We start from the raw sequence: 282,594 nt of genomic DNA, 5'->3' as shown, positions 1-282,594 counted from the left end.
GATTTCCTAATATTAAGGCATCTTTGCATTCTTGGCATTAATTCAAATTAATCAGGGTGAACAACTTTTTGGATAGATGCTTCTGTTTTTTTGGCTATGAATGTTTTTAAATTTTAAAAATCAATATTCATTAGTGAATTGGTCCATGATTCTTTGTCTTTGTTTAACCTTTCTTTCTTTAGACATTAAGACTATATTTGTCTCATAAAAAGAGTTTGAATGTTTTCTTTCTAAATTTTGAGAATAACTTGTTTAACGCAGGAATTAATTGTTCCTTAAACTTCTGAAAGAAATTTGCTTTGGAAATCTATACCTGGATGGAAAGATGGAAATCATTTTCAAAGATCTTCTAAAGAGACATAGGTATGAGTGAAGATTGATTTTTGTTTTAAGTCAATTCTCAGTTATCTGAAAATGGATGGTTTGGCCATCTGACTGAGGTTGCCCACAACAGAAGTGAACCAGGAATGTTTTAAAGCTGAATCAGAGAAAAGAGTTATGTCTTGCTATATCCAAACAGGAATTATTTGGGGATTTTCGATTTGCAGCAATAATTAAGAAATAATTTGAACAAACTGAATATAAATGAGATGACTGTCCTATTCCCATCATTATCTCTCAGAGTCAGAGTCAGTCTATTTATAGGCTGAATAGGATATATAATAAGTAATAGGATATGTAATAATAATATGAGAGGTATTTACAAACTTCCTGTCTATAGCAACCTTTTCCAGTGTCCCTATCTCACTGAAATTCCCAAATCAATTACTCATTTGTGTTAAGGTATTAAAGGATTTTGTTAAAGTGAAAGTGCCATCTTGGAGAAAAGAAATACATTAAATGTGTAAAAGAAAATATAATTTGTAATAAACGGAAAAGGAATCTCTGTAGGTAAAAATGCCATGCTTGGAATACTAGAGCTGGAAGAGAGTTTAGAGATTCTAATTGCACCATATTGTATAAGTCTATGAAAAGGTGGGAGAAGCTAAATCGGCCCTAATAAGACCAGTCACTCAGTTAATTTAGGGCCATTAGCCAGTCTGGAATCCAGGTCTCCTAACATCAGTCCCTTTGTACTGCACTAATCTACAAAATTCAATAACTGAACAAGATACTGACAGTAATTTGCTTCTTGCTAGAAGTCCTGAAGTAGAAGCTAAGTGATAAGTCTGATTTCTCAACTGAAAATATTACAGAAAAGATTTCTGAGTCAACATTCATACTTTGAGATATACTTGTGAAATTGGAGGTGCAAAATTAGATCAAAATTTAAGAATCAGGGACTCTAATCTCCTAAACAGAGATTTGTTCTGATGAGGTCTTTCATCAGGGGTAAAGGTGAGATTTTTAAATAGGACAAAGAAATATTCCTAGAGCAGGAAGTTCAAGAGTTCATGGAGAAGGGAAATATACTGGCTTGGTTCTTATTAAAGGATAGAAACTCATCTAGGAGAGATAATCAGTGAATCACTAATAGTCATCACAACAAACAGCATTAAATTCACTATTCTAGTGGGAGAGCAATAGGAAATGGGTGAGTTGTTCATTAGTGCCAAGCTTCCTCAGCATTGAACCTGGCATAAATCCCAACAGCTGAGAATAGAACAAGGAGCAAGATAGAACTCCAGCCTCAGGGGGCCTTGCTTGCTGTTCTATGTTAGAGCAGAAACCCTCAAAGCACTATTTTTTGCACTATTTTTCAGTTTTAAGAAAAGAGCATTATTATAAGATGTGAGCATTAATTAGGAAAATATTGACAGCCAGAATTTTGAAAGTCAATAATTTAATAAGAATCTTGGGACTATTGAAAACCACCTGATTTAAAGTCCATGAAAAAAATGAATGTTAACCATTTAAATAAACACATAAATAATAAAGCCTAACTTGGTGGTTGAGAACCCCTCCTACACAATATCCTCCTACTTCACCTTTGCACCCTTGTTTAGCTATCTGAAAAATTATAGTATTATTATTAAAGATTTTCGGGGGTCTAAACGTGATTTCCTTGGTAGTCTGAACCCCCAGTATGTAAAGTCCCTCCATTAATGCACATGGGAAACTCCTCTGTGAATTAGTCTTAGAGAGTTGCCTGAGCATGCTGGGAGGCAGCCAGATTGCTCAGTTATGCACTACAATATGTTATAGGCAACACTTGAGCTTGGGTTAGCCTGGCTTCATAGCCAGCCCTCAATTCATGATACCATGCAGTCTCTCCTTTGAAGTAGGACAGATTTTTTAAAATACTACTTGTTCTGCTTCATCCCAGAAGGCTGAACTAGGAGCAATGGACGGAAGTGAATGGGAGGCAAATTTTGACTTATTACAGGTTAAAAAAAAAAAAAAAAGATCTTCCAAGTAATTAGAACTATCTAAAAGTGAAATGATGGCAATGAGTTCCCTCTCACTAAAGGCTCAGGGTCTGAGTAACTTACTAATCTTCCAGCTCAGGATACTGTAGAAAGAGTTTCATCTCCCCACCTTTCCACCCAAGCAATTGGGGTTGTCATTTGTCCAGGATCACATTATATCTGAGACTGGATTTGAACTCAGGTACTCCTGATCCCAGGGCTAATGCTCTACTGGGGGTAAATGGACTCCAGCAAAGTCATGTCCCTGGCAGCAACCCAGTATCTGAATGGGCCCAACTGAGGAACAGACTGATCTTGTAGAATTATCTTGTATTGACAGAATTAGCTATCCAGTACTGTACCCACAGTTACTGCATACATCTATAACTAAACATCATTTCCCAAGATTATCTGGTATAGACAGGATAACCACAGCCATCAGTTGATTTACTAATGCACACAATTAACATAGTTAGCACATCTTGCTCTGGGTCCTTTCCAATAAAAGGTCCCATCTCTCCCCTTGTAAATTGTGAGTTCTACTAGGGAACTTAGTCCCTCTTATGGTATCATAATAAAGCTTTGTCTCTTGACTTGAGGACAGTTTTGAGTCTGTGAATTTTTTCCAGATAACTCCCCATTTCATGATTTGTTGTATCACCTCATATCCATTGTGCTACTTTGCTATCTGTATAGAAAGAATTCCTGAAGCAAACTCTACTTTAACTCTATAAGCTTCCTGGCTCTAGAATCTTCACTTTTACTTTCTACTATACTTTCCATGGAAATAGAGAATTTAGATTTGGAAAATTTACTGATTATTTAGTTTATCCTCTTCCTGTGCACATGTGGGATAAAGGATCACCCAGATAATCAGTGGTGGCAGAGCTGAGACTAGTAGCCATTTTGTCTGACTCCTGCTGCATATTGTCCTCACTATATTACAGTTGCATCAGTTTCAAAGCCTACAATTCAAAAACCTTCAAAATCTGCTCTTAATATACTTCTCCTCTAAGTTCCATTTTTTCCCATATATCAACCATCTACTCCAGACAGTATGGCAGCACCCACTATCATCTCAATTCCCTAATTCAAATTTCCATCACAATATTTGCTATCATACCATCCTTTCCCTCCCTTCAATGCCCCCCCCACACACACATTGCATGGATTTTTCACCTCCCTTCTATTTTTCCAAATTCTACTCATTTTTTTTAATTTAATAGCCTTTTATTTACAGGTTATATGCATGGGTAACTTTACAACATTAACAATTGCCAAACCTCTTGTTCCTTTTCACCTCTTATCCCCCCACCCCCTCCCCTAGATGGCAGGATGACCAGTAGATGTTAAATATATTAAAATATAAATTAGATACACAATAAGTATACATGACCAAAACGTTATTTTGCTGTACAAAAAGAATCAGACTTTGAAATATTGTATAATTAGCTTGTGAAGGAAATCAAAAATGCAGGTGGGCATAAATATAGCGATTGGGAATTCAATGTAATGGTTTTTAGTCATCACCCAGAGTTCTTTCTCTGGGCTCTACTCATTTTTTAATGCCTAGCTTGAAGCTTTCCTCAACAAGTTTTTAGTCAGTTTTTTTCAGTCATGTCCAATTCTTCATACTCCATTTGGGGCTCTCTTGGCCAAAGATATCAAGTGGTTTGCATTTCCTTCTTCAACTCATTTTACAGCTGAGGAAACGAAAGCAAATAAGATTAAGTGACTTACCTAAGGTCACACAGTTAGTATCTGAGGTCGGATTTGAATCCATGAAGTTGAGTTTTCCTGACTCCACACCTGGCACTCTGTGCACTATGGAGCAACTTAAAGTCTATTGCTCAAACAGTATGCTCCTCTAAAGATCACTCATTCCTCATTTAGCATTTTCTTAGCCACCTTTTACTGGTTTGTTTTTAATCTTTGGATATGTATAGACTGTCTCCATAAAGTAGCCTATTGGCACTTTGCAGGGAGAGGCTTCATTTCCATTTCCTATCATTATAACAATTAGCACTATGCAGTGAATAATAATGAAAGCAGAGGATAAATAATACTTTGAACATTGCAAAGTGTTTTCTATCTAGTTTATTTGAGTCTCACAACTATGTCATGAATTAGGTGGACATTGCAATGTATAACAAAGAACAAGGGAGTATTGTGCATTGCATACTGTAATGTCTATTATGAGGAAAGCAAAGTTCAATGGAAAGTTTGGAGAAAGTAGAGTCTACTATATAAAGGTACATTTAAAAGATTAGGAGTTTTTAGATGGGAGGAGACAGAGAATGGGAAAGGAATAGATAAGGATTTCCTTGGGCTTCTCCCTCTTCAGTCACCTAGCTTCACTGTTGAAATCACTCAATCCCCAGTTTTGGGTTCATCTATGCTCCAGACTCAAGGGCCAAGTCTGGTCCTAGGCAAGGGAAATTTAAGGAGAAATAGGTTCAACATTAAGTAACTCTGGTTTTTAGCTTTATTTCCAGTCCTAGTTAAAGCATTCTTGTCATTTCCAATGACTAGACCCTGGCATGGTCTTCCAAATCTATTAGGTATGTCCCTATCTTACTATCGTCCTCTCTGTCAGCCCAAAGCTGAGCTTTCTCAGCATCTTTCCATCACTCTAATTCTTCTCAGAATTGACCTTCTGTCCCTTCAAGGACAGGAGCCTAGTCATTGAACACTAGTCTCTGTGACTGAGTTTCTGCCAGACTTCTCCTGTCTCAACTTGTTTCTTCATCATAAAATGGAGAGAATAATGCTCATAGTACTTAGCTCACAGGGTTATTATGAATGTTTCAAACCCAAAGTTACTAAAAAATAATATTATTTTTATTTATTATTCCTACCTGGAAACCTGCTTGTTGCCTGCTAGTAATCTCCTACTCTTCCTTGTCGAGATCCCTGCTCTGTGCTACCTGCCAAGTAAAGTTATCTACTCCTGACATCTTCTATAAATGAAGGGGTGCCTGTGAATCCGCCTATCCAAAGGTCCCCAAATGACCTTGCTTTTTCCAATGCAAGAAAGGTAAACTAAATCCTACAATCACTTGCTGCCAACATCTTTTCTATCTCTGATACCCATGGGTCTCCTAAGATCATTCCCATCACAATCATATATAACAATTTGTTCAGCTATTCCCCAACTGATGGCTATCAAAGGAGGACCGTTTGAGGGAGACACCGACAAACAAAAGGAAGTATTATTCATACAGAAGACATTTATTCAGCTAGGACGGGTCAGAAACATACATTCAAAAATTGTCTAAAGAAGTTGCCTGACAGGCCTTTTTGTAATGGCAAAAAACTGGAAACTGAGTGGCTGTCCATCAATTGGAAAATGGCTGAATAAGATATCCTATGTGAATGTTATGAAATATTATTGTTCTATAAGAAACAATCAGCAGGATGATTTCAGAAAGGCCTAGAGAGACTTACATGAACTGACACTAAGTGAAATGAGCAGAACCAGGAGATCATTGTATAGGCAACAGCAAGATTATGCAATGATCAATTCTGATGGATATGGCCCTTCTTGAAAATGAGATAATTCAGACCAGTTCCAATGACCTTGTGATGAAGAGAGTCATCTATAGCCAGAGAGAGGACTGTGTTAATTGAGTGTGGATCACAACATAGCATTCTCACTCTTTTTTGTTGTTGTTTGTTTGCATTTTATTTTCTTTCTCATTTTTTTCCTTTTTGATTTGATTTTTCTTGTATATAAATATGTATGTATATATTGGACTTAACATATTTTACCATGCTTAACATATATTGGATTACTTGCTATCCAGAGGAGAGAGTGGGGAGAAAAGGGGAAATTGAAACACAGAGTTTTGCAAGGGTCAATGTTGAAAAATTATGAAGGCATAATTTTTGAAAATTAAAAAGAAGTTGCCAGAACAAGAAAGGTTTATGTGTGGTTATGACATACCTTTATTTTAAGGCTAATATCAAAAAGGACAATGAACTGAACACGGCTCTTTTGACAGCAATTTCAAAGTTCCAAAGCTATGGGCTGGAATTAGTTTATCAGACTTGCCAATTACCTGAAGGAGTTGCAGACTGGGAATGAGATAAATTGAAGGGAGAGGTAAGAGGAGACAGGTCAGAGAATGCAACAGCCTCTCAGTCAGAGAGATCAGAGAACAGTCTCCTTGTATCACCCTCTCACACGAGGAAATCCATTCTGTAGGTCTGGGTTGGATCTCCAGCAGCCACTGTCAGGTGGATTACAACAGATCACCCCAAAGGAAGGATAAAGAGAAATAATTATGTAGTGAGGTATAGGAACAAGTAACAAATATTACCCAGGTCCAGCCTTGACCAAACCCACTCCTTTTTTTTTGTTCCTCAGACTCTTCCTTTTGGGTTTATTATAAATCACCAGAATGCTTTGTTTCTTCTCGTTATTCCAAATTTTCCTTTAGCCAGAATTCCATTGTCAGCCAACATTTTGCTTTCATTGCTATGATTCCTATCTCTAAAATCACTATTATTGCTGAAACCACAGAGCTACTTTTGCTTTAGGCATTCTCAGGGACTATGGAGAAAGCATCAATAGAAATGCCTCCTGGAGTGTGGCTGACTAGCAACAAGACCAGGAGCTCTGATTCACTCTCTGTTCTCCTGCCGACCCTCCTTGCTGGCTCATAGTTACCTCCTCTCACAATTTCCTTCTGAATTTGCCCTCAAGAGAATAGCAAATATTAATAACTTGAGGCAATCTGGAGCAGTTTTCTTTCTTCCCTATAGAATTGCTGTACTAAACTTCCTCCCAGACCCATAACCTCAGCACTGTCTTTATTTTCTCATTTTTCCTCACCTCCCACATCCCCACAATAATCAGTTGTTATATCAGACTGTTTTTGCTTCAGCAATATCTTTGGCATTCAGAGATCCTCATCACCTCTCCCCTAAATTTTTGCCTCCTAGTTGGTTTCTCTACCTCAAGACACTCTACTCAGGGTTCTGATAAATAAGATTTTTCCTTATCTTGACTGGAACCAGCCATCTTCATCACTTTATACTACCATTTGCAACTTGCCCTCCAGCCATCATCCTTAATCCCCTACAAATACTCACATATAAACACACTGATGCTCCATCAGAACCACCCTGGGCACTGATAAGTAATCTTCCTTGTCCTGACTAGAACCAGACTTTCACATCACCTACCAGCATCTTTTTTTTTAATTGACTTTGAGATCAATGATTACTAGCCCTACTTTTTTTTAATGGTCACAGCTTTCAAGCAGTCCCATTATTCTTATATTTTCTCTTCTTGATCTGTTCTCTAGATTTGTTATTTTTCTTATAAGATGTTTCACATTCTGTTCTATTTTTTTTTTATTCTTTCTATTTTATTTTATTATTTCTTGGTTCATTGGCTCTTCTTTGCCCAATTCTAAATTTCAGGGTTATTTTCTTCTTTAAGACTCTGTCTCTCCTTTTCTAGTTGGTTATTTTTACCCCATAACCTTCTTGGTTTTCTTGGTGGTGTTTTTTTTTTTTTTTTTTGATTCTTTTTAAAAAGTTTTTCCTCAATCTCATTTGATTTTTGAAGCCATTTTTGACTTCTATAAATTCTTTCTGGGCAGGTAGCCATTTGACGTTACTCTCTAGAGTAGAAAAGGTTTTTTTTTTTTTTTTTTTTTTTTACTTCAACATCCTCTTCTGAAGATGAATCCCAGTCTTCCCTGTTCCCATAAGTTTCTATGATTGAGTTAATTTTTCTTTGCCTGTCCATTTTTTTAAAATAATGAGAACTATTACTGAAAGCACCTTTAATCAGGGGGTGGAGAGATGATGCTTTTATTTTCCCTTCAGCTTTCCCCTTTGACCAGGAACCCCAAAACAAGATCTCTACCCTCTTGCAAGTGTCCACAGCCAGCAGCATCCCTGCCCCCTGACTCTGCACTCACCAGGTATGTTAGTTCTTTCTTGACCAGGACAGTGTCTCAGCAGCACAGACAGGCCTGCCATTCTTAATCAGCTGAGGTTCCCTCAGTCTTTCTGGACTCATACCCCTGAATTCCCTGACTTTCCAGGAGGTGAATGTCCCTGTGGTTGTGGCTGAGACTCCAGCCCAATTAAAGTTGGTTCCCTGCTGGTTGCTTCTGTGGAGCTAGCCTAGAACTGTTTATACTTCATATAGGTTAAACCCCAGACCTAGTATCTGGGGTCTTTCTTGGCAATCTTCTTGAGTTGTCCTAGGAGGACCCCTGTTCTGCCCCTGTCTTATCTGTTTTACATAAATCTATGTTCACACTGAGGGGAAATTTTGTTGTGTTTGTTGGGGAAATCTGGAGAATTTGGAATTTTCTAACCTACTCCGCCATATTCCCAGAATCCTTCCCCAGCCATCTTTTCTAAACCATGCAGCTTTGTAAGACTGTTTTACTTTTATTTATATCCCTAGTGCAAAGCACAGTGCCTGGCACTTAAAATGCTTTATTGATCTATGTAGCTATCCCATAGCTCCATTGAGTGTATTGTTGCCAAAGTAATTTTCCTTTAACAGAGATCTGACCATATCATTCCCCTACTCAATTAACTCCAAGATCAAATATTAACTACTCCATTTATTTTGTAAAGCCCTTCCCAACCAGGTTCTAACTTATTTTTCCAACCCTATTGAATATTAGTTATTAGATAAGAGGAAGCAGATATTTTTCATAGCCCAAAACTTTCCCAAAGAAATCAGAGAAACTTTTGTATCAAGCAACTGTGATCTAACAACTGCTTGATACAATATAAACATTTTTTTCTAATAGATCTGCTCACTAAACACATTGCCAGGTAAGTCAGAATATTTCATTGAGCTCATGGAGCTTTTTGTCTTACCTTCTTCAAATCCTAGGGATTCACAGCTATCCTGCATGGAAATAGTTAAATGACATGTAGTCTCATGATGCCATCTTCTGGTGTCATTTACCAGCTATGGAGACAGAATGCTAAGACTAGAATGCAGACTAGAGATAATTTGAGTTTTAATTTAGAGAACTCCTTCTTTTCCCCATCTCCTATTCCCAAGAGGGACAGTATCTCACAAATTGGGCAAAGATTCCTGAGGCTTATAGAGACCTGGGAAATCATCCAGGGTAGATTCATAGGCACACAATTGCAATTCTAAAGCAACCACATGGGTTTCAATATTGAATGCAAATTGCCTTATCTTGATGACAGACAATTTCCAACCTGTCATCTCTTAATGAGTCTTTCTGATCACAGAAGCAAGTTGGTATGCACTTAGGGCCTGATCGTTTTTCTTTTTAGAAACAATATAGGGTTTCCTGAAGGTCTATGTCTTTATTCTATAACAGTAGCTGTTGTATCTACTTCACAAGTCTATTGAGAGCTTCAAATAACATAAATGTATATAAAGTACAAATCTTAAGTGCTCTGTGAATGACAGTCCTTCTCGTGATCCGCTGGAAAATATGGAGTGTTGCATAGTGATCAGTTTGTCTTTGGAAAAATAGCTTTTCTGATTTTTCTTTCTCTGTTATATTGTAATGTTGAAAATGACTGGGATGCTTTCAGCACCACTCCCCACCCCAACCACATCCATTCTTTGCCTGTTTGAATCTTCACTCTTAAAGCCTAGCTCTAATGTTATTTCCACTAAGCAGCTTTCCTTAAGTATCTGTTAAGTGAAATTCCTTCTTTTTTTGTTTATAGTTCTGGAAGTCAACTAGTTCAGCCACTTCATTTTTACAGATGAGGAAAATAAACAGACTTATACGTGGTCATATCGGTAAGGTAGTAAATGGCACAGCTGAAATTTGAACCCAAGTTCACTGATTCTAAAACCAGTATTCGTTCCTATATAACCCATAGCTGAGTACCATGTACAAAGGTCATTGGTGTGTATGTCACCTCCCATCTTAGTTTATAAGCTTCTGGAAGACATCTTTTACTTATCTTTTTATCCCAAGGATCTACAGAGAGTTAAATGCTTAATAAATATTTGTTGTCACTATTGAAAAAATCTTTCATATAGAATCAAATTCATCTTTTGAAAAAAATTAAAATAGAAAAGCAAAATGTGGCATTACCAGTAATGTACCAACTATGTAAAGCTTAATATCATTTCTTTTTTTTAAAAAAAAAACTTATTTTTATTATAGCTTTTTATATACAAAATATATGCATAGGTAATTTTTCAACACTGACCCTTGCAAAAACTTCTGTTCCAACTTTTTCCCTTCTTCCCCCCATCCTCTCCTCTAGATGGCAGGTAGTCCCATACATGTTAAATAAGTTAAAATATATGTTAAATACAATATATGTATACATATTTATACAGTTATCTTGTTGCACAGGAAAGATCTGATTTAGAAAGAAGATAAAAATAACCTGAGAAGAAAAAAAACAAAAATGCAAGCAAACAGTAACAGAAAGAGTGGAAATGTTATATTGTGGTCCATACTCATTTCCCAGTGTTCTTTGGGTGTAGCTGGTTCTGTTCATTACAGATCAATTGGAACTGATTTGGATCCTCTCGTTGTTGAAGAGAGCCACATCCTTCAGAATTGATCCTCATACAGTATTGTTATTGAAGTGTATAATGATCTCCTGGTTCTGCTCATTTCACTTAGCATCAGTTCATGTAAGTCTCTCCAAGTCTCTTTGTATTCATCCTGCTGGTCATTTCTTATAGAACAATAATATTCCATAATATTCATATGCCACAATTTATTCACCCATTCTTCAATTGGTGAGCATCCATTCATTTTCCAGTTTCTGGCCACTACACAAAGGGCTGCCACAAACATTTTTGCACAAACAGCCCCTTTCCCTTCTTTAAACTCTCTTTGGGATGTAAGCCCAGTAGTAACACTGCTGGATCAAAGGGTATGTACAGTTTGATAACTTTTTGAGTGTTTGTTATCATTTCTAACCGATAAACTGATCCAAAAAATTGTGAGATTTACTATTGTAAAATAACAATGAAGTAAAATATTTTTGCAGCACCTGAGGTACAATTCTTATGCTGGGTTACTGATTCTGATAAGAATAATTGAGTTTATATGTGATTTTCCTCTTCTATATCAGTGGTTCTTAACCTTTTTTTATTGTGGATTCCTTTGGCATAGACCCCTTCTCAAAATTATGTTATTAAATAACTGAAGGAAATGCTAAATTTCAGTTAGAGTTAGTGCAAATTAAATGTAATCTCCCTAATTTGTCCACATACCCCCTGAGAATGGTTTTTAGATCCTGGTTTAAGAATTCCTGCTCTATAATTTGGAACTATGCCCAAAAGGCTATAAAACTATGCATATTCTTTGACCCAGAAGTGCCATTACTGGGTGCATATCTCAAGAAAATCATAAAGGAGGGGAAAGGATCTACATGTGCAAAAACTATTTGTAGAAGTTCTTTTTGTGGTGGCAAAGAATTGGAAAACAAGTAGATGCCCATCAATTGGGGAATGGCTGAACAAGTTGTAGTATATGAAGACAATGGAATGTTATTGTTCTATAAAAAATGATGCACAAGCTGATTTTAGAAAAGCCTGGAAAGATTTACATGAACTAATATTGAGCAAACCAGGAATATACTGTACACAGTAACAGCAAGAATGTGCAATGATCAACTATGATCCTTCTCAGAAGTTTAATGATCCAAGGCAATCCAAATAGCCTTTGGATAGAAAACATTATCTCCAACCAGAAAAAGAACTAAGGAGACTGAATGTAAATCAGCACAAACTATGTTCACTTCTTTTTTCTGTTTTTTTTTTTTTTTAATCTCTCCCATGGTTTTTCCCTTTTGCTCTGATTTTTCTCTTCCAACATCATTCATAAAGAAATGTGTATTAAAAATAAATAAATTTATTAAGAAAAGGGGGAAGCTAGGTGGTGCAGTGGATAGAGCACCAGCCCGGAAGTCAGGAGGACCTGTATTTAAATCTGGCCTCAGACACCTAACACTTCCCAGCTGTGTGATCCTGGGCAAGTCACTTAACTCCAACTGCCTCAGCAAAAAAAAAAAAAAAAAAAAAAAAAAATTACTAGGAAAAAAAAAAGAAAAATTACTTCTGTGACAAACAGGTAGTCCTAGAGATTCATATTTAGATCACAGCTATTTCATTGCTAATGAAATGTATGTGTGTGTGATGGAACTTTTTGGAGTTTTCAATAGAACATGTTTCATGTATGTTTTTCTCTCTAGTTAATAAATTCTCATTTTTCTTCCATAAAAAAAAAAATCCCTGCTTTACAATGTGGAACTATATCCAACTATGTTCAACTATGACAGTCTTGACTCTTCTCAGCAATGCAGTGATGCCAGATAATACCAATAGACTTGGAATGGAAAATGTCATTCACATACAGAGAGAAAAAACTTAGAGACTGGATAAGGATAAAAACATATTATTTGCATGTTTTGTTTTTTCTTTCTTGTGATTTTCCTTTTTGTTCTGATTTTTTTCTTTTATGAAATGACCAATATAGAATTTGATTCTATGTGAAATATTTCTTCAATAATGACAACAAATATTTATTGAGCACTTAACTCTATGTAGGCCCTCAGGCTAAAAATATATAAAGGATGCTTTCCAGAAGCTTATAAACTAATATGGAAGATGAATACACACCAATCACCTTAGTTTAAAATGATTATACACATATAACTTGCTTGCTGTCTTGGGGAAGAGGAAGGTAAGTGAAGGAGGGAGAAAAAAATTTGAAACACAAAATCTTACAAAAATGAATGCTGAATATTATCTCTCTATATAATTGGGAAAATATTATTGAATTTAAAATAATTCCTCCTCTACACCTTCTCCTTTGGCTACACTATCCATTCCCACTGTTTCCATTGTCATGAAAATAGTTACATGACCAATCCCAATATCTCTCTTGAGTTTTGGCCCCACATATCTGATTGCCTATCATACTTTCACATGTTCCACTTACAAATGTCGCTCAAACTTAATACATTCAAGGCTAAACTTAACAGATTTTGTTCAAACCTTCCAAAATCTTTGTTTTTATTAATGATATAACTATCTTCCCAGTGACCCAGGCTGGGAACCTTAAAGCCATTTTTGATTCTTCCTTCAATTAACAAGTCATGTCAATTTACTGTAGCTTTCTCCCCATTCCTTTTTTTGCTCATTGTTAACCATTCTAATTCAGGCCCTCATCCTCTCTTGCCTAATAGCTTCTTAAGTGGTTTTCCTAACTCTAGCCTCTTCTCTGACTGTGAGAGTAATTTTCCTAATGCACTGCTCTGATCATGTTGTTCCTTTGCTTCAAAATCTTCTGTAGTTCCATAGGGCATATAGCCAAAGAACAAAATACAAACTTTTAATCCTGGGATTTAAAAATCTCAACTTATCTTTCCAGCCTTATTTCATACTAGCCCAATACATTTATTTGCATTTCAGGTAAACTGAACTATAAAGTGATCCCAAATCTTGCCTTCCTTATTCTTGCCTTTAATGCTGGCTGGCATTCTTGCCTGCAGTATTCTTCCTCCTTTAATACTCATTTCATATGCCACTTCTCCAAGAAAGCTTTCTCTTATCCTCCTTCCTGAAATTGATCACTTTCTTAGGTTCCTCTAGAGCATTTTTTCCTGAAATTTTTTCTTACATCATGAATGTGTGATTTATACATTCAGCATATCTTTTATTAATAATTATAGTCAAAATTTATATAGCACCTTAAGTTGGAAAAGTATTTTAAATATATTGTCTCATTTGACCGTTAAATGTTATATTATTTAACCCTAGGACTTAGGTGCTGCTATTAACCAATTTTATAGATCAGAAAACTAAGGCAGACAGAGTTATCTTGCCCAAGGTTACACAGCTAGTAAGTGTTTGAGGTGAATTTTGAACTTAGATTGACTCTAAGCCCAGCAGTTTATCCACTGCTTTATCTAGCTGACAAAATTATAACAGTATGGCAAAGTGAGCTCCAGGGCAGGACTCTTTGTGCAAATATCATTGTTGTATTCCAGCACCAAACATGGTGCCTTGCACATAGTAGATACTTACTTAGTAACTTTAGTTGAATTGAGTAGAAGATGTTAATTTGGGCAATCTACCCCAAAATAGTTTGTTCAGAGAAACTGAAATGTTATCTTTAATTCTGCAATAAGCTGCTAGTATTCATTTATATTTTTGTGTCTCTTTTTCCAAGAGTCAATTTTGATGGGAGTAGTTGGGGAAGTGGGGAAGGCAGATCATTCAACCTTTGATATTAGAGAAAGGAAAAAATGTATAGAATGAAAGGACTATGGATACAGAAGACAAATTTTGCATATGTCACAATTCCCTAGGAATAAACTCCTTTATAGAGCTTTTTTCATTTCTCCTAGTTGGAAAAAATTTTTTTTAAAAACTCTGTCTAGCAAAAGAATAAAGTATCTGAGAGGTCACAGTTACAGATTTTGTTTCTTGATGACTGGTGGATATGTTCAGAATCTTGTTTTAAAGTCTAAAGTTTAAACTACCTCCCTTTGGGAAGGTACATCCCTGAAAGGCTCTCAGGAACCAAGCATGTGAGAAGGTCAATCTGACTTTCAATTTTGTTGAAAAGAAGGTGATCATATATATCATTCATTCTATGCTAATTGGAAATTATTGTGTACAAGTTACCATCCACAAGAAAAAAATGCCTTGGATCATAGATTTATAGCTCCTGAGACATTTTAGCCTAACCCCATACTTTACAGATGAGGAAACTGAGGCCCAACGACTTATAATGTAATCAAGGTCATATTGGGTAGAAATTAGCAGATTTGAAGCTAGGTCTTTTGACTCCAAATCTAGCACAATTTCCCCCATGACATCACCATGAAAAAGTTATTTCTGAGAATAAACAAGGTTACTGAAAATTTCTTTCCTTGGTGATTGACCTTCTGTTGACATAAAACCCAGAAATATTCACAACATTTTCCAACTAATACAATGAAATCCACAGTTCAGCTCAGTGATCAGTAATTTCTTCTCCAGCCCTTTGATGTGATTTGATTTGACGAATATCAGAGACTGGAAGATAGAAGAAGGGCAAACTTTAGGGGCAAGAGATCAAGTGCCTTCAATGTTGCTAGGCTCCAGCTTACCAAAGGCTTGCTCCAGTTTCAGGGTGTTCTTGAGAGAGTGCCAATTCAAAGAACAGCACTTTATACACAGAACTTTTCAAGGTTAGATTTTTTTTTTAACTCCATCCTTATAAATTAGAAAAGCTCTTTAGCCCTAGATGACAGAGTCCTGTTCCTGCAGTCAGTGGGCGGAGAAAGCACTTATTCAGCTAATGGTAGTGGTACAGAGTTGCCAAGACTCCCTGAGGTCTAATCCAAAGCCACCTGTCTAATGGAAATCCTGCTGGTTGAATAGACAGCCTCTCCCTGCAATCTCACAAGGACTGGGCGGAGCTGAGCAAGGGAGCTGTCCGAAGTAGAGAAGATCAGCATTCAAAAGCACTTTGCCATTACTGTAATGTATTAGAGACTGCTAGTTTGTAGTTCAGGACTTTTAGTTAGGAAGGAGGAAGCGAACACATTTCTCAATGGGGTATGGGGTAAAGAGAGGGAAAGGAGAGAGAGAATATTCATGTCTCTGGGAGAGAGAGAATCTTTTAAATAAGATAAATGAGTTAATACACCTTCAAAAACCAGTTTCTCTCTTTGCATTGTAAAGCCTGATCTAACATTAAAATTGAATAACCATAAGCAATAATATTGGCTATTAATTAACCCTGCCTTAGAACATGTATCAAAAAGTGACCAGTTCATATATATTTTCCCTCTCTTGCTCCATAGTTTGACTTGCTCCATAAGGTGCAAGTAGAATAAGAGAAAATGAAAATCACCTTCTGAATTATTCACTGTTGTGACATAAAATGCTTTTGGGGGGTACAAATAAACAACTATATTTTAGTTGGGTTTTGAAGATTGCCTATGTATGTATGTATATATAGTGCTTTACCAAACTTTAAAGCACTATAAATATTGGCATAAAGATAGCCTCTACTCCATTCTCTTTCAGTGATAGGGAAGAAAAGGAGGCCAGGTGTCAAAGGGTTCTAGTTTTGGGGGCAACAGTTTTTTAGATGTATTAGTTTAACTCATCCTTGGATATAATTGCCTATTTGTACCCCCTCCTCAAAGGAATTTTATGTCAGGACAATGAATAATTCAGAAAGTGATTTTTTTCTCTCATTACATGTACATATGTACATATTCATCTCATCTTTGCAATAACAGTATTATTATTCCTATCTTAAAGATGAGGAAACCAAGGCAGATAAACATTAAGTGATATGCCCAGGGTCACACAATTACTAAGTATCTAAGACAGAATTGAACTTAGATCTTCCTGACTCTAAGGCCAATACCCTATATACTATAACATCTATGTAGAAGCATGATTTAGTATTTTTTTAAATCTAATAAGCATCAAATGATGTAGCATTTATAAGCTGAGACCTTTTTCTGGCCAATAATTCCTTAAGGCTTTGCTTCAAAGCTTTAGTAATTACTTGAGGAATGTGACACTATGTTCAATCAATTCTTATATACAAAAACTTCAGCATCTAAAACTTTCCATTTCTGCAAATATAAAGTCTCCTTCTATTTTCAACACTAACTCAACTTAACTCGAGATGTAAAACACTAAGGTTAGTTTCAATTAATCCTCACCCCCATGAAAATCTAGTTTTCTTCCTGGCACTTGATACCACTGACAAAAAGAAAATGGATCCTTTGTTGCCAGAACCAGCTTGCAATACTGCTGTTTCACCCCTTCAGCTGTAAAGGGAGTGAAGTGGTTAGGATGGGGGGGAAGTTTACAAAGGCCAAAGAAAATACATTTTTAGGAAACTTCTCCATTTGTTAAAATCACTCTCATAGATTCTTGAAGGGAACAGTTTGTATCAGGACTGAGGTTTCCTTCTTTCTACCTAATTTTGAATTCAGGCTTGTGTTAAATGTCATATTTTCCTTTGGTTGCAGATTATTGATCTGCAATTTCCTTGAAATACTAAGGTATTTCCAGTGATGAAATTTCTTTCCCAAAGTATTTGTAGTATTTCAGAGTTCCCTGGGACCCTAAGTTCTCTAATTTTTAAAAATTAGCCACCAATAAAAATTTCTAAATAACTGCCTGTTATGTGCTATGGCCACTGTTATAAGTTTTGGGGATAAAAGAATGACATAAGATAATTTAATGGGGAAGATAACATGAAAAACAACTATGTATAAACATGATATACACAAAAATTAGGATAATTGATAGAGAAAAGGCATTAGAATTAAGGGGGAATTGGAAGGAAGTCAGGAAAGCTAGGAAGTGAATGAGGAGGGAGAGATTCTGAAGCAGAATGTCTCATGTATAGCACAGCAAAGAAGCTGGGATAATTATAACACAAAATATGTGTCAAGGAATAAGAAGACATAAATAAGAACCTGAAATGTGAGAGAGAGCAAGTTGTTTAGGGACTTTGAATGAATGAGGATTTTATATCTGATCTTGGAGATGACAGGGAGAGACTGGCATTTGTTGGATAGAAAAATAACAGTTAGACTTATACATAAGTAAAATCAGTTTGATAGCTGAGTAAGGGCAGATTCCAGTTATCTCTTCCACATCACAACTTTCCTCAACAGTTTCATTATGTCACCAGTTGATACAAAAACTTAAATGGTACTTTGGGGTGGAGCCAAGATGGAAGAGAGTAGACATAGCTTTTTGTGACTTCCTTTGATCTTCTCTCAAAACAAAAGTAGATTAAGCCTCTGAACTGGTTTTTGGAGTGACAGAACCCACAAATATTTGGAGTACAACAATTTCCAGAAGAAGATACTTTGGAAGAACTTCAGACTGTTTCAACTGGGCAGCGGACAATCTGCCAAGCCCAAATCACAACATAGGGAGCCCAGGGCAAGGAGTTGGGAGGAGGAGGAAGGAAGGTAGGGAGCCAGAGATTTCAACAAGCTCTGGGGAATCTTTTGTGAGGCTCTTAGGTTACTCTGTCCTGATTGGAAATAGATGGTTTAGCAGATTTGCTATAAAATACCCAAAAGCAAATAAAAAGGCAAAGGTTAATTGTAAGCCAGAGAGCCTTGGAAAAACTTGGGATCTAGCCACAATTACCCAGCACCAGAAGTCAATTAGAGACACTGGCTCCAGGGCAAACTAAAGTAGTTGTCACCCTTTTGCCTTAAGAGCAGACTTCAGCCCTTAAAATGACCAAAAATGTAAAAAGAACTTTAACCATAGCCAAGTTTTATGAAGAGAGAGAACAGACCTCAAATCCTGAAGTTCTTAAAGGCAAATCAACTCCAGATCAAGCCCCAAAGGGAGATATAGGCTGGTCCCTATTTCACAAAGCATTCTTGGAAAATTTCAAACAGGATCTTAAAAGACAGAAGAAAAAATGGGGAAAGGAAATGAGATCTTTGCAAGAGGATATGGAAAAGGAAAAACAAAAATTATCTGAAGAAAACTCCTTAAAAATGGATTTGATGAAATGGGGAAAGCATATAACTCCTTAAAAATAGATATGAAAAAGATACCAATTTGGTGAAAAATAAAATTTGTGAAATGGAAAAAAATGCAATAAAAAACCCCAATTCAATTGGCCAAATACAAAAGGAGCCAAAAAAGTAACTAAAGAAAATAATACACTAAAAATTAGAATTGAGCAAATGGAAGTGAATGACTCAATAAGACTTCAAGAATCAGTCAAACAAAACCAAAAAGTGAAAAAAATAGAAGAAAATATAAAATAATTCCTAAAAAAAAACTGACCTGGAAAATAGATCTAGAGAGATAATCTAAGGGTTATTTCACTTCCTGAAAGCCATGATGAAAAAAAAAGAACCTAGAAATCATTTTTCAAGAAATTATTAAGGAAAACTATTCTGATGTCCTAGAACCAGAAGGTAAAGTAGCCATTGAAAGAATTCACCAATCACCTCCTGAAAGAGACCCCAAAATAAAAACTCCAAGGAATATTGTAGCTAAATTTCAGAATTATCAGATCAAGGAAAAAATATTGAAGGCAGCCAGAAAGAAAGAATTCAAATACTGAGGAGCCACAATCAAGATTACTCAGGACCTAGCAGCTTCCACCTTAAATGATCAAAGGGCCTGGAATCTGATATTCTGAATGGCAAAGAGACTTGGATTATAGCCAAGAATAAACTACCCAGTTAAATTGAGCATAATCTTTCAGGGAAGAAGATGCACATTTAACAATAAAGGTGAATTTCATTTATTTCTGATGAAAAAACCAGAGCTGAACCAAAAAATTGATCTCCTAATACAGAACTCAAGAGAAGTATAAAAAGGTAAAAAGGAACGAACTCTTGAGAACTATATCTCTGTTATGGGTATACTTACAGAGTGTGGGTATAATTTGATTTGATTTGATTGTGACTATGAAAAGGAAACTAGAGGTAGAAAGGGGATTGTACTGGGGGGGGGAAGGAAAATGGAGGTAAAATGAAGGATATTTATTTCTTATGAATAGGCAAAGAAGATCTATTATAATTGAGGGAAAAAAGGGAGGGAGATGAACATTGTGTGAATCTTACTCTCATCAGATTTGGCTCAAAGAGGAAATATCAGACATATTTGCTTTCACAGAGAAACTTGTCTTACCTTATAGGGAAGTGAAAGGAGAAAGGGAAAAAGAAAGGGGAAGTCTGATAGAAGGGAAAACAAAAGTAGTAGGGGAAAGGTATAAGAAAGGGGGAAAGACTCTAAAAGGGGAGGCTGTTTGAGGGAGGTAGTGGTTAGAAGCAAAATGCTGGGGAGGAAGAAAGGGAGAAAGGAAAAATAAAAACATATAGCAGACTGGATTAAAAACCAGAATTGTACAAGAAACATATTTAAAGCAGAGTGATACATATAGAGAAAAGGTAAAAGGATGGAGCAGAATTTATTATGCTTCAGGTAAAGTTAAAAAAAAAAACAACAAGCAATCCTGATCTTTGATCAAGCACAAGCAAAAATAGGTCTAATTTAAAAAGATAAGGAAGGAAACTATACCTTGCTAAAGGGTACCATAGATAATAAAGCAATATCAGTACTAAACATATATGCACAAAATGATATAACATCCAAATTCCTAGAGAAGATAAAAGAAATGCAAGAAGAAATAGACAGCAAAACTATACTTGTAAAGGATCTCAACCTTGCTCTCTCAAAACTAGATAAATTGAACTACAAAATAAAGAAGAAAGAAGTTAAGGAAGTAAACAGAATTTTAGAAAAGTTAAGTATAATAGATCTTTGGAGAAACTTGAATGGAGACAGAAAGAAGTATACTTTTTTCTCAGCACTTCATGGAACCTATGCAAAAATTGATCATGTATTAGAGCATAAACCCCTCAAAACCAAATGCAGAAAGGCAGAAATAGCAAATGCATTTTTTCAGATCATGATGCACTAAAAATCACATGCAATATAAGGCCAGGAGAAAATAGACCAAAATTAATTGGAAACTAAATAACCTAATCCTAAAGAATAAATGGGTGAAACAACAAATCATAGACACAATCGATAACTTCATCCAAGAAAATGACAATAATGAGACAATATACCAAAATTTGTGGGATCTAACCAAAGGGGAAATTTTATATCTTTAGATGCTTACTTGCATAAAATAGAAAAAGAGAAGATCAATGAATTGGACTTATAACTAAAAAAGCTAGAAAAAGAACAAATTAAAAACCCTCAATTAAATACGAAATTTGAAATTCTGAAAATAAAAGGGGAGATTAATAAAATTTAAAGTAAGGAAACTATTGAATTAATAAATAAAACTGAGTTGGTTTTTATGAAAAAATCAACAAAATGAAAAAACCTTTAGTAAATTTGATTAGATAAAGGAAAGACGAAAATCAAATTGTTAGTCTCAAAAATGAAAAGGGAGAACTTTCCAACAATGAAGAGGAAATTAGAACAATATTAGGAGTTATTTTGCCCACTATATGTCAATAAATTTGATAATCTAAGTGAGATGGAAGAATATTTATAAAAATATAGATTGCCAAGGTTAATAGAAGAGGAAATAAATTGTTTAAATAGTCCCATTTTAGAAAAAAATAGAACAAGCTATTAATCAACATCCTAAAAAAAAAATCTCCAGGGCCAGATGGATTTACATGGGAATTCTACCAAACATTTAAAGAAAAATTAATTCCAATACTATATAAACTATTTGAAAAAATAGAGAAAGGAGGACTTCTACCAAATTCATTTTATGACACAGATATGGTCCTGATACTTGAACCAGCAAGGGTGAAAACAGAGAAAGAAAATTATAGACCATTTCCCTAATGAATATTGATGTAAAAATCTTAAATAAAATATTAGCAAAGAGATTACAAAAAGTTGTCCCTATGATAATACACAATCCAAGTAGGATTTATAGCAGGAATGCAAGGCTGGTTCAATATTAGGAAAACTATTAGCATAATTGACTACATCAATAGCCAAATTAACAAAAAGCTTATGATCATCTCAATAGATGCAGAAAAAGCATTTGATAAAATCCAACACCCATTCCTATTAAAATAACTAGAGAGTATAGGAATAAATTGACTTTTCCTCAAAATGATTAGTAGCCTCTATTTAAAACCATCAGCAAGCATCATATATAATAGGGACAAACTAGAACCATTCCCAGTTAGATTAGGGGTGAAAGAAGGTTGTCCACTATCACATTACTATTCAATATTGTATTAGAAGTGTTAGCTTTAACAATAAGAGAAGAAAAAGAGATTAAAGGCATCAGAGTGAGGAAACCAAATTATATCTCTTTGCAGATGATATGATGGTATACTGAAAGAACCCCAGAGAATCAACTAAAAAAGATATTAGAAATAATCCACAAATTTAGCAAAGTTGCAGGATGCAAAATAAATCCACATAAATCATCAGTATTTTTATACATCACTAACAAAATCTAACAGCTAGAGATACAAAGAGAAATTCCATTTAAAATAACTGCGGATAGTATAAAATATTTGGGAATCTATCTGCCAAGGAACGGTCAGAAATTATATGAGCAAAATTACAAAACACTTTCCACACAAATAAAATCAGATCTAACCTATCAGAAAAATATCAAGTGCTCTTGGATAGGGCAAGCAAATATAATAAAGATGACAATACTGCCTAAATCAATCTAATTATTTAGTGCCATACTAATCTAACTCCCAAGCAATTATATTACAGATTTAGAAAAAATAATAACAAAGTTTGTCTGGAAGAACAAAAGGTCAAAAATTTCAAGGGAATTAATGAAAAAAAAATCAAATGAAGGTGGCCTCGCTGTGCCAGACCTAAAACTATATTATAAAGTAGCAGTCATCAAAACCATTTGGTATTGGCTAAGAAATAGACTAGTTGATCAGTGGAATAGGTTAAGTTCACAGAACAAAATAGTCAATGACTATAGCAATCTAGTGTTTGACAAACCCAAAGACCCCAGCTTTGGGGATAAGACCTCACTGTTTGACAAAAACTGCTGGAAAAATTAGAAACTAGTATGGCAGAAACTAGGGATTTACCACACCTAACACCATATACCAAGATAAGGTCGAAATGGGTTCATGATTTAGACATAAAGAGTGATATTATAAATAAATTAGAAAAACATAGGATAGTTTACCATAGAAGGCCACAGATAGTGGGGGACTCTGGGTGAGGTATAAGATCTTTCAGCCCAGAAGGAACCTGCTGACAATGGCTGGTTCAGCTCCCCATCTCCCCTAAGGGCTCTGGGCCTTCCTGAGAAGTCAGGGGGCAGTGACAGCCTGTGTGGTGATTGAAGCAAAGTGATATCAGGTGGCAAACTACATACAATAGCAAGTTGTTTATGTGGTCCCACATGCGCAGTATATACTTAGCTCATGTGCAGTGTTGCTTTGGTTATATAAGGTATGAGGGTATATAAGGGTGAGAGAATTTGGAATAAATGGACTCCATATTTACATCATCCTCATGGGTCTCCTGCCTTCTTCACTTCTCCACTAAGGCAGTATATTTTGATATAGTTTGGCATTTCCAACTTGGGGGCTCTAGAAAGCACATTACATTTGGCACCTAAGCAGGGGGCCTAGAAACATGGGGCCTTGCAAAGCAGGACACAAAGCACCTTGACTGATGCAATCAATGAGTTCAGTGGAGGAGTCCCTGTTGTTGTAATAACCAACTGCCAGTGGCTGTTGGAGGTCTAATTCAAACCTGTAGAATGGATCTCTTCATGTGAGTGGATGATGATAATACAAGGACACTGGGAGCCAGTTGTTGTTCTCTGACCTCTCTGAGAGGCCGTTGAGTTGTCTGACCTCTCTCCTCTTCCCTCTGTCTCCAATTTATTTCATTCCCAATCTACAAGGAATCTGCAAAGGCTGCTTTGCAACTCCTTCAAGTTAATGATTCACAACTTGGAGAATTGACCTATCCCTTCACTCAGGCAAGGTCCTTAACAAGTATAGCAAGTAATCACTGATCTCAAAGTCAATCAAGATATATCTACAATATATGCCAGCTGTATTGATATTGTTTTAGATGCATGGTTACATATGTGTAAATGTATATGTATATATGTGTATGTATATATGTATGTAGGCCTATGTATATGTGTATATAGATATATGTATGTGTATGTCAATACATATATTGCTTAACAATAGCCTGCTTGGAAGAGTTCAGGGCAGGTAGGGGGGATGAAAGAGAAAAAAAAAAGAATAAAATAAAAAGTGCATAGCAGAGAATAAAAGAATAACCTACAAGGAAGAAAGATAAGATGGACAGTTATGAATATAATCTTTTCTATCATTATATATGCTTGCTTCAAGTGGCAATTTATTGTTATGTATTTTGAATCCTCCCTCATGTTCTGCTGGACACATGGCAATGTTTTGTTTTGTTTTATTTTTCTTTTCTATTTTGTCTTTTTTTCTTATTTTGTATTTAATTTAGCAGAATTTTTTTGTAAAAACCAAGTTTATAGAGCCACTAGAGTTATGAAATTGAGTATTAGATCAATTACTTTCATAAAGAATGCAGCTTAGGCTTATTATATTTCAATTGTAGTGTTAACATAGACTAATATTTTTGGTTAAACATATCACTCTCTTCCATCCAACTCTAGGATATGTGTGAAGCACAGTCATAGAACAAAAGGGAAGAGGAAAGATGTCAGTGTGACTTCTTACTTCCCTGTTTCCCTCAGTTACCTTCTCAATGGACCATTTACTTTAAGGGCTTAAAATTGTTGAGGCTTTAAAGCAGAGTTTCTCAAAGTATGGTCTAAGATCCATGGGAGTCCCTAAGACTCTTATAAGGGATCCTCAAAGTTAAAACTATATTCATAACAATATTGACATTTTAATTTCCAATATATCAAATAACAATAGCTATGACCCACATAAACAAAATCCCTTTAGGGTATACTCAAAGGAACCCTGAGATCAAAAGTTTGAGAACCATAGCTTTAATGGAAAACTATTAGTTTCCTCCCACTTTAAAAAAGCAAAATCTGAAAAAAGCCAATTGCAATGGGGACAAAATTCAGTACTAGGGGCATGGTAGAGAAAATAAAGAAAATCAGGAGTGTAGTCTGTAAAGTAATTAGGCATCTTTACTTAAATGGAAGTTCTAGGATGGAGTAGGGAGAGAGACCACAAAGATAGAAGGTATTTCCAGTGTGAATAAGTGAGGAGGAGATTGAACTTTCAGTGTGAAGAGTTTAAAGTAGCATGGCAGAGAAAATTCAGACAGTCAGGAATGAAACCTGGGGAAAATATGAAGATCAATAATCTTCAGACTTTTTGATCCCAGGATTCTGACAATCTCAGAAAATTTTGAGAATCTCAGATTGGCTAAGATGACAGGAAAAGATAATGATAAATATTAGAAGAGGTATTGTTATGGGCCAAAACTCTGAACTTGAAACAAAGGATGCTTATAAGGTACTAAGTGGAATTGAGGAAACTATGGTTAAATCTAGTTTAGCACTGATTTAATCCTACAACAATTAATGGTTTCCTAGTGATAAAATGACTGGTTTCTACTCAGTGTAGAACATATGAGCTAGAAGCCTCAGCCAGCATTCATTGGAGAAGCATTCAGAAGGCAGAGAAGACAAAGGACTGGCAGAAGGAGCTCACGCTCTAGGAACCAAGGAGAGAGATAGGCCTCTAAGAAAACTTGCTGAGCCCCAAGTGAAGGAGATAGGACTTTGAAAGAGACAATAAAGGATTTGGACTTTAACACTTGACTGTACTTGTGGTGATTACCGAACTAAAATGAAGGCTGCTCCCAGAGACCTCCAGGAAACCAAACCAAAAAGAACATTACAAGGTATGGAAAAACTGGGAATTAATACATTGTTGGCGTTGTGTGAACTGATCCGATCATTCTGTAGAGCAATTTGGAACTATGCCAAAGTGCTATCAAACTGTGCATATCCTTTGATCCAGCAGTATCTGTACTGGGTCTGTATCCCTAAGAGATCTAAAAGAGGGGAAAGGACCCACAGGTGCAAAAATCTTTGTAGCAGCTCTTTTTGTAATGGCAAGAAACTGGAAACTGAGTGTGGATGCCCATAAATTGAGGAATGATTGAATAAGTTATGGTATATGAGTATTATTGTTCTGTAAGAAACAATCATCAGGATGATTTCTGAGTAGCTTGGAGAGACTTATATGAACTGCTGCTGAATGAAGTAAGTGAAACCAAGAGAACATTGTACACAGCAACAAGAAAATTATGTGACGATCAACTGTGATGGATTTGGCTCTTCAACAATGAGGTGAATTATGCTAATTCCAATACACTTATGATAGATCCATCTGCATCCAGAGAGAGGACTATGGAGACTGAATGTGGATTATAGCATAGTATTTCCACCTCTTTAGTTGTTGTTGTTGTTTGTTTTTTTTTTCTTTTTGATCTGAATTTTTTTTTGAACAGCATGATAAATGTGGAAATGTTAATAAGAATTATACTTGTTTAACCTATATTGGATTACTTGCTTTCTAGGGGAGGAGAGAGGAGGGAAAAGAGGGAGGAAAAGTTTGGAACACAAGATTTTGCAAGGAAAAATGTTGAAACCTATCTTTGCATGTATTTTGAAAAAAAAAAACTATTGATGAGCCACCAGCTGCCTCTAAAAAATTATTGTTGTTGTAGTATTGTTTTAGTCATGTTCAATTCTTTATGACTATATTTGGAGCTTCCTTGGCAAAGATGTGGGAGAGGTTTGCAATTTCCTTGTCCAGTTTATTTTATAGATGAGGTAAACAGAGTTAAGTGACTTGTTCAGGATCACCCAGCAAGAAAATGTCTGAGGCCAGATTTGAACTCAGGAAGAGTAGTCTTCCTAACTCCAGGTCCAGTAATCTATCCACTGCATAACCTGGCTACCCATTTTGGTACTTAAGAAATGTTTATTGATTAATTGATTGAATTGACTGGGGGACTTTGAGGAACTAAATTATCTGCCCCAGATAACACAGTAGGGTCAGAGATAGAATCTGAACCCAGGTTCTATTGCTCTAGGTTGGATTTCATAGATATATGACTGAAGAAAGTGATAGATAGCCTACCTGTTCTATAAGTTTCCATGAAATATGAAGAAATTTAGAGGAAGGTTTCTATAATTGTTATAATATTCTGTGGAGGACTTATAGGGGATGAGTGGAATAAGTTGTGATCTGTATCAATAAAAAGCATTCACATAGAGGAGACGAAATCACAGACCCATCAAAGTATCAAGGTATTTACCTAAAGTATGTGCTATTCTTTTAACAGTGAACTTTCTTCCTTTTTAATGTAGGAATTTTGTTTCCAGAATTTGTTTATTATGGCCTTTGATTTTTCTTCCAAACATATAGTGTACTTTATAGGCTTTAGGGCTTTTCTTTTGCTGTTCATCTATCTGAAATGACTTTCTCTTTCCCTTCCAAATCTTATATATCTTTTAAGATACAAATAAAATCTCCATGATACCTCTATGACATGATGAGACCTCCGTTTTCATTGCTCTAAAAAAAATCCATGATGGTTTAGTGGAAAGAAAACTAATTAAGGGAAAATTTTTGTGGCAAATACTTGGAAAAGGCTTGATATTGTTCATTTGTTTTAGTCCAATTCTTTGTGACTCCATTTGGGATCTTCCTGGCAAAAATACTGGAGTGATTTTGCCATTTCCTTCTCCAGATCATTTTACAGATAAGTAAACTGAGGGAAACGGGGTCAAGTGACATGCCAAGGGACATACAGCTAATGTGTCTGAAATTATTTATTAAGTCAGGAAGATAAGTTTTTCTGATTCATGTCTAGCACTCTATCCACTGAGCTACCCAGCCTGCCCTGAAAGATTTGATATCCAAGGCATAAAGAAAACTAATATAATTATGTAAAATTAAGATCCATTCCCTAATAATGCTCAATGGATAATGAATAAAAGGTTTTCAAAAGAAGAAAGGCAAGCTACCAACAATATTATTATACAAGTATTATTAATTATTAAACTAATGATCCAAATCACTAATAAGAGAAAGGAAAGACATTACTTCACATCCATCTTCAGATAGGTGAAGATAAAGATGATAAATAGTAAAAGGTCTGTGGGAAGACTAATCTCTTGCTATTGGAAATATGAATTTGTTTGGCTATGTTGAAAACAGTTTATAATTATATAAAAAGTCATCAAACTATTTATATCTTTTAATCCAGCAATCACTACTAAGCATATACCCTGAGGTCAAAGACAAGAGATTCCATTGTTACAAAAATATTTATAGTATCATGTTTTATAGCAGCAAAGAACTAGAAACAAAGCAGATGCCTGCAAATAGAGAATGACTGAACGAATTGCGGCATATTCGTTTAATTATTACACCTTGGGAATAGTGAAAAGGACTAGACTTGTGATTTCATTGTGATAGGGAACTTCAAGAAATTCTCCTTGCCAGTACAAGTTGATATCTGTGAATTATAGCTATCAGAGACAAGACTTATACTCAGATTTTTCTGGCTCCAAGGCAACTTCTTTTATTCATTATTCCACATTGCTTCTGCTATGAGAAATTAATATGAGTAATTCAGAGAGACTTAGGAAGATGTCCTTGAACATAATATAGAGAAAACAAAAAACAACTAGGAGAGTATTTTGCACAATAATTACAGAAATAAAAAGTAAAACAAACAACTCTAAATACAATAGCCAAACTATTTCAGATTAAAAATGAAGCATGCCTCCTAAATAATAATAAGAGTATGGAACCAATATATATTTTTCAGACATTACCAATGTAGGAATTTGTTTTTCATGTGTGTGTATGTATGCAAGACAAAACTATATTGTGTATATGCATATATATATATATATATATATATATGTTTTTATATGTACACACACACATACATTCCTATTCATTCAATCCTCCACTGAGCTGTTCTTTCAACTTAATGGGGAATTAAGTTGATGGGGATAGTTTAAGAGCATCAGGAATTTCTGCATAAAGTGACACCATGAAAATTATAGAGAAACTCAACTCTCTCATATACATACCAAGAAACATCTAAAAGGGCATTAGAAAGATCAATGATCTACAAGACCAAAGAGATATAGCAGTTAAGTTCTTCCATCCAGTACAGGACTATATATGGAAAATGTTTGTGTTTGTTGATATTTGTCAAGTGCATAATCAAAAAGAAAAAGCATTAGTGATGCATTTTTGGAAAATCATTAATTCATAGTCAAAAGATCAAGGTTAAAAAAATCCTTTTGTCAATATTATATGATCTTGGTTTGATCCAATTATTTCACCTGTCTCTCATTTGATTTCTATAGTCCTTTCTTGCTCTAGATTCTGTAAGTCCTGTGGCTATTTTCCACACCTCCCATTTGTTATTAGGGACACTTCTTAGATTATATTATTACTTAACTATTAGACTTCTCTTCACCCATACATTAGAATGTAAGCATTATTTTTTTTTATTCCCCCAAAGTACTTAGTAATTGCACATGGTGTTCAATGAACACTTACAATTGATTGATATTCAATAAACACATGCATATCAATATGAGAATACCATAACTTTGCTATAATGCTTTCTTTGGGCATATCCTGGGATGTACACTCCAGTCCTTCATTAGGCATAAAACTCCCTCATAATAAAATCTTTTTAGTTTCAATACTTCAACTGTTTTCTGTGAGGCACAAGGCAATTCTATCATAATTTTCCTTTCTACCAAAAAAATAGAATGTCTTAGAATTCCACTTATATTATAAATATATTTTATAAGGTTACAAACTTGTGTCATGATCTATATGAAGAGGACACTCTAGACTCTAAAGTCAAACAAATGTCCTCACTATCCAATAAGCATTTATAAAGTACCTTATGAAGTAGGAACTATATGCTAGGTACTTGTGAAAACCAAGGAATACAAAGATCAACTTTGTATTGATTCCAAACAACTTAAGGGAAATTACACTATGCTTGGTTTATATGAGTTACCTTACCTGTATTGTTCTATTCTCATTATCTTTCCCCCTCTCCCCCAATTCCTGATTATGTTTCACACCAATTTTCTCATTATTCAATAATTTTGATGCTAAAAGTCAAGATAGACCGTAGATATAATGATTAAATGAACAAAAAGCATTAAAAAACCTCAATACTTTCTAAAAATTATACGTTTGTACAGGAACTTTGGTTCTTGAAGTTAGAGTGGTTCCCTCTGATCCAGGTGCACTGCACATCAATCATTAATATGGAGTTTGGGAAGGACCAACCGAATTTCTCATAGACAATTTCTTTAAATTTATTTTTTTAAGTTGTAAAGCTTATGTATGATTCCTAAGAGGGAAAGGGGCAAGAAACTTTGTGTTTAATGTCCTGGGACAAGAATAGGTCATGAAAGTGGATAGTGGTAGAAGTTGGGAAAGCCTTTTGCTCTATCACTCTGCCATGAGAGCCTTTAGGTTATATTAGTAATTTTACATATAAAATCATGACAGTATTTTTGTATATCTATAGTAGAAGTTGCACTCTGAGTTTGGAACTTCTAATTTTTTGGACTTAAATATCTTAAAGTATAAAATGAAGGATTTCTTTATGAAAGGTCTATAAATATTGGGAGATTGTACACATTTGGTACAATGTTGTGGATCCCTGCATGTATGCCTTATTTGTGTTTACCTAGTCACTAAAACATAGCATATGCTCAATAAATGTTTATTATATGAATTTTAGAGGCAGAGCTCACTTATATTGCCTACTACTACTTAAGATCTTGTTAAGATGCTCTGAATTCAATAAATTACCTTAAATGGAATCAAAGATTCATAGATTAGGAAGAAGCCTCAGCATGCTCTTACTAAATGCATTTGTGGCATATGTTTATTAGTCCAAACACTTTTACCATTAAAGATTCTTAATTTCTTAAAAATCTGACTTCTCATTCTTCTCCCTGCATCTTATGTCAACATATAAAACTATCTTAGTTATAGTTATACAGTGCTACTCCCATATTAGGAAATATTTGTTTTTCCTCTCTGCCCAGCTCAAGGGTACATTCTCTGAACTGTGTAGTTACTAAGGGCAGAATGGTTCACAATATTTGATCTGTTATGAGTCTATATGTAAAATCATCAATGTATGCAATATATCTTCTTCTGGGAAATGCTCAAAAAGAAAATCCCCAAATGACCTTAGAAGTCTTTACTCACCTCATAGTGTCTGGGCAAAAAGCCTTTCCAACCTATTTGACAGCAGTCAAATTTTCTGTTTAAACATATCCAGTGATGACCTCACCATTTTGTGAATCATTAAATAATTGAATTGAATACTTTTTCTTTGCTAAAAAAATTGTGTTTGACATCTGCAAAATCTGATTTGTACAAATTGGATTACATTCCAATGCCTTGCCTAACTGCTATCTCTTGTTGAGAGTTCCTGTGGTTAAGCTCAATTACTATCTACATTTATAATAGCAATTTGAGCAAATGGAATATAATTTTAAAAAATTAATGAATTATATACCATCTTAATAGCAGATATAATTTAAAACCGCAAATCATATTGCATTAAAATATACATTTAGGAAACACAACAAATCTGTTATTTAGGTGATTTAAATGTGTAGCATACTATTTAAATGTTAATTAGCAATATTCCCAAGCTTTTTAAAGAATTGTGTTTAAATACATACTGCCATGAGCTTTTAACTATTTTCATACAGCGATTGTTTTTGTTCATTCTATTCACATCCTCATAACTTAGGACAGTGCCAGGGACCTAGTAAATACTTAATAAAAACTTGATTGGCAAATATCACTATTAATTATTTAAGACAATATATAAATGAAGCCTATAGGCACATAGGCAACAGTAACTCCTCCAGCCAGTAGGTGGCACTGAAGTCTACCACTGGCAATAATAATAATGATGATAGCTGACATTCACATAGCAAGGAATATAGGTTTACATTACCTCATTTAATCCAATTGTATTATGAAGTAGGTATGTAGATAATACTATTCCCATTTTGTAGTGGAAAAAAACAAAAATCAAGGAGGCAATATGACCTATTTGTGGCCAGAAAGGAGTTTTGTGTATTGCTTATTAGTTGCTTGCTTTGATTTTTCAACTTTTTAATAGTTTTTTGTTTTAATTTTTTTTTAGTTTAATAGTTTTAAAATTCTTTCCTTTTACTTTTTTCTTCTGTTCTTCCTTCCATTCATCCACCTTACTGCTTCAGGTTGTATTGTATTCTTGTACAGTTCTATTACATCAGCAAGAGTAAAATTTTAAGGCTCTATGCAATTGTTCAATTCTAGTAATATTAACTCTTCATATTCAGGAATGATTCTATCACTTTTCATTGAGTTTTGAGGTGTAGCGTTACTGATGAATTTTAACAAGTACAAGATATACTTTTAACAAATGGTATACAACAGATAAAGTAAAATAATTAAATTTTTGTTGATATATAATAAGCATTGCAACATTTTACATCTTAAAACTTGTTTTATATAATATATATATATATTTTGCCACAATCACTTATCCATGACATGCAGTACTTTCATAAGATTTTGACATTCTTTAATCCACCATGAAACCACACTTTTATCACATAGGATATTAAGTGTACCGTTAAAGAACAGTTAATTTTTCCAAGTCTAATCTTTATTATAGTACATACTTTTAAATTTAAAACACTGAACTTAAAGAACATTTTCATACAAAATACAAATATTCCATAGTAAATTGTGAACTACTATTTCATGTTTTTTAATGTAATAAATTCTACATGACTTTCCAAACTTCTTCTATTTTCGTCTGTGTGTTTAAAAAAAAGTTTCAATGGGGGGGGGGGGGCTGGTCCAATATTTTCAATGGACTTAAATCAGTTGAGTTCCCTGACCACTGAGAATCATAATATCTATCTCAAGCTTTTTATGATATGTAGTATAATGCAGAAGTTGTACTTCAATGATCCATTTCAATTTGGGAATTATTGTAACCAGAACAATTCTGTTCCTCAGGATATCAATACATTTATCAGAATTCATCATTATCTCAATGATAGTCAACTGGAAAAAAAAAAATCCCAAATATTTTGGAGGGAAACATTTCTCAATTTAATGAAGCTGCTCAGATCTTATTGGCTCACCTGAACTTCTGAAAACACTTTTAATATATAACTGAATTAAAAAGTATCTTCTTTAAAAAAATATTTTTCCCAATCTTCAGCATGTTGTGACAATTTTATCTTCATAGCAAGGGTTAGTAACAAGATTTTGTAGTTTTAACTGGTCTTCTTGCTCATGCATTTTCTAGAAACCTACATTATCTAGGACTCAATAGCCTCCCCTCCAGTTGCTAACCCCTTTTCTTTGAAGGTCTTGTTTTCTGAGAATTAATGAGGCTGGTTGAAACAATTGTTAGACATTTAAGAAAAATTTCTGCCATATTTTCTTTTGTGCTTAGGTGTGACTCTTCTTGTTTCATCGTGGGCTTGAATGATTCTTGAAATGCTATACTTTCCCTTATCAACAGCTACTACAATACCTTTAACAATTGTTGAAGTTTGTTTTTCAAGTGGTATAACTTTATTTCCTTGAAGGTAATATTATTCTTAAAAAACACAAAACTTAACAATACAATAGAACAATAAAATACACAGGCATGACAAATTCTGCCCTCAGCTGCCAGAAAAAAAAACTAAAGGGAAATCAGATCAATCCTATTGCATCTGTTCAAGGTTAGATAGTCAAGTCTAGCTAATGTCAGTGAAATCAAATTTATAATGATAAAATTAAGTCATATAAAAATGATTTCTTGCCCCAAATAATTTGCAAAACACTATTTGAATATGCAACAGTTCTTTTTATTTCCTCCTCTCAATTTAGGCAGAACTAGAATTTATCTGAAAACAAATTAAACCAAAAATTACTGGAAATACAGGTGAACAGAGCAGATGAAGAAATTGTAAAAAAAAAAAAAAAAAAAAAAAAAAAAAAAAAAAAAGTTTTTTATTAAAATGTTTCTAAAGAGCCAAAATTCAAATCTAGAAATCATTGCTCATTTGTAAGAACTTGAGGTTTTACATGTAATGGAGTTAAAGAGAAGTAGTCTTTAAAGTAATCAGAATCAGATTAAGGCAAAAAAAAAGTGGGAATCTTGATATTTTTGAGTAGACAATTCTACTGCATATTTTCCTAGGTTTCCAGCAACTATGGAAAAATTGCTTCCAATCAAGTGGCAATCCAAAAATAAAACGCAGATAGGAAACAATGATCTGTCATAGACATTATATTTTTTAAAAATATATTTTATTGATAACTTTATTTTTACAATGTCTAGATTTCCCTCTGTGTCCCATCACTTACTCCTCCCAGAGAGCCATCCCTTAAACAAAGAATTGTTTTTAGAAAAGAGAAAAAAAAACACCCAGTAAAACTGATCAATACATTTTAAAAATCTGACATTATAGCAATGTTCCATGCTGGAGACACCTTTCCCCTACCTCTGCAAAAGTGAGGTAGGTGTCTTCTCATATTTCTTCCTTAAAGTCAAACTTGTTTTTTATAATTTTGCAATTAAAAAAAAATGGTTTGTGGTTGTTCTTTCCATTTACATCATGGAAATTACTGAGTAAACTGTTTTCCTGGCTCTTCTAACTTTGCTTTCCATCAGTTCATTTAAGTCTTTCCACACTTTTCTGTATTTGCCGCATTCATTGTTTCATCATGTTAGAATACAGCAATATTCCATTACATTCATATACCACAAATTGTCTAAGCCATTCTACAAGTGATGGTAGCTGACACAGTAGATAAGAGTGCTGAGACAAGACTCAGGAAGATTCTTCTTCTTGAGTTCAAATCTGGCCTCAGACACTAGCTGTGTGACCCTAGGCAAGTCTCTAACTTTGCTTGCCTCAGTTTCCTCATCTATAAAATGAGCTGGAGAAGGAAATGGTAAACTACTCAAGTATCTCTGCCAAGAAAATAGGGTTACAAAGAATTGAATACAACTGAAAATGACTGGACAACAAAATATTGTTAGCTCTTTCCTGTCATAGAATGTGTTGCTGTAAATATTTTGATGCATGTGGAGTTTTTCTTGTCATTAATAACTTCCTTGAGGTACATGTGAAATCTCTAGGACAAAGGGTTATAGAAGTAGCAAGAATTTTAAAAACAATCATTGATAATAAATGTTATATCCATCAAATAAGACTTTATTCCAAAGTTTTCTTACTTTTCAATAGAAAGCTAATAGTTCTTTATATATGTGAACAGAAAACTGTAGTTGAAAGTTTATTCTGTCATTTACCCATTATCATTTGTACAATAAAATGTTATAAGAATGAATTATAAGCAATTTAATGACAAAGAAGTCAAACATTATTTTAAAAGGTTCTTATAATCTTAAGAGGAACAATTTAATAATAACTTTAATTTCAAATAAAGGTTCACCTTTTAATGAAGTCAACTTGCTTAAATAAAATGTTAATTTTTAGATCCATCTTCCTAAAAGATGATACTGAAAGTGATAAAAATGAAATGCCCCTATAATTAAGTGTCATCTATTATTATCTATATTTTAAATTTATTTAATGAATTAGCAAATGAGAAGCAGTAGGGGAAGAGAACATGAGCAGTTTGTGTGCCTTTCACAGAAAGTGACTATAATTGGGCCTAGAGAAATAATTTGTTGTACTGGATTATTTTGTTGCTAAAAACCATGCCAATGAGGTATTATTTCCATGGGCCACTAAGGTGACATGGGCTTAGTTTAATTTCAGTTTTTATCATAATCAAGATTTTATGTGGGAAATGTGCAGCTCACATAATATATTGGAACAGGTGCTTAATAAATTTTGGTTAAATTGAAATTTGTATGGTTTAAAAGATAATTTCCTATCTGAAAAACTCTTAATAGTTTAATAAGCCATGAAAAGGAGAAATGTTGAACATAAGGGCACAGCACAGATGGGTTTTGATGGGTGTTGAACTCAAATAATGGATGTAAGGTACTTTGCAAACCTTCATATGTAAATGCCAGTTATTATTGTTGTTGTTGTTCATTCACTAAGCCTTCTACTGAGCTCAAGCAATGGTCACAGAGCAATAGAGAGTTAATGTTTAATAACCAGGCTAGAGAGAAGGGGGAGAGAACAATGTATACACACACACACACACACACACACACACCCTTTAAAGTTTCATCTGCATTATTAACATTTTAAGTCTGATTAATCAACAAAACAATTAAAGCAAGACTGTGGCCAATGCTGATTTATGAGGTGTTAATGCTCAAACAGAAAATTTAACAGTCTGCTTGAGAGTTAAAACTGGCTCTACTATATCCGTGGATCTAGTGTTAATCTGACCTCAGAAACTTCCTAGGTCACAAAATCATAGGCAAGTTTATAGCCTCAATTTTCATGGTGTGAGGAAAGTTCTATGAGTGTAAATTAACATTATGTACCTACTTAAATTATGGCACCTATATTTTTGTGTAACAGTCCCTCAGTGAAAAGATAATGGTTCCCTTTTTTTCTGGCCCATTGCTAACTGATAATTTTTTTTTTTTAATAAACAAATGAGGATGATTAATCAAGTTTATTTTTTGAAAGAGAAACCATGGATTTTCAAAATGAAACATTACTTTAGAATACACATGGCTAGTGAAATCGACAGACAACAATGAATCTAAAGAAGACCCACATATATTCATTTATGAGCCTAATCTATCTCCAGAAGAATTGTCTTAATACTTTGGAATTTGTCAAATTTGATAATGCTTTTTAACTTCTACTTAGAAAAGTATTAGAAAACCATATCTTCCCGGGTTTAAGTACAAGGACAAACTGAATTTCAAAGGAGTGTGGGGCATAATTAAGAGGACTCTGAGTTTGGAGTTGGAAGACCTGGGGTCTGAATTCTATTTTTCTGCCTGGATGACCTTGGAAAAGTCACTATTTTAGCTTAAGTAAAATGAAGATCTGGATTAAATAGCTCCCAAAGTCCCTTTCAGTTCTAAACCTAGACACTGAAAGCTGAAGAGGCTCCCCATAGAATAAAATTGTAAATGAACCTGAAGGCTTTTGCTACTTACAGGACACAAATTAATGCATAAAGAAACATTTTTTCAACTTGCTTCTATCTTTTGTATCTGTAGTAAAATAATGTTTCTAAACCATAGGTTTGCCAGGAGGATGGCAAAGTTATTCATATTGTAAAATAATTGTAAAGTTTAAGCTGTGAAAACAAGTTTAGTATCTTATATTATTTTTTAACCTGATGTTATGTCACTGATTCAACTGATGATATAAAACTCAATATGTGAAACATTATGAAAGATATTAGCATTTACAACATGGAAGTTTACAAGTTGCTTCTGCTTCAATTTCTGTTAAAAACTAAACATTAAATAAAACAGAGAAAATTATGGACTGGCATCACTTATAGAAGTTGCATTTGGTGATGAAGACTATTCTAAAAATAAGCCTACCAAATTCTTGAAAATAGTCAGGGGACTCCTTCATACTACATCAAAAAATTAGCGAGATAAAGAGAATGGGTAAAAAATGACAAGGAAGTACTTGTAATCCTACTGTGATAAGAGATGGAGAAAGTCACTTCTAATGTTGCTAATGGGTTAAAAGACACTGATCACAACAATGAAGAGTAGAGTGATTTTCTAGAGAAATAAATGTCAATTTGGAGAAAGCTGTAATTGCGGTGAAAAGCAGGTAGGTTATATTATCCTAATTAGTCATGCAAAGCTGTACATGCTTAATTCCACCTATATGAAAAGAGGAAAATAACCAAGAAGGAAACTAATATCAAAAACTTTTTTGAAGAAAGTTTTAAAGTCACTGAGAGTATCAATGCCCATTTAGTCCTTTGTTTTGTACCATCTACATTTTCATCTTCAGTTACATCTATAGGATAACTACTATTCAAAGTGACTTGAATTAAGAAGAGGTTAAATTATGAGCTGTATTTTTTCAAATAAGAAAGGAATGATTGACATTTGACAAAAGTTTCCCCAAATGGCAGAATTATAAAGTTCCATGATTTAAGTTAGCTTTTTGCTGTAAGAAAACTTGACTGCTGAAAATGACTTGTTCTGATGGCTCAAAATATCAGAATATTTACTGTGGGAAATTCTAATTAGAAAGTCAACAGATAATAACATAGTATCCCTTCCACATCACTGTGGTTTCAATATATTGTGGATCAGCATAGGAAATTAAACTGGAATTTTTAGGAAGTTTCAGTAAAAGCTGCAGACAATATGCAAAGCAGCTGACACCAAAAAAGTTTAGAACTCAGAACTGCCTAATTCCAACTTTACAATAAGTTACTGTAAATACTCCACTAAAATATGGAAGAGAAAATTCAGATTTCTGTTATGAAGGGGGTTTGTGGGGGGAAGGATATGTGGATTTTCCAAATCACACCAGTACTATGCCCCTAACTTTCTAAAATGTGGAAGGGATAACTGTACTATTTTAAAATGCAGTTATTGTGCTGCATATCATTTACCACATTTCATTATCTCAAAATGGAAAAAGAATTGATCATCTGATTATTTTTGAAAGATACTCTATATACCAAACAGAAATACTGCCCATCAATCTTCTCTATTTAGAAAAGTTTACCTTTCTGGTTTGTTTCAAAAGAATGAAAATGTTACTGGTGTTTAATTCTCCACCAAAGTCTCATATAATCCTAGTTTCTCAAAGGTTTTTGCTAGGAGACCTACTCTATGCCAAGTCTTATCTAAACGAAAAACTTTCACCAAGGACATGGTACTAACCCCAGATAACTATCACATGCGAATCAGCCTGGTTAGAAAGTTTGGATACTAGGTAGATTTCTTTTTACCACAGTAACTCATGAAGATCATCTACTAAAACACATAGAGGTTATAATCTGTATCAATAGAGGAAATCAATGGAGGCCACACAGGTGAAAACATGGATTTTTTGAAGTACAGAAATAATAGTAATTGATACACTATTGATCTGATAACATCCCCCAAAAGTTATTTTAATCTTTTAAATACTCTGGTCTCTTCATTTTAGTATAATTACTAATTATGTATGTTGTCCCAGGCAAATTGATTTCTTGTTTTATTAGAACAGAAAAAACAAAACCAAAAAACTTTTTCATGAATCTTGTATAGTTGTCATATTCCCTTAGCACCAATGAAGACACTTCCACGGAAAGCAGGAGTTATTCAGAGGACATACCAAACCAAAGTTGTTTCCTTTTTGAAATCAGCAACCAGAATTCAAAAAAATTGTGTGTAAAATGGAAGAAAAGAGTATGGATCTTATCAGGTCACATTGATGGACGAAATTCAATTTATTTTTTTCTCTATTTTTGTCCACAAATTGTTATACAAATTTAGGACCCAATTAAAATTACTCTCAACAGAAATTTCACCTGCTGTTCTAAAATCTTGGCCCATAAGTTCAACTGACACAACCATTCACAACTTCCAGGACTGCCAATAAAACTGTAAAGTATAAAATCATTGATGTAAGTTTAAAATGTAGTTTCCGTCATTTCTCATTCAAAGTAGTTATATTCCCCCCCATGTGACAAAACCCTTATAAAGTAACTCTACACTAAACTTTTATTCATAAAGAGGCTCATTTGTGACTTCCAACTTCTATTATACTGCAAATTAATTACATTCTGTAAAATATTTAAGATCTTTCCATCTCAAAGGTAGCTTATATTGATATTGTATCAGGAAAACCATAATGCCTGGTGATAGGCTTATTATAATTTTCTTTGTTAATGCTTGAAAAGCACTGCGAAAATGAAAAGTGCTGCTAAGTGCTATTATCTTTCTTAAATTTCCATGTATACTGTAATTTTGAAATAAACATATGCAACATGTTCATGTTTTGATATGTATTTTTATTTCCCTGCAGTTTTCACTTATCAAGAACAAGTAACAGGGAAAGTTGTCTGAACTAGTGCATAAACAAACATTCTGAAACACCACTACACATATCTAATTTACAAGAACCGTATAAAAAAAGTCACTAAAACACTACACTACGAAGGTGTCCAACGCTTACAGTCAGACTTTTTCCAACCCGTTACTTGCCTTGTAGCCACAGGAAAATTCTCCGAAATTGAAAAGACAATCTTGCCACAACCCTCCCCCCTCCCACCACCTGGGATGGCTCGATATCTAGACATCCAATAATTATTGCAATGATATAATGCAATACATACCTGGTAAAATATTCTTTATGTGGTGTGTTACAGTTTTAAAGCCGTTAAAATATGTAGTCTTCAGATAAAATGTAATCAGTTGAAAAATTTTCTTATCTGCACAGTTTATATGTGCCAGATGCATAATTTTTCCTAGTCAGTTTTTTCTGTGTAATTATTTTTTATAAACTGGTATTATAAATAGAAATATACATTCAAAATATATGGAAAAGTGAGTTACTACATTAAATTTGCATGTATCGATCCATCCCTTTCCCCTGCACAGTAATAGAAAATACTATTTTGCCTTGAACTTCATATTTGACAGTGAAATGCCACTAAAGTATTTACCAAAAAGTCCATCTAGTCAAATTGTGAAACAAAATGAACCAAGTGAAAACTTTACAGTTCCTTTAGAAAAAAATTACAAGAATTTCATTTCCTAGCTATGAATCTTTAACTTTTTAGACACAAAGTTTGATTTATTTGTACAAGATACAAAATGTAAACATGGCAAAATAAATAGTTAAAACAAGTGATGCAGGATCTCATTTCATGCTCATGATCCCATTAAAGAATTATTTTTAAATCCATTCAGTTGCAAATTCAAGTGCAAAAGCATGATGATGAATATCTACTATTCAAGTAACAGAAATAATATTGATGATACAAATAAACTATTTTACAAGGTAGTGATTTTCCCAATTTTACAAAATGTACATTATATATCGATTTAATATTCGATATATTGATAGTTCAATAGGTCCATTTTAGCTCTCTGTGATCCACAGAGCATTGTATTTTGCATTCAGTTGGAAAAGAAATGACTACACACCATCAGCACAGGTCAGCGCTACCAGTTGGAGGTTATGTCACTTCCATGGCTACTGTTGTTTCTGCTATTCCATTTAAACCCAATCTTTCTGGTTCATGGTTCTCTCTGAAACAATAATAATAATAATATTAATATTAGTATTTTAAATATAATTTCAACATTGCTTATGTCCCAAAAAACCTTTATGTAAACACATCAAAATCAAGAACTGACAACTGGACAGTAACAAAGAAAAGTAAAGTTCTTTTTTATTGAAGAAATCCCTTTAATCTGCTCAAAATCTGACTGTATTCTTTACTTCATTAAAATAGTATCTTTGGCCAACCCTACCATATTTGTGAAGAAATATTGATAGAACTGATGAAATGAACAATTTCAATATGTAACAAAAAGAATCAAAAGACCTTTTGAAAGAACTTTTATGGTTAAGATATATCCCAGAAATATCATACATAGCATAACTTTTCATATCTTATACATACATAACTTTTCTGCACACATAGTTTTATTTAGTGTCTTTTTTAAATTAGTAGGTATGACTATATGCATATCAATCTATTAAACATAGTATCCTTGTCTAACTACTTGGTTGTCGTCAAAAGTTTCTCATTCATCAAAATTTAATGAGTGAATGCTATATGCAAGTTGCTAAGGGAAAAAGAATTAAGAGCTCATCACTGCTTTGAAAGTACATTGTGTATTTTTAAGAGACATATAAAGAAAACTGAAAACGTATTCTATAGTAAAAATCAATTAATTAATCAAAAATATGTTTTAAATACCTATTATACAATGCTAATATTAAGACAGTGCCAAATACTGTGTCAAATGCTGAGAAAACAACATGTGTTCATAAACAAATATAAAAAAATATATTCAAAATAAATACGAGGAAATTGCAGGGAGTGGGAGAAGTTGGCAAAAGCAGCTGTGTAGATCAGGTAAGGCCTCATATAGGAATCAGAATTTAAGCTGAGTTTTTAAGAAGATGAGGAAATGATGGAAATGAGGAGTGCGTTACTAGTATGGAGATCAGCCTGTACAAAGGAAAAGAGATGAAATATGGAGAAAGGAATGACAATAAAGGTAATTTGTTAGGCCAAAGGAAAAAAAAATGTAAGAAAATATGCCTAATAAGCTAGAAAAGGAGGCTGGAACTAGAGTATGATGGACTTTAAATGCAAAATACAGGAGTTTACATTTGATCCTAGGATGGTAAGACTAATGCTTTAGGAATATTACTTTGTTGACTACACAGAAGATGGGAAGGGTAAGGAAGGGGGGGGAAAAGGAAGAGAAAGGAAGAAGTAGTAAGACAGCAAAGAAGAGAGAGGGAAAGGGGAAATAAGAAGATAAGATTAACTGGAAATGTGGAGTGAGGGAGGTAAAGGATGATATGAATTACAAAATTATTCTAAATTTGTAAACTTGGTTGACTGTGAGACAATGGTGCTGTCTATATAAGTATAGAAGTTCAAAAGTAGAAAGGGTTTAGGAGAAAAGGTAAAGAACTCAATTTTGGATATATTAAGTTTGAAATGCCCACAGGGCAGTCAAATAGAAATGTTCAACATGCAATTTGTGATTCAGGACTAGTGAATCAGGACTCATGATTAAAAAGACTAGTTAGATACCTAGAGTTGTCTGCATAATGGTGATATATGAACCCACAGAAGCTGATAAGGGAAAGGGAAAAGAGAAGGATAGGGACAGAAATTTGAGAACAGAGTCTTGGGGAATATATCAACAATTAAAGGTTAGAATATGGATGATGATAAGCTAAGCTGAAGAAAATAAGTGGTAAATCAGGAAAGAGAACAAAAAGTGAGGTACTCTAAAACCCAGAAATAAGAGATTAATAAAAAGAGAGTAGTCAAATGTCTGATGCTACAAGGGATACAGAAGGATAAACTATAAGACAATGCCATAGATCTGGCAATTAAGAGATCTTTAGTAACTTTAGAGAGTAGTTTCCATTCACTGATGAGATTGGAAGCCTGACTTAAGAGGATTTAGAGGGATATGAGAAAAGAGGAAGTGAAAAGACCTAATGTGGATGGCTTTCTCATGTTTGGCCAATAAAAGTGGAGAAATATAGAATGATAGCCAGTGGAATACTGGGGTTTGTTTGTTTGTTTTTAAGGATTGTGGAGATATGGGTGCATTTGTAGGCCCAAGAATGGAGCCAGTAGAAGACAAAGAGATATCAATGATTGGAGTGAAATCTGCTAGATAAGAGAGGACAGGATCATAGGTCATGTAAAGTATTAGATGTGGATACTTCTTCATGTTAAGAGTGACAGAGATAATGGAGGAAGACATCTGATGATGTGAGAAGAATAGGGAAGAATTACGTATTTTCTTGAATACAGGTATGATCTTGCTATTCTGATCATATCTCTGGAGTTTAAAAACTGCAGAACCCATTTGTTTTAAATAAGTTAAAAGCAGTCAGCAAGCATCTTCGTTTGTCTTTTCTATTTAAGTAAACGTAACATATATTGGAAAGAACAATGAACCAAGAACCAGAAAACCTGGTTACTAGTTTTTACTATGACTCTGCAACTTACAGGCTAAATGTTCTTTTATAAATATGTGTGTGTGTGTGTGTGTGTGTGTGTGTGTGTGTGTATCACTTAACTTTTCTGCACTCAGTTTCTTTATCTGTACAATGAGAAGGTTGCAATATAAATTTTTATAAAGCCCCTTATAACTCTGGGATTTTTTTCTATTCTAGGTATTGATACATACCTTGCTATGCTGCTGATGGCACTGCTAGGAGTCACCTTTGGCACTCTGTCCATACTGGCAGCAACTGTGGCAAGTTTTAAGGCTGTTGGCGATGGTGCTGAAGTCCTTGTATTGATATGCACATTGACTGGAGAAACAACACTGACATTGTTGAGGTGCACTGCATTTGTCAGGCAGGAATTGTTCATGGGAAGTGTCTGAGGGCTGCTTGTGCACAATGCTGGGATTAAGTGGTTTGTGGTGGTGTGACCAACTGTCCTTACAAGTTGTACAGTTGAAATCCCTGGGCTGGATGATAAAGCCATATTGGTGGAGTACAGAGTTTTAGAGGTTCCTAGGAAAGGGAAAAAAAAAGTCATCTGGTGAAAATGTGAACAAGAATTATTTAAAACTAAACTATAGTAAAACAAATATTTATGCTAGTAAATATTTTACTAGGATTGAAAAAATGTTTTTATTAATGAAAATGTGAACTTTTTTCCAAAATTTTATCATTTCTAAAGTGAGGGTCCAAAAACTAATAAGCACACTAGAATTTTACATATTTTCATTTTCACTAAAAGGAGCATATAAAAAAGGAAATGGATTATTGTGGGATGTTCATATTCTGTTGAAAATAGGCAACTATAATTGGATGAAGCACTTCCTATTTTACGGATATTTTGGCAAAAACAGGAAGGAGAAATTAAGCCATATTCAATGAACAAACATCTAAGATTGAATAAAAAAAAATAATAATAATAAGACATTAGCCTGCCCCCCAAATGCTGTGTTTTAAGTCATATTCTTTTCATACACTGGTACTAGGTTACCTAAATCCTTGCCAAGTCATCTTACCCATCATTCTTAACTACTTTAAGCTTACCCAAAATTACTCCCACTAAAAAATTATTGCCACCCACCACTTTCCAAATGATCTTTTTGCAACTAACTGTTTTAATTTAGGCAAGTTGACAAAATGTTTTTAATCATCAAACTGTTTATGTCCACATCTGATCTCAATGGGAACTCATCATTACTCTTCATTTCTGTTACTTCTAAAGTAAATAAACATCCAAAACACTGACCTCCTACAAACCTAAAACTTATTGAAGGGGATCATGAAAGATACAGTTTCCAGTTATCTTCAGTGTTTTAGCAAATTAGAGCAGGAAGGCATAATGTGGTATGTAAGTTCTAGAAGTCAAGAGCATATTTTGGAGGCTGAAGTAGGTAAAAATGTCAGTTTACATTTTACTACCATTTGTAGAAACTCTGACATAGGTACCAATATGGTATAATCTGGAATAAGGAATTCCATCAAAGAAACATGAAAAAATTTTGGTGTCCTAGCAGGTGGGCAGAATATTAAAGAGTGATGGATGCAAAAATAGTTGTTCCTGAAGAGCCATGGCAGATGGGAAAAACAGTCAGGCATTCATATCAATACTGATCAGGGTAAAGAGTGAGTCACTGTATATACAGCTATTAATGTTTTCAAAGATTGGAAGTTTAGCACTGATTTCATTTCTCTAAATCTCTTTCTTCAATTGTGGCTGATAACAATAGTCATTTATTATCTAATGTATAATGTGTTGATGATGGTATAGAAACACAACAAATTAGATAAGAGGTGGTGAGACTGTCCTAAGAAATCAGGAGGAGGAATGAAGAACAGCAAAAATAAGTGTAGAAAATATTAGGCTCAATCTAAGCTTTTCTTTCTTTTCATATAGAATACTGAACCACTGACATTTTTCTCTATCCCATTATCTCCCTCCCCCAGATATAAATCTAAGCCCCAAAAATACCCAATTGCAGTATTTCTATTTTGGGGGTAAGTTTTCCCTTGATTGGTAAATTAAATTCCTCACACTACTAAGAGGTAAAAAAATATAACATTTTAATTTGTATTAAATCTTTCAGCTAATTTTTGGACACTAATCAATTACTAATCATTAATTATCACATAGATAAAAGTGGGAAAATTATAAATTATACTACCTATAGCATTTTTAAAAATTTCTACGTGAATAAAGTATTAATATTATAATCTTTTCCATTCTATTGCCATAAATGTCACAGGATGCTAACAAAAAGGAAATCAAAACCTAACTTTTTTGGATAACATAACTGGCAGTGTGATACAGTAGTCAATGTATGGAGTTCATAAAATCTAAGTTGGAATTCCAGGTGTGCAACTTTACTTTGGCAAGTCATTTATCCTCTCTGTGTCTGAGCTCTGTATCTATGCCCTTCAGTTCCTCCAGTCAAAACCACTTGAAATGTCAGCCTTACCTGAAGGCTGGACAACACCATTTATATTACTGTGGCTAGTGCTCTGTTCCTTGGTCACCTCACTGCGAGTTGGAACTGGTGCACTGACCACTGCAGATGCAGCAAAGTGGGCGCTGGCTGAGTCAAGTGTTTTAGACATACAGTCAGAGGTGCTTGAGCCCTACAAAATGAACAAAGTTAAATTCTTAATTCTCTGTTTGTGACTTCCAAAGCACACTGAAGAATGGGATGGCCCTAAAAGGTTGCTGCCTTCCTCTTTGGAACCATTTCAGAAACACAAATGAAAACATCTAGAAGAAGCAGCCCATAGAGTAAAAAGAGTTTTTGTTCTGGAACCAAGAACCTAGGTTCAAATTCCAATTCCCCATGACACCTACTATCTGTGTGACCTTGGTTACATCATTTACTCTCCCTGAAATCAAGTTTTCCCATCAGTAAAAGGAGAAGGAAGCAGCTTGTGAGGTCCCTTTCAGTATTAGATCTAGAATTCCTCCGGATAAGGTAGAAATTGTCCCTGTCCAAAAACCACAGTCAGCATCAATATTGGTAGATCCTAGCATATTTGTTTACCAAAAGATTTGGATCTAAGATCATGATAGTATACAGCTGAAAGAGGCCTAGACTTAGATGTTTAGGAAAAATTATAGTCATTTTAATTTCACTGTTGGCCAAAGTTCATAATCAAATTAATTTGCACAATTATCTTGGAATGTGGACCAAAGTAATGATAAACTGAAGATGAAATTTGAGCATTTTTATTTCAATATACAAATAATAAGTAAAAGCTTAATAAAACGCATAGGTATTATTTTGAAACAGCACATTGATTCCAAATGTGGGGCATATGAAAAAAAAAAAGTTCCAATATTTTTCCCCCCATTAGACATTTATAGTTATGTCAAGGACTTACTAAAAAACCCTAATTTCTGGCAAAAGTAGATTATTTTTGCAAAGCTCTCCTCAGTCCTCCATGGAAGGTATAATAACAGACAGGAAGGCAGCAAATCATAGAGTGAAGTGATTGATTGGAATTATTCCTTTGGAATTACTAAATTAAGACATAATAATCTTTCATTTAAAATGAACATGACAATATAGTGGCTGTTTAAATAATTAGGAAATAATAAAATACATCAGAAAAGTTCTATTTTTGGATAAATATTTCCAATTATACTCTATTATAACATCTTTGGGATCTATTCTTAATTTGAATTTGTTGTTGTTTTTTTCCTCAATAAGAAAACATTAAAAAATTATCTGGCTCATTGAAACATTCTAAATTTCAAGAATAAGTTAAGGAAATTTACTTCTTAAAAACAGACATATTAGTTGAAAGGAAATTTATTCATTCTTCTAAACTTAGAGCAGAAGTATCATGGTAATCTTTGTGCTAAACAGAAGTAAAAAATTAGGCAAGAAAGAAAAGTCTTAGAATGACTTACCTGTGCTTTTGGATGTGTCTGTTGTGAGGAATGCTGAGAATGCTGTTTCTGCTGAAGCTGAGCAAGTTGCTGCCTTTGCATTTGAACTAATTGCTGTTGATGTGTCTGAAACTGCTCCTCTGTGATACCCCCCGTTACTGTGTAAAAGACATTAATTTCAGAAATAAGTATACCATAAAAGGTAATTTAAAAAACATTATTATAAAATAATCATAAATCAGAGTAAAAAAGGTGAAATGATATTATTAAACCTTTATAATGAGATTTATAATAAACATACAGAGAAAACATAATTAAAAATGAATCTTTTGGAGAAGGCCATAGCTTACTTGAGGGCCATAATAAAGTTTAATAATAAGCTTCCTAGATGTGATTATACTTACTGTTTCATCACTACTAGACTGCAAACTCCATGAGGGCATTCCAGGAATAGTGCTGTATTCTTCTTTGTATCACCCCCAGTGACTATCACTTCATCAAGCAGGTGCTTGCTAAATGGTTACTGAATTATACCTCTATTATGTAATTTTTACCTTTTGAGGTTAGTGGTTAATTCTATGTTCTGTAAATAACTTGATATATTTTTAGTATCCAATAAAACCAACATGCTCCTCTTCCCTTCCCTCCCCCCTTTAGGTCAAGAGCTACGATTTCATTAATGTGGTGATCTTCCTGTGCAGAAACGCTAAAAATCCAGGCAGGCAGATTATAACTTTAAAATAGTCTTTTTGAGATGTGCCAAAAATATTTGAGACAAATAACCTGTGCTTCAAATTCAGCATGTATCAGAAGTAGGATTTTAACTTAAGTACTTTCTAATATGAATTAGAAAGACAACTCCATACTGCCATTCTAAACTCTCAGTTTATAACCAAGGAAAATGAAATAATGAATAAATTATACCTTTGATGATAAAAAACAAAGCAATATAAAAAGAATGGTGAAAATTCAGTTACACAAATACTAACAGAAAATAGATAGCATTTATTGACAAAAAATTTGGATGTCAAGGCTATCATATTCACAAGTTCAATGACTAAAAGAAATCAGACCTAAATCAATAATTCATACAAAAAACAAGTTGGAATGTTTGTTTGTGTTTTAAGTGAAAATCCACTGTTTGATCAAATGTCTCATAGCTACAAAACAGATAAGAAAGACTGGTAGATTTAAATGAAAAATGAACAACACTCAGTTCAAATAAAATTCTAAAGATTTTGTTTAAGGGACTACCTTCTGAAAACTTAAACCAAGCAAAACTTTACTGGAAGAAAATTTCAAATTGTATATATTAAATGCCTATTCAATGATAATTAAAACAAAGGAATATATATACATATTTATTTATTCTCTCAGAAATGCAAATTCACGCCCATCTATTTCAATCGTTTTACTTTATGAATGAGATTTGAAAAACTAAGAGTTTATAGAAAAAAGTTAAATTACTTGCCCAAGGTCACAGAGCTGATTAGGAAATAGAGCTGGGACAAAAATCCTGCCTTCCCTCCCAACCAAGACTGTCCACTGTCCTTTATATACCCATTTAACACTCATTTTTTAAATTACTAGAGTCCACAAACCTATGACAAAATGTGCCCCAAAATATATTATTGAAGATTTTATCAAAATATGTTTCATATGTACCACATTGAAATTTTTGTTTCATTTTTTCTTTTTGCATTACTTCCTTCTTTCTTATTCTGCCTTTAAGTTGCGATCACAAAATAAGTATTTGCTAATACTGTGGAGCACTACATGAAGTACCAGGAAAGACACAAAGAAAAATAATACTTCATTATAGTTAATAAAATGACGTGTGTGTGTGTGTGTGGGGGGGGGTATCAATGGAAAGATAAGTGACAAAACATCATAATGTATGAAAAGTGATAATCATCATAATCAACAATATAGATTACTTGCTACTCAACTTAGGCTAGTAGACCTTAAATCTTTTGCCAATCATTCCCATATTTACCAATGTCATAATCCATCTATTATGAAAACGAACAATGGCAGCACAAAGCAAAGTTATGCGTTCTTGACTCCAAGTTCTTTAAAACATAATCTTTTCCAAAGATTTAAAAAAAAAAAAATCTTTGAGTTTTATAGTCTCCAGATATGAGTCAATGCTATTCTAAAGGGCAGACTTAAGAAATCTAGTCTCCGATTTAATAGAATCCTTCTATGTTATTACCATATCTTTAGAAATCTACAGTGCTATTGTAGAACATCCTCAACAGAATTTTTATTGAAAGATGATGGGGAAAAGAACTTTCAAGTAACATTTTCTATTTTTAAAAAACTCAACAATCTGAGATTACAATACTCACTATAAAGATTTAATGCCCACTATTTATGTAATATATAAGTCATCTTTATGAACTACCAACAAAATGAATTCTTCATATCATCCTTTTCTGGAATAAATTCAAGTTGTAACAAAAACTTTGAAACTATAATAAAAATAAGGCTTTAATTTAAAATTCAGAACCTTCAAAATCAAATAGATATTTCAAGTATACATAAACTTAGGAAAAGGTTTGAGAAACATATAAGTATATATGACACAAAAAAGTAAAATCTTGAAGTGAAAAAGAATACACACACACACACACACACACACACACAAAACCAAGACCTACATAGAATAGAATTTTCAATACATTTATAAGTGTGTCAATATGTGTTCCCCTAAATACAATGCTTATTAGGTCTTTCCACAAATGTAATTTAATCAAAGCTGTCCCTAAAAAAAAGAAAGAGAGAGAGAGAGAAATAAAGACAAATCTTTCCTTCTCTATCTCACTCTTTCTTTGACCTCTTCCCTTTTGCTTCTTCTGTACTGCCCCCTTTTAATAAGTCATAGGTTAAATGCTAAGTTGGCCCTCAGTCAAGCATGGAATTTTTTAAAAATGAGAAAGGTTTGCCTACATTATAGCATATTTTCTTTGAACCTTGAATACCATAGGTAGGAAATGGGGATGTAAAAGTACATTTCTATATTTAAAATTTATATTTTAATAGACTTTTTTAAGAAAGGGGGGGATAAATTAGGCTATCAATAGAATTTTTTTTCTGTTTCCATCTTCTAAAAATGGGAGTATAGTAGTAAACTTAGCTAATTCGGAAACAGGATAGAAAACTGAACTCTTACCTCTATCCAAGTGATCACTGATTCTCCATATACAAAAACTGAAATTGATTGTAGGCTATATTTGAAATCTGACTCTTTTTTGAAATATCTATTACCTTATACCTTTTCCCAAATTTTATTACTAAAAGTAATGTTTTACTAAAAAATACTAATAACTTAGAAAAAATTACTTTAAAAAAATGTGGAGCAAGAGTAGTTCAAAGATTTCATTTGTATAGGGACCTCTTGGTGAGAAAACTCTTTACTAATATACTTCAGCATCATTCTTCAACTTGATGGTCTAAGATATTATTGCCTTTGGCTGCCAAGAAGCTAAGTGATTTGCTTAGTTATAAAAATCAGTTTGTATTAAAAGTGGGACTTATACTGAGGTCTTTTAAACTTTGAGGCTAGCTCCCTATTCTTTTATACTATGCTGTCTTTCACTTTTAAATCATTATGGCAAAATCCGTGTTACACTTAAGCAAGTCATCTTAACCCCTGGACTTCAGTTTCTTCATCTATAAAATAAGGAAAAGAATAGCATTGTATCCCACAGGATTATGATGAAGATCAAATAAAATCTATAAAAGTTCTTTGTGAATCTTAAATACTATATAAAAGATGACCTATTTGTATTTTAATTGATAAAAACAGTAATTAGCAACAATCACAAAATCATATATACACATTCATTATCCTACGGTAGAAAAAAATGAGAAAACTCTCCAATGGTAGTAATCATTAGTTCTTAGGGTCATAGGACTTGGAATTGTGTTTTTCTGCAAAAATTTACTTTTTTAAAAAAGTATTTTTTGATATTTTTTCTACCATGGGAGCAGTAGTTGGAAATGTTCTCCACTCCTATTATTAGAGATTGATTCTTTTTAAAGTTTCTTGGTCTTTAGGGAACAGAACAATTACATTACAGGACAAGAGAAGTTTCAGAAGGAGACAGAACCTTAGACACTGTTTAGTCCAAATTCTTCATTTCACAGGTAAGGAAATCAAGATGCAATGAGGATATGACTTGTCCAAAGAAGTTTAGGTAATGAACAGAAAATTCAAAGTTCCAATCCAATCCTCTTTTCCACTGCACCATGGTTGCCTCCCTTGCTAAGATAATTCTTTAATCAGTCAACATCCCAATGGTGACTGTCTTAAGATCATGGCTGCTCTTTTCAAAGAATATTCTTTTGTTAGCTTTTTCCCCCAGGGAAATTTATTAGCCTTGCCATAATGTTTCTATTTTCTTTTATTCAGATTTATTTTTCTGGGCATAACTTACTATAAAAGTCAGAAGCATTCATTAGGTATTTAGGAATGAAAACCCTAATTCACCAGTATTTGTATGGAAGTCACAGCAATTGAATTACTAACTACTGGCCTAAAGAGAACAATGTAAAGGCACCAAATGATTATGAAGAAACACGAATACAAAAAAAGACATTCAAATTGGGGTGTTGGCTGCCTGATCATGTTATCATGTTTAATACTATTCCTCTGCAATTTTACTAACAAAAGCAATTTCTCTTTTATTACCCATGGGAAAATCACTTGTATGTTTCAAGTTAGAATCAAAATTGAAATTTATATGAATTTCATTCTATGACATAAAGAGAAAAAAAGTTCCCTGTGGGAGAAACTAAAAAAAGTGATACAGGTTATATTTAAGGCCTTTATTAAGTGTGATATCACAGTAACAAGGAAGTAATTCTATTTTGTTTCTAACTACTTTAAACTACCTTCATGATTACCCATTTTTGTAAGAAAAATTATATATTGAGATACTAAATAGAAGCTTTTACTCAAAAAACTGCCAATTCAAATGGAAAATATTTTTTCCCACTCTATATCAAAGAATTTTCTTGGGACATTATTGCACTGAGGACATAACAATCTTATTAAATATATCAGACCCTATACTAAACAGAATGAAGGGGAAAAAAAACCACATTCCCATATATGTTCATGGCATGTATCAATCGACTTAATTTAATACTGGAAGGCTACTGCTGACTTTTGAAACAGTATTAAAAATCTACATTTACATACTTCATGGAAAAAAATCTCTTCCAAAAAATCTGTGATCTTATGATTTCTTTCATGACTCAAATTATAATTCAAAACTGACAAATGGTCATTATCACCCCACCTCTTTACCACTTATAGATTATGTAATATTTTATTCTAGTTATTTTTTTAAGTCCAATACTTGTTTTCACAAAACTTCAAGGAAATACGTTTTATACTTTAAGTGAAGAAATTCAAATAATTTTCCCTGAACTCAAGGTAGACCTTCTGTTCCTAATTTTCATGCTAACTTTTTAAGTCCTCAATTTTCAATGGATGACATTTCCCATAGATCGTCCTAAAATTTCGAAATTAAAATGCTGGAAAAACACTGAGAGGAGCTTTTCTTTATCATTTTAAAGGCTACAGTTAGATATTATATGTGAGAATTTATCCTTAAAAGATCATACTCTCCTAGAGATGGGTGACTTTAAACTTCCTTGAGACTTGTTCTAGTACTTAACTGTCAAGAAATGTTCCTTTTCACTGACTATAAAAATTTATTTTTATATGCCAATATCACTGGAAGGTTTTCCACCTTAAATGTATATTACCTTATATTGCATTTTATTCTTATTTACCAAAGTCATTTGGTATTCTAAGCCCATTCTCCAAAGCTTTGGATACCTCTCATCATCTAGCTGAATGATATATTTAAAACAAAACAAAATAAAACAAAAAAAAAGCATTTCCAAAACTAAGTTTGGTTTAAATACAAACACTGGCTCTGGGACCCAACATGTTCCACTAAAAAAGGACTTTGGATTCCTTTAGTCAGTTTTAAACTAACTCAGTCTAGACCAGTTATTCTTAAACTTTTTTGTTATGGACCCTTTTGGCAGTCTGTTGAAACATATGGAATCTTCTTAGAACAATGTTTTTAAAGCATAAAATAAAATATATAAGGAAAAGGAAATATAAAAGAAACTAATTACATTGAAATACTGTTACTGAAAGGGGCAGTTAGTTGGCTCAGTGGATAGAGTACAGGGTCTATAGTCGGGAAGACCTGATTTCAAATTTGTCTTCAAAAACAACTGTGTGATGGATCCCAGGCAAGCCACTTAAATTCTGTTTGCCTTAATTCACTGGAGAGGATAGCAAACCACCCAGCATCTTTACTAAGAAAATCCCACAGACATTATGGTTTACAGAACTGTGAAGAATCAAATATGAACAATTATTCTCCTCCCCACCCCACCCAAAAATGTTTGTGGACCTCATATTAAGAACTCTTGGTTTAGTTCAAATTTTAGCCATTTAATAACAGGTATCATCATACAATATCAATTTTCCTAATGTCAAAACAGAGAGAAAGAGTAATGTTAAGTGTAATAGAAAGTATGCTGAAGTCAGAAAATCTGGGTTCAAGTCCCAATTATGCTAAAGGATGAATGCAGACAGAATACAAATTGCCTAGGATTCAGTTTCTTCATCTGTAGAATAAGGGGATGAAATTATTAGACAATTGCTAAGGTCCCTCTCAGTTTTAAAACTATGATCCTATTATGCTAATCACAGACCTTTTTTCTCCTGGATTTACCAGGCTTGTTCCTATCATAGAATGATTCGTATTAGTTGGGAGTTACTCCTAAAAAACAACAGCAATGCTACCTGATACCAGTTTTCTGTTCTCTGTGGAATGTTTACAAATTTATTTTTTCATTAGAATATGATCACAAGGACAAGCCTCTTTCCTGTCATAAATAAGACTGCATTGTCTGGATCAGTTTCAAACTTTGTGGTTCAATGTCAAGAGCAAGGTCAAAAGAATTACTGAGCTAAGGTGAAGGTCAATTCACAATAAAGGTTGCTAATTCCTTAAAAAAAAATTATGTGTCTGTTATAGATAAAGACCAAAATTCAACTAATAAAAAGTAACTGGAGCAAGAGAACTTGAAAACAAACTGATTCTGTACTTTTTCATGCCAAAATTAAATGTAATGTTTGGTTCATTGAGGGACTCTACATTGTTGTTTTTAATAATAAAAATTCTGCCTTGCTCTTCATCCCCCCCATTTCATTTAAACAGTAAGTCTTTTTTGCAACACAATTTGGTAAGAGAAGACAAAGACATCTATGAACATTGGAGATTGGGAGCACTCTGAATGGAACGCTCCAGCAAAAAAGGAAAAAGGCTGTGTACCAAGTACAAAATGAAATCCCAGACCCATACTGGAATCTGCAACAGGGATTAAGTATCAATCTGGCAGCTTTGTCATCTACTACTGAAGTCTTGGGTCACAGATTCTGAGAAGACTGAAAATAGGATTTTTGCCCAGAGTGTCATTATGAGGTAAGGAGCCTTGAACTGTGTATCAGAAATTCAGATGCAAGCAGCAACTGTGCGGTTCAGACTTTAGGAACAGAATGTAGTCCAGTTTTCTAGATCAGCCTGAATTCTACAGAAGACATACCAGAGCAGGAATCCCAGACCAAAGGAAGCTTGCGATTGATCAATCTCTCTGAACAATCAGAGTTTCCTAACTAGCTGATAGGGGCTGAGTCCAATAGCAGTTCATTATTACTTATATTCAAACACAGATGAAAAACTTGCAATGGGGCTTTTTTCTTTTTTGGGGGGAAGGGAATGAAGTAGGGATGGACACAGCAGAAATGATCAGATTTTATCATGAGTCAGATCACTTTAGGGACACTGGGGACTTGCAGGTCCCCAGCCTGAGCTGAGCTGTCCCTGAGGTCCTGGAACAACACAACTCAATATCTCAAAAAAGCAATGATGATAAGACCAGCACAGATCTTCCTTCCAGAAGTGCTCAAAGTTTAGCCTCACATAAAGTCTGAAGTCAGGAAGTAAGCTGGTAAACAATGAGCAAACAAATAAAGAACCCTACATTAAAAAAAACAAAAACAAAAACAAAAAAACCAAAATGCCAAAACACTCTTTTAGTGACAAGGAGGTTCAAAGACAGAAACTTAGAAAAGCATGACTACAAAACACTTAAAATAAAGCCTCAAATTAAAACACAGCCTTGACCACAATGTCGACTAGAATTTCTAAAAATTTAAAAATCTTTTATAAATGAAGTGAAAACATTAAAGAAAATAAGAGCTATGGAAGAGAGAATTGGAAGGAGAATTAAAACTTGGCAGATATCAAAATCTCATCCAAACATCAAACTCTCTGAAAATTGGAAAGAGACTAAGTGGAAGTCAATGATTCTATGCAACAAGAAATATTAAAACAAAAATCAAGACTTGAAAAAACTAGAAGAATGTATAAGGTATCTTGAAACAATTAAGCCAGAAACAGGACAAAAAAATTAAGAATCATTGAACTCTCTGAATACCATAACATAAAGTAACATACATAATGTGACTTAACATAACCAAACAAGCCAAAAAAAAAAAAAAAAAAAAAAAAAAAAAAAAGCCTACCTATCCTCTTACTAAAGACTGTATAATGTGAAAAGAATATGATGAGAACCAGGAAGCCTGAAATCTTGTCTTTGTCATTGAATCATTGTATTACAAGTCATTTCCCCTCAGTTTTTTGACCTATAAAATGAAAGAGTTGAACTAGTTGATTTTGAAGTTTCACTCCAGCTCTAATTCTATGACCACGTAAGTTGATTGCAGGAACATTTACATTACTGATATATAATATGTATATAATGCTTTATATGTGTGATTAATAATTAGTAGTATCTTATTTTAAGGCTTATAAAATGTTTTCTTCACAATAATTCTATGAGGAATATAATGAAAGTATACTCAACATTTTCTAGATTGGGACACTGAAGCTCACCGAAGTTAAACTATTTGCTGTTCACAATTAGTGGCACTCATGTCAGACCTAGGTCTTCTAAATGATTGCAGTGCTCCACTGCCTACAGAAGACTGTCTCTTCTGCCTAGTATTACTATAATTTTAGAGTTATGGAAACTAATTCTAGAAAAGATTAAGTGCTTGAGGCAAAACTAACATCTAGTCCAATACTTTCCATAGTACAAAGTTTTACTTGGCCAATTTGTGTTAAGGGGAAAAATAACTTATTATACACATCATATCATACAATCATAATTTGTTTTAGCTTTATAGTTCTTGAAGGAAACACAAAATCACAATATGTTTAATATACAGTATACATCATCTATAAGAAAAAGAATCTTTGATCTATCAAGTAGGAAAGATAAAATTTCTATTATTCTATGACACTTTTTTTTATTTGAATAAATGTTAACTGCTGAGAAAGTTGTCTGAATTTAAGTTTCCTGAGAAGCACACACACATGTAACATTTATAATCCTCAATTCGTGGTGATATGCAATTAAATAATAATATCCTAGAACTTTAAAGCAAAATATTTTTTTCTCTAGCCCAAGTAATCATTTTTTCCTTTGAAATAATATAAAGCACTTCATACTGATCTTACAACACATTCAATCCACTTTATATCACTGTTATTTATAAAAATTAAGAGAGGAAAGTAGCCTGTGCCAGTCCTCTCAGAGAGCAACCCTTGATTGTCTTCCATTCACCAAATTTCTTCTCAAGTAGGCTGTAAATTCTACAATGCCAAGAAGCCTCTTATTTTTCTATGTATTCTAACACTGATTGGCAATAGAAATTGCTAATCAATGGTAAAATTATTAAAAGTATGTTCCCATACTAAATTGTATCTTACTAAAAAATAATAAGCAGTATTTCCCTGGCACAGTATAATTTCTTTCCAAATTAACAAGTTATAATACTGGTCAAATCCTATTACATTAAATATCTTTGTATAACAAAAGCCTCTCAAGCCTTGTTAATGGTGAAATTATAACACCATCTGAGGCAATGTGAAAATTTTAAAGTTCCTTGGAATTCAATGAGAGTAGATTTGACCTGTATGTAAAATAATACACCACACCTTACTTACTATGCTTAGGTATTTTAAAACAATACTGTACAAACCAAAGACAATCTTAAATTATAAGTGAAAGATATCTATTTCAGCTTCAAAAATTTATCATTCACTAAATATATATTCAAACTTTAGATGAGTCAAGAAAAATTGATGAGGATTTTAAAAAATGCTGGACTGGCCATAAACTTTTATTAATTAATGGACTTTATGTACCATAATGTCATTTTCCCCTATATTCACTTAGAAGGGAAACAATGTGAAGAATCACATCTATTTTAAATTACTGAAATCCAATTTTTCATGAACATTTTAAAAGAAATACTGCTACAGCAAGTTTTAAATGTAAGTAGTTCAATGATAAATGATTGAACCCTACTGAGATCAAATTTCAAGCTAAAATGATTAAAGTCAATTTTAAGCAGTTTAATATAATTTTGCATACTAAAATGCACCACCACGTTAATAATTTAGAAATACAGGTACATATATGTTTCACAGAAACAGAGTATTCCCACAGTATAAGCCAAGCCACAACTACTATAATCTCTGGATATCATACATTATTTACAATGTACATATCATAAGAATGTTAATAAATTACACATACACATGTTATATGAAAAGGTTATCTACAGATGAAACAAAATTCACGTTACATTTTTATAGTCTTTGGATACCATGTTATTTACAATGTACATAGCAGGAATATTGAAATAAAACTGAAGCACATACAGCTGAGCAACTTCTCAAAATTAAAATACTACTCAAAACTAGGTCAAAGGAGAGTTCAAATAGTTCAAATAAAATTACAACCTTTTACAGATTTGGCAAAAAAGCATGCACTTTGGGGGAATTAAAATATGATTTCTATGGTACTCACAAGGAGCTACATTCTGCTTACAAATTTAAGCAATATAGTATGATAAAAAAATTAACAACCCCAACAAATAGGTCAAAAGTGTCTAGCTGTGCAGGGCTCCATGGCCAGTTCTCCAATAGTGGATCCCTTCCTGGACACTACAGTCTGCTACCATACCAGGTAAGCATACTCAAAACACAATTCACTTTAAAATCAAGCTTATGTACAATTAAAATGATTGGTCTCGATATGCTTACTTTTTATCTAGTTTGAACAATGAGAGACAAAGAAAAAACTTGGATCAAAATAGCATAGGTAAGAAGGATTCAACAACTATAACTACTATGAAATAGTTCTTGGTACAAAGGAAAACAGAAAAATAAGCAAAGAAATATTTTAAATATTGGTTTGGAGCTTGTATTCCTTCAACAAGAATCATTAGGCTAATACTGTAGGCACACGCTTCAAGCTCCACAACTTACATTCTTAACAAATTGATAGCCTACCTGATATGCCATTCTTGCTGGTGTTCAATAAAGCTACAGATGCTGCAGAAACTCTTTTATTGTTCACAGTCTGCCCTGGTTTCCTTGAGGTACATTCTTCACTATCACTGTCCTGTAAATTTAGTAGCCTTGGCTGGAAACACTGTAGTCGACATGATCTGATATTGCTTAGTATTTCAGAAAGGGACAGTCTGTTTTCACAATGTTTATTGGAAGCATTGGTCCATGAGAAATTAGAAGAAAAGTCTATAGTTTGGGAAGAGCTTGAAAAACCATTCAGCATTTCAGGGTCTAGTTGTTTCAGGACAGGGTCATGTTCTGTGGATATCCGGTCCATTATGACCCTGAAAAACAATATATGATTAGTTACTAACTACTAAAGTCTTATAAAATTTTCCTTATTTTTTGTTGCCTGAATAGATGGAAAACAAATAGTTTACCTTCCACCTCTGCCAATTCTCCTCCTTGCGAATCCTATACATCTTCTTGGGACAGTAAGAGTTGTAAGGCAGTGCCTATATCTTAACTTATCCAAATCTGCCAGTTCTGAATTGTCATTTGAATGGTTAGTTTGGTCCAAACGAGGCTATAAAGAAAAGAAAAAATAAATGAAACATATAGATTAAGATGAAAAGCACAGTTCAACAGCTGGGGGGAAAAAAACCACCTAATTTTAAAAAGCCCTACATTTAGTAGCATTATAACTACCTAAAATGTAAACAAAAGACTATTTATTCTAACCGTTTTTGGACAGCTCTGTTAGAAAGCTTTTTCTTATCTCTAGCCAGATTTGCAACTTCTGCTTACCATTTCTACTTTTCACTTCTTGGGCCTGGAAACCAATTGTAATTCCTCTTCCACAAAACAGATCTTCAAATATCTCTTCCCTTCCCACCCATTTTAAATCATCTCTTCAGTAAAAACATAGTCAGCTTCTTCCATGGATCTTTAAATTCAATGATCTTAAATTCACTCACCATTCAGATTCCTCACATTGGAATAATTCCCACTTGTCAGTGTACTTCCCAATACATGCCACTCATCCTTATTCTATACACTAAATTTAAATTAATGAAAATAGTAATCACACTGGCTTTCTTGGTTATTATATAATGCTTCTAATTTGCATTAAGAAATTCACAGAATTAAATAAGTAATTCATTTTTTAACAGCTTCTAGTTTGGACTAACTATTTTTCAAGGTACATATTTTTCAAAGACTAACAGGATTCTTGATATTGAAGTCAGAGTTTGGGAGGCGTGCTATTACCAAATTATAGATGGGTTAGTTTAGGGAAATTAGATAGAAAACAACTTAATTTCTAATAATTAAAAGTGGTTCTTGAAGCAGTCACTGGTCAAATTTAAGCATTTAATACATTTACCTTCAAAACAATGATCCAACCAAATTGCATTTCAATTTTTATTTCCCATCATGAAAAAATTCTAGCCACCTATTACACTCTGCCTTTTGTTCCTTTAAAAAAATAATTTTTGTGTGTTAATGTCCTGACTACCTCAATAAGCAACCCCCAACTGTTATCTTTACAAAATTTTTAAAAAGAGAGACGTGTGTGTGTGTGTGTGTGTGTGTGTAATCTGACTGAAGATTACTGAGAGGCTGATTCTTCAAAAAGCACCTGAGAACCAGTTTAATTACTTAAGAGTCAATCACACCTTACACATTAATTATATTACTTAAAATTCAAGCAATCAAAATTTTGGGCTGACTGACACGTTTTGTGTGTGTGTGTGTGTGTGTGTGTGTGTGTGTGTATGTGTAATTAATTCTTTGGGGTTATACTAAATGTATTTCAACCATTTTATGTGTTAGTACAAATTCAGTACAGTAGTTCAACAAGATCTGAATTTTATCTAAATAAACACAATTTAAGTGAAAAAATCCAGTCCAGTTAAACCAATTAACTAACTGAATGATGTATAAAATACTGCCAGATAAGAGCTTTAAAATTATCAGGGCCATATTTTGTATCTAAATAAGTATGCAGGTTAACATCTTGCCTAAGTCAAATGGTTTTCCAAAACAAAACCAATGTAAAAGTACACTGATGTCTTTTATTTTAATATTAGTTGTTTTCCAAAAACTTAACATAAACAAGAATATCCAAAATAATGGAGCCTGATACATTTAGAAATGACTCACTATCTTTTAGCATCTGTTTTTCACCCAATTATTGCTAAATAAATGCTGCTTATTAACTTCCCATTCCCAAATCAAGAGTATAGTATCTTGACATAATTCTGGTCCAGTTCACAATATCACAAAAAAGTTAAGTACTTACAGCAAAATACTGGCATCCTGCCCTCCTCCTGAAAGCACAGGGACCATCAGGATCATTTTCTTCTTCAGGTTCTGAAACTGGTGATGGTACCTAAATAGAGAAGACATTTCATTTTTAGGTAAAAATTCATTTTGTAGTTCTAACTTTAAATATTCCTAAAACCTGAATTTTGGTCATAAAGATCACTTAAATTATCAAAAGGACTTCATTTCCTCCTAAAACATTATTTAAAGGCTGTTTGTTTTTAAATGTCATCCATACATGTCCAGATCCTGCCAGGTAAGTACATCAATAATTATGTAAAACACTTTAAGATATGTCATTATTTAGTACTAGTCTAGTTCATCTCAAGTGCCTGATAACTCTGCATTGATCAAGGAAAGAGGCATTAAGCATAGGCAAAGTAGATGGCTATTTATATAGAATGTTATGTGAAGGATGTCAAAAACCTCCAACCTCCAACATGTTGTTATCAGTAAGTTTTCCATAGTTAATGACCTTTAGAACCCTTCTTTCAGGATAACATCTTCAAAGGTTCCTGTTAAAATATAAAGAAGTGATACATTGTTTTTACCACCTATTAATGCACTGCTTTTATGAGGTACAGAAAATGGAAGGCTGACCTTAGAATCTGGAAGATCTGAGTTTAAATCTTATAGCTGAAACATTTTAGCTATAACATCATAAGTAAGTCACTTAGTATTATAGTCCCAGGCAACTGACTAAAACTGTAAGTTATAGACAGGTTACCAATCTCTACATCTAAACATATTTCTACAATGCTGAAATCAGAGACAGTTTAATAAACAGCTGGGTCCTAGAGACATAGGATTGAAACGAGAAATAGAAAGAGTTGAGAATGAAATATAGTTTACTGGTTTAGTAAAGCAAAGGACAAAGGCCCAAGTATGGCACAACAGTTCCTGCGGAGCCCAAAGGAACAACAACAACAAAAAAACAAAACAAAACAAAAAAAAAAACCCACGGGGAATACATTAGGGGGAGAAATAGCAAAACCAAATAAAAAGCCCTGAGAGAGGCAGCATGTCTAATAAGCCAATAAATAAAGAATCTGAAGACCCAGGGTTCTAGGCTCAGCTTTGCCAGCCAATATGTATGATCTAGATAAGTTACAAACTCTATAGTATTCACATCTTTAAAATAATTAGACTAAGACCCCTTCTAGCGCTGACATTGTGATTCTAAAATGTACCCAAAAATATACTTTAAAATAATTTAAAACAATTTACTTATTGAAAAACACATCAGGGAGTTAGCAAAAAGAGGCCTGAATATAGTTAAAACAGATGTAATAAAGTATATGCACTTTATTCATAAGAAGAGAGCTCTTGCTTCCTCATTCAGAACTATTTACTCTTGATTCCCACACAAAATTTATGCAAATGTGGCTATTTAGTTTTCAAGCTTACAGGTGAGAAGCAGCAATTGAGGAGTTTATTAAGGATTGTAAAGCTGATGGAAGAAAGACGACAGTTGAGAGGCTCTAGACAGAAACCCTATGTAAAACAATAACCTGACTATAACTGGCCCTGATCTAGGCCAGTTCTATATCTATAATTATAGACTTAGTTCTAGAAGAGAGATGCCTATTTGAGGTGACAATGTACCTCCACAACCCCACTTGAAGACACTGAAGGAGTGAGCTGAGACCTATTAACTGCTGTTGATGCTTCTTCCCTGAAGTCAAGTGTACTAAAGCCCCAAAACTAAAACTTGAAAGGAAATCCCAAATGCAAATATTACCTTTTATTACCTTTTAGTCACTTTGCAAATTATTTCATTCTCTTCCCTCTTCTCTTCACAACCACCACCACTCCCAGGACAATTCCTCCCCTTTCCCTAAGTTTTAGCCTTTGTCTCCCTTACCAATACACAAGTAGTTGTACAAAGGAACTTTCATTAAGACTCTCCTCTAAATTCCTACACAAAAGATTAATTTTTTTAATAAAATTTTTCAGGAAAAAGAAGGAGGATATTATGAAGATCTACAGGGCAAGAACACAATACTTGGTGTTACTTCTAGTTCTTACAATAACAAGTTATATGAAATTGGGGGCCACCTGAAATTAGATCTCTGATATCACATATCACAAAGTCAAACAGTTTTATTATTATTATTTAACTTTGGATAATTCATTGTCCTTGGAAAAGGGAAGCTCAAAAGATTTATTAAAGGTCACTACTACCAAGAGCCAGTGGGTATTGTTACAATATGTTTAGAATGAATTTGTGATGACAAAGGGGAAAAGAAAATGTATGTAAATGTGGTTAATCAGAAGTTTTGAGATATATTAAACATAAAAGCATTATCTTACTAAGTAACATCCAAGTACTATCTAGTCCTATATTCTAACAATGAGATCAAAAAATGTTTGGGAAGGACTTGGCATCAGTGGTAAACAGTTATGGATATACTTCAGACTTTAAGACATTTCTTAGATTTTCTTAGCTCATTATGAATCTACCATGCATAAATTATGCATAAATTTGTCTAACATTTCTTGAACCCATATAGCCAAGCTGAAATGTACAAACAAGTCACCACTTTAAAAAATCATTTCTTATGTTGGTTGTTTGTATAAGGAAAGGCACTTTCCTACAAAAACAAATTATATATAATTGTTAAGTTTAATCCACTGTGTACTTCATGTTTATATGAATAAATATTTAGCACTTCAATTTGATGTCAAAGGTGACATTTGATCCTTACAGCCCTTGCAACTAAGAAGTCCATTTGTTAACTATTTCAAGTTACCTTCTAGGAAGTAATACTGGTAAAAGAACAAAGTCAATACATCCAAGTACTAAAGTACTAAAAAGGTGAAGAAATTATTAGTTAGGTGCTATCCAATAAATAGCACTTGATAATCTCTGACCTACAGGGTTAGTAAATAAGTACTTTTCATTTCAGAATGTCTGTGGAAGTGATTCAACAGTATTACCTAGTCAATTCAATTCAAAATAAGGAAAGACTTCTAATTTCACTAGCATAAGGAAATCCTAGATGTTGATTTCTCCACCAAACCATTGTGATTTATAGTCTTAGAAGTTTACTTAGAGTTATTTGCCTAGAATCTTACAGCCAGTAGGGTATTTGAAGCCAGGTCTACTACTCCATGCTATCTATTATACATAAAGCATTGAAGATAATTATGCCAGAGCAATGTAAAATTTACTTTATATGAAGAATTAATGTAAAAAAGTATCAGCTGGACGTGGCAGACTGGAAATTCAATATGAAAAGTCTACTTTGGTTGTATTATGAGGCAACATGTTCCACTGTACTTCACACTGGATCAAATGAGATAATATTTGTAAAAAAAAAAAAAAAAATTGAGCACAGAGCAGGTGCTCAATAAACACTTATTCCCTCATTCCCTTCCTTTAATCTGACCCAGTGACAGTTTGGAAGTATTGCCTTCAGTTCTGAGCATAACATATTAACCACAGAGCAGTAAAAACCTATAGTGTCCAGAAAAAGATAATTAAAAGTGAAAGAACAGAGGAGTATGGCATAATAAAATTGTTTCAAAGACCTACAGAAAATACTTAGGCAGATGTCTTTATATGAACTGTTTTGTGAAAGAGGGATTATTAATCTTGTTTTATGTAAACCCAGAAAACAAAAGAGTGCTTGCTTTGCAGAGACACAGATGATGGCATGATGTAAAGAAGAAACTTTTGATTACAGTGGTTAAAAAACAAAACCAAAAACAGTAACAACAACACAGAACAGGCAGCTTCTAGAGGTAATGGTTTCTGCTTCCCTGCAAATTTTTTCAAACCAAAAGAAAACATCTTAAGCAAGGATTATATGCAAAGGAGAAGGAAAGTTTTCAAACTTGAGATCCATTTGTTTCTTTTATAAAAAATCTTTTTTAAAAAATTTCTGAACTTAAAAACCACCTTGCCCACTACTCTGCCTCCCACCACAAAGATATTTTCATATGCTTAGCAGAACAATAAGAGAGTCTGGTATACAAAGCTGTGAATCTATTTTTTACTAATTACTTTTATTATTAACTATGTTTAATAAATTCAATATTTTACTTTCAAAGCCATGCTGGCCCATTTGTGCTTCCTTCAGAACAGCCTTTTAGTTCTTTTCTATATATTTAAAATGCCTCAAGTAGTGTTTTCTTTCTCTCCCTCTCCTTCTCCCTCCCTCCCCTTACCCCTATTAGTATTACTCTTTTCTTAAGGAGGAAGGGAGGAACTATCCTTTTTAATAAATTAGAATAATAAATTAAAACAAATCCCTACACAGGCCAAGTCCAAAACTGTATTTTGTTTCCTATTTGCATATGACTTCTGTCAAGAAATATATAACACACTTCATCATAAGTCCTATGAAGATATGTTTGGTCACTGCTTTGATCAGAGTTCTTAAGTCTCAAAGTCTCTCAATGTTTTTCTGTATAATGTATCAATTGTTCTCTTGGTTCCGCTTACATCACTCTGAATCAGTTCACTCTTTTCAAGGTTCTCTGAAATTGTATCTTTTATCATTTCTTATGGCATAATAATATTCCATTATATTCACATACCATAATGTGTTCAACCAAACTCCAAATGATGGGTAACCCCATCGTTATCTTCTAGGGATGTTTTTCCCTTTCTTTTAATCCTTCCTTCAAAATTGGGGAATTTGTTTTGCTTGTTACTTCCATGTTTTTGTGTTATTATTACTTCCTTCTTATTGCCCTCTCTTTTCCCTATTTCCACCTATTTCCCTGTTGAATTTGAAGTATCAAACTGAGATGGATTCAACCATCTGTTCAATTCATAGAGACTCTTCCAACTATTTAAATAAATTTACCTTTTGGGGATTTTCTGGTCTTTTTAATATCAAAGTTCCCACTTTGTTCAGTCAGGTTTTTTCACTGGAAATGCTTCAATGCCTTCTATTTCAAATTAAACATTCTTATTTCCCCTTATAGAATTACGCTCAGCTTTTCAGGATAAATTATTCTTGATTATAAAACTATTTCTTTTACTTTTTTTTTTTTCAAATATACTATTCAAGATCTCCTCTTGCTTTTAACAGAAACTATTAGGTCATGTATAATCCTGACTGTAATACCTCGATATTTGAGTTGTTTCTTTCTATTATTCCTTTGATGTAGAAACTCTGAATTTTGGTTATGGTACTCTTGAGATTTTTCATTTGGGGTTCCATTCAAAAAATGATTGGTGAATTCTGGTTCTCAAAGATCTAAGCAAATTTAAATTACAGATTCTTTAAAGTGTCCATCTTTTCTTTTTTAATCACTGTTTTCAGGGAATTCAATGATTTTCATTATTTCTTCTTAACCTGTTTTCAAGGTCAATATGTCATAGCTTATGTTTTCCATTTTTTTCCAATTTTTTCATTTTGTTCTATTTCCTTTTTTTGATTTAGATGTTTTTACGTTTTTCTTTTACACCATTTATACTTCCTCCCACATACACCATCTAAGAGAGGTAGATGCTAAGATAGCATAGATATCAAAGAATTTTTTCTATATAATGAAAAAATGGGGATTAGAAATTTTTCAGCAAAAGAGGTCAATATACTGAAAAAATAAATCTGAAATTACATGCAATGTTCCACACACACTTGTCAGTTTTGCTGACTGCTTTTTCTCTTCCACTTTTCTTTTAAAATTTTTTTTGCAAGAGATAGCACTCTAGGAGGAATAAAAAGGGGGGAAAAACCTAAAATAAATAAAAATGCATACTTTTAAAAATGTTCCATACCCAGATATCTCCTCCCCCATAAACAAAGAAGCAGAAGTATCTTATAACTCTTCTTTGAAAGTGAAGCTAGTTCTTTTATTCTTTATTCTTTTCAATAGTTTTGCAGTTGTTCTTTTCATTTTCATTGTTGTAATACTTGAATATACAGTTTTCCTGCCTCTGATTACTTTACTTTACATCAGTTCATATGACTTTTTCTATGCATCTCCATTTTAATCCTGTTAGTAATTTCTTGCAGCACAGTACCATTTCATTACATTCATGTACCATAATTTGTTTATCTGTTCCCCACTTGATGCATATAACACACACACACACACACACACACACACACACACACACACACACACACAGTGTGTGTATAGCTAATACAAAGAGTGATACTATAAATATTTTAGTAGCCACTTTATTTGCAAAATTCCAAACTCCTTTCCAGAATAGTTATGTCCACTGACAGCTCTAACAATATACCAGTTTCTTCATCAACTTAATAAGCTCCCCCACTTCCACAAGCATTGACAATTCCCATCTTTTGTCATCACCAATTTGCTGGATGTGAGGTGGAACCTGAAAAATCTGCATTTTCTTATTACTATGTCTTAAAAGAACTGCTTTATATTGCTAATAATTTGCAATTCTTGTTTTGCTTGGTTTGATCGTATCTTTGACCTTCTGCAAAGACATATACTCTCATTTATGTTTCTGATATCAAACTCTTATTACAAATATTGATAATATTGATAACAAGAATCCCCCTCTCCCCCAACCCCATGAAAAGCCTCCCTTCTTATTCTGGCTATATGAATTGACTTGCTTTGTGCAAAAGTTTTACAATTTTATAGAATCAAAATAATTTATTGTATCTTATTTGTAATTGTCTCGTTTGTTTGGTTAAAAATTTACCTCCTATCCACAGGAGTGAAAAGTGTATAATCTGTTTCTCTTCTAGTGATTTTAATGGTATGGTTTTTAATAGTCAGATTGTATATTCATTTTGATTTTATAATGGAATATAGTGTAGGTTATTTGTCTAAGTCTAATTTTTTTCAAACTACTTTCTAATTTTCCTCCTAATTAATTGAAGGTTTGAGGGTTTATTGAATTAAGTTTCATTATTTATGATTCTCACTTGTTTAATCTTTTTTTCATTAACCTACATTATTTTTTAAACTAGTACTAGTATTACTTTGTACTAAAGCTTGAGATCTAAAAGAGATATTCACTCTTCACGCCTATTTTTTTCACTGATTCCCTTGCTGGTCCTATAGCTTTTGTTTATTTCAAGTGAAAAATTATTTTATCTATCCTAATAAAGTATCTTTTCATAACTTTGGTATAGTATTAATTTTGTAAATTAACAGGCAATAGTAATTTTTATCATATTGGATATTCTTTCAGCTATTTAAGTTTTTTTTTACAGATCCTTTTGAATATACAAATATTGAGTATTATTTTGAATGGGAATTTTTCTATAATTACTTCTTCGACTTTGTTATTATAAAAATGCAGCCTTTTATGGTTGCAAGCCACCCCCCAAAAATTTGTCTACCATTAACCAACCTTTCTGCTTTTATTTATTTTTTTATCTTTTCTTATTGTCAGTGCTAGCATTTTCAGAACTATAATCAAACAAAAGTGGAATGAATGGGGCATCATTGCTTTGCTCCTCCCTCAATTAATTGGAAAAAGTTCTAGCATATAACTTGCATATGATGTTTCCTTTTCTGAAATTGTTATTATTTAAAATCTCTCATGGTGAGAGATTTTGGGGGAGTCTCACTTGTATATATTATCTTCTATTTCCTTTGCAGTCACAGTTTTGTTGTCATAAAACTATACACAGTGCTAATTCTTTTTATTTCTCATGCTTTCTGTTGTGATTTTACCATACTCAGTTTTTATTTTGTTGACTGGATTATTCTTCTGTTCTTTTCAATCAAATTAGCTAAAAATTTATCCATTTGGTTAGTCTTTTAAAGAATTACTTTTTAGTTTTATTAAAGTCTTTTTGGCTTCAATTGATTTCTCTAATTTTCAAGATTTCTGATTTTATGTTTATTTGGGACTTATTTCTTGGATTTCTTTTTTTCTTTCTTTCTTCTTCTGTTTTTTTTTTTCCCTGAGGCAACTGGGGTTAAGTGATTTGCCCAGGGTCACACAGCTAGGAAGTGTTAAATGTCTGAGGCAAGATTTGAACTCAGGTCCTTCTGATTTCAGGGCCGGTGCTCTATCCACTGAGCCATCTAGCTGCCGTGAGTTTCTATTTTTTTTTTTTAAATGCACAATTGATTAATAATCAACATCACATTTTCTACTTTGCTTATGTATACATTTAGGCATATAATACTCTTTTCTTAGGACCTCTTTGGCTTTTGGAATACCTTAGATCTACTAGGTCTAATTTTTTATAATAGTCTATTAACTTCTTGTGTCATTCATTTCAAATTGGTACTTTGGCTTAGGGCCCTGCTACTGTGTTTGAAGTGGAAGGTTTTGACTTGTTTAATCTGAGTTACTATACTAACTTCCACTTCTGTGAGGTTCTGAGTGCTTTTCCATACAGCCTAGGGAACTTAGGATTCCTTAATGCCATTCCTAGCCTTTTCTAAGATCCCTGTTATGGGGGATAGAAGCCTTTTCTAAATGCCTCTGGACAAAAAAGCAGAGTACAAGATTCTCTGACCATTCTCTGTTGCTAAGGGAGGTTGTCATCTTATCTGTCTGCTCTGTTGGCTTGTCTAGAAGCCCCTTTCTCTATCTCCTTTTTGTGGTGGCATTTTGTGAAGTTCTAGGGAGGAAGAAGTCTGCTATTTTGGTTGCTCATTGTATTTCTCGATCTTTATTTAACTGGGTGGAATTTTTTTACTTTTTCAATGAGGTAAATATGTGGGATTGTTAGGCTGGCTGCCATCTTAGCCATAAGCTCTTAAGTTCCACTTGTTGGTTACTTTGCAAAAGGAATTCTTGGTCAGGTACAGATTAGACTAGAGAACTTCTACTACAGTACCTTCAAATCTAAAATTCTTTGAATTGAAGAGCTAGAAAGGAAAGGGTTTCTCATGTAATAAGGAGTCACTGGGTTATTAGCAAGGATACATTTCCTTTTAAGTTTTTGTGTGTTTCTTACTATATGTAGGCAGTTCTTGACTTGGAATGATATTAAGAAGGTTAGTCTTCACACTTCCCTGGGGCATAATTGTAGAAGAATCATTTGTCCTTTTTCTTCTGTGCAAATAATCTAAGTATTCCTTAAGAGTTTAGGGGAACTGGCCTATGAGAGATAAATGCTAGAGAACATATTTGTATGAAACTTCTTATTAAAGGTGAACCAAGGCTATCCAAGGCTATGATCACTTAAGAAGCTTAAGCCTCAGACAAGTGGCATATGGATAAACCACAAGATCATTTCTGAGTCCAACTAACTCTACAAATGCTTCCTTAGTCCCCTCACCCGCCCCAATAGAACCAGAAATTTAAATTTTATGCTCCTCATTCCATCAATCTCAGTTGGTATTTTTGGCCAGTATCTCTCAAAACTCTGGCCACTTTGGAAAAGAGTGAAGTTTTATAGTTTTCTCCTGCTTATCTTTTCTTGAAGCATGCACATTGACGTTCTTAACAATTATAAGCTTCACCTCAACTAACAATGAAGAAAAAGGAGATGAGAAAACAGAAGATGGGAAAAAGTGAAAAAGAAAAGGTCATATGGGTGAAATGAAGGGCAAAAAGAGGCTAAAGTAGTGAAATAAAGTAGTGGGAAAATTTCCTTAAGCAAAAAACAACAACAACAACAACAACAACAACAACAACAACAACAACAACAACAACAACAACAACACTCTTATCCTTTTAAAAGCTATGCCCACAACCACTTCTACAGTCTTCCCAAACTTATGAAGGTTAATTTTTGTTTGTCCTCATTATTAGTCCTTCTAGCATTTTAACAAAATTTCTATTGTATTTCTCTGACATAAAATTAAAACAATTAGAATAAAAGGTTAGAGAACAGATTTTCTTTTAGTTGACTACTCAAGAATGTTTGTGAGCCTCCATTTCTTCTTTCATAAAGTGAAGGAGTTGGACTAGATGGTCTTTAGGTTTAGATTTATCACTAAATGAAATAAGGATGATAGAAAAGGCCAAAATCAAATAAATTTATATTTTGGTTCTTGAAAAGTTACATTTAAATTAATATTTCATAAATTGAATTATTTTAAGTATACTAGAACAATTACTATATTGAAAACCTCTATGAATCATATTGTTATAAAACAAAAATTTATTTTATAATGTGAAGAATCATTTAAAAATGTTTATGTTCTAAAGAATTTTTTTTAACTTCAAAGAATCTAAGTTAAAATACCAAAATTATTATCTGTGTCAAAATCTAGTAGGCAAATTAATTTTGGCCAAAAATTCATTCTGTATTTTATTAGGAAAATGTCCTGGTCATTATTAACCTTGGTTTTTCAAAAACATTATAGTATGACTTCAATATACAGAATTTCTCATCATTTTCTACAGATATTCCCTCAGGTTTCTTAACAAATTCTAAAATTTTTTATCAAGCAATAAAATAGCACATTGCCTTAGCACATTGATGTATCTTCATCACATGGGATCCCACTAGATAAAAACCTTTAATAAAATGATCTTCCTTGCATTGCTGACTTAGCAGGGAAGGAGGAAATGGAGTAGTAGTGATCTATGTGCTATATTTAGTAACCTCTAGTTCTGCATTGTTGGGTGAGGATTTTTCTTTCATTCTGTTAAGAATCTTTCTTTTACATTTCTAACTCTAACAGATGACTTAACAAGCTTTCCTAATAATTCCTGCCTCTTCTAACTGACTGACACATATGAAAAGTTAAATATTACAAGATTCTCAAGCATTAAAATCTTTTAAAATATTATTTCATCAGTTGATATGAATAAAAAAATTAGTATTTAAAAATGTAAATAACTTGTGCTTCATCATTGTTAATGTACATATATATATATATATATATATATATATTTTTTTTAAGTCAGGCTATTTGAAGGTGGAAAAAGGTGAAATTAAGCATGAGTGGAGCCCAAGCATGTGAGGAGTGAAATTAATGCAAGGAAGAGGAACTTTTAACTAATTTAGTAAATACATTTTCTATAATATATTAATTTTTAAAATATACTCTTCGAAGTAGCACTTTTTACAATGAATAAAACCATCAAAACTTTTAGTGAATGAATTTTACAATCATACATTAAGATTGAAAGTTATACAGTAAACAAAGGAAATACTTTAATTTCTAAAAATGTTTCTATTATCCAAGAATTTGAATAACAATTTTTGATTGAGAGAGGTTTTTTACTTGTGCCAACTAGAAATTACAATAATGTTGACATCAGTGACTAAATCTTTTAAAATAAAGTGTAAATTAAGTACCTGTGGGAATTCATCCTCATCTGAGCTGTGGAAGTCATACTGTTTAATATCACTCTTATTGATCACAGGTAATGTCTCAGTAGTGGGCTGCTGAGGAGTTATCAAAGTCTCTGCTTTTGGCTTCTTTGGGTACTTCTTCTTTTGACGAACAACATCAGGTGCCTCTTCTTTTAAAGATGAATGATGAGGGTGCTGTTTGTTATAATTTTGCCCAAGATGAAAGGGAAAATGAAAATATTTTATAATTCAAAGAACCTAAGCTGCTCTATGAAAACCAAAAGTTTTATTTAGAAGTTATTTTTTATTTATTGTTTTGAATATGGAAATGCCAAGGCATCTATTTCAAAGTATTTTATTTCCCATTAGCTACAATAAAATCAATCAAGGGACTTGAATTTATATTTTAGTGATAATAAACTAAAATTAATAGTGTGACTTTGGGGATTATTCAAATGTTTACAATCCAAATACTATAAAATATTTGTATTATCTTTCTTTTTTCTTTCATTATAGGCAATGAATAATGATAACTTTTTAGTTAATATTATAAATAAGGAATTAGTTGAATTCAGTTTATGAATCATTTGTATGCCTGTTTAGTAACTTGATTTATTTGGGAGCAGTGTTTTAAAATTTGAGGTTAATTAATTTCAATGAAAATGAAGTTTCATTATTTTAAAATATATTAATATTCTTAGTCAACTTCACAAACAAAAAATATACAAATCTTAAGCTGATGGCGAAGTTATACACACAGAATGGAAACACATTATAATTACTTTAGAACCAAAGATATTTTATATTATGAAAATAAACTTAGTAAAGTATAATGAGAATGAGAAACAAAAACAGAATAAGATAAAAACATTTTCTAAGAAGCTACCTAAATAGAAAGATCTGAAACATGACAAGAAAGTTAATATTCTTTCAAGTTATTATATCTAATATGACAGTCACAACCACATATGTGGTGTATAAGAAAGAGCTGGAAATCATTACCACCAGCTATATCAACCTAAACAATAAAAATGCTGAATACAAATGAAGGGATACATACATACTTCAAAGACTCAGCATACACTAGAAGTCCATACTGATTCAGATTTATATTTTTACAGAAAGTACATGAAGAGTTTAACAGTTAACATACACACATACAAAAAAAAAAAAAAAATTAGCACCGAGTTAAGCAATTAAACTTTTAAGTGCCCCTTTCAGATTTACAAAAAGATGTGGACAACTACTGTAAATGATGGGTAAGCATTATATAAAATGCTATCAATCAATAACCAACAAACCAAAAAATGAAATATCTGCTATGTTCCAGGCCCTGTTAGAACTGCTGCCTCAATAGAGAGTGTACCCACATATGTTAATAAGATCATACTTCCAGCAAAGTGACCACTCCTGTTTACCCTAGGATAATTATTAAGCCATGCTAGCTCAATTATGAAGAATACCAACTTATTGCATTACCTGCACTAACTAAACAAGTGTGCTGCACTGACAAATGTTTTCTAGAGGCAGATAATTTAGAAGTCATTCTTAGAGACAAGGAAATGCACTACATGAACTCTATCTGAAATTTATGATGCCATGATAACCAGTAAAATATTTTACTTTTAGAAGTGAAATAAATTACAACTGCTAGTCTTCCTTCACTGACAGAAAAAGCAAAAGAAATTTAAAGATTAACAGACTTTAAAATAACAATTTTCAAGATTCCAAAATGAACTATTAGTAAAAAACTTAATTTTCCTATAATTTCCTTTCTGTAAAAGAACTCTTTAGTAACATTCCCTGTTTTATAAAAGGTTAAAGTTATCCTCCTGAATTTTATACATGTCTTGGGCACACGTGAAAATTGAGTTACAAAGAAGAAAGTATCTGTAAAAAGACAGGTAGGAAACTAACGATGAAAAGAAATATAGGGGGGTGTGTGTGTGTGTGTGTGTGTGTGTGTGTGTGTGTGATTTCTTACCTTTACATAGTGTGTATGTGTTCTTACCTTTACATTCTTCCTTGATAAAAATAAAAGTTAAAGAACTATTAGCATAAAATATTTTGTTTCTAAACTTCAGTCTGAAAAGAAATATATTTTATATATTTATTTCCTATAATGGAAATATAGCATGAAGAGTAGTACCAACATGGCTCACATGGACGCAGAATACAAAGAGAAATAATGCAGAATAGTGGATAGCAATTAAATAATAGGGGTTTTTTACTTCTACTTCTGAACAAGTCACTTAACTTTTCTAAGCTTCAGTTTAGTTCACCTGCTAAAGGAGAGTAGCTGAGTAGAATAAGCTATAAGAACCCTTTTAATATTAAGATGCTATATAATCTAAATTTAAAGCTGCTTTTTTTTCTCCCAGTAGGCAGTAAAATTCAGGTCCAAATAAAGTCACAACTTCCTTCAGTTTATGACTTGTGAATTGAACGCTTAACAAGTGCAGCTGAATAATCAATGACCAAGGATGGGAAGGGATTTAAGATTCAGGCATCCCTTCCAACACTAGGGTTCTATGATCATATGCATTTTAAATTTTTAAGTAAAACAAGGGGCAACTTTCTCATAAGTACCCAAACACCTCGATCCTTTCCTCTTGGTTGCAAAATTCTTTTTTGTCTTTGTCTAAGGGAAAAGCGTTCATGCATTTGTAAAATAGATAACTAATATTTGAAACACATAAACATTATTTTCAACTAGTTTAGAATTGGTCAATCCTAGGGTTTTGATAAAACCAAAGAATGGAACTAACCTTAACATCAAATATTCTTCACATCACATAATGGGTCAGTAATTCAATTTCTGAAACCCTAATATCATTTGTATGGTCAAGTTTTTCCTACCTAGCTAAGTGAAGTATTTTATGTATTTGAGTAATTTTTTTTTTTAAATTAAGAGCTCCCTAAAAAAGGTCATTCCATTACTCAACAAGTATTTATCAGGTATCTAATATGTATCAGACACTGGTAAGTGAATATAAACAACAATGAATGAAATAAATTCATAATTCAATCTGAATGCATTTTGAAATGGTGCCACACATCTAAGTAAGCAATGAATAAACATGATCACAGCAGTTTAGTGTGGGGAAAAAAACTTTAAAGTTCAATTAATCCAATCCCTTTGTTTTACCAGTGAGAAAACTGAGGAACAGAGAAGTTAAGTGACTTGCCTATAGTTATACCTCTTTAAATTTGAAGATAAATGAAGATGATAACAAGAAGAAATAGTCTACAAGGGAAAAAATTAAAATTTTGATGTTCAACTTTTAAAATCTGCCACCATTAACAAAGGACACTGAAAAAGATAGTGATTATAAATATATTACAGTTATTTAAAAGGATAAATAAAAAATTCAATTTATTTTTCGATTTATACTTACAGATTTAAGTACTGCAATCAACACTTACTTGAATCTGGTCAAATTAATCAGATGTAATTTTCTTCAAAAGTTATTTACCTTAGCTTTACATTCTTGGACTTTATGATGATTTCCATTATGAAGAGTTGCTGGAGTGGCATATATTTCTTTCTCTGGTCTATTAATTTTCACTTCATTAAGGATTTCACCACCATAGTCTCCCAAATGATATCTTTAAAATATGACAAAAAACAATGCTATATATTGTATACAAACATGTTGACCAGAATGCAGTAGGCCAGAACCAACCAAATACATGAAGAATATTTTCTTTGTATCTCATTTTTAGACAAAAAGAAAATAACTTCATATTGGAAGCTTAGCAAAAAAATAAAACTTTTTCATGACATGCACTGAATTTCTAAATTGTCTACACTTTTCATGGGAACATGATATACAGAATATTCCCCCTGAGATACTGAGAGTATTTTTATTCACTAAACATCAATTAAGAATATTAAAGCAGAAGTGAACACTAATATATCTTAGAAACTATTTCATCCACTAAAACTGAAATACCAAGTTTTTCTACTTAATCAATTAACTATAAAACAAAACTAATTTAAGATTTAATTCCCTTAAATTGATTAAACTTTTATTTTATGAATACTCAGTATACTAAGCATACTATAATTATGAAAATATTGTACAGTATGAAAACAAAAGACCAACAAATTTAAATCTTTTTTAAAAACCCATGCAATTATTTTATATTTTTAATAATATTTATATTTACTAAAGTGTTATTCTAATGCTACACTATAGCACACAAGTGACCTTAGTTCATAAAAATCTATACAAATAGAACACAAACTTTGAAAGGTTTTACTATGAACAAGGATGGGGATTGAGGGAATGAATATCAATTTTCTATGGACCAGATTGGCTTAATAATTTGAGATAAACTCATTTATCACAATGATCAATTTCACAATTACTGTAATTCTTAAAGATAACATACTAAGTTATAGATATAGAGGAGTTTCAATAGTACTCATACTGGCCTAACTATGTTGAAATGCTAGAAAATACTGAAGCAATAAAGCCCTATTCCAATGTCTTATTGTTATGGCATGAGGTGAACCATGCATTCTTGAAGACTTTCACAAGGTCTGATATGACCTACCAAGTTAAGTTTAAAAAGGCTTACAACTAATAGCCATGACTTATAAACATATCCCATGGCTTATGATCTACATCTATAGAATATATATATATATATATATATTCGAATGAAGTTACACAAATTTTTGAGGTACTGGAGAAAGGATTTTTAAAAACTCATCACACAAATGCACGTTTAGCCATCAGTGGTATGAAATATCAGTGTTACCTTTTTTCAACAACTTCTAATGTTAAGTGCAATAATTCCCGTTTTGTTTTCTCTCGTCTCTTAATCATTTCCAAAATTGTTATGGCTCGGCTAAATTCTCGTCTTAATTTCAACATCTTTTCATATGAGGCTTCATCATTTTTGCGATTCTATTGAAAAATGACAATTTTAAGATTATAATGAACAACAAAATGCTATTTTTCATCTTAGCACAGAGACAGTAATGAGCACATTATTATTATTATTGAAGACTGATAGAAAGACTTCTGTGAATAAAGTCAACAAATTTAAAATTTTTATTTTATTTTAATGAAGTATGTAAAGATTAAATATCTAAAAATAACCAGAAATGTAATATTTTTCTCTCACTCTAATTTGGGACCAAAAAAAAAAGATAAATAAAAATGAAAACAGCAAATAAGCTTTATCCTAGTGATACTAAGAAAAGAAAGTTAAAAATTAAATGTTTGATTATTAATTAGCATTATGAATTTGAGCTAATGGGAGTAAGTGAATGACTGACAGTGATATAATGATGATAGTAAAATGTTTGAATTTCAGATTTTTTTCATGAGAAATAATTCATTTGCAAGTAAATAGGAGGAACTCAAAGTTATTGTTAAAAATATTTACAGGTAGAAGATAACTAGGTATTAGTATCTACAATGGCCCAATAAAGGCCATTTGCTACCCCCTAAATTTGACTTCAACAAAAAATTTAAATTTAATATATAATCACACTTTTAATACCCTTGAAAAAAACCTGTCACTTTAGGCAAAAACCCAAGAGCTAGGAGTAAAACTATGGCACACGGGTAATTTTTCTAATATTCTCAATGTTTTTGAATCTCTCCTGGCCTGACACATTTTTAAAAGAACAGATAAGTCCAAAGATGACATACTATACGGATAATGGAAAGAAAATAATAATGCCTAAAATGATTTAAAAAAATAAAGTGATGATTAAAAGGAATAAAATATCTTTATTTTAATTTAAAATTTTTAAATAAAAACCCAATAATTATTTTAAATACATTTTTATATGTTTAAATAATGTTATATACTTATATATTATTTTGCTTTCAAAGAAATCCTATTTTAGGACTATGCTCTATATTAAAGGCAACCTACATTTAGACTAATGCAAGTCATTAAGACCATTTGCAGATGGAAAAAAAAATCAATTGTGTATCTAAAGTTTTGCTTAGCCATTCATTTATTTTTATTCATTTATTTATTTATTTTTTATTTAATAGCCTTTTATTTACAGGATATATACATGGGTAACTTTACAGCATTAACAATTGCCAAACCTCTTGTTCCAATTTTTCACCTCTTACCCCCCCCACCCCCTCCCCTAGATGTTAGCCATTCATTTATACTCTACAACTACATTCAATCTACATTGTACAGAATTCTATGTTAATACTCTGAGATTCCACTGAACATTTATCAGATCAGCAAAGATGAGAAAAAAGGAAAATTTATCCAAGAGAATGTGAAAAGACAAACACATTAATGCATTATACTTGTGGCCTTGTGGATTGGCTCATCCAATTTTGGAAAGCAATTTGAAACCATGCTTCAAAAGTTACTAAACTAAAGAGATTTATTGATACCAATACTAGGTCTATATCCCAAACATAAATTCTTGTGGACAAAAATCCATATATATATATATATATATAAAAACATAGTAACTCTTTTTGTTAAATGTGTGTGTGTGTGTGTGTGTGTGCGCGCGCGCGCACGTGCATATCAAAAATCAAGAAAAAAGGAAGTACCTATCAATTAGGTAATGGCTGGATAAAGTATAATATATGAATGTAATGAATAGTATTATGCATAAAAAATAAAGAAAAGGTTTAAGATAAATCTGGGAAGACTTCTATGAACTGAGACAGAAGGAAATAAGCAGTCCAGGAAAACAATTCATACAGTAACAATACTGTAAAGAATAACAACTTTGAAAGATGTACGAGCTAATTGGTACAACGTATAGAACAAAGGCCCTGGAGTCAGGAGAACCTGAGTTCAAATTTGACCACAGACATATGACACTTATTAGCTGTGTGACCCTGGGCAAGTCACTTACTTAATCCTAACTGCCTAGCCAGGAAAAAAAAAAAAAAAAGATTTAAGAGCTCTGATCAATGCAATGATTACTTATTACTTATGACTCCAGAAAACTGATCACGAAGCACATAACCTATTTCCAGTCGATATCAGTCTGTCAAGAAGCAATAATCAAACCCCATACTATGTCTCTGAGCTAAGTAACTAGGTTTACAAAGAATCTAAAAGACATTCTTAGCTTTCAACGAATTCATGGACTAATGGAGGAAATAATATTAAAACTACTAAATACAAACAAGATATATAATAGAATAAACTGGGGTAGTCTGAGAAGGAAGGCACTAATAAGACTGAAGAACAGAAAAGATTCTTACAGAAAGTGGTGTATTATCTGAGACTTGAAAGAAACCAGGAAAGCAAAGAGGCAGAGATGCAAGGAGAGTATTCTAGGTTTGGAAAACCTGAAAATGCCTGAAGTTTGGAGATGGGAGTAAATTAAAAGGAAAAGCAAGGAGGCAAATGTTCCTGGATTGCAAAGGATGTTGAGGGAAGAAAAATTCAATAAGATTGGAAAGGTAGAGAGGCCCAAGTAGTAGGTTTCAAATGCCAAACAGGAGGATTTTTTATTTTATCCTGAAGGTGGCAAGAGGCTCCTGAAATTTTAAGAGGAATTGGGGAAGAGTGAAGAGGAGCTGAAATAATCAAATCTGTGTTTTAGGAAGATTAATTTGACAACTGAGTGAAGAACGAACAGGAGAGAGAGGCGAGGCTTCTTGCAGGGAGAGCAACGGCAGACTGTTATAATAGCCCAGGTATTGGGCATATATACCACAGAAAAAAATAGCATACATGAGAGAAGTTATGTGTAAAAATGATAGGCACTAGAAATAGACTGGAAACAGAGGAGAATAAAGAGTCGAGGATGACTGGGAACCTGGCTGGGTGAGAGGGTGGTAGTGCCCTCAATAGTAATAGTAATAGGGAAATTTGGAAAGGGAAGGGTTTGACAGGAAAAATGAATTCAGTTTTGGACAAGTTAAGTTTAAGATATCTACAGGACAACCAGTTATGAGATGTCTAATAGACAGTTGGAGATCAGAATCTGAAGATTAGGAAAATAGTTTTGTTAATCATCAGCATGGAGATAACTAAGTAAAATAGCACAGAGTAGGAAGAGAAAAGAAGTCAGGACAGAGTCCTGAAGGATGCTGCTTTTAATTTGTATGACCTGGACAAAGATACAGCAAAGGAAAACTGAGAGTGGTAAGATTAGTAGGGAAAAAACTAGTATGGAAGATTAATGAACCCAAGATGAAGAATGAGATATATATCTTTATGCATGAAAAATGGGGATGTCCCTTTGTTTGATATGACTGTGTTTTCCTAAACGAAAATATAGTTTTAGGAAAACTCTATCAATCTATATGTGAAAGCTTAGCATCCTACCTATTAATAAGTAAAATATAATACTTGCTGTACCTTCTGAAAAAAAATTTAATAAAGTTTATCAAGCAAATTCTTAAATCACAGTTTTGAACACAAAATTTCAAAAATCCTAAACAAATATATTAGCTTTTCATTTAACACCAAGAGACTCCTCGTTTCTCTTTTTAGATCTCTTGTGTATCTATGTGCCTAGACTCTAACTTAAAGTAATTACTCAAAACAGGCATTAATCATCACTCCCAAAAAAGAATATAAACATTATCATCAGCATCAAAACAAATATTCAATGCCGACAATATATTCATCAGGGCACTGCACTTTACTGGATGACATGAATTAAAATAGAAATATAAAGGGGATCTTGCACTAGAAGAGCTGACAATCTAATTGATAAGACGGGATACAGAAAATCATAATACGAGGCACCTTATACTCAATAACAAATGCATGATATAATTAATATGAAGAGGTAATTACAGTGAGTTGGCTTTATCTGGGAATGGCTCACAGAGGAAGGTATGAAGTGGGTTAGGTTTTGGAATAACACATTTGTAAAGCACTTATTTACAAAGCATTTAAAAATATTATCTCACATAATCCTCATAACAAACCTGGGAAGAAGCTGCTATTATTATTCCCATTTTAAAGTTGAGGAAACTGAATCAGACAGAAGTTAAGTGGCTAGCCCAGGCTTACACAGATAATAAGTAATTGATGCCAGATCTGAACTCAGATCTTTCTGACCCCAGGCTCAGCACTCTTATTAGCTAAAAGCTGTCTCTAACACTTCCTTTATGATTTTCCCAACTATGGAAAAGAACAGAGGATGGGTTTATACATTTATTGTTAATAAAAATATAATTGTGGCTACATTTTTTATTAAATCTTTGAAATTAATCATTTGCCATAAACCTCTAAACCAAAAGAAAGGTGAAATAATCAATTCATAATTCCAAACCTATTTGTTTTGACTGGAACTCGGAATGTTAACTTCATTTTATCAAGTAAAAAGGAGAGTAAATTTACATTTGTATACCCAATACAGGGAATAAAGTTCATACATGAACTCTAAGTTTGGTAAACATAAAGTACAAGTTAAAAATGAAACACCCTTATTCAAGAACTACTGAAAAAAAGAAGTTCAAATAAAGTTGTTAAATTATTTTTCTTCAAGAGCATTAAATTCTGTCAATCTCTAAATTATGTTCCAATTATTGAAAACTATTTACGTCATTAGCAGTATATAAAAAAAAATCCTAAACATCATTAGGCTAAATGCATTTACATCTAAATTATCAATTACCTTTCGAGTCTGCATTTTCTCTGTTCTTCTTCGAAAAGCAACATAAGGGTCATTGTTGGTAGAGCCATCTCTTTTTTCTTGTTTTATCTGAGGAATGAGGGATGGCCCCCTGCAGTTTTTACGTTTCCTCACCCAGTAGTCATATACAGCCTTAATAAGGTAATCATCCTCATTTAGCAGCAGTTTTGCTTCTTGGAGTGTTACAAGCTAAATGAAAAATATAAAATGCCATAAGTGACAATATTTGAAAAGGAAAAAGAAAAATGCTAATAACATTAAACATATATACTTTCACTTTTACCAAATAGTAAAAATTACCACCATTACCAACAATTAAGATGACACATTAAAACCCAAGAATGTATTAGTTTTAAAATTATAACGGCTCTTTTCTTGAGAGTCTTTGTCAAAGGTTAAGAAAAATGTTTTGAGAACCTAATCTGAAAGCTAAATATGCTTAAAAAAAAAAAACACTCATGAAACGGGAAAATTTATAGAAGATATGAATACTTGTAATATTAGGTTTTTAAGTTCCCTAATTTTTAAATTGCTTTAAAGTACAGTGGATTTTATGTTCACAAACATGAACTTGCAAGTGACTAATATTTCTTATGCACAGTAATTGCCTATCAATTATTAGTACCCAAGTGGGGCTTTCTGATTTTTCTGCTTTCTTGAAAAAAATTAGACATTTCATGGGGTCAGATGCCAAGGTCTGAAAAATAAAGTATTCTTATACTACAATGTATTGCCTGTATAGGTATTAATATCTTGGTATCACAAATAAAAAACACAGGATAAATAAACAGATGTTAAATATTCCATCTCTCATACTTGCTTGCCAAATATATTAACTATAATTATTATATACATTAACAGATGACTACAATGGCACAAAGTGAATGTAACATATCGTTCATACTTGGCAATATTTATTTAAGTAAATATTTATTAAGTATTAAATTTATTGGGTCAATATTAGTCTAAGAAATCACAGTACATATAAACAAAATATGAAATCATGCCACCATGATGTGACTTAGCAAAATCTAGCAAATTTTTGTAGATTTCCACCCTTTCTTAACCTCCTTTAAATTCATCCCCTCTATTCTGGCCTTTTCTCTAACTCATATATTTCCCAGAGGAAAAAAAGAACTATGTGCATTAGCTGAAAATATTTTACTTGAACTCAAAGTGAAAGAAGCAGAAAAGAGAATATAAAAGATAACCCAAAGGTTACTAATATCAAAACTCTCAGAGTTTTGACAATTTCAAGAACTTAAAAATTTAAAAAATAATATTTCTCACCCAGAAAGAATAAAATATGTGCAGAGACTCATAAAACTCTTTTCTCTGGTCATCAGTTTTTAAGCATTTTTAATGAAGTTTTTAACATCAACTATAAAAATATATATTTTTTCCTACAATTTTTATGAGCAAAATGTTTTATGTCTGATCAAATGGGCTGCCCCCACATTCAAAAATGTGCTTTCCAGTAACTATATGAATGAATGCCAGTTTTTTTCTGGAAACTTCATTGAGACTCATAGCAATAATATATTCCAAATGGTAGTTCAATATTTCTTTGGGGAGTATTCAAAGACCAAGTTGAGGTAAGGTTTTATATACCTGTTATTATGTTCTATATTCTTATATAGGAGTATCTGTAAGAACTGGATGGATTTTTCCTTTAGAAATAAATCATATTATTTTGCAAAATATAAATCTAGTGGTCTATCTCTCATCTCTTGTCTCCCCCCCCCAAAAAAAAAATGGCTTTAAGGTCAACTAGATGGCACAGTGGACAGAGTGCCAACCTCAGTCAGAAGGACCTGAATTCAAATCCAGGATACTTGACACTTACTAGCTGTAAGATAGTTGTTCAGTTGTTTTTAGGGTGTGCAATTCTTTCTGACTTCATTTGGGGTTTTTCTTGGCAAAAACACTATAGTGGTTTGCCATTTCCTTTTCCAGTTCATACTATAGGTGAGAGAATTAACACAAAGTGGGTTAAGTGAGTTGTCCAGGTCCCCAACAATTAGTAAGTGTTTACGGCTGGTTTTGAACTCAATTCTCTTCCTGACTCCAGACCTGGAACTTTCTCCAATCGTGCCACTTGGCTATCCAAGAAAATTACAAATAACCAAAAGAATATCTAAATATCTAAAAAAGAATATCTACTCTTCTATTAGAGTAAGTCAAGTAAAAGGAGTAGACCTCATTGGTTCTATATTTTTTGCTTTCACCTGTTTTCAATCTCTTGCAGTCTACTGGTTCCTCCCCTATTGCCTACAAATATGTCCTAATATTGTCTTCCCCATTCTAAAAAAAACCCCTCATTTCATCCTTCTATCCATGCTATCAACCTTTAATCTCTTCTGCCCTTTGTACCTAAACTTCAAGGCCATCTCTTTTGACACTGTTGATCGTTTTCTTTTCCTGGACACTCTCTTCTCTCTAGGTTTTCAGGACATCACTCTCTCCTGGTTCTCATTCTATCTGTAAAATCTGCTTTTTCTTAACCTTCTTTGCAGGATTCAAGTCATACCTTACTAACCATGGTACCCAAAAGGGTTCTGTCTTGAGCCTTCATTTCTTCTCAGGTAATACTATTTTATCTGGTGATCTTATCAACTCCCATGAATAATTATCATCTCCATGCTAATGACTTCCAAATCTATTTAGTCATCCTTAACTTCTCTCTTGTGCTAACTGCTAGAGGTACAAAGACAGTCCCTGCTCTTAAGAATAAGAAATAGCAAATAGCCCAATGCTATATCTATGACCAACATGTTTAAAGAATAAAAGGAAACTTTTAGTGTTACTGATATGTGAAAGATTTCTGGATAAGGAATTCTTTAGTATAAAATAGTAATGAATGCCTCTGATATCTCTATATTTGATGGAAAGGGAAACCAGAGATTGATCAAAAATATGTATATCTTATGGTTAAGTAGGAAGCTGAATAGGTAATTCAAGTTTGGGAAAAACAAATCTATTAAGCAAAGGTTTTTGAGATTTTGAGGTATTATGAAAGTCCTTTAGCAATCTGGTAAAGCCTATGGACTTCTTCTCAAAATAATTCTTCCAAAAGCACTAAAAATACACCAAATTACGAAGGAACTTGATTAAATTGAAAGACAGCAAACTAAAGGAAAAAAAAAAAAAAAAAAGAAAAGAAAAACTTCATGGACCCCGAGGGCAAGAATCCCCACTATAAAGTCTGATTACCTGAACTCATCTAGATATTCTTTGATTCCCTGTTCCTCAATTTCTTTATCTGTAAAATGGAAGGAACTGATTAGGTGGGATCCTTTCTAGCTCTAGACCTATAAAGCATAAGACCTTATTAGTTAAAAGATGCTGTACAAAGTCACTCCTCCCCCCTTAGATTATTCCAAGAGTTTCCTAACAGGTCTCTCTGCCTCAAGTTTCTCATCACTCCAATCCATTCTATTACTGCAGAAATAATTTTCCTTAAGTAAAGATGTGATTATGTTAGATTCAACTCCAGTAGTTTTTTATTAAATATATAATAAACTATCAAACTTCTCTATCTTCTAAACCTTTCCTATTCTGGAATCAACCTATCTTTCTAGCCTTATTAGATGTCGTTCCTTTTTTTTTTTTTTAATAGTAATAGTGTTTTATTTTTCAAAATATATGCAAAGATAGTTTTCAACATTCACACTTGCAAAACCTTGCATTCCAAATTTTTCTCCCCACATTTCTTTTCCCTAGAAAGCAAGTCATCCAATATAGGTTAAATATGTGCAATTCTTCTAAATATATTTCTACATTTATTATGCTGCAAGAAAAATCAGATCAAAAGGAGGGAAAGTTAGAAAGAAAGAAAAAGCAAAACAAAAAACAAAAAAAAAAAAGGGGGAGGGTATTAAGTTGTGATATACATTCAGTCCCCATACTCCTCTCTCTGGATGCAGATGGCTCTCTCCATCACAAGATCATTGGAATTGGCCTGAATCACCTCATATTGTTGAAAAGAGCCAAGTCCATCATAGGTGATTATCACATAAGCTTCTTGTTGCTCTGTACGATGTTCCCTTGGCTCAGCTCACTTCATTTAGCATCAGTTCATGTAAGTCTTTCCAAACATCTCAAATCAGCTTGCTGATCATTTCTTACAGAACAATAATATTCCATAACATCCATATACCATAACTTATTCAGTTATTCCCCAGCTGATGAGCATTCAGTCAGTTTCCAATTCTTTGCCACTACAAAAAAGGGATGTTACAAACATTTCTGCACTTTTCCCTCTTTTATAGAGACACTGTTGAATCTTGGGTGATGTCTTGACTGGCTCATGAATTAAATTTAATTGAATCAGAGTTGCACAAAATCATCAGCCTCACTCTCTTCCAGAGTTACTGATGTCCAATGGGAAGACAAAAATCTAGAAGATTGGTAATGGCCCAGAGGCAATAGATGACCTTGGTATCTTTGATATCTGACCAAGCTCTGAGTGCTCCATAGTGTTTACATCAGCAACTAAAATGACTACTATAACAAATTGATCTCATCCATCCATCCATCTTACTGTAAGAAGCTTTTACATGCTTAGGATAGACATCTCCCTAATTCACCAATAGGTCTGAGCCCTCGTGGTCACCCTCAGCCTGGTATAGCCCATCTGCTAATATGGTTTTATTGGGTGTGATTAGTGCACATTATATAGATTCTTGGAGACATAGGTGAGAGTTGGGTGAGAGATACACAGAAAAGTTGGATAAACAGCCCTAAAAATGGGTCAGCAGGCCCTCATGCCAGAGATACTTGTCCTAATGGTTAATGGATTAAATAAAATTCAGTGTTGTGCCAAGATACACAATACTCCATAATATTCTAGTTTAATGTGCTCATGTTAAAACCTATGGGGTAAGGGAAAATTAGGAACCAAAGCACTTGCTCCTCAAAGATAAAATTTTCTTTTAGTTAACTCACCAGGAATTTTTACACTTCTTTTTCAAGGTTTATGCTTCATCTCATGGAAATGAACCACAAAAGATCAAATATGAATAAAAAGGCTTGGTACAAACTCTCTATCTTATAAGAAACAGCTTCCCCTGGGAGCCTTTCCATTCATTATCTTCTATGTATTCTGCATTTATCTTTTATCTACATGTTACCTACCTCATTAAAATATTAACTTTCTGAGAAGAGAAGACTATCTTTTCTTTTTAATTTGTTTTGTCTCCCTCTCTTAAATCAAATTTGTGCACAAATTAAGTTATCACCCCAGGATGTCAGTAGCTCTCTTCAAAAAAAATGAAGGACAAACTACAAACAACAAAGCTCTTAACATAAATCTTTAGCCTAGTTCATGGCACAAAGTAAGAGTTCAACAAAGCTATTTAAAAATGCTCCAAAGCACAAATACTAAAAGAAATATACATTAAAGAAACTAAGATTCCACCCAATACTATCAATCAGCAAAGGTGACAAAACAAACAAATAGCAATTGAAAGAGAGGCTGTAGAACAATATAAATATTAATGTGGAGTTTTTAGCTGATTCAACCATTCTAGAAAACAATTTGGAATTTTATTAAAAAAGAAAAAGATACAATTTTATATGTATAGAGATACCACTGGAAGACAACTTTATGGTTGTATGTATGTGTGAATGTGGGGAAGGATGTTACATGTACATCTCAAGGAGATAAAAAAAAAATCCATATATACAAAAAATCTATAGCAATCTTTTTTTGTTGTAGAAAAGAACTAGGAAAAAATGGGCTAATTTAAATGTATCAACAAAATGAAGTATATTAAAAGTTATGGTACTCAAAATTACATTTAAATATACAGAAGAAAATAAACTTACAAGGATGAATAAACAGAACAATTTTGTTACTACTTTGTGAAAATTAATATATACTTATAAAACTATGCAACTAATTCTCAGTTTAATATAATATCTTTATTGTTATTTGTGAAAATGTTGGGGGTGTAGTTTATTATTAACTTCATTACTTTTAAGAAAAAGAAATGAACCAAAAATCTGTTTATTAATCTCTTTATTAGTTCTTCTATTTTGGTAACATTTTGTTCTTTAAACTCAAATGTACAACATATCTGATATGACTTGTTTTTACAATACAGAAAATTTTACTGAAAGATCAACTTTTGGGGAGTAAATTACAAGACTAATTCACATTAAATTTAAAAGGTATTAAAGTACCAAAGTTCATTACAGAATTTTTCAAAAAGGGACCATCCAACAAGAATGGCATATGAAGACCAGCTTATTGAAGTGGCTGTAGTGGCTGCAGTGAAGGGGAATGCCATGAAGCAGGAGAAGGTTTTATAATCAAAACTAATCAACAAGCTTTTATACCTACCAAAAAAGAACTGAACAACTGCAGCACTATCATGAACCTGTTTGAATGGTGTGGAAAAGTTTACTTCCCTTGGTAGTATATTATCCAGGGATTACATACTGATAATGAGGTTGATATCATGCATTGCTAGAGCTAGCTCTGTGTTTAGGAGGCTACAAAGTAAAGTGTGGCAGAGGAGAGATATTAGACTGTCTACCAAACTGAAGGTATACATAGCCATTATACTGACCTCATTGTATTCCTATGAAACCTGGATAGTATAATTGTGCCATGCCAGAAAACCGAATTGTTTCCATTTGAATTATCTTAAGAAAGATTCTGAAGATCACCTGACAGGATAAGATACCAGACACAAAATTCTTTCTCAAGCTGAACCACCAAGCATTCAATTCCTCCACCAATCAGCATCTACTTCCATCTAATATCCATGCTGTCTTTCCTCTTGTCACTACTCATTGCCTCATGACCAAGAACCAGTTTTTAGTTTTATTTTTGAACTCTTTTTTGCTAATTTATTTCTTTGCCCTTTACATTTCAAGATTTCTTCTTTTGTATTTATTTTAGATTTATTTGTTCAAATTCTTATCACCACATTCTGCATATTTGGAATGCAAAATCTACAGTAACAAAGGATATAAAAAGAGACTGGAAAATGAAATAAGGTGATGTATAAAGTTAGAGGTGAGAACATGTGGATGGGAATGAAATTGAAATATATAATTTTTTATAGATTAAAAGGTAAAATAAGCAGTGGCTATGTGTTTTGATTAATATTCATCAATGATATTTGTCTATATGTTTTATCCTTTCCTGATTCAGGAATGAGTAATATTTGGATTAATTATTCAGTTATTAGTAATATTTTGGATTTATGAAAGCATCTTGGAAGTGACTGCTTTAGTTGTAAGAATATGTGTTTATATAGGTAAGTTTAACTGGTTTTTAAAATAAATTTGATAGGATTTCCTTATAAATCTATTCAGAAAGTTTTTTTTTTTTAATTTGGTGATTCCTTTATAGCTGAATTTTGTTTTTGAGAATGAAGTAAACTCTTTATTTAGTGGTCTGTTCATTTGAGCATTTTATAATTTTGTAGGTTATATTCTATTTCTTTTAAATTCTCAGTTTTGGTGTCATAACTGTGTACAATAGGCTTTGAACATTGTATTTCTTCTGATTTTGTTTTAAAGATTTCACAATGTTTCTTTTTAATCTTGTTCACTTCTCTACCTTCATCTTTCTTCCTAAATTGGCTAATAAATCCCTTACGTTTCTTAATTTTATTAGTCTTTTCAGTTTTTAGTTTTCTCTCCTAACTCTTTTTGCTTTCTAATCTATTTCTTTATCCTATACATTTCAAGATTTCTTTTTTATTTATTTGAGATTTCCTTTCTAATCTTTTAAATGCTTTTTTCAGTTTGTTAACCTGCTTAAAAACAAAACCAAAAAATTTAAAGTTAACAGAATATTCAATGCTCAAGGCTAAGCAAAATGACAATCCTCCTAAAGTTAGATTTAACGCTACCAAAGTAAACCAAAGGGCTCCTTTACAGAGTCAAATAAAATAATAACAAAATTCATTTGGAAAAATAAAAAAATCTCAAATAACAAAGAAACTAATGAAAAAATGAAGAGATAAAGGGAATATCAAAGCTTCTCGGTTTCAAACTATATTTTAAGGTAGCAATCATCAAAACTATTTGGCAATAGTTTTAAGGCAGCTAGCTGGCACAGGAAGAGTGCTAAGTTTGCAGTCACTTTCAAATCTGACCTCAAACTTTATTAGTTTGTGACTCCAGAAAATCATTAATTTTTCTACCTCAGTTTTCTCACTTGTATCTCAGGGATATAAACAGCATCTTTCTCTCAGGACTGCTATGAGGATAAAGTGCGATAATACTTATTAAGTGTTTCAAATACCTTAAAGCACTATATAAATATTAGCTATTATTACCGGTTAAAAAATAGATTAATTCTGAAACTTGTGAATCCAATAATTCAGCTTTCAATATATCACCCCCCAAAAAATATGCTGAGAGCAGAACTCCTATGTCAAGAACCACTAGAAGAATTAGAAAAGGCAAATAAAAATCAGGTTCAGAACAGCATTTGAATATTATAGATCATACCACAAAACAGGAGATGAAAAACAGATCATATTCGACTCCAGGGCACAGGTATTTATGTGCCAGAGTAAATAGAGTATTGTATACGAAGTCAGGAATATATGACTTCATATCATCACCAAGACATTTAGTAAATGTGTGATCTTTTATACTTTACTCACACTCTCAGTCTTGGTTTCTTTATCTGTAAGATGGGATTAATAATATCACACCTTTCTCCCAGGATTGTTGTGAGGCTCAAGATGATGATGGTGGTAGTAATGATGATGATAACATTTATTTGATGCCTACTATATACCAGGTACTGTGCTAAGCACCTTATAATCACTAAATCATTTGAGCCTCCCAACAACTCTGGAAGTAGCCGCTTTTATTTTCCCCATTTTATAGGTGAGGACTGCTGGTCCAATATTCTATCCACTGCACTGTCTAGGTTCCAACATTACAAAGGAATCTCTTTATATACCATAAAGTACAATGTGACTGCTAATTTTGCTGTTACAGTTGTTATTATTATTATGTGAATTCTTATCCAGACAAGGGATAAAGGTAATCAGAAGAGATAAGAGACAATTTTTATTACATTAAGTTGAATGGCTTTTGTAAAAACACATCTAAAGGAATTAGACTAATATCAGAAGCCTCAAAGTAGGAAGAAAAAAAAAAGCCGTTAAAGTTATTATCTCTGAGGAGCATATGATATCTAAGATATAAAGGATTAAAGAAATAGATAAGGCCAAAGACTTTCTCAATTGGTATGTAGACAAAGGATACCAAACAGTTCTCAAAAGAAGAACTGAAAACTAAATAATTACATCAAAGAATGCTCCAAATCCCTAATAAATGAGAGAAATAAAAACAACCCCCCCCAAAAAAAAAAATTTCACCTCAAATTCAGCAAATTAACAATGATGGAAAAAAAAAAAAGACATTGGAAGAAGGGTTAGACTAAGGCAGGTACACTAAGGCATCATGGATGGAACTGTGGATTAGTACAATCATTATGAAAAACAATTTGGAATTATATTAAGCAACTAACAAAATGCCCATACATATCCTTTGATCAAGAGACTATACTTTTTATATAAGCTGATATATATAAAAGCTTATACTGCAAAATTTCATATACAACAAAATACAGCAGAAATTTTTATTGATAACAACTGGAAATAAGGTATTTTGCTATCAACTGGATAATGAAACTAGTTCATAGATGTAATGGTTTACTGTTATTCATTCAGTCCTTTATTTTGTGAGAGGGAAAAAAGGAGACAATGCAATGGTTTGCCATTTCCTTCTCCATTGTGTTCCCATTTTAGAAATGAGAAAGTGAGACAAATTAGAGCAAGTGATGTGCCCAGGTTCCAAAGCTAGTAATTTTCTGAGTTTGAATATGAACTTAGGAGATTTTCCTGTCTCCAGGCCCCGTACTCTATCCACTGCGCATCACCTAGCTGCCCCAATGGTTTATTATTGTGCTATTAAAAATGATGAATAGAAGAATAATGAAAAGCAAGGAAAAGACTTACGAACTGATGCAAATTAAAGTAGAACAAGAAAAACAAGTTGCTTTACTTCAACACTGTAAATAGAAAAAACAAAACAAATAAATGCTGCAAAATTATAAGGATTATCTTAGACCCAAATAAAAGATATAAAAAGGCATTTCCTCTTATTTCTTTGCAGCAGTGAGGTATCATGGGCCACTTTTCTGAATTGACTTCCAGATTTTTCAAGTCTCTCAAATTTTGAACTCCCCAAACTGAACTCAATACTAGCACTGAATATGAATGGAAAACATCTATAGAACTGACTGAATATTATGTCTATCTTTCTACTCATAATTACTATGGTTACAAACAGAACTCATCTCTCCTATCATTCCTATAATATTTCCCACTATAAATAAATGTAGATTATAATCCCCAGATTTATATTTATGCATATATATTTCTTGCCCTGACCATATTTGTCCTGTATTAACATATAAAAATCTAAAAACTACTATGTGCTTAGTACTGTAATGAGAATGACAACGTTTTCAGTCCTTAAAGAACTTATATTCTAATAGGGAAAGAGACAAGTACAAATACAGGTATATATTAAACACACAAAAAAAATAGAAAAAAGGTCACATATGGAGGACACTAGCAGATAGAGGACCAGAAGCTTCAAGAAGAATGTGGCACATGTAATGATTAATATAAAATATAAAGAAATAAGATAATGGCAGTTAATATCAACAGTAAGTTCACTAGGTAAGTCTGGAAGATTCATTCTAGTCTAGATTCATCTAAGAAAAAGGAAAAAGTCTGGTTCTTATCCTTGATGTAATTATAAATCTTTTGAGAGGAACAGGCCTAATTTTAATCAATTTAGACTCTTCCAATAAGACTATAAAGACTAAGATATTATTCGATAAAAACAGTATTATTCTCAGAGGAGCAATGAATGGGTCACAGAGGCAAAGTTAGGCTTTGTATAAACAAAAACTTGCTAACAGAGCTTTTCAAAAGTGGAGTAAGTTACCTTGGAGGTGGTAAATTAAATTGAAGGCTGAATGAATATTTGACAAGTATGTTGTAAAAAAAAAAAAAAAAAAAGAGGAAATCTTTTCTAGATATAAATAGAACCAGATAGCCACTGAGAGATTCCATCTAACTCTTAAATTCTGTGATCAATCTGCAAAAAGTTTTTCCATGTTTCTGGAGCCTGCCCAAAACATCTAATTCACAATTAATTAAGAGGCACAGTGACTACTTAGGTTCCTCTCCCTGTCAACATGGGCAATCTCTTCCAATGACTATCATTAAGAATGAAAAAACTGGGGGTAGAGTTAAAATGGCAGAGTGCAGACAGGTTTTTGCTTGAGCTCTTCCTGGCTTCCCTCAAAATCAATCCCAGATCAAGCCTCTGAACAGATCTTGGAGAAAGAGCCCACAAACGTCTGCAGTGTAACAAATTTTCAGCAGAAGATATTTTGAAAAAATTTTAGTAAAGATCTGTTTCAATTGGACAGGAGGGAACACAGCCCTGTGTGTTGAGCCTCTGCAGCACAGGGAGGCTCAGGATGGAGAGGTCCTGAGACCAGAGGAACCTACTGAGAGGCTCTCAGCCAAAATATAGCAACGTTGGAGACTCTGTCCTGGCTCAGTAGCCAGTGGATCAGCAGATGGGCTGTGAGACCCACAATGCAACTACAGAGGACAAATAGTGAGCCCCTGAACCCCAGCATAACAAACGGGACTTGGCCACTGCCCACCCAGCTTAGAAAGGAAGCAGCAGCACTGACCCCAGGGCAGCATGAAACTACTGTCCCGTCTGCAGAGGAAGCTTGGGACAGTCTTCCCTTTGCTCTAAGAGCAGACCCCAACCTTTAAAAAGTGAGAAAAAAAGATCTCTGACCAAAGATAGCTATTATGGATACAGGAAAGAACAGACCTCAAAACCTGAAGACACTAAATACAAATCATCTCCATATGAAGCCCCAAATGGTGATATGAATTGGTCTCCAACTCAAACTCCATCTCTCTTGGAAGAATTTCAAAGATGATTTTAAAAGAGAATTAGAAGAAAAATGGGGAAAGGAATTGAGAGCTTTGGAAAAGGAAACACAGAAATTGTATGGAGAAAACCACCCCTTAAAAAGCAGATTTGCTAAAATGGAAAAAGAGAACACTTTCCTAAAAAATAGAATTAGTGAAATGGAAAAAAAAATCCAATGAACAAAACAACTCATTTAAAAGTTCAATTGGTCAAATTCAAAAAGATTAAAAAGCCAACTAAAGAAAACAATGCACCAAAGATTAATATTGAATAAATGGAAGTGAGACATCAAGAATCCACCAACAAAATAAATGAATGAATGAATGAATGGATGGATGGATGGATGGATGGATAAATGAATAGTGGATGGGTAGGTGCATAATGAATAAATAAAAATAAAGAATGAGAAATTGGTTCTGAGAAAAAAAAAAATCATAAAGTAAAGATTTGTCCTAGCCTATAGGTACACACAGGGTGTTCGATACTTTGTTTCTTAGTAGTAAGATAAAACTTTATTTTCTGCAAGGGTATGATCATGGCCATATCTATTTCATATCTATTACCTGTGAAAGGTAATTTCACATGGCAATATACAGTCTTAAATGTGGAAGTATCAAGAAATAAAATATATGTTGGAAATCATCATGGTTATGTTGAATTTTGCATATAATAAATAAAAATAACTTCAAGGTTATGTTGAATTTTTACATATAATAAAAATAACTAGGATATGTCTAAAGACAAGTTTACCAAGGCTTTATTTGTCTCTCTGATTGTGATTGCAATAAAAAAATAATTCATTCCTCAAGGTGACTAATATGATGAAATACTTGAAATATGAAATACATAAGATGGCTCTGAATTTACTATTTTAAACTGTCAACACATCAACACTGTCAATAATTTTGAACATTCTAAAACAGAGAAGCACTATTCCAGATCTAAAAGTCTTAAGTATTATCTGCATGTTTAAAAAACAACAATAATAAAACAATAAAAACAAAAACAAAAAAACCTATTTCCTAAAAGACATACATATGTATAAGCAATTGCCATGGTTCTAGTTGCATTCTACTGGCAATAGCTCACTGGCCACAGTTTAAAAGCCCAAAGCCTCATTTGTTATAGTGTTATGAGGCTCTCCAAAGTATTAGGGGAAAAAATTATGATTATCATTTAGAGAACAGCTTCCTAGAATTATTTACCCAGATTACTTTGATAATTGGGCTTTTTTGGTTTGTTTTACATATTGAGAACATGAATGTATACGTAGAATGTGTACATGTGGTCCTGCATATAAGCACACAAGAGCCATCCATAGATGGATATGTAGGGCTAAGAGGAATTAGATGTTATAGAACTAAGCATTAGGATGCCACGGGAAAGAGATCAATAATATACACTAATCAAAGTAATTGCCTCTTTCTCAGTTTCTATGTAAGTATAAGGTCTGTCTATATTGATCACTTGACTACCACAGGAAGTATCCTGAAATAGTAGAAGAATGTGTTACAGAAATAAAAACTAACAAAGTCATTATGTTAGACTGCAGGATTGCACTGAAAAGCAAGTTTGGTGATTCAGAATTGTAGTGCTCTAACATGGGGGGAGGGGAAGCACGTAGAGAAAGACAGATATTTACCAATTAACTGCTTCATCATTCAAGAATATACAATTGAGACAAATAGGCATAATCAAGAAAGCTACCCTGGAAACCAAGCTTGGGTTCAAATTCTAACTGGCCATGTGAACATGTGTGAACTTCAGTGCTTCAGAAAATACTCTTAAGAATGTAAATTGCAGAAAAAACACTGAACTACAAGAGGCAGAATAGGTTTCTTTACCTGAGAGTACAGGAATATATAGCAATCATAAGTCTGATTCCTTGACAGTACAGGGTTAAAGTCCAGCTACATCACTTCTAAAGTTTCTCACAGATTACTCTGATATGTAGAATGCTATTTCCAAGGCTATTTTAGTTTAATGTACAAAGCAGAGAGTAGAGTTCTTTTCCATGCAGCATACTTTACACTGAAAATTCAATACTTGAGATCTCACATCTTGATAGGTATTCCCTTAAATAGTGTAGATTATAACCTCTAACCTTAAGCTATATGAATATTTTTCAAAAACCTTTCAGAATCCCTTCATAGGGACTTAAAGCAATGTGGAATGTACTATTCTTCTAAATCTCTCTCAATAGGGTACCAATTCCTTATGCATAACTCTGTTAGGCATTTTTCCAATTGAATTTTAAAAATACTACAGGTGCTATACAATTATATATTGGGATAAAGCTGAATCCTACAAATAACTTGAAGGAGTTGTTTTACATTTTTCCATTGTTCTTTAATTTATTGGTAATTTTATTTCTTCAAAGACTGTGGAATTTCATGATTTATAGTCATAAAACATTACTAAAATTGATTTTTTTATTTTAAAGGACATTTGTTTCAGGGAAAGGTTTAAGATCACTAAATGAACTGCACAATTTCCCAAATACAATGAAGCTAACTGTCTTTATTCTTATTTAATACATTTTAGGCTCAGTTCTTTCTTGTCTATCTAAGCTTTCTTATCAATCTAAGAGAAGTATACTAATGAATTGGTTCTACAGGTAATCATCCATTCAGTGGCATATCAAACACTAAACAATAAGGCATTCTTCAACCATTTGGCTCTTCTGTTCTGGATAGTTAGGTCAAATTCTTGACTGACTGGATCTTAATAAGAGAGTTGATAAAATCAACATTTCATCTACAAAGAGTATCCGAAAGACCTAGACATCCATAGGGAATCTCTCTTCCAATTGTACTCTAAATGTATTATCCCAGACAATAAATAATTTGAATGAATGAAAAAGTATGTATCAAGTGCTTGCCAAGTATGTGGAAAATAGCAGAAACATTAATACTAAAGCTATATAGTCTCTGCTTTCAAGGAGCTTATATTTTAAAGTAGAAAGGTAGAAACAATCCAAATTGAGCAGTGGTAGGAAGGAAAAGAAATGGAAGTTTTCATAGGCAGCTGAATGATATGCCTTTTCCAAAAACAAGGGTGGTACTGATTTGATTACTGTATCCAGAGCAGAAAATAGAAATGGAGTAAGTGAAAGTCTATGTGGGGGGGAAAGGGTAGAGAAGTCAGAAAAACAGATGACAACTTTATGATATATATAGTATGGTCTGGTGTGGAGTACACTAGATGTACTAGACTTGGTGAATTGCATTTATTTACTCACCAATTAAAACACCTTAGCCCCAGGTTGGTAATTAGCTTCCGCAAATATCCATGCCTGTGATTTTGTGACTTATTTGACAGTGATAATCAAAAGGCTGAACAATCCTAAAACAATGAGCTGTAGTAGGAAAAATCTGAATAGAGTATGAATATCTCTCTGTAGCTTCCTCTCTGTCAGCCTTGGAGAATACATAAAACCTCTTTGGAACTAGTTTTCCTAGGACCTTGAGAGGGCACTGGATGCCTGTTATGATGGCTCTTAGCTCTAAATCTCTTAATGTGTTATTTCTCAACAATCTTATATAAAACACTGGTCTATGGATAGAAAACAACTTATTCTCATAGCCTTTTCTGCTCTCTCTTATTATCCCTCTTCCTTCATGTTGACAGTGTCAACAGGTGTAACTACCATTTCTATTTAAATGGCATATATTTTTATATATGTATGTATGTTATACTTAGGCAAGGTGTTTGTACATATCGAATCCCATTTTCCTCTGAGATTCAATCTCTAAGCAACAACTGCCTATTAGACACTTCAAACTGGATGTTCTAAAGACATCTTAAAATCAACAAACATTTCTAAAACTGAACATTTAACTTTCTACCTAAACTCTCCCCCCTTTTCTAAACTTCCCTTTCTATTGAAGGTACCATCACTATCCCAGTTTATCAGGTTTGTAATTTCAACATTATCACTTTCATGCATGACTTTCAACATAATGTTTAGAAAGAAAGTCAAATCAACAAGCATTTATTTAAGTGACAACAGTGTGCCAGGCATTGTGCTAAGCATTGGGCATACAAAGAAAGGCAAAACTAAACAAAACAAAAGAAACAAGCACGTCCTAGTTCTGTGACCCTGGGCAAGTCACTTAACCCCAACTGAGAAAGAAAGAAAGAAAAGAAAGGAAAAAGGAAAGAAAGAAAGAAAAAGAAACAAGCAAAAGTAGTCTCTGTTCCAGAAGGGCATTGGAAAGATGTGTTAAAACCAGGATTAGCAAACTATGGAAAGAATCTGATTGATTTTGAGCTGAGATAAAATGGTTAAAAGGGAAATGCTTCAAGTGAATCTTTTTATTTGCTATATTTTTCTTAGTTTTCATATTTCTTAACAGCCTTTTATTTTTTTTGACTGTAAATATCATCATTTATTAAATGGAGTTAAACCAATTCAAAAAAGTCATTTTACTGAAGGAGCAGAAAGAGCACAGAAATTACCTTAATTAGAAAACACTTTATCTCTTTATTAAGCAGGGAGACCTGGCAGATAAGAGAAACACTGAATAGCCTTTTATTTTCAAAACATATGCAAAGATAGTTTTCAATGTTCACTTTCGCAAAATACTGTTCCAAATTTTTCTCCCTTCCTTCCTCCATCCCCCCTCTCATAGAGAGCAAGTAATCCAATATATGTTAAACATGTATAATTCTTCTATACATATTTCCACAATTATCATGCAGCACAAAAAAATCAAATCAAAAAGGAAAAAAATGAGAACGAAAACAAAATACAAGCAATTACAAAAAAGAGTAAAAATACTATGTTGCGATCTACATTCAATTCTCATAGTCCTCTCTCTGAGTGGTTCTTTTCATCACAAGACCATTAGAACTAGCCTGAAGCCTCTCATTGTTGAAAAGAGCCACATCCATCAGAATTGATCGTCATATAACCTTGCTGTTGCTGTGTACAATGTTCTCTTGGTTCTGCTCACTTCACTTAGCATCAGTTCATGTAAGTTTCTCCAGGCCTCTCTGAAATCATCCTGCCGATCATTTCTTACAAAACAGTAATATTCCATAACATTCATATACTATAACTTATTCTCCATTCTCCAACTGAAGGGAATTCACTCAGTGTAATGGAAGGAATTTTAGAGGTTCACTAGGGAAAGAGATGTGAAGTGACTGAAACAACATTACCAAGACAGTATCACTGCAAAAGAACAAAGCAGATAAACTGCAATTATTTTCACAAATGTCTTTTAGAAAATGCTAATTATAAAATTTAGTTAATCATAAGATTTTTAGTATTGGATAAACAGGCATACTGTAAATAAGTTTCTTTTTGGCCTTTAGATAAAAAGTTAAGCTGCCAATTCCTTTATTTGTAGTCTACCAAGAATCAGAGCCTCTTTTAACTTTAGGTACAACTTCCCTTTGTGTTGTACTTTCATTTGTAGTGACAATGTCAGCATTGATGCTATTTCTTCCCCTTCCCTCACTTAAGAATATTGCCTCGTATTTCACTGAAAAAATTGAAGCCATCTTTCCAGAGCTCCCTCTTCTTCAAATTCCTCATCTCTTTATCACTAGAGTACTTTTTTGTCATTGTATCTTCCCCCAATCCATCTCACATATAGAGGTAGTCCTTCTCCTTGCCAAAGAAACTATTCTACATACACAAATGATTTCATTTGACCTCACCTTCTCAAACAAATGCTCCCTGTACCATCATTGAATTCCCTATCCACTAGCTGCTTCCCTACTTCTTATGAACACATTCATATCTCCCTCATTCTCCATCCCCACCCACCCCAAAAAATGCTCATTTGATCCATCCAACACTACTAGCAATCATTAATCTTTCTGTCCTCTGGTAGCTGAATTCCTTAAGAAAGCCCTCTACAATTGAGGCCTTCATTGTTTTCTTTTTACTTTCTTAATAACTGCAGTGTAGCTTTTAACTTCAACACTGAACAGAAACTGTCAGTCAATGAATATTAATTAAGCACCTATTATGTTCCAAGGACTATGTTAATCACTGAGGACACAAAGAAAGGAAAAAGACAGCCCCTATTCTCAAGAAGCTTACAGTCTACTACAGGAAACAACTATGTATAAATAAGCTGTATATAGGATAAACTGGAAATAATCAGCAGAAGTGCATTGGAAAGGAAAAAATTTCCTGTAAGTGAGATTTTGCTGAGGCTTGAAGAAAGCCAGTAAAGTCTGGAAGGAGACAAAGAACAGCAAATGAATATGCCTAGAGGAAGGAGATAGAATATCTTATATATGGAACAGGCAAGATCTATGTCATTCTATTGAGAGTGGGGGTAACAAGGGAAGGAGAAAGAGAAGATACAGAAAGACTATGTATGGGAGAGAGAGGAAGGGGAAAGGTTATCGTGCATAAATTATAAAGAGCTTTAAAGTGGTAAAGAATAATATACTTAGTTCTGGAGACAATAAGGAACCAGTAAAGTTTCTTTAAAGGAGTAGGGATGGGGGAGCATCGGAGTATTAACTTCTTGTTGACTTGTTTTGAGATTCTAGTAGGTGGCTAGACATTTCCAGCATAAAGTTAAATGGATGTTTATAAACAGCCAAAAGCTGTGATATTTAACAATTTCTACTACTATTTTGTTACCACCCCTTCAGTACAGAACATTAAATTATACTATTTAGTATAAGAGTAGGGAAAATTTTTATTGATATCTTTGGTAAGTCACCTTAATTTCTAAAATAATCTATCCTCACAATCACTCCACACTCAACAAGCTACCTGCTGTAACAAGATGGGGAAAGAAAAGCAGTTCTGGAAAACTAACCAAAATACCAATCTTATATGCAACACCAAAACTTTTTTTTTCTCAAAAAGTAACTTAATATATTTTTAAAGGAATGTTCAACTTCCTTTTAAATTTAGGTAGTTAGATTTTGCTCATTAAGTATACTGAAAATTCATAAAAGGGTAGCATAAACTTATATTTATAATATTTTAGAAAACCTAACACATAATAAAGTTCATGAAAATGTTGATGATTACAAAAATGTCCATTTATCTGGATTTAAAATAAGAGCAAAGAAGAATATTCCTACTCTGTGAAAGAAGAAAAATTTTAAATTAAGAGATGATGGAAAGATGGAATAATTAAAAAAAAAAAACCTTTCTCATTTTCCATTGAAGAATAATATTAAAAATGGGTTTAAAAAGAATATAAAGAGGGAATTGTAATCCAAAGTGAGATTACCTTAAATGAATTCAAGTTCTAAGCTCACAGACCCAGAAATTTCAGAGAATATAAAGAATTAACCTCAGAGCCATTGTCAATAATTTATGAAAAACCATAAACAACAAAAAAAAATGGAAAGGTATTAAGTCAATCAGTCAAACAAGTGCTTGCAATGTGCCATGTCTTTTTGCTAGGTGCTAGGTATGCATATATATGGCATAAAACAATCCATGTTCACAACGATATGAAGGACTAAAACAAAAAAGACAAGGATCGATATATTAGAGCAATAAATTATCTGAATGGATAGTAAGTCATAGGAGCTAATGAAGTCACAAAGAGAATACAGAGGGTGGAAAGCATTGGGGAACACTCGTAAGTGACATATGAATGATAAGCTAGTAAATGAGATAGAAAAATGGTTAGACTGACAGGAGAATTTTAAAAAAGACCAAGACAGAATTCTGAGGACATTTAGAGTTAAAACAGTATGATCTGAAAAAGGAAAGCAGCAAAGGAGATAGAGAGGCAGCAATCAGATAGGTAGAAAGAGAAAAAGGACAACCTGGCATCCTAAAAACCTAGAGAAGGAAATAACAGGAGGAGAGAATTAATAACAGTGTTAAAGGCTGCAGACTAAGGAGAGGTTGACAGTGAAGATGAAGAAAGTCTCCTCTGCCAAACAATATCAGATCACAAACTATACTTCAAAGAGGTAATCATCAAAACAATTTGGTACTAAATAAGAGAGTGGCTGATCAGTGGAACAGATTAAGTACATAATATGCAGAAGCAAACACAAACTAGTTCTTGATGAACCCAAAGATCCTAGCTATTGGGGCAAAAATTTTTAATTGACAAAAATTACACAACAGTCTGCCAGAAACTAAACACAAACATTCACACCATCTACCATGAAAAGTTCAAAATGGGAACATGCTGTAAACATAAAAGGTGATAAAAGCAAATCAAGAGAAAACAGAAAAGATTACCTGTTAGTTCTATAGAAAGGGCAAAAGTTAATGATTAAAAAAGAATTTAAAAAAAAAAAAGGATCACAGGAAGTAAAATGGGAGATTTTTACTACATTAAATAAAAAAAAGGTTTTGCACAAGCAAAACCAAAGCAGCCAAGATCAGAAGAAAAACAGAAAATGGGGTGGGGGAGTGGGGTAGAGGAGGAAGAAAGAAGAGAAATATTTACAGATCTCTGATAAAGGTCTCATTTCCCAAATACATAAAGAACTGAGCCAAATGTATTTGTTTTTTAAGGAGACATTATTTAACTGATAGTTAAAGGATATGAACAGCCAGTTTTCAGAAAAAGAAATCAAATCTATCAATATTCATATGAAAAAAACCAGCCTAAATTACTGCTAATTAGGGAAATGCAAATTAAAACAATTCTGAGGTACCACCTTACCTTTATCCAAGATAAGAGCAAAGGAAAATGACAAATACTGGAAGGGACATGGGAAAATGGCAATTACATACTCTAAGTGGAGTTACGAACTAATCCAACAATTTTGAACTATATCCAAAAGGCTAAAAAATCGTGCACACTCTTTCATCCATCAATACTGCTACTAGATCTAAATCCCAAAGACATAAAAGGAAGGGGGAAAGAATTAGAAACTGAAGGGATAGCCATCAATTGGGGAACAGATGAAAAAAATCACGTTATTTGATTATGATGGAAGATTATAATGTGGTAAGAAATGATAAAGAAAAATGTATCTCTCCTACATGCCACCTTCTCTCTTCTTAAACAGACACTACTGTGCAGGCTCTTATTAACTCATGTTATACTACTGTAATAGTCTGCTAGCTACTCTCAAGTTTCTCCAATATATCCTCTAAACCACTATCAAACTGAACTGATCTTCCCAAAATTCAAGTCTGACTTTGTTATCCCTTTTTTTCAATAAACTCTTAGTAGTTCCCTATCATCTTCAGGACTAAATATCACTTTTTTTTTTTTTTGGCTTACCTTTCAAAGTTCTTCATAATATGGTCTCTCCCTATCCTTTCCAGTCACTTACACCTTAATCATCCCCATGTACTTTTATCATTATCCAAAAAACCTAGAGAGACTTATGTGAACTGATACAAAGTGAAGTGAACATAACCAGGAGAACAATGTACACAATAAAAGCAATATTGTAAAGATAATGAACTTTGATCAATACAGTGACCCACAACAACTCCAAAGGACTCATGATGAAAAATGTTGTTCATCTTCAGAATGAGAACTAATGGACTTTTGGGTGCAAACAGAAACATACATTCATTTCTTTCTTTCTCTCTCTCTCTCTCTCTCTCTCTCTCTCTCTCTCTCTCTCTCTCTTTCTTTCTTTCTGGACTCCTCTCCCCACCCCCCACCACAATATGACTAAAGTGGAAATATGTGTTACATTTCTCACTTTCTCAGTGGGTGGCAAACTTAGTGTCCTGGAGAAACTTGTTGCGGTTTCTCAACACCACAAGATACCAATGGTGATTCAAGAGTCATCTTTTTCTCTCTCTCACTACTTGAGCTGTCACTTGTCCTTTTGTTCAATCATATCTTTCTCTTTGAGAGTATATTTTATGCCACATTTCCTACATAATTCCTCATTTGTTGAATGTTATCACCTACTTGTGCCCACTATGCAATTATTCTACTACCTCTATTAAGAACTCCCTCAGCATATAAGCAGATATACCTCATATAGATTTGAGAGACAGGAAAATAGGCATACAAATTGGTAGCTTACGGTATTATATCAATATTTTGGGGGGAGGGAATATCCTTGTGGATTCAATTATTATTGCGAGTAGATAATTCTCAGATTTATTCATTCAACGCTAACATCTCTCTTCTTATCCAGTCTCACATCTCAAACTTCATACTGGAAGAACTGACTATCTCACAGACATAAACATAAACTCAATGTATCTAAAACTGAACTCATTATCTCCCCCCTCCCCCCCCCAAAAAAAAAGCTACTTCATTTCCTAACTATCCCATTATGCACTCAAACTCATAATTTGGGTATCATGAACAAATTTTTTCACCCTGCATATTCAACTAGCTGCTAAGTTCAGTTGATTATTCCTTCATAATATCTCTCCTACATGCCACCTTCTCTCTTTTTAAACAGACACTGCTGTGCAGGCTCTTATTAACTCATGTTATACTACTGTAATATTCTGCTAGCTACTCTCAAGTTTCTCCAATATATCCTCTAAACCACTATCAAACTGAACTGATCTTCCCAAAATTCAAGTCTGACTTTGTTTTTTTTTTCTTCTTTCTTATGGCAGGATGACCAGTAGATGTTAAATACATTAAAATATAAATTAGATACACAATAAGTATACATGACCAAAACATTATTTTGCTGTATAAAAAGAATCAGACTCTGAAATATTGTACAATTAGCTTGTGAAGGAAATCAAAAATGCAGGTGTGCATAAATATAGGGATTGGGAATTCAATGTAATGGTTTTTAGTCATCTCCCAGAGTTCTTTCTCTGGGCGTAGCTGGTTCAGTTCATTACTGCTCCATTAGAAATGATTTGGTTGATCTCATTGCTGAGGATGGCCAGGTCCATCAGAACTGGTCATCATATAGTATTGTTGTTGAAGTATATAATGATCTCCTGGTCCTACTCATTTCACTCAGCATCAGTTCGTGTAAGTCTCTCCAGGCCTTTCTGAAATCATCCTGTTGGTCATTTCTTACAAAACAGTAATATTCCATAATATTCATATACCACAATTTATTCAGCCATTCTCCAACTGATGGACATCCATTCAGTTTCCAGTTTCTAGCCACTACAAAAAGGGCTGCCACAAACATTCGTGCACATACAGGTCCCTTTCCCTTCTTTATAATCTCTTTGGGATATAAGCCCAGTAGTAACACTGCTGGATCAAAGGGTATGCACAGTTTGATAACTTTTTGAGCATAATTCCAAACTACTCTCCAAAATGGTTGGATTCGTTCACAACTCCACCAACAATGCATCAATGTCCCAGTTTTCCCACATCCCCTCCAACAATCATCATTATTTTTTCCTGTCATCTTAGCCAATCTGACAGGTGTATAGTGGTATCTTAGAGTTGTCTTAATTTGCATTTCTCTGATTAATAATGTAAGTCTTACTTTGTTATCCCTTTTTTTCAGTAAACTCTTAGTAGTTCCCTATCATCTTCAGGACTAAATATCACTTTTTTTTTTTGGCTTACCTTTTAAAGTCCTTTATAACACGGTCTCTCCCTATCCTTTCCAGTCACTTACACCTTAATCATCCCCATGTACTTTTAATAGTGAAACTGTTCTCCTTGCTATATTCCTCATACATGATAAACTCCATATTTTCCCTACTCTGGGTACTTTCACTGAAAATACCCATTCCTAGAATTCTCTTCCTCTTCATCAATGCTTCTTAGGCTTCAATAGTTTCAGGTAAAATTCCACTTCTACAAGAAACCTTTCTTGATCCTCCTTACTACCACTGTTTTCTATCAGTAATTATTTCTAACTTATTCTGTTTATATCTTGTTTGTGCAAAGTTGTTCACATGTCTTCATCAATATGACTGTGATATACTTGAGAACAGTGAATTTTGGGAAGAGTCAGGAATATTTAAGAAGAAGGGTGGTTATTCATATCACAAATATTTAGCTTAATGCTTAGCACAAAGGTAAAAAGTTTCTAGCTATTATGGGATCATCATAAGAATGCTAGGGTTAAAAAGATAAAGAAAGAACATTTATTTCCCTAAATAACTAAGCTTGCTCTATTCTGGGCCCAACTCATTATGCATCATTTTTTTTTCATATTTTTGCTGAGGCAATTGGAGTGATTAAGTGACTTGCCTAGGGTCCCACAGCTAGGAAGTGTTAAGTGTCTGAGGCCAGATTTTAACTCAGGTTCTCCTAACTCCAGGGCCGATGCTCTATCCACTGCACCTAGTTGGCCCTATCATTTCTATTGTCCATGCAAGATATACACACAAACATGGATAGAGGGATATGAATACATATATGATATATGCACATGAGATATAAAGATTATGCATGCATGTATGGGCTTATGTGACAAATGAGTCAAGTAGTCTTTTCAATTGTATTTCATGGACTAAACAATAAGAAATATTTATTTACTTAATTTTTTCTAAATGGATAGTTAGGGCTAACTTTAGTAAAGAGCTTATCTAGGATATTGCATTGATCATATAATCCTATGACTGTACATTTTCTTGATTTAACACAATCAGCATAATGTCATTCATAAACAGAAGCATCTGGAAGACCTCACCATTTTGTAAAGAATCCATCTTCTGAGCTATGCACTTGAGCTTTTCTATGGAAGCATTAAAAATCTTTAGCAAGCACATGTTTTGTTATATTTTACATGATATTAACAAGAGATTCATGAAAAAAAAATTGCTGAACTATTTTTCAAGGACTCATATAATTTTGACAAGATCTTGTTGAACGAGAGTCTCTAAGGTACTACTTTGGCCTACCAACTAAAATATATTTTTTTAATACTTAACAATAACACCATTGGGATCTTTATATCCTCTACAGTTTTGGTCAATAATGTGATGTAAATTAAATTACACAGATGTAAATTATTATTTACAAACTCTATAACTTCATCAAGGATAACATTAATGAATGGGTACATTATATCCATAAAGATTTCCAGATAAGAAAGGCCTGTGATTTGGTATTTATGCGTTCTAGGTTACTGGAACTTTTACTAATTTTTTTTAAACTAATAATATAGTCCAAAGTTACTTTAATATCTTCTCCTTCAGGTACTTAAATAATTAACCCACTGATGCTCACAAAATTATACTATCACTAGCATAGTCCTGTTTTTGATAAACTCATATAATCAAGCTGATTTGACATTTTTTAATTTTCTTAAACACCACCTCCACATCTTTATAAGCATACATATAACTTTGATGTTAAGAATTCAAATGTGGATGCTATCTGTTTTTATCTGTTTATGGTCTTCCCCTTTCAGTTTTATCCTTAAATGTCATCATCATGACTTTGCTTGGGAAAGTCTCTCATTAAGCTTTCAGTTATCTGGCTCTTCCTTCTGTTATACTACCTCACTATCTTCTTATAAAGCAATATTGTCACAAATCTTCTACAATTCTCTTCAATAAAATTTTATATTCTAAACTAGTCTTGTCTTTGGTTAACATGTCTCTCCATCTAGCAAATGGATCAAATATTTATAGTATTGGCAAATGACATATCAATCATACTTTAGGGATAAATTCTAAGAAGTTTTAATGTCCTTTCCTCTGTCTGATTGTCAATTGTTGATCCCTAGCAAGATTTTAGAACATATGCTTTCTATTTAAAAGTCGCAATGGATCAAAATGGGTTAAGTGTAAATAATAATAAATTAAACTTATTTATTTTTGTGATAGAAATACATGCTAACAAAAGCAGGTAAAATCTTCAGGCATAATGTATTTTGATCTTATCGAAGCATGTTTCAAAAAAAAAAAATTCCATGATTAGTCATATGACATAATGATAAATTAGACTGAAAAGCACTACTGGAATATTAATATTCCGATATTAATCGGACTGACTGCTAAGTTACCCTCAAGGTGATTGCTAAGTTATCTTCGAGAATGGAAAGCCACCATCACTGACACAATTTCTTTCAAAAATTTTATTAATGACTTAGATGGTTACAAAAAGCATGACTTACCAACTTAAGATACAAGAGGTGCAAAGTTAAGAAAGAGTTAAATGTCACAGATGACACATCCAAAATTTAAAAGTATCTAGACAAACAGATACAGACTGAAACACACATATGCTCCTGGTATAGTACACTGTGGGGTTTTAGTCAACCAGATAGGTAACATAAGCCAATGATGTGATTTAGTTAATTGAGCTATACACTAAAAATACTACCACAATCAGGTTTCATTAACAGATGTATATTTTGAAATTCTGAAAACCCCAGTGAAAGATCCTATTTTGATCAGAACATAGTTACAACTCTTTCAGAACTATATTTTTTAAAGGGACAATTGCAATAAACAAGGGAGGGCAAAAAAGGGAAACACATTTAAAAAAGGAAAGAAGAAATAGAGGGGGTAAAGGTAAATGACAATAAAAGTAGAAGACAAGATCAATGAGTTTAAAGTGAGCTTCAGAGAGCATCTTTATTACTTCTGCTGTGGATTTGTATAAGTATTATTAAACTCACTAAGAACAGGACTGTTTCATTCCTTGGACTTCTAATTTCAGTTATGTGTGTTGGTGCCTCATACAATGTAGGTGCTCAATAAATACTTTATGATTGATTAATTGCTTGTAATTTCAAAAGAACCTAAGACTTCAAGCTGAAAAGAAATTAGTATTTAATGTCCTCATTTTCGTGATGAGCAAAACAAGTAGAGAAAAATTGTTATTTGTATAGTTGCACACAGAATTAACAGACTCAAGATGAATCCAAATCCTTTAACTCCAAAACTCAGTGCTTCTCATCTAACACTAATTTAGGTCTAAAATATCCATTAACTGATTAACTCTTCTGATTATCTTTGGCTCTTCCAACTATTCTAATCCTTAAGCCTATAAAAAGTCCCCTTCTTAAAGAGATAATAGTAATTGTCTAAGCTCCAGAACAAGTGAGGAGGGGAAAATCATCTTAAAATCTGGATCTGATCTCTTGAGCTGAAGATCCTGGATACCTAATTTGTGGGGGAAAACAGCAAGCAAAATTTCAACAAAAGGAAGGACAGTAATATTATACTCACTTTCTATCATTTTGCAATCCAATGTAGTTACTTCAATTCAAAATAGTTGCATAAAAACATAGCTAGGTCTTAACAATAATTATTAATTTATTACCAATAATTAAACTGATGAATGGGGAGAGGTCAGAAATTTTTAAAAAGGCAATAGGAATGAAATCACCAACTATCATATGTAATAAAACTTAATTCTATGTTTTAACTGGCTGTACTATCCTAGAACCATAATGGAATCAGAAAAAGATAACAATATCAGAAGGTTAGGATTAATCAGTCGAAGAAATGGGACCACATGATGAAATGAATCTCAAAATGGCACCAATTCTTGTTCCAAACACATAAAATTAAGCAACTTGTGCCATTATGAGAGCAAAAGGGAAAATTAAGGTTGGAAGTGATAAGATATAAGCGAATGGGATAGTTTAAAAAAAAAAAAAACAGCAACAGAAAAACACAATAATTTTAGTCAAGAGGAAAAGAGTTTTTTAAGGAAACTTGAGAAGAAATTTTACTTCTGTTCAAGACAATCCTTTAATACCTGCTATGGGGACTCATATATATGGTGACATGTAGTAGATATTGAAGTATTTTACAACTATTATATGAGGTCAGAAAAAGCAGAATACTAATTATATTAATACTAGTTTATAAAATATTGAAAATTCTGTTATTCACAAGCTACTAGGCCCTTACGCACTACAAACTGCAAAAATAAAAGAGTTCCTCCCCAAACTCAAAAAGCTTAAAAGTCCACTAGGGAAGATAAGATATGTGTACAAATAATATAAACCAATAAGGAAAGACAACAAATTAAGTTATTTACCATGTGCCAGGCACTGGGCTAAGCACCCAGGATATAAATATAGAAAGATATAAATATAAAAGCAAAAAAGAGTCTCTATCCTCAAAAGGGCTTACATCCAAACAAGGGAAAATAGCATATAAACATAAGATGGAAAAAAGGAAAAGAGAATGTGAACAAAGAAGTCCAAAGAGTTAGAATTTTTGTGAGGGAAATGCCAAATGTTGGGGAAAGAGAGATTACTTGTGCAGGATGAGAAAATTTACTTTAGGACTGCAAATTTTGAGCTTCATGGGGACATGAACGATCAGCTATTCCATTGATATTTACTAGATGGTCTCTGGGCTAGGAAGTCAGCCAGGGGTGGGAAAGAGAGAAAGAAAGGTCATTTCCAAGAACACATATTAGAGTTTGGGGAGTTATAGTAGACAAACAGGATAGGTTTGTGGAGAACTTTGAACAGCCATGGAGGTTTGAGTTTTATTGACTAACTCTAATGGACTGAGGCTTGAGTTGATGCACTGAGGTCCCAAGCACGTGAGGCTAAATAGTAATTGGACTATACTCTATTAATATACATGCTTGTATAAAGAATGGCCCCGCCCACTCTCTGTGCAAGTCCTGATGTGTTGTATAGGAAATGACGATTTTGGTGGGTGGAGGCAGAGAGACAGGAAGAGAGGCTGGGAGAGATTGAGCCTGGGTTCTATGCTGGTAGCTGCTGGTTACATGGCTGCTGGTCTAGCTAGCTTCTTGACTCGGCTGCACACATTGCTATCGCCCTATTCTCTTCCACCTCCGATCTTTCTTCACTGAGAATAAAGATTGACAATTTTCCCCTAACCTGAATTCCTGACTCCAGCTGATTTTAAAACACACGGTCTTCACAACTAACAATGGAAAACTAAAAGTTTTTAAGAAAAGGAATGAAATTTGATTATGGACAAGTAATTTAACCCCCTTGGACCTTGGCTTCTTATATAAAATGTAAAGTTTAGCCTAGAAAATCTTTACAGAACTTTACAATCTGAGATGTCATAAATCCTAATTAGAATGGCATAAACTTCTCCCCAAACAAAATTATATGTCTAAAAAAATTAGGTAGTTTTTTCTCAAAGAAAATTTTTTAAAGATGGGGGGGGCGGAGAAGAATATAGGACTTAATAAAAGTTAGATTTCACTAGAAAGATGAGTAGGTAAGAAAATTTATGTTAAAGAGAAAACTGTCAAGGCATTAAAGAATTTTGAAAATCAATACTGAATAAAAGGATTTAAACAATTCCAGGATCTTATAATGCATGAATGAATTAATTAAAATCTACTCTCTGATGAAGTAATATGACAAGCTGATGGTAAAATATCTAAGTGCCTGAAAGTTCTAGGTAGCAAAAAGAATATTTAGACAGAAATCCTGAATACAAGTCTTATTTATATAATTTTGAGTAAGTGACTTAATCTTTTTTTTTTTTTTTTTGGATGGGGGTGAGGCAATTGGGAGATTAAATGACTAGCCTAGGGCCACATAGCTAGTTAAGTATTAAGTGACTGAGACTGGATTTGAACTCAGGTCCTCCTGATTGCCCCAAGTTACTTAATCTTTCTAAAAACTAGAGATAATATTTCACTACATACATTAAAAGACTATTGTAAGGGGAAAAAAAAATTTTTATACACTACAAAGTATTATGTAATTGTGAATTATTATTATTATTACCACCAGTGAAAGTGACATAGATATAATGTCCCAAAGTGATCATTTTTTAGTCTCTATAGTTTATGGACAAATGTTAAGAGCCCTACTCTCTCTGCAGACCTTCAGTCTCTTATATCCTCCAATTGCTTTATGTATTAAGACATCTTGAACTGGATGTCCTATAGACATCTCAAACTCAACATGAGTTCAAAATATTGAATTCATTATCTTTTCCTCAAAAACCTCAAACTTCCCTATTACCGATGACAGTACATTCATTTTTCTAATTCCCAAAGCTAACCACCTAGGTGTCCTTCTTGATTTCTCATTCTCATTCACCCTCCATATATAATCAGGCCTTATAGCCTGTTGATTTTCTCTTCATAACACCACTTAAGTATCTCTCCCTTCTCTCATCTAATACTGTCCCCATACAGGTATAGACCTTAATCACTTCATTCCTGGAATATTGCTAGTTCATCTTCTGGCTTCAAGAACTTTCCACTCCATTCAGTTGTCAAAATGATTTTTCTAAAGCAAAGAGGCAACCATGTCATCCTCTTTTTCAATAAACTTCCAGTGGTTCTCTGCCATCTTTTATAACTTCTCCCCACTACCATCTACTTTGCGATCCCATGACACTCGCCTTCTTGCTATTGCTTACATAAGATACTCTATCTTCCAATTAATTCCAGGCACTTTCACAGGCTGCCTCCCATACCTCATGAATATCTCATCTCTGTCTTCTAGCTTTTCTGATTTCTCAGTTAATATGTCTTTTACCAGAAGCCTTTTCTAATAACACTTGATTCCAGTGCCTTTCTTCCACTGAATATTTCAAAGAGGGAGAAAAGGAAATCGGGAAAGGGGGGGAGAGAGGGTTCAGGGATGAAAGAAGAAAGAAAGGGGGAAGGGGGAGGGAGGAGAGAGATACTGTTTGTACATGGGTTATTTCCATGTTGTCTCCTATGTTAGCTAAAATTTTAATGATATAAGCTCTTTGCAAATATGAAAACATTTAAAAACTAAAATTATAACAATAGCTCTAATTAGCAGATTCTTCAGCTTTAAGTTCATCAGGATCAAATGAGATAATATTTGTAAAACATTTAGAATAGTTCCTGGCACATTAGAGATTTAATAAATACTTGTTCCCTAATCTCTCCCTTCAGAAATCTGTGCCTCCCTTAAGTCAATGGGATGGGAGAGATAAAACAAATGAGTCAGAAAATATCTCTACCTCAATACAGAATAACTTATCTCAGCATTAAGTGATCTTCACACCACTCATTTAAATTATCTGTTTTTACTTCTTATTTTCTTTTTGCTATCTTGCTGTTTTTTTCTAAGTTTCACATTACAGGCAGCTCTATTCAGATTCTTTGGCAACATTAGAATCCTTCCAACATCACATCTAGCTGCTAGATCTCCAAAAAGGGAGAATTAGTAAATTTAATTACCCTTAACACTTAAGTACAAATTTCAACCATGTCTGACAGTATCTACAAGGCTGACATGCTGATTTGGGTTTTGATGAATTGCTTTTTTTCCTCCATTATTTTCTTAAAGATTTATTACAACAGAAAGTTCACTGGTGGAAAGATATACAAAGAAATGAATATGAAATAGAAATGAAAGGTATCAAGAGAATTAAGATTACAATTAAAATAGTACTCAGTTAAGTAGCACAGTATAGAGTACTGGACTTAGGAGTCAGGAAGACCTGAATTCAAATCTTTTCTCATACAATTATAAATTGTGTGATCCTAGCAAATTGTTTAGCCTGTTAGCCTCAGTTTCCTCATGTGTTAAATGGGGAAATAAACAGTACTACCTCATCATGTTGAAGTGAGGCTTGAATATATTTAAAGCACTTTGCAAAATTCACAGCTTTATAAAAATGCTGCTATAAATTAATAAAAAGGAACATTTTAATGTGTTCCTCTGCAAAGTTTAAAATAAAGGGAATAACTTATTTCATCTATTCTTTTATTGACAAAATGGTCTTCTTTAAAAAAGTAGGGTAAATGTTTCTGGCAAATACTACTACAAATACTATTTCAAAACTATGAAGGCAACTTGAAAAGGACCATCTGTACAGCCTCAGTATTTGTGAAAGCTTTCTTCCCAATCATTAACACCCCACCAAGGATTCAGTAACTTATAAGAGCTCTTATTTTGATACAGTGGCTCATCTATAATTCCTTAAGAAGCAAACACTGCCAACACTGGTTGGGAAAATGAGAATGCTAGAACCTATTAGCTTCTTTGTAAGAGACTATGGATTAATTGTGGTCACAAAAGACAATCAGTCCAGCTTCTTATCTATTATTATTCTATATAGTATATATTTACAAATGTCTGTCTGAAATATTTTCAAAGGGCAGAATAGTGTCTGATACTATTAACTGCACAATATCAAACAAAAGTAATTCAAGGAAAAGCAAATGCATTCTTTAAACAGCCCACAAAAAAAAAAAAAAACTAACCATTCATTAGATTAACAATAAAACAAGATAAAATTGTAATTTTATAGAGTACTATACCTGATTAGAACTGGCTTTTTCAAGCCTGTCAATCATTATTTCAAACTGCAGAGGCTTAATTTCCATCTTCCTGTTGAGTCTATTTAATAATGTCTCATCCTCAGAATCCATATCATAATCTGGTTGTTCATTGTCCAGATTAAAGGCTAGAAAGAATTAAAAAAAAAAGAGTCCTTCAACTTAAGGGCAAATTATACAATTATCCAATACTAAATATAGTATCAAGAATCAAAAATTAAGCTGAAACAATGTAAAAGCACAAATTATATTAGCAATGTGTTTTATAATCTACAGTTTTATTACAAAAATTAATCTCCTTGGTGTCATGGGAAGTAACAGCAATATTTTTTTAAATTTTTCTTTTTTATTGTAAATTCAACAATTAACGCAGATATTATAAAAGAATATGAATTCCTATCATATAACATGTTATGTTTAGACACATGTGTGTGTGTGTGTAGAGACAAAGCACTTTGCAAACCTGAAATAGCAATTATTATAGAGATTTAAAATACAATATGTGCATATATGTATGTATATACAAGCTTTAAAAGATAGTTTTAATAAATTGATATTATTCTTTATGTATCTTCCTTCTCTTGCTTTTGTGCACCTTATACAATGAGATATTAATGCTCTTTTTTTCCATGTCCATCATTCCCTATCAACTCACATTTCTATCCAGTAATTGTCACTAGAAAGTGACAGTCATGGTTTTTATGTTGTTGTTTTAAGAAAAGCTAATAAAAATGATTTTTTTAAAGTTTAAAGAAAAACACCAAATGTAAAGGAATTATGCATCTAAATGTATAAATATGACCTCAGATATATTAACTCTTTAAATAACCATTTCCCAAAGTTCAATGAATACTTGATCTAAATCAGACTTGAACAAACTTCCTGAGGCATATCTAAAACCATGAAAATGTCTAAATGAAAATTTTTTGCACTCAAAATTATTTTGAGAGATTTGATATGTATATATAAAGGTAGTTCTAAACAAAAATAAAAATACTTATTTTGAAAGATTTGATATGTATATATAAAGGTAGTTCTAAACAAAAAAGTTTACAGCAAATGGAACTAAGGACATAAGTCACTTTAGAAGTAATAGAAAAACTAATTATAATATTTAAAAGATAAATAGAAATTAGTGTCTTAAGTCAGCTATCAAAAAAAATTCAAATGTACACTTACATGAAGTCAGTTTAGTCTTTGTTTTTGTTTTGTTTGTCGAGGAAATGGGGTTAAAAGACTTGCTTGGGTCACACTGCTAGTTAAGTGTTTAGAGTCTGAAGTCACATTTGAACTCAAGTCCTTCTGACTTTGGCACCAGTGATGTATACACTGCCATCTAGCTGACCCTCAAAACTTAGTCTTAACATCAAACAGTAAGAAGTTTTTCAGGAATACTTTAGGCTCCTGAGAGTAATATAATATTTGATTCATAATAAATATTAATCATAACATACATACAAGGATAATATACAAGGACAGGAGAAAAGTCATTCTGGAAGGCATCTGAAATATACCCCCCAAAGCTCTGACCCAACAACTAGCCCTAACTACCACCAAGGAGAATAAAAAAAATTGAGAAGAGGACTCCCATGTACAAAAATATTTATAGCAGCTCTTTTGTGGTCACAAAGAATTGGGAATTAAGGTAAGGGATGCGCACTGACTATGGAATGGTTAAGAAAAAGTTAGCTAATTTGAAATATAACAGAACATTATTATACTATATATAAGGAATGATGAAGAAAAGAGTTGGAGAGGAACCTGGAAATAATTGGTATTAACTATTTATTAGAATCAAGAGAACAGTTTATGCAACAACAATATTGTAAAGAAAAACAACTTTGAAAGACTTAACAACTCATCATTTCAATGACCCCAATCATGTTTTCAGAGGACAAATGATAAGTATAATAGCCCTTCCTGTTAGAGAGGTGATAGATTAAACATAAGAATTCAGACACACATTTTTTGGATGTAGTCAACAGGGAACATTCTTCTGTTCAACTATATACATTTCTGATAAAGGTTTCAGTCTTTCTTTTTCCAATGCCCCACCCCAAAGAAATTATAAATGTTTATTAGGAAAAAAATATTTCTAACTTAAAAACATATAGCCAGAGAAAAACATACAAATAATAGAAGCAGTCTATGATTATATGGATGAAGAACTGGCCTTGGAATAAGGAGACCTGGGTTTAAGTTCTGCTTCTGATGCATACTGTCTTTGTGATCATGGGCAGATCACTTAAAACTACCACCAGATGATTTTCTGAAACTCCCATGTTACAGATAAATTGTAATTCAAAGAATAGAGAGAATTTCCACAAGGGGAATTGCACACACACAAAAAATCAGAGAAACCGAGTTGGAAAGGAGCTAAAATACCCTCTAATTCAAGCCACAAAAAAAAAGGAATTTCCATTATAAAATACCCAACAAATGGATGTATAATAACAGGTTCAAACATTCAGGACTATGCTGATAAAAGTTTGCATCAGCTAGGTGCCACAGAAAATAGTATGCAGGGCTTAGAATAAGGAAGATTCCACTACATGAGTTCAAAATGACCTCACATACTTAATAGTTGGGTTACTCTGGGTAAATCACTTAACTCTGCCTCAACCTCCTCAACTGTTAGAATGAGCAGAAGAAAATGGCAAGCCACTCCAATATTTTCTGCCAAGAAAATTCCAAATATAGTCACCAGGGATCAGAGACAACTGAACATTAACAACAAAAAAGTTTTAATCAATATTTAATTTGTCCTACTTTCAGTTCAAATGCTTTTGGTTAAACACTAAGTATGCCTTCAGCTTGCTTTGTTTTATTGCTAATTGCAATATAAAGAAAAGTCAGATAATACAGAGAATAAATTAGAGTCTCTGTGTTTTGTCAGAAATCCCAACTTACGCAAAGAAAATCTATCCCTGGTGCACAAGAGACAGGGAATGTGAATATAAATATTTGGAAGTAAATAACATAATACTCTATTTAGAGGGAAGAAAAACCAGATATTACTACTTCTTTCTTTTTAGATTCAAATTATGAATTTAAAGAATTCAGAAAAATTCACTCATTAAGCACTGTGCCCATTAAAACACAGAATACCAATTTAGGAAGGGTGTCTTTCGTCACTGAAGATTCTCGAATATATGCTGTTTACATTGATATAGCATATGTTAGCATTTCACAAAAATTCCATAGAACCCTGTTGTTTCAGGTGATGAGAACTGAGGTCCTATAAGAAAACTGTTATTCTAAGGAAGGTGTCCAGGAAACTGAAGACAACAGTGTCACTGTCCAAATGCTAGAGGTGAACCCTAGTCCTGCATTCTTCATCCTATTATCCATCCCAATTGTGAGAAAGATTTCTATACAGCTCCTTCTGACTTCCTTCTGATTATAAACTCAATACCTGGGGATCCTTTTCCTCAGCACACACAGACATGAAACTTTCTACATAGCTATTTCACCAGTATATCTCCTCACACTTTTTGCTTCATATATTTATCCCACACTATTCCGTTCATAACAGACCTACCACAAACCCTTTCCCTCTCCACCTTACCCCAACGCTACCAGGGAAAGGAAGGGTAGTAAGCATTTACATTGTACAGTGCCAGGAACTTTAGAAATATCTCATTTGATCTTCATAGCAACCCTGTTATGGAGTTGAGAAAACAAACAAACAAATGTTAAACGACTTGTCCAACAAGGTCACCTAGTTAAAAAGGTCTGAGGCTGGATTTGAACTTCCAACACACTTTCTACTGTGCTACCAGTTGCTTCTATTATAGCACCCCTTCTTTACTACCCAACGTCTCTAATTCACTACTACTATACTACTATTCTACTATCTTTATTCAAAGGAGTATGACTGACTTATTATCTGTGACTATGGGGACGTCATTAAACCTTTTAGTTTTTTCATTTATAAAAAGATTTATCACTATTTGTGAGGATTAAATGACATAATATAGATATATATTTTGTAAAATATCAAAACCTTATAGAAATAATGACTTATCATCAAAATTATTTGTACCCTATAGCTACATAAAATACCTGCTTAATACATATTCTACCACTAGAGAATCTTCAGTAATAAAAGGCATCCTTCCTAAACTGGTGTTCTGTGCTTAGTGGGTGAATTTTTCTCAATTCTTTGAATTTATAATTTGAACCTAAAATGAAAGTAGTAAATGTATCCAGTTTTTCCTCCCTCTAGACAAAGTATAATGTTATTTACCTCCAAATATTTAGACTCAAATGTCTGAGTTACTCACACCTTTCATTATCAATTTTTTACTTTAACTGTATTCAGATCACCTCTTCTTTTTTGCCTGTTTTTATTTTTATTTTAATTACAGTGCCCAGCATGTATTCTCTCTTCCCCTTTGTATATCTTCTCTTCTCCAACAGAAAAATAAAAACAATAAATGGTGAAGATCAATTTCATTAGCAGTAATGTTTACTGGAACCACAGATTACTACATTCTATGAAATTCACTTTTACAAAGAGAAATCTCAAAACTGGAAGAAATATGAAGCCATACTGTTTAACTCTTACATGCACACAAATCCTCTCAACTAGTCATTTAGCCTTTGCATAAATACCTGTATTTACTAAGAGTTAATCTACTATGTATCCTCTGAGGTAGCCCATTCTATTTTTGGATAATCCTAAACTCCGGAAATAATAGGAAAATTTGCTTTATCATTGTTTCTACTTCTGTTCTAAAATAAGTAGAATGAGTCTAGTCCTCTTTCACATGACAGCCTTTCAAATATATAAATTCAACACTAGGGTTTCTTCCCTCTGATTGGAATAAGTAGAAATTGTGTAAACAGAGTTCTTCTCTAATCTCCTACCATGAAGAGTGAGGGGGATTAGGAACACAGCAAAAATCAAATTCATCTCATAATTTCTCAATTAGCTGACCTCCTGGGTTTTACTATCTCCAGAAACTTATCATTCTGCAAGATGAAATCAACTCTGACTCATACCTCCATCACTCATTTCTTACCCTGATAGGACTTTATCATGCTCCTGGAGCAGGATATTACCTTCCCCCAACTCCCACAACCCTCAGCTTCAGTATATGTTATTTTCCCCCTTAGGCCGAAGATTCTTGGAAAACAAGGGCTGTCTTATGCCTCTTTGTGACCCCAGTATTTATAGTACAGTACCTAACAAAAGGAGGTACTTAATACATGTTTATTAACCCATAACTCCTCTACTGCCTATGGGCTTGCCCAAGTCTTTCCTGTCTGGGAATATGCCCTAGACTATTATTCTGAAACTTTCCTCTTTCATTTCCCTAGGCTATTTTGGATCCCTCTCTGTCTTTTTATCAGTTTCTAGGAATTATGGGACAGTAAGGCTTTGGGGAAATCACCAGCTTTCTAAGCCTCAGGCTACAGTTAATAATTTGTAAAATGGACACTTGTATTACTACCACATAAGGTTATTGTGAGGAAAATACTTTGTAAACCTTAAAACATTACATGACTTGCATCATTAATATTATGTATAGTAAAGAATCCCACAAAGATTTTTGTTTTCCCCCAGTCAATAACAGCTACTTGTTTGCATTCAAACATTTGTTAAGAGCTCACTATATGCCAGGAATGATGATAAGCACTAAGGATACAAAAAAAGGTAAAAAATGATTTATGATCAAATGTCATACATTGCTTAGAGACAAAGACAGAGAGAGAGAGACATAAATGAAGGGAATGACCCATTAACTGGTATGATATGTAACTGTGCTAGGATATTATTATGCTATAAGAAATGAAGAAAGGCATAGTTTCAGAAAAACCTGGGAAGTCTTATATGAATTTATATGTGGAACTTACACATGGGAAGTTATATGAATTGATGCTAAGTGAGCAGAAACAGGGGAACAAATTACAGAGTTAACAGTATCACTGCAAAAATAATGAATTATAAAATACTTTGATACTCTGATAATCAATATAATGATCCACCATAATTCTGAAGGATTCAGGATGAAAAACTCATGATTATAAAAAATGCTATCAACTTCCAGATAGAGACCTGAAGGGTTTAGAGTGCTGACTAAAGCATATTTTTGTCTCTTTTACTTTCCCTTTTCCCCTTGAACAGGGCTAAAACAGAAATATGTTTTTCATGACTTCACATGTATAGAGTATTATATTTCTTACCTTTTCAAGAGGTATTGGAAAAGATGGAAGAAGGGAAAGATTCAGGAACTGAAAATAAAATAAACTGGAAAAAAAAACCAGACCCATAACATAGTAGCTTAATGGAAAGAATGCTAGAGTTGTAGTCAAAAAACTTGGATTAATATTAGTTTGTAAACTTATTGGTTATGTGACATAGATAAAGAGATGTGTATAATACATTATGACTACCATATGATATTTCTCTCCATTACCCTCTGCGTTACATGCAATCTGATTCATTAGCAATTCTTTTATTCCATGATTTTTAGCCCTATCATACTGCCAAAAATACAGATCTTTTAAAAAGATAGCATTATTTGTCAATGAATAGCTTGGGATTGCTGAATAAAACTAAGCAACTTCCTCAATGCAAATAATATTACTCTCTTCCTTGTATCTAATTCTGCATCCAGTTTTGGCATTGTTCAGTTAGTGTGGCAATCCATACATACATATGGATTAACTCAATGAACTTTCCTTCAAACTGAATACTGAAAGAGGCAACAGGCCTACTTCATCTACTTGGTTTTTACTGTAAGGATCTTTAAATGGAATATCTTAGAGCACATGTGGATCTCATTTTAGAAAACCTGAACTACTGCGGGTACTATATCCTTTGTAAATAGGAACATCTGGAGGAAATCAGCAACCATATGGAATCCTGTTTCCATCTGGAAATTCTCTATGATAGTAGCAAAAAGTTTTGCCAAGTATACAACTCCATTAGACCTCTTAATTGATTACATTATGTATAACAGGTATCATATTTCTTGCCTTCTCAATAGATGGAGAGAGAAGTAGAGGGAGGTAAAAAAATTTGGAGCTGAAAAATCAAAAGCAAATTAATGATGGTTGCCGTTGATAATTAACAAGTATCTCTCATTATAGCAGTAAAAGAATATCATCAGGATAAATTTAAAACTCAAGGGACCTTAGAGGCAGTCTACTACAATTCCCTCATTTTACAGATGATATTAATGAGACCAGATAAGTGATTTGCCCATAATCACATAAACAGAACCCCAATTTCATAATACCAAGTCCCGCAACACTAGATGACTTCTGAAGTCCCTTTCAGTTCTAAACCTGAGGGTATGTTATTTCTAATTAATTGCTCCTAAAGGCATAACGAGAAACAAAAGGCAGTTGTTATAGAAAGGGCTGACCTAGGTAAGATATGAAGTCCATAGTTTTGTAGATGGATCCAAATTTCCACTATGAAAAGACATCTAGGTGGCTTAGTGGATAGAGCAATGGTCCTGGAGTCAGAAAGACATGAGTTCAAATCCAGCCTCAGACACTTACTAGCTAATAACAGCATCTACCTTCCAAGGTTACAGCGCAGATCAAATGAGATAATTATAAGGCACTAAGCAAAGGCTAGATGGCCACTTTTTTTTTTTTTTTTTTAAAGCACATTCTACAAAGAAGTGGAGGTAGCTAATGGATCAGTGGACACTGAGGTAGAGTCAAGAAGACCTGAATTCAAATCCATCCTTAGCCACTTAGTCTATTTGCCTTTATCTCCTGCAGAAAGAAATGGCAAACCACTCTAGTATCTTTGCCAAGAAAATCCCATGCAGGGACACAGAGTTATACATTACTAAACAACTAAATAATAAAGAGTTCTCAGTCATATATATGACAGACTAAATGACCTTTGGAGTTTCTTCTAACTCTGAAGCTCTGCAAATCCTCCACAAATAACAGAACGAACAGTACACAAGATAAGCTGTCATTTTTTTTCCTTAAAAAGGTCCCAAGAGGAAACGTCATATTGATTTCTGTGATGAGGGGGTTCAATGGACTACTGTGTAACTTAAGTTTTTCCAATTAGCCATTATAACAGTTAAATGTAATAGGTTTTATAAGAAGTTTGGGAAATTCTTTAGAATAGACCTGATTCAGTAAAATATAAACCTCTTTGAGGGTGAGGATTGTTTTCTTTATTTTAATATCCCTCTGGGCCAAGCCAAGTTCCTTACACATAAAGAGTGCTTAAAAAAAATGCTCATAATTATTTAATTGAACCTAGACAATAAAATAGTATAGCAGAAAGAGGGCTAAATTTGTAATCAGAGGACCTTGGTTCCAATCACAATATAACAATTTGTTACCTTGGACAAATCATCTAAGCACTTAAGATGCTTAGTTTTCCTCAATATTAAAATATTAAGATTGGACTCCAAAATTACTTCTGGCATTTCTACAATACTATTATTTTAGGAATAACTAATTCAATTCATAAGCATTTATCGAAAGTTTTACCATGTAAAACTTTGCTAGACACTAGAGATAAAAACCTAAATTTCAAAACAGTCCATGCCCATGAGGACTTTGTATTCTCACAAATAAGTTAAGCATAACTTGTATTCAGGATAAATTTGAATAAATTTCTGAAGGATAGAGAATAAGAACAATTCGAGTAAACCAAGCAAAGCCTCTGTAAGCAGGAGCACTTGAATTGAGCCTGGAATCATGGATTCCAAGCAGCATGAAGAAGGAAGAAGGGCATTCCACACATGAGGAAGAGATTGTGCAAAAGCATAGGAGAAAGAGAGAAAATATCACGTGTATGAAATAGAATGTAAATCACTGTGATTGAAAACAAGAATACAACAGGGAGGTATGTAAAATCATTTTGGAAAAACGTTAGAGAATCAGATTGTGAAAGGTTTTGCCAAAGAAAAAGATTCAGACAACAGGGAAAACTATACTTTAAGAATATTAATTAGGCACCAATACAGACAACAAAGTAAACTGCAAGAAGGGAACTAATTGCTAAGCTCTTAGGAGAAGTGGTGTGGACCTGAACTATGGTAGTGGTCCTGTGAGAAAAGAAAAGACATGATATTCTGTGGAGATTTGGCAACTGATCAGATAGGAGACTGATGGGGAAGCAAGATAGGTCCCTAACTGAAAAATGATCAAAGAATATAAACAGGAAGTTTTCAGAAGAAAAAAAAAATTAAAGCTATCTATAGTTATATGAAAAAATGTTCTAAATCACTATTGACTAGGAAAAGGCAAATTAAAACAATTCTCAAGGGACCACTTCACAATAATCAAAAATGACAAATACTGGAGGAGATGAGGGGCAAATAGGTACGCTAATGAATTGTAGTTGTAACAGTGAATGGATCCAACCATTCTGAAGAATTTACAAAACTACACCCCAAGGGCTATAAAACTGTGCATACCCTTTGACCCAGCAATACTCTTTAACTCAGCAATATCACTAAAAAGTCTGTATCTCAAGGAGGTCAAAGGAAAGAGACCACTCTTTTTGTGAGACAGAGGAGGGGCAAAGAAATGGAAATTTAAAGGTTGCTTATCAACTGAGGAAGGGTTGAACAAGTTTTGGCATGTGACTGTGATGGAGTACTATTGTGCTGTGGAAAATGATGAGGGTGTGGTTTCAGAAAAGTATGATAAAACCTATAAACTGATGCAAAGTGAAGAAAGAACTGGGAAATCACTGTACACAGTAATAGCAATATTGTATTGATGATCAACTGTGAAAGACTTGATTACTCTGATCAATATAAGGATTCCAGACAATTCCAAAGGACTAATGATGTAAAAATGTTATCTACCTCTAGGGAAAGAATTGATGAACTTTGAGTACAAACAAAAGCATAATTTCCTCTCTTTATTTTCCTTGCGTTTTTTTTTTTTTTTTTGGAAATATGGATAATATGGAAAGTGTTTTGCAAGATCCTATATTTATAAAAATCATAATGCTTGCTTTCTTAGTGAGTCAGTGAAGGGAGTGGAAAGAAAGGAGAGAATTTAGAACTCAATTTTTTTTTTCATGGTTATAATTTTTCAACATTGACCCTTTCAAAACTTTCTGTTCAAAATTTTTCCCTCCTTTTCCCCCTCCCCTAGATGGCAGGTAGTCCAATACATGTTAAATATGTTAAAATATATATTAAGTCCAATATATGTACACATATTTATACAGTTATCTTGCTGCACAAGAAAAATCGTATCTAGAAAGAAAAAAAACCTGAGAAGAAAAACAAAATGAAAGCAAACATCAACAGAAAGTGTGAAAATGCTGTTGTGGTCCACACTCAATTCCCATAGGCCTCTCTCTGGGGGTAGATGGCTCTCTTCATCACTGAACAATTGGGAACTGATCTGAATCATCTCATTTTTGAAGAGAGCCATGTCCATCAAAATTGATCATCATATAGTCTTGTAGAACTCAAATTTGAAAAAAAAAAAAAATATTACTTGGAACCAGACATGGAACAAATGATTGATTTAAGACTGGGAAAGGAGTATAACTAGATTATGTAGCGTCATCTTATTTAAGGCATATGCAGATTACAATCATGTGAAATGCCAGGCTGGATGGACCAAAAGCCAGAATTAATATCTTAGGCAGACAATATCTCTCAGAAGGCAGAAAAGTGAAGAGGAATTAAGAAGTCTCCTGATGAGGGTGAAAGAGGAGAGGATAAAAGCTGGCTTAAAATTTAATATCAAAAAAACTAAGATCTTGGCCACTGATCCCATGGACAACCTAATAAATAGAAAGGGAAACAATGGAAGGAGTATCAGATTCTATACTGTTGAGCTTAAAGACCACTGAAAATACATAGCACTTGCAGCCATTCCTTAATTGATAAATTGTCAAAGAATAAGAAAAAAATAAAGGAAGTCCTGAATTCAAACTATCTCAAATATTTACTTAGATTAGTTGTATGACACTGGGAAAGTCATTTTTACCTCTCTCAGCCTGACAGATGTAAAATTTGGAAATAATAGAACCAACCTCACATGGTTGTTATGTAAAACAAATAAAATACATTAAAATAAGGCATTTTGCAAACCTAAAAATATTATATAAAAGCTGCCATTGTTATTATTTTTTATTATGAGGTTCAGTTGATAACAATTGGTGACTAATTAAAATTAGAGAAAAACAAAAGGCTACCATAAGGATAATACCAAAGTTTTCAAAAAAGCCAACTCATGAATGGTGTTAACAATAACATATCTTCAGTCACAAAGAAATATACATTGAAGAATAAGATATGCTGAGTTGGAGGCACCAGCCAGTCATCCAGAGACACATATCTACATAACAGTAAGATGGAAATGTGTGTCTAAAGCTCAGGAAAGAGGCCAATGCTAAAGATATAGACTGGAATAACAACTCACATTGCTTTATGATTTATAAAGTACTTTCGTTACAACAGCCCAGTGAAGACACTGGGGTTTAGAGAGCAACTTGCACATATTCAAACAGATAATAACTGTCAGAGATAGGACTTGAACCAATGCCTGATTCTCATTTAAGTATACCATGCCATGTCTTAAAGCTATAATGAGATGCATAAATGAGAATACAAAGAAAGATGGCTCAGAGAAGAAAACTTGAGCTAAGATCCTGGGAAAGATCAGGACAGAGAAAATAAGCTTTATGTACTATGCTTCCTCAGAAACAAGAGGAAGAGAATATCTAGAAGCATGGGATAGACAATTATTCCAAGTATTATAAGTCCAGAAGCAATACAATAAAATAAAAGAAAGAGCTTAAGTTCAAACCTTATGTTAGACATTCAAATAAATACCTGTGTGACTATGAACAAGTAATTTAACCTTCCTGAGAGGATTGGACTTAATTAACTCAAAGGTTCCAAAGGGATGAAGAAAAAGAAAAGATCATTAGTAATACACAAGTACACATGTGCGGGCACATGCACGCACACACACATATGTAGGTATGTTTATATATGTATGTGTGTGTATATATATGAATATAAAATAAATCATGCTGATAGTTAAAGAAAATGGCTTCAATACAGCAAGGATGACAATATTATTTGTCAGATATTGGGAGTATATGGATATAGAAGGAATATTAATTTTAATTGCTTTTATAAGAAATTTAGAAATAAAAAAAGTGGGAGAGTAGCATGGTTAATTTTTCAATATTGACTCTTTCAAAACTTTCTGTTCAAAATTTTTCCCTCCTTTCCCCCCTCCCCTAGATGGCAGGTAGTCCAATACATGTTAAATATGTTAAAATATATATTAAGTCCAATATATATACCTGAGTATGGTTTCAGCCAATTGCCAAGGGTAAACAATGAAAATGCAGATGCATGAGAGAAAAAGGATGACCAGTAGAATTCAATTCTGGAAACTGATGAAGGAAAGCGATTTTAAAAATAGGGCAGAGAGAGATAGTCTTTAAAAGAATAAGAATTTGGGTAAAAATATCCACATTTTAAGATGTGGAAGAAGGGAGGGGAAGGAGTTCCCAATGAATGACTTTTTTTCAGTGAAGTAGAATACTAGATTATCAGCTTTAAGTGTCAAAAGGTACACAAGTAGGGAATGTGGAATAGTACTATGATTGTAAGAACTTTTCTAGTTTAACCTCCTAATGATGGAATCTATTCTCTACTTGTAGATTGAGAATATTAAATAATTGGAGGGTACCTTAGAGTTAGTAGTATATATAGTAAACTGGAAAAAACAACGGACATGAAATCAGGAGATCAGGATACAAATTCTATGTCAGTATCCTGTTCAAAAATCTTAACTGGCTCCTCACTGAGATAAAATCCAATTTCTGTAGCTTGGCAATCAAGTTCTTGAACAATCAGGTCTACCTCTTCTAGTCTTATTCACAATACCCAAATTTAGACACACTATTTTCCAACTAAACTAGCTAAACTTTATATTCTCTTTTTGCCTCCATGGCTAGAATACCATCCCTCTCTCCACCTCTCAAAATGTTAAATTTCCTTCAAAGATTACTCAGGTATTATCTACCTCTTATTGTTTTCCTTCTCTGCCTTCTTGTTCTACTAGGAGAAAACCTAATATATACAGCAAGTAAATTCAAGCTCCTTGAAGGTTAGGAACGGTTTTGTTTTTCGTTATCCACAATAGCAGTGTCACTATTATTAATATCATTATTGGTGTAGTAATACTAGAAGTAACTAGCCAATATATTTTAGAGTTTTCAAAGGAACTTCCATTCATATTGTTTTTGAGGCTAAAAATAATGAAATTGGTATTTCATTTTATCTATTATCTAATCCATTTGAGGTATATTCACTTCCAAGTGATCTCATAAATTTAACACAATAAGTTGCCTCTAATGTGATGGGGGAAAACTTTCTTAAATTCTCTTCATATTGGATGGATGACTCACATTTACATATTACTTTACCCTCCACAATGAATTTCATATATAGTAAAAATGAATTAAATCCTAGTTCTCTAATACTAATTGTAACCAGGGATAACAACAGTCTTATACAGTGTTATTATCTCTATTATACACATGAAGAAACAAAGGCTCAGAGAGATTTAAATGATTTAATTAATATCTCATTGCTGGTAAGTGGTGTGAGTTAGGATTTAAACCCATGGAGCACATAACTAACATTACTCCCATAATTTCTTTTTGTTATATATTTCTAAAGACACGGCATAAAGAAGGGAAATAAGCAGGCATTATCCATATATTCCAGATGAGAGTACTAGAGACTTGGAAAGGCTAAATTACTTATCAATGGTCATTAAACTAGTATAGATTTGAAACAGGTGTTCCTGACTCTCACATCATAGGTGCCTAAATATTTGTTGAATTCAACTGAATTAAATTCTCTTTAACTAAGCTCCAAAAGAGCTTAATAATTCTGTGACCAGAGGCAATTGATTTAGCCTCTCCTTTCCTGTTTTCTGTAAAGTGGACATGATGATATTCCAACTACTCACCTCAAAAGGTTGTTCTAAGGAAAGCCCTTTTAAACTTGAACACAATATTTAAATTTAAATTATTACAAACATCATCCTTCTACTCCTTTATTTTAAAGATGAACAAAGAGAAATCCACAAAAGTCTAGATGTGTCCAATATTCACTCAGCAAATTGATGACATACTGGGATTAGAATTACAGATCCTCCTCGTTTGTTGTTCAGGTGTTTCAATTGTGTTCAACTCTTAAGAGTACATTTGGTATTTTCTTGGCAGAAGTACTGGAGTAGTTTGCCATTTCCTTCTCCAGCTCATTTTACAAATGAGGAAACTGAGGCAAATAGTGACCAGGATCAAAGAGGTGGTAAAATGTATGAGGCCAGATTTTCAGGAAAATGAATACAGGTATGAAGTAATGAGAGCTAGCATCAGGGAGATAGCAATATCAAAGAAAAGTGGGAGCAAATGCAAAAGATGTTAAAAAAAAAAAAAAGTAACAATCAACAGACTTCAAAGAAACATATTATTGTAACTGACAAAGAAAAAGAAGTCAAGGATGACAGCAGGTTTCAGTCCTCAAGGAATGTAATAATGGATCTACCCTCAAGAGCAAAATGGAAATTTGAAGGGGAGGAATGCTTTAAAGGAAAAGATGAGTTCAGTTTTGGACATGAGTTTAAAATGTCTACTGGATATACAGTTCAAGATGTAAAATAAGCAGTTAGATATAGAACTGAAAATAATATAACCCACAACAATAATTAAATAGTTATTTTAAAAAATTAAACATGAGGGAAGTAAATTATATAATAAAATAAACCATCCAAATGAAAAAAAAAAATCTAATTCAACAAAATAATTTGAAAGATCCCTTAGTTGTAATAATTCAGTACTGCTGGGAGTCAGGTGCAAGCCAAGATTAAGGTAATCAATAAATTGACAAGTAATTAAATATCTATTATATACATTGTCCTCTAAGTGGAATTTCATTCAAGTAGTGCCATTTCCTGGTTTCTCACCTTGTCTCTTTTCATCCTCCTTTCCTCTCTAATAAGCCCAGTCCTTCATAATCTACCTACAGAACATCTCCATCTGAATGGCTCCGTATCTCAAACTTAATATGACATTTTCTGCTAAATGCATCATTCCTTCTTACTTTATCATTTTTGTCCAGAGTACAAACTTTCTTGACTCTTCCTTATCCCCTATGATCAATGAATTGCCAAGTTTCATTCATAATACCTGCACATCTCTCTTATTCTCTTGGCTCACAGTCACTGACCTAATTCTGGCTTTCATCAACTCTCAAGAGTTTCCTGTTTCCAGAGTCTTTACTCTACAATCCTCCACAGAGCTGCTAAAACATTCATTTTTAAAGCACAGATCTGAAACTATCACTCCCCAATATAAGAATCTAAAGTGGGTCCCCACTGCTTCTATGACAATATAAAGTTCTTTTGGCAATTTAAGCCCTTCATCACCTAGCTCTAACCTTGTTCTTCTAGAGAAGAACCTGACCTCAATACCTTTCCATAAATTGCTCCCCATACCCCTACTGTTCCTCTTTCTTACCTCTACCTCTCAGAATTGCTAGCTTCCCTCAAAGCTGAGCTCTGTAGCCAACTCTTAGAAGTACTTTCCTAATCTCCCTGGCTGTAAAGTGCCCTATGATTCACGGGTTATCTACTTATTTGTTCTTTCTTTAATCTCTATGTTTAATCGGGGAAAAGTTGATGAAGTATTATGTTTTAACTCCTAATCTATTCTTATATTTTTGGTTTTTTCAATATTGTTCCATATCACATCTGTTCTGCATTGAAATATCAATCCCTGAGAAAAATAATAATGTTCAGAAACTTTTCAGCATCACAGAAGAAACTATATTGTAAGAGTAGCTAGGTGGCGCAGTGGATAGAGCACCAGCCCTGAAGTGAGTGAGTGAGTGAGTGAGTGTGTGTGTGAGTGTGTGAGAGCAAGAGAGAGCAAGAGAGAGAGAGAGAGAGAGAGAGAGAGAGAGAGAGAGAGAGAGAGAGAGAGAGAGAGAAAGAAAGAAATTATATTGTACACCAAACTGACAAGTCCAATTCTACTGACTATCCTCCCCATTATCATTTTCCTTTTCAAGGTCATGCTTTCTTATCTTTTGTTCTACTTTCTCTTCAAAAATTTGGGTATCAGTTGGCTCCCCCAAAACTTACACAGTCCTTCTAGATCAGGATGCTGCCAATGGAAATAGTACCATACTCTCCATGGAAAAATGCTGTTTCAACTCTAACAGATTAAAATCATCATGAAGACTCCATCTCCCACTACATGCAAATACTTCTTGTCCCATGGCAACTTGGCAGGACCCCAACTGATTCTACTATAATGGGGACTTCCCCATAAATATTCTCCCAATGTTCAATAAGACATTTTTTGGCTGAAAGACTACAGGAATAACCATGCCTTCATTGTTCATTCATAGACTTGGAAGTAATATATCATCCATTTCCCTATGCCTTTTTATCATGCTCTTCCCATTCACACATATTTTCCATTGTCTAGTCACCCTACAAGATAAGACTAATCCATCTATAGAGGAGTTATCAAGTTTAAATCTTTAGTATTTCAGCTCTGCTCCTCCACCTTCACTTATTTCTTTAAATTCTGCTGCCATCTTTATCCACTTTTGTCCTTTTTTATACTATGATAATCCTTTTTTTAAAAGCTTACAAAACATAGTCTATATTTTGTTTTTAATAATGCCTAAGCATAGTATGATTAATTTCGTTACTTACTCTCTTGCTTGGAGTATTTCCATACTACTAAAAATTTTTAAGTGAATACTTTAGAATATTAAGGAAAAGGATTTTTTTTCAAAAAGTAAGAATGAAGAATAGCATTTCCATGACCAGTGTTTGTAGTAGATATATTCCATGATTCCAGAGATATTCCATGACTTTATAATATAGTACTAGTTATCAAAATTATTTGGTACTGATTTTAAGAATGCAGATTAATGGAACTAGAATCTGAAATAAAATAATCCAACATTCAATTAACCTTAAGATAGAGAAATAATTTTCTATTTGACAAGACTTATTAGGAAAACTGGAAGGCAGTCTGGTAGAAATTAGTTTTTTAATAATATCTTATACCATATACTGTAATAAACTTGAAATATAAAAGGTATTTGAATAATAAGGATTATACCATGAAAAAGGTACCTTTAACAGCTATACTTAGGTGACAAAATTAACCAAGCAAGGTTTACAAAAGATGGAACAGATAATTTTGGCTCCATAAAATAGAAAAGATCCCCCATGAACAAAATTAATAGTAGAAAAATAAATAAAGGAAGTGGTGGTGAGAAAAAAAAAATTTACATTAAATATCTCTGATAAAAGAGCTTAATAGCAAAGATATGTAGGAAATTAACACAAATATATTAAAACCCAAAGTTTCCCAAAAAGCACATAATAACAGAAAGACCTAGAAATTATTAACAACTACATGAAAAGAATGACCACAATCACCAATAATAATAGAAATGCAAATCAAAACATCTCTGAAGTTTCCTCTCACATACAATAAACTGGAAAAGATCAGTCTATCTTCTCCCCCCCCCTCCCCCCCCCGTGCAGAAGATAGCCCCACAAGGAAAGTAGATTTCCAGAAGACAAGATGACAGAGTAAACAGTGAATCCAGACAACCATAAACAGCACCACAAGACACATTCTAGAGCAGTGGAACCAGCAAGGAATTGGGATGAAACAATCTATTAGTTTAGGAAATTTGGATGATCAAGGAAAAGAATCTGTCTTATTTAGGTAAAAGGGAATGCAGTAGGATAAGAAGCTTTCCAGTGATCTGGCAGTAAGCCCCACCTCAGAAAACCAGTAAGAGATCCAGAGTATAATGGAAGTCAATACCAGGACTTCCCATGGGTCTTGACATAACCATGGGAGCCAGCAAACTCCACAGAACCACCACATTACTGCAGTGTAGTCCCAAAACAGCATCTTCCTGTCCTCCAGCAGCCAGGCCTCCAATGTGCTTCCATCTAGCCTTTGATAGGGGGGCATCCTCTGAAAATCAGACTACCACATGCATCAGTACAACTCAGGGCAGGCACGAGTCTTCTACCTGCCGGACACCACATGCTTCAACATAATCCTAGGAAAACACAGAAACACTCCACGAGGTCTCAGCTCACACCTAGTCAACACCACAGCTCAGCACCAGATAAGATGCCAGACTCCTCTAGCAGTTCTAACCACTCCTTATCCCATCCCACCCCACCCCCTCATAACAGCATCAGATAGAAGGGTCTCCAGTTGTCCCCAGAACAACATTAGAGTAGTATGAACCAGCCACTGGCACAAAAAGTCTGAGACAGGTCTCCTTTCACCCTGGAGCAGAGCTCAAATTTAAAAGAAAGGCAGGGAGGAAAGGGGGAGAGTAAACAAGGAAAAAGGAATCTGACTAAGTTATTATAGTGGCAAGGAAAACCAAGACACAAACTTAGAAAAGGAAAACAATGTCAAAACATCAATGGGCAAAATCCTCAAAGAAAAGTGGAAAATAGTTTCAAGCCCAGAATGAACTCATGGAAGAACTCAAAAAGGAGTTTAAAAATCAGATTAAGTAGAAGAAAAACTAGGAAAAGAAATGAGAGTGATGCAAGAGAATTATGAAAAGAATCAACTTGGAAAATTGCTTATAAGCCAAAATCAAAAGGAAGACCTGGACAGCATCTTTCAAGAAATTCATAAGAAAAACTGATCTGACATCCTAAAACAAGAAAGTAAAATACACTGAAAGAATCCACCAATCACCTCAGGAAATCCCTAAATAAAAATTCCAAGGAATATTATTGCCAAATTTCAGAACTATTAGATCAAGTAAACAATATTACAAGTGACCAAAAACAAACAATTCAAATATCAAGGAGTCACAATCAAGATCATACATGACTTGGTAGTTGCAACACTGAAGGAGTAAAGGTATAGAACATGATATTCCAGAAACCCAAGAAGCTTACAAACCAAAATCACCTACCCGGCAAAATTTAGCTTAATATATCAAGGGGAAAAAATGGTCAATGAAATAAAGGATTTTAAGCTTACATATGGAGAAAAGATCAAAACTAAACCAAAAAAATCTGATTTCCAATATAGAGAAACAGATTTAAAAAGGAGGGGGGGGGAGGGGAGAAGGTGGAAATATATATGTAAGAGATTTAATAGAGCTAAACTATTTATATTCATAAGCAGGAAAACGATATTTCCAATTCTTTATCACTAACAGTACAGCTATAGATAACATACATTAGAGATATAAGGTGAATTTGAGGGAATGACCAAAAAAAAAAAAAATTAATGGATTTAATTTTCATGAAAGTACACACTCAGTACAGAAGGAAGAAATAGAATGGTGTAAATTATTTCACATGAAAAGACATAGAAAACTTACTACAGTGGAGAGGAGTGTGGGAGGGTAGGGAATGAGTATCTCTTGAACCTTATTCTCACCAGCACTGGTTGAAAGCGTATAATATACACAATCAGTTAAATATAGAAATCTATCTTACCCAACAGAGAAGTAGGAGAAAAGGAGATTAAGTAAAAAGGGAGGGGGGATAGAGGGAGTGACAGAAGGAAAGGCAGATCAGGGGAAAGGTAGAAGTAAAACATTGGTGAGAAGGGAATGGGTGAACAGAAATAGAACAAACAGGATAAAGAATAGGATGGAAAGAAACACATGGGTAGTAATCATAACTGTGAAAGGGATGGTCTCCCATAAAATGGAAGCAGATAGCAGGGTGGAACAAAAAAATGAGATTCTTAACAAATATAATGTTTAAAAGAAACACACTTGAAGTCGAGAGACACACACACCCAGAGTAAAAGTAAGGAACAGAATCTAATATGCTTCAGCTCCAGAGAAAAAGAAAATTTTTGATCTCAAAGTAAAATAAAAAAATAGGCCTAATTAAAAGAGATAAGGATGGAAACTGTATCTTGCTAAAAGGTAACATACACAATGAAGCAAATACACGTGCATATATATACACATCCTAAGTAACATAGCATTCAAATTCTTAAAGAATAATTAAGTGAGTTATAGGTATTATGAGGTATAAAAATAGATGATTTTGATATTAAAATAAAAGGTCCTTTGTACAAACAAAATCAATAAACCAAAGATTAGGAGAAACAGCCTTTATAGCAAACGTCTCTGATAAAGATCTTATTTCTCAAATATACACAGAACAGAGTCAAATTTATAAGAATATAAGCCATTTTGATTTTAGAAAAGTGTGATGGGTTTGGATAGTTTCAACAACTCAGTGATTCAAGGCAATTCAAATAGACCTGGGACAGAAAATGCCAATCACATCCAGAGAAAATAGCATGAAGATCGAATGTGGATTCAAAGCACAGTACTTTCACCTTTTTGGTTTGATTTTTTCCTTTCTCAGGTTTTTTTCCTTTTGGCCTGATTTTTCTTGTACAACATGAGAAATATGGAAATATGTTTAAAAGGTGCACAATATTTAAACTATATCAGATTGCTTCTTGTCTTGGGGAGGGGGAAAGTAAAGAAGGGAGAGAAAAAAATTTGAAAATTATCTTTACATATTATTTGAAAAAAATAAAATGCTATTTTAAAAAAAGGAATACAAATCAATGCCCAAATGATAAATGGTCAAAGGACATAAACAGTTTTCAGAGGAAGAAACAAAAGCTATCAGCATGCATAATCACTTTTGATTAGAGAAATGCAAATTAAAACAACTCTTAAGATACCATCTCCTATCTATTAGATTGGCTAAGATAAATGTTGTAGAAGATATGAAAAAATGAGGACGCTAATGCATTGTTTTTAGAATTGTGAACAGCTCCAACTATTCTGAAGAGCAATCTGGAATCATGACCCAAAGGGCTACCAACCTGTGCATATCCTCTGACCCAACAATACCAACACCAAATCTATATCCCAAAGAGATCATAAAAAGAAAAAAAGACCTGTGTGTGCAAAACTATTTATAGCATTACAGGAAACACACCTGAAGCAGGGAGATACATGCAGAATAAAGGTAAAAAGATGGAGCAAAATCTACTATGCTTCAGGTAAAGTCAAAAAAGCAGGGGTAGCCATCCTGATCTCAGATCAAGCAAAAACAAAAATCTATCTAATTAAAAGAGATAAGGAAGGGCACTATATCTTGCTAAAGGTTAGCATAAATAATGAAGCAATATCAATATTAAACATGTATGCACCAAGTGGTGTAGCATCTAAATTCTTAAGAGAGAAATTAAGAGAGCTGCAAGAAGAAATAGATAGCAAAACTATAATAGTGGAAGATCTCAACCTTGCACTCTCAGAATTAGATAAATCAAATCACAAAATAAATAAGAAAGAAGTCAAAGAGGTAAACAGAATACTAGAAAAGTTAGATATGATAGACAGAAAGGAGTACACTTTCTTTTCAGCAGTTCATGGATCCTATACAAAATAGACCATATATTAGGACATAAAAACCTCAAACTCAAATGCAGTAAGGCAGAAATAGTAAATGTATCCTTTCAGACCACGATGCAATAAAAATTACACTCAACAAAAAGCCAGGGGAAAGTAGACCAAAAAATAATTGGAAACTAAATAATCTCATACTAAAGAATGATTGGGTAAAACAGCAAATCATAGATAGAAGGTCAACGAATTGGGCTTGCAACTAAAAATGCTAGAAAAGGAACAAATTAAAAATCCTCAGTCAAACACTAAACTTGAAATTCTAAAAATAAAAGGAGAGATCAATAAAATTGAAAGTAAAAACTATTGAATTAATTCATAAACAAAGAGTTGGTTCTATGAAAAACCAACAAAATAGACAAACCCTTAGTAAATCTGATTAAAAAAAGGAAAGAGGAAAAATCAAATTGTTAGTCTTAAAAATGAAAAAGGGAGAACCTCACCACTAATGAAGAGGAAATTAGAGAATAATTAGGAATTACTTTGCCCAACTTTATGGCAATAAATTGAAACTTAAATGAAATGGGAGAATACCTTCAAAAATATAGCTTGCCCAGATTAACAGAGGAAGAAGTAAATATCCTAAACAGTCCCATCTTAGAAAAGAAATAGAACAACTTATTAACCTAACTCCCTAAGAAAAATCCCAGGACCAGATGGATTTACATGTGAATTCTACCAAACATTTAAAGAACAATTAACCCAATGCTATATAAACTATTTGAAAAAATAGGACTGAAGGAGTCCTACCAAACTCCTTTTTTAATAAGACATGGTATGATACCTAAACCAGGTAGGCTGAAACAGAGAAAGAAAATTATAGACCAATCTCTAATGAATATCGATGCTAAAATCTTAAATAAAATATTAGCAAAAAGATTACAGAAAATCATTCCTAGGATAATACACTATGACCAAGTAGGATTTATACCAGGAATGCAGGGCTGGTTCAATATTAGGAAAACTATTAACATAATTGACTATATCAATAAGCAAACTAACAAAAAACATATGATCATCTCAATAGATGCAGAAAAAGCATTTGATAAAATCCAACATCCATTCCTAATAAAAACACTTGAAAGTATAGGAATAAATGGACTTTTTCTTTAAATAGTCAGGAGCATATATTTAAAACCATCAGTAAGCATCATATGCAATGGGGAAAAACTGGAATCTTTCCATTAAGATCTGGAGTGAAGCAAGGTTGCCCACTGTCACCATTATTATTCAATATTGTATTAGAAACATTAGCCTCGGCAATAAGAGTCCAGAAAGAGATTAAAGGAATCAGAATGGGCAGTGAGGAAACCAAACTATCACTCTTTGCAGATGATATGATGGTATACTTAGAGAACCCTAGAGATTCTACGAAAAAGCTATTAGAAATAATCCATAACTTTAGCAAAGTTGAGGTTATAAAATAAATCCCATAAATCCTCAGCATTTTTATATATCACCAACAAAATCCAACAGCAAGAGATACAAAGAGAAATTCCATTAGAATAACTGTCAACAGCATAAAATATTTGGGAATCTATCTACCAAAGGAAAGTCAGGAATTATATGAGTAAATTACAAAAAAAAAAAACTTTCCACAAAATAAAGTCAGATTTAGACAATTGGAAGAATATCAGTGCTCCTGGATAGGTCAGTTAATATAATAAAGATGACAATACTCCCTAAACTAATCTATTTATTTAGTGCTATACCAATCAGACTTCCAATGAAAAATATTTTAATGATCTAGAAAAAATAACAAAAATTCATATGGAATAATAAAGGTCAAGAATCTCAAAAGAATTAATGAAAAAAAAAATCAAATGAAGGTGTCCTAGCTGTACCTGATCTAAAACTATATTATAAAGCAGCAGTCACCTAAACCATTTGATATTGGCTAAGAAATAGATTAGTTGATCAGTGGAACAGGTTAGGTTCACAAGACAGAATAGTCAACTATAGCAATTTAGTGTTTGACAAACCCAAAGATCCTAACTTTTGGGATAAGAATTCATTATTTGACAAAAACTGCTGTGATAACTAAAAATCAGACGGCAGAAATTAGGATAACCCATACTTAACACCCATATACCAAGATAAGATCAAAATGGGTCCATGATTTAGACATAAAAGAATGAGATTATAAACAAATTGGAGAAACATAGGATAGTTCATCTCAGACTTGTGGAGGAGGAAGAAATTTGTGACTAAGGACGAACTAGAGACCATTATTGATCACAAAATAGAAAATTTTGATTACATCAAATTAAAAAGCTTCTGTACAAACAAAACTAATGTAAACAAGATTAGAAGGGAAGCAACAAACTGGGAAAAATTTCACAGTTAAAGGTTGTGATAAAGGGCCCTCATTTAAAAATATATAGAGAACTGACTCTAATTTATAAGAAACCAAGCCATTCTCCAATTGATAAATGGTCAAAGGATATGAACAGACAATTTTCAGATGATGAAATTGAAATTATTACCACTCATATGAAAGAGTGTTCCAAATCATTATTAATCAGACAAATGCAAATTAAGACAATTTGAGATACTACTACACACCTGTCAGATTCTAAGATGACAGGAAAAATAATGATGATTGTTGGAGGGGATGTGGGAAACTGGGACACTGGTACATTGTTGGTGGAGCTGTAACAATCCAAACCATTCTGAGAGCAACTAGAATTAGCCAAAAGTTATCAAACTGTGCATACCTTTGATCCAGCAGTGTTTCTACTGGGCTTTATACCCCAAGGAGATACTAAAGAAGGAAAGGGACCAGTATTGGCAAAATGTTTATGGAGCCCGTTTGTAGTGGCTAGAAGCTGGAAACTGAGTGGATGCCCATCAATTAGAGAATGGTTGGGTAAATTATTGTATATGAATGTTATGGAATATTATTGTTCTGTAAGAAATGACCAGCAGAATGCATACAGAGAGGCTTGGAGAGAATTACATGAACTGATGCTAAGTGAAATGAGAACCAAGAGATCATTATATACGCCAATAACGATACTGTAATGAAGATGTAATCTGATGGAAGTGGATTTCTTTGACAAAGAGACCTAATTCAGTTTCAATTGATCAATAATGACAGAAGCAGCTACACCTAAAGAAAAACACTGGGAAATGAATGTAAACTGTTTGCATTTTTTTTTTCTTCCCGGTTATTTTTACCTTCTCAATCCAATTCTCCGTGCAACAAGAAAACTGTTTGGATCTGCACACATACATTGTATCTAGGATATTAGGACATATTCAAATATATAGGATTGCTTGCCATCTAGGGAGGGGGGTAGAGGGTGGGAGGGAAAATCGGAACAGAAATGAGTGCAAGGATAATGTTGTTAAAAAAAAAAAATTACCCTGGCATGGATTCTGTCAATAAAAAGTTACTATAATAAAAAAAATAAAAATTAAAAAATTAAAAAATAAATAAAAATAAAAAATAAATATTTATAGCAGTCCTTTTCACAATAGCAAAATATTGTAAATTGAGGGGATGCCCATCAATTAGGGAATGGTTGAAAAAACAGTGTTATATGAGTGTAATGGTATACTACTGTGCAATAAGAAATGATGAACAGGCAGATTTCAGAAAAACCTAGAAAAATTTGCATGAACTGAATATTGTGAAAAGAGCAGAGCCAGGGAAAAAAATCATATTTGCAACAATGTGTGATAATCAACTATGATGACTTGGCCCTTCTCAGTAACACAATAATCCAAGATAAATATAAAGGACTCACAAGGAAGAGTCACTCTCCAGAATCAGACAAAGAATTGATGGACTCTAAATACAGTTGAAAGCATTTTTTTATTTGCTTCTTATTCTTTCTTGTGTTTTTCTCCTTTTGATCCATTTCTTCTTTCATAACTGTGATTAATATGGAAATTGTGCTTCACATGATAATACATGTGAAAAACTATATCCAAATGGCTACGGTCTTCAGAAGAGGGCAGGAGAGGACAGCAGGAAAAAAGTTAGGAAAGCAAAATTTTATAAAAATGAATGCTAAAATTTTTCTTAAGATATAATGTGGAAAATACGGAAAAATAAAGTATTACTTAAAAAAGAAAAAGAAAATAGCTCCACAAGTCCACTCCCTAAAACATTCCCTTGGTGTAGTGAAATTGTGTTTTAAAAAATTAGGTATACAATCTCTTTTAGAATAAGTATAAAATGAAGTAAACCAAAATTCCCAGAAACTGAATGTTAACTCAGCTATCTCTTAACATAGCTGTTCCAGTTAAAGATTCAACAAGACCAAAACAACAATCAACAGATTCATAAACTGAATTCCTATTGAAATTTCTAGTTCTATGATAATTAGAGCAGATTTCTGCCTTGATTGGAACTGTGATCACTTTCAATTTCCTAGGAGTTTTCAGACAGTTCTTAATTAGATAAATAATTTGCTTGAATAAAGGTAAAGAAAATAAATATGGAGCTTTCCAAGTGTAGTAAAGGATTAAAAAAAAAATTACTAAACAACTGGACTCCCATAACTAGGGGAAAAACATATCAAAACAAAAAATTCAGATGCCTTCTGCATTAAGGACATGCACAAAATGGAAAGGATGAATGGACTTTGGGCATTCTATCAGTCATCTCACTTATCAATCATACCAACACTCATTAACACAAAAGCCCTTCATATTCTAGATACTCAAGTAAGAATAATTATCAATTTAGTGACTAAATAATTTTAGTCATGATTCCATAATCAAAGATAAGGATCTGATTCCTAGTCTCCCTACCCTTATCCCCCACACCTGCCACCATAATAACAGCTCTATCATCTTAGTCATTTAATAACTTACTAAAAACGATAACATCCCTGGATTTAAGGTAAAAAAAATACCTTAATCACTCATGAACACAAATTATGGGAAAGTGAGGTGAGGGAGGAAGCAAGGAGGGAAACACATCCTGTTTATTCCAGCAAATTTACCATTATTAATTCTAGTTTTACACATTCATTGTAGAATATATCCCTCCCCTATTCTCCATCCATACCTTTTAAGATATCAAGACATCCATAACTTTTAAGATAGAAAAAGAGAAAGGAAAAAACAGATCTAAATCAATACATAATTGTCCATCATCTCCTACCTCTTCAAGAAAAAGCAAAGTGGCACATTTTTTCATCTTTTCTCCAAGGCCAACCTTGGACTTTATAATTTAATGTGTTTTCATTAATGTTTATTCTATTTCCACTATTGTACATGTTATTTTCCTGGAACTGCTTAATTCAGAAAAGCCTTCTAATATTTCTCCAATAATTCTCTAATTATTTCTTACAGCAGTAATACTTCCTTAAGGAAGTATTTGTTTAGCCATTTTTGAATTAATGGAGCTATATTCATCTTCCTCCCAAAACTGCTCATCTTCATTACTTCCTTAACTCTGCTGATGGCACAGACATCTTGGCATAAAACCTCAACACTGATTCTGCTTTGAATCTCATTCAATCAGATGCCAACTAATATCAATTCAACTTTCTGAAGCAGAGGTCCTCTGCTTCCCAAAGCCATATCTTTCATTCTAATTCAGGTGCTCATTTTCTTTCACCTATACTACTATAGCAACCTCTAAATCTACCTCCCATTTGTGAACGAATCCAACCATTTTGGAGAGTAGTTTGGAACTATGCTCAAAAAGTTATCAAACTGTGCATACCCTTTGATCCAGCAGTGTTACTACTGGGATTATATCCCAGAGAGATTATAAAGAAGGGAAAGGGACCTGTATGTGCACGAATGTTTGTGGCAGCCCTTTTTGTAGTGGCTAGAAACTGGAAACTGAATGGATGTCCATCAGTTGGAGAATGGCTGAATAAATTGTGGTATATGAAAATTATGGAATATTACTGTTCTGTAAGAAATGACCAACAGGATGATTTCAGAAAGGCCTGGAGAGACTTACACGAACTGATGCTAAGTGAAATGAGCAGGACCAGGAGATCATTATATACTTCAACAACAATACTAGATGATGACCAGTCCTGATGGATCAGGCCATCCTCAGCAACGAGATCAACCAAATCATTTCTAATGGAGCAGTAATGAACTGAACTAGCTATACCCAGAAAAAGAACTCTGGGAGATGACTAAAAACCATTACATTGAATTCCCAGTCCCTATATTTATGCACACCTGCATCTTTGATTTCCTTCACAAGCTAATTGTACAATAATTCAGAGTCTGATTCTTTTTGTACAGCAAAATAATGTTTTGGTCATGTATACTTATTGTGTATCTAAGTTATATTTTAATATATTTAACATCTACTGGTCATCCTGCCATTTAGGGGAGGGGGTGGGGGGGGGGGTAAGAGGTGAAAAATTGGAACAAGAGGTTTGGCAATTGTTAATGCTGTAAAGTTACCCATGTATATATCCTGTAAATTAAAGGCTATTAAATAAAAAAAATTAAAAAAAAATAAATAAATAAATCTACCTCCCATGAGACTCCCTCTTCCAAATTCATCTTTTACACTGCCAAAGTAATCTTTCTAATCCAAAGCTCTTATGATGTCACTTCTTTGCTCAAAGACTCTGAATTCCCATTGACTTCAATTTAAAATATTAACTCCTTGTCCTCACATCCAAAACTTCCATAATTTGGCTTCCATTTCATACCAACACTATCTGTCCTTTCTACTCAATGATATTATTATTGACTTTATTGCCATGCCCTACTCCCTTCTGCCTCCCTGTATTTGTTAAAGTCACCCACTAAGGGCAGAGAGCATTCAAGTCTGTTAAAATTTCTCTTCCTCAATGATAACTTTTATCATTTACTTTTACGATTTAGAAAGCACATTCTTCACAGCAACTCACTTGGTAAATTGTTAAGGCCTTATTTTCTTATTTATCAGATAAGAAAACTAAGATAAAATTACTTATAGATGGCCATGCAACTAATAAGGATTATAGCTGGAATTCAAAAACAGATAATTCTTAAGTCCAATGCCCTTTTCATGGTCCCTACCAATTGCTAAAACCTCTCCCTTTCAGATTACCTTCAGTCTATTTTATCTAGTACATGGCTGGGTTACAAGGACTGCTCAGAGAGAAAAAGTACTTCCATTAAGAGGGTTTGCTGAGCCCTTTTCAGGGCTGCTCATCCACCTTTTGTCTTCTTGACATTGAACTCTCTTACCTATAGCTTCATTCCAGTAAACTATCTCAGCAGACAGACTAAACCAGGTTAAGGGTAATCAACAGACCTCAAACTCATTGGCAAGTTAGAGAGATATCTGTCCTACACATGTAAAGAAATCTCCCCAGTAGAATGAGCTGATGAGAGCAATTTGCAATGAAGGCAGCTGAAGCAGGCTCTGTGAGTTTAGTCAATAATTGAAAATGCTAAACTTATTCAATTGTCCTGACTTCCATCTTGATGCTCCTGGACTTGGATGACTGGAAAAGAGTGAGGCTGACTTAAATCCAATTCACACACAATACCTTTACGTGATTGAACCTCTTTGAAAATGAAGAATGGGGGGCAGCTAGGTGAACTGAAGTCAGGAGGACCAGACACTTACCACTTCTTAGCTATGTGACCCTGGGCAAGTGAAAGAAAGAAGAAAAGAAAAGAAGAAAGAAAAGAAAAGAAGAAAGAAAAGAAAAGAAAAGAAGAAAAGAAAAGAAAAGAAAAGAAAAGAAAAGAAAAGAAAAGAAAAGAAAAGAAAAGAAAAGAAAAGAAAAGAAAAGAAAAGAAAAGAAAAGAAAAGAAAAGAAAAGAAAAGAAAAGAAAAAAGAAAAGAAAAGAGAAAAGGGAAAAGGGAAAAGGAAAAAGGGAAAAGGAAAGAAAAGAAAAGAAAAGAAAAGAAAGATTAAAGAAAATGAAGAATGGACAACAAAATGTATATCCATTTAGATATTGCTTCCCCTATTTTACTTCTTGAGGACAGGGATTATTTTTTGCCTTTACTTGAATCTCCAGCACTTAGCATAGTGTCTGCTATATACTGTGTAAACATTTAGTAAATGCTAGTTGATTGATCTTTCCACAATACAAAGCCTATCTCAAATGTCATTTCCACCAAGCAGCATTCCCTAAGTCCTACAGCTAGTGATCACCAATTTCTCATCCCTCTCTTTGTGATTTCTGTTAAATTTAATTCATTCAGTCTGGATGTTATCTGTGTTTCTCTTTTATCTCTATATGAATGAAAGATTCTTCATGGCTCTCTTCAACAGGTGATTTAGGCCACTTCCAATGGTCTTGTGATGAAGAAAGCCATCTGTACCGAGAGAGAGGACAGTGGGAACTGAGTGTGGATTACTGTAGAGGGCCAGAACTCTAGAAAGGTATACTTGAAACAAAGATACTTACAGCAGGTTGTTTACTAACAGTGTGATTGATGGGATAGTGGCTCTCTAGTTAAACATATAATCAGTGTGATGTAATGACATAATCACTCTAGTTGGCATATACTTAAAGTAATATGGTGATGTAATGGTTCTACAGCTGGCACATGCTCAGTGTAATGTAGTGATGTAATCGTACTGAAGTATTTAAGGGCCAAGAGGACTGGGAGTCTCAGCCACAGACACAAAGAAGACTCTGGACTCTATCTTTGACCATCCTCCTCGTAAGTCTCCTGCCTTTGTCACTCCTAAAAACCAAGACCCACCCACAGAACCTCCAGAAAGCTAGTCTGGACATTACAGATCACAAGATAGTATTTTCCCTTTTTTTGTTGTTGTTTGCTTGCATTTCATTTTCTTTCTCATTTTTTTCCTTTTTGATCTGATTTTTCTTGTGTACTATAATTGTAGAAATATGTATAGAAAGACTACACATGTTTAACATACATTAGATTATTTACTATCTATGAGGGGAGTAGGGAAAAGGGAGAGAAAAAAATTTGGAACACAAGGTTTTGCAAGAGTGCTGAAAACTATGCATGTTTTGAAAATAAAAAGCTTAAAAAAAAAAAAAAAGGAAAGAAAGATCCTTGAGAGCAAAGGATGTATTATTTTTCTTCTACTGAGAAAAGTATGTAATATACTATAATTGCACTTAACAAGTATGTATAAAAACTAAGTTTGTTTTTGCCAGTACTATGATTTTATAGGGAAGGATCATCTGGTGAAGAATTTCTACCAATTCAGATCACCAATTGGTCTGCAACTTATAATCAAAGAAAGACAATATCAAAGAAAAGATGTGAACCTAGGTCTTCCTGACTTGAGAACTCAATTAAATTGGTTTGTTTTGTGGTGGATTTTGTTTTGTTTTGTTTTTTTGTGAAAGGACAGTCAATAAAAGCTTTAAAAAAAAAAAAAAAAAAAAAGGAAAGAAAGATCCTTGAGAGCAAAAGCTGTATTATTTTTCTTCTACTGAGAAAAGTATGTAATATACTATAATTGCATTTAACAAGTATGTATAAAAACTAGGTTTGTTTTTGTCAGGACTATAATATTATAGAGAAGGATCATCTGGTGAAGAATTTCTACCAATTCAGATCACCAATTGGTCTGCAACTTATAATCAAAGAAAGACAGTATCAAAGAAAAGATGTGAACCTAGGTCTTCCTGACTTGAGAACTCAATTAAATTGGTTTGTTTTGTGGTGGATTTTGTTTTGTTTTGTTTTTTGTGAAAGGACAGTCAATGTACTTCATAGTTTTTGTTAAGTCCATGCCAAAAGTATAAAGCCAGGGTGACCTGGTACTTGAGATTTCTCAACTTCTGGCATAATATTACTTTAACTTTCTAAATTATTAAAACAAAGATATCCTTTTTTCTCTAATGCAAACAAAAAGTCAATGAAAGAATCAACTGGCTACTTGCTATTGGATTAGGAAAAAATATCAGCAGCATTCATTTATCAACATCTGTCCAAATAACTCTTCTTTTTCTATCTTTTTCACAATTGCCTTGTAGTATTTTAAGTAGCACTATTCAGGAATTCTAACATGTCTGAAAAAGAAAAATTTTATGTAACATATATTTCAATTATCTTTGTTCACTGATTCTGTTATTTTCATTATGTAGTAGTGAAAAATCAAATAACTAAAGTTATTTAGGACTTGGGAGACTAAAAAACAGAGAATGACATAATCTTTTCCTCTATTACTTTTCTGAGTGAAATCTTAACAGCTAATTTAAGAATATATTATGTGAAATAATTGAAAATTTTTGCTTTTTTTCCCCAGCAATGTTCTACTTTAATTCTTAATTATGTAACCCTAGCTTTCATTGAGCTAGCATCTCTCTCCTACGAAGTGCTAGAACACACAGGAAATTCTTCAACCAGAAACTAAGAATACCTTGAAGGAACCATGCTGTGTCAATGTATAGCTTAGAAAATAGCAGAATGAAAATTTTTATTGAGTAAAATTATAATATCTTATTATTAATTATTTGTATTCAATGTATATGTACACAGAAAAGAGTAAATAGTAAATTTACAATTTACAAGAATTTTTTTTTAAATTCTCATATTAATTGATATGGCTGGTCCTTCTAGTATCAAAATCTTAAACGCCCCCAAAACAAATGAGGCATGTGCTGGAATCTCTTTATAGATGAAATTCCTATTTGGGTATAGATTAGACTAGAATAGCCCCTAAGGTATCATTCAAACCTAGAATTCTGAAAGAGAAAACGCTGCCTCTATCCTAGGATCTTTATGGACAAAAAAATGAATGGGCAGAAATAAAAACAACTGGCAGACTTCAGCGCTAATATATCTAGATTTCTGATAGATAAGAGATAAACTACATGAAGACTTCTATCACCCACAGCCTTGTGTCAGTCAAGTGAGGAGCTGAAACACTGCTTCTCTATTTCCGGGTTCACATATTTCTATGTTTAAATGGTTGCGATGAAGATTTCTCCATTGAGAATAAATGGCATATATAAATATGCCCTCAGAAATCCTAAAAGTTTAACTAAGCAGAAAATTTAATACATAATATCGGTGTGTGTGTGTTGTACATATATGTATGTGTGTGTGTGTAAAAGAGACAGAAAGACACACAGAGAAAGAGATCATCTATAATACGTTACCATGTTGAAACAATAGGACTTGGTGACTAAGATGGCTGTCACAACAGAGGTTCGTGAACTGCCCAACTCTATCATACCTACTCCAACAAAAAATCTGAAATACTCAACACACCAAATATTGATCAAGAACTCCAATGACCAACTACAGAGTTTTCTTCCACACCAGAGTTGCATAAAAAACTCAATCAGAAACCCAAGAATAACAGAAAAGAGATCCTTTGACAAAATCAGAACCAGAATAGACAAATAAAGTCGGTAGCTTGTCAAGGCAATCAGAGACAGGTTAGTCCTGGTAGTCTGTAAGGTTCTGTTTCTGAAAACAGGTAGAGTGAAGGGCTTCTCATTGGATGAAAATCAAAGAGGACCTTGGAAGCCACCAGAAATGTCAGGGATCAGTGTGTTGCAGATAAGCCTAGGAAAGTAAGAATTCCCTAAGATGATTTAAAAGGCCTTGAATATCCAGTCTTCTGAAATTCAATAATTCAGGAGTCTTATCCTGGCAAGTAGAGGTCAGCAGAGGAACCCAGATAATGCAGGACAAGACTTACTATTTCAACCAAAAGCAGCACTAGCATGGAGTCTCAACTCAAGAAAAAAACTTGAGAAAGAAGAAGACATCAACATAAGAAAGTATTGTGGGGGCAGCGAGGTGGTACAGTGGATAGAGCATTAGCCCTGAAGTCAGAAGGACCTGAGTTCAAATCTGGTCTCAGACACTCAACACTTCCTGGGCAAGTCATTTAACTCCAACTGCCTCAGTAAGAAAAGAAAACAAAACAAAAATTTCTAAATGCTTTATTAAAAAAAACTAAAATTTTTAAAATTAAATCGTACTAAAGAACTGGAAAAGAAAATAAGGTAAAAGTTAAGGCACTAATGTAGAAAAGAGAAAGAGGGTAGAACTCGCTATTTCTTGAGATGTCTGAGAAAAGGGAAGGGGGGAGATACATAAGTATCAAATGATTGTTATCTGAAACAATTGCTCCAGAAACAAACAAATGATTGTTATCTGAGAGTTTGGTGTAAAAATATATCAAGCTCAATAGGAAAATAAGAGAAAACAGGGAGAGAAGGAATTAAGAGGAAGAACTGAATTTCCTCCTAAAGAGGAAATAGTCATAAGCAAAATAAATTTTTCTTGATCTTGGTGAGTCAGCAATGACTTGGTAAGACAGGAATGACTAGAATCTGACTGGAAACAAGTTAAACAAATGTGTGATACATTAATATAATGGGACTATTTTTACAGTATAAGAATTATGTAAAAGAAAGTTTCAGAGAATCCTAGATATTATGAACTGATGCAGAGTGATGCAGGGTGAAAAGAAAAATATTAACAACATAAAGAAAAAGAATTTTGAAAGACTTAATAATTCTAATTGATACAGCTAATCATGTTACCAAAGAAGCTATAAAAAAAGAATTTCACTCATTTCCTGATGAGAAGTGATAAGACTCAAGGTACAGAGAGACTCATTTTGGGGTATGACTACTGTAATGGGTTTATTATTTTATGTGACTGTGCTCATTTGTTACAAAAAGTATTTTCCCCTCTTTTTAACTGAAGGAAGGAAAAAGCGGGAAGGAAGGATTCTTAAGAGTAATTTTCTAAAAAGGAGAGCCATTTAATTTTTTTTATAAACACAAAAGAGAAGAACATTCAGAAGGAAATATCTAAGATTAGGATGGTTTTAAAATTTCTGAAATTAACTATATACTTATTTTTAAAAAAACAAGCTGAATTGAAGAATCATGATTTCATACAAAATTATTTTGTGTTGTTCTGTATATGGAAATATTTTTTGTGTCTAAGTTCATAATATTTAAAATTAATAAACTATAGGTAAAGTGAGAAATTTGCTTTTGTCTTGAATTCAAAATGCTATTTCAATAGGTAGAAGTAAGGCAAAGTAGTTAGTTATTCCAGTAACAAGATAACATTTCTTGAAGGCAAAGTGCTTTACAAATATTATCTAATCTAAACCTATAGAGTAGAAACTACCAGTATTACCCTTACTTTGAAGATGAGGACACTTAAGATTAAAGAAAGTCACATAAGATAATAAATGATGTAGGTAATATTTGAACCCAGGTCCTCCTTACCCCAAATCCCAAATCCCAAAGCTTTATGCATAATACATGCTCTCTCACCTTATAGAAACAAAATCAAAAAGATGCTTAAAAGTTCAAGTAACAGCAAATCCAGTGAGTAGAAAAGGGAAATAGTGTGACATTAACAATCCTTTTAATGGCTGTTTAAAAAGTTAGCAGTGCCATTGTCAAAACAATTCTGTGAGGAAGTTTTGAGAGTCTTCCATTATAACAAAGGTGGAATTTTGGGCTGGGCTTTGATGAAAGCAGCAAATTCTAAGAGGCAGAGATGAAATTAAAGAGGGTATTTCCAAGCATGGAGAAACAAACATTCTATTTAATGGTGGACATATAAATGGAACGTCATATACAGAGAACACCAAGCAAGCCAGCTTGGTTGGAAGACAAGGTTGCATGAGGATAAACAACAAAAAATTGTGCTAGAAAAACAGACTAAATTTGTATTACTGAAGGATTTAAAAACCAATTAGAAATGAAAAAATGTAGTAGCTATTTTCTGTAAAATTGTTCAACCTCCTGCATCCCACTCCAATGAATCAGTCACCAGATATAGTATTATGACTGAATTCAAAAGATAGGAAGATAGACACTGCATACAAAGTAAAATATCATAATTAACAATGGAAAACTTAATATTCATAGCTCCCATTCAATACTTTCATACCCTAACCCACTCCACAACCCAGAGTAGGGAGTGCAAGCAAGCTCAAAACTACATGAATCAGAGTCCAATTATAGGGATTACATGTTAGATATATGGCCCTGAATCCTTCTGACCCTACGAGGAGCAATAGATAGATTCTGCCCAGAATGCTATATCATCAAAAGAAAAAAAATCCTAAAGGGAATATAACTTTAAGAATTAAAAGAGAAAGTAGAAGATCTGAATTAAACCAGATTCATAAACTAAGTCCCCTGAACCACATTAAATGAATCAAAACCTGTTGTGAACCAGAATAACAAAGTACATGGAGTATAGGTAAAGGTCAGGGAAATGAGTGGTAGTCATTCCTTAGGAGATCAGTTTTTTACCACTTCACTCTGTCCAGCCAGCACCCAGAATTAAAGTGCACACACAATAAGATATTGGATAAAATAACCTTAAAAACAGAGGCTGATTATGGAAAAAGGGTAGGAAAAGTCTTCCTGTTTGTGAAACCTCCTACATCACCACAATTTCTCTTTGACAATGCTCTCCTCATAAATTAATAGTACTCAGAAGTAAAACAAATTTTTTTGATTTTTGTTTTGTTTTTTAATTTAGAATGGATTATGATTACTACAAAAGTAATAAGAGATATTGGATAGGAGAGCTTCAAATGAGTACATCAAAAGCTTTGGCCCAATGAAGACCCAGACAGAATAAAGAAGGAACAAGTAATATTATAGTCCATGAATGAGAAAATGAAATTCAGATAAAGACAGGAAAGGAAAACAAATGGACAACAAAAGGAAAGGAAAACCTGGGGAAAGATGCAGTAAAATAAAATTACTACAGTTGAGAGGCTGAAGAAAAAGAAGAGGGAAGATTATGAACAGGTTACTTAACTGAATAGGGAAAAGAGAAGGAAAAAGCATCAAAGTAGCATAAGTAAAACTAATCCTAGGGATAAAATAAAAAGGAAAACAAAATACGAGCCTAATAAATAAAACAAAATGGAAATTAAACAACCCAATAAAAGAAAACAACAATTAGAATTTATACAATACTTTAAGATTATCATTTGATCTTCACAACATTTTGACTGAGATGATATTATTATCCCCATTTCAGATATGGAAACTGAGGCTAGGAGATGGTTAAGTGAGTTATCTAGGATCACATATCTAAAAAAGTGTCTGAGTTAGGATTTGAATTAAGTAAGATGATCTTGACTCCAAAGGTCTAGCACTCTACCTATTGAACCACCTAGCTACCTCAAAAAATTGAGCAACAAAAACCAATATTCTGCCAAACAAGAAAGAGACTTCTAAATTAAAGATATACAACTAAAATGAAAAGCAAGAATACAATTTACAATTTATCAGGTTTATTTAAAAAGAAAACTGAGCTGCAAAGCACAAAGCAAGAATAAAAATCCACAATATTAAATGAGATAAACATGGAAAATATAAAGGAAGCAAGATCAACAACAAAGTATACACAAAATGTCATACTATCTAAATTCATAAAAATTCATTTAATTGCTTAAAACCATAGACAATAATGCAATTGTTGAAGCCTTTAATACTATTCTTCAAAGTTAGAAAATTTAATAGAAAGGAAGAAGGAAGAAAAAGGAGGGAGGAGGAGGAGGAATAACAGCAGCTGCCACTGCCTAGGACAGAACCTTGGGAAATACATGCACAGGAGAAAGACAAATGCAAGTATTTGATGGGGGGTGGGGGGGAGGTGGGGGGGAGGTGGGGGGTGGGCGGGGAGAGGGGAAGAAGAGAAGGAGTGGAGAGTTAACAACAGTTTAAAGAAAACAAGTTATCAAGAGATTCAACTAAGTCACATCATTCCCAGGCCATTTCATTACAAAATGGAAAATACCATCAAGGACAGTAAGGCTAATCACAATCCCAGATGTATTCAGGAAAGAGATTAAAGAGGGGGAGAGGAGCTAGATGGCACAGTGGAAAGAACATCAGCCCTGGAGTCAGTAGAACCCAAGTTCAAATCTGTCATATACTTGACATTCAATCACTTAACCCCTTGGGCAAGTCACTTATAACCCCAATTGCTGATAGAAAAGGAGAGGGAGAGAGAGGTAGATGAATTAAACTATGCATATAAAAGATCAAAATCCCCTGCTAGAAGCATCACAAAAAAATCTCAGACCTTATTTTTATTGAAAAAAGTGATTAAACATCACTTACCAAGAAATGTCTTTTTTTTTTCCATCTAAATGCTTTCAACCAATACTTTTATGCAGATGATTTCCACATTTATATATCTAGCATTAACATTTTTTCTAAGTTCTACACCTTGATTTCCAGTTCTCTGCCATAACCTAAATGTCTCATTGATATTTTAAACTCAACATTTCTAAAACTGAATATCATTTTCCTCCAAAACCTGCTGCTATTTTTGGTCTCTCCATTTCTGTTAATGAAGCTACCTTTTCTAGTCACCCAAGGTCATAACCTTATATTCATTTAAAATTTTTCCTCTTTCACTGATTTTTTTCTCACACCTGCTGGCTGTGGTGTGTGTGTGTGTGTGTGTGTGTGTGTGTAATATCCTTCCCTGCTGGATATAATTATAATGATAAAGAACTTTACATATATTATCTCATTTTATCCTCAAAACATCCGTACAAAGTAGGGGTTGTTATTATCAAGATTTTACAAATGGGAAACTGAGGCAGAAAGAGACTGAATGGATAAGATCACAAATGGAAAGAATTAAGAGTAGCATTTTTCAATCTTTTTTAGGCCATGGACACATGGATATGTGCCTTTAACAGTCTGGTAAAGTATATCAACCTTTTCTCAGAATATCATTGTTAAAGGCAAAAAATAAAATAGTATTAAAATGAATCATATTTATATTTTAATCATACTGAAATGCACTTATCAAAGAGGGTGTGTGTTTGTGTACACACGTGTAGACTCCCAGTTTGAGAATCTTTGAAGTAAAGAGAAGGCCAAAAACAGTATTGGAGAATATCAACATTAATGGAACTCCAATCTAGCAATGCGTAACTTATAAACAGATTTCCGAACACTTATCAACCAGTGGCTTTAACACAAAATATGGGAAGGAAAAAGGCTATTATTACATTTCTTTCCAAGGATAAAGAAACTAATGGAAAGATAGTTTACCTCTTTAGAAACAGGTAAAAAATTATGCAATGCCCATAGTCAAGATATCCTTATTCCCAATTTTTCAAGTTGAAATAACAGATCATCACGCCCCTTTGTTAGGCTTCAAAAGGCTAAATGATGTTTCCTGTAGCTTCAATTCACATCCCTCAGTTTTATTTTACAGGTGTATAAGGCTAATTAGATTTTGTAAATGCAAAGCCTCAACAGGAGATCCAATTTTCCTCTTTGTATTCACAGGGACTTGGAAGAAAAAGAAGACGAAACTAGTGAGATAGGTTTTCCTAAAGTTCTAAAAGGATGCTCAAAGAATCTCAAGGGTCAGAAGGTTGAAATATATTTCCTAGGTGAGCTGTATATTGTCCAAGAGAGCTGTTTGTCTAATCTGAACTTTTAAAATCTTACTATTACCTGGTAGTGATTCATATCAAGGCATTTCCAATGTTTAGTTATTAATCCTAAATTTCTCCTCCCTTTCTCAAACCTTTCACAATCTATATATTCATTACCTCTATTTCCTTTCCCCTCCTTCTTTTCTAAATCTGCAGTTTGACTTCTAATTTCATTAATCAATAGAAACTGCTCTTTCCAAATTAACAATGATCCCTTAAATGGCTGCATTTAATGGTCTTTTCTCAATTTCCATACTTTTTAAAAAATTTCTTTGCAGCATCTGACAGTGTTGATCACAATTTTCTCTGGGATACTCTCTCCTTCATAAGTTTTCAGCCACTACTCTGTCCTGGCTCTTCTACTGATGATCTAATTAATTAGGTTACCATCCACATCAAGCTCACTAACTGTACATAAAACTAAGTCTTTTAAAGTGCTAACCTGAGTTTTCTTTTTTCTTCTATATTCTCTCATCAGTTCCTAAAAGTTCATTTACTACCTCTATGTAAATAATTCCCAGATCTTCCTTTCTGCTCCTAGACTGTCTTCTAATCTCCACTACCTATTGGACATTTCTAATTGTAGATATTACAAGCACTTCAAACACATTTTCCAAACAGTACCACTAAACGTACCACCCTTAGTAAATCCCATCCTTCCAGAGTCACTCACGTTTATTCTCACTTCACCCCAATATATCAGTTGACATTTCTATTTCCACATCTCTCATATATATCCCCTTGTCTCTTATAACTTCTCTCCATTCTCTCCACTTTATTATCTATGGATAAGATTCCCAATTGGTTTACCTGCCTCAACTCTCTTCTGCATCATCCATGCAACCACCAAAGTGATTTTCCTAAATCACCAATCTGACCAAGTCAACTTACTCAGATCTATGGCCAAATATAAATCTTTCTGCTTACCACTGAAAGCTCTTCACAATCTAGTCCTGACTTTCCAAACTTATCACACAAGATTCCCTTCCATACAGATATAATAGCATTTCTTACCCTCCTATAGTTCTTCACATATACCACTTTTTCTCTTATCTCAATGCTTTCACACCAGGTGTCTCCCATTTCTGGAAGGTTGCCCATGCTCATCTCTAACTCTTATAATGCATGCTTCATTTAAGGCTCAACTCAAGCCCAACCTTCTGAACTCAGTGTGCTATGCTGCCCCACCCTCAGCTATTGGTTCCTTCTCCTAATAATCTGACTTGAATATACTTGTATAAGAATATATTGTCTCTCCTATTAAAATGCAAGATCTTTTAGAAAAGATATTACTTCACTAGGAAATATAGTAATAAATGGACTTTTCCTTAAAATAGTCAATAGCATCTATTTAAAACCATCAGCAAGCATCATATGTAATGGGGATATAATGGAACCATTCCCAACAAAATCAGGAGAGGAAACAAGGTTGCCTACATCACCATTACTGTTCAATATTGTATTAGAAATGCTAGCTTTAGCAATAAGAGTTGAGAAAGAGATTAGAGGAATTAGAGTAGGTAATGAGAAAACCAAACTATCACTCTTTGAAAATGATATGATGGTAGAGAATCAACTAAAAAGCTATTAGAAATAATCCAGGGTCAGCTAGGTGGCGCAGTGGATAGAGCACCAGCCCTGAATTTAAGAGGATTCCAGTTCAAATCTGATCTCAGACACTTAACACTTCCTAGGTGTGTGACTCCGGGCAAGTCATTTAACCCCAATAGCCTCATCCAAAAACAAAAAAAAAAAAAGAAAGAAAGAAAAAATCCACAACTTCAGCAAAGTTGCAGGATACAAAATAAATCCACATAAATCATCAGCATTTTTATACATCGCTAACAAAATCCAACAGCAAAAGATACAAAGAAAATTCCATTTAAAATAACTATCGATAGTATAAAATATTTGGGAATCTATCTGCCAAGGGAAAGTCAGGAACTTTATGAGCAAAACTACAAAACACTTTCCATACAAATAAAGTCAAATCTAAATGATTAGAAAAATATCAAGTGCTCTTGGACAGGTCAAGCAAATGTAATAAAGATGACAATACTACCTAACTAATCTACTTGTTTAGTGCTATACTAATCAAACTCCCAAGAAACTATTTTACTGACCTCGAAATAACAACAAAATTCATCTGGAAGAACAAAAAGTCAAAAATTTCAAGGGAATTAATGAAAAAAAGGCAAATGAAGGTGGCCTAGCTGTACCTGATCTAAAATTATATTATAATGCAGCGGTCATCAAAACCTTTGGTACTGGCTAAGAAATAGACTAGTTGATCAGTGGAATAGGTTAGGTTCACAGAACAAAATAGTCAGTGACTATAGTGTTCTAATATTTGACAAACCAAAGACCCCAGCTTTTGGAATAAGAATTTACTATCAGACAAAAACTGCTGGGAAAATTGGCAGAAGCTAGGCATTAACCCACACCTAACACGGTATACCAAGATAAGGTCAAAGTGGGTTCATGATCTAGACATAAAAAATGATATCATAAACAAATTAGAAGAACATAGGATAGTTTACCTCTCAGATCTATGGAGGAGGAAAGAATTTGTGACCAAAGAAGAACTAGAGATCATTACTGATCACAAAATAGATAATTTTGATTATATTAAGTTAAAAAGTTTTTGTACAAACAAAACTAATGCAGACAGAGCAATAAACTGGGAAAACATTTTTACATTCAAAGGTTCTGATAAAGGCCTCATTCCAAAATATACAGAGAATTGACTCAACTTTATAAGAATTCAAGTCATTCTCCAATTGATAAATGGTCAAAGGATATGAACAGACAATTTTCAGATGAAGAATCTGAAACTATTTCTACGTGCTCCAAATCACTTCTGATCAGAGAAATGCAAATTAAGACAATTCTGAAATACCACTACACACCTGTCAGATCCGCCAAGATAACAGGAAAAGATAATGAATGTTGGAGGGGATGTGGGAAAAGTGGGACACTGATACATTGTTGGTGAAACTGTGAACAGTTTCAACTATTCTGGAAAGCAATCTGGAACTAAGCTCAGAGAGCTATCAAACTGTGTATACCCTTTGATCTAGCAGTGTTTCTACTGGGCCAATATCCCAAAGAGATGTTAAAGGAAGGAAAGGGACCCAGTTATACAAAAAGTTTGTGGTAGCCCTTTTTTAGTGGCTAGAAACTGGGAACTGAGTGGATGCCCATCAATTGGAGAATGGCTGAATAAATCTTGGTGTATGAATGCTATGGAATATTACTATTCTGTAAGAAACGACCAGCAGGATGATTTCAAAGAGACTTGGAGACACTTACATGAACTGATGCTAAGTGAAATGAGCAGAAGCAGGGGATCATTATACATAGCAACATGACTTATATGATCAATTCTGATGTACATGGCTCTCTTCAACAATGAAATGATTCAAACCAATTCCAACTGTTCAATGATGAAGAGACCCCCTACACCCAAAGAGAGGAACGTGGGAGCTGAGTGTGGATCGCAACATAGCATTCTCATTCTTTCTGTTGTTTGCTTGCATTTTGCTTTCTTTCCCAGTTTTTATTTTCCTTCTTGGTCTGATTTTTTTTGTGCAGCAAGATAACTGTATAAATATGTATACATATATAGGATTTAACATATATTTTAACAAATTTAATATATATTGGACTACCTGCCATCTAGGGGAGAGGATGGGGGGAAAGGGGATAATTTGGAACAGAAAGCTTTGCAAGGGTCAATGCTGAAAAATTACCCATTCATATGTTTTATAAATAAAGTTTTAATTAAAAAAATAAAAATAAAAAGGACATTAGAAAAAAGATACTATTTCATTTTTATTTTCATATCTTAGCCCTACTATAATTTCTTAATAAAAAATACTTATTGGCTGAGTGATTTAGTGGTTTGATTTTACTTATTAAAACTGTTACATCATTTTTTTCTCCTCTCATTAAATGACTCAAATATGGAAATTTTGGTTGGAGATTAGTGCTTGTTTTAAATGCTGATTTGAGTTATGTTTGCTACAAATATTGTCTAATACCAAGAAATTTTCATTAATAATTTTAGATTACAGATGCTGAATTTTACTACACAATATAGTCTTTGTCCACATAGCAACAACACCATATCATCTTTAAAACGCCACTTCTTTGTAGCTCAGTAATTTCTTAACTCTCAAGATTGCTATATACAAAATGAGCTTTCAAAACACATTTGTTATGGAAAGACCTACATAATAAAAACATTACTTATAAAATATTATGATTATTTCATCTTCACCATTTGCCCCCAAGAATAGGATGATGAGAAGCACCATGACAACTTTATATCAATTTTCCAACTTAATGTTACCCACATTTAATTTAGGAGGGAAATACTTTTCTTATGAGGTCTTTACAGTTAAAATTTGTCCAATAGTCAGATGACAAAGTAAAATGCTATGTTTAAAAACACTTCAATGAAAATGTGCAGAATTTAAAATTCTGATAAACTCTACTGAGTTTTAGTTTTAGTTTTGGGTTTCTAATAAGGATTTAAATATCTCTAACTCAAGAAAAGAAAAAAAAATTAAGTTAAACAAACCTTGACAGAAAAACAAAATGATGAAATTCTTCAAAATAACAAAATAAAACAAAGGGAAATACTTTCCAGCTGCAATATATCAATATACCAATATCAATAAAACAGGAGCCTTCAATCAAAACTAAAGAGCTTACATATTTCTGAATAATGTTAGTGAAATTAAACAAATAGACATAACAATAACATCAGAGAATATAACAAATCATAAGAAATTCTTTTTTATTTTTTAATAAGTCTCTGGGAAACAAACTCTAACATCCAAGGATTTTTAAGCAGTTTTTAAGAAAAGGTCTTCCTGAATACACACTAAAAATGGTTTTAAAATTCACCCCTGACATTAGATTTAATAGAAACCAAACTTTTTAAAAAATGTTTACAAGAGTCTCTTTCTTTCTCTTCCCAAAGCTATCAAAGATCTAAATGAAATCTCAAATAAAGCCAACCACAAGTTCTAACTGCTACATAAATATTACCCTTTTCCAAACCCTATCAGAATTCAAAATGTACTTCAATTTTAAAAGCATGCACAACAGATTTCATTTCTTAATTTAGGTTTGTTTTAACCAATGTGCACATATAAAAATTATTTTAGAAGAGGAAGAAAATGATTTGATAAACAGAAAATAATAACTTAACAAACTTACGCTGAATATGAATGAACTGTTTTGGCTGTTTAAACTCTCCTTTGTACAGGCGATTATAATAGATGACGTTGCTTTCTGCCTCAGGAACTGGAATGACCATGCTCTCTTTCTTTTCTCTAAACACTTGCTGGGCTGAAATTGCTCGCTGTAAATGGTGTTCCTGTAAAATGTAAAGTGAGTTAATTGAAGTTGTGTTAATAATCAAAATTCAATATATACCTATATTTAACATTTGTTTTCGTACTATTGTGTGCCAATAGTTTGAAAGAACTTTTAAATAACCAAAGCTTGAATATTTTTTCTGTCACTAATCATCAGAGACCGCGAAGCAAATCATTAAAAAATTTAATATCATTAAGGCATTAAAAAAAACCTTTCAGACTATAGCCAAGGATCAGGATACATTCAGTCATCTCCTACATCTTTTATTTTAAACTAAGAACTAAATCATGAAAACTAATAGCTACTAAAGAAGAGTTAGTGGGGTGAAACTCAAACACAAATGAATTCTTGCAAACCAACTGCTCATTTAGAAAACCAAGAATCAACATTATCTATTTTGTATTATATTTTTCTTTCTTTTACTGAATATTTCCCTATTACATTTTAATCTAGTTCAGATCTCAGAAGTTCTGCAGGTCTCTCGAAACCCACCTAGTGACACTTCTGAAATAAAAGGTGTCAATTTTCCAGAGATTCAATTATGTTCAATATTCCTAAAGTAATTTAGACTCTTGAAAACAAAAGAAAAACAAAACAAAAAGACTCATCAGATTAACCCTGAATTGATCAAAAAAAAAAAAAAAATCATGACTACAAACAATAGCTGCAATTTCTTTTTTGGAGGAGAGAAAGGGGGATCATAATTAAATGACCTGCCCAAGGTCACACAACTAGTAAACGTCAAGTATCTGAGAACACATTTGAATTCAGATCCTCCTGACTACAAGGGTCTATCTACTATACCACCTCACTAACCCAAGTAGATGCATTTCCACAGATTGTGGTTGATATTTAATTTAGATTTTCTTAATGTGTTGTTCATCTATAGTCATCATATATATGTAATTCATGTATGTATATATGTGTATGTATATCTTTAACAACCACTTCAAATGAACAATGAACTAGGCCAAGATTTAAATATGAGAGCAAGCTGAACTATCTTTTGAGAAATTGGCAACTTTTTTTTAATGACCCCCAAATTAATTCTGAAATAAAGTGCCATTGTTTAAATATTAGTGCTATTTTGGTGTTATTATATTGCTGCAAGTCATGAAGCCCTATAGTCTTTTGAAATTTCAGTAATTTTTTTCCAGGGAAGGAAGAACACAACATTCATACATAACAGTCCCTAACCTTTTGTCTCTGTTTTCACACTAACTGTCTCCCACGCCTGGCTGGTACCTCAACCCCATCTCTTAATTTCTTTCTTTTTATACAATGCACAGATCAATCACCACCTTCTAAAGCTTTCTACAATCATCACTTCAATTGTTAGTGTCCTAACTCTCAAATTATCCTGCATTTAACTTCTTGATAATTATTTGTATTTTTTCTCTTTATATTTATCATGTATGTACTTATATGTTCTTGCAGTCTCCTAAATTAAATAGAATACAAGCTCCTAGAGAGTAAGAATTGTTTCATTTGTTATATTTGCACCCACATTGCCTAGCATAGCGCCTACCAGAGAGTAGGTATTTAAGGAATACTTGTTGACTGGCTGATTTATTGAACAAGAATCTAAATAAAGGATTCCATAAAAGAAATATATGAGCAAAAAAGGGAGGGGGGGGAACAAGGGGCAGATGATTAAATGGTGAAAACAAGGGAGAAATGCTGGACTTTTAAGTTCTTTTCCAACAGTTTCCTTGATTACAAAGAAGAAAAAAGATCCAGAACACTGGTCAAACCTTCTAGGACATCTATTTAGAGGGACATAAACAAGAGTCACAAAGGATGAGCAAGAATGGACTGCAATATATATTTTGGAGGGAACATCTATACTGATGACATTACTGGTCAGAATGTCCAGAACAAAACTAAGAAGTTTTATTTGAATAAAGCAGATTATGCAAAAAACATCCAAGGCTAAAACTCAGGAGAAATTAAAGCAAGCAACTGGGTTTAGTCATAATCAATAAGCATTCATAAAGTACCTACTGTGTGCTAGGGCACTGTGATAGAATTGGGGGATACAATGCCCTGAAGGAAATGGTCCATTCTAACAGAGAAAACAAATGTACATATATCAGTATGTATAAAATAAATATAACATAACTTTGAAAATAGGTACTAGCAGCTGGGAATCAGAAGAGATCTCATGTAGAAAGTAATGCTTAGAATGGGTTTTGAAGGAAGCTAAAAGATAAAGATGAGAAGGAAGATAAAAAAGGAAATATTATGTGTGAGCAATAGCAAAAAGTCAAGACAGGCCAGTTAAGAGATTCTAAGAAATTTGAAAAATTAGGTTGGAGTCAGGTTACAAAGAACTATGAGACCCCTCAACTAAACTGACAACTAAATTGACTGGCTATAGACAATATAAGCCAGCAGTATTCAAAAAATAATAATAATAATAATCCAACTTATCAGCAAAAGGGGGGAGGGAAGGAAAGGAGAAAGGAGTTCCAAAATTACTAATTTGAGAAATATACATCTCTGTAAATACAATTTTGAGAAAAACATGTCATACACATCAAATTGATGAAAATAAAAATGCTGAAAGGCCTGTGGGAAACAGGCCCATTAATACATTTAATACACAGTTTCCTTGAAATATAAATCCATGTAAACAGAAACCTAGGTGAAACAGTATATAATCTTCAACCTGGAGTCAGGAAAACCTGAATTCAAATTCTGCCTCAACCACAACAAACTGTCTAACTCTGGAGCAAATCACTCAACCATCCCATCTCTTTACCTTCCTCGTTTTCCTCATCTGTAAAATTAGGCTAATTTCTAGTACCCACCTAAAAGACTGTTGTGAGCATCAAATGTTACAACACATATAAGGTACTTTACAAACCTTAAAGTGTTAAAACTTTTTAACTGGGATTTATATCCAAGCATTATGACTTCAAATATAGACATAAATGTGTTAGTGAATTGTACTTCCTATCATTCCTGAATTAAGAGAAAAAATAAAAACTAAAACACCTTTGGAATTATAATTAACAAGGGAAAGATAGTGAAAAGATATGAAATTAAGTCCACATGTTGCTAAAATATTCTAAATTTAACATTGCTAATTAAAGCAAGTTAATTTTTACATAATACTCATTTCTCATTGATGTGCTGGATAAAACAATATTAGAAACAAGAAAATAAAATCTTTTTATAAAAGGAGTGTTTGAAATTCTGGAATACTTTAAGATCTTGGATAGCTTACACAATTTATAGGAAAAAGCTGTTATAAACAAAAACAGTATCTTGTCAGATACTCTCAAGCAACTAGGTAGTACAGAAGACAGAGTGCTAGGCCTGGGGACAGGAAACTTATTTTTCTGAATTCAAATCTGGTCTCAGACACTTACTAGTTGTATAACACTAGGCAAATCACTTAACCCTGTTTGCCACAATTTCCTCAACTATAAAATCAACTGGAGAAGGAATGGCAAATCACTCCAGTATCTTTGTCAAGAAAACCTCAAATCAGGTCACAGCAAGTCAGACACAACCGGATAACAAATATTCTCAAGTTTAACACCTATTATCAAGTAATTAATGAAATTTATTGATCTTCAGAGCCCAAAACATTATATCTAAGTGCCAGTTTAGCTAAAAACTTTATTTTGGCACTTCTTCATTAGGTTTACTACCACTGTAGACAACACAGTAATCTATAGAACTCAGAACTAGACACTAGAAGATGTACTTCTAGTACAACTAGATCCACATACAACTATTTTGACAAGCAATAGCAGTTATGATAAGTTAAAGGACAAGAAAAGAGCAAGACTAGGGGGGAAAAAATAAGGCATGAATAACTGCAACAGCAACTAAACAGTTTTGCAGAGGACTTTACGTACATTATCTTATTGCTTCCTTAACAAGCATAAGCAGTAAGAATCACAAATGTTGTATCTATTATTCTCCACTATTAAAAACCAGGGAAACAAAACACAATATAAGCTCAAATAGATTAAATCTTATCAAAAACCATATATCCAAAATGCTAGAATCTGAACCCATGCCTTTTTGGTACTAAATTCACTGTTTTCCATCACACCATGTATATTAGTTCAAAACTATTCTTAACATGATACAGAATGCTTTATCTAAAAATAAAGAATGCCTTTCCTCATCTATGTAGAAGTTTAAGGGAAAATAATGTACTTTAAATATCAGTTCACAGAGATATGTGATCTTTTCTTAAGTTTCAAACCAAATTATGAGAAAACAACTTCAGAAAAATTCTGCTTACCTACAATCTAGGTATTTGGATTAGAAATACTTTGAGATGACCACAAAACATTACAGTCAAAAGTCTACTACAATTAACCCAATAGAAGAACCAGGAACTTTGAATAAAACATAATAGAGTTGTATCACAATGCTTGGCTAAAACTATTCAGTCTACAAATAGTGTAACACAGTTTTTCTGTAACGAATTAGTAAGAGTCAAGGAAGATTCTTTTTAAAAAGCTATCCAGTCCTTTTTGAAGTGGCAAGGATATGGAAACTGAGTGGATGAATGAGTTGGAAAATGGCTCAATAAATTATGGTATATGAATGGATGAAATATTATTGTTTGTTTTATAAGAAATGATCATCAGGACAATTTCAGAAAGTCCTAAAAAGACTTGTATGAACTGATGCTAAGTGAAATGAGCAGAATCAGATCATTGTACACAGCAACAAAATTAAGCAATGATCAATTCAGATGGAATTTCAATAATGAAGTGATTCGGATCAATTCCAACAGACTTTTGATGGAGAGAACCATCTGCATCCAGAGAGAAGAGGACCGAAAGTATTTTCACCTTTTTTGTTGTTGTTTGCTTTTTGTTTTCTTTCTCATTCTTTTCCTTTTTGATCTGATTTTTCTTGTGCACCATGGTAATTATGGAAATATGTATAGAAGAATTGCACATGTTTAACATATATTTGATTATTTGCTGTCTAAGTGAGAGTGGTGGGAAGGGAGGGAGAAAAAATTTGAAACCATAAGGTTTAGCAAGGGTGAATGATGAAAACTAACTTTGCCTATATTTTTTAAATAAAAAATTTTAAGAGTAAAATAAATAAAATTTAAAAGCTACCACCAGGGGCAGAGCCAAGGCAACAAAGTAAAGGCAGCAGCAACCCAGCCCAACTCTTCCAACATTTCCCTTTAAATAACTTTAAAAAAAACCTGTCAAATCAAATTCTGGAGCAAAAACACAGCCAAATAGTCATATGAAACATTTTTAAAACAAAAAATAATTTAAAAGACTAAGAGGAAAAATAACATGACACCAAAATAGAATAGTGCCAGTACTAGTGATGGATCCTGGAGGTAGTGAGATCAACAAAAGCACCTTCACAACCTTTCAGCCTGGAGGTATGTCAGGACCAAGGAAAAACACTAATGCTTATATATGCAGGAGAGTAGTCTGAAAAAAAGCCTGACTCTTGGGACAATGCCTTCCCACCCCCTGGTGATCAGAACCCATCTCTAAAAAGTTCAGTCAAAAAACAGACTGGAACAATAAACAATAAAAAAAGGAATAGAACTACAAAAAGATACCATGGTGATAAGAAAAATCAAGACACAAACTCAGAAGACAACGATGCAAAAATAGGATATAAACAAAGCCTAGGAGGAAAAAACTGCAAATTGGACACAAGCTCAACAAGAATTCCTGAAAGAGCTTTAAAAAGGGACTTTTAAAAAAACAACATATTGTTGTTTACAAGAAACACAGTTGAAATAAAAAGATACACAGAGCAAAAACATCAAAATCTGTTATATTGAAGTGGAAGTTAGTTAGTAATCATGATCTCAAAGAAAGCAAAAGCAAAAAGCAGACCTGATTAAAAGAGTTTTTTATAATCATGAAAGCTACATCTTGTTAAAATAGACAATGATGAAATACCAAAACTAAACACAAAATGGTAATACTAAATACTAATACATCAAATGGTACAGCACCCAAATTGTTAAAGACACAAACAAAACAAAGGCAGCCAAAATTAGAAGGAAAGCAAGAAAATTGGGGAGAAGGGAGAGGAGAGAATAATTTCAGCAAGTTTCTTTGATAAAGGTCTCATTTCTTAAATATGTATATAGTGAACTAATTCAAATTTATAAAAAAATAAGACCTACTCCCCAAATGATAAATGGCCAAATGATATAAACAGGCAGTTTTCTGAAAATAAAATCAAAGCTATCTACAGTCATTTGAAAAATGTTATAAATCATTGTCAATTAGAGAAACAACTCTTAGCCTCCCCTGTCTATCAAATTGGCTAATATGGCAGTCAAGGAAAATGACAAATGCCAAAAGAAATATGAAAAAATTGGGACACCAATAAATTGTTAATGGAGCTATGAATTGACTAAACCATTCTGAAGAACAATTTGGATCTATGTCCAAAGGGCTATAAAATTTTGACCCAGCAATATTACTACTAGGTCAAAATCTCAAAGAGATCAAAGAAAAAGGAAAGGATTGTAAAAGTATAAAAATATTTAGAGCAGCTTTTTTGTGATGACAAAGAATTGGACACTGATGCTAAGCATCAGATGCTAAGCATCTTAGATGCTTAGCAATTGGGGAATAGCCAAACCAATCATAATCATATGATGGAATATTATCATGCTATAAGAAGTGACAAGGGAGGTGGTTTCAGAAAAACCTGGAAAAACTTTTATGAACTGATGCAGAATGGAAAAAATTATTGTACGACAATTATTCTAATCAATATAATGATCAGACAATTCTAAAAGACTTGGGAAATTTTTTTAAAAAGGCAATTGGGGTTAAGTGATTTGCTTAGAATCAGGAAGCTAAGAAGAATTTAAGTGTTTGAGGTCATATTTGTACTTGGGTCCTTCTGAGTTCAGGGCCCGTGTTCTATTCACTGTACCATCTAGCTGATTCTCATGATAAAAAAAAAAAAAAAAAAATTAGCCACCTCTAGAGGAAGAACTGAACTGAGTGCAAATTGAAGCACAATTTTTTACTTTATTTTTCTTGCTTTTTTTTTGCAACATGAAAACTATGGACATAAGTTTCACATGTTTCCACTTGTGTAATTTAGATCATACTACTAGCTCTTCAATGGGCAGAGAAAAAGTTAGAAGAAGAAAATTTGGAAGTCAAAAAATGTTTTAACTGAATGTTAAAAAATAATTACATTTTTTTGGAGGGTGAAGAAAAAAGATCTATCAAGAAACCAAAAAATTACATTTAATAAGCTACCATAAAATGTTATTTATTGAATGCCATAATTTTATAATCAGAATTATCACAACAGTAATGGCTATCTTTGGTTGGTCTTTTTGCTTCATGTCTATTCCCAGTTATCTAATCTCCACTCAATTTTCAAATTTATCCTCCTAAAGTAAGATTTGACCCTATCACCTTCAATAAGGTCACCTCTGCTCTTCAATAAACTTCAGCAGCTTTCTATCACCTCCAGAATCAAATACAAAATCATCTTTTTGACCTTCAAGGACCTGGTCCTCCTCCTACTTTTTCAGACTTCTAATACCTTTCTCTGTAATCTCTCTTTTTCAGTGACACTGGTCTTCTTGTTGTTCTTCACACAAGCCACTCCATCTCCAGATTGAATATTTGCAATTATTAGTTATCCCCATGCCCAGAATACTTGCTTCCTCATCCCCATCTCCTGGTTTCCTTCAAGAGTCAGCTAAAATTCTACTTACAATTTTGAACTCCCATAGAAAAGGAATTCTCTTTTGCCTTTCTTTGTAACCCCTAATGCTTAAAACAGTACCTGACATGAGTAAAAAAGGAACAAGTCAAAATAATAACAAAACCCAATACCATGGAAACATCTATAGTATATAGAAATAAAACCATAGATTCAGTGAGAAATAGTCAAAAAGGTAAAAACATAACAGCAAGACAAGGTCAAAAAGCAGCTTATTTAGAAGAATGCTGGATAATTTTACAGTCAGATGAAGAAGCAGCCTTTCTTGCAAAGAATCACCCAGACACCTTGTGTCCTTGAATCTCATCATCTCTAAAACCAGAGGGTTATTAGAACTGGAAGGGACCTTAGAGTCATTTAGTTCAACCCCTTTTGTTTTATAAATGAGGAAACTGATGTCTAAAGGGTGACTTGCCCAAAGTCATACACTAAGTAATTTGTCAAGTCTTCTAATTTCAAAATCGGCACTCTTTGCACTGACTCATACTCCTGTAATGTTAAAGACACTTTCACTTACTTCTCTCCCTTTTCTCAGCCAAGTGTCTAAAAAAGCTGTCTATACTGTTTGGCTCTTCTTTATCATTCATTCACTTCTCAACCCCTTACAGCAATAAAAAGAAAAAAAAAATGTACAACCATGATGCAAGATGAAAAGGCAGTGGATGGGTTTTAACCTGCACTAGGAGTAATAATAAGGATGAGGAGGTCTTATCAAATAAAGCACAGACTAAGTGCTTTATACAGGAACTCACAGAATTATCAATCTGAAATTATAAACATATATATATATATATATATATATATATATATATATCACACTCTGTTAACACCCTTCTAACACCATCCCACCCTACCCTCAAAAGCAAACGTGCTTTCCTAGGCTACTGATAGTACCTGATAATCATTACTGAATCTACCTTCAGGCCCCCTCCCTTTTGTTCATTAATTACCAGTTCATGGTTCAGTTAAATATAATTCACTCAATCTCTCAGGTGTAACTATATCCTCTTGAAACATCTACTTCTTTCCTTGTCTTTTCCAACTCCTGCAGTTAATATACAGGGAAACTTCTTTTTTTCCCCTTGTCTTTTTCTTTTATTTAATTTGTGAATTAAAACAACAACAAAACACAATCATAATTAGGGCCAATAAGCTTAATGGCAATGCTACTAAGATAGCCATATCAAGGTAAATAAAAGTAATTTTAAGAAGAATTGGATGAAAAAAGCATTAACATATAAATCTAAAAATATCCCAAAGATATGAGAATATAGCTCTTCCTCTTCTTCCTTTGTAGAGATAGAGTTATAAGTATCAGACTTTTTTTGTTAACTTATTTTGCTCAAATTTCTCCTACTCCTTTTTTTTTTTTTAATTCTATTATAAGAGAGATTTCTCTAGAACAGGGCTTCTTAAACTTTTTCCATTCATGACCCCTTTTTGCCCAAGAAATTTTTGTGCAATACTGGGCATATGCATGTATAAAACTAATAATAAATCATAAATGAATTTATTTTAAAACAGTTCTTTGGTGGGGTGTACACACACACACACACATAAAATTTTACCATTAATTAAAGACAAAAGCAAATCTGCATGCTAATAAGATGAATTCTTTACATAAAGAATTTTGGTGGACTATGTAGTAACTTTCTATTGTTGCCAAATTTTTTACAACCCCCACATTCAGTTACTTGACCTCATGTGGAATGACCCACAGTTTAAGGAGAGATTTAGAAAGAAATATAAGCAATGAAAAAAAAAAGCCCTTTTTTAAAATCCAGAATTCCTTTCCAAAACTTTTTCTTTTCTCTGCTTTATTAGAGCATTAAAGCTAAATATTATAATACCACTTATTCAATTATAATGTTTTTGTTTATTACTCCTACTATAAAAGCATATTTTAGCTCTTTTCCTTTCACTCTACTCTGACTTAACTAATCTAAGGACCACTAGTCCTGCCATCTCCTTCCCCTCTAATCCCATCTCACTTTCTAGGCTTTTCTATGTTTTGTAATTGTACCTATGTTTTCATGTGCTGTCTCCCATTAGAATATAAACTCCTTGAGATAAGGAACTTAGCTCAACTCGTGGAACAATCTATGTTACTGACTTTCTCAATCTTTCTCAGTTTTTCAATTTATATGTCCATCATTTAGCATAGTACTTAGCACAAAGTACACAATAAATGCTTTTTCATTTATTTCTTAACAGGTTTTAATGGGTTAATCTGTAATATTATAAATTAAAGGGTTTTTAAAAAATACATCTCAAAGTCCAAACACCGATTTAAATTCTTACATGTTTTATCTCCTAATACAATACCCTTACAGATAAAATTATCTTCTATACAATGAAACCTGTATTAGATTGAATCTAGTACATCACCATCTATGTAAGAAAGATATGTGAACTTCTCATATGCATTCTAACTCCATTTTGATCAATAACCTGATATTTTTCTTACTTTCTCCTCAGCAAAGAAATACAAGAGATGAAAAATAAGATCGGACCCTGCTATATTTTCTAACTTAGAAAACCTTTCATAAATTTTTGTCATTTGATTCATTGCTGGTGGAGTTGTGAACGAATCCAACCATTTTGGAGAGTAGTTTGGAACTATGCTCAAAAAGTTATCAAACTGTGCATACCCTTTGATCCAGCAGTGTTACTACTGGGATTATATCCCAAAGAGATTAATAAAGAAGGGAAAGGGACCTGTATGTGCACGAATGTTTGTGGCAGCCCTTTTTGTAGTGGCTAGAAACTGGAAACTGAATGGATGTCCATCAGTTGGAGAATGGCTGAATAAATTGTGGTATATGAAAATTATGGAATATTACTGTTCTGTAAGAAATGACCAACAGGATGATTTCAGAAAGGCCTGGAGAGACTTACACGAACTGATGCTAAGTGAAATGAGCAGGACCAGGAGATCATTATATACTTCAACAACAATACTAGATGATGACCAGTCCTGATGGATCAGGCCATCCTCAGCAACGAGATCAACCAAATCATTTCTAATGGAGCAGTAATGAACTGAACTAGCTATACCCAGAAAAAGAACTCTGGGAGATGACTAAAAACCATTACATTGAATTCCCAGTCCCTATATTTATGCACACCTGCATCTTTGATTTCCTTCACAAGCTAATTGTACAATAATTCAGAGTCTGATTCTTTTTGTACAGCAAAATAATGTTTTGGTCATGTATACTTATTGTGTATCTAATTTATATTTTAATATATTTAACATCTACTGGTCATCCTGCCATTTAGGGAAGGGGGTGGGGGAGTAAGAGGTGAAAAATTGGAACAAGAGGTTTGGCAATTGTTAATGCTGTAAAGTTACCCATGTATATATCCTGTAAATAAAAGGCTATTAAATTAAAAAATAATAATAATAAAATAAATAAATTTTTGTCATATTAGGCTATGAACAAATGATCAGAAGAAAAGGAAATCTGCTATCTAACTGTAGAATCGAATGAAGTTTCTTTTTGCAACAATTACAAGATTCTGTTCCTTGAAGAATTATATTTTAGTGGGGGAAATTACTAATCCTTCGATGCCCCTCAAACTAAGAATGCATAGTTCTATGAAATTTGTTTTTAAAATAGCACTAAGGCTGTGAAGAAATTCCAGCTGAGAGACAATTCTTATTTAATCACTTATTCCTTATACCTCTGATTGTCACATCCTGTTAACACGTGGAAGAAAACTGGCATATCTCAGTCCTTGCTACTCTCCTAAGGAGAGTTATGTCAGGTACTATCACTATGCAAACAGCTAGAAGATAGAAAGATATGCTTTCTAAAGTTAATTAAAATATTCATAACATTCTTAAACAAATATTAGAAGTGTTTAATAGGCTGCAACTGAAAATCAAATCATAAAAATAAAATAAAATCACTTTAGTCTACTATCTTAGAGACCAAAAATGAAGTCTGCAGCTCCATAGGACAACATGAGGACCAGTTCATGTAAGTTACAGGAAGAAAGATTTCAGCACAGTACAAGGAAAAACTTAATAATTGGAACTTTCCAAAAAAGGAATATGCTGCCAATCTCTAAGAAATATTTTTTAAAGTATTCATCATAATTCAGTGTTTTTATTATTTGTACTATGACTAAGTGCAAGACTCTATGTTACCTAAATTCTCAATCTCAAGGAGCTCATGTCCTACTGGGTCATGGCACATGAAAAAATAACCTTTGACAAGACTACCAAATATTCAAATGGGTCTGATCTTGAAGACTAACATGTTTCTTCCAACAATGCAGAGAATAAACCAATTACACCTGCCCTTATTTTAAATCTAGTGATTGTATTATAAAATAAATTGACCACAAGAGACCCAATGTACCAAGGCTTTCCTTTGTTTTCCTACTAAAAGACTGAAAATACTAGTAAGTACTTGGTCACTCTAATATCCCTAACACACAACAAGTAATCAGCCCATCATTTTTTAAATTGGTAAACATTTTCCAGATAATACCTGTAACAATCAGGTCATCTGTAAAAAGAACTGGAGAAGGAAATGGCAAACCATCTCAAAATATCTTTGCCCAAAAAACACATAATAGGGTCAAGAAGAGTCAGATCACACACACAGATACATATGTACATATTTACTCATAATATACATGGAGAGAGAGAGAGTGTGTGTATATCAGCCGGTTCACCATATGTGATAATAATTTTTCAATTCTTTGAAGGCTGTGTTTACCATATTAAAAGTAACATAATAGCATTCATGGAACATTAGTATTAAAAAGATAAGCTTTTATTGCTCAAAAAAAAAAAAAGAACTATGAGAAGACTCTCTCACCCCACTCCTTTGTAGAACTTGGAGGTTCATGAGTGGGATACGACGTATAGATTTTTATAGTTTTTTCAATATATTGATTGATTAGGGTGATTTTTTTTCTCTTTTGTTTCTGTCTTTGAAAATATTATTGGATGGATGGAATGGCTCTTTGGGAGAAGGGAAAGAATGTTGGGGGAAATTACACTAATATAAAAATAATATTATCAACAAAAACTTTTTTTTAAAGTTAAGATTTTGTTTCCAGAATAAGTTTAAGATCATTAAAAAGTCTTTTCAATTTCCTGAAGACAATTCAGCCCGCTCTCATCCTCCTATTTAATTGTAGACCTAATTAGATATACTAGTAAGATACAAAAACAAAAACTGTTTCTGATTTCAACTTCTATACTGAATTATATAATTATAAATAATATTTATAGAACACTTTTAAGGCTTGAAAAGTGCTTTATAAATCTTATCTTTTTAAAGCTATAACAACTCTGGAAAACAAGTGCTATTATCTTACAGTTGAGAAACCTGTGGGAGATAAGTTAAGTGACTTGGATCATACAGCTCATAAATGACAAGACAAAGTTAAATTCAGATCTTCCTGACTCCAGGTTTAGCATTCTATCCACTGGATTATTCAAATGAATTTAATTAAAAATGATAAATAATACATAAATCATTTCCATTTCACTTTGTCGCAAATTTACTATTTTTTAAACTCATCTTTTGATAAGTTTATTAAAATTATTCAAAACTTCCTGAGCACTGACAACAGGGGAAAAGCAAGCACTTCACAAAGTAATCAAGAGCTGACTATGAAAACCACCTGGAATCATATATACCAGCAATCTAGGCCTGAGGCCAAAAATATATCCAGCAAAATTATCCTAACATCAATGGGGAAAAAAAAAAAAAAGACATTCAACAGAACTGAAAATTTTCAGGACTTTCTATCAACAAACCTGAACTCAGTACAAAATTTAACATATTAAGAGCCAATATCCCAGATTAATTTTGAGGAATTTGATGATTGTTTATGTTTTCTACATGAACATGTACGCCATATGTTAACAACTGACATCAGTAATTGGGTAGCTCAAAAGAAAGATTTATACAAATGAGGTGCAGAGGAAGAGTAGACACAGAGGCATTAGAGGGGGTTGGAAGGCTCATAGTTCTGAAAATCTATTTACATAGGGACTGGGTTAAATAGGCAACATTACATATATATCATGACGGGTATAGCACCCTCCAAAATCTATAAAGAAGTAAGGGGGGGAGAGAAAAATGAAAAGGGATGCAAAAGAAAGGGGAGAAGATAAGGAAGGAATCCTGCGCAGGGGGAAGTTAAGTAATAACAAGGCAAGCTAAAGAGCAGAGGTTAAAGTGAAAGACAGCAGAGATAAGGAAGAAGAGATGTGTATAAACACTGGGACAGATCGGGAGTTGAATTATTAGGGAAAAAAAGTACAGCTAATAGTCACTGATCTTGGACACAATCAAGCTTGAAAATTCAATTGAGAGAGAAATTCATTAATATTGTTTTGGATTCATGTTTACATCTAGATAAATGCATCTGTGTATACATGTGTGTATTGAGTATATGTAGATATGTATGCATGTTGCTCTATGTGTGTATAGACATGTATATGCGTATGAGTCTATGAATGGATGTTAATTCATATGTGTGTGTGTGTATATCTATTAAATATAGTTGTGCTTTAGTACAACCTACTTGGGGGAAGTGGGAGAGGGAGTAACAGAGAGAGAAAAAAAGTAAAAAATTAGAAAAAGCAATCTACAAGAAAGTAAAGAAAAGATGGTCACTCATAAATATAATGTCATTTACTACTATATATCCTTTCTTGAACTGGACACTCATTGTTACATTTTGCATCTTCCCTGACATTCTGCTGGGCGCATGACAATATTCTGCTTTGTTTTGCTTTATTTTATTTTTATTTCCTGTCTATTTTGTATAAAATTTAAAAATAATAAATAATAAAATAAATAAAGTTGGAAAAAAGTTTTAAAAGCAGGGGAAAAAAGAGTGACTATACATAAAAATATAAATGGAATTAGTTCTTTAAAAGGATAGACTAGGGGCAGCTAGATGCCACAGTAGAGAGAGTACCAGCACTGAAGTCAGGAGGACCTGAGTTCAAATCCTATCTCAGACATTTAATACTTCCTAGTTGTATGATCCTGGGCAAGTCACTTAACCACAACTGCCCCAGCACATACACACACACACACACACACACACACACAAAAAAAAAAAAGACTAAAAGTATGTGGCATTTAGAAATAATACTGAACTGTCATTTCAGGCCACCTAAAGTTTTTCATGTGAAAATGAATGAGAAGCAATGCTACAAAGATCTGAAATATCTTCTGTTCATTACTATAGAGGGAAATGGTTGCACTCCTTGATAAAAGGCCATCACTCAAAAACTATGTAGAAATCTTTCAAAGGCAATAAACTCTGAGTTGTCCAGAGTGATTAGGAATACTAATTAATCAAGTAATCTATTTAACAGAATTGCTGTAGAGCAATTAGTTGACCAATTTTCAAAGAATTAGGAATACTATACAGCTTTAAAACTACATTATAACTTACTCTTTTTAATGATCCAGAAAGCATACCAACATAAAAATTAATCACCATTGTACTGCAGACATGAAAACAGTTAATTGCATTCCAAATGAGAAAATACTGAATATCAATTATTAATATGTGACCCAATATTAAGCAATTCAATGATTTTCTGCTAGTTCATCAGGTATCAAATATAATGAATGTATTTTACACTTATCACTAAATAACTACACCTTAGGAAAGACATCGATAACCTGGAAAATATCCAAAAGAAGTAAAACAAAGTTGGTAAAAGTATTGAAATTATTCCAGATGAGGATTAATTGAATCAATTTTGGGGGGAAAACTGTACAGTCAATATTAACCAAACAGTGTGATCTTCAGCAAAGAAAGATAAAATGTTAGAGAGCCATAACATTCAGGAATAAAAGAAGCCTATTCTACTCTGAGCACACTTTAGGAAGGAAAAGATAACCTTGAAATCATCCAAAGAAGAGCAAGAAAGATGAAAAACCGGGGTGTTGTCTAGAGAAGAGATAGGGTAGCAATCAATAAGTATATGAAGATTTAGCATGTAAAGGGAAAGAAAAATTATACTTGGTCTTCTTGACCGCAAATGGTAGAATTAGAAAGTAATGGGTAAAGTTGGAGGAAAAAAACAGATTTGGGCTTGAGAACTCTTCTAAAACACAATGAATGATTTACCAGAGAGGCAGTATGATTCCCACTTCACTGGTAGTATCAAAGTAAAGATTTATGACCAATCTATATTGTAGACTTTTTTCCACGGATGGAGTCAATTGGCTTTAACATCTTAGTCAACTCTGATGTTCCATATTAACAAGCTATTATACAATGTACTAAACAGTAGGCTTTGTAAAGCCAGGAATTGTTTCATCATGTTCTGTACATTTACAAGCACAGTGTCTTATACTAAGGAAGTCCTCAACAAATTTTAAATAATCAGAAAACTACAGACTGGAAAGGAAATCCCAAGTCTACAAAAGCTTTAATTCTATGTTTCCATATGAACATAGAAGATGACCCTGAGTTCTCTCTGTATCAGCATAAAAGTCATAATCTAAAAAGTAGGAAAGGTTTTCATTATCTTCTGAAGGTTATCCAATTTAACCAAAGTTACATAGAGGTTCATTATCAAAAGATTAGCCACTAGATGAGTTTTTTACCACAACAATCCACAAAACACATGACTGGAAAGGATTTGATAGCTATCTTTCATCTTCTAGAATACAGTTTTTAAACTACAAATCCTTACGACTGGAGCAGCACTAAATTTGGAGTTGAGCACACCATTCTGTTTAAGGGATACAAAAGACAAAGTGAATGGATATATGCATTTAGACATGATATTGCTAAAAGTATATTACATATCACAATCTGCAAATTAAGTATCCAGTACAATATTATCTAATATGATGACTGATCCTATAGTAGAGGATATCATTAAAAGAAACCCCAAATAAAATCAAAGTTCAGTGAAAATGACTTATCTAATGTCTTAATCTTGGAAGACTAATTTTCCCCTAAACATATTGTATTAATTTCATGTTTTCATGTTTTTCTAATTTTTTTTCTAATTTAAGATTTTATGATCATCAGTTCTGATGGACACATGGCTTTTTTCAACAGCAAGGTGATTCAGGCCAATTCCAATGGCCCCGTGATAAACTGCAATTCAATCTATATTTATTTTCCTTTTAAAACTCAACATGCTGAGGAAGTACTCTGGGAAGATGACTGAATGATCAGTAAATCTCTCCAGATTTCCCAAAAAAACAGAACAAATTTGCACCTTAGAGTGAACATAGACTGGAGAAAAATCACAAAGACTTGGAGCAGAACAGGGTTCCTTTTGGCACAACCCAAAAAGATCTGAAGAAAAACCGTAGGCCAGGGATTCACTAATGTAAAGTCCAAACACTTCCAGGCTAGCCCTTCAGAAACATTAAGAGGGGACCCCTGAGGCTAGCTGGGTTTGGCTTGAAGCCTCAGCAGGAACAACAGTAACTTTCACTTGGAACATCAGAAAGAAGAGGGGCAAGGGAGAATGGGAGATCCTGAGTCCAGGAAGACTGAGTGAACTAGGCTGATTAGGAGCAGTATCCCTGCTGGCTGCTGGTACTTGGGGTTTGGGGTTCCTGGTCAGAGGGGAAAGCTGAAGTGAAGTTAGAAGCATCATTCCTTCCCAAACTCCACAATAAGAGATACTCACACTAATACTTATTTTAAAAAAAAAATTTTTTGAACCAGCAAAGAACTTCACCATAGAAATTTGCCATGGGAATAGGGAAGACCAAGATTTATCTTCAGAAAAGGACACCGAGTAAAAACAGCAGCTTCTACTCCAAAAAAATAACATTAATTAGGTCCCTGACCACAGAGGATTTATACAACTCAAAAAAAAAATTTTTTTAAATCAAACATGAGAGTGAGAAGAAACTAAAAAATAAAATAAAAACTATTCAAGAAAAAGAACATTATGAAAAAAAAAAGTTACCCAACTGAAAAGAGATACAGCATCTCAAAGATGAAAATAACTCTTTGAAAATTAGAATAGGACAAAGGGAAGCCAGTAAATCTACAAGAGACCAAGAAAAAACAAAACAGATGGACATGTATACACTTATTTTGTATTTAATTTATACTTTAACATATTTAACATGTATTGGTCAACTTGCCATCTGGGAGAGGAGGTGGAGGGAAGGAGGGGAAAAATTGGAACAAAAGGTTTGGCAATTGTCAATGCTATAAAATTATCCATGCATATATCTTGTAAATAAAAAGCTATAATTAAAAAAAAAGAAAAAAAAACAGAATATAAAGAATAAAAAAAATAGAATAGAATGTGAAACATCTTGTAAGAAAAACAACACATACCTCTAAAATTGGCTAAGATGACAGGAAAAGAAAATGATGAATGGTGAAGGGGATGTGGAAAACTAGGACGCTAATACATTGTTGGTGGAGTTGTGAACTGATCCAATCATTCTGGAGAGCAATATGGAACTATGCCCAAAGGGCTATCAAACTGTGCATACCCTTTGATCCAACAGTGTTTCTACTGGGCTTGTATCCTAAAGAAATCATAAGGAAGGGAAAGGGATCCAGATTTGCAAAAATGTTTGTAGCATCCCCTTTTATAGTGGAAAAAAACGAAACTGAGTGGATACCCATCACTTGGAGAATGGCTGAATAACTTGTGACATATGAATGTAATGGAATATTATTGTTCTATAAGAAACGAGCAGCAGGATGATTTCAGAGAGGCCTGAAGAGACTTATAAAAACTGATGCTAAGTGAAGTGAGTAGAATTAAGATAACATTGTTCACACCAACAAGATTTTATGATCATCAGTTCTGATGGACACATCGCTCTTTTCAACAGCAAGATGATTCAGGCCAATTCAAATGGTCCTGTGATGGAGAGAGCCACCTGCATCCAGAAAGACGACTGTGGGAACTGAGTATGGATCACAACATAGTATTCTCACTTTTTTTGTTGTTGTTTGCTTGCTTTCTGTTTTCTTTCTCTTTTTTTTTTTTTCTTTTTGATTTGATTTTTCTTATGCAGGATGAAAATTATGGAAATATGTATACAAAAATTGCACATATTTAACATATATTGGATTACTTGCCATCTGAGGGAAGGATGGAGGGAAGAGAGAGAGAAAAAAATTTGGAACACAGGGTTTTGCAAGAATGAATGTAGAAAACTACCTATGCATACATTTTGAAAATAAAAAGATTAAAAAAAAAAAAAAGATCTAGAGAAAAGATCAAGAAGAAAAAATAAAAGAAGTAGACTACCTGAAAGCTGTGACTATTTTTGTACTATTTTTATTCCCATTTTACAAATAAGGAAACTAAAGTGTTTAAATGATACACCCATAGTCAAATAGCTAGTGAGTGTCTGAGATAGAACTTGAATTCAAGTCTTCCTGACTCAGCCCAAAGTTCTATGCCAACTACTGTTAATAAAGCAATAAATGAGAACCAAATTAACAAGGTTTCACAGAAAAGAATGAATTCATATGGGTTCTGAATGATCTGTCTGCAATCTTTACTATTTATCTATTGGCCTATGCATACAATTTAAGCATCTACTTTAGATCATAGTTTCTTACAATGACTGTATATGAAAATATTCCCTCCAAATTTTTATGTCCCTTTTGGTGGTAGAATTAATATTCCTATTAAATAATTATACATGCAACCAAGCTACTTCTGTTACTAGAACTAAAAAATTTTAATTTCTGCAGAATAGAGTTCACAATACAAAACTATACCAAAGATTGAAAATATTATTAGCATTACTTGTTCTTTATAGTTTGCTTTTCCATTTGTCTTTTTTTCCCTACCATCGGCATCTCCCCCCATAACCCAAGTTTATATAAACTCCAAAATACTAAAATAATCTAAGTGAAAATCTGATCACTTCTATAACAAGTGAAACAAAAGTATCATCGATACCATGACTCTTCTTAACATGAAATCAAGTCAAGAGCATTCATTAAACACCTACTGGATTGTAGGGTATATGGAATTACATAAATTGTCAAAAATTTAAAATTCCAAAAGAGCTAATTTAATATTTGATCCTGAAATAACAGGAAGCCCCTGAAATTTATCCAATTTATTTACATAGCCAGTCTTAGGCTTCAGGAAGATTTAACAGCTGAGAGGTAATTAGAAGGCACATGTAAGAAGAGAGAAGGGAACATATATAAGAGATGTTCTAAAGTAAAATCAACAGGATTTAGAGAAGATATTGGGTGGAGGGAACAGGATGAGAGAACCAAGGTCAATAGTAACACATTTTCTAGAAAAATATTTTATGCACCCCAAGCGCCATCTCAACACTCCAATTAAAGTTTCTGTCTGGGACATTTACTAGGTAAAAATGTAGTCTTAATATCCTGTTTGTAAAAATGTAGTCTTGATAATCTGCTTGTAGATATTTAGTCTACAAGTGACTAGTAAGATGATAGTTCTCGAATGAGAAGAGTGGAATTTTGGGGGGCTGTAGTGTGCTGATAAATGTTTAATAACTGGCTCTTTAAGGGGAAAAAATGTGTGCATACACACACATATACGCTTATTATAAATTTTAATATAAGGGATATGTAGGACACAATTTACAAATAATAATGAAATATATGAATATTCCTTATTGTACATTCCATATAGCCAGAATTTTTTAAATGACTAACTTCTATTTCAGATACTGAATCATCAAGTGAAAATTACAATGATTTTAAATGTGTCAAATGATAAATTTAGGAAATTTTTCTAGCAATGTCAGTTTCTCCAGACTTTCTTCCAAGCATTAGTACCATCAGAACAAAATACAATTAAGTTTACTTTCAAATATCCAACATTAAAGCCACAATCATTGAAAATAGACAAATTATGTGTTACAAATTTACTCCACTATGATTGACATCAATTCTTTAAAAGCAATGAATAACACTGCCATTACAAATCACTGAACTGTGTACTAGCTGTATTTAATAACCAGCTCCTAAATTCCCTTAAATTTTAACAATTGGGACTTAGAATCTGCAGCTCCAGCAAACCACTAGTTTGGGAGGAAAGATAATGAATTGTTTCAGACATGTTAAGTTTAAGATATGCAAGAAAGATAAACAAGGAAGTTTAAAATAACCAAGTTCAAGATCCCAATAGGCAGTCAGAGATGTAAGATTGGAAATCAAGATAAATTCACACTGGAGAAGTTTTCTACAGAAAAGTTTTCTTTCTGAATCGCCTGAATAGAGATGATGATTAATGAGTTATCACCAAGTAAAATAGTATAGAGGAAGACGAGAAGAGTAAGCCAAGACAAAGTTGGGAGAATACCTTAGCAGGCACAACCTTGATGAAGATACAGCAAAGGAGAACTGAATAGGAATTGTCAGACAGGTGGGAGAACTGGAAAAAAGAAGTGTCACAGAAAACATAGCAAAAAGAAAATGATCAGCAATGCCAAAATTCACAAAGAGATCAGTCAAGATGACGACTAAAAAAAGACTATATTTTGGACAATTAAGAGATCACTACTAACTTTGGAGAAAACAGTTTCACAACTGAACGATGCAGAGAGATATAGGACAATAATAATCAGGGATGGAAGAGTCAAGTAAGGGTTTTTTTAAGGATGATAGAGACATGGGTATGTCTGTAGACAGCAGGGAAACAGCCAAGAGTAGGAGAGAATGAACTTTAGTGAAGAGTATGGAGATGATAAGAAGCAATCAGCTTTTTAGAAGATCATATGGAATAAGAGCACTTTGTAAGATCTTACAATACTTTCTGCCTTCTTTTGGAAGGGAAGAGTGTTGATAGATTACAGATGAAAAAGTTTGAGAACTGTTGTTTACTGTCTATCAATTCCTTCATACATCATTTTTAAAATAATTGAAAAAAAATTTGAACCAAGATGTCATTCTAAAAAGTGAGTTAGTACCTTAAAGTACAATACAAATAACTAACTGAATTTTCTTTTTTTAAAAATTCTTATTTATATATAGACTAATTTCATAATATTGATCTAATTTAATATCTTTCAAACTCGACATTTTTTTTCTTCCCTTCACCTTAAGATCTATCTTTTCAAACCATTCCTCAAAGATTTTATTTTCATCCTGTATAAATTCTCTACATCCATCTTAATTTGTATGATTTAGAATGCTAATTAGGAGTTTAAATAAAGCCCAATACAACAATTAACTCAACAACATCATCACAGATGATTTCAATATCATTTTGATACATGAATCAATCAATCAAGAGCATGTTAGGAATTCTGCTAATCACTGAGCACACACAAAGAGAGAAGTAAAATAGTCACTAGTCTTTAAAAAGTTTATAATCTAATAAGTTTGGAAAGATCAGTGAAAGCTTCATGCTGAAGGTGATACTTGACTTGAGTCTTTTAAAAACAAACTGATCTACAAGGCAGATGTAGGGAAAGAGGTACAGGAGACATGGAAGACAGACAGACAGTATAATGGAAATAAAGTATCACGTGTTCAGAACAGCACGTAAGCCAGTATGGCTTGATCATAGGATCTACAGAACTGGGTACCTCATGAGAAAATAAGAAAACTAAGTGTCTAAAAGCCTGAGAGGATAAAAAGGATCAGGGTTGAGCAGAAACTATTAGATTTGGCAAATAAAGTTACTAATATTGGTTGGATGCCAAGTTGTAGAGTGTTTAGAAAAAGTAAAAGAAGAATGGAGACACAGAATACAGATAGCTATTTGAAAGATTTTGGCTGACAAAGAAGAGATTTAGGAAAACTACAGGAACAGTGGGATCAAATGAAGTTTTGAAAATGGAGTAATCTTGGGAATGGTTCATAGGTAGCAGAATAATTAAAACTAGACAAAAATAAATGCTAATAGATCTCAGATTTGTAATCCAAGGAATCCATATTAAAACATTTTCCTTTAAAGCTTTTTACTACATTGGTCCCAGTAGCTGTTCCCAGCATTCTTATTTTCAAGGAATGGTACTAATTAGGTTCATAATCTCAGGGTCATCCTCCACTTTTAACTCACTCCACATTTCCCATTAGTTGTCAAATCTTGTTAATTCTACCTCTACATTCAACCTCTTCTCTCTACTCAGTTACAACATTAATTCAGACTCTTATAACCTTTTGACTGGATTACTTAAAATAATGTCCAAACTGGCCTCCCTATCTCAAGGCTCTCTACACTTTAAAAACCGTACTCCACTTAGCTGCCAAAGGAGTTTTCCTATAGTGCAAATCTGACCAAGTTTCTCCCCTAATTCCAAAAAACTCCAGTATTTATCACCCACAGAATTAAAAAACAAACACAACCTAAAACTTCCCCTGAATGGCATTTAAAACTCTTCACAACCAGCCCTCAATTTTCCTTTTTAGCTTTATTATAATATTAATAATAGCAATAATATTAGCTTCATTGGTTCTCAAATCAGGTCCATCTCGAAAACCCTTTCAAGGGTTCATGAGATGAAAATTATTTTTATAATAGTATTAAGACATTATTTGTCTATTAAAGTACTCCTCTCTTTCCCAACTAATATCTGTGAGACCAGATTTTCTCCAGAATTCAACAGTTAATGCAAAGGTATATATAAGTGAGCTGTCTTTTATTAAGCCAGACATTAAAGAGATTTGCAAAAATACGCAAAACAATGCTACTCTTTTCACTAATTTTTTAAGTTATTTTATAATATATATTGTTTATGTCACCATGTAATTGTTTTACTTTCACAAAAAACATTTTTAAAATGTATCCATTTTAATTTCAAATAAGGTAAACAAAAGCTTTTGGGGGATTCTCAATTTTTAAGTATAAAGGGGTCCTCAAAATTGAAGTACCAAAGAGCCCTGAGATATAAATGTTTGAGAACTGCTGCTTCACTGTATAAAATGACTGTACACATGTGCACTTATAACAGATTGCTTGTTCTCTTAAGGAGAAGGGAGGTAAACTACGGCAGGAGGAAAAAATGTGAAACTCAAAAATCTCACAAAAATGAATGCTGAAAATTATCTTTATATGTAATGGGGAAAATAAAATACTATTGAGAGTAGACATAACTGCAGCTCTACCCTATCTGCAAATCAGACAAATTGGTCACCTTACTTTTCCTCATACATGACACTTCACATCTCTTACCTAAGTTTTTGCCTGGCTTTAATAACTGTGGTCCTCCCTCCTCGCTTACACTTCTAAGAATCCCTAGTTTTCTTCAAGATTCAGTTTAAGTACACCCTAAAATTAAGTCTTTCTTGATGATGCTATTCCCAAATGCCTTCACCCCAAAAAATTAATGATTATCTATTTTGTATGTATCTATAAATGCACAAATTGTTTCTCCCATAGAAAGAAAACTGCTTGAGGACATGGGATGTTTGCTTGCCTTTGGTTTTTCATCCCTCCTACCTATCAGCAAGTCTGACATACAGTAGACATATAATAAATGCTGTTGATTAACTGATGAACCTTTTCTAATACAGCAATAACTAAACTCAGAATATTTTAGATTTTGCCACATTAATGTCTCTAACATTCCAAATAACTGAATACTATATGAACAAGGTGCTCCATACTGATTTACTTCAAACACTTTCCAAGTTACCTCTTATGAAGCAAAATCTATATACTGATGGAATGATTTCATGCTGAATTCTATTTCTATTGCTATTCTACATATTTAAGACAATATCTTAAAACTATTACTATTGTAATATTGAAAAACAGGATGCTGTAGTGGTAATAATGCTATATACTTGGCAGGACTTACATGTTTTTGACCTCATATTTAACCTCCATTTAGTTCCCCAAATGCAAAATGAAGATAATATCTGCAAGGACTTAACTTCAAAGGACTGTTAGGAAGGTCAAATGAGATAATGTTTGCAACAAAAATATTTTATAATCTCACCAATCTGTATGTAGTATTAAATTTCTTTTTTATCTAGTGCTTTCTGCAGAATCCCATGAAAGTACTATCTCCCAAAATTCATTTTTTACAATAAAAGTTATTAATTTGAGGTAATGCCAACTAGAAATTAATGCTGCATTTGAAACTATATTTCCTCTGCAAAAAGGCTAATACTAATGAAATAGAGGAATACAAAATATTAAATATGAAGACTACATACAGGCATATATTTCTTCTCTATAGACAAGAAAATGACACACCAGGCTCTCTTCAACAATGAGATGATTCACATTACTTCCAATTGTCCAATAAAGAAGAGAATCAGCTACTTCCAGAAAGAGAACTATAGGAAATGAGTGTGGACCACAACATAGCATTTCTACTCTTTCTGTTATTGTTTGCTTGCATTTTTGTTTTCCTTCTCAGGTTTTTTTCCTTTTTCTAGATCCGATTTTTGTTGGGCAGCAAGATAATTGTATAAATATGCATACATATGTTGGCTTTAACATATACTTTAACATATTTAACATGTATTGGATTACTTGCCATCTAGGAAAGGGAGTGGGGGGAAGGAGGGGAAAAGTTGGAACAGAAGGCTTTGCAAGAGTCAATATTGAAAAATTACCCATGCATATGTTTTGTAAATAAAAAGCTATGATAATAAAATAAAAAAGAAAAGGAAATGACACATCAAATTAAACAAAATATTGTTGATAACTACTATGCCAATGTATAATGACCACTCTACACCAGCATAGTTATCATAAATCATAACTTAAGAAAATCATGTAATTTGGTAAAAAGTATTGGCTACTTCTACATGAGAAATATCTATATTCTAAAGGAAGAGTTTGTGCATTACATGGCTGAGCACATAGTCAATAATAATTGAATCAGTATTAGTACAACTACATGTAGTATACTTTCAACTACACTACACTAATATTGTCAGCAATAAAGAATTTTAAAAAGAAAGCTGAGCAATCTTTAATTATTCCCCTTCTTCTAGGCATCATTCTTTCATATAATTTCACATCATTCATTCACAATACCCAATTTATTCTGTAGGTGCTTAATAAGTTTTGTACATGCATGTGTTTCTATAATATAAATTGACATGTATGTGAAAAATCCGATCATTAAGCAAAATTTACCTCAAAATGTAAATAAATCTAATTTTAATTAGCTTTCCTAAGATAGTACAAAATCATAACAATGCAATACTATATACTGTGTATAGACTGTCAATAATAAGCAATAAAATGATGAATAAAGTTGAAGAGATAAGCATAACTTTATACATTAATTTTATCTAATAAGATCCTCAAAGGTTTATTAGGATTTAAATCAAACCATTACAAAATAATAGAGGAAATAGTTTTTATTCATTTATACTTTTGCCAAAATTTGGTGTAAAGAAAAGACCTCATAACAAATTCTATAAAAACATCTAAATGTTGTGTGGGCATTTTATTTTGCTTTTTTAAAAATAAATTCACCGCCAAAATGAAGTTAGTCAAAATGTCTCCTCCATTATACCATAAGCTCCTTGAGAAGATTGACTAGTCTTTTGTCTCTTTTTATGAATTCCCCAATGTTTATCACTATAATTGGCACCTTGAAAACACTTAATGTTTATTAACTTACTGGTTAAGTCTGAAAGATATGAAACTTAAAGAAAACACTTACCTAGCCTCCTTGATCTCATTTAACTCATAATTGGAAGACATATATACAAGAGGATTCAGCTACAGGGGGCAAGATCTGTAATATTTTGGGGTATTTGTCAAGAGAATTGGGAGCCTAGAGGGGGATCCAAGCTACCACCAGTGAAAAGGAAGGAGTGAGCAGGAACTAGGAGTTCCCTCTGACAGAGATGACAATTTGAGGCGGATGAAAGAAAAGAGACAAGGGAAAGGTCACATGGCCAGAAACAGAAGAAATGCAAGAGGATACTGGCAAGAAGGTTGGAAATGGATCTAGGCATCCAGGATGAGATCCATTTGTCACTACCTCTGTAGTATGCAGAATTATTGATTCAACTATACATTTGTTTTGTAGCTGATGAGAACAAATGGTATCATTTGGGCTATTGGTTAAAGCAAAACTAATGAGTACACAGGGATGAAATACATGAATTGGGCCCATCCATGCTGTCTCCTAAATGAAACATCACAACACAATGCTACTAAGTCAAATAGACATAAGTTTTCTTTTCTCTTGATGTACTTTTCTCTCTATTCCAGTTTTTCCTCTCCTTAACACTGAAGAAAATGTTTAAAAATATGAAAGGAAGGCACCCTGGTACAGTGGAAAGTATGCCAGCACTACAGTCAAAGGATATGGACTTGACTTGTAGCTCTCTGGACAATTAATCTTTGTCAGCTTCAATTCTTCATCTGTAAAATGAAGAAGAACCTCAGATCTCAGAACCCATAAGGTTACTGATGAGAAGTCTCTATATATACCAAATGGAAAAAGTAGAAAGCAATGGGATATCATTGTTTTATAAGAAATGATGAACAAGCTGATTCCAGAAAAACCTGGAAAGATTTGCATGAACTAATGCCGAGTGAAGTAAGCAAAACCAGGAAAAGATTGTACACACAATTGACTGTACAATAACAAAATTGTGTGATGATCAACTATAACAGACCAAACTCTTCTCACAATTCAGTGATCCAAGGCAATTCCAGTAAACTTGGATGGGAAATTCCATCTTCATCCAGAGAGAGAACTACAGAGATTGAATACAGATTGAAGCAAACTAGTTTCACCTTTTTTTCTTGTTTTCTTTCCTCATGGTTTTTCCCTTTTGTTCTGATTTTTATCTCCCAACATGACATGTAGAAATATGTAAAAAGTGAAATGTGTATGTGTGTGTGTGTGTATATATATAACCTTAAAAAGTTAATGTTGATCTTCAATGCCAGTATATATTAATCATACTACCAAAACTTAAGTTTATAGAGCTAGAAAAAAAATTGTGACAAAATTCATTTTGAAGAACAAGAGGTCAAAAATATTAAGGGCCTTAATGAAAGAAAAAAAAGTGAAGAAAGGTGTTCCAGCTATACCAGATATCAAAGTGTTCGATCCTGTACTGGCTAAGAAACAGAATAGTGTTACACATCTCTCAGATTGGCTAAGATGATAGGAAAAGGTAATGATAAATATTAGAGAGGATGTGGGAAAACTGGGTCACTGATACATTGTTAGTGGAGTTTTGAACCGATCCAACCATTCTGGAGAGCAATATGGAACTATGCCCAAAGGGCTATCAAACTGTGTATATATACCTTTTGATCGACAGTGTCTCTACTGGGCTTATATCCCAAAGAGATCATAAGAAGAGAAAGTGACCCATATGTGCAAAAATGTTTGTAGCAGCCCTTTTTGTAATGGCAAAGAATTAGAAATTGAGCAGATGCTTATCAGTTAAAGAATGACTGGGTAATTGTTCAGTAATGAAGAGAATTAGCTACACCTAAAGAGAGAATAATGGGAAATGAGTGTGGATCACAACATAGCATTTCCACTCTTTCTGCTATTGTTTGCTTGCATTTTTGTTTTCCTTCTCAGGTTTTTTTATCTTCTTTCTAGATCTGATTTTTCTTGTGCAGCAAGATAACTATAAATATGTACATACGTATTTACATATACATAGATATTTATATATACATATACATGTATATACACATATAAATATGTATATTTTATTTAACATATACTTTAACATATTTAACATGTATTGGGACTACCTGCCATCTAGAGGAGGGAGTGGGTGGAAGGAGGGGGAAAAGTTGGAACAGAAGGTTTTGCAAGGGTCAATGTTGAAAAATTACCCATGCATATGTTTTGTAAATAAAAAGCTATAATAATAAAAAATAATAATAATAATAAAATAAAGAAGAATGACTGGGTAAATGACTACATGAATGTAATGGAATATTACTGTTCTATAAGAAATGATGAGCAGACTGATTTCAGAAAAGCCTGAAAAGACTTACATGAACTGATGTTGAGTGAAGTGAGCAGACCCAAGAGAACACTGAACATAAGATTGTGTAATTATCAACTGTGATGGGGTTTTCAACACTGAGGTGATTCAGGTCAATTCCAGTAGACTTGTGATGAGAGCCATTTGCTTTCAGAAAGAAGATTGTGGGGAGTGAATGTGAATCACAACATAGTATTTTCATCTTTTTTGTTGTTATTTAACTTGATATTTTCTCATTTTTTTCCCTTTTTGATCTGATTTTTCTTGTGTAGTATAATTGTGGAAATATGTAAAGAACTGTACATGTTTAATATATATTGGATTACTTGCTTTCTAAAGGCGGAAGTGAGGAGGGGAGGGAGAAAAAAAATTGGAACAAAAGGTTTTGCAAAGGTAAATGTATAAAACTATGCCTATATTTTGAAAATAAAAAGCAAAAAAAAAAAAAAAAAAAAGGAACAGAGTGGTGCATCAATAGACTAGGATGCATATATAATACACAGTAGTAAACGATCATTTTCTAGGGGCAGCCAAGTGGTGAAGGATATGAAGCATTGGGCTTTGAATAAGGAAAGCTCATCTATCCTTTCTGAGTTCAAATATGGCCTTAGACCCTTACTAGTTTTGCGACCCTAGGCCTCTCACTTAATTCTGTCTTAATTCTTTTATCTATAAAACGAGCTGGAGAAGGAAATGGCAAACCACTCCTGCATCTTTGCCAAGAAATTTCCAAGTGGGGTCACAAAGGGTCAAATATAACTGAACAGCAAAGGGAAATAACTAGAGTAATCTGGTGCTTGATAAACCCAAAAATCTAAGCCTTCGGGACAAAAACTCACTACTTGATAAAAACTGCTTGGAAAATTGGAAAGCAGTTTCACAAAACTAAAGTACAGACCAAAAACTAATACTGTATACAAAGATAAGATCAAAATGGATACATGAGTAAGACACAAAGGATTTAAGTATAATTGGTAAGTAAATTAAGAAAGCATGGATTAGGGGAGGGGGTGGGGGGGTAAGAGGTGAAAAATTGGAACAAGAGGTTTGGCAATTGTTAATGCTGTAAAGTTACCCATGTATATATCCTGTAAATAAAAGGCTATTAAATTAAAAAAAATATATATATATATAAAAAAAAAAAAAAAAAAAAAAGAAAAAGAAAGCATGGAATAGTTTACTTATTAGATCTATGCAGAAAGGAAAAATTTATGACCAAACAGGAGACAGAGAACATTATGACATAAAATGGGTGATTTTGATTATATTAAAATGAAAAGATTTTTCACAAACCAAACCAATGCAATAAATATTAGAAGGAAAGCAAAAAACTGAGAGAGAAAATGTTATTGATAAAGGCCTCCTTTCTCAAACATATAGAGAAATGAGGCAAATTTGGAAAAACACAAGAATTCTCCAATTGATAAAAATGGTCAAGGGATATGAACAGTTTTCAGATGAAGAAATTGAAGTTATCTATAGTCATATGAAAAAATATCCTAAATAACTACTGATTAGAGAAATCAAAACTAAAACAACTCTGAGGTATCATCTCATAATATCAGATTGTCTTAACATGATGGAAAAGGAAAATGATAAACATTGAAAGGATGTGGGAAAATTGGGATACTAATGCATTTGCATTTTTGTGAACTGATCCAACCATTCTGAGAAGCAATTTCAAACTGTATTCAAAGCACTATAAATTTGTAGATACCCTCTGAGACTATATATCACTACTAGGTCTGTATCCCAAAGGAAAAAGATCTATTATTTATAGCAGCTTTTATGTAGCAACAAAGAATTGGAAATTGAAAGAATGCCTATCAATTACAAAATGATTATAATAAAATTTTATTGTGCAATAAGAAGTGATGAGCAGGATGATATTAGAAAAACCTGGATAGACTTACAAAATCAACGCAGAGTGACAGGAGCAGAACCAGGAAAATATTGTACACAATAATAAAAATACTGTTAAGGATGATCAACTATGAATGACTTGGCTATTTCAGCAATACAATGATTGAAGACAACTCCAAAAGATTTGTGATGAAAAATGCTATTCAGCTCAGAAAACAGAGTCTAAATGTAGAACAAAGCATACTATTTTTCACTTTATATCTATATATCTGTATATACATATATACATATATGCATACACACACACATATATATATTTGATCTGTTTTCTTTCACAACATGATAATATGGAAATATATTTTACATGACTGCACATGTATAATCTATATTAAACTGCTTACCATCTCAGAGAGGGGGAAGTGAGAGACAGGGAAAGAATTTGGAATTCAAAATTTAAAAAAGAAGTTTGGAATTGTTTTTACATGTAATTGGGGAGAAAAATAAAATGTTATTTTAAAAAAGTGAATGTTGCAAAATTACAAAGAACAAGCATGTACTCAAAAAAGAGGTAAGAAAAGACATGTCCACTTTTGCAGAGTTAAGGTATCCTGCATGTATTTTTAGACTCTTAATATACTATTAAGTTATGTTGATTTTTTTCCTGTAAAAAAATATTATTTGTTATGTGAAATAGCTCTCAGGGGAAAGTTGGAAGGAAATTATTAATAAAATCTATTTTTAAAAAATTTGAATCAATACAGATCAAGATTTGTTTCAGTCTTTCAAGTTAACTCACAATGCAATCCATTGGGAGAAACTGCTATGACTTCTATCCCTCGCATCTTCCCCATTACACTAAATTAATAACCACTAAAATCCAATACAACATGCCTCTCTCGTAGAGGGAAGAATAATTGCACAAAATGGTCATCTTCAAGAACTAAGGTCTTGTAGAGAGGATGGTAAAGCACTGCTAGAGAGAACCTAATTAGCCCAAAACTTAAGTTATGAATAATCAGCAAATCCAATACAAGCAATTCAATTTTTCAAGAACCAATTTTCCTATTTGTAGATTACCTAAGATTCTATAGTTTCCTTTCTTAAGGTCTGAGATTTATGTGGAGTTTTCAATTTATTGTCATTCCTGACTGCCACATGTGCAAAGATAACTGAAAATGCTAGAAAAACAACAACCAAAACAAAAGCAAAAACTGCTGGACACTCTTTACAAAGAAATAAAAAATACACAGGCACCACAGAAGTACAGTTTTATAATGTTCTTTGTAATCATTATTAGCTTTTCTGTCCTACAAAGGCACAAAAGAAAAAGCTGAAACTTTACTCCTTTCTTTCCAAAAGTGGAATATGGATGTGGAACTTTGGTTATACTGTCAATTTTGGTTGAAATAGTAGTTAAGTTTTGTTGAAATAATTTTTAAAAATTATTTGTTCCAAGGGCTCGCTCTTCAGATAGAGAAAAGAAAAAATTATTTAGAAATAAGGGTTATTTAAAAATAAGAGATTGCCATAAAATGTTTAAATTGCTTAAAATAAAAAAGGTTTAGAGTATTAGATGAGTAGACTGAAAAGGTAGCCAAGGTTCTACTTAAAACAGTTTTTGTCATGAGGTCTCATTGTCTCTGGTCTCTTTCCTCTCCAATCAATCTTCCATACAGTTGCCAATTGATAAATCTAAAACACAAATATGACTATGTCACCAACTTACAAACAAATAAAACTCCCTAACTGCTTAAAAAACAAAACACAAACTTCTTCATTTGATGATTTCAAGTGCTCCACAAAGTGGTTCTCAACTACCTTTACAGTTTTATACCAATCCTTCCCTTTCATAACACTGTAATTTCAGTGTGTAAGGGATAGATAGCAGTGTTCAAAGAAGGACTAAGAACTCTGTCATGAGGGTTTGCTGAGCTCTTTTCAGAGCTGCTCATCTTTACTTTTGGCTTCAAATTGACCCTCAACTCTCTCACCTCTGGCTTTACCCTAGTAAACCCTCTCAGCATATAGGGTAAACCAGGATGAGGATAACCAATGGACTTCAAACCATCAGAAAGTTAAGGAGTTTTTATTCAAGTATGTGAAGACTTCCCCCAGCTAAATGAACGGATGAGACCATTGTTCTAATAGCCATGAAGGCAATTAAAGAATGCACTATGGAGCTCTTAGAACTTAGTCAGACTCTGAAGATGCCACTTCATGCTTCACTTATCCTGACTATTAATCTTGCCACTGAACTTCAATGATTCAGGGAAAGAGAGTGAAGCTGAAAAGTGTGTGCAACTCTGCCTCACTTCAATCCAATTCTTGCAGACATCAAGATCCTAAGAGGTCATCAGTCCTCTAAAAAATAAGGATAAACAGCTAATTCCAGTCAACATGGCCTTGTGCCTGACTGCTTTTCATACTTGTCAATGTACTCCTAAATATCTCTGCATAAGTCTAGAATACATTTCTTCACTTCCAATAAGTAAAATCTTTACCTTCTTCAAAACACAGATTACATACATAACCTACACAAGATTCTTTCCTGATTCCGCCTAGCTACTCCACTATAACAGTCTCTCCTTCCTGAAACTACTTTGTATACATTTTGTATTTACTTGTATTTATTTGCATTATACTGTATTCTCCTAATAGACCATAAGTTCCTTCAAAAAGAAGGAATTTTAGTTTTCTTTGTATTCCCAGCATCTATTACACTACCCAAGACATAGGAAAAGAGACAAGAATTGGACCTCTTAATAGTGAAAATTTTTAAAAGTATAATTTTTAAAAAAGAATCTGTTCTAGACTATGTACAAAGGGCTATCAAATGTGCATACTCTGATTCCACAGTATCTCTATCACAAAGAGATCATAAAAATGGGAAAAGGACCCCCATGTGCAAAAATGTTTGTAGCAGCCCTTTTCAAGGTGACAAGGAACCAGAAACTGAATGGAAGCCCGTCAAGTGGGAAAATGGATGAACACGTTATGGCATATGAATGTAATGGAATGTTCTTGTTCTATAAGAAACAATCAGCAGCATGATTTCAGAAAGGCCTGGAGAAACTTACGTGAACTGATGCTAAGTGAAGTAAGTAGAACCAAAAGAGCAAGATTATGTAATGATCAACTATTAGGGACTTGGCTCTTTTTTAAAATGAGGTGATTCAAGCCAATTCCAATAGACCTGTGATACAAAGTCATTTGCATACAGAGAGGACTTTGGTAACTGAATGTGGATCACAACGTAGTATTTTCACCTTTTTTGTTTTTGTTTGCTTATTTTTTTTCTCTCTCATTTTTTTCCTTTTTGACCTGATTTTTCTTGTGCAGCAATGATAAATGTGGAAATATGTTTAGAAGAACTGCACATGTTTAACCTATATTGGAATACTTGCTGTATAGGGAGGGGAAAGGAAATAAGGGAAAAAAATATGGAACACAAGGTGAATGTTGAAAACAAGTATATACCTGTCAGATTGGCTAAGATGACAGGAAAAAATAATGATGATCGTTGGAGGGGATGTGGGAAAACTGGGACATTGATTCACTGTTGGTGGAGTTGTGAACGAATCCAACCATTTTGGAGAGTAGTTTGGAACTATGCTCAAAAAGTTATCAAACTGTGCATACCCTTTGATCCAGCAGTGTTACTACTGGGATTATATCCCAAAGAGATTATAAAGAAGGGAAAGGGACCTGTATGTGCACGAATGTTTGTGGCAGCCCTTTTTGTAGTGGCTAGAAACTGGAAACTGAATGGATGTCCATCAGTTGGAGAATGGCTGAATAAATTGTGGTATATGAAAATTATGGAATATTACTGTTCTGTAAGAAATGACCAACAGGATGATTTCAGAAAGGCCTGGAGAGACTTACACGAACTGATGCTGAGTGAAATGAGCAGGACCAGGAGATCATTATATACTTCAACAACAATACTATATGATGACCAGTTCTGATGGACCAGGCCATCCTCAGCAACGAGATCAACCAAATCATTTCTAATGGAGCAGTAATGAACTGAACTAGCTATACCCAGAAAAAGAACTCTGGGAGATGACTAAAAACCATTACATTGAATTCCCAATCCCTATATTTATGCACACCTGCATTTTTGATTTCCTTCACAAGCTAATTGTACAATATTTCAGAGTCTGATTCTTTTTGTACAGCAAAATAACGTTTTGGTCATGTATACTTATTGTGTATCTAATTTATATTTTAATATATTTAACATCTACTGGTCATCCTGCCATCTAGGGGAGGGGGGGGGGGGGTAAGAGGTGAAAAATTGGAACAAGAGGTTTGGCAATTGTTAATGCTGTAAAGTTACCCATGTATATATCCTGTAAATAAAAGGCTATTAAAAAAAAAAAGAAAGAAAGAAAACAAGTATATATTTCTTCCTTAATGTAGTATTGGTCTGGACCTATGATTTGAAAAGCCATTGAGGGAACTCCCTCTAATAAGGCAGATCTGAAAGAGTACAACAACTTAGAATTGTAGAGAATTTCTTAAGATCAGCAGATAATTTAAACTCAAGTCATACTGATTCTAAGGTCAATTATTAACTACTACATGCTGCCTCTTGCTGAATTGACATATTTTTACACCAAATTTTTCTCCAATCTTCTACGCAGCATAAAAAAATGTGAAGTTTTCAAATTTCTAAAACCAAATCTAAATGAAATTTATTACTTACCTGAAGCAAAATAAATTTTAAATGACAATGATACACCAGGGCCTTTAGGTCTCAGAAAGATTAAACTGAATGAATTTAACTGCACCTTGTTCATTCTGGATATAAACAATAAACGAGCCATAAAAACTGGAGACAAAAATAACAGCTTTTTAAATTAGAGATCCACTTAAATATGTATGTTTTGAGCCAGCAGTATTCACAAACCATTGTGCTAAGTACAAGTACAAATGCAGAATGAGACATAAACCCTGCCTTCAAAAAAATTATTTGAAAAAACAAGACATATCAACATATCAAAGGACAAGAAACACAAAACGGTATATGATTAAATACTATATTAAGTAGTGTAAATTTATAGTGCAGAGTAGTGAAATAGAAAGAGCAACAGCCTAATAGTCTGAAGACCTGAATTCATGTCCTGGATGGGACACTTACAAGTCAATCAATAAGTATTTCCTTCAGTTATATTTTCCTAATTTTAGCTACAAATTTTATGTAAAAACTTTTAAATTACATCTAATCAAAAATCATTCGTTTTATTCTTTTGTGATCCTTTCTATCCCTTAAGCTTAGTAAGTCTTCCTCATCCATAGACCTACAGGGTAATTCCTTTCTTGCTCTTCTATTTGTTTACAATGCCATAATTTATGTTTAAATCATGTAACCATTTTAAGCTTATCTTGGTATAGTGTGAAATGTCAGTCTATATCTAATTCCTGTCAGATTACATAGCAGTAGCAAAAGTCTTTTGAGTTTATAGAAAATGATACACATTTATTTTCTTCTGTTTATTTTCCACTGATGGACTTGGCTATTTTTTTCAGTACTTTAGCTCTTCACTTGCAAAATAAATGTGCTGGTCTAGATAAGTGTTTTCCAATATTTCCAAGTGTAAGGACCCCTTCAAAAATTAAGTGGATCTCCTTTAGTTATAGTGTTACATATACTGTTATGGCCTTCGAGAAAATATAGTAACAAAATATTTCTGTTAATTCAATAATTGTAGATGAATGTATTTTACTAATCACAACAATACATTTTTAAAAGTCATATATATATACATACATTATATATATATATATATATATATATATATATATATATATATATATATATATATATCTAGGGCTAGGTTATGTTTACTTAGTTCTTTACTATAAGTTACTATGTAAACAAAATGTTTAATAATGTTAAATTTGATAACACTATTATTTAACATTTAATAATGAAGTTGAATAACATTAAACTAAAACATTATACTAAATGTATGATAATAAATGTATAATAAAATGTAAAGACACATTCTACTTTTAGAAAAACTTAAAAACAAAAATCTAGATTTGTATCCTTTATATCAAATTTTTATCTAAATAATAATTAAATGGTGGTGGAATAATTATGTTCCAGAAAGGGAATATTTTACAAAATGCAACAATTTTTTTCATTAAGTCTCTTCTCTCATCAATAATAAATTATTCTCCTATATTTGGAAGATTAAATATTCCCTGAGATTCAATACCTTTCCATAAACTATTTAGTACTCCATTATTCAATAAATATATGCATGCCCTTTATATACAAGACATTTTTCTAATAGTATCTCTCACTATTTTCAAAACAAAATATTCTTTCATCCATGCAAATCTACAAATTTCTCTTTCCATAATATAGCCCTACTAGCCCCAGCTCAAGATCCACTTCCCTGACTATCCCAATTCATAGTAATTTCGATTTCCTCAGAACAATTTCAGTATTTATTTGTATTATTCAAATTCACAGAATGTTAGAGTTAAAAGAGACCTCAGTAAACTGGTAGTCCAACCTATACAGGGATGTGTGACTACCTGACTAGTCATCAATTCAGCCTATGTTTGAATATCTTCAAGAAAGAGGAACCTACTACCTCTCAAAAATTGCCTATTCCTTTTGGCTTGCTCTAAATTGTAAGCAAAGTTTTTCTGACACCAAGTCTCTGAAGTTCTGCAAGTTCCATCCATCTCTCCTAGTTTTGTTCTCTGGAGAGGAAAAAAAAGGGGGGAGGGAGGGGGATTATAACTCTTCTTCTGCATGACAGCATTTCAAATATATTCTTGATGACAGGTTATCACATATTCTCCCTTGCCCCTCTGCCAGACTACAGAACCACAATTTTTTCAACCATCTGAGTTGCTTTCCTGTATATTATTACTTTGTATTTTATCTGACACATTTCTTATCTCACTAATTAGACTGTAAGCTCCCTGAGAACAGCAAGTCCCAGAAGTCACATTTTAAATCTGATATTACTTATAAAAGCCGCTAAAATCAATCTGGAATACAGAATAATGAATAAATTATGATTATGTAATCAAATGAACTTAAAACATTAATCAGTTTTTAAATAACCATTAACAATTTTTCAGGAATATCTATTATCTATTATGTAAAGTTATGGTACATTAAACCCCACAATAACTATAAAAGATATTCAAAACACTCTACCATCTCAAAGTCCTAAATCTGAATATGTGCTTAAAAATATAATTGTATAAAATTTTAAATTTAAATTTTATGTAAGACCTTTAACTCAAAAAACAGGGACCATGTTTGGGAACAGGAACTAATGTTTCATGAAGACACTGTCTCTTTGTCTTAGTAAATAAAAACAAATATTATTCTAAGTGGTTAACTAGGTAACACAGCAGATAGAACACAGGCCTAGAATCAGGAAAACCTAATTTCACATCTAACCTCAGATACTTACTAGCTGTATGATGCTGAACAAGTCACTTAACCCTGTTTGCCTAAGTGTCCTCAACTGTAAAATGAGCTGGAGAAGGAAATAGCAAACCACTCCAGTATCTTTTCTAAGAAAACCCCAAATGGAGTTGGTTACAAAGAGTGAGACATAACTGAAACAAATGAACAACAACAAATTATTCCACATAATTTAAAAGAGTGTTTTCCTCACACTTCTTGCATAATTCCATATGAACTTTGACACATACTATCTAACAGTTACTCATATAACCACGATGTTGCCAGTGCTGGAAACTATATTAATAAGGATCAATTACTTCTCACTACTGGTGTTGTGTTGCTAAGAAAATAGCATTAAACAAAATGTCACAGACTCGGAGTCAGTTCAAGGTAACTGACTATTAAGATTAATGCAAAGTTGGCCCACACAGATTAAAATTGTTTTAAAGAATTAAAAAAATCAAACCTCTATCAGATTGCTTGCCATCTTGGGAAGGGAAGAGAGAAGGAAGAAAAAAAAAACCCTCAAAATCTTACAAATCAATGTTGATAACTATCTTTACATGTAATTGGGAAAAACAAAATACTATTAAGTGGGAAAAATAAATTGGGAGGGGAAGAATTAAAATACAATAAAATACTAAAAAATAAAAAACTAAAAATTGGAAAACAATTTAATATCTACCTTTTTCAAAAGACAATTTGGGAACCTTGTGGTGCCCAGGAAGCATTATTATGAATATCAGTCACTACTGCATATCAAAGTAAGAAGAAAACATGGAATAAAATGGTATAATGAATTTTTTGAATCTTAAAGAAAAAAAACCACAATAATTAGGAGACTCAAACCTTCATGCTAAAACTTATTGACAAATCAAATTGTCTTAGCTTATTTAAAGTACTCTAAGTGAAATTTATTTGTATAGGTTAAAAAGAAAAAAAACCTATTTTTTGGAAAATATCTACAATGGCTATGTAGAATCTATATTCTCTTCAATTTTATATAAAATAACCTTTACTATGAAAGACAAACATTTAGCTTTAGCAATAAGAGAAGAAAAAGAAACTGAAGGAATTAGAATAGGTAATGAGAAAACAAAATTATCACTCTTTGCAGATGACATAAAGGTATACTTAAAAGAAACCTTGATAATCCACTAAAAAATTACTAGAAACAATTTCAAAGTTGCAGGATATGAAATAAACCCACATAAATAACATTCTATATGTTACTAACAAAGTCCAGCAGCAAAAGATAGAAAGAGAAATTCCATCTAAGATAACTGTAGGTAACATAAAATTTTTGAGGGTCTATCTGCCAAGACAAAGCTAAAAACTATATGAACACAATTACAAAACACTTTCCACACAAATAAAACTAGACCTAACCAAATAGAAGTATATCAAGTGCTCATGGACAGGCTAAGCTAATATAATAAAAATGACAATTCTACATAAATTAATCTATGTATTCAGAGCCATATCAATCAAACTACAAAGAAATTATAGAAGTAGGAAAAAAGATCAAGAATTTCGAGGGAATTAATGGAAAAAAAAAATGCAAAGACGGGTGGCCTACCTGTATTAAACCTAAAACTATTATTATAAAGCAGTGGTTCACAAGATACAATAGTCAATGACTATAGTGATCTGGTGTTTGATAAATCCAAGGACTCTAGCTTCTGGAATAAGAGTTCACTAATTGACAAAAATTGCTGGGAAAACTGGAAAACAGTGTGGCAGAAACTAGGCACTAACCAAAACCTAACACCCTATCTCAAGATAAGATTGAAATGGGTTCATGATTTAGACATAAAGGGTGATGCTATAAGCAAATTAAGAGAACAAGGGATAGTCTATTTTTCACATCTGTGGAGAAGAAAGGAATTTCTAGACAAAGAAGAACTAGAGAACACTGTGAAATGCAAAATGAATAATTTTGATTACATTAAATTTAAAAAGGTTTTGTACAAACAAAACTAATGCAGCCAAGATTAGAAGGGAATCAGAAAACTGGGGGTGGGGGTAGGGAGTTAAACCCAATGTTTTTGATAAAGGCCTCATTTCTAAAATATATATCAAATTTATAAGACTACAAGCTATTCTCCAATTAATAAATCAAAGGAAATGTAATTTTCAGATGAAGAAATCAAGGCTATTTCTAGTCATATGGGAAAAAATGCTCTAAATCACTATTGATTAGAGAAATACAAATTAAGATATCTGAGGCACCACTTCATACTTCTCAGATTGGCTAAGAGATAACAAGAAAAGATAATTTTAAATGTTGGAGGAAATTGGGGAAATTGGGACATTGTTGGTGGAATTATGAACTAATCCAATCATTCTGGAGAGCAATTTGGAATTATACCCAAGGGCTATCAAACTGTGCAAACTCTTTGATCCAGCAGTATCTTTATCCCAAAGAGATCATAAAAAAGAGAAAAGAACCCACATGGACAAAAATGTTTGTAGTGACTCTTTTTGTTGTGAGAAGGAACTAGAAACTGAATGGATGCCTATTACTTGGGGAATGGCGGAGTAAGTTATGGTACATGAATGTAATGGAAAGTTCTGTACAATGATGAACAAGCTGATTGCAGAAAAGCCTTGAAAGATTTACATGAATTGATGCTAAGTAAAGTGAGAAGATTTAAGAGAACATTGTGTATAGCAAGAAGAAGATTGTTGTGTGATGATCATCTGTGATAAACTTGACTTTTCAATAATGAGGTGATTTGAGGCAATTCCAATAGATGGATGTGATGGAAAGAGCCATCTGCACCCAGAGAAAGGACTATGGAAACTGAATGTGGATCACAACTTAGTATTTTCACTTTTCTTATTGTTTTCTGCTTGGTTTTTTCTTTCTCATTTTTTCCCTTTTCATCTAATTTTTCTTGTGCAGCATGATATATGTGGAAATATGCTTAAAATAATTGTATATGTATAACCTATATTGGATTACTTGATGTCTAAGGGAGGGGGAAAGGGGAAGAGGAAAGGAGAAAAAACTCTTTGCAGAAACTTCCACTTCATTAAAAAAAATTTTTTAAACTATCTTTGCATGTATTTTGAAAAATAAAAGTCATTTTTTAAAAGACAAATATTACTAAATTCTTATTCATTAGAAACAGTTATGAAACTGGGTATATACAACATTTATTCTTGTTCATGAGGTATATATATGAAATTAAGAATATAACACACCAATATGTATAAAGCAAAAAAAAAAAAGCACATTTATAAAGGTTATGCTTATATGAATCTGCAAAATGGTCATGTGGAAGAAGTGAGGGACAAGAGAGAAAGCCATGGAACTCTATTAGTACTAGTATATGATTATTATTTATAAAATGTAGGAAAACCTAAACAAACATCCAGTGTGAACCCTCTGTGGAAGAACTATGAAAAGACAGGGGGGCAAGGATGGTACGCCATCAGATCAGAAAGATCAGAAGGCATTGATGGAATGGATCTGAAAGGACAGGAAAAAGTATGCAAGATGAATAACAGCATGGATCCCTTAAAAGTTTTGAAGTAATTTTTATGCAATACAACAAATGTAATTCTAACACAGGAAAAATGTACTTCATTTATACAGGCATTAGAGTAACAATGACTTTTATAAAAGCAGGGCATGATATTTAAAATAAATAATTTTTCTTGCTAAAATAAAGTATTAAATTTTCTAGTTAGTATTCCTGTATGGGTTTTCTTCTATATACACATGAATAATTCTAAGAAAACCATTTAGTACCTTGTTCTGCTACAGATTCCAAATATGTAAAACAGAAAGTATCAAATCTAATACTAGTAATCATCTCACTTTTTTACACAACTTTGGAAAGTGTTTGACATAAATGATCTCATTTTATCCCCACAACAACCTGAGAGATTAAAAAAACATCAGACTAGAAAGATATCAAACCTATTCTAAATTCCACTCTTCATGTGATAGTGATAGGACTTTGGGAAAGTCACTCAGCTTCTCTGGGACCTCAGTTTCCTAATCTGCAAAATGAAGCAAGTAAAAAATAGATGCATTTTAAAGCTTCTAGCAGCACTAAAATTCTAAGATTAGCAAATTCTTTAGGAACAGAATTTAAATAGTCCATTATAAGATGCAAAATTCTTTAAAGTATAGACTGGTATGCTGCTCTTCCAGAATACAGAGTAAGAAACTTATAACCAATTTCAATTACTGACTCATACAAACTGTCAAGCAGCCAAAAATCAGATTTTTAGGGACAGTGGAGGCAATGACAACACATTCAGGGATAGTAAGAATATGCACATATGATCATAGCTTACATGCCAAAGACAACCACAAACTAGCTGTTAGGCAATCACAGCACAGTCACAACCTCTGCTTTTCTGAAAAGGCTAAAAAGAAAAATTCCAATATTGTCATTAAGAGACACATTAAGTCTTTGAAGATAGAAATCAATATTTATATATGAACTTAATTGCTTTAAAAAAAAATCCTATCCTATTTTTTTCTATTTCTTCTTCTCCAGCAGACTGTTTTCTCTATCATCCCTAATTTCTCACAAATCTTCAATTTCTATCACCAGGTGCTTTCCTTGTCCATATCTCTCCCACCCTAAAACAAACAAACAAACAAACAAAATCCTCCCTTAGTTTATCTACTAGCTACTATCTACAAATGGGTATCTCTCTTCCTCTTTGTAACTAAACTCCTAGAGAAAATCATTTACATTAGGTGGTTCCACTTCCTCTCCACTCATTCTCAACTCTCTTTGACTTCTGACTTCTGACCTCTTCATTCAACCAAAACTGTTTTTTACAAAGTTACTAATGATCTCTCAAATGCCAAATCCAATGATATTTTCTCAATTCTTATCATTCTTGACCTCTCTGCCTTTAACACTGTCAATTTCAACTTATTTTTGATATTCTTTTCTTTGTTTCCTTTGTTGTTTTATCCAGAAAATTAAAGATGGGTGTCCCCCAGAGCTCTGAGTCCTCTAGTCTCCTACATTATTTTACTTGGTGATATTATCAGCTCCCACGGATTTAATTACCAGCTTCTATGCTAATGATTCTCCAATCTACTAAACCAGCCCTAACCTCTCTGATGAACTCCAGTCTTGAATCTCAAACGGCCTACTGGGCGATTTGAACTGGATGTCTCCCAGATATCTCAAACTCAACATGTCCAAAACAGAACTACCTTCCACCTCTCCAAAAATGGTCCTCTCTTCACAATTATTGAGTATACCTCCATCTACGAGTCACCCAAGCTCACAACCTAGGTGTCATCCTTGACTCTTACCTTTTTCTCCCTCTTAACCCTTATATAATCTGTTGTCAAGACCTAGATATTAATTTTACCTCTGAAACATTTCTCCCCTTCTTTCCTCTACTGTCATCATCACCATCACCTTAGTTCAAGTCTTTATCACCTCACACCCCATCTATTGCAATAATCTGCTGTTAGCCTCCCTATCACAAGTCTTTCCCAACTATAGTATATATCTACTCAGCTGTCAAATCCTCAGTTTAAAATAAAAAAATCCTTCATAATCTGCCCCCATGCCCACTACCACTACTACCATTACATTATTCTTATATCTTATACCCTACCATGTATTTTGTGATCCAGTAACAATGGACTCTTTGAAATTTCTCCAATAAAACGCTATATGTGGGCATTTTCAGTATCTGTCCCCTATGCTTGGAAACCAGAGGAGGAAACCTTCCTCGGCTGTTTTGTGATTTCCCTCCTCAGTCTCTCCAAGTCCTGGCTAAAATCTCACCTTCTTCAAGAAGCCTTTCTAGAACTTCCTTAAATTTTGTGCCTTAAATGTCTCCAATTATAGGACATGTATATAGGACATAGATATAATTTGGTTTCTATGTGGTTTTTTCTATATTATCTTCCCCATTAGACTGAATTTTCTAAGAATAGTAACTGTCTTTTGTCCTTCTTTATATCTCCAGTATAGCACAGTGCCTGGCACAAAAAGGTTCTTAATAAATACTGACCGACTTGAGTGACAGACTGACTGATTGAAGTATTAAGTCAAGAATCAGTAACTTATTTGTCACTATATATAATTAACAGTGAGAGATTGCATGCATAATCTAGTAGACTGAAAGCTAGCCTTGGAGCTGACACATACTTTATAACAATGGGCAAGTCACTTATAACCTCTAAGTGTTCCAAGTAACTAAGACTACAAATACAGAAAAAGCGTCTATTGCATTAGTAGATGTTTCCTCATCCAGTAGTTCTCCATAAAATGATAGGTCTAGTCCCTATCCTAGTGTAAACTAGTCCTAAAAGTGACTGCTTTTGGGGATGTCACATTTAAGAAGGAAGTTAGAAGGCTTTGATGCCGCAGAAATAAAAAAATTTAACCAAAATATTCACTAAGTTGCATACTTTTAAAGCTGAAAATGATTTTTTAAATATGGCATCCCAAAAAGCTGTGCTACATTAAAACATTAAGGCTGCATTAAAACAGACATAGTGCTGGTTGTAATCCTGAATAGGTCACTTAACCGCTGACTCCTTCAGACTACTCTCTAAGAATATACAACCAAAGGAGGTGACCATGTGCACTGGCAGAAATTTACTTGAGTGGGAGGAGAGAAAAGGGGTAAAGGACAGGAAGGGAGAGAGGAAAAGACAAAGAGGAGGAAGAGGAAAAAGAGAAAATAAATAATTGTTAATTCAAAATTTTAGGAAGATGTGTTAATCTAGAGAGTTATCAGAAGGAGGGCAACAAAGTTGGGAAAGGGACTCAACAACATGACACATAAAAATCAATTGAAGGAACTATAAAATTTAGCCTGCAGAAGAAAATACTTTAAAGGACACAGGCTGATGTTTTCAAATATTATTCTGTAGACATGAAGAATGATTATTCTTCTCAGAGAACAGAAATGAATGTAAGTTGTAAAGAGACAAATTTTGGCTTGATTTAATGAAAATCTTTAAACAATTAGAACTATTCCAAAGTGAAATGGCTATCATGAAATCTTTAGCAAGCCTAACCATTTCTCACATAAGTTGTAGAAAAGATTTTTTTTTCAGGTTGCCTTAAATGATCTTTGAAATACCATAAACTAATCTGTGTACAACAGAAACGGGATCCAAATGAATAACTGATTTTAATATCTAGCAGCCCCTCTTTTATTAATGAGAAAAAGCAAAACTGAAAAAATTAAGCAATTTATCCAGAATCAGAGAGCTATAATCAGTGTCACTATGAGTGTCTTGAATTTTAGTCCAAAGGTTTTTTTAACTACACTAATTACATTTGAGAGTAGATGGATTCATTTCATGACTATCCTTTTGAATGCCTAAAAATGTGTGATATTTACAGAAATTTAGTCTTCTTAGATCAAACTTACTAAGAATTCTTAAAATCAAAAGTTGCATAAAATATAAGACATCAGGATGTAATACATAGAAAGTGAAGCAAAACGTCAGCAAAACATGGAATCTTGTTCTGCTTCTGGTGCATATTGGTAGTGATTTAACTTCTCAGTGCTCTAAGAAACTCTGACTACACAGTGCAGAGAAAAATGTCAACTTTAATTGAGAAATCATTTTCTCACCTGCAAATTCCCTCCACCTGTATTATGACAGATCAAAAAACTGTCCCTGATTTAAAAAAAAAAAGTAATTTATCCAGAATAGAACTTTGTTATTTTAAATACTATTCCCACAAGCAATTATTTGTTACTGTGCAATGGGTGAAAACATTTAAATAATTCCTTCTATTCGATCTTAGACTTGATTTCATAAATGCTACTTTTTATTCTAGTTTTTTTTTTTTAATCTGGACAATTTGTTCTTCAGAAGTCTTGGAGAACACATTCTCCAGGATCACAATTAAAGAAAGAAGGCTGTATTCAAAAGTAAAAACACCACCATGTTTTCAAGTGAAAGGGTAAATCAGTAATTCAAATTCTAAAGGGAGATGTGATTAAATCACAGCTGGAAAGTTGTAATAACAGGGCAATACAATGAGGTCAGAAGCATGAGCAGCCAATCAAAGACATAAAAGTGCTTCCTGCAATATTAATAGTCAAAGGAGAAAACCAATCACAGAGATGCAAGCCTTCTTTTGACAGCCACAGAAGCAGGAGAACCAATCCACACACACCGGGGGTTGACAATGAGGCGGGGAAGTAGGTTCATTGAAGAAATTCTTGAGGGTGCAGTTACTATGAACTCCGCATGCAAGTAAAACCATTCGAGGGGTCATAAAGACCCAGAACCAAGCCAGCCGAAATTCAACCAGATGCAAAAGTCATCCCCACAACAAGAAAAGCCTTCCATCTCAATAAGCAGTGCAACAATTCATAACTTAACATTCCAGACGAAATGGATCCTACCACCAAAATGTCAAACCTCAAAATGAAAAGAGCAGCGACCCTCCATGACAAGTACCATAATGGGTCACAATGAAAAAGACTGCCTCGGCTACAAGAGAACCACCTTGGATACCTTAAGCTACTATGAAAGCAACACTATAAAAAACTGGGTTTACGTTTGCATGTCGGTCGGCTTTCTGCAATACTGCAGACTGCAATAGAGTGGTCTCCGTGCCGTCGTCGTCGTCGTTGTCGTCGTCGATCCGTCTCCCCCCACCCCCTGCAATGCTGCACTACACAATGTTTATTTCAACTGCATGGGGGATGGGAGGATGAAGGGAGGGAAATGTAGGAGGGAGGGGAAGCGCAGAAAGAAGACTTATTTTGCAAAAATAAAATAAGATGTTTGCTTTAAGATCGTTCTACTTCTCCGAATTGGAAGGAAAAAAAAAAAGGAACTCCGCCGCAAAAACCACCAAAAAGAAAATGGAAAAGAAAAATGAAAAAAAAAAAAAAAACAACCCCACTCCGAAAAACAAACCTTTCTGGCCCCAAAGGCCCCCAGTGCATAAACGAGTAAGAGGCACTACGCCAAAGGCGGCCAGCGCATCCCCCTGCGCCATTCCTAGACGCCGCTTACGGCAAGGCCCCCATACGGCAGCGTAAGCGCCGCGGCGAGCTAATCACAACACTGGGACGCAACAACATGGCGGCCGCGGAGGGCTCTGCGCTGCCGGAGAGAGTTTACGCTACTCCGCCGGCGTACGGTCCCATGCGGCGGAGCAGCGGCTGCGCCCTCCAGCGTGCGTAGGGCGCTCCGTGAATGGCGATGCCCGACTGACAATGGGGAGGGGGGGGAGGGAGGAGGGAAAGGTGGGGGGGATAATAAACACTCGAGTCCCTACCGATTCCTCCTCCTTCTCCATCCCGGTGGGCATCTGGGGCACGGCCCTGTTGATGGAGACGCAGTCGTTGAGGTCGGGCATGTCCTTGCCGCGGTAGATAGGCAGCGGTTTGGCGGCGTCCAGCGCCCGCGCTCGGAAGGAGAGTTTACTCATTGTCTCCCCGCCTCACAGGAACAGCCCGGGCGGCGGCGGCGGCGGCGGCGGGGCGGGCGAGGGGGGGGGGAGGGCTCCCGCCGCCTCCTCTCCTTCCTCAGTGCAGCACGGCCGGCCCGCTCCTCCTCCTCCTCCTCACTGCCCCCGTCCACAGCATGGGCGCCCACCCCGCCCGAGAACAACCCACCGCCGCCCGCGGCCGCTTCCACACACTAGATCCGCCGCTCGCCCGCCCGATCCGCTCCCTGCGCCATGGCCAACATGGCGGACATTACCACAGCGGCGGCGAGCGATCCCGGCAGCCCGCGCGAGGGCGCGCCCCCGCCGCGGGGACGCGCCTCGTCCTCTCCCTCCCTCCTCGTCGTCCCCCCCCCCCCCCCCCCCCTCTTCCCTCCCTCCTTCCTCTCAGTCCGCTCCCCTCCCCATCCACTCTTTCCTCGGCGCGCCCCCGGCCCGCGGGAGTGTGCACGGGCCCTGGGGCCTCCTGGAGTGAGAGGACTGGCCGAAACCCCGCCACTCGCCCCCAACCTGACTGCTGTCAGGTGTGCGTGGGCTGCCATGCACCATAATATGTGTTCCCCGCCCCCTCATCCCATCCCCTCCGTGAATACCGAGGGGGAAGGAGGGCTCCGGAAAATGCGTGCTGGCCCGTAGCCCCGTCCGTCGGTGCTGAGGCAAAGTAAGAGAGCCAAATGCTCCTCGGCGTACCCTGTTATTTATACAGTGCTTATCTCCGAGCAGCCCAGAGCGCGCTCCTAATTCTACCTCACATCCTACCCTGGAGGTGCGAAAACACGGCTTGGAAGCATCTCCAGCTCAGTCGTCGCTGCCTGGAGTCCAGTTCTGCCACCCCAGACCTCTTTCCTGCATCCTTTTTTTCTAAAATAGCATCCTGGGAGACATCTGTCCTAGGGGAGTGATCTGTCGTGCACACTTACCTTCCTTGGGGCAATGCTTAAGGCAATAGGGCTACCCAGGTAAGGGGAGTGCAGAGCTACAAATCAGGTCAGATGGAGCAAGTGCCCTGCTCACTTCTTTCATCAGATCCTAGAATCTTAGAAAATGTGAAGGGATTTTAGATGTCATCCCGGCTATCCTAAGGGCTTCAAGAGTCTGGAGGATTTTTTTCAACATAAACGAAAATATCAAATCAACAAATGTGTATTCATGTATGAGGCATTTCACTAGATGTCGGTAGAATAGTGCTGTCTAAAGACATGATGGTTACAAATATCAGTTGGGAAGCAAAAACTTCCATTTTATCTAAAATTGTAGAAACTTAAGAAAAAATTCAAAAAGTGTTTGGGATTCAGATCTGGAAGGGACCTTCAAGATCATCTGGTTCTATCCTTTCATTTTTTCAGCTAACGAAACAGGTTAAGGATCCAAGATTTCACAAGTATACAGTAGCAAAGGGAAATGATGTCAAAATGCAGCAAATTATTACATACCAAATAAACTATACAGAACATAATTGTTCAGTGGATAAGAGAGATCACTTTAGGCTGGGGTGTTCAAAGAAAACTTAAGAGAAGTATGATTTGAGCTCTCTATCTTAATGACTATATATCTGGCACATTAGCCATCTTTAAATCTTTAAAGAATTACATAATCCTAACTAAATTCTTTAGAATTCTGTGAGAATCTTGATAGATAATTAAGGAAGTAGAGAGGCATAAGAAAGTACTAGGATTGCTCAAGATCAGATAATGAAAAGTGAAACTCAAGTCATTTCTGTAGGACTCCAGGATTTTTTTTTAAACAAATGTCTATAAATATTCCCAATTCATAAACATTTATTAAGCACCCACCATATGCCAGTCCTTATGCTAAATGCTACATAAAGAAAGAAAATCAGTTCTTGTTCTCAAGAAGTTCACAGAATAGTAGGAAAGAAGACCTGAAAACAACTGTAGAAACTGTATACAAGATGAGACACTAGCAATAAGAGAATCAAGAAAGGCTTCCTGTAAAAAATATCAAGTCACTTTAGAGGATTATTTAAAGTAGTATGCTGAAGGTAATTAATAGCCAGAAAAGAAATGGATTCAAATCCCGCCTCTGACACTGACATGAGCAAGTGACAAATTCTCTGAGCCTCTGGTTGCCTCATCTATGAAATGTCATAATATGCATTATATCAACTTAGTATTTGTGAAAGTCAAAGAAAACAAGATATTTTAAAGGAATGTGAGAGTCTTAAAAAAACATTATACCTAGTGTCCCAAAAGTCTTGGTGCGGTATAAAGGAATTTAAAGCATTTAACTGTGCTAAGACTTCTGTGATACCCTGCATGAATTATAATTAAGTCACGATGTAATGAGAACGCTGAATTTGGTAATTGGAGATAGAAGAGCCAGATTCCAGTCTTGATTTCACTATTACCTCTGACCTTGGCATAGTCACAAACTCCCTAAACTTCCATTTCCTTATACATAAAATGAAAGAATTACACTAGCTGATCTCTAAGGTACTAGGTCTTTTACAAATCTAAAATCCTAAACATTTTGAGAATGTTTCAAAATAGAATTTTTCTTAAGCTGTAGAGAATGTTTGACTGTGAAACCTATTCTTCAGGAATCCCAGAAGTGCAAAAAGGAAAGCATAGAGAAAGGGGGGGGGGGGGGGGGGGGGGGGGGGGGGGGGGGGGGGGGGGGCAGAGTTTGGGCGAGGTTTCAAGACAGAACTGAATATTAAAAGAATTAGGGTAACCCTGGGAAAGAAAATTTTGTAAGTGGGTTACTAGGATTTTTCCCTGGGTCCTCAAAATTTTTCAAGTACAAGTAGTCTTACACTTTACTTGCAGCTCTAGACACCTTTCCCCAGCTCTCCTCCCCTCCCCCATACTTCCTCTTCCCTTCTTTTATTATTCATCTTCTAGTTTAGGAAAATGCTTTGTTGAGCATTTCGGGTTGTAAAGTTTCTAACCTAAAAGCCCCCAAATATCCCAATAAAGACTCATAAACCATAGCCTAGAGGCTAGATTTAAATCTATTATTGATTCCATTGTGGATTCAGTAATTGGAGAAAGAGGTAGATAAAAGGATAACCAGGACACTTCCTACTCCAGCTTGAGCTAGCATGCCTCAGTAGTCTCCAACCTGAAGTGAATTTGGTTGTCATGTATGTTCCTATAATGACCCACAGCATTTCTGATTCCTCACCCCAACATTGATGGGCCAATAGGAAATTAGGAAACCAGACAATGTATTACAATAAGTCATTTAAAATGGGCATATAGAAATAAGAATAGATTTTTTTTTTCTATAAAGTCTGAGAAGCTTTGTGCCGATGTGAATAAGAGGTGTTGGATTTGAAGATACGAAGCCTAAATCTGAATCCTGCTCTCAAAACTTCCTAGCTCTGTGACTATAAGCTTTTTACATGTGTTACCTCATGTACAGAGTAATAAGACTTTTAGTATGTACTTGATAGAGTTATTGTAAAGCCCAAAGAGGCCAATGCATTCAAAGTGCTTTGTAAATGATCTTTAAAACTTTGTCCATTTAAGTTTCTTGCTCGTCTCTTTTATTTTTGCTATATGGATAGTTATTACAGAATTAGGAATAAAGAGTTTGAAGGAAACAATACAATACATATTTATCATAAGGCTTTTTTTGGGGGGGAAAGAGGACTTTGACTTTCAGTTCATTGCTCAAATTTGATTTTGACTCGCTTTCTGAGAAGCCTTTCATTTGTACATAAATATTATTTCTTATGAAGTTAGCCTTCTTACCAACATATTTGTTAAATTTCATAGCTATTCTTGTAATAAATAGTATAAGATTATGGCCTCAACCTCAAACAGGTCCTCTTACTAAGAAAAAACACTATCAAAAAGAAAGATTTAGAATAATTGCAACATGTTCTTACTGATCTGTTCAAATATGCTTTTCCCTTAACCCACAATGAACTGCATACATTTAACCCAAGAAATGTAATATAAAGAAAGATCAAGGAATCAGAACTGGGTTTTAAAAGCAATATTTAAAAATAACTATATATGTGTAATCCCTTAGGGTGAAAAATAAGAAATGTCACAGAGATTGAATATTCATGATTAAACAGCAATTTATAAATAAAACTTCACTGTCCATTTCCTATTCCTATAATCACAACAGGCTTTTTCTAAATAATTGACAAATAACTTTCAAAAAGCAAACATTCTGGTTGAGAAAAACAAATAGTCATAGTTATTATTCAACTATTTAAGAGTTTTGTAAATGTCACATTCTTTCAAATTGGCTCTGTATTTCAACAACCCAATTTAAAGTTAATTAAGTTGGTATGTGGATTTCCTTCCTGCCTCCTGACCTCCCTAGATCCCCACCCCCACTCCCCAGTTTTACTGGAATGATCACAATATCAATGGAGCTCAGTTCTTATCTATGAATAATTTGGACATAGTGTTTACTTTCTTTATTATAATCAATCAGAATAATTTCCTACCCTTCCACCTTATACTGTGGCTTCTCTCAACTCCTGGCCTCACTGAAGAGAAGGCCATTCCTACGTGTTAATGGGCATTTTCTGATTCATTTTCTATGTTTTCCAGTTAGAATGCCAGATGGTAAATTCAAGGATGTGGTTCAGTCTTTTCTCTCCATTTCTCCTCTCAAACCTGGCTGGTATCACAGGGTGCCACCTTGTGTATAAGCTGACAATTTGCTTTTCCAGTTCCATAAAAGATGCAGAAAGCCTCCAAAATTAAACATTCAGGAATGCTCTACATTTTCTTTATCAATTAAACAACCAAAAAGAAAAAAAAAAAAAAAAAAAAAAAACAAAAAACAGGTAATACAGACTACTAAAATGCCTCTCCAAGTGTTCAAGTCATAATTTACTGGATAATCTCCTTACTCTGAAATTTCTTTCTTTCTCCCTTACCACCCCTCAGCCCATTTCCTTTATTCATGAAATAAATTATAATAGCTCACTCAGGCAATTTTTATATGTGCACACCAGGAATAGTTTGCTTAAATGAATGAACTGTTGAATATAAGAGACAACTGTGAGTGGAAGGAACAGCAAGAAAGTTATACAGATCTACACTTTACATTCAGATTTTTGATTCAAGAATCAAAATTTACCACAAATGATATAACAATGATAAAAACTGTAACTTATTAGCATTTAAAAATTAGCAAAGCAATTTAAATACATGATCCCATTTGAACCTCAATAAATCTAGGAAGAAGATATTTCAGGTATTATTATCCCCAATTTACAGATGAGGAAACTAAGGTTCTGAAAGACTATGATTTACAGCAGAAGTAGATTTCAGATCTCCTTGACTCTAAATATTATACTCCATCTCCTGTCTGTAGAATCAAGATACTAGAGTCCAAGTTGTTCTTCAACTAAATCATTTCACTCTCTAGCCCTGTTTCCTCATCTGTAAAGGAAGAAGGTCTGACTAAATAATATGTAAGGAGCCTTCTGACTCTGATCTGCTATTCCTGACATATGATAAAGAGGTAATGAAGTAGGACAGCTAGTTGCACAGTGGATAGAACTATGGACTTCATAGTGGGAAGATCTGCATTCAGATCTGACCTCAGACACTCACTAGCTATGTGACTCTAGGCAAGTCACTTAACTCTGCCTCAGTTTCCTCATCTATAAAATGAGCTGGAGAAGGAAATGGCAAACCACTCCAGTATCTCTCCCAAGAAAACCCCAAATGGGGTCATAAGGACATAATTGAACAACAACAACAACAACAACAACAAAAAAAAAAAAAAAAAAAAAAAAAAAAAGATTCTCATCCTTTCAGGGGATATGAAAAAAAAAAGAATGATGTGGCTTTTAGAAACAGAGATTGAGTTTAAAAGCGGAAAATAATCAATTGACAAGTGTTTATGAAGTGCCCCCTAGGTAGCAGACATTGTGCTAGGTTTTGGAGATGTAAGTATAAAGAAAGAAATAAACACAATTTAAATTAGCAAGTCTATTTGAAACAAAAGAGTCCATCTCAAATAGCTCCCTCCTCTGCTAGAACTTTGAGACATGTGAATCTTAAGGAAACCAGCTCTGAAATCATCCATCATTCTACAATTAGGACTGACCCAGACAAGACACTGTGCTATCCATCACACCACAAAGCCATTCTTGTGTTTATTATACATGTATATCTGTGCCTATCAGACTATTTTGTAAAAAGGCTTTGGAGAAAGATTACCTCGGCTTATAGTCTGACAGTCTAAAATCTACCACTGGTTCAGATCTCCTCCAACTTTTATTTTCCTGATCCTAATCCCACCCAACCTCCCTCTCTCATACTCTCTCTGCATATCCTGTTTTCTTCAAGTATCTTTGGGACGGGCTGGTAGCTTGCCAACCTCAATGGTGGTCTCTCTGTTCCTTCAAGAGGCAACTCAGTCCATGTTGACTTGTTGCCAATACTTCTGGTTACTTTCTCTCCTATCGTGGAGCTGAACAGGTGCAGAGCCAAAATCTCTTTAAGCTGCTGTTCTATATACTGTTTATGTGTGTGTGTGTGTGTGTGTGTGTGTGTGTGTATACATACATACATACTTAAGTTGTTGCTTCATATACTGTTATAAATATAAATATATAATACATATTTTTATTAAAGCATTTTATTTTCAGAATATTTGTCAAGACTGTTTTTGTTTGGGCGTTTTTGGGGAAGGCAATTCTGTGGTTAAGTGACTTGCCCAGGGTCACATAGCTAGTAAGTGTCTGGGGCCATATTTGAACTCTGATCCTCCTAACTTCCTCATGCACATATTGCATATGTATATATACATATATATACACATATGTAGGTGTATATATATGTCACATATATATCTATAGATACACAAATATTCTATTTTTCATTTTCTCCCCAGCAAAAAAAGAAACACTTGATTCCGAACTTAGATTTGGAATCAACTAAACTGAGATCCTGTGACTAAAAACAGCTGTCAGCATCCCATCCTTAAGGAACTTAACCCTTTAATGACAGTTTGCATCCCCCCCACAAGTAATAAATATCTATTTTCCAAAATAAAGCCCTAGAATTATGTGTTTCCTCAACCCTTGCATCACCTTCCTTGAACTTCTACACACACAAGGAAAGGGACAATTTGGAATATATATTAGAATAGTTTGCCTAGTCAGATTTCAAAGATACTTTTTGGCTAAAAGAATTGGAAAATGTTGGCTTCTGACTAAACACACTGATTAAAGTCTATTCATAAAAACATTATATACATTTGTGCTAACTATTCAATGATGTTGCTGATATCATATGCTCACCAGAAACTCAAAAGAAAAGAAGTTGAGGGGTCCTATAAATTATCCTTTCCACATGCCCCATGCCTTCCCACTTAAAAGACTTTGCTCCTGTTGCTTTCTCCATGCCCTTCCTTTCTTTTTTGCCCATCTAAATAAACTATATTTCAAGGCCCAGCTCAAACAACACTTCAGCCACAATCTTCCCTAATTGTTCAAGTCAGAACTAATCCCTCTCTTCCCTGAATAAATGAAGTACTTTTCTTAGGACACATATATTCTACCTTGAATTATCATTATTTGCATCCATCCTGTTTCCCCATTTAGATAGTAAGCTTCTGGAAGGTTGTGCCTATGCCTTATTCATCTTTATATCACTCATTTTTCTTAGTCTTGTTTGATAAATAGAAAGAATTTATGAATGGGGATGAGGAAACTGAGGCAAACAAGGTTAAGTGATTTCTCCAGGCCCAGATTGGAATTCAGTTCCTGACTCCAGGTTTAATTCTCAATTTATCAACTGCCCTTCATATATGAATAGATTTATCTAGAAATGTTTATATCATAAGTCTGTATATATAGTATATATGTATGTAAAGAATATATGTGTAATTGTATTGGATATATTATATATGATATATAAAAATAGGTAAATAGGTAAAAAGATATTTGCCTTTAGCTGCTATCTGATAAAACTATTTTCTGGCATTTCAGGTTTTTGACTACTTAATTTTAAATATCCTCCTTTTCCAGACTTATTTCACTCTGTTCCTCATCATACACTCCATATGCCAAACAGAACTATTGATTATTTTTTGTTCTCTTCTTGATTTCTGGAGACATAGTACAGTGGAAAGAAGGCAGTATTTGTATCAAATAGGCTGGGTCTAAATCCAGGATCTGTTCATATATTTGTGGCCTTAGTCAAGTCACTTTAATGTCTATAAACCTTTAGTTTCCTCATCTGTAAAATGAAAGGAATAGCTAAAATAGTCTCTAAGGTCCCTTTTAACTACAAATCGATGAACCTCTGATCCTTCCCCTTCCTCTGTACATTCATCCTCCTCTTGAAATCTTTCTTGATCCCTAAAACTGCTAGTATCTTCCCTCCCAAATTTATATATTTTGCAGGTTTATATAGATTTGTATGTATTCATTTTTTAATACCAGATATATTTATATCTATAATTATATCATATTACTATTTATATTTTTTATATTGATATATGTACTTATTGTCTTACACATTAGAAACATAAACTTATATGAGCAGGAATTGTTTCATTCTTTGAACATATATATCCCCAGTACCTAGTACAGTGCCTGACATACAATAAATACTTAATAGATGCTTCATTTATTGATTTATTTAAGTTGTCCTCCATATCTGAAATGTCCCTGCACAGAGGAAAGCTTAAATACTGCTTTTTCCATGAAGCCTTCCCATATCCCAAATCATAGATGACCTCTCTCTCCTCATATTTCTTACAGTCCTTTGTCCAAGTCCCTTTCTAATATTGGTCAGTTATATGCTCAGGTACCATTAGCTTGTTCAACTTGTGAAGCCTCTTTATGTGGAAGACAAGGAGGAGATAGCTTCTAGGAAAATCATGGTGACATGTGGAAAAAATCTGGCAAACATGTAGATGTTCTACAGCTGGCTACAGTTAGCTGTGTTTGGGAGGAACCTTTTCAAATGACAGCAAAGATGCATTAATTTTGGTTATCTCTTTGCTTTATGGGCTTGGTGACTCTTGCTCATAGCATCTGGTATAGTAAAGTGCATACTTTAGTGCCTTCATCCCTTCTGAGGCCATATGGTCCAGAAGAAACCAGTCTTAGTCTTTGGCTTTTTTATTTGTCCTTTTTCTTTTCTAAGTGAAGAGAAATGAGGTTCACAATCTAGTGAGTCTGAATGGTCATCAATTCCAGTCTCCATGTACCACAGAGCCTAGATTCTAGGCCTGATACTGTACTCAGCCAAGCACTAATGATAATCCTGGACAAGTTCCAGCAAAATCTGAAACAAGGACTTATCTAGCAGCATTGTTGCCTTTGGGTAAAAATTTGGTGTGACCAATGCTATAGAGAAATTGAACTAAATTTTAAATTTACTCTACCAGATGTTCCTCTACAGAGGTGATCTACCATGTCCCAGAAGTATTTAGGGGAAAATGCTTATATATATATATATATATATATATATGTATATACACACACACATATATGTGTGTGCATATGTAATAATTAAATGGAATAGTGTGTAAAGTCCCTTTCAACTATAAATCTATGACCCTCTGATCCTCTGATAGGATGCTAATGGAGGTTTCCCTATTCCTTGTCATATTTGGGGAGCTAGCCTCCTTTGATTAGCTGCCTGCATCATTAAAACTTGTGAGACTAAGCCAGTTATGACCCTACTCTCTTTTTGGCTGTATTCTTCTCAGCAACTCTTATCCGTTGCACCAAGCAATGGTGCCATGGCAGGTGAGAGGGGAAGAGCTCCTTCCCTTGCTCTCCCTCTTTTACCATGGCTCCAGAAAATGGGTTTGGCAAATGTTGTTTCTGTTTGATGTTGTTTGTTATTCTAAATTTCAGATACCAGAAACTATTCCTCTGGGACCCAGGAGTTCAAACCACAGTGACCCTGGAAGGCAGGATGGTACATCTAGTCAGATTGACATAGAAGTCCTGAGACATCTAGAACCTGAGCCTGTGTGGGGTTTTGGACTTGGAACTTGAACTGTGCAGAACCAGGCTAAACTATAAATCCTTCCCCTCCACAGAGAACAAATTGATAAATGGAAAAGATTATTTCTTTCATATGTTGGGGAAATACAATTGTCTATGTGTTTATGCCTTCTGAAGTAAGTGTTTCAGTGAAAAAGCTAATCTGACTGTTCATGGTCAATGAAATAGGGGTACCAGGGACCTCCCCCTTCCTGAATATTTATATTTCTTTATAAAAGCTAACTTGACAGTTAATGTATAATAGCCCCATGTGGAGGGGACACTTCATCCTTTATAACTGAGGGAACACCACTGGTGGGGGCTGGAGTCATCTGCAAGAGATACTTGACCTCTCACATCCTCTTTAAGGGTACCAGATAAGAGTGGAATGAAATGTAATATACTTGGCCTTCAGGCTGTAGAGGCCAGAGTAATCTGTGCTACATTTGCTAGAGCTGACTTTCTGCTCTCATCTCCCTCCCATCTCCTCCAAGATCTTCATCCCCTTGTTTATTGAGTCAAACTGAATCTTTTGAGTTTTTTTCTTAACTTTGTTCTCTGCTTATCCATGGCTCCATCCCTGCTTCCTACAAATAGTAAAGGAGAGTGAGAAGAAATAGCCAGACAGGAAAAAAAGGAGAAGCAAGAGAGAATGGTGTCATATAAGCCTGGAAGGGAGAGTCCAAATCAACAAAGTGATTGACAGTGACAAAAGTTACATAGATGTTTTCAGAATAAAGACCAGAAAAGGTCTTTACCATCAGTAGCAAGTACAAGGCTCACAACTCCACTGAAACTTTATACAATGGCTTTGGGGAACTTTAGCTCACCCTTGATAGCGCTTGATGGCCCGCCTGGGTCCCAATCTATCAATTTGCCTCTTAAAGGTCAGGCTGGCCTTCTTTGTCCTATTTTCTACTTCCTCTTAGGCAAGATTGTAAACACAAGTCTATTCCACTGGGGTGGACTAGCCTTTAAATACCTTGCCTCAATCCATGTGTAAAATACTTCCTCTGGTTTTAAACTTCATCTACATTGTGCATGGAAATCTAACCAAAGAAAGCAACATTAAAAACCCATTTTGAAGAATTATCATTGTTCTTGTTTTCATAACATGAGATCATATACCTGGAACTATATAGAAAGCACATTAAGGACAAAACCTGGGGTTTCTATTGTGTCCTGAGGTCCATTTAAAACATTTAAGTATAAGCCAGGCTGAAAAAGACCAGGGCATTTTTCCTCCCTCATTATCACCTCATTAAGCTATCTTGCATTGGTCTTTCCAGTTACTAAAGCTTGGAGTTAAACTATTATTCAAAGTGTCATGACCATAGAATCCCACTAAAGAGCTAACATTAGATATTTCAATAGGTGGACATTATAAGTCTATTAAACAAGAAAACATATAAGTATTGAATACTTATTTGGAATTCAGCTTTTTGAATCAAATCAAGTAGATTATCTTTGAAAGTAACTTTGAAGTTAATACACTAAAAGAGAGGGGGGAAAAGAAACTAAAGAACTTAATAAAGCAAGCTATATGAAAAAAAAGAAAAGGAATTCAGCTTTTTATAAAAGCCAGATAATTTGTACTTTGATTTAATTTTAGAATTATTTATATATATTTTCCTAATTATATAACTCAAGTTATTGTTAGTCTAAATGAAGTAATTTTTCTTTCTTTTTCCTTTTTCTGTCCTCCTTCCCTCCTTCCTTTTTTCCTTGTTTCTTTACTGTTCTCTTTCCTCCTTTCTTTCCTTTCCTTTCCATCCTATTCATTCTTCTTCCCGCTCTTCCTTTTCTCCCTCCTTCCCTTTCTCATTCTCTTTCTTCCTTTTTTCCTTTTCTTCTTTCCTCCCTCCCTTCCTTCTTTCTTTCCTCCCTTCTTTCCAACTTCCTTTCCTTTCTTTTTTTTTCATTTTTCATCTTTTCCCCTCTATTTTAGAAAGAAGTAAGATTGCAATCTAAATGGCATCATGAGTAACTCTGGTTCCTAACCACAACATGATAATTAAAGTATTTTTTTAAAGACATATCACATCTAGGAATTTTTGTAAGAAATGTACATATATATGTATGTATGTGCACATGTATGGGCCAGCTAGGCAGACAATTGATAGAATGAAGGGTTAGAGGGACCTGAGTTCAAATTTGACCTCAGACACTAGCTGCGTGACCCTGGCAAGTCACTTATTCCTGTTTGACTCAGTTTCCTCGTCTGTAAAATAAACTGGAGAAAGAAATGGCAAACCACTTCAGTGTCTTTGCCAAGAAAATCCCAAATAGGGTCACTAAGAATTAGACGTGCCTAAACAACAATGTGTATGTGTTCTTGTGTACACATATGTGATTTGTTTCTCTAGTAGAAAGAGCATTACATTTGGAGTCAGAAAACTTGGATTCAAATCCTACCTCTGCCATTTATTACGTGATCTTGATCAAGTAACTTAACCTATCTGGGTCTCATTTTTCTTTTTTGTATAATGAGAAAATTGAATTAAATGAACAGTAAGCTTCCTTTCAGTTTTAAATATATGATTCTGTGCTGATCTGGGCATGATTTTTGATTCTGCTACTCAATATTTAAGTGACATTAGGCAAATCGACCTCCCAGAGCCTGAGTTTCCTCATCTGTGAAAGAAAGGAATTAGATTAAATGATCTCTAGAGCTTCTAGACCTAAATTTTATTATCTTTATGTAAATTATCAAAAAATCTATAGACAAATGAGCATTTTTACTTTCATAGCAATTACTTCTCTTTTTCTTTCTGGGTATAAATCATTTATTCCCACACAGAAAGTATTGGTAAACATAGGAGAATTATGGTATGCATTAATGGAATGATAAGAATGAATCAGTATTTAAGAGAGGAATGATACACTGTACAGGGCACAGGACTTGGAGTCTGGAAGACCTGAATTCAAATCCTGTTTCATACACTAGATACGATACCCTAAACAACTGTGTGACTCAATGACATGGTTTTTTTAATCTTTAAAATGTTGACCTTGAAGATTCTTCCCAACTCTTTGATCCTACAGCAATGGTGATAATAAGAAAATCACAGTGTATACTAACAATGATTTAAAGAGGATTTCATTTCTTTTCTTTTTTAATAGTATTTTATTTTTCCTAGTACATGCAAAGATAGTTTTCAACATTTATCTTTGCAAAATCTTGTATTCCAAATTTTTTTCCTTCTCTCCCTCTTCCTTCCACTTCCTCAAGACAGCAAACAGTCTGATATAGTATAGATATTTGCAATTTTTCTAAATATACTTCCATATTCATCATGCTGCACACACATAAAAAAATCAGATCAAAAGGAAAAAAAACCATGAGAAAAGAAAAAAGCAAACAAACAATAATAACAACCAAAAAAAGGTGAAAATACTATTATGCCTTGATCCACATTTAGTCTCCATAGTTCTCTTTCTGGATGCAGATAGCTCTTTACACTACAAGCCATAGTAGTGCCTTGAATCACCACATTGCATGCTATTTTCTTTTTCTAATGGTATTTAATTTTTTTCCCAATTAAATGCAAAGGCAATTTTTAGACTTTTTTTTTGCAAGACAATTGAGGTTAAAAGGCTTGGCCAAGTCACACATCCCGTGAGTGATAAATGTGGGAAGCTATATTTGAACTCATGCCCCCCTCACTCCAAGGCCAATCCCCTATCCACTGTGCCATTTAACTGGTTCACATCACCACAATAAAGAAAATAGCCAAGTCCATCAGAGTCCATCAGAGCCAAGATTATCACATAATCTTGTTATTACTGTGTACAATGTTCTCTTGTTCTGTTCACTTCACTTGGGATCAGTTCCTGTAACTCTTTCCAGGCTTTTCCGAAATCAACTTTCTCAGAGGATTTCATTTCTTTAGAAGCAGACTGATATTTTAGCAAAGATACAGGACTTAGAGTCAAGAAGACTTGGGCACATACCAGATCAGATGGGAGCCTAATAAGCAAATCTCACCAGGATTTGATGTTTTTGCAAGACTGGACATAAACTGTGTTATATTTCATCTTCCTTGGTATTGTTCAATCCAAAGTTCAAACAATTTTTCCAGTGGCCTCATTCTTAAGCTGACTTTCTTTGGTGCTAAGCCACTCCTGATACATCTTAGACCCTCTCTTCACCTTGTTTTAGGGTACTATGGAAGAAGATACCAGCTGCCATCTCTGTGCATTCTTTCATGCTTATAAAATTAATTTTAAAAGAAAGAAACACCCACCTTTTTCTTCTAAGAGGTAAAAGTAGCCAGGGATCCTGATATAAGTTCAATTGCCTGAGTCCATCTGGATGGTGTCAGTCTTTAGCCCCATTATGTCAGAGTAGAAAAAGGATGAACTATTACAACCCTTGGGGCAGTCAGATGGTACAGTGGATTACCTGGAGTCAGAAAGATATATCTTCCTGAGTTCAAATCTAGCCTTAGTCTGTATCCAAAGAGATCATAAAAAAGGGAAAAAAACCCATATGTGAAAAAATGTTTACAGCAGCTCTTTTCTTAGTGGCAAAAAACTGGAAACAGAATAGATGCCCATCATTTGGACAATGGCTGAATAAATTATGGTATATGAATGTTATGGAATATTATTGTTCTATAAGAAATGATCAGCAGGATGATTTCAGAGAGACTTTGAGGGACTTACATGAACTGATGCTAAGTGAAATGAGCAGAATCAGGAGATCATTGTACACAGCAACAAGAAGATTATACAATGATCAACTCTGATGAACTTGGCTCTTTTCAACAGTGAGGGGAATCAAGCCAAATAATTTGAGTAATGGCAGAATTTTTTTTAAATAATAGCTCTTTATTTTCAAAATATATGGAAAGATAATTTTAAATATCACCCTTGCAAAACCTTGTGTTCCAAATTTTTTCTTCTTCCTTTCCCCCAACCCCCTTCTCTAGACAGCAAGTAATCTAATATTTGTTAAACATGTGCAATTCTTCTATATGTATGTTCATATTTATCATGCTACACAAGAAAAATCAGATCAATAAGGGAAAAAAATCACAAAGAAAACAAAACGTAAGCAAACAACAATAGAAAAGGTGAAAAATAGATTGTGATCTATTCTCAGTTCCCACAGTCCTCTCTCTGGGTACAGATGGCTCTTTTTTATCACAAGATCATTGGAACTGACCTGAATCATCTCATTGTTAAAATGAGTCATGTCCATCAGAATTGATCATCATATAATGCTGTATACACTGTTCTCTTGATTCTACTCATTTCACTTAGCATCAGTTCATGTAAGTCTTTCCAGGTCTTTCTGAAATCTTCCTGGCAAAATTTTTAGAATAAGAATATACTCATTTGAGGTTAGACTAGATGTCCATCGAGATACGTTGAAAAACAATAGTTATTTGGGTATTTAGGGTTTTTGTGGTAATTGGGTTAAGTGACTTGTCTAGAGTCACACAAATAAGTGTTCAGGTTTCAATTTGAACTCAAGTTCCTTTGATTCCACAACCAGTTCTCTATCTACTGTGCTGCCTAGTTTTAGCATACAAATTAAAAAGTCATTCTCATTACTCTGCAGCCACAACTATAGTTTTTTTTTTATTCTTTTTCCCCTTATGTTCATTATTATCTCTCAGATGAAAAGTATTGACACACAAAACTTGAATCCATGGTTTCAGCAATTCCTTTTAGTTGCTGGAAAATGAGGAAATGCTGATTCAAACAGTTTTGTGAAAGCTAATTGTTACATCTCAAAAATTGGTAAATGCTACAAATCAGGGCTTGACTAAGAAAATTCTTAGGAAAGTGATAGATAAAATGTTAATAATGCAGATTAAATTTAAAAAGTTATCTTGCATATACTTCCCCCAATACCTGCCCCCAGGTGTTAAACATTTATCCACATGCCTGATAAGAGTATAACCAGCAAAGCATCACCCATACTCTCAGACAAAATACTTATTCCTTGAAGTTAATCATCTTTTTTTTCTTGAATTAAACACATTTCCTGAAATGTGTTTTTCTTGTTAAGAAATAAAATCATTTTCTTTGGATAGAATATATAACTTTCTTGTTTCTCTTTGGCAACATTAGGTGGGTCTTTAGTCTAGCGCCACACCTTTCACCTTTTCAATATTCACCCTATTCTTGCTACACATTGTTTATCACTATATATGATGATAACAGGAGAAAAATTGGTCTAAATGTGTTCAGGATTAAGAATGTCAAGTCCATTTCCATTTTAAAACTAAAAACTTGTTTTCCATTACAGGAATTGATGATCTCACTCAATAGTACAGTTAACAACCTGAAACATGCACAATTGTTGGCTGCCCTCCTGCCCCGTTTCCCAATCTATAGCAGTAAATTCCCAGGGTGGCCCTGCAATTACGCACAATGTGATCACTAACACAGCAGGCCCAGCTAGATATGGTTACATAACATGATCACTTACCCTGTTGGCGCAGTTCGATTTGGTTAGACAAGAGGATCACTAACACAGCAGGCGCAATTCAATATGGATTCCCAACATGACTATGACTAATACTCTATGAATTCGACACACAACCAACATCACAGCAGGCAAAGTTCCACAGGGACAACTAATATAATAACTAACCCCCATGTGTCAGAGGATGTGACGCCCCCCACATAATCAGCTCAGCAGGTTCAACCATAGCTTCAGTACAATCATGAATGCAGTAAGGATAGTTAAATGGATAGCCAGGACCACATAGTATAGTCCTTCGTATAGCAAAAAAAAGGGAGGGGGCACAAGGAGAACATAGACTCACAATATAGTCATAAATATATCTGGTAATATTTTAGCAATAGCTAAATGTTAATAAATTTGAAAAGTCTTATGAAAAAGAAAAGAATTGCCAGTCAGGAAACCATCATAAGGAATATAGTTAGAAACAAGTAAGATGCATGTTTTGCCCTATACATATGCTTTTCTATGCCCATGACAATACCTAATATACATGTCAGAGCAGAAAATACTTGATGCAATCCTTGTCTGCATATTATATCAGATCTTTTTGATAAAAGATAATGCGACTGTGAAATTGCTTTGCCATACTGGGTACAGTATGGGGCAGCTAAGTGTCCATAGTGCATCAGACAGAGTCAGGAAGATTTATCTTCCCAAGTTCAAATCTGACCTCAGATACTTACTATCTGTGTGATGCTGGATGAGTCCCTTAACTCTGTTTGCTTCACTCTCCTCATCTGTAAAAGGAAATGGAGAAGGGAATGGTACATCACTCTAGTATCTTTGCTAAGAAAGCCCCAATTAGGGTCACAAAGAGTCAGACATCATTAACTCGACTTCACAACAACAAAATAGGGCATAGTGGCAAATGATGCTCGGGAGGATGCAGCTGGTAGTTTCTTTAGCTTGGGAATTCTTAACTGTAGCAAAGATAAAGTGCAGGGTATATGAATTAGGCACATTGAGCGTTTTGGGGATAAAGGTTATATCAGGCTGACTAAAAACCATTACATTGAATTCCCAGTCCCTATATTTATGCACACCTGCATTTTTGATTTCCTTCACAAGCTAATTGTACAATAATTCAGAGTCTGATTCTTTTTTGTACAGCAAAATAATGTTTTGGTCATGTATACTTATTGTGTATCTAAGTTATATTTTAATATATTTAACATCTACTGGTCATCCTGCCATTTAGGGGAGGGGGTGGGGGGGTAAGAGGTGAAAAATTGGAACAAGAGGTTTGGCAATTGTTAATGCTGTAAAGTTACCCATGTATATATCCTGTAAATAAAAGGCTATTAAATAAAAAAAATAAAAAAAAAATAAAAAGATAAAATAGTAGGTGCTTGATAAATGCTAATTGACTGAAGGATAACTGATATCAATTAATAATATTGATGATAGTTAATAATTGATAATTAATTCTGATTAATCAAAAATGTTTCAATTTTCAAATAAATTCTAAATATTGTAAAAAATAAAATAAAATAAAATTGCAAATCTTTTGTGTAAAAAAAAAAAAAAAAAAAAGGTTATATCAGGCTACCTAAAGGTCAAACTGGTCAGGTCAGAAAAGTGGAACAGAGCCAGGTTTCCATGCTGATCAGTAGTGGGATTAAACCCATGAACAACAATTATTTGCGTTTCCAGACTGGGCAAGATAAGGAGATCCAGGTCAAAAAAAGAAGAAGGAAGAAAGAAAAGGAAAAAGAAACTGCTTTGATATAAATAGAATCATAATTTATTTCCTCTTCTAATTATAGATACTAAGTAACATTACCAACTGTTATGGAAAAGAAAAACAAAAAGACCTCTTCAGGTACACAAATGGAAGAATTGCTTCCCTGAACATTAAAGATGCAAATGGATTGGCAATTTGGTCTTTTTTAGATATTTCTAATTTAACAAAAACAAAATACATTTGATTATTTTATCACAAAGCTTTTAATTTACTTTTTAATGTGAAAATACATGTTTTAAATTATGCAAATGTGTAGCATAAACACATTAAGATGAAAGAGGAACAAATAAATTTATTTTTCAAAGTTGTTAAATCAGATTTTTAAAAAATGTTTGGTTCTAGATCAATTTAAATGCAACTTCCCCATCAAAGTTCTAATTTTTAGAACTTTTTTTAGAATGAATATATTAAATTTACCTATTGAGAATGAAAAATTATTTAATTATTTTTTTACTCATTTATTTTATATCTTATTGAATCCTATTATCTATTAGTTACTGAACTCCCAAATGGGGGGAATCAGAATATATTTATTAAAAATGTCTACTGTATACAGGGAATGTAAACATGTACTGTATACATGATGTGCTCTGCCTCCTGGCTTCCTTCAAATCTCAGCTAACATCCCACCTTCTCTAACAATCCTTTTCTAGTTCCCCTCAATACTCGTATATTCCCATTTAGATTACCTCTAGTTTACTCTGTATATAATTTTTTTTGTACATAGTTGTTTGCATGTTGTCTTCCCCATTAGAATGTGAGATCTTTGAGAGCAGGAACTGTTTTTGTCTATTTTTTAATCCCTAGCAGTTAACATAGTAACTATATATATTTAGTAAATGCTTGTTGATTGATCCACTGAGGAAAAATATAAAATTTGGGTAAGATGCAATACCTTCCCTCAAGAAGATTACTGTTCAGTAGAACATCAGAAAAATGAGTAATTTATATAGTGCTTTAAGCATTTTTCTTAACCCTGTTGGGCAGGTAATTCTAATGACATCAATGCATTTTACAGCTGGAGAATCTTAGGGTCATTCAGCAAGTAAGTAACAGGACCAAGCCTGAACTGATAGCTTCTTTCTGTAAGAATCAGTGGTTTTCTACTATACTACAATGACATGTATGTGATAAATATGATAATAGAAAGAGGTAAATGAGAATCTGAACTAGACGTGTGATAGTAGGAATGGAAATGAGGATACAGATGAGAGGGTGATTGCCAGGGGAGAATTAATAGGTCTTGGTGAAATGATTAAATGTGGAAGGTGAGAGAGTGGGAGGAGTCCAGTGATAGGCTTTGAGAATAGATGACTGAAAATAATAGCTTTATTCACAGCAATAGGAATGTTGGGAGGTAGAAGTATAGGGAACAAGATGATACATTCAGTATGAGGCATGTTGGACTTGAGGTGCTGCTGGGATATCACTGTGGAGATATTCAGCAGACACTTCTTAAATATAATATGATATTTAGTAATGAGTGAGTGTTAAAGACATGATTGTGCTCTAAACGTTTGGCATTGAAAGAGAAGGAAGGGATCAAGGATCAAGTAGTAGGATTTAAAGGAAGGAAAAGTGTTTTGTTGTTGTTGTTGTTGTTGTTGTTATTTGCTTATCTAGTTGTTTTTGAGGATAGAGGGCATCTGAAGCTTTTTGTGTAAGTGAGATGAGAGGAGCCAATGGAGAAGGTCATAATTGAAGGGATAAGAAAGAGAGAGGATGATAGAGGAATGGGGATCCAGAATGAAGAAGGGAGAGGATGGAATCCAAGATTTAGCAGAAAAGATTAGTGTTGTGTCCTGCTCTCTAGAGCCCCCAAGTTGGAGTGACAAAATGTACTGTTGTTTTCTAGAGACCCTACACCAGGGTGATTAAAATATCCCTTCCTAGTGGAGAAGTGATGAGGCTAGACTTCTGGGGATGGTAGGAAAATGGAGTCCATTTATTTCAAGCACTATCCCCTTTATATAATGTAACAACAACAACACTGCACGTGGGACAACATAAACAATTTGCTATTGTACATAGTTTGCCACATGGTATCACTCTTCCAAGTGGTATCACATTGAGTGCTTCAATCTCAATACAATCTCAACTGCTTCAATCTTGTCACCGCCCCTGGATTATTCAGGAAGGCAGAAAGCCCTTAGGGGAGATAGGGAGCCAAACCAAGCATTGTTAGCAGGTTCCCTCTGGGCTGAAGGGTCTTTACCTAGAGTTTCCCCACTGACTGTGACCCTCTACAGATTAGCCTTTAAAAAAGAAGAAAGACAGGAGTGAATGAATACAAATGCAGTTATATAGAACTATAGAGGTATAAAGATGAATTGGGAGATATTCCTTCAGATGGTCTTCATCTTTTAAAATGGTAAAATTATCTATTGACAGTGAAGTCAAGAAAAGCTTGAGAAGATTATAAAAGATTGAGGGCAGTCAACATGATAGGGAGATAATAAGGATTACCAAGTAGCAAAGAAGGTTTAGGTAATTTTTTAAGCCCAAATTGAAAAGACTTCATTAGAACACAATATTACTTATATTTATCATATCATATCATTAGCCCTCCTCCACATCCTCAGAATTTTGACTCTTCTGCTCCTTCCTAAAGCCTGTGTGACCTTTGGGAACTCAATTTCTTCATCTGTAAAATGAGAAGGTTGAAATAAATGACTTTTATCAAACTGTGCATACCCTTTGATCCAGCAGTGTTACTACTGGGATTATATCCCAAAGAGATTATAAAGAAGGGAAAGGGACCTGTATGTGCACGAATGTTTGTGGGCAGCCCTTTTTGTAGTGGCTAGAAACTGGAAACTGAATGGATGTCCATCAGTTGGAGAATGGCTGAATAAATTGTGGTATATGAAAATTATGGAATATTACTGTTCTGTAAGAAATGACCAACAGGATGATTTCAGAAAGGCCTGGAGAGACTTACACGAACTGATGCTAAGTGAAATGAGCAGGACCAGGAGATCATTATATACTTCAACAACAATACTAGATGATGACTAGTCCTGATGGATCAGGCCATCCTCAGCAACAAGATCAACCAAATCATTTCTAATGGAGCAGTAATGAACTGAACTAACTATACCCAGAAAAAGAACTCTGGGAGATGACTAAAAACCATTACATTGAATTCCCAATCCCTATATTTATGCCCACCTGCATTTTTGATTTCCTTCACAAGCTTAATTGTACAATAATTCAGAGTCTGATTCTTTTTGTACAGCAAAATAATGTTTTGGTCATGTATACTTATTGTGTATCTAAGTTATATTTTAATATATTTAACATCTACTGGTCATCCTGCCATTTAGGGGAGGGGGTGGGGGGGTAAGAGGTGAAAAATTGGAACAAGAGGTTTGGCAATTGTTAATGCTGTAAAGTTACCCATGTATATATCCTGTAAATTAAAGGCTATTAAATTAAAAAAAAAAAAAAAAAAAAAAAAAAAGAAATAAATGACTTTAAAGATCCCTTCCAGTTCTAGCATTCCATGTTTGATATATTTTCCTTTTTCTGTCTCATTTTCATTTTCTCATCCATCTTTCTTTTGTTCCTGTATTTCCTCCCTTTCTTCCTTCTCTTCTCCTGGCTCTTCTTTTCTCTTCTCCCTCTTTTCTATTTGTCTTTTTCCTTTTTTCCTATTTTTTTCTTCCCTTTCCTTTTAGAGAAGGAGTGTAGTGATTGGTAGTGGTAGTGGCTGTGTGATTATAGAAATTTTGAAATACTTTGAGTGGAAAGAGAAAAAAGAGAGCTATTTCAGTAGCAAAGATCTCAAGACCACCTCCTTAATAATGTGACATCTCTCAACAATCATGGATCAGGTAGTTCATGGCTCTTAATGACCCATGATTCAGTTTGTAACATTTTTTGTTAATCCACTAGGAGATCCTGGGGGTAAGGTTACCAGAGTCAGGAGAGGATTATCAAGGAAAGGGAAAATTCCCTACAATTTTCCCTGTCTTCATTAAGGTCTGATTGTCTTCTTTCATCTCTTTCTTTTTCCCTGGCTTCCCCAGAAGGATTTTTCACTAACAGTAACAATACCTAAAATATTCAAAGCAAACCTAGACATGACCAAAAGAGTCAGGCATTCCATTTTCCCACCACTAGTCCTTTAAATGACGATATTTATACATATTTACCGCCTACCCTTCTCAACCTCCCATGCTGCAACTGTCTACTCCAGTCCCACCCCATCATCCATGCAGCAATAACTGAACCAGAAAAACACAAATATTTTGGTTGTCTTCAATTCTCCCACAGTTGTAAGGTTGTGTTCATGGAGGCTTTGAAAAAAGAAATTCTTGGAATCAACTGGCAAGAACGTTAGCTTCTAGTCAAGTAGAGTAGAATGAAGGAATCCCTTTCTATTAATTAAGGAAATTTTTAGTCCTGGCTCTTTCACTCACTAGTCATGAGACCTTGAACAGACAACTAAACCTCCCCAGGCCTCAGGTTAGTCACTTATAAAATGAAAGGATTGGGGACTGACCCCTTAAAAAGAAGTGATGGAATCAAGTTGAAAAGTCACATTTTCAAACATAGCCAATGTGAACATTTGTTTTGCTTGATTTTACATATAGGTAAAAGGGTTTGATTTTTCTTTTTCTTTTTTTTTTCCTTTAGGGTAGGGAATGAGAAGGCAAGAGAAAACAGGGATAAAGTAGCAGAAAGGAAAAAGAAAAGAAGAAGGTCCTTGAGGATTTTTTTTTAATTCAGAGAAGAGAATTGTAGAAAGATCAGAGAAAGAATTGTAGAAAGCAAGAGAACAGTTCTCTTGCTTTTGCAAGACAGATTTGAAAGCCACAGGTAGAATTTAATATACTTACAAAAGAAAGGAAAGCTATACAAAATATTGATATGTGGTTTTATGCACAATCTTCCTTGCTTCTGTATCTGGAAGAACTGATTGTGTTGGGTGTTTATTGAGTTCAGGACACAAATAATTTTTTTAAATGAATTGTTGAACTAGTTGATTGCTAAGACTTCTTCCCATTCAAAAATTCTATTTTAAAAATTCAATCCCCTGGAGTCCTTCCAGAAATTTGAGATATAAAGGGAAATTTCTTTCAATACTTTTAGTGTACCGAAAAAAATTATCATAGTCTTCTAAAGAAAATATCTGTAACCAAGCCTGGAAGCTTGGACAAGGAGGTTTTAGCATGTTGGCCTTCACTGAGGCAAAAAGGATGAGGGGTGGGTAGTCTGGAAATCCTTTTCAATCTAAGAACCCTTTTTTATATGATGATGATTGTCTGGCCATGTCTGTACCAAAACCATTTGGTCCCCTCCATGACAGACAGATTCCCATTGATTTCAAAGTTAACTCTCAACCCAGAAGAAATCTGCAGACAAGAGGATAAAAATCCCCTTTTTTGGTGGGGAATATCATGAGTAAAACTCTCCTTTTTATAAATAGTAATACCTAACAGTCTATGCTCTGACAAATGGAACTCTGTATGTAGTAATAACTCATATGATGTAACAGGAACATGAAAGAGCAATCCTTAGGCTGCTCTATGATTAATTTATGCCCCCTTCCCCCATAAAAGTTAGAGTGCTTGCTTTTTAAGTGTCAATCAGCAGCTGGCATTAATACCAGCAGGAAAGAGTGCCTTGTCTACCTTTAGAAATAAATGCCTGCCAATTTTCCTATTGTTAAAAATAAGTTGTCCTTTTGCTAAGGCATTATCAAAAGGTATTTGAACTATAAAAATATAGTCATATTTTAAAATAGACTGTTGAGCTGGATTAAGCCACTAGTTTCTTAAAACTTCATTATCATTTAAAAACAAAACAAAATAAAACAAAAAAACCCTTGTTTCTATTATTTAATCCTGATAGCCCTTTAAACAAACTAAAAGGAGCCTTTAAAAATCAAATTTATTGGAGTGTTTTAAAATATTGGATTTATAATTCTTAGTTGTTCAGCCTTGTCCACTCTTCATGACGCCATTTGAAGCTTTCTTGGTAAAGATATTGGCATGGTTTGCTATTTCCTTTTCTAGTTCATTTTGCAGATGAGAAAACTGCTAGCCCAGATTTGAACTTGGGGAGATGTTTTTCTGATTCTAGACCCTGCATGCTCTCTACTGTGCCATCTAGCTGACCTTTATGATTCTTACAATCCACTTTTAGATATTCATTAAGTCAAGCAAAAAAGATAATATAGGGTTCTTTTCACTATATTTAGGAGAACCAAAAGGGACAAGAAACATAAAATGAAGGACTTCAGAAAGGAATTTTTAAGAGATGAATTTCTTTGAATAGGGCTAAATATCGGATCTCTATTTTTGATATTACTTCTATCACTTGCTGAACTTCAAGTATATGTATGAAATTGCTCCACACAAGTACACATAACAGTACAGCCCTACATCATAGGGCAATAAAATCCTCTGTAATGTTACAGTATGGGCTGTAATGTAGGTCACCAGTCCCCAGCATTCACTGTTACTAATTAATCCAAATACAAAAATCTAGCAGAATATCAGCCCAATTGTTCTAAATCTTAATTTTACAAAATCAAATCAATCTTTTTTCTTCCTGAATAGCCATCACATGTAACCAAGTTAGTTTAAAGGAAACACAGTAACTTATATTTAATAACTAGTATGTGGTTGAATTAGACGATTTGAGGTCCTTTTAAGTTCTAAATTTATGAACCATTTCATACATTAAAAATCCTTACTTTTGTTTCAACTCCCTTGACTATGGTATAAGACTTAAAGTATGGTTGGTGGAACCAATGTCATCACTTGATAATCCATCTTCTATTCACAATGCATATTTTCCATTTCCAGAACAATGGGAAAAGTAACTTACAAATTGAGATGCTCTTCTAACTAACTAGTTAGTAACTAATAAATTAGTCTAATCTTTATTGCTCTTGGTTTTAAACACATGTGAACAATATGGGCTCAGAAGAAGTCAGTAATATTCTTCTGCATGACTAATCAGCAGCTGAATCAAGAGGAATTAGCATGAGAGACATTAAAATTTTAAATATCAAACAAAAGCATGAAGCAATCTAAAGTGAGAATGTGAGTATTACGATCAGGGTTTTACAAATTTACAACCTTCAGTTCTTCAACTCTTTGAGTCAGCAGGGTCTGATGGTTAGCTGCTATGTGATGGCATAGATTTTGAGATCACTTGGAACAGGTGTAGGACTTTATGACAGCTGTTCTTGGAGCCAATATAAGAAAGAGCAAATTGTGCCTTTTTCTCTCCAGTTTTCAACTTCTAGGCAGTTGAGAACCATCCATGGAAACTGAAATATGAAAAAAGAGAAATTATTATTAATGAGTTAATTGATAACAAAAATATGTTTAGGGCTGAGAAATGTATAAGAGGAGAGGAGCAAAGCTGAGATTTGCACATTGGGAATGAACTTTGATAACTTCTGCTCATACTTGAGTTAAAGAGACTATTTAGATGGGGATTGTGTACAAATATGAGAACAGCAGGATTTGGGCCCCATTCATCACACAGTGTGCAAGGGACAGTAGGGGAGCAAATATTTTGCCAGGTAAGACTTGGAAGAGTTGTTTAACATTGTGCTTCCTGTCTCCCTCTGTGTCTGGTATGTAAAACCTGGCTGCCCTTGAAGGAGGTCATCAGGAGTCCATGCCGCATGTTTATATTACCCACGTGTTTTATGTGTCTCCTTTATTGCTTTAGAAACTAGACAAAGAGGACATTGAAAAGAGGGTCTGAGTGATAAGGGCATGTGTCACACATTCAGCTTAAAGTCACATATCTGATCTCCAGCAGTTGATCTCAATTCTCCATCCCCAGAGAAAGTGTGCCTGGTTCCAGATGGGAGCATTGGGCCATAACATTAGAATCTAGGAGAACCATATTATATTTGATAACAATGAATAAAGTAAAAGGAATTCTTTGCTTTTATTTGGTTATTTTACTTGCCCAAATGTGATAATAGTTACAAATTTTGCCTTATCTTAGTATTTACGGTTTTAAACACAAGTGAACAATATGAGATCAGAATACAAGAAGTCAGAGCAAAATACTCAATTGTATATTCCTAAACTTAAAGATGTTTAACTACTTCTACCACTCAGTAGTCCTTGACTCTGGCTGGGAGATTTATAGCTCATTGACAATATCTTCCATCTGTCAGTTTCTTAAAAAATATGTAAGATATCTTTTTATGTCACTATATTAGTGAGCAGGGGAGGGACTGAGCATTTATATAGTTTCCTATTGTGTGCTAGTAACTGTGCTTAACTGTTTTATAAATATCTCATTTGATCCTCTCTATAAAGGTGTGAGATGCTATTATTATATTCATTTTACAGTTAAGAAAACTGAGACAGGACAGCTATATAGCACAGTGGATAGAATACCAGCCCTGAAGTCAGGAGGACCCAAGTTTAAATCCAGCCTTAGATACTTAACACTTCCTAACTGTATGATCCTGGGCAAGTTACTTAACCCCAGGTGCCTCACAAAAGAAAGGAAGAAGGAAGGAAGGAAGAAAGGGATGGAGGGAGGGAGAGAGAGGGATGGAGGGAGGGTAGAGAGAGAGGGAAGGAGGGAAGGAGAGAGGGGGAGGGAGGGAAGGAAGAAGGAAAGGAGGAAAAGAGGGAATCAAGGAGGGAGGGAGGGAGGGAAGGAGAGAAGGAGAGAGGGCGGGAGGGAGGGAAGGAGAGGAGGGAGGGAAGGAAGGAAGGAAGGAAGGAAGGAAGGAAGGAAGGAAGGAAGGAAGGAAGGAAGGAAGGAAGGAAGGAAGGAAGGAAGGAAGGAAAAAAACGGAGAGAATCAGACTTGCCCAGGATCAGTTAGTGAGTGTCTGAGGTCAGATTTGAATTCAGATCTTCCTGATTCTAGGCCAAATGCTCTTCTATCCGTTGAGTTTCCTAGGCTAGAATACCACTTAAAAGAGTTTAACTTGATGATATATGGGAAGTTGGGGTGGGTTACAATTTACACCTCTGCAGATAGAGTCCCACATAAGTGAGATCACAGATCCATCAGAGTGTCACCAATGAAAATCTTCAAATTCTATGTAATTTATGGGAAAATGAATATTCCCAGGTTAGTCCTAAAACAGAAAGTTTCTTAGGTCCGTTTCCTTTATCCTTTTTCTTAAGTAATTTTCTGCAGCTGAACTCCCAAGGTGGATTTTTTTTCTCCAAAGCCCCAAATCCAGGGAATATGTACTTGTTCACTCTTCCTGCAGTATTCTTCCCTTAGCTCTCTTTCCCCCCATTCATTCTATCCCTCATTCTTCTGCAGCAAAGTCTACAAAATCAACTATTCAATAGTGCATAAGAACTATAAGGGGACTCAGATCATCTAGTCTCACCTTCTAACTTTACAGAAAAGAAAGTTAAGACCTAGAAGGCAAGTAATTTCACCAAAACCACAGAGGTAGTAAAAAACAGCACCAGAATCTGAACTTGGGTCTTTTTGATTGCAAAACCAGTGCTCTTTCCACTAAACAAGACTGTTCTTGAACAATTATAGGAATACACAATGAATAGAGATTAGAAAAGTTAAGAAATGTAGAATCAGGATATCCAATTACTTTGCTATAATTTTTTAGTCTAATCAGTCCTGGTTTCCCCTGTCTTTTTAGTTAGCTGGCTCCTTCTCTAGACCTCACCTTTAGGATAACTAACTGCTAATTCTTGCTAGTTCCTCCAGACTCTGGTAAACCATTTCTCTTAGCTCCTTTGAGGCCTGAAAAACCAACCCCACCCCCTCCATTTCAGGTTGAAGCTATTCACTTATTATGGATAAAAGCAATTTAAATGTCTTATTGTATGGTACTATCAACACATATCTTCTCCCACCTACACACTTTTCTCTCCCTGGCACATCACTCATGCTGTGCCTGTATTGTTTCCATAGTTCTCTCAGTCCTCAAGGCTAGAAAACCAGATCAGGGAGTTTGATATCTAACCCGACTGGGGGCTAAACTTAACAGAAATGAACAAATTTGCAGAGAAGAAATTATTATAATGATGGGTGATTTCAACAATTCAAGCATCTATCTATAGAACATCCAACTTTGTTAAAAGCAGAATATCTGAGACATTATTGTCTAGAATTGTGGGCAAAATTTTTTTCATTCAGTAAGTAGAAGCAATGTGGGGAACTGCAATTTTGGACTTTTATTCTACAAGAAAGAAGTAATTGGTGAGAGGGAAAGGACAAAATCCTTCCTTCAGAAAAAGACATTATGACATCTTGAGTTTGTAAAAAAAACAAACAAAAAACCCACAAAAAAACAAGAGACTGGTGGACTTAGGACTTAGTTTGACACTTACCCTCTTCTCCAGTGTGCTAAAATTTGAGCAAAAAATAAGATAAAATCTTTTAGGCCAAAACTTTAAAGGAATCATCATGGAAGTCATGAAAGATTCTGGAAATTGAAAATATGACTTGTATCATGACTAATTCTAGGGAAAAAGCTGGAAATGATCTATGGAGTTCAATTGTAACTATATAGAAAATTTTCAAATGAACTTAGATTTAAAGTTTGGCATTATGTAACAAAAAAAAAAAAGGTAAACGTAATGGTGCATAGCTAAAGATAAAAACAAAAAGTAGCATAGATCTTAAGAATAGGATCAACTAGTCTAAAGTACCCATAAACTCAGACTTCTAAAGAGGGATGACAAAAACTCAAAGGGCTCTTAAAACTGTGTTTGGAGGAAGAAGGACAAGATAGGCCTATTACTGAAAAAAAAAAGTAACACAAATTTAGTAGAGAGAAACTAGGATTACTTAATTACTGTGTTTCCCATAAGGAAAAATCATCAAGAAGGAAAGGAGAGAGAAAACATTATAATGATGGGAATACAGCCCAAATTAGGGAAAGAGAACAAAAAGAACAAGCCCAGGCTAATTTTCTCCAAAGACACTGAGAAAAGGCATATGCGATTGTCAAACTATTGTCAAGAACCCTTTTAGAAGTCACGGAGAACATAAGAGGTGCATGAAAACTAGAAAGAGAGAAGGATCATGATAATTATCCCCAAGTAAGAAAACAAGGATTCCAGAAACAATTACTTGAGTTTGATGGTGAATCCCAGTATATTTTAAGGAGAGATTATTAAGCCAATAGTTAGTATGCCTGCAAGAAGGATGCTGGTACTTTTTACAAGTAAGAAGGGATTTACTAAAAACAAATCAGTCTAAACAATTTATTTAACTTTTGTATCAATTAGGAAATGGATAGATTGCAGTAACATCATGTATATACTTTTAAATATATCAATATAAATAAATACAACTATAATAACTATAAATATTAAATACAAGTGTTTTTAGTTTAGTGGGGAATTTGAAATCTTTCATGTAAGGTTTCTAGACAAAATAGAAATAACATGGACTAAATGATAATCTGGCATGATGACTTCTTATCTGGTTGAAAAACTGAAACTTGAATTTGATTACTGGCTCAAAGTCAATCTGGAAGGAGATTACAATAGCATCTGCAAAAGCAAAGATATGTTTCAAGGTGTGTCTGTCCTTGACCCTGCCCTTTGTGTCAACAACTTGGATGAAGACATAGATGTGCTTATCACATTTGAGGAGGTTAATGTACATGAAGGAGTGATTTATCTAGGATGACTGTGACTAATACTCAAACAAAGCAAATATAGCCATAAAGGAAGATTGTATGGAACAGAGAATTTACATAAAATAAACTGCTCCCCCACATATTGCTTCCTTCCTCATATGCTCTCTTCACCCTACTCTGTGCTGCTTTCTCTAGATTGGATGAGTGTTGTGTTCCATGAACTCTGGCTTGACCCTAAACAATTGTTCACCCTCACAGATCACTAATTTGATCATACCACTTTACCTAGGAGGTTATCTTCCCCTTGGGAATCCTGTTAATTGCTTGATAACCAATGGCAAACAGCAACCCCCAACTTCTAGAAAACAGTGATGCAGGAGGGGTAACAACAGAATCAGGATATGATATGATCCGACCTAAACCAGAAAGAGGCAATGTTGCAAGGATAACTATATAATTCTGAATTTCAATCAAAAGAAATTAATTCATAAAAGAGAGTTGTATGATATGATTATTAAGAAGGCTGATGCTAAATATATAGAGAATTGACTCTAATTTGTAAGAAATCAAGCCATTGCCTCAGTTTCCTCATCTATAAAATGAGCTAGAGAAGGAAAAGGCAAACCTATCCAGTATCTCCAAAGAAAACTCCAAGTGAGGTCACAACTGAACAAAAATATGAAAAAAATGCTAATTCCACATATGTTGTTTGTTTGTTTGTTTTTTAACAGTCTCTTTTTTTTTTTTTTTTTTTTTTTTTTTTTTATTTTCCTTTAATTTACAGGATATATACATGGGTAACTTTACAGCATTAACAATTGCCAAACCTCTTGTTCCAATTTTTCACCTCTTACCCCCCCCACCCCCTCCCCTAAATGGCAGGATGACCAGTAGATGTTTTAACAGTCTCTTAAGAATAGCAACAGCATCTGCAGAAACAAAGGACAAGGGTACAATTATCGATAGAACACTGGGCATGGCGTCAAGAAGACCAATATTGAATATGACTTTAGACTAGCTATTTGATCTTCATCTAGTCAGTTAAACTTTGTCTCAATTCCCTCATCTGTAAAATAGGGACTAAAAACAATATTTACCTCAAAAGATTATTGTGGGGATCAAAGGAAATAAAATTCATAAAGCATTTTGCTAACCTTAAAGTCCCACATAAATGCTAGTTATCATTATTGAAGATTGAATAGGATCCAATATCCATAGTAGGAAAAAAGATGATTATTAATTTTGTGCATAGAGTTCTGTTTGTGTCTTTATTCTGACTAATAATTATTTGTTATCTTAAGCAACACAAACTGATTAATGATTGTTAATATATGAACATATTGACTGGGACAGGTCTCTTTTGCCTCATTTGAAATGTATAAAAAGGTAGCAAGACTAAGTTCAAATCTGGCTTCCTATACTTACTAGCTGTGTGATCCTGAGTAAATCACTTAACCCTGATTGCTTCCCAAAACTATGTAAAAAATGTTTAAAAATGTATAAAAAGTCAAACACACAATTATTTACTTACTAGAACTAATCTGTAAAGAAAGTAAATGATTTTGGTTTAAATAAATTATTAAAATCAACAATAGAAATACAAAGAATCCTACTAAATAAATTCACTAATTATTGTTTCTTATATTAGTTCATATTCCATATTCAACTGTGGCATGTTAAGACAGTGGAGGAGAGGAAACAGTGGGAAGGAAGCAGACAAGTGCGGCCATTGGTACCAGGAGGGTGCTCGAATCCTTGCATTCCACACAGGTTGCCCACAGGCAGCATATTCAGAGGGAGAAGCCATGCCTTTTTGCTGATGTGTTTGATACCTAGTGATAAAAAACCAAAACAAAACTATAGCACCTGAACAAAGGAAAGAAGCTTGCTTTCTTGCTGTGATTTAACCTGGCTTTGGTAATTTTGAGTCTTCTGGTGTGGGTATGTATGTCTCTGTGTGTGTGTGTGTGTGTGTGTGTGTGTGTGTGAGAGAGAGAGAGAGAGAGAGAGAGAGAGACAGAGAGAGAGAGAGAGAGAGAGAGAGACAGAGAGAGACAGAGAGACAGAGAGAAAAGAGAGACAGACAGAGAGAAACACAGAGAGACAGACGGAGAGACAGAGAGAGAATACAAAAGCGAGAGAGAAGGAGAGAGATGAGGTAGGGAGGGAAGGAAGAAAGGAGGAAGAGAGAGACAGAAACAGAAAGACACAGAGAGAGATACAGACAGAGATAGAGACAAAGAGACACACACAAAAAGAGACAGAGACAGAGATACACACACATAGAGAGACACACAAAGAGAGAGAGACAAAAAAGAAAAACAAAGAGAGTGCTTTGGTGGTTCACTGATTTTTGCCAGAGGGCAAAGGGATCTCAGTAAAAGCTTTTGTGTTCTCCCTCTCTCTGTATCTACTGCGTTCTCCAGAATCTAAGCACAATTGACATCTTTTGGAAATAGTCTGTGATGACTTTATATCTTTATATTCATCATAGATTATATCCTCACTAGAACCATCCAAAACAACTATTTCTATAACTAGAACCTGATAAACGCTAAAATTGTAACATTATGGGTATATGCTAGAACTACAAGTATTATGACTAATATTTTAACCAATACACCAGAACTATATAACAATACATCTAAATCAGGTATTCTTATCAAAGGTTCTCCAGACTTCTTAAGTGTCCATTTGGTTTCCTCTGTAAATTTCTATTCTATGTGTTTCTATTTCTAATCTACACATTCTATTTTGTGCATTTTAAATCATTATTTAGAGAAGGGCTTCAACTGAAAGACTGCTGTAGGGAATCTATGAAACCCTGTTCTAAATCAGTGTTGTCATTTAAAATGCATACCTTTGGGAGAGTATATTCTTATTTCAATGATGCTGCTATAGCCTGAAAACATTAAAGGAATTATCTTTGGAGCCCCTTGCATATTGTTTGAAGTATCTTCAAGGTTGAGAAATCATATTTTAAGAATAGGATTAATCTTTTGGGGCCAACTCTTACTAATAAGAAGAGGCATTAAGCTGGGAGACACTGTTTTGAGTTAAAAAACAACAACAACTGAGCAGATGAGAATGGTTTTCATATATAGTATGTGTCCTTGATATTGTGCTGCTTAAAATTTTAATAAATAACTTGTATAAAGACACTGATGACATCTTTATCAAATCTGCAGATGATACAAAGCTGGAAAGGACAAGTAACACTTGGTATGGTATAATTAAGATACAAAAAAGTCATGACAGGTTGATCCTAACAAGATAAAATTCAGTAGGGCTCAGTATAAAATCTTAAGCTTGGGTTTCAAAAAAACAACTTCCAAAACTACAAAATTAAGGAGACACAATTAGACTACAGTTGATCTGAAAAAGATATGAGGTTCTTAGTGAACAAATTTAATATAACACAATAGTGTGATGTGGCAACCAAGGCTATTGATATGATTCTAATATGCCTTAAGAGAGGGATAAAGTCCCAGAATAAAGAGATGATAACTACACTCCTCCCTCTCCTCCACTCTACCTTGCTCAGACCATATCTGGAATATTATATTCTGTGCTGGGGGTCCCAATTTAGGAAAGACATTGTGAAACTAGAAAGCATCTAGAGAAAGGTAACCAAATTGGTAAAGGATATTGAATCCATGCCATAAGAATATCAGTTGAAGGAAATGGGTGGGATGTTTAGCTTGGAGACAACTCAAGTGGGACATGATAGCTGTATTCAAGTTATTAAAGAATTATCATGTTGAACAAGGACCAGATATTTTCTCTCTGATTCCTGAGGATAAAACTAAGAGCAATAAATGCAAGTTGCAAAGATGCAAAGTGGAAAATTTAGGCCTGATCTCAGTTAAGAATTTCCCAACAATTTTTGTTAAGTCATTTCTATTATGAGTGACTCTTCATGAACCCATTTTTGGTGGGAGGGGTTTTTGGCAGATACTGGAGAGGTTTGCCATTTCCTTCTTCAGCTCATTTTATAGATAAAGATTTGAGGCAAACAAGGTAAAATGACTTGACTAGGATCACATAGATGCTAAATATCTGAAACTGGATTTGAACTCATCAAGATGAGTCTTCCAGTGCTCTATCTGGACTGGTTTGAAAATTAATGAGTTCCCTTTCAATGGAAGTCTTTAAGGAAAGCCTGGATGACCACTTCTCAGAAGTATTTTATTCTTTTGGGGGTCTGTATACGGATTTCAGTTTTCTTCTGAGGCAGACAATAAACATTCATTAAATACTTAAGTTTGTTCCAAGTATCATACTATACAATCAGGATACAAAGGATTTACTTTAAAATCAGGGGAAACACTTTTTATGAAAATACAGTCACTATAACCAGAACTAAACTTTGATTAGACTCTATTATCCCTACCTTTTTCTTTTCCACTTTCATTCATGCCTTTATTTTCTGGACAATTTCACATATATAATCTACCATATTTCTCCCTGTACTCTAGGATAATATGTTCAGGCTGCAGTATAAATTTGGAAGGAGCTCAAGGCAACCCTGTGGGTCATACACAGGGAACAGTTTTTGCAGTAGTTTGTGTTCTTTGGGCATCTTATTCTCTAAAAAAATCCTTCCTTCATTCAGCATTCAGATCACTTTGTTTTAAGATATTACATATTTTTCCTGTAGCTTTAAAATAGATTTTAGTTCATATTTTTGTATCGCCTACATTTCCCTCTCTTTCTGACTCCCTCCTCCATTTTTGGGAGTCATTCTTTGCAGGAAGCAATAAACTGGGAACACATTTTTACATTTCAAAGGTTCTGATAAAGGCCTCATTTCTAAAATATATAGAGAATTAGCTAAAATTTAAAAGAATTCAAGCCATTCTCTAACTGATAAATGGTCAAAGGATAGGAAAAGACAATTTTCAGATGAAGAAATTGAAACTAGTTCTAGTCATATGAAAAGGTGTTCCAAATCACTACTGATCAGAGAAATGCAAATTAAGACAACTCTGAGATACCTCTACACATATGTCAGATTGGCTAAAAAGACAGGAAAAGACAATAATGAATATTGGAGGGGTTGTGGGAAAACTGGGACACTGATATGTTGTTGATGGAACTGTGAATGGATCCAAATATTCTGGAGAGCAGTTTGGAACTGTGCTCAAAAAGTTATCAAACTGGGTCTACTCTTTAATCCAGCAGTGTTACTATTGGGCTTATATCCCAAAGAGATCTTAAAGGAGGGAAAGGGACCTATATATGCAAGAATGTTTATGGAAGCCCTCTTTGTAGTGGCCAAAAACTGGAAATTAAGGAGATGTCCCTCAGTTGGATAATGGCTGAATAAATTGTGGTATATGAATATTATGGAATATTATTGTTTGGTAAGAAATTACCAACAGTATGATTTCAGAAAGGCCTGGAGAGACCTACGTGAACTGATGCTGAGTGAAATGAGGAAGACCAGGAGATCGTTATACATGGCAACAAGAAGACTATACAATGATCAATTCTGATGGACATGGCTGTCTTCAATAATTAGATGATTCAAATCAGTTCCAATCATTCAGTGATGAAGAGAGCCATCTACACCCAGAGAGAGGACCGTGGGAATTGAGTGTGGATCACAACATAGCATTTTCATACTTTCTGTTGATGTTTGCTTTCATTTTGTTTTCCTTCTCAGGCTTTTTTTTTCTTTCTAGATCCGATTTTTCTTGTGCAGCAAGATAATTGTATAAATATGTATACATATATTGGATTTAACATATATTTTAACATATTTAACATTGGACTACCTGCCATCTAGGGGAAGGAGTGAGGGGAAGGAGGGAAAAATTTGAAACAGAAAATTTTGCAAGGATCAGTGTTTAAAAATTACCCATGCATATTTTTTGTAAATAAAAAGCTTTAATAAAAAAAAGAAAGAAAAGGAAAAAGAGAGGTGCAAACATGAAAAAAAAATACCAAGAGAGTCATCCCTTGCAACAAAAATTTTTTTTCAAAAGGTAAGAAAATCTCAGATCTGTGAAGAAGGAAGAAATTTATGACCAAAGAAGAACTAGAGAACCTTATCAAATGCAAAATGGATAACTATGAGTATATTAAATTTAAAAAGTTTTGTATAATCAAAACTAATGCAGACAAGATTAGAAGGGAAGCAGAAAACTGGAGGAAAACTTACATTCAAGGGTTCTGATTCAAATTTATATATAAATTTATAATAATACAAGCCATTCCCCAATTGAGAAATAGTCAAAAGATATGAACAATTTTCATATTAAAAAATTAAAATCATTTCTAGTCATATGAAAAAAATGCTCTAAATCATTATACATTAGAGAAATGCAAATTAAGACAAATCTGAGGTACCACTAAACACCTCTCAAATTGGCTAAGTTGACAGGAAAAGATAATGATAAATATTGGACAGTATGTGGGAAAATTGGGACACATACATTATTGATGGAGTTGTGAACTGATCCAACCATTCTGGAGAACAATTTGGAACTATGCCCAAAGGGCTATCAAACTATATATTCTTTGATCCAGCAGTGTCTTTACTGGGCTTTTATCCCAAAGAGATAGTAAAAAAGAGGAAAGAGCCCACATGTGCAAAATTGTTTGTAGCAGACCTTTTTTTGTCATGTCAAGGAACTAGAAACTGAGCAGATGCCCATCAATTGGGGAATGGCTAAATAAGTTATGGTATATGAATGTGATGGAATATTATTTTTCTGTAAGAAACAAAAAGCAGAATGATTTCATAAAGATCTGGAGAGATTTACATGAACTAATGCTAAGTGAAGTGAGAAGAACCAAGAGAACATTATACACAGCAACAACAAGAATATGTGATGATCAGTTATGATGGATTTGGCTTGAGATGATTAGGCCAATTCCAATGGATTTGTAATGAAAAGAGCCATCTGCATCCAGAAAGAGCACTGTGGGGACTGAATGTGGATCACAATATAATAGTTTCACCTGTTTGTTGTTGCTTGCTTGCTTTTTTTCTTTCTCATTTTTTCCCTTTTTTGATCTGATTTCTCTCATGCAGCACAATAAATGTGGAAATATGTATAAAGAATTCCATATGTTTAACCTATATTGGATTACTTGCTATTTAGGGGCAGCGCTGGGGAGAAAGGAAAGAGAAAAAATTTGGAGCACAAGGTTTTGCAAGGATGAATGTTGAAATCTATCTTTGCATGTATTTTGAAAATAAAAAAACTATCATTAAAACGATTAGAAAAAAGATTAAGAGTTGAGAAAGAGAGACATAATGTTCAATTTTTTCAGAGATTTGCTAAACAGTTTTAAGGTCTTATGAAATAGACTATTATTTAATAATAGTAATAAAACTATTATTTAATTTAAGGAAATTTAAAGAAAACTATTATGACTTAATATTCAAGTAAATGTCTCAAAAATACATGATATTTAATATGTTTCTTCTGTAGAAAGGTATCTACACACATAGAGGTTTGTTTTAGTTGAATCATTATAAAATAATAGAAAAAATGTACCCAATTTTTAAAAAAGGAAAAAGAAGATAAAAAAGCAAAATAAAACCACACCTTGAAAAAAAATCTGACATTTTATACAGTGTTCCACATCCATCAGCTATCATCTCTGCAAAAGAAGGTAGGGGGAAAAGAATTTTCTCATATATCTTTATATATTTTGGGAAATATAAAAATATGAAGTAAAATTTATTTTAAACTATATAATATCTTTGCAACAGCAAAAATATGTAATATCTTAAAACAAAATTATCTGAATACTGATTGAAGAAAGATTTTTTTAAAAAAAGAATAAGATGCTAATAAGATAATCTTGTTATCTATAATCTAATCAGAATTGATTGTTTTATGGTGGTTCTTTCCACTTGTTGAAGTCATGGCATATATTGTTTTCCTGGTTCTGCTTACTTCACTTTGCATCATTTCATATGTCTTCCCATTATTCATTGTTTTCATCATATTATTTTTTAAAGCACAACAAATAATATTCCATTACATTTATATACCACAATTAGGCTAGTAATTCTCTAATTCCTGGGCATCTGCTTTACTCCCAATGCTCAGCTACAAAAAACCCAAAATGAGCCATAAATATTTTGGTGTATATAGAGTTTACTCTTGGTCAATGAACTCCTTGGGAAATTTGCTCAACAGTGGCACAATAGATAGAGCACTGGGTCTCAGTCAGAAAGACCTGAATTCAAATCTAGCCTTACACACTCATTGGATATGTAACTCTGAATAAGGCATTTAACTTCTCTGCTTGCCTCTAATTCCTTCAACTGTAAAATAAAAATAATAATAGCACCTACCTAGCAGAATTATTATAAGGAAAATAAGATAATGAATATGAAACCCTTGGCATAATTCCTAGCACATAGTACATACTACATAAATGTTAACTATTATTAGTCACTTCACTTATTTACAAATTGCTTTCCAGGATTGGTATACCAATTCCTAGATCCACCAATATATTCATGTTCGTTTTCTACAACTCCTCTAATCCTAAACACAGTCTTACAACTTTGCCAATTTACTGCATGTAACCTCAGGGTTCTTTTGATTTGCCTTTCTCTTATTAATAGTTATCTGGAGCATTCTTAAATATGGTTTTTTAATGGTTTGTGCTTCTTTAGGAGTATATAGATGGTAAAGTGGATAGAGTGCTAATCCTGGAATCAGAAAGATTCTTCTTCCCAGTTCAAATCTGACTTCAGATACTTATTAGCTATATGACCCTGAGCAAGTCACTTTAACCCTGTTTGCTTCAATTTCCTCATCTGTCAAATTAGCTGGAGAAAAAATGGCAAACCATTCCAATATCTTTTCCAGGAAAACCAAAAAGGGATCATGAAGAATTAGACATGACTGAACAACAACAATTCTTTCATTATTTTTTATCATATCCTTTGACTATTCTTTTGGGGAAAGATTTTTGGGCAAAGATACTATCTTAATGTTATGCTGCAGTTCATATAAACAGGAGGAAAAATTTTTTAGAAATATTGTGGAGGATGGGAGAGATACTATATGCCTGGAGAAAAGAAAATATTGTCCTGATTTTCAAAAATGGAAAGAGCAAACTATGGACTAGTGAACTTGATTTCAATTTCTTGAAAAAAAAAATCTAGGATTGCTCCTTCCACAGTTGGTTAATGAATAACTAGAAAACAAAGTGGTGATTAAAAATAACCAGCATGGCTCCATCAAGAAGTCAGACTGATCTTTTTTTTTCTTCTACAGTTAGTAAAATCATCAGGATAAAATAGTTATAACTCACCGCTTTATTCCTCAGTTGGAGCTGACTCTCCATGACCTCATTTTGAGATTTTCATGACAAAGGTACTGGAGTGGTTTGCCTTCTCCTCCAACTCATTTTACAGATGAGGAAATGGAGGCAAAGAGGGTTAAGTGATTTTTCCAGGGTCACACAGCAAGTGTCTGAAATCAGATATGAAATGTTCCCAATGCTCTATCCAGTGCTCCACTTAGCTGACCCTATAGTTCACCTAGATTTGAGCAAAGCCTTTGATAGTCTCTTGTGCTATTCTTGTGAACAAGATATAGATATACAGAATGAGAGGAAATAAAATTGGATGTCTTTGGAACTCGTTAATTGTCAAATTCCAGGGCTGTATTGTCCAGGAAGCTGGAACCAGACAAAAAGGCAAATGTAAAATATTTAATAGAATAAACGAAAAATATAATTCACTATACATGATATTACTATGTGGTTTTCTAAGTCAATAAGCAGCCTTCAGCCATAGGTATGTATGGTTTAGTGGACACTGCTTCTATTTGAGTTTGATACTATCAAAGTGACCATGTCACCCTTCTCCTCAGCAAACTTCAGTGACTTCTCATTCTACCATCAAACTTAAACTCCTCTGTTTAGTATTTACAATCCTTTATAACCTAGCTTTAAGCTATCTTTCCAGCTTTATGATATATTTGTCCCCTTCATATTCACTCTGAACACGCCACACTAGTCCTCTTAGTGCATTTCATATATGACACTCCATTCCCCATCTTATGCTTTACTTTGACCATCTCCTTTGACTACAAAGCAGTTTTTTCATACCTCTGCTTCTTAAAATTCTTAGTTTTCTTCCAAGTTTAACTCAAGCCACTTTTTAAATAAGGCTTTTCTTAATTTACCTATCTGCCAGTGCTTTCCTTTACTTTCCTTCCCTTCACTTTATTTTGTATATACTGTCATATACCTATATGCATATATATTGTCCCCTCTAATGGACCTCCCTAGGGTTATTTTTGTCTTAATATCCCTAATATAGAGTTTAGTACCTGGCTTAATGATTTTATTTATTGATTGAAGGATTATTTAACAAGAGAAAGGGTACTTGATACCCTTCAGTTTACCATGTTTTATGATTATTAATTTTATTCAATTCATCTAGCCTTCATTAAGTGCCTATCACATGATAGACTAGGAACCAGCTTAGAACTGAATTGCTGAAATATAACAATATCCTCAGTGCAGCAGTTTTATCTTAAAGCATTTAAAATGGTAGGTGCTATGGATAAAAATCATTTCTAGTCAAGTCCTGGTCAAAATTATAAGTTTCTGGGCTTTTTAACTCCCAGCCTTTTTTCTCATGTCCATGACAGAATGTCCGCTTCCTGTAATGGGGCTACCACGATATAAGAGACTGGGAAAATCCCTATGATTTTTTTCTTTGTCTTCTAGCATTCTCTTCCTGTCTCTTACCATAGCTAGGTTCCTATTTGGATATTAACGTCACTTTTGCTTTCTCCATTCTTCTTTTAATACTAATAAGGACATTCAAACCAAAGTGCAAATGACTATTCAAGTTATAAGGTACTTGTTTTTAGCCATGGATTAAAACAAACAAAAACCCATATTTGGCTCTAGTCATTAAAATGAATTTGTATTGGGAATCTGAACCTTGAACAAATTTAATAGAAAAGATATTTGCATTTTTGTGGAGTAGAGGAGGTTTGGGAAGGGGCAGAAGCCCTCCTTAGAGTCTTTGAAATCACATTTTTTTATAAGTCTATCTTCTCACAATTGTGACCTCATCTCTAATCTCCAGAAGCCTCAGACTTAGGAGAAAAGGATGGTAGTTTAGTAAGAATCAAGAAAAGAAAAGAAAAAAAAAAAAAGGAATAATGGTATTGGTTGTGGAAACCTCTCCTTCCCTCTTGTTTTTCATGGAAATTCACCCTTGTTTTGTATTTTCAAGTTCAGACCAGTTCATTAGAATTTAGGTGGAAAAGCGGGGCAGACATAGCCTGGAGGCCATCAAAAGGCATTGTAAATCAGCCCCTCTGGCTCTCTATGTTTGGTCTATTTCTTTAATTTTCATGAGAGTTTAACTCAGACAGGATCTCATGTAGTATTTGGATAGATTACCTGAAAAAATAAGTTAGTCCTTGGCTGTCATGAAGGCAAAGAAAACCTTAAAACCCACACACACACATACACACACAAAAATTAAGAGAAAAGAGCTCATCAGAGTTTTTCTATTGCTTTGTCAGAAGACCTGATGCTCCAATATTCATAAATTACATACATAATACAGAAGGGGAAAAATATACCGTGAGTCTGTTTTTTATGTTGGAATACTACTGTGTAATAAGAAATGATGAGCTTAATAATCTTAGAAAAACATGGAAAGGCTTGCACAAAATAGAGTGAAATGAGCGATACCAAGAGCACATTGTATAGAGTGACAGCAATATTGTTTTAGGTAACTTTGAACAAATAAATCATTTTGACTATTATAAATGCCCAAATTAACTATATTATAAAGGACGTATGAAGGAAAACTTAATCTGCTTTCAGAGAAAGAAATGATAAATAGAATTATAAATAGAATAATTTTTACACATATGTGCATATATGTACGTATGAGGATGTGTCTAATAGTAGCTATCTCCATGTCAAGAATGGGGAAGGGAAGAAATAAGTTTAAAATGAGAGAAATTCACATGATAACTTTTTATATATTTAAAAGGAACAGCAGATTGTACATAGATTTGCAGTTTCATGTGCTATTATCTTTTTACTACACTCTGTTATAGAAATTATTGTTTCATTCCACAAATTAAAAATGAAGAAATATTATAACAAGTCATTCATTGGGCAGAAAGCAGAGAGTTTCTGCTAGAGGGTGTCCTGGACAGGTGTCAGGATCTAATCCTACTAACAGCAGAAAGGGATTAGGGTTGAAGTTTTATTTTTTTTTAAATTTTTTATTTTTTTTTAGGGTTGAAGTTTTAAAATGATTGACAAATATTGTAGGAAAATGGAATATTATATTGGAAAAGAAAGCAGTTAGGGAATAAGGAAAAAGTGGAATTGGAAAGGGCTTGAGAGAATAATCAGAGAATCATTTTGCATTTTGAATGCAAAGGAATACTTTCATATTTGAGTTTTCCCTAGTTGGATTAGAGCAGTAGCATGACTAACTTGCAGCAAGAATAGTATGCATGAGGACTCAAGAAAGTATAATTAAATAGGGAGAGAAGACAGTCCTGTGTTCTTAACTGAGTTATTCTATGTTTCTAGACCCATCTGCTTCTCCCTTTAGGTCCGTCACTGGGGTTGGTGCCCAGTTTTCCCTTTCAGGAAAGATTTAAATGGACTCACATCTATACCTCAAAAGCTATGTATGTGGCTCAGGAAATTCAGCTGTAAGGGTAGTCCCTAAGAGGGACAATAAAGATAGTGAAGAGACAGGCTTAGTATCCTGACCACAGAAAAAGTGCAGAGAATGCTAGGAAATCTATGAATGGCTTCTGAGGCTTTTTAAAGGTTATGAAATCCTCCTTTCTCCTTTTGCCTGAAAACTCCCATTGAAGTGAATGGAACTTCTGTCCAGTTGATTCAATGGGGGTTTTGTAAAGAAAAAAAAAGGAAAAAAGAAAGAAAAAGAAAAGAAAAATGGAGAAGAAAAAGAAAGGGAAAAGGAAGAAGGAAGGGAGAAAAGTCAGATGATATTATCTAAGTAGTCTCTAAGTCTTCTCACTGGCTAATTCTCAGAATTAAGCATGTTATCATATCTCAACCATTTCTTTTTCACATTCCCTAAAGAAACTAGTTAAATGCATTGATGGTTGAAACATTTTCCATTCATAACCTCTTTTTTTCTTTCTCTAAGGATGCAGCCATAACTTGAACCTGTTGAACATAATGTTTTTAGGGCATAGTTCTTCACTATTAAGCTATTTATCATATTAAAATCAACTTCTTGGAAAGAAGGGAATAGCTACAATGCTGAGAAAATGTTTACTTCTCTTTGGGGAATCAAACATGCTAATAAAAGTATTTGGATTGACTGAACTGTCCAAAGTAGCTAGTCATATTCAGTTTCCATAGTAAGGTGCATAGAAAACTCATGAAACATGGACTGATGAATAACTGTACTTGGAATTGTCCTTGGAATACCTGGATTTAAATCTTGCTTCAAACATTTACTGTGTGATGCTGATTAAGATATATTTAACCTCTCTGTGCCTGTTTCCTAATTTGTAAAATGAGAATTAGAAATGATGCTCTCTAAGTTTCCTTCTTTGTTCTAAATGTTCTATGCTATACACTCTCAATCTGTGATCCTATGGGTTTTATTTTGTACTCATAGAGAAATTCATCACATGGTGGTTTTAAACTAATAGATCTATATTAACAGACTCCCTCTATGGAGACTGAAGAAAAAGTAACTTTATCCTTGGCTGCCATTATACCACATGACATTATGCCATTCTAATTTTACCACAAACTGTACAACTCTGGTCCACATGTACTTTAAATGTTCTTTACTTACTTTTCATTTGGTTTGACCTGCAGCACAATAATAAATGAATCAAGCAAGGAAGGATTTATTAAATGCCTACTGTGAGCCAAGATGATAAATGACTTTGAAATAAAAGAGCATGATACTTAGAAGAGAAACACAAGTAAGGAAAAATGTATTTATACTTACTTAGTCTTTGTCTATCTTCCATGAAAAATCTTCAATTTGAAATCCTTTTTCCCACTCATTGACAAACATGAGATTCCTGTGGAGCTAGCTTTCTGGACAGAACAGCTCAGTTCATTTATACAACACCAAGGAGTAAAAACCAATATGGCCTATACTCTGTAATAGTTTAAAGAGAATTGAAAGGCAAAATTCATTGATCCAGGCTTTACCAAGTGCCTAGTTTGTGCAGAGCCCCAATATAAAGTGAAATAATATAAGATGCCCCATCTTACCTCCAGGAGTTACAGCCAAGTAAGAACTTAAAAGGTGCTTTGTAAGGTTGTATGTGAACTCAGATCATTCTAACTCTAAGCTTAACACCCTTATCCACTATACCACCTAATTCTAGACACCTCCCTCTTATATATCACTAAGGTTACTGAACCTGCATTACTCAGAGAGAGACATAATTCAGTATAGTTAAATTCTATTCCTAAAATGATTTATTAAAAAATAAATTTTGTGTGGTGGAACAATGAACTACTTTCCCAAGCATTGTTATTTCTTCTTGGTTTCTTTTGGGGAGTGTTATCACAAACAGATGGATTTTTTTTTTGTTTTTGTATTTAAATTAAGTGAGGGAAAAACCCTATAATTATTTTTCTTTGCCTATTCAGCTTGATTTTTTTCACTTCATTGACAAATTTGAAGTTAAATGAAGTCAGGTTGAATGAGTAAAGTTGGAAAAAGTCTAGGGCTTAGAGCCAGAAGGTATTAAATAGGACAATTAATTTGACTTCATTTGACAAATGAGAATATTGAGCCCCAGAGAAACAATCACTTATCCAAGGTCATATGGGAGAAGCCAAGATTGCAGGAAAAAGGCAGGGACTCACCTGAAATCTCTTTAAATTCTCTTCTAAGTATCTTTAAATAATGCCTCAAAACAAATTCTGGAGCAGCGACAAAAGGATGGGGTGAAAAATATTTCCAGTCTAAGACAACTTAGAAGCTCATCAGAAAAGGCTCTTGCACCCATGTGAAAGTGGAGTGCAGAACAAGGAAAGCATCACCAATGCAGTGGGTCGCAGGAAACCAGGGATCTTGGGATAAACTGAATCAGCAGCAGCAGCGACTTCTTCCAGAGCCCTCAGCTTAGAGACTGAACAAGGGCATTGGACTATTGGTCAAAAGGAGATCATAGGGGTCCCTTTGTTGACATTGGGGCAGAACTCTGTTGCTTTGCTCAAGCTAGTATCAGGGTCACAGTGCTGGATGGCAGTTTGAGGGTGAGGAGGAACACTAACACATCAGAGCTTACAGCTACAGTGAAGGAGGGAACATGGTCATAGTCCCAGGGCAGAAAAGGATGCTTATGATCACTCACAGATCAGAGCCCAGACCAAGAGAGTAATAGTAAACACACCTCTCCTTAGATTATACCACCTTGGAAGAACTGAAAGCTTACAGATTCCTAGAATTAGTTCTGAAAGCAGGTACACAATAAAACCTGTCTTTGGAAAGTGAGTCCTCCAATCCTGGAAGCAGAATCCAATGCTAGCAAAGAGTTAAAAGTCAAGAAATGGACTGGGGAAATGAACAAAGAACAGTAAAAATTCTGACTATAGAAAGTGACTATGATAACAAGGAAAATCCAAAAACATACTTAGAAGAAGACAACAAAATCAAAACTGCTACATCTACCTCAAAGAAAAATATGAATTTGTCATGGCCATGGAAGAGCTTAACAAGGATTTTAAAAGTCAAATAAGAGAGGTAAAGGAAAATTGGGAAGAGAAATGAGAATGATGCAAGAAAATTATGAAAAGCGAGTCAAAAGCTTGGTAAAAACAAAAAGATTACTGAAGAAAATGACACCTTAAAAAAAGAATAAGCCAAGCTGTACCTGATCTAAAACTATATTATAAAGCAGCCGTCACCAAAACCATTTGTTATTGGATAAGAAATAGATTAGTTGATCAGTGAAACAGGTTAGGTTCACAAGACAGAATAGTCAACTAGAGCAATCTAGTGTTTGACAAACCCAAAGATCCTAACTTTTGGGATAAGAATTCATTATTTGACAAAAACTGCTGGGATAACTGGAAATCAGTATGGCAGAAATTAGGCATGGACCCACACTTAACACCCATATACCAAGATAAGATCAAAATGGGTCCATGATTTAGACATAAAGAACGAGATTATAAATAAATTGGAGAAACATAGGATAGTTTATCTCTCAGACTTGTGGAGGAGGAAGAAATTTGTGACCAAAGACGAACTAGAGACCATTATTGATCACAAAATAGAAAATTTTGATTACATCAAATTAAAAAGCTTCTGTACAAACAAAACTAATGCAAACAAGATTAGAAGGGAAGCAACAAAATGGGAAAACATTTTCACAGTTAAAGGTTCTGATAAAGGCCTCATTTCCAAAATATATAGAGAACTGACTCTAATTTATAAGAAACCAAGCCATTCTCCAATTGACAAATGGTCAAAGAATATGAACAGACAATTTTCAGATGATGAAATTGAAACTATTACCACTCATATGAAAGAGTGTTCCAAATTATTATTAATCAGAGAAATGCAAATTAAGACAACTCTGAGATACCACTGCACATCTCTCAGATTGGCTAAGATAACAGGAAAAAATAATGATGATTGTTGGAGGGGATGTGGGAAAACTGGGACATTGATGCATTGTTGGTGGAGTTGTGAACGAATCCAACCATTCTGGAGAGCAATTTGGAACTATGCCGAGTTATCAAACTGTGCATACCCTTTGATCCAGCAGTGCTACTACTGGGCTTATATCCCAAGGAGATACTAAAGAAGGGAAAGGAACCAGTATGTGCCAAAATGTTTGTGGCAGCCCTGTTTGTAGTGGCTAGAAACTGGAAACTGAATGGATGCCCATCAGTTGGAGAATGGTTGGGTAAATTGTGGTATATGAATGTTATGGAATATTATTGTTCTATAAGAAATGACCAGCAGAATGCATACAGAGAGGCTTGCTGAGACATACATGAACTGATGCTGAGTGAAATGAGCAGAACCAAGAGATCGTTATATACGTCAACAACGACACTGTATTAAGATGTATTCTGATGGAAGTGGATTTCTTTGACAAAGAGACCCAATTCAGTTTCAATTGATCAATGATGGACAGAAGCAGCTACACCCAAAGAAAAAACACTGGGAAATGAATGTAAACTGTTTGAATTTTTGTTTTTCTTCCGGGGTTATTTTTACCTTCTGAATCCAATTCTCCCTGCGCAACAAGAAAACTGTTTGGTTCTGCACACATATATTGTATCTAGGATATACTACGACATATTCAACATATATAGGACTGCTTGCCATCTAGGGGAGGGGGTGGAGGGTGGGAGGGAAAAATCGGAACAGAAGTGAGTGCAAGGGATAATGTTGTAAAAAAAAAATTACCCTGGCATGGGTTCTGTCAATAAAAAGTTATAATAATAATAATAATAAAATAATAGGCCAAATGGTAAAAGAGGTACAAAAAATTCAGTGAGGAGAAGAATGCCTTGAAAAGTGGAACTGGCTAAATGGAAAAGGAAAAACAAAATTCACTGAAAAAAAATAGTCCTTAAAAATTAGAATAGACAGATGGAAGCTAATAACTTTTTGATACATCAATAGATGTCTCAAGAAACAATAAAACAAAAATCAAGATCACATGGATAGTGAGCAGCAGAAGCACAATTTGAATACAGTTCCCTTCATTCCAAATCTAACATTCAACCCATTATTACCAAGCTGCCAATGACAAGGACAAACAAGTCATTCTGCAGCTCAACAAACTGCATTTGAATCAACACTCTTGAGCTGATTGGTAGATTTATCACTTGGGAGTGACTGTGGCTTCCTTCTACTAGAGCAAGAGTTCTTAATCTAAGGCCATAGACCCTTAAGGATCCAGTGGATAAGTTTGGGGGGGGGGTGGTCTGTAGGTTTGGAAAGGATTTTTTCTTTTTAATCATAACAGTAGCTTTTTATTTTTCAAAATACTATGAAGGTAGTTTTCAACATTCATCCTTGCAAAACTTTGTGTTTCAATTTTTCTCCCTCCTTTCCCCTCACCCTTAGACAGCATGTAATCCAATCAATATAAATTAAACATGAGCAATCCTTCTAAACATATTTCCACATTTGTCACACTGCAGAAGAAAAATCAGATCAAAAGGAAAAAAAACCACAAGAAAGAAAAAAAATAACCAAGCAAACAAACAATAACAACAGCAAAAAAGGTGGAAAGTACTGTCTTTTTATCCGCATTTGGTCTTGGAAAGAATTTTTAAAAATAAATATATATTTTAAAAACACAACAACAACAGTCAGCTATTGCTTCCTGTCTCACTTCATTATGAGGTTCATGCTTTAGTCCTGGTAGGGTTATCAATCAAAGGAGAATGCAAGACAGGTTGGGAATCCATGAACTAGTTATATATGTCTCTGTGTACTGCTTTCAGGTTTACAAGATACTTTCCTCACAACAATATATGGGGTCAATCTATATGAAGAAAAGGAATTTTACAAACATAGAAACAGTGTGGTGTGGAAGCTAGAGAACTAGACTAAGTGTCAGGAAATCAAGGTTATAGTCCTTGCTCCACCACTAACTGGCTGTGTGATCTTCTGCACGATCTTTTTCCTGCTGTCTTGACCTCTCTGAACCTCAGCTTCCTTATTTGTAAAATGAAGAGGTTTGACATGATTTCAGAGATTTTCTTCAGAAAAAATGTATATAACAAATTATTGTACACAGGATGGAATACTATTGTGCTCTAAGAAATAATGAAGGGAATGGCTTCAGAGAAACCTAGGTAGATTTATGTGAACACTGATGCAAAGTGGAAAGAGCAGAAAGAATCAGGAACTAATCCATACAATAATCGAATTATAAAGATAATTTTGAAAGATTAGAAGAATTCTGATCAACATGAGGATTAATTATAATGTCAAAATACTATCTCTTTCTTTCTTTTTCCTTTATTTCTTTTTTCTTTCTCTCTCTTTCTTTCTTTTTTCCTTTCTCTTTCTTTCTTTCTTCCTCTCTTCCTTTCTTTCTTGAACAGCTAATGTGGGGATTTATTTTGTCCGACCATTCACATTTATAATGTATTTTATCTTTCCTGCCTTTTTAATAAGTAGAAGAGGAGTAGAGGAAAAGTAAAAAAAAAAGAAAGGTGAAAATAGAATAAAATTGTATTTTTATGAGCAGATACCTTCTAACTTTAAACATTTTCTCATCTATGAATCTAAGAATAAAAATGTGAAACTAAAGAAGTTTGTCTCTGATGCTCTCCCTCCCCAATTTCTTGGTTCATGGCCTTCTTTCTCCTTTGGATAACTCTTTCCTACCTCACCCTCAGGGATCTAGGGCTTTATCCTTATTGCTGGCTGTCTAGGATGCTCCTCAAAGCCTCCAATACAAGCCCATCCTATAAAGCAAATCAAAACTGCCATTTCCTGTGTCCCATTCTCTGATGTTCTGAACTCTCCTCATATAATACTTTCTGTTTTATACATTCCAAAAAGCATATTTGAGTTTTTCACAGATAGTTTATGAAAACAATCTGGAGAAAGGAGTATAATGGTAGAAATTTGTGGAAAAGGGAAGGCCAATGAGATCTATTTTGGGGCAAGGGACCTATCAGGGTCTCTAAAATAGCACTATATAGGAAATGCTTACTATCATATAAACCTGGGTTAATAGTTACTAAAGGATATGAAAACTATAGCTTAAAAATGATCTTCCAGGGGAATGAAGAAGTTTCTCATTCATCCTCACTTTCTTGAGATAATAATTGACATTTATATAGGTGCTAGATCATGAGATAGTATCTCATTTGATTCTCCAAACAGTCCGAGGAACCAGATTCTAAGGGTAATATTCCAGTTTTATAGAAGAGAAAATTAGTAAGGTTCCAAGAAGTTAATTGACTTGCCACATCTGGTCACACAGCAAGTTCCAGGGGTGGTTTTTGAACCCAGGTCTACAAGGGCTCTAGTTCTAAAAACACTTTTCCTGCACTACATGCTCAGTCAGGAGAATAATTCACAAGGGAAGTCACTTGTTTGGCTTTGTGGCTTTTCCCAAAGGAAGTCATTCATTAGTAAATGAGAAACTCACGGAAGGATTGAATGTGTCTTAGTGCTGAAGTGAATTGCTCATTTTCATTTGTGAAGAATGCTAAAATGTCCTCACCAAAGGTATTTCCTTTTTTTTTTTTTTTTTTTTTTTTTTTTTTTTTTTTTTTAATAGCCTTTTATTTACAGGATATATACATAGGTAACTTTACAGCATTAACAATTGCCAAACCTCTTGTTCCAATTTTTCACCTCTTACCCCCCCACCCCCTCCCCTAAATGTCAGGATGACCAGTAGATGTTAAAATATATTAAAATATAACTTAGATACACAATAAGTATACATGACCAAAACATTATTTTGCTGTACAAAAAGAATCAGACTCTGAATTATTGTACAATTAGCTTGTGAAGGAAATCAAAAATGCAGGTGTGCATAACTATAGGGATTGGGAATTCAATGTAATGGTTCTTAGTCATCTCCCAGAGTTCTTTTTCTGGGTATAGCTAGTTCAGTTCATTACTGATCCATTAGAAATGATTTGGTTGATCTCGTTGCTGAGGATGGCCTGATCCATCAGAACTGGTCATCATCTAGTATTGTTGTTGAAGTATATAATGATCTCCTGGTCCTGCTCATTTCACTCAGCATCAGTTCGTGTAAGTCTCTCCAGGCCTTTCTGAAATCATCCTGTTGGTCATTTCTTACAGAACAGTAATATTCCATAATTTTCATATACCACAATTTATTCAGCCATTCTCCAACTGATGGACATCCATTCAGTTTCCAGTTTCTAGCCACTACAAAAAGGGCTGCCACAAACATTCGTGCACATACAGGTCCCTTTCCCTTCTTCATAATCTCTTTGGGATATAATCCCAGCAGTAACACTGCTGGATCAAAGGGTATGCACAGTTTGATAACTTTTTGAGCATAGATCCAAACCACTCTCCAAAATGGCTGGATTCGTTCACAACTCCACCAACAATGAATCAATGTCCCAGTTCTCCCACATCCCCTCCAACAATCATCATTATTTTTTCCTGTCATCTTAGCCAATCTGACAGGTGTGTAGTGGTATCTTAGAGTTGTCTTAATTTGCATTTCTCTGATTAATAATGACACCAAAGGTATTTCCAAGCAAATGAATTGTGTATTAAGGGAGTGGGGCTAGGGTGGGAGGAGTAAAAAGGATTTGGGGAGGAAAGTTAAAGGGGAATCCATTCTTTTCCAACCTTTTTCCTTTAAAGTAATATGAATACTCTTGGGGAAGATAAGAGTTTGTACAAAGAAAAAAGCTGAAAATCCCAAAATCAGAAAAACCATTTTGGCTTATTAGCAGACAGGGACAGAATGACTTTTTTTTTTTTAAGAGCAGCTTGTGAAATCAAGTGGAAGAACCACAAATGGCCATAGACCCTGTGCAGTGGCTATAACCTCGAATTAAAAGTCAGTGTTTGCCCACATAGAATGTAGAAATACATGCCAGGCATCTAGAAGACATAGATTGGGAGCTTAACCAAAGCCCCCTGAGTGGGGAATGTGTTTGTGTGGCTATAGGGATATACTCTGGTAACATTAGCTACCTGCATCTCCACAGGCCTCCTATCTAGATCTTGAAAGATGGAGTGGCTCCCAACAGTGGTATCAGAATAACAAGAGGTGGGGTCTCTACAGGAGCCTATCCATTGTTGTTGACAGGCTTTTGCTCTGGCACTGATAAGAAGGACAACAGGCTGGCAGTTCAATGCCTTTGTCCACTCAATTATATTCATACACTTAGATAGCAACACTATTAATGTCTTCAATAAGTGAGGAATTATGATAGGTAGATGGCCAGAGAAAGCATTTATTAAGCAGTTACTATATGTCTTTCCAAATTCCCCTTACTGCTAATGCTTTCCCTTTATTGATTTCAGTATTTCCAATTTATGCTCTATCTTGTTTGTATGGAGTTGTTTGCATGCTGTCTTCCCCCATTAAACAATGTGACCTTCTTGAGAACTGGGAATGACTTTTACTTTCCTTTCTATTATTCCCAGTGCCTGGATTATTGGCTAATTACCGAGTGTTGGTTTAAGTATTGGGGATAAAAACTCAAGCAAGCAAGACAGTTCTTTCTTCAAAGAGCTTACACTCTAATGAAGAAGAACAATACATAAAAGGGGGAAATAGAAAGTGTATGTGGGGGTGAGGGAGGATTCTATAAAACTGGATCTAAATCTCCTGACTCCAGGTCTAGCACTGCATCTGTTATACTATTTTCCCTTTGAAAAACAAAATCGGACCTTTTACTGAAAATATTGAACATAGAAGGGATAATTTTTTTAGATTTATTGGATTTCATTGGGATAGGGAGATAAAACTTCTGCAAAGTAGGATAGAATCAAGTTAGTTTTAAAATAAAATAGAGGAGCCACATTTCCTCCACTCTTTCTCCCATAATATTGACAATAACCACATGAGCACATGATTGTTGTCAGGGTTTATTAATGAGGCATGGAGTAAAACACCTTATTCAAGTAAAATACTAGCCGATTTTTTTCCCAGCATAAAACCATTTTCAATGTAATGGGTACCACCTAGAATGGTCCTTCAGTATCCAACTCAGCCACAGTAGATGCCACATAAATTCAAGCCATTTTTCTCTTTCCAGAGCTTTGCAACTTTCAGAAAAGCACAAACTAGGAAACTCTTCTTCCTTTGTTCCTTCATTCACTTAAAGATTTTTTGAGCACCTACTATGTGTAGAGAGTTGTATTAGATTCTGAAAGAGGTACAAAGGTGAATAAAATAATCTCTTAAGGAATTGGTAGAGGAGATAAGAAACGTAAAATTAATAACTTAAGAATACATCATTATTTTTTTTGTCCACCCATTGTAAGATCTATGGCATCATAGGGTTATTTCTTGACTTTGCTCATGAATTGGATTGACATGAGGCAGAGTTTCACAACTTCTCTCTTCCAGAGTCAATGAAATCCAACAGTCAAGAAGACTAGTAATGAATACAGCATCTTAAGAGCACAAACAAGATTTAAAGAATTATAAGAGTTCTGAAGAAGGAAAGATTATTTTTATCTAGGGAGATCAGAGAAGGCTTTATGAAAAAATTAGCAGTTAGTTTTTAAAATTATCACTTTTGATGTCTTTTCTTTTTATGTGCCACAGGCATTTCCAGCTATGTTACTATCATCCCACCTACCCAATGAGCCAAAGAAAACCAGTTAAACAAAAAACAAGCGACTAAATCTGACAGTATATGTCATGCTCTGCTCCCTTAGGTTCCTATCTCTCTGAGGAAGTCGGGGGAGGAATGAAATACCATTTAAAAGATAGTATTGGAACTATTTAAAAGAATGAGTAGGTTTCTTTTTTTCATTCCAGGTATGGAACAACCTTTATTTCTACCACATGAAATGTAGAGATGCAAGGACCCACAAGAGCTCATGAACAGATGTAAAATAGCCCATATACTCATTAAATTCAGCCCGGAAAGTAAAGACACTAAGACTTTCACTATCTGAGTAACTCACAATATATAATAAAAGAAGGTTGTCAAGATCCAGATCTCCTGGTCTGTCTTGGCTTTAATCTTTAAGCTACAGAGTAATTCTTCTCCAAAATAACCATGAATTTTAAAGAAACCTTTTCCTTCTAGAGACTAAGATTCTAGAATTTAAAAATTCTGGAATTTAGGATTAGTCATGAGGTAACCCACAAAACTAGAAATATCCATCATCCGAATTCTAATCAATCACCTATGCTCAGAAAAGAAGCAGAAAAGCCAAAGAAGAAGGCCGTCAGGGATTGAATTCTCAAATTTACCTGGGCGAACACAGGCTGCTCATCAAAAGCTTCTTCTACAAGCCACCATTTTCCATTCCTGAGGATTGACAGAATGGAGAAATGCCTCTCTTTAAAACTTCTCTCTCCTCACCCCAAAATCACAACATTTTGATCTAAAATCCAAGGAGGAAAAAGCTTAAAGAAAAAACAAAAATAAAAACGAAAAACGAAAACAAAACAAAACCAAGGAAATGAGGCAGTACCAACAGGATTTCAACAAGTAGAAATGAGGGAGAGAATTTTAGAAGGGAGCAATATTCTAGGACTAGGACAAAAGAAAAATCATGAGAAATATTTGGGGAACAATGAGCAGTACAGTTTACCTGAAGCATAGAATACAGGATGGGTATAGTAAGAAAAAAAGCTGCATAATTACATTGGGTACAGAGCATCTTGAGTGAGAAATTAAAGTTTAACCTTAGTAAGTAATGGGTGGTTATTGAAGATTTTTGAAAAGGCGAATAAAGTGATTAGATTTGTACATTAGAAAGATTAATCTGACATGGCTGTGAAAAATAGATTGGAGGGGGTGGGTAGGATTAGAGATGAGTAAACCCATTAAAGGACTATGTCAACTGTTAGGGAAAATTGCAGTGAAGGACTAAACTGAAGAATTTATTCACAGAGAAGGAACACTTGAAGCCATTAGGGTGGATGAAGTGACCAAAGGAGAAAGTGTTTAGAAAGAGCAGAATCAAGGATAAAGCCTTGGGCAATGCTTCTATTAAGAGGATTAAAAGGGGAAAGAAAAAAGGAACAATTGGAGTGAGTGAGAACTTGGTGAAGAAGACAAAGAAGGAAAGAATATAATAATGGAGGAACTGGTTTCTAGTTGTGGGAAAGGAGCCTTGGGAGAAAGTGATCACTCCATCCTAGATTTTGTGCTAGAATAGAAAAAATCTGGGAACAGTCTGACATGAACTCTAATGCTTGAGAGAATAGATTAAAAAGTGTAGAAAAAAATATGTAGGGCTTCTTGTACCAAAATGCTCCAGGAAAAGTCAGCTCATTACCAGTGAGGATAATGCTCAAGAAAGAAATTCTGAAGACACAAAGAGAAGTAATTCCAGTAACGAGGGGGGGAAATGGAATTTGTGCTCAGAGATCAATATAGATTCAAAGGGAGCTCAGAAAGCAACTTAGGTTTTATAAACATAGAAAAGATAGAAATAAGACCAGATAGCAAAGAATGAACATGAGCATGTCATAGTCCTGAAAAAATAGCTTAAGAAACTCTAAACCTCAGAATGAACTGAGGTTGGCAAGAGATGCTAAAGACAATAAAAAGGCGTTTTCTTCTTTTTAAGCTAAATTGAAAAAAAGGAGGATCAAAGAAGGAATGGGGCCTTTACTTGAGGTGGATAGGATGATAACTGACAAGAGAGAGAAGGTAAGGTGCTGAATGCCTATTTTGTTCCTGTTTTCCCTTTGAAAGAAAATGACTTTTATATTGAGAATGACAGGACAAAAATGACTAACAGGGAGTTGATAGCCAAGATAAGAAAGGAGATAATAAAAGAACACCTACTTGCCCTTGATGAATTTAAGTCACCTGACCCACAGGAATTGCCTTTGTATGGTCCAAAAAAGACTGGAAGATGGAATTTTTGGCCGAGGGGAAGTAATCAATTGAAGAGGGAAAAACCAAAATTGTGTGAGGCAGAAAGGATTCCTGACAGAGTAGGATAGTAAAATAAGAATGAGAGGATTGCACAAAGGGAAAAGAAGAAAGGGTTAAGGAGGTAAGGGATAAGGAGAGAGACATTTTTTCCCTGACCTAGGGGGGAAGGGAAAAGATACACAACAGTTTTGAGATGGGGAAGACAGAACCTACTAATCTGAAAGTAGGAAGAGAGGTCATTTATTAAGAATATGGAGACAAGAGAAGTTGGGATTTTAAGGAGACTGGAAAAGTGCAAGGATAGCAATTACAGGGCAATATATATATAAAAAAAAGTAAATAAATGTTAAATGAAAGGATTACCAGGCAGCCTTGACAACTCAACTGAGGTTAATTTATGATGGATAAGATCAGGTCAATGTTATGACATTTCCCAGAAATACTGAAACTTTAGGGAAATTAAAAGATAGGAATTAATTACTTCTATGGCTAAGATAATCAGGACAGGAAGAGCAGAAAGCCAAGGGAAGCAAGGAATTTTAGAGGAGTAGCAACATTTATTGAAGTAGCTGATCACAAGGTTAAAGATGGCTAGGGATGCTAGCAAATGGAGAAGGGAGATGATGGTTTGGAGAATAATTATGGTAGTTAACATGTATATTAGCTCTTATTATGTGCCAGGCACTATAGTAAATGCTCTGTGATTATTTCATTTGACTCTCATAACAATTCTGGGAGGTAGGAGCTATTATTGTCCCTATTTTACACATTAGGATACCAACAAAAACAGAGGTTAAATGATTTGTCTGGGGTCACATAGCTCAAAGCTTCTTAAACTGTGTGTCAGGACCCTACATGGGGTCATGTAATTGAATGTGGGAATAGTGAAAAATTTGGCAACTGTAAAAATTATCAGATATTTCTCCAAGATTTAATTCTTTATGTAAAAATAAATAAGTACATCCATTTCATTAGTATGTAAATTTTGCTTTCATCTTTAGTAATTAGCAAAATTATACATATATGCCAAATAATTGTTTTAAAATAAGTTTCTTTATGATTTATTATCAGTAAGTATTTGAATTTTATGCCTATTTTATACACCTATATAGCTGGTGTCACATAAAAATTTCTCGAGCAAAAAGAGGTCCCAAGTGGAAAAAGTTTAAGAACTCCTGACAGGGCTAGAACTCAGGTCTTCTGCATCCAGGACTGGAGCTCTATCCATTGTAAAATGTGGAAACAAACATATTTAATAGAGTAGAAGAGGTGGAAAGAAAAGAAATTGTGGTCAGAGAACAGAATTCCTGAGGTTAAGCTATTAAAAGTATTATAATTCCAGTTCTAAGATGGGTTCTAAGGTTAAGTCAAATCTTTTCATAAACATTTATTTACCAAGTGCTAGGAAAGGTGCAACACACTGGGGATACACATGCAAAGAAGGGGGAGGGGGAAACAGTTCTTGCATTCCAATGGGGAAAGACTATTGTCTTTGACAACTGTCATCAGTGGGAGCTGAAAAGTAGAAGGGAAGGTAGCTAGATAAAGGCAGGGTGGTCATGTCTGGAGAATGAACGATGACTAATTTGGGCCCTTCATTAAAATGAAGGCTCTGGAAAAAAATTCACCAAAGGGAAAAGGGGCTACAGTGGTCGAGAGAGAAGGCAGCTGAATCATGGTGTCAAAGTGTGGTGATCTTTGGTGAGTGGTTGAAATTATGTGTAAGCATATGACTTGACCCAATAGAGCCATCTTCACAATGGCTTTTTAAAATTTCCAGTCAAAATATGACAATTTTTTTTTTTTCGTAATTGAACATGTATAATTTCTATCAAATTGCTTACTGATCTTGGATGGGTGGATGGGGTTGTGATGAGGGAAGGAGAGACACAATATGAAACTCAAAATTTTAAAAAAAGAATGTTAAAAATTGTCTTTGCATGTAACTAGGGTAAAAATAAAATATTGTTTAAAAAATAAAGCTTCCTGTCAGTAAATTAATATTCTGATTCATTAGTGCACTATAGTTAGTAAACCCTTGCCCTAAGGGACCTTGCATTCTCCTTGGGAGACAAGACCTACACACACATAAAACCGTTAAATAACAAGAGAAGCCAATATATATTTAAGGGTCAAAATGATTGGCATAGATGATGAGCACTATAGGGGGTGAGAGAAAAATTATATTCCTACAGGCTACAGTAATTTTTTATGCCTTTTGCATTTACATCATGTTTATTTCCCAAAATATCCTTCTCATCTTCTCTACCCAGTGAGCCTTGTAATAAAGATTAAAAAACAGTTTAGAAAAACTGACACATCTACTGTATGTGACAGTATATACAACATTCAACATTCAGAGTTACTTGTCTCTTCAAAAAATGAATGTTCATCTAGCCCCCACCCTATCTTAACCTTCCCCAACTCAGTGGATAGAGCACTGGGCCCAGAGTCAGGAAGACCTTAGTTCAAATATGGCCTCAGACACTAGCTGTGTGATCCTGGGAAATTCATTTAACTTTCTTTGCCTCAGTTTCCTCATATGTAAAATAAGCTGGAAAAGGAAAGGGCAAACTATTCCAGTGTCTTTGCCAAGAAAATCCCAAGTAGGGTCATGAAGAGTTGGATATTATTGAACAACAATACATCTTTTGGTAGGATAGTCTTTGCAGAAATTTTTTAAAAGATTGGACTTGAGCACTCTGCAAAACAAAGTTAGTGGATTAAAATATCATCAACTAATATCCAAAGTATTTGAGTCCATTTACTCCATGGACAGGTTAAGCACTTACGTTATGATGTTATGATGATAACTTTCACTTACATAGAATTTTAAGATTTGCAAAGCACTTTAATCACAACAACCCAGTGAAGAAGGTGACTTAAGTATTATTAGACTTATTTTACAGATGAGAAATCAGGAATAATAATAATTATAGCTAGTATTTATATAATCCTTTTAGATTTGCTAAGCATTTTACAAATATTATTTCATTTTATCCTCATTACAATCTTGAGAAGAAAGTACTATTATTAACTCCATTTTACATATTGGGAAACCAAGACACAAAGAAGTTTCCCAGGATCGTGCAACTAATTTTTAAAATTTTATTTATTTTATTTTTAATTTATGAAATAGAAGTATTTCCATAACAGTTTAATTTTTTAAAAGATGACTGTAAATGAAACTGCAAATCTATTGTGTACAATTTGCTATTCTTTTTAAGTATATAATAAAGTTATTATGTAAATTTCTTGTTTTTCCTTTAGTGTCTGAGGCCACATTTGAATGCACGACTTCTTGATTCCAAGTCCATCAGTTTATCCATTATATTACCCAGCTGTCTGTAGAAAAAAACTAACTGAGCAGTAATTACAGAAATGGACTCAGGCCTTCTGACTTCAAGACCCAATATTTTGCTCTAAACAGGTTTTTAAAATGTTACTTGAATTGGATTCACGTCATAATGACTACTACCATTTTAAATGTTATGGAGAATAAGGAAGAAGAGACTTTCCCTTAGAGACTGCATGATCTAGTTTGGGAAGTATCAGACATTAAATAATTGAAGAAAAGGAAGAATTATCTAACTATGTATCTACATATCTATGTGTCTATGTATGTATGTTTGTGTCAGTCTATCTACCTATCTAGCTAGCTATCATGTATAATAGATGGAATACTAGACTCGGAATTAAGGAAACCTAAGTTTGAAACCTGCCTCTGATATTAACTTGCTTTGTGTCCAAGGGCAAATTATATTCTCTCTAATATTCAGTAAGTGTTAAGTGTTTGAGGCAGATTTGAACTCAGTCCCTTCCTGACTTCAGGAGCTGGAGCTCTATCCACTTTTCATGTCTCTCTCAGAGTCTACTTCCTTCCCCTATCTTGGGTAAAATACTGTAAAATGGAGGGCTGAGTTTCCTACTAATTTAAAAGGTTGTTTAGAACTGATTTCTGAGATATATGTTTAACATTTATATTCCTTCTATACTATGTGGTCCCAGTCATTGCATTTCTAAAGCTATCTTTTTATTACCCTTTTAATCTTTTTAATGATCAAATGCAAGAGTTCTTTCTCTACTACTTTTTCTCAGTTTTTTGAAATTCAAGCTTCTTCCTTTTGTAAAGTTTTGAAAAATGCATGCCTTTTGTTTTTATCCAGGTGACAAGATCTCATCACATGACAAAATCACTGTCAGACTGAGGGTCACTGCCATAATCTGCTCTATGGTCTCTGCCCTCTATTTAGGGCTTTTCACATTATATCTTGTCTCAGATTCTGACCCCAAAAACCTAGAGAAAGGGATACACTCTTATTCAGAAGCCTTGTTGGACAGGTATTGAAATACAATAGACTTATTCAGACATGATGATTTTTCAATGAGCTTGGTTCACCTGGGGAAATATCTGTTAAATATCCAAGAATGTAATTTTAAAACTAATTAAATAACACAACCTATTATGTTCACTTATCTTCCCCTCCTCTGACTCTTCCCTTTTTAAAGCCTTACTGACAATCTTCAACTCACTTTCCTTGGCCTAGCCTAGGCTATTTGAAAGGATGCTCTTCCATTACAGGCAATAGACTGCTCAATGGTCCAGAAAATTGTATTTGTCTATAGTGATAAAGGTTCAGATTTTCCTCCCTGTAATGGAAGGGACTTTTATCTCTGTTTGACAGACTATATTCAAACACAATATGTTGGCACAGCAAACTCCCATTTATCCAGAACCTAAAAAAATCTCAAATAACCAGAATTGGTTATATAAGGATAATGTTCAGTAATGATGATCCTGAGGTACTGCAAAAGCTGAAGTACTTTCTGAATTAAAGAATTTAGATAATGACCACGCTGAGTATATTTTGATGTCATAGGATCACAAATTTAAAGTTGGAAAGGAAATTTAAGGTCACTGAATATTCATATGCAGACACACACACACACATACACACACACACACACACACACACACTTTGGCAGAAGAGAAAATAGAAATATAGAGAGTTAAATGGTTTATTCGGGTTCACACAATTAATATAAATTTATTATATTTATATATAAGGAAGGACTTAAACCCAGGTCTTTCTGACTTCAAAACCAATACCTTTTCCACTGTACATAATTATGAATGCAGGGTGACTAGAAAGTAATGAGTTTATACTCATATGTGACAAAATCACTAATGAATTTTATAACATTTATTTCATTATGTTCATTTCTAAATATATCCCTCTCTACTCCTCCACCAGCAAGACATCTCTTATAATAAAGAATTTAAAAAATCATTTCGGCAAGGCAAATCAACACCTTAATCTAGGATGACAGCATATTCAGTGTTCCAGACCATAGCCCCTTCCTCTGAGAGAAAGAGAGAGAGATGAATTTTTGCTTTTTTCCTTTGGAGTCAAGCTTGATCATTGGAAATTACAAAGCATTCTTTCCACTCTAATTATTGTAGTTATTGAAAATATTGGTTTTGCGGTTCAGCTTCCTTTACTTTGCATAAACACATATGTTTCTTTTTTTTTTTAATTCAACTTTATTTTAAGTTCTAAGTCCCCTCTCTCATCCTATCCCCTCCCCCCAATTAAAAGGCAAGAAAAACAAATCCCATTACAAATATGTATAGTTATGCAAAATAAATTTCTGCATTAGACATATACAAAAAAAAGGGAAGAGAGGAAGGAAAGAAGAAAGAAAAGAAAGCAGGAAAGAGAAGAAAATATGTTTTAATCTAAGCTCTGAATCCTACAAGGTCATTGTTATTGTATAAATTGTTGTCTTTATTCTCTTCCTTTCTCTGCATTAGTTTATAGAAATCTTCCCAGGATTTTTGAAACCATCTTCTTCATTTTTTCTTATAGCATAATAGCATGCTATCCCATTCATATAGCATAAATTGCTTAGCCATTCCCTAAATGATGGGAATTTCAAGTTTCCAGTTCTCTGACACCACAAAGAGAGTTGCTATAAATATTTTTAACATGTGAGTTCTTTTCATCTTAATCTTTTGGACAATAGACTTAATAAAAGAATGTCTGGTTCAAAAGAGATGCACAGTTTTAAAGTAGCTTTGGGGACAGACTTCTAAATTGCTTTCCAGAACAGTTGGACAAGTTGACAGCCCCATCAAGAGTAAATTAGTGTACCTGTTTTCCCACAGCCTTTCCATCATTTGTAATTTTCCTTTTTTGTTATCTTAGTCAATCTGATGGATGTAGTTGGTATTTCAGAGTTCTTTTAATTTGCATTTCTCTGTTTATTAGAGATTTAGAGAATTTTTATGTGGCTTTTGACAATTTTGCTTTCTTCTTCATAAAACTATTTCTGTCCTCTTACTATCAATTGAGGGATGGTTCCTTTACTTACCAATTTGACTCAGTTCCCAACAGTTTTTGTAGAGGAATAACTTTTTAACCCAATAGCTAGAATCTTCAGGTTTAACCAACACTAGATTACTTTGTTTCCATATTTAGTCTATTCCATTCATTAGCCTCTATCTATTTCTTACCCTGTCCCAAATTGTTTTGAAGATTAAAACTTTGTAGTATAATTTTAGATCTGCTAATAGCCCTTTCTTTTCATTTGTTTTCCTTGATTCCTCTGATATTCTTGGCCTCTTGTTTCTTTAGATGAATTTTACATATTTTTTCTTGCCCTTTAAAGTAATTCTTAATAGTTTGATTAGTATAGTCCTTATAGCATTGAATAAGTAAATTAATTTAGGTATTATTATCATTTTATTACATTGGACCAGCCTATTAATAACTAGTTAGTATTTTCCAGTTATTTAAATATGTATTTTTATGAAGTATTTAGTAATTGTGTTCACAGGTTCCTATGTATGTATTTTCAGGGAAACTCCAAAATATTTTATTCTGTCTATAGCTATTTTAAGTGGAATTTTCCTATCTTTTCCTGCTGGATTATGTGGGCAAATTTTAGAAGTGCAAATAATTTGTTTAGCTTTATTTTATATAATGCAATTTAGGTGAAGTTGTTCATTATTTCAATTAGTTTTCAATTGACTCTCTAGGGTTCATCTTATCATCTATAAAAAAGGATGATTTTATTTCCTCTTTGCCTATGTTTATTTCTTTTCTTTTCTAGTCTTATTGCCCCCATTTACTCTTGACTACTCTGACCCCAGTGTTAGCAGATATCTTTGTCAACCCAAGTTGCTCTGGGAAGGAAAAATGATACACTATGATGGTTTTCCCAATAAGGATTTGGTCTGGTATGTTTTCTAGGTTATTTGAAGGAGTTGTGCTGATATACATATACAAAGATAGTCCAGTGGTTCTCTGTATTTTTCATAGTTCTGATTTTTTATAGTACTATAATATTTCATTCCATTTATAGATCACATTTTGTTTAACCAATCAAGGAATACCTATTTTGCTTCCAGTTCTGTGTTTCTGAGGGTCACTATAAATTTCTTTCTTTCTTTAAAAACTTTGAGTTATCTGCCTATCTATAGGATTACTGTATCAAAGAGTATAGACATGCTGATTTATTTTAAAAGCATAAATTTCAATTGTTTTCCATAATGGTTGGACTAATTCAGCCATGGATTAGTGTGTCTGTCTTTTCATGACCACTTCAACACTGGTTTAGCCTTGTCTTTGTTATTTTAGCCAATTTGCTGTATTGAGATGAAACTTCAGAGTTTTTCCCATTTGCTTTTCTGATTATTAGTGCTTTGGAGCAATCTTTCATAATTCTTACACTCATAGGATTATAGATTTAGAATTGGTTGGGATCCTAGAGGCCATTAAGTCCAACTTCTTCATTTTACAAATGAAGATCTGAGACTCAAAAAAAAAAAAAAACTTTTCTAGGGTCAAATAGCTAGTATTTGAAAGAATATTTATTCTCAAATCTTCCTTACTCCCTTTGCACTCAGACAACAATCAAGACAGCTTAGCCCTATGGGGGAATGACCAAAATGAGTTGATTAAATCCCTTCATATTAAATAAGGCCATATATGTATATGCATTTATATTTTAGTTATATTTTTGTGCTCTTATCAACAAAACTCCTTTTTTAGTGCTTTTCTTTTCTTTGTGTGTATTTCCAAGCCAATCTGAAGATCTAAGTCCCTCTGGTCTCCAAATAGAGGGATTTATAACTTCAATAAGACAATGAGAAGAAATGCCCATCTGTAGAGCTCTCAGGACCATTATATGCACAACAGTCAAGAGACAAAGACTGAAATGACTGAACAATTTTTTTATATTTGATTGTGATGGAATACTACTATTATACTAAATAACAAGCAGAATGGTTTCAGAATAACCTGGAAGACTTATATGAATCAATGCAAAGTGCAGAGAGTAGAACCAGGAGAACGTTGTACATGAAAACAGCAATATTGTAAGGATGATCAGTGTGAAAGATTTAACTACTTCAATCAATTTCTGATCCAAGACAATTCCAAAGGACTCATGAATGAAAATGTTCTCTATATATAGAGTGGAATGATGAACTCTGAGTGTAGACTGAAATATGCTTTTTGTTTTACTTAATTTATTTTTCTTGCTTTTTTTTTTTTTGCAACATGGCTAACGTGGAAATGTTTTGCTGACTTCACATGTCTAATTGATGTCATATTGCTTTTCCACTTAATGGAGAGAAGAAGAGATAAGGAGAGGGAGAGAAGTGGACACTCAAAAAAATTTTTAAATGAATGTTAAAATATAATTGTTTTTTAAAAAGAGACAAGCATTAAATGAATGGCTCAGTCCATGAGTTGAATCATAGATATGGATTATGACTTAAACATCATATGGTCCAATCATTTTATTTTACAGATGGAAAAATTAGGGCCTAGAGAGAGTAAAGTGATTTGTTTAAGGCCCCTCAGTTATTTAGTGGCAAAAATGAAATAAGAACCAAAACTCCTAACTTGCTGTCTTAGGTTTTCTGTTATACCACTTTGTAGTTTCTCCTTAAAAACAAAAAATTAATTTAGCCTTTTCTATTAAAATATGTATCCAAAATCATTTCTTGATATTTAGCAAAAGATAATTGATAACTATAGTGGTCATTCTATTATGATCATATTACCCTCTTATTCTACAAACTCTAAAGATGTCCTTTAACCACCAGGTTAAAAAATAAAGTAAAATCCTCAGTTTGGCTTTAAAACCTTTCATAACTTGGTCTCTTCCTACTTTTCCAGTCTTCTTACACCTTTCTCTCTCTCTCTCTCTCTCTCTCTCTCTCTCTCTCTCTCTCTCTATATATATATATATATATATATAATATATATATATATATGTAAATGTGTATGTATATATGTCTTATTTATATATAGTTATTTGCATATTGTTTCATCTATTAACTTGTGAGTTCTTTGAGAACAGGGACTGAGTTTTTTTGTTTTATGGTGTCTTTGTTTTTGGAAAGGGGGAGTTGTCTTTGTATCTTGTTAACAGTATCTGATACCTCGTAGGCTTTTAATAAATGCCTATTGACTGATTGACTATGGAATCCTTGACTTTTTGGAAAATCATGGCTTTGTATAGTTCTATAAGGGTTCAGTTGCTAATTCCCAACAATCATCAAATCAGATGTGTATGTGTGTGATGTAGATGGGGTGATAAATCTCCAGATAAATAAATCCCTTAGATAAGTTATAATCTTTTAGTGTTGTTTCCCTGGGCTGAAGGTGGTGACACTGGGGAACTAATTATTCCATATTCCCTTGGTACCTAGATCTCTTGATATATAGCAATAAATAATTCAAAGACAATAAAGAGATGCTATCAGGAATCTGTCAGGGAGTAGCCTATAGATTATCCTGCTTTATGCTATTGAGTGCAAAAGCTTGAAAGTCATTTCAGGAGGTTCTCCCATCCAGGATTTTGATACATGAAATAGAAACAGTATTTTATTTAATTTTAATAGTATTTTATTTTTCCAATTACATGTAAAACTAGCTTTCAACATTTATTTTCTTAAGATTTTGAATTCCAAATTTTCTTTCCCCCCCCCCCAACCTCCTCTCCAAGACAGCAAGCAATCAAATATAGGCTATATGTGTACACTCATTTTAAACATATTTCCATATTAGTAATGTTGTGAAAGAAAAATCAGAAGAAAAAGGAAAACATACATGAAAGAAAAGGCAAAATTTTTTTTAACTGAAAATTGTATGCTTCAATCTGTACTCAGTTTCCATAGCTTGCTCTCTGAATGCAGATGTCATTTTTCATTCCAAATCTATTAGAATTGTCTTGGATCAATGTATTGCTGAGAAGAGCTAAGGCTATCATAGTTGATCATCATATAATCTTACTATTGTTGTGTATAATAATTCTGCTCATTTCACTTAGCATCATTTAATTTAGAAATAGTATTTAACCTGAGCTGGACCCACAGGAAGAGAATATACTAAAGGGAGTTCAAGATCTGAGTAAGGTATCCTTCTCCCCAGATATTCAAATCAGCTTTACTTTAAGGAAAAAGGGATCCTTCTAATAATCTGAATCTCACTTAAATGTGTGAGCTGGTATCTAGAATATTTGGAAAGTGAGACAATTCCAAATACTATTTACCAGCTTTCAACCTTGGTAAGTCCTTATGATTACAAATACCATCAGGGTTGTACTGATTAAAGGTTTCTATTTCATTAGAGGGTAATGACACAAATGACTTCTAATTATTTTTTTATTGACTTGATCTTTGTCAGCACTCTTTGGTCTTAAGGAAGACAAGATTGGCCTTAGGCAGAAAAATGAATAGGTGAAGTTGGCCTTTTCTCTATCCTTCTGCCTTTATTTCCCCCATTTTATTTTTTTCAATTCTTTTTAAAAAGTTTTTTATTTTTAAAATATATGCATAGATGGTTTTCAACATTCACCCCTGCAAAAACCTGTGTTCCAATTTTTTTCTCCCTCCTTTCTCCCATCTCCCCTAGACTATTACTCCCATTTTAAAAAGTGGGAGGGAAGAAACTAATTTAAAAAAATGTAGATCACAGCATTTTATTTTCACTTTTTTTATTTGCTTGCTTTTTTCTTTTCATTTTTCCTTTTTGATTTGAATTTTCTTCTGAAGTATGTTAAGTATCAAAATATGTTTAGAAGAATTGCACATGTTTAACCTCTATTGAATTACTTGCTATCTAGGGGAGAGAGGTGAGGGGAAGGGTAGGAGAAAAATTTGGAACACAAGGTTTTTCTTTTTTTTTTATTTTTTTTATTTAATAGCCTTTTATTTACAGGATATATACATGGGTAACTTTACAGCATTAACAATTGCCAAACCTCTTGTTCCAATTTTTCACCTCTTACCCCCCCCACCCCCTCCCCTAGATGGCAGGATGACCAGTAGATGTTAAATATATTAAAATATAACTTAGATACACAATAAGTATACATGACCAAAACATTATTTTGCTGTACAAAAAGAATCAGACTCTGAATTATTGTACAATTAGCTTGTGAAGGAAATCAAAAATGCATGTGTGCATAAATATAGGGATTGGGAATTTAATGTAATGGTTTTTAGTCATCTCCCAGAGTTATTTTTCTGGGCATAGCTAGTTCAGTTCATTACTGCTCCATTAGAAATGATTTGGTTGATCTCGTTGCTGAGGATGGAACACAAGGTTTTTCAAGGTTAAATGTTGAAAACTACTTTTGCATGTATTTTGAAAATAAAAAGCTATTATAAAAAATTTAAAAATAAATAAAAACAACAAAAATGTCATTTTTTAGTTTATTTTCAAGATTTCCGTTCACTAAAGGTATATGGTACAGGCCAAACTATGGTTTAAAAAGTTTAATATCCTCCTCACCTATGGTATTTCTACCTTTCTTCTTTCTCTCCTCTTCTAATTCCTCCCTTTTTCCTTTTCTTGTGCCCCTTTTTCTTACCTTTGGGCTTTTTTTTCCTACTCTAACCTCTACTCTGCCTCTTTCCTCTCCTTTTTATTTCTCTTTCTTGAAATGGATATGTGGGGGATGAGAGGGGAAAAAAGGTAAAACAAGGAGCAGGATATGTGATCAAACTGCCAAGTTATTTCAGTGCAACCCAGTTACCTACACTATTTAGTACACTGGCAGATAGGAGGTATGTCAGGACAAAGAAAGGGACAGTTCCTGTCCTACAGACTCTTAAATTCTGTCTCAGACACATTTACTAGCTTTGTGACCATTTCATTTCTGCCAACTTCAGTTTCCTCAATTGTACAATGGGGATAATAATGGCCCCTACCTGCCAAGGTCGGTATGAGAAGCAAATGAGATAATATTTTTACCTGCTTAGTACACTAACTGGCACATAGCTGGTGCTATAGAGACTGGGAAAGAAAGATTTAGACAATTCCACAAATAAGTCTATGTTCAAATATGATGTGCAACAGAATAGGCTAAATAGAATGAAATGTCAGATTTAGGGAGAGAATATTATACCACAACCACACACCCCCAGTCTGAGAGACTAAAGGAAACATCATTGAATTGGTAGACCCCCGAATTAGACCTCAAAGGAAGAGGATTTCAACAAACAGATGGAAAATTCTTAAAAGACCTAGGGAATGGCCTAGCAAAATGCAGAGAGATGGGAGACTACAGAACAGAATTAGAAAGTAGATATGGGGTCCACTTTGAATGGAGCATGAAAAGAGTGGGGAGCAAAAAGCTGGACAGATAAGTTGGAACCATATTGTGGAGGGCATTTAATATACTGTGATGTTTATGCCAAAAGTTTAAAAAATCCTCCTCTTTGAATGCACATCTTTAGAACTAGGCATAGTGAGCCAAGGCATTTCTGTAAGCTACTTTCAAATCCTTTTTATTTACTATTTAAATAATCTGAAGACATTATCCAAGGATTGCTGCAAATTCCTTGGGAGTGATAGTAATGAAGGAAGAAAAAGGGGAGATGATAATATCAAAAGAAACAATAGGAAAATAAGGATATATATTGGATTGTTGCTATCTAGGGGAAGGAAGAAGTGGGGAGGAAGGGAGAAAGGTTTTGCAAGGGTTTTGCAATGTTGAAAACTGTCTTTGCATGTATTTTGAAAAATAAAAAGCTATTGCTATTTTAAAAAACAAATGTAAAAAAGTTGTTTTAAATGTAACTGGAGAAAATATTAAATAAACCAAATTTTTAAAAAAACAGGAAGATAAGGATAGAGAATGGTTAGAAAACTTCTATCCTATCCTAGTTATTGTTTGCCAAGGTTCTGCAAAGTTTCTCAGGTCTGGATCTCTTTTCCCAAATAGGGCTGGCATTCCTTGATTATGATGCCTCATGTAGACCCCAAATTTCCTAGGAATCAGAGATCATCCTTAGGACACTAGAATATTCTGTGATAACCTCAGTCATTGCCATGACACAGTTTCATAAATTCCTTCACATAGATCACAGAGTTCACAATAACAAATTTTATGGTGTAACCAGTTCTACTAATTCAACAAGTTTCCTATCAAAAGTCACAAAAGATCCCTAAGACTTCATATAACACCACAATTATATTTATATTTACTGCACTTTAATTAAAATATCTAAACATCTTGAAAGTTTGATGTTTGATGGTCTATAAGGATGAAGGAAACAAGCATTTATTAAGCATCTGATATATGCCAGACATTGTATACTAAGCACTTTAAAAAATATCTCAATTGCTTCTCGTACTACCCTGGGAGGTGATATTATTCTAATTGTGCAGTCGATGAAACTGAGGCTTTCAGAAATGGTCACACATCTAACAAACGTGTCTGAGTCAAGATTTAAATTTAAATCTTCCTGATTCTAGGCCCAATGCTCTATCCATGGGATCTTTATCTGATTGGAGATTACAGAAACCCAAAATGTTAGATCTAGAAAGGATTTTAGAATCATATGGTCCAATCTTCTCATTTTATAGTTGAATAAACTGAGGCTAAAACCTTGCCCAAGATTGTACAACAAACCAGTGCCAGAACAGGAACTAGCAGCCAATTCTAAGTATTAATCTTTCTATTACACTAGCGTGTCTAATTGTAATTCACATTTGGGATTGTAATTTGCATGGGACATCTGGGAAAGGGAAATAGAGAGGTAGCAAGGGTCAGAGTATTTATTAACCCATCGGCTACCTTTTTTTCTCTCCATTGGAATAAATGTCATCCCACCCCAAGATAGAATAAAGAAGTCTATTCATTAAGTCTTGCTTTGAGGTACCAGAATTATACTTTATGCTAGTAGCAATCATAATTGAATTTAAGATAAATTTTTATCTAAGAACAAACTAGTATATTTTTGGGAGCATAGGCAAAGAGCATATATATTTTGTACAAATACATTTTAATCTCATTAAGAGTAGAAACAAATCTCATGTATCTTATTTATTTGTTTGTTTTTCTGCTAAGAAAGATCCATTTCCTTTCCCACCCACTGAAAAAGAAAGAAAAACAACCCCCTTGTAATAAATATACATAATTAAGCAAAATAAATCCCCCAAATTGATGATGTCCAAAACCCCCACATATCTCATGCATCTTTGTACCTTCCACCTAAGCCTTCTACAAAGTAAATATTTAGTAGTGCATAGTAATCCCAGCTACCTGACAGTCGAAGGCTGATGAATAGATTCCCATAGTTTGAGAGATGTGAGCTACAGCGGATTATGACTATCCAGTGTCCTAAATTCAATATGGTAAGCCCACAAGAACAGGGCCAACAACTCGCCCAAAGATGGAAGGAATGCAGGCTGGAAATTCTGTTAATCAGTAGTGGGATTAGGATTAAGAGTATCCCTTATACTTCCAGTTGAGGAATTATAGGGAAATCCAATCTATTAAAAGAAAAAAAACAATTAGGTGCTTTACATACACACACACACACACAGACAGACACATATTATATGTATGTATTTATAAACAAAAATAAATTGAAAATACAAAAAATAAATTTGTGATATGAATGAATAATTCCTATTCCCTACTTTTGAATAGATTGATCCTTGGAAAACTCATTATAAAAACCACTGATATAGGAATTAATGATATAGGAGGAACTGTGACCAAAATAATAAAATAAAATGATGGAATACTGTCATACAGATTCTCTCTCTGAGAGGGAGAATACTTTTTATCGATAGCAGTCAGGATATGGCTTCTAGTTATAAAGGAAGGAAAAACCCTTAAAGCCTGAGGTAGGGTATCACTAAAGTAAACAGAGGAAGGGGTTTGCCTCTATTAGTCTTTTAGTGTGGCAAGTGAGCAAAAGGCAGTTACTGATTTATGGACTAAGTTATTACTCATCTAGACAAGAACTAAAGTTTTGATTTCAGATTGCTAACTGGAACTACATCATCTTTTAGGAATGTACCCACACACACACACACACACACACAAACACCAGTGTAAATTATGAAAGTCTCTATCTTTTCTGTATTTTTTCTCCATCTCCGTCCTTTCTTGCTTATTTCTTCTAGCTGTCTGTATCTCAATAATATTACCACCAACCTTTGGGAAATGGAATTCATTAGAATCACAGGTCCCTGGAGAGCTTCTCTGCCCACCAAGAACCATTTTTTTCTCCTTGTCATTGATCAGAAAATTCTATCGAGCAGTAGGGAAATCCTGGTGAACTCTATGGGGAAATTAGTCTCTGTCATCTGAAAAAAAGGGTAGTGTGAAATCACAGGGGAAGGATTAAAGGATGAGCATGGGTATTATTGCCTTTTGCTGAAATACAGTATTGATTATGGTCCCTAGAGGCAGCATTCTCTTGGAAAGATAAAATAACAGCTATTTCTAACTGAGTTAACCATAGATATTCATTAATTCAGGATTACAAATCTCAAGTTTGGGTCAGTCCAATTGGGCAAACATTTATTAAACACCTAGTATGTACAAGGAATCACACCTATAGTTCTTGTCCTAGAAAGTTAACATTCTACTGGATCTTAAATTCTTCATCACCATCATAATAAAATGGTTAATTATGTGAGTCATTGTGCCATGGAAACCCAGCCTCTGATAGCGTGGCTATGTGACTCTGGAAGAATTATTTAATCACTCTGTTCCAGGAACTTAATACTGAAAGCTGCTGATCTGAAGTAATAGAGAAATTTTCCTGTAGCAATTTTATCACAGGTTCAAGCCAGAAAAAAAAAAAAAGTGCCATGGAACCTTGTAAATTAAGTCAAATGGTGTACAAATGACAATTTCTCCAAATCTCAGTTTCCTCTTCTGCAAAATGGGATTGGGGTGGACTAGAAGACCTCTAAGAGTCTTTCTCAGCTCCAAATCTATTATTTTAAACAAGGGCCATACTGTCTGTCTGCTAGCATTTATTAAGCATGGACTAAGTGCCAAACACTATATTAAGCTCTGAGGATTCAAAGGAAGGTGAAAAGCAGACCTCAAAGAGCTCACATTCTAATGGGGGAGACAATACGCAAACAACTATGTATAAACAAAATAAACACAGGATAAATTGAAGGTAATCTGGGGATGGGGGAGGAATGCATTTTGCATCTAAAGCAGAAGCACATGGATCATGTTTTCTGAGTCTAAAATAAGAGAGCTAGTCTGATCAAGTGAACCTTTTTAGCAAAATCTACTTGGAACTAGACCCCAAAGTCATTAAACTGTACATATCCTTTGATTTATTGATACCACGACTGGGTAGATACTTCAAAGAACTCAGGGATAGAAGGAAAGGACTTGTATATGTATAAAAACATTTTTAAGGCTTTTTATTGTAGCAAAGAATTGGAAATAGAGTAAGAAGCCTTTAGTTGGGAAATGACTGAACAAATAGTGTTATATAAATTTAATGGAATATTATTGTGCTGTAATAAATGGAGAATTGGGGGGAAACCTACTTAAAGTGACCAGTTCTTTTCTTTAGGTAAAAACTGCAGTCAGTGTAGAAGAAAGTTTCTTAAACTTTTTCCTCTCATGACCCCTTTTCATCTGAGAAATTTATACATGACATACATATAGATATACACAATCAGTATACAAAACACATTTAATAATAATAAATCATAATTATTACAACCTTTACATTCAGTTTAACCCATAGTTTAAGAAGCTGAGGGGTACCGAACATGGGCAGAGAGACAGAGAGAGATGGAACATAGATATAAACTGGAAAATCAATATCAACAAGACCATTCTTTCATATTTTACGACAAAGCTCCTGAATAAGTTTGGATATTTACATGTTTCCGAGTAGGACAAGTATGTTCAGGGAGTTATGTATAGGAAAAGGGATTTATTGGAGCTAAAAGTTTGATCAGGGTGACAAAGTTGTTAGTTCTCAGAGTTTTTGACCTTTGGAAATTCTGCAAGGAATTGATACCAATATATAAAAAGAAAAGTCATTCCTTAATAGATGAAAAGAGATGAATAGGCAATTTTTAAATGAGGAAACATAAGCAATCAGCAACCATATGAAAGATTGTTTCAGATCACTAATAATAACAGAAATAGAAATTAAAACAGCTCTAAGGCTCTACCTTATATTCATCAAATTGGCAAAGATAAAAATGGCCATTGCTGGAGGATTCACAGGAGACTGGCACACTAATATGGGCTGGTAGAATTGTAAACTAGTCCAAATGTCCTGGAAAACAACTTGTAACTATGCTACAAAGTCACTAAACTGTACATATCCTTTGATTTATTGATACCACTATTAGGTAGATACTTCAAAAAGATCAGGAACAGAAGGAAAGGACCTATATGTGTACAAAAACATTTTAACAGAATTTTTTATTGTAACAAGGAACTGGAAATAAAACAAGCACCCTCCAGTTGGCGAATAACTGAAGAAATTGCTCTATATAAATTTAATGGAATGTTATTATGTTATGATAAATGAAGACTAAAGAGGGGGGGGAAACCATTTATTTAGTGCTTCTGTGAGCCAGTCATTGTGCTTTATTAATATCTAATTACTAATAATATCTAATAACTAATAGTTTACTAATATCTCATTTGATTCTCACAATAACCCTGAGAGGTAGATAATATTATTGCACCCATTTTATAGTTAAGGAAACCAAGAAAGACAGAGATTTATCCAGAGTCATACAGACAATAAAGGTTGAGGTTAGATTTGAACTTAGGTATTCCTGATTCCCCCATTTAACAGTTAAGGAAATCAAGGCAGACAAATAATAAGGTCACACAGATAATAAGGGTTGAGGTTAGATTAGAATTTAGGTATTCCTGATTCCAGGTCCAGCTTTCTACTCACTGAGCCACTTTGAAAAATGCACAATAAAATGAACCAGAACCAGAAGAGTTTAGAAGATGCCTATAATAATGGAAAGGAAAGCAACTTTGAAAACCTTCAGAATTCCTATCAATCATTCAATATTTTTAAGGTCTTCTTATATGCCAGGTGCTGTGCTTGGTCCTGGGCACACAACAAGAACAAAAGACAGTTCTTTCCCTCAAGATTAACTATGAATTTGAAAGTCTGATAATAAAGTATGTTTCTCTTTGCTGAGCAGAAAGGTGACAGATAATAAAGAATGAAAATTTTCAGCTATAAGTAGTGTGTTGATATGTTCTACTTGACTATACTTTTTTGTAACAAAGGAAGACTTTTTTTTTTTTGAAGGGGGATAAATAAAACAATAAAATGTACAAAGAAAGACTAGAACAAGACAGAATTAAGTTCAGAAAGGGACACAAAACAGGACAATTTTATTACTACATTGTAAGTTTAATAAACATTTAATATATACTTTTTAAAACCATATAATAGGTTTCTGATTTATGTATAATCCTCTTTTCTTTTGCTCTTTGCATCTTGGGGATATTGTTGATGATTGTTAAGTTCATGATAAAAAAAGGAACTTTTGTCATCATTATCATTATTTTATTTTTTAAAGAGATTTTAAAGCTTTCCAGTCTGGTGGAGCAATATACTAAGCTCTCTTGTTATTAGGTTTGGAAATCATCCTAAAGGAAGTAGGATTTAAAGAGTTAGAATACTCATTTATTATAATGGACACACATGGTTTCTTGCATGCCTTAGAGCATTTGATTCTGAAAAATTTTGGCACAATTTCACCCCACCCCATCCCTGCCTCTGCCAGAGACTTGAGTGTGGAGTCTCCCTCCACTAAAGAAACAGGAATTCTGTAATGTACAATTTTAGAGAACTTCCTGGGTGCACTGAGAAGGTGATTTGCCCAAGGGCAGCCTTGAATTTAGGCATTCTGACTCTGAAATATAGCTTCTATTACACATACCAGACTGCCTCTTTTGAAACTGTTTACTGGCTATAGATTACCTTTCCTGGCTGATTTTTGATCAGGTTTTTAGGTCCTTGGGAATTAAAACCAAACCCCTTTTTTTTCCTGTACATTCTTTAAGGGACTCAGATCAGTTAGAAAGAACTTATTGTCTAGGAAAAAATATAATAACACCTTAAAACCCCCCTAACTACCAACCATAACTCATCCTTCTTTAGTTGATTGAGGTTAGAAATACCTTGGAAATAGCAAATGGTTTCTTTTTCACATCCCTTAATCAGCACCAGAAGAGGGACAGGGACAGCTTTTGAGATGCCTTAGTCTTAGAACATCTACCTCCAGGATGCAAATCCCCAAGCTCAAGGTGATGGATTAACTGAAAAGAGAACCAATAGATAAATAAATAAATTGCATATGAATGAAGTTTTTGAACTTCGATTTTTTCATTTCTAAACATAAAGAAGGTATCAAAGCATATCTGCAAGGAAATATTTCCCTTTCTGTGAAGACAGTAACTAATAATCTTCTTAATCCCCCACAAACACCTTTTACAGAGTGTGGGGATCATCAGGACTGGATTTCATGGATATCGGGAATTTAGGGATGAGAAAGTCGCTTTACCAATGGAAATCAGAACATTTTCTGCAGCTAATGTTCTTAGAAAGTAAAAAGGAGCAGTGAGAAGTTGTGACTTGCCTGAAATTGTACAGTCAGTATGTATGACTGGTCTTGAACCTAAGTATGTAAGCAGTAATTTTGCAACTAATAGTTGCAATTGACTGGATCATTAAGAGTTCAAGTGACTTATCTAAATTCACACTATCAGTATATGTCAGTAGCAAGACTTGAATGTGCTTCTTCCTGACCTGATTAACATCTGGCTCAATCGCTCCATCAGATTGCTTCTGTATAGCACTTCAGTGCTTCCAATTTTACAGATGAAGAAATTAAGGCTTAAGTTAATTGTGGTTAATTCAGAACTATTGGCCATATTGACAATAAATTAAAGCCTATTGTAATGGTCAAGTCCAACTATTGTACTATTGATTTAAACCATTAGATGACTATAAGAAAAAAAAGAACATTTCCTCTTCTTCCCCCCCGCCCAAAAAAAGGTGATTTAGTGGCTGTAAAGAGCCCTCCTGCTAGCTTAAGCTAGCAATGTTTATTGTTTACATCACAGAATCATTGACTGTCAGAGGTAGGAAAGACCTCAGAGATCATCCAGTCCAATGTGTACCTGAATTCAATTCAATTCAGTAAAATATTTATTAAATACAGAAATTCCATAATACCGGAAGGGCCTGAGTTTGAATCATGGGGGCACCAGCACAGTGAGCACCCCAAAGGTAGCAAAAGGACTTTTATTGAATGGGGTTAAGCTCATATTTCCTGCCTCTGGGAAAGCCTAGGTAGAGATCCAGGGAAACAAGAGCCTTTTGGGTATGGGAAAGGCTTTACTGGCTCCCTCCGAACAAAGACTTCAAAGAGTCTAATGAGGGAATGAGGGTGGTGCCTTTAATCTAGATCACCCTTGGGGTAAATCACCTAGAGACAATTATTAGAGATAAGGGTATTCTGCTAGCTAGAGTTCAAATAAGGTCACTATCTGGCTAAGCAGATGTTAATAATTCTTCTGTCTAGGTTCAGACAAGGTTAGGACTGTAGATAAAACTGAGAGCTACTCTTTCATTCACATATAAAATCCTCAATGAACTCCCGTGTGTCTATGTGCGTGTATTTGTGTGTAATATAATGCCAGATATTGTATTAAGCACTTTTACAAATATTTCATTTGATCCTCAAAACAACCCTGTGAGATAGATGCTATTATTTCACCCATTTTACCAGTGGTGAAATTGAGGCAGATCGAGATTAAGTGGCTTGCCAGGATAATTTGAACTCAAGCCCCAAGATTCTATTTACTTCTAAAGAGCAGTTACCTAATCTCTACTTCCCCAAAGACCCTATTCTCCTTTTGTCTAGCTCTAATTATACTCAGATTCTCTTCCTAAGCCTTTTTTTGCTTCTCTGTAACTTTCTCCCAAAACTCCTATTTCTGAACTCTGCAGCCAAGCAGAATTATTTGCTTAGTTGATAAACAAAATTTGTACCTGAAAACTCTAGGTGTTATCCATCCCTCTTTAGAATGTGACCTTGTTGGGAACCAATATTGTCTTCTTTTCTCTTTTTATCCTTAGTATTTAACACATTCCTTTTCACATAGTAAGCACTTAATAAATGCTTTGTTCATTCATTCATTTACTTGAGAGTTTTTCAGATACTTGAAGAGAGCTATCATGTTCCCTCTAAGTCTTCTCTTCCCTATCCCTGTTTCCTTCCCCCACTCCTAGTACGGCATGGTTTGGAATGGTCTTTTAATCTTGGTCCCCTTTCTCTGGCTGCACTTTGGTTTCTCAATGTCTCTCCTAAAACATCATGCC

General features: G+C 33.9%; 1 protein-coding gene across 1 annotated transcript; it reads right to left on the bottom strand.

The window, feature by feature from the left end:
* Positions 1–39,016: 39,016 nt before the first annotated feature.
* On the bottom strand, positions 39,017–205,670 carry EPC2 (enhancer of polycomb homolog 2). Its single transcript, XM_031960047.1, has 14 exons — positions 205,439–205,670; positions 158,090–158,249; positions 114,028–114,173; positions 81,956–82,162; positions 77,131–77,279; positions 75,837–75,969; positions 72,364–72,555; positions 61,179–61,268; positions 59,317–59,462; positions 58,877–59,220; positions 47,433–47,569; positions 45,991–46,150; positions 43,714–44,047; positions 39,017–41,067 (listed from the first exon to the last, which is right to left on the bottom strand). Exons 1-14 carry the CDS (start codon positions 205,589–205,591, stop codon positions 40,995–40,997), a joined length of 2,424 nt encoding a protein of 807 aa, XP_031815907.1. The 5' UTR covers positions 205,592–205,670; the 3' UTR covers positions 39,017–40,994.
* Between the last annotated feature and the right edge of the window lie 76,924 nt (positions 205,671–282,594).

The sequence above is a fragment of the Sarcophilus harrisii genome, chromosome 3 (genome assembly GCF_902635505.1).
Source record: "Sarcophilus harrisii chromosome 3, mSarHar1.11, whole genome shotgun sequence".
Classification (NCBI taxonomy): Eukaryota; Metazoa; Chordata; class Mammalia; order Dasyuromorphia; family Dasyuridae; genus Sarcophilus; species Sarcophilus harrisii.
This window is presented reverse-complemented; position numbering and strand designations above follow the sequence as displayed.

Excerpts from the sequence above, each read along its gene's own strand:
- EPC2 (XM_031960047.1), bottom strand. The coding sequence starts at position 205,591 with ATGAGTAAACTCTCCTTCCGAGCGCGGGCGCTGGACGCCGCCAAACCG. Across the intron at positions 72,556-75,836 it reads TCCAAGAATGTAAAGCTAAG|CACCCTCATCATTCATCTTT; the intron begins GTAAATAACTTT and ends TATAACAAACAG. Across the intron at positions 59,463-61,178 it reads CAGGATGCCAGTATTTTGCT|CCTCGTTTGGACCAAACTAA; the intron begins GTAAGTACTTAA and ends TTTTCTTTATAG.